This window comes from Anomaloglossus baeobatrachus, chromosome 5 (genome assembly GCF_048569485.1).
Source record: "Anomaloglossus baeobatrachus isolate aAnoBae1 chromosome 5, aAnoBae1.hap1, whole genome shotgun sequence".
In the NCBI taxonomy this organism is placed as follows: domain Eukaryota; kingdom Metazoa; phylum Chordata; class Amphibia; order Anura; family Aromobatidae; genus Anomaloglossus; species Anomaloglossus baeobatrachus.
This window is the reverse complement of record NC_134357.1, coordinates 548,632,366-548,880,594: the sequence shown is the minus strand read 5'-3', so window position 1 is coordinate 548,880,594 and position 248,229 is coordinate 548,632,366. Positions and strand designations below refer to the sequence as shown.

The window sequence follows — 248,229 nt, the reverse complement described above, 5'->3', positions numbered from 1 at the left end:
TGTCTATGAAGAAAAATATTGGAGAATCCTCAGGGAAGGAAAAAGCCCAGCCAGAGGATTTCCACATAGCAAAGACATAATAATGCCCACTTGTTACCCCTCCTTCCCAGAAGAAACTGGACGGAGACGAATATATAAGTGACATGAAGATGAAACAATTGAGAACTTACTTTGGTCCCTGTCGCAGCAGTCTGGCAATTTTATATTAGGTTCGGAGACAACCATAGGATGGACCGAATTCTCTGCAGCAGTGGAAAGTGCATGCTAAGATGTTTTTTAATCCTCGTCACTTCCAAAGACGAGAATTTTTTTGTTTTATTTCTAATAAAACATTTTTTCTCTGTGTTGTGTTCATTTTTGAAACTGTTTACTAGAAATTCATGTTTAATTTGGCATGACACCATGAATCTTGGCCTTAGTAGCTGAGACTACAAAGCTGGTATTAACCCCTTTATTACCCAGCATGCCACAGCCATCAGGGCAGCTGGAAGAGCCAGGTAAAGCGCCTGGAAATGGTGCTAAGAAACAATGCGCCATTTCTAGGGGCCGCTGCAGGCTGCAGTTTTTAGCCTGGGGGGCCCAGAACGCTTGGGCCTTACCACACTGAGAATCCCAGCCCCCAGGTGCCTGGTTTTACCTGACTGGCAATCAAATTACAGCGGGAGTCTATGCATTTTTTTTTAAATTATTTTTTAAAATAATTTAAAAAAAATAATGGGCTTCCTGTATTTTGATTGCTAGTCAAGGTAAAGCCAGGCAGATGGGGGTGGCAGCCCGTAGCTGTCCTCTTTATCTGCGCTGAGAATCAAAAATACCGCGGAGCGCTAGGTCATTTTTTTTAATTATTTTTTTTTACCCTACTACATATGTAGGGGCTGGTTTCAGGTTACTCCAGCATCCGATCACAGACGCCCACTCTGTGACAGCATCTGTGATTGTCTGTTATTTTAATAGTAAAATAAAACAACACAGTGAAAAAAAATATTTTGTTAGAAATAAAACAGAAGACATTTAGGACTCCATCTTTATTACCTAAAATAAACCCCTCCGATGCAGTCCAAAGGCGGGCGAGCATCTTCAGCTCTGCTACATCTGTGCGAGGAGACAAACACATGTCTGCTCACACAGACTCAGCTGAAAGCAGTCAGAGACTTCACCCGAGTGCATAGCTGGGTCTGTCAGCTGTGCCCCTGTGTAACGTACACTGACACTACAGGACCTTGCAAGACGTCATAGCCATGTGATCAGTCTGTAACCAACGAGATAATACAACATTCACACCTTACTGGTCACATAGCTATGATGTCATGGAAGGTCCTCTAGTCAATGTTGGTTACTGGGGGCACAGCAATGATCGGACCCGAAAGCAGAAGCGGACGGGAGACAATCTGCAGGCGGTGTCGCGGGTCCCATAAGTATAATGACAATGTTTATTATTAACTATATTCTTTATTTTACAGCCCCCCCTGCCCCATCCCATAACTGTAAAGCAAAAAAGGAAAAAAAAGCGATCAAACAGTCCAATTGTGTGCAAAAAATATTTTATTATCAGGTGAAGGTAAAAAACACCATAAAACAAATTTAACTGGGTAAATCCACCTATAGTTATCATATAATCATTGACTTTCCAAGATAATATCATATATTATATATGACAAAAAAAGCAGCTGCTAGATTTGTAACATACAAACTCCAAGATATATATTATATAGATCAATACGAAGCAGTCATGTATTTATCAAATATAGATATAATATGATGATAACACTTCCTACTATAGATGTATAAATTTTAGTCATGTCCATACATAAGCTGTATCAGTGCAAAACTGCAGACATTGCCAAAATGATAATCAGCGCAAAATTGCAGACATCGCCAGAATAATAATCAGCGTCATACTATAGACATTGCCACAAGATATACAGATTTAATTAAAGCGGTTGCAAAAAGCCCGATAAATCTCATTTATTGTCAAAGAAGAATTAAAGGTATCAATATAACCTAATCCAAACAACATTATACGTTTGGACAAAAATGAAACCAACAGATTGATGCAACAGCCTCATAAATCTAACAGTCATATATTATGACATGAGGATTTTATGTATATCCATGTAATACAATTAACGCAGTGCTGCGGACTGAGGCACTCAATTACAGCCACAGTGGAAGGAATCAGGCCAACCCATAGAGGGATATAAGTTATTCAGGCTATCGGTGATCACATTAGCGCTATATAGGAAAGCCAAAGATATTATTATCTAATGAAAACCGATGATATAAAGCAGGTGGATTAATACCCAGGTACACGAGACGCCCAGGACTATCAGGACAATCGCAAAATACATTTAAAGCAAAAAAGGAAAAAAAAGCGATCAAACAGTCCAATTGTGTGCAAAAAATATTTTATCAGGTGAAGGTAAAAAACACCATAAAACCAATTTAACTGGGTAAATCCACCTATAGTTATTATCATATATCATTGACTTTCCAAGATAATATCATATATGACAAAAAAGCAGCTGCTAGATTTGTAACATACAAACTCCAAGATATATATTATATAGATCAATACAAAGCAGTCATGTATTTATCAAATATTTTGATAATCCACATATATAAATGGTTTCATTGATATGTTGAAATTATGAAAAAATCTGGATTTATGTGGATATTCGGTATGGTCTTAATGTTTGTGTGCCCATCCCATAACTGTAAAGTCCAAGTTCTGTGTTTGAACGCAACTTCGCGTTATCTAAGAACCTGAACTAGAACTTTACAAAACGTTTGGGTGACACTCCCGAATGAGAACATCGGGGGGTTTGCCCATCACTACTTACATCGAGACCGGCATCCAGCCAGATTTCCAGGATCAATTTTGGGTCCGAACTGGATTTTTATTTTACCCGATTGGACTCGCCAATCCCAGGTACCTGCAAGTTATAATAATGCCCACTTGTTACCCCTCCTTCCCAGAAGAAACTGGACGGAGACAAATATATGTGACATGAAGAAGAAACAATTGAGAACTTACCTTGGTCCCTGTCGCAGCAGTCTGGCAATTTTATATTAGGTTCGGAGACAACCATAGGATGGACCGAATCCTCTACAGCAGTGGAAAGTGCATGCTAAGATGTTTTTTAATCCTCGTCACTTCCAAAGACGAGAATAGCAACCAATGTGGCCAAGGCGTTCACAGTGACCATAGTGACATCTCAGCACACAAGAAAAAGGGGTGGGCTGGTGATAATGTTATGAGCTTTGATGTGCACAAGTGGAAAAAAAAAGCATAAAATAAGGTATAACTTAAAACTACTACAACTGACCAGCCCGATTCTTGTACAGACCAGAGGTCCCAGCTGCACAGTTCGTAAAGGCTTCTGTGCAGACTGAAACAACCCTAACTGGATGACTCAGATGACCACTTGGACCTTAGGTTCTTAAGCAGCCATCGAGGGTTCCACGTACCACCTTAAGAATCCGGGAAAGGTGCAGAGTAAAAATAAGGTAAACAAAAAATAATAATCTGCCAGGAGAAACACAAGGCAGACAGGCTGTAGTTTAAAGCAGGATCCACTTCAGAAATATCACCAGCAGGGAATGGAAGCCCAGGGAACCTTTAAATAGTTACACTCATCATGTGATAGGACAGACTAAATTACAGCATTGGAAACACTTGTTGGCAGAAAGTTAATGTACACACAAAGTGTTCAGAACCAGGACAGCGACTGAACCTGACTATGGCTAAGTGGGGAGGAAAACAGATCAGAGCACAGGAGGTTGCTGGATCAAAATCCAAACTATGATATTCCCCCCACATGGTTCATTAATTTTCATTGGCAAAAGATAAAAAAAAGTTTGGAAACCCCTGCTTCAATCTACTTGAAGTCTCGGGGCTGCCTGAGTCAGTTGTTTGAAGGTCCTTGTACCAAATGTACTCTGAGTAGTGGCCTTATTGATGGCCACTCTTTCTAAATGTAATTTTTTTCCTAAGGTCTACTGCATGTGTGTTCCAGGGTGTATTGGAGTGCCTCATAATTTTTGGAAGTCTTTGCAAATAGTGTATACACTTTACCAGTCTAGGAGTCTCACTCTTTCCAAATGTGGAAAAAATGTTTTCTGAGGCCATCCTCTACATATATTCTAGGATGTTCTGCAATCCCTCCATTCAATTTTTGATAGGCCTTGCCCTTAGTGTATAAGCTTCACCAGTCTAAGCGTCCCATTTTTGAGAAATCTCATGCACACCATTCCTTTTTTTTCCTGACTCCTTACAAATGAGAAATAAAAAATTGAGAAATCTGAAACAAACAAACCATTCCTTTTTTGCCCTGATTTAAATGGAATCTTTGAAAGAAGGAGCATGTCAATGCAGTCAGTATTTTTGCAGCATTTTCTCACCATTGAAAGCAATGAGAGAGTAAAAATGCAGCAAAAACATTATGAGTCAACATAACCTAAGGGGTGGAGGAGGTGATTTTTCTAGGGAACAAAAGAAGGGGTCAGCTCACTAGTCGGAAAAGGTGTCCGTTGCAATGGAATTTGAAGTGTCCACAGGAGGAAAGAAGTAGGGAATATCCAGCAATCGGTGACTTCATAAAATCATCCTTTTAATTCCAAAAATTCATAAAAAAATTCTTAATTATATCAAGACATAAAATCAGATGGAAAATACATGGCAAATAGCATATGAACAACATTCACATTGTGAATAATAAGGACCCGCGTCCGAAACACGTTTGTTCTTCATATGATATTTGCCATGGATTTTCCATCTAATATGTCTTGATATAATGAAGTGTTTTAGGAATTTTTGGAAATAAAAGGATGATTTTATGAAGTTGACGATTTCTGGATATTCACCATTTCTTTTCTCCCGAGGCAGTTTTTCTGTCTGGATAAATTTGCCTTATATAGAAGTTATTCCAGAGCAGAGAACAGAATGTTTTCTAACATTTTTTCCAGTGAAATCCATGTTATTTTCGGTTTTATATGTTTTTTTGTCAGTCGATAAAAGTAGAGTAACACCCTGACATTATTCCCAGCAACGACCTGGGAGTCCGAGAAGCATCCAGGTATCTTTCTTATGCTATTCCCATTCCATTTGAGGGAGAGCAGAAAATCTACCTGATCCCCCCCCAAGCTCCTGGGAGGGTCTGCCAGAAAAATGCTTGAGTTTCACATTGAATTCTATTATACTCGTTACTTGAGACGAACATTTGAACATTACAAGCTGGTTGACTTGACTACCTAGCACCCACACATTTTAGTGCTTGCTCATCACTAATGCTTTATATCCAAAAGTCAACAAAAGAGGGACGATTGGCAAATCAAAATTTCCTTGTCTATTTCATGGCTTTACAAATGAATCTTTGGAACATTGTGAATTAGCAGGTTTAGAAAAAATGGTCGAATCATCAAGTTCTATGCCTTGCAGGCAATCCGTTCCAAATGATGGTTTAAAAAAAAAACTAGTATACTTAGCATGGAAAGGGATGACATTCACCAATGGCTCAGATGTTCTAAGAAGAAATGAATTGTAGATGTAACTAGTAATTTGTAATATTAACATGTTTATTATTGTCGTACAGAGAAGTTACAGACATTGTTCAGACATGGAGATTGTGCGCTGAAAGTGACTGTAATGAATGGCAGATTGCTGAGATTGGGAGTTAAAATAAAGAGTGTGGAGGACATTTTGGGCTATTTTTTTTAGGTGGTGGGGGCGAGGTTTGCAATATTTGTCCATATAGTGTATGTACATATACATAACAATGTGAAATATTCAATGCATATTGAATTTTACTTTTTATTTGCTTTTTGGATGAAAGATTAGTAACAACATATATTTTTAATGCTAATATACCGTAAGTTATAAAGTCATTTCAACGTCTCATTTAATGTCTGTCTGTGATATGTTTTATGTATAAGAGTTGCATAAAATATATAATTTCTCCCTGTGTGACTTATTTTTCATGGTAAAAAAATATTATAGTTCATTAAATCCTTTTTCACATTCTAAGTATGATAATGGCTTCTCCCCGTGTGGGATTGTTGATGTATAAGAAGGTAACATTTTTGGTTACAAAATATCCCACGTTCGGAACTTTAAAAAAGTTTCTCTTCTCTGTGAATTCTCTGGTGTTTAACAAGAGTTGAATTTTGTGCAAAACATTTTCCACATTCAAGACATAAATATGGCTTCTCCCCTGTGTGAGTATTCTGGTGACTAACAAGATTTGTTTTCTGGTTAAAACATTTCCCACATTCTAAACATGAATATGGCTTTTCCCCTGTGTGAGTTCTTTGGTGAATAAGAAGAGCTGATTTCCAATTAAAATATTTCCCACATTCTGAACATGAATATGCCTTATCACTGTTATGATTTATTTGATGTTTAACAAGATAACATTTACGTTCAAAGCATTTCCCACATTCTGAACATGTAAAAGGCTTTTCCCCTGTGTGAATTCTCTGATGTATATCAAGATGTTTTTTTTGTGCAAAACATTTTCCACATTCTGAACATGAATATACCATATCCCTTTTATGACTTATTTGATGTCTAATAAGATGCGATTTACGAGCAAAACATTTCTCACATTCTGAACATGAATATGGCTTCTCCCCTGTGTGACTTTTGTGGTGTCTATCAAGATGTGATTTCTGTACAAAACATTTCCCACATTCTGAACATGAATATGGCTTCTCTCCTGTGTGTGTTATTTGGTGTCTATCAAGATGTGATTTATTTAAGAAACATTTCCCACATTCTGAACATGAATATGGTTTCTCCCCAGTATGAATTCTCTCATGTCTAACAAGAACTGATTTCTGGCTAAAACATTTCCCACAGTTGGAACAAGAAAAACTATTCTCCTGTGTGTGAATTATTTGATGTTTATCAAATGATTTTTCGAAGAGAAAACTATTTTCATATTCTGAAAGTGAAATTAGATTCTTTGCTTTAAAAGCAGTTAGTTTTGTAATGCCTTTTTTGTAATTTTTTATTTTCTTACTATTCTGTAACAATTCAGAAGATAGGATCTGTTTCATAGGATCAGATGATAGATCTTTGCTGTGAAGGGATGATGCGATATCTGGAGTAATGGCAATCACTTCAATTGTATCCTGTGTGATAGCAAGTTCATCTGATTTATAAATTGAAGATGTTAGTTGTCCCTTTGTTGTCCTGGTACAGTCATCTGCCAAGAATAAAACCAGTTATTTTTGAATAATATATCCTTGAAATTTATATTTTAAAAGACCAAAATTTCTACTTTAAATGTCCATAGAAATTGCAAGTTATATAGCCAAATTTTATCATTTACTAAGACAATGACAGTTCACAGTCTTATAGAAAACCTCATAGTTTGAACCAGTAAAGTGTGGTGCTCAATTGTTTGTTCATTCTGCCTCCCAAATCTTGGCATTAAAACACTAAACTATTTCATGCAGCTGAAAATAAGATCAATAAAATATCAATAAAAACTTCTCCTCCTGCATAAAAACAAGCCCCCACTTAGGTCCATTATTAAAAACACAGTTTCCACTTTATCAGGGGTTCAGAAGCTCTTGAAAAGTGACATGGCTTACAAAAATCAATCCAGCAAAATTCACTTCCCCAAAAGTCAAATCTCTCCCTCACTTCTCAGTTTTGCAGTGTACCCAAACCATATTGAGCATTGAAAAATTTGGCACTGGTGTAGTGAGAAGAGCCCACTTAATTTAGGGTGTGCGTGTCTCCTGGAGCACAATCTGGGTACTATATGTTTAGTAATAAACTGGGATATTCGCAAATTTCACTCTCCAACATCCACTGTGTGCTAATTTCTGGAAAATGCTTATAGTGTCAAAATAGTCACTACTCCTATTGATGAATCCTTGGGTTATACTTTTCAAAATGGAGTCACTTCACGTGGTTTTCTATTACTCTAGTTTTCTGCCATTCTATCACATTAGGGCTTCTGCAAATGATGTCACATCTCCTCTGGGATCTGCTCCTGCGACATCTACTTCAGTCTCCAGGCGGCGCTGATGACGAAGGAGATGTTAAAACTACAAGCTACAGTCAGTTACAAAGCCACAGATTAGGGTGGTTGGGACCTGTAATACCATCCAGTTAAGCAAAATGGGTTTGTATACAGAGTATCTGACGTAATTAGAGATGAGCGAACATTTGCAGGTTTAATTCGCTGGCAACAATCGAACCAACCCTCCACTGGTTCGAACTTGGCACGAGCCTGGACCAAAATCAATGATTGGCAGTTCAAGTCTCCGCCCGCATATAGCCAGCCATATGCAGATCATATGCAGATCACTTCCGGGGGAGGTTGGGTGGGCTTTTTAATTATTTTTTTTGCTGGTATTTCACACTACATCTAATTACGCTGTTGTTACCCCCAGTGCGAGCCGTTCAAACACTCAAGCGGCTCGCAATGGGCTGAGTACCAGGCGTACTTAAGTACAGTGCTGATCACGTGAGTCTAGTTCGCGCGTAAAGCATCCGAACCCAAACTCTGTTTTTTAAAGTCGGTGTTCGGTTCGAAAACCAAACCTCGGGTTTGCTCATCTCCAGATGTAATCAAGCAAATTGGAAAAGACCACACCCCACTAAACCTGGAAGCAATTGCTGGAAGTTGCCAGATATATCCTTGTTTTCCTCTGGTTCAGTCCTTTGTGCTCAGCAAACGGCTTTGGTATTTGTTCCCTGTTGTGACCCCGGCCTGTTTACCGAATACTCTTGTGTGATCGTAATTTGTATTTTCTCTGCCTTTCTGGATCTGACTCAGCTACCTCATTATCCTTCTTGCCATCTCGCAGCATTAAACAGCAGCTAAAAAAAAACATGTGACATCCTCAACAAGAATGTATGATCAGGGGAGAGCTCTAACACTAAACCAGAGTTCCACTAATTTGTAATGGACCATTCGAGTTACTATGAGTCCTGACCAGAAAAGTAGAGGAAGTATTAGCGCTCCCAATTTCAATAATTTGGAATTCCTTAGGATCAAAAACATAATGGAGTTTGATGCGGAGTGATGCAATGAAACCAGGGCTCGAGTCAATGCATCTCCTGCAGTGGTGAATAAATGTCATCAAGAACGCACAGCTTAGAAATGTATCATGGCATCGGTGTAATATCATTTTTGGAGTTTATCGCAATCTTCTCTGAAATTAGTCGGTTTCAAAAGAAATTGAAAAGTCAGGATAAAGGGGAATATCTATTGCTATTGTACAGACATTCACACTTGGCTCTCACTGCAACATTTAATGTTGTCAAAATTTGTCCAGAAAACCTGGACCTGGTCTTCTAGGAACAATATGAGCACATTCAGCAGCACAAAATAGAGAGAAGGTAGATTCATCCAATAAGATATCAGGATTCTAGGAAGGAAACAGCATCAATACCCTCCGCTTTCTCTTAGAGGCTCTTCATAATATTTTTCTATCTAAGCACGTGGTCATTTCGCTTTGTAGTTTACAGATCTTGGCAGGTAAGGGTCAGCATCTTCTAATTCCAGGGGAAGTTTGATAACCCAGGTTATAAGCTCGATAGAAGAGGAGCATTTAATTACTAAAGTAATTTGAATAGTTTTGGGTGGAGGAGAATGGTATGATGTATTGAGAAAATGGTGATCACGTAATTGCGATATGGCCGGGCTAGACCAATAATAAACTAGACAAAGATGGTGTCAGGATTCTTACTGCAGATGGAACACTAATGGCTGGTATTATTTACTTTGATAATTTTGCTGCAATTCCACTCCTTACCATTGAAGGCTGATATTGTGTTTCTGAAATCGCCCTTTACTAAGATGGCCGATGCTGAACCTCTAGAAGCCATCTTGTTTCTTGTTTGGGCCTACATATAGCCACATGGAACTTCTCACTCATTGCTTGAGTATTGTGTCTAATCTTAAGTCTATCTCCTGAGAATTGTCCTAACCAGACTGTTCCCACTCCTTTCCTCCCTTGTTCCTAATGTGTAGTGGTAATTTCAAAAACTGCAACAACCACCTGCTGTTCTCTGCTCATGTTACACTAGCCAGTGGCAGAGTAATCTGTGACTTCTCTGCATTCAGTGGTCACTACTCACCTGGGCGGTTATCTGCAGGAATCTCCTCTTTACTCCACTCATCACCCCTCACATATGTCTCTGTAGTATTAATATGGGTCAGATCTTCACCCTGAAACAAATATTGTAAAGTCACAGACAGATGGAAAAGTCCCATCTATGATCAGCTCTAATCCTGCCATCTCCACCGCTCTCATTACACAAGTATAAAACATATAATACTGGAGGATAAAACAAGACTGAGCACAAGACCTTCACAGCCGTATACACATCATAGGGAGATTTCATGGCCCCTTCTCTCCATCTACCTGATGATCCTGAGGAACATCAAGATCTTCTTGTTTACAGTCCTGTGGTTGAAGAGGATGGGGACATCTCTCTGGTGTTGTCCTCTTACTGGATAGAACTGGAGGAGACACATACAGGGTCTGAGTTCACTCCTTACATACAGATAATTATAGGCCGTGTGTATTTAGTCCTGTCTATTACCTGGAGATGTGAGGGGCTGGGGAACCTCCATCATGACGTCCTTGTACAGATCTTTGTGTCTTTCTAAATACTCCCACTCCTCCATGGAGAAATAGACGGTGACGTCCTGACACCTTAAAGGAACCTGACACATACAATGATACAGTCATCCCCGATCCCTTCATAGCATTACTGTATAATGTCCCAGCATTCCCAGCAGTGTCACCTCTCCAGTCAGCAGCTCAATCATCTTGTAGGTGAGTTCTAGGATCTTCTGGTCATTGATGTCCTCATGTATCGGGGGGTGAGGTGGAGGCCCCGTGATTGGGCTCAGGGGTCTTCCCCATCCCTCAGACACAGGGTCCTGACAGCGCTCACTAGAGTTCTTCTTCACTACTGTGTAATCCTGGTTATGGAGAGACACAGTAATAAATCTCACTCCAGACATTTCCAGAGTCCTCACCTCTCCAGTTCTGTCCATCTGTTATTCCCATAGATAAGAATGATGTAATGTGACGTCATCAGAATCTCTCACCTCTCCAGTAAGCCGGAAGAGGATCTCTAGGGTGAGGTGTAATATCCTCTTTGCAATCTTTTCCCCATCCATAGCCATCCTTGATGGGTCAATAAGGAAAATTCTCCTATATAGAAGATCTCCACTGAGAGTATCCAATATTGTACGGGACCTGAATGGGAAGAAGTTGACGATGTAATAGCATAAAAGAAATCATGTAATAATATAATGACGAAACATATACCATATTTTTCATTTTATAAGACGCCCCGGATTATAAGACGCATCCCAAATTTGGAGGGAAAAGAAAAAGGTAAAAAAAAATAATATGGGGTCCGTTTATAATGTGGTGGTGTCTTACCAGGGAGGGGGGCCTGCAGAGGAGCGATGGTCACAGGAGGCAGGGGCGGTACTGGAGTATTGCAAGTAGTATAGAGGGGGGGACCAGATACTCACTGCGGGTGCTGCTCTGTGCGGGGCCAGCGACGCCGCTCTGTTGTGTGCGGGGCTGGTGATGGAGCAGTCGAGCGCCGAGCAGAACAGAGCAGCTGAGCACCGAGCAGAACGGAGGAGCCGAGCACTGAGCAGAACGGAGGAGCCGAGCGCCGAGCAGAACAGAGGAGCCGAGCGCCAAGCAGAACGGAGCAGTCGAGCGCCGAGCAGAACGGAGCAGCTGTGCACAGAGCAGCCGAGCAGAACGGAGCAGCCGTACACAAAGCAGCCGAGTAGGATGGAGCAGCCATGCACAGAACAGCCGAGCAGGATGGAGTAGCTGTGCACAGAGCAGCTGAGCAAGGTAGAGCAGCTGTGCACAGAGCAGCCGAGCAGGATTGAGCAGCCGTGCACAGAGCAGCCGAGCAGGACGGAGCAGCCGTGCACAGAGCAGCCGAACAGGATGGAGCAGCCGTGCACAGAGCAGCCGAGCAGGACGGAGCAGCCGTGCACAGAGCAGCCGAGCAGGACAGAGCAGCCGAGCAGGACGGAGTAGCCGTGCACAGAGCAGAACGGAGCGGCTCCAAACAGAAAGAGCGGCACAGTGCATTGCTTGGAGCATCTCCCTGCCTCATTTGATCCCTCTGCACAACCCCCCGGTAAGCTACATTCGGATTTTAAGACGCACCCCTCATTTTCCTCCCAAAGTTTTGGGAGGAAAAGTGCGTCTTATAATCCGAAAAATACGGTATCTATTTTTTTTGTCTCGTATGGACTTAAACATAAGTTGAATTTCTAATTAAGAGATCTCCATGCTCTCAATCACTGGCTATGTCGGTCACTGCTTTGGCTACTAAATGATTGTAGGGGTGTCTTGTTAGTTAGGACTCACTAGGGAATACAGACTGGCGGGAACCCAAGTAGTGGAGGCACTTGAGTAGGGGGAGAACATTAATATATTCATTTTTTTTTATTACTTTACAAAACTAGAATAATTAGAAAAAAAGATCTGACCTTGGAAGAAGCAGTGGCGAAACATGCGCCGGGCATTAAGATGACTCAGCTACTTAATTCTTTCGCCGCACCTCTGATGTATATTCATTTGCGAGTATATTTATCTCTTAACTAAAACCACTATGCACTTTTAACTGCATTATCCGTTGTACATTCTATTTGTGAGTATGGAGATTTTAATGAACCTGACATATATATATATATATATAATATGATATGGAACTATTAGACCTTTGCTCTTTGTAATGTTATTACATAATTGTCTGTAAAAGGGAAGCATTTGCATTTAATAACCTAATCAATTTCCATCTATGAATACTATACTCAGGAAAAATATGAGATTTTTTTCTGTTGGAGGCCATATATATGTCAAGGCCATTGTCACACCTATGATTTGAGCAGCTGGTAAACGCTGTTCTAATTTGCCTAGTGTCAAATCGCCTCACGAGTTGCTCCTGGCAACACATCCAGCACTGCAACATTCTCCTGTTGCTGGAGAGTCTCAAACAAGGTGTAGTAAGGTGTGGTCAGAGCAGGAGTGTAATCAACGGCCTCCTGTAAGTGGCCAATCCACTCTCAGTAGCGGATTTATAACTCCTCCTTCCACACTTTACCTGAGTTTTGGTGCAAGTCAGTTTATTTCTTGTTCCCTCACTGGCTGTATTTCCATTTTTTTAAATGTGTTAAATTAATATTATAAAATATTGTAATATAAAATTATTAAACAACCAAAATATAACAGGTACAAGTTAGAGAAATAAAAAGCGTATAAACACAGGAACACAATAAGAAGGAATCACAGCATAGTCATGAATAACACAGCAGAGTCCTAAAATGAATCATTGCAGAGTAACAGTGCTCTTATCCAGCATAAAGAAGCTGTGCACCTGAAGTATATAAAACTACTAAAAGTAAAACCAAAATACCAGAGTAATCACTTCTGTCGTCAGGTACCAACCTTAAAGTATTTTGAAAGGACACAAGTCCATAATTAACAGAATACATCTCATAGGTAAAAGGAAAAATATCTTATGCAACTACAATCAAATGGGTATTGTCAAGGGAGGAGTTCCACATCTCCCAGACCTTAGCACACTTTTCAGGGCATCCCCTATTTTGGTATAAAATTTGTTCGAATGGAATCATTTTATTGATCCCCAGCCCGTGTAGTAGGGTGAGAGATGCTCATCCAACGCAAGGCTATGAGTTTCCTAGCCATAAAAAGAGTTTCCCGTAGGAAAATCTTAACGCAGTGAGTCCAAGACCCCTCATCCATACCCCTGAGATGACAGAGCAATATCAAGGTGTATAGGGAAAGAAGCCAGGGAGGACATAATTGCAACAAGCCGTTCGAGGGTGCATACTGTTGTTCGAGATGTGAGCAAGTTGCACATTTGGAAGCCCAGATACTGGATCTAAATGAGCAGCTGGCAACTCTGAGATGCATTAGCAATATGGAAAGGAGTCTGCTGCTCACTGAGCAGCAGCTTGCTGGGTCAGATGTGGGGGAGGATCGTAGTAGGGAGCGGCAGGACGGTGAGGTAGGTAGCTGGGTGACAGTTAGAAAGGGGGGTAAAGGGAAAAGTGCTAGGAAGGCTAGTCCTGAACTGACACACCCCAATAGGTTTGCAAACTTGGCAGATGAGGGGGATGTCATTACAGGGGTAGCATTGCTGCAGCAAGGCATGACCTCTGAACGCCAGTGGAGTGTCTACTCCAGTAAGGGGGGGAATAGGAGTGCAGGGCAGGCAAGACAGGTACTGGTAGTGGGGGACTCAATTATTAGGGGGACAGATAGGGCAATCTGTCACAAAGACAGGGATCGCCGAACAGTGTGTTGTCTTCCTGGCGCTCGAGTTCGGCACATCGCTGATCGGGTTGACAGATTACTGGGAGGGGCTGGGGAGGTCCCAGCGGTCATTGTACACATTGGCACAAATGACAAAGTTAGAGGTAGGTGGAAGGTCCTTAAAGATGATTTCAGGGAATTAGGTTGTAAGCTTAAAGCATGGACCTCAAAGGTGGTATTTTCAGAAATACTACCTGTGCCACGAGCCACACCAGAGAGGCAAAGAGAGATCAGGGAGGTTAACAGGTGGCTCAGGAATTGGTGTAGGAAAGAGGGTTTTGGGTTCCTGGAGAATTGGGCCGACTTTTCAGTTGGCTACAGATTCTATGCTAGGGATGGGCTGCATCTTAATGGGGAAGGTGCAGCTCTGCTGGGGCAGAAAATGGCTAGAAGGTTGGAGGAGTGTTTAAACTAGGAATGGGGGGCGAGGGTATTCACTTTATAGAAGGGGAATGTAGTGCAGATAGTGACCAGGGCACAAGTAATGAAATTGGGGGTGGTACGGGGGGAAGGGTTAGAACAGTTAATACAGTAAGCAGGAATACAGGTACAGAGTCATACGTAACGTGCATGTACACTAATGCCCGAAGCCTCACAAATAAGGTGGAGGAATTAGAATTAATATTGTTGGAAGAAAATTATGATATAGTGGGGATATCAGAGACATGGCTGGATGAGAGCTATGACTGGGCTGTTAATTTACAGGGTTATAGCCTATTCAGGAATGACCGTACAAATAAGCGAGGGGGAGGTGTGTGTCTATATGTAAAATCATCCTTAAAACCCATCCTGCGTGACAACATATGTGAGGGTACTGAGAATGTAGAGTCCCTATGGGTGGAGATAAGGGGGGGGAGAATGAATAATAAAATACTGATATGGGTGTGTTATAAGACGCCGAATATTATGGAAGAGGTAGAGAATCTCCTCATAAAGCAAATTGATAAAGCAGCGAGTCTCGGAGAGGTAATTATTATGGGGGACTTTAACTATCCTGATATAAATTGGGGAACAGAAACTTGCAGTTCCAGCAAAGGAAATAGATTTTTGATAACAATGAAAGATAATTACCTTTCACAAATGGTACAGGACCCCACAAGAGGGGGAGCACTACTAGACCTTGTACTAACCAATAGGCCAGACCGCATATCAAATATACAAGTTGGGGGTTACTTGGGGAATAGTGATCACAAAATAATAAGTTTTCATGTATTCTTTAGTAAGATGTCTAGTAGAGGGGCTACAAGGACACTAAACTTCAGGAAAGCAAATTTTAAACGGTTGAGAGATGATCTTAGTGCAATAAACTGGGATGATGTACTAAGTAATAAAAGTACACAAAGCAAATGGGAGACTTTTATGAGCATCCTGAATAGGGCTTGTGCAGAAAATATACCCTATGGGAACAAACATGCTAGAAATAGGAGGAAACCCCTGTGGCTAAATAGAGCTGTAAGGGAAGCAATAAAAGAAAAACAGAAAGCCTTAAAAGAATTAAAGAGGGTAGGTAGTGATGAGGCATTATATAATTATAGAAAATTAAATAAAATATGTAAAAAGCAAATTAAGTTAGCTAAGTTTGAGACAGAGAGACTCATTGCGAGAGAAAGTAAAAATAATCCTAAAATATTCTTTAACTACATAAACAGTAAAAAACTGAAAAGCGATAGTGTTGGCCCCCTTAAAAATAGTCTTGGTGAAATGGTGGAAGGGGATGAGGGTAAAGCCAACCTGCTGAATGACTTTTTTTCTACGGTTTTTATACAAGAAAATGCCATGGCAGATGACATGACCAGTGATACCATAAATTCACCCTTGAATATTACCTGCTTAACCCAGCAGGAAGTACGCCGCTGCCTCGAAATCACTAAGGTTGACAAATCTCCGGGCCCGGATGGCATACACCCCAGAGTACTACAGGAATTGAGTTCTGTGATAGATAGACCATTATTTTTAATCTTCTCAGATTCCTTAATAACAGGGTCGGTACCGCAGGATTGGCGCATAGCAAATGTGGTGCCAATATTCAAAAAGGGGACAAAAACTGAGCCGGGAAATTATAGGCCGGTAAGTTTAACCTCTACGGTTGGTAAAATCCTTGAGGGTTTCTTGAGAGATGCTATACTGGAGTATCTCAAGAAAAATAACCTTATGACAGAGTATCAACATGGGTTTATGAGGGATCGATCCTGTCAAACTAATTTGATCAGCTTCTATGAAGAGGTAAGTTCAAGTCTGGACCAGGGAAATGCAGTGGATGTTGTGTATATGGACTTTTCAAAAGCTTTTGATACGGTGCCACACAAAAGGTTGGTACATAAAATGAGAATAATGGGGATAGGGGAAAATATGTGTAACTGGGTTAAAAACTGGCTCAGTGATAGGAAACAAAGGGTGGTTATTAATGGTACGTACTCGGACTGGGTCTCAGTTCATAGTGGGGTACCACAGGGGTCAGTATTGGGCCCGCTTCTTTTCAACATATTTATAAATGACCTTGTTGGGGGCATGCGGAGTAGAATTTCAATATTTGCAGATGATACTAAACTCTGCAGGGTAATCAATACAGAGGAGGATAATTTTATATTACAGGGAGATTTATGTAAATTGGAGGATTGGGCTGAGAAGTGGCAATTGAAGTTTAATGTAGATAAATGTAAGGTCATGCACTTGGGTAGAGGAAATAACATTTATGATTATGTACTTAATTGTAGAACACTGGGTAAAACAGACACAGAAAAAGACTTGGGTGTATGGGTGGATGGTAAACTTCACTTTAGTGGACAGTGTCAGGCAACTGCTGCCAGGGCTAATAAAATAATGGGATGTATTAAAAGAGGTATAAGTGTTCATGAAAAAAATATAGTTCTACCTCTGTACAAGTCACTAGTGCGACCGCACTTAGAATACTGTGTACAATTCTGGTCACTGATATATAAGAAGGACATAGCTGAACTGGAGAGGGTGCAGAGAAGAGCCACCAAGATTATTAGAGGAATGGGTGGGCTGCAATACCAAGACAGGTTATTAAACTTGGGGTTATTTAGTTTGGAAAAACGAAGGCTTAGGGGGGATCTAATCACAATGTATAAATATATGAGGGGACAGTACAGAGACCTTTCCAAAGATCTTTTTACACCTAGGCCTGCGACTGGAACACGGGGGCATCCGCTACGTCTTGAGGAAAGAAGGTTTAATCATAATCACAGACGAGGATTCTTTACTGTACGAGCAGTGAGACTATGGAACTCTCTGCCGCATGATGTTGTAATGAGTGATTCACTACTAACATTTAAGCAGAGCCTGGATGCCTTTCTTGAAAAATTTAATATTACCAGTTATGTATATTAGATTTTATGACAGGGTATTGATCCAGGGAACTAGTCTGATTGCCGGATGTGGAGTCAGGAAGGAAATTTTTCCCCATTGGAACTTGTTTGCCACATTGGGGTTTTTTTTTGCCTTCCTCTGGATCAACATGTTAGGCTACGGGTTGAACTAGATGGACTTAGAGTCTCCCTTCAACCTTAAAAACTATGATACTATGATACTATGAACAACCTCTCGCCAAAAGGAGGCAATTAACAGGCAATTTTAAATCATGTGGATAAAGTTTGCATCTTCCATATGACATCATAAATAGGGCTGAGCGGATCCGAACTGTAAAAGTCCGGATCCACGTGGTTTCAAAGATGCCTGGGTGCCGGACCTGGATCCGGGTGAACTGGGAAAAATAATAGAAAAATAAAGAAAAACAGAAATAAAACAGCGTTTCATACTTACCGAGACTTGGTGTCATGGTGGCACACTGCTTCCGGGTCACGCAAACACTTCATGTACTGTGCATTGTATACACACAGCTTTCCGTGTTTTCCTCGCCCACCGGTCGTACTCTCGTCTGTGATTGGTTGCAGGCAGACATTCCCCAGCCTGTGACAGTATCTCCCTGCCATGCAGTCATAGCGGCTCAGTCATTGTCTGCACAGCCTGTGGTCGTGCTCTATGGCTGCTGGCTGTGTTATGTAGCAGGGCTGAAGTGGCGTGGGACCTCATGTGGATTACACCAGACCTGCAGGGTGTTGGGGGTTAATAAAGTGTTTACTCAAGAAGTAGGAGGGCACCAAATCCTGGGATCACCCCTGGCACTGAAAGCTAATGTTTAATAAAGAGGAAAGAAGTGCCAAAAAATTGCGGGATCACCATGTATATAATTAATCAAAAATGTATTATATATCAGAGAACATCAAAACACATTTGTGTCACACAACACCAAAAGGTATCACAACAACCATAGACAAATTTTAAAAACATTTAAAAACATACAAAAAAGAGACCATGTGATTCCCTATATAAAATGGACCAAGATTCTAACCAAGCTAGCTGGTATAATAAACAGATCAGAAGTTAGTTAAATTTTCAAACCACATGATGTTGCAACATAGCAAAAAATGTGCTATAGCGCTTCACAAATAATTATAATACATATTAAACCCAGCAACAGCTTATAATGCAGTCATGATAGACCCTAATATTTAGACAAAGCAGCCCTGTGCAAAAAAATGATGAAAACCCCAATATCTCAACTAGCATAACCCCAGGTTGAACCTGAGCACCACAATTCCCAGAGCTGCAGCCTGATAATCCCTGGCCCTGGGCTGAGAAAATGAGTGCAGAAAATAGGCTGCCTCAAGTGAGACAGATCTTTGCCTCAGCTCGTGTATCTATGCAGCAAAGTCCAAGGGGATAAAGCAGGATAATGCAAAGCACAAAGCTGTTTGAAGGTCCAGGGAATCACCTTACCCATTTTATATAGGGAATCGCATGGTCTCTTTTTTGTATGTTTTTAAATGTTTTTAAAATTTGTCTATGGTTGTTGTGATACCTTTTGGTGTTGTGTGAACCAAATGTCTTTTGATGTTCTCTGATATATAATACATTTTTGATTAATTATATATATGGTGATCCCTCAATTTTTTGGCACTTCTTTCCTCTTTATTAAGGGTTAATAAAGTGTGATGCAGGTATCTCATAGACACCTGTGCTGTCACTAACCTAGGGTTTAGTAGCAGCTGTGCACTGCTGAATGATCCAATGTTGTCCTAAATGACTGATGATGATAAATATAAGCCCCCTGTGTGTAATCAAGTCTCCGTATAAATGCACCTGCTCTGTAATAGTCTCAGTGTTCTGTTTGAAGCTCAGTTAGCATCATGAAGACCAAGGAACACAACAGGCAGGTCCGTGATACTGTTGTGGAGAAGTTTAAAGCCGGATTTGGTTAAAAAAAGAATTCCAATACCAGGAATTCCTCGTAACGCATTTGGTTAGATTGCTAGTGTTAATGCTATTTGAATCAAATTTACCTTGATACACTATGATAGACATTATTTTGTATGTGAATCAATAATATATTCTTTCTAATACTTTCCTTTTTGTACATTGATGATTTGAAAACTAATAAAAATTTATTGTTTAAAAAAAAGAATTCCAAAACTTTAAACATCCCAAGGAGCACTGTGCCAGTGATCATATTGAAATGGAAGGAGTATCATACCACTGCAAATCTACCAAGACCCGGCCGTCCATCCAAACTTTCATCTCAAACAAGGAGAAGACTGATCAGAGATGCAGCCAAGAGACCCATGATCACTCTGGATGACCTGCAGAGATCTACTGCTGAGGTGGGAGAGTCTGTCCATAGGACAACAATCAGTCGTACACTGCACAAATTCTGCCTTTATGGAAGAGTGACAAGGAGAAAGCCATTCCTCAAAGATATCCATAAAAAGTGTTGTTTAAAGTTTGCCACAAGGCACCTGGGAGACACACTAAACATGTGGAAGAAGATGGTCAGATGAAAACAAAATCCAACTATTTATGCACAATGCCAAACGATATGTTTGGTGTAAAAGCAACACAGCTCATCACCCTGAACACACCATCCCCACTGTCAAACATGGTGGTGGCAGCATCATGGTTTGGACCTGCTTTTCTTCAGCAGGGACAGGAAAAATGGTTAAAATTGATTGGAAGATGGATGGAGCCAAATAAAGGACCATTTTTGAAGAAAACCTGTTGGAGTTTGCAAAAGACCTGAGACTGGGACGGAGATTTGTCTTCCAACAAGACAATGATCCCAAACATAAAGCAAAATCTACAATGGAATGGTTCACAAATAAACAAAACCAGGTGTTAGAATGGCCAAGTCACAGTCCAGACCTGAATCCAATCGAGAATCTGTGTAAAGAGTTGAAAACTGCTGTTCACAAACGCTCTCCATCCAACTTCACTCAGCTCAAGCTGTTTGCAAGGGAAAAATGGGCACAAATTTCAGTCTCTCGATGGGCAAAACTGATAGAGACCTACCCCAAGCGACTTGCAGCTGTAATCACAGCAAAAGGTGGCGTTACAAAGTATTAACTTAAGGGGACGAATAATATTGCACGCCCCAATTTTCAGTTATTTATTTTTTAAAAAAGGTTAAAATAAGCAATAAATTTTGTTCAACTTCACAATTGTGTCCCACTTGTTGTTGATTCTTCACCATAACATTAAAATTTTTAAATTTTTATCTTTATGTATGAAGCCTGAAATGTGGGAAAAGGTTGAGAAATTTAAGGGAGCCGAATACCTTCGCAAGGCACTGTAAGACAACCTCTCAGATATGTTTCAAGAGTGTCCCACAAAAGGTTGGTGTGACGGAGCTTTGTGTGCGCATTTATGAAGCCGTCTAGTTTTTCGGGGATTCTGTCATTAGGCCTAATCAGTTTCAGCCAGAAGGTTTTTAATTTCTAAATTGGCCGTTGCACCAACTGAGTAAATTTGAGTGAAAGTATCACAGGATTATGATCCGAAGAGCCCCTATTACCATGTTCTATTCCCTCCACCCACATGGCAAGACTGCTAGACCCAAATATATATTCCAGACGGGAAAGTGTGCACTTGGTTGAAGAGTGGCATGTGTACTCCCTCACCTCTGGATGGCACAGGCTCCACAGGTCAAGCCAGCCATTGCCATTTATATAGACTGATAGCCCAGTGGGGGGTGAAGCCACATCAGGGGCGACAGTGTCTAGGTGAAGTCTGTCCAAGTCATTATGCATAACTAGGTTGAACTCCCCATACATAAAATATAAGCATCTTGGTAATTTAAAGCAAAACTGACTGCATTTTTTATAATCACCAGGTTAGCAGGGGGAGGATTATGTATAAAGATGAGGAAATACTCCTCAGAATAGTAGCTTCATATATATACTAGTTAATAGTAGCATCAACAAATACAAATCTTATCTTCGGGTCCCTATGAGTGGCTTTAAGATCCCAGCGAAGTGACTTACTTATAAACAGGGAAACCCCCCTGGAATAACTTGTATAAAAAGCATGTATGGCCCACAGTACCCAAGTCAGCAGGGCTGTGGAGTCAGAGTCGTGGAGTCGGAGCTCATTTTGGTGGAGTCGGAGTCTGTATAAAATGCACCGACTCCGACTCCTAAAATATATAATAAATTGGGGACAGGAGTGCAATGCAGAATGGGCTTAATATTTTACTAAATAATAACATTTAGTATAATGCTTATATTTAAGTGAAAAATTTATTGTAGTGCAATGTGAACATCAGACATTTCATTATTTTTATGATACAATAATCAAGATATTTAGATAGAACATAAAATATATTTACTGGAATACGACTTTAGAACACAAAAAATAAATTGTAAATATGTAATACAATATGTAATATATATATATATATATATATATATATATATATATACACACACACACACACAAGATATATATGTAATCTTCTGTATTACATAGTGTATTACATATTTACAATTTATTACAGTTTTTTGTGTTCTAAAGTTATATTCCAATAAATATATTTTATGTTCTGTCCAAATATCTTGATTATTATATCATAAAAATTATTAAATGTCTGATGTTCACATACACATGTTCATGTACTACAACAAAATTTTCACCTAACTATAAGCAATATATGTAAGAGTCGTAGTCGTAGTCGGTGCAAGAGAAATTGAGGAGTCGGAGTCGAAGGTTTGGCTTACTGACTCCACAGCCCTGCAAGTCAGGTGTGTTTATACCAAGGCCACTATATGAGGTTTATATAGTCTAATTTGTGAGAAGAATTTGACCCTTTTACCTGGGGACTTAAGGCCCCTTACATGTCACACCAGATATTTGAAGTCAGAACACATCATAATCCATAACAATATAGGTAGCGTAAGCTGGAATCTCTACCATTACCCCCCATCCACTTTCAATATAGCTGCATTCTCAAATCAATCAGCCCACCAACACTTCCACCCCACACGGCATCCTGTAAGAGTAAGGGGTTAGAACAATGGTTACTATATAAACAAGAACAGCAGTTTAAATAGAAACCACACGAAAAACTTGAACATGAACAAAGGAAAACATGAGCGTTATCCATTGCTCTTTGAGTTGTACCACCACTGGTGCCAGTGTTGGATATACTGTAGATGTTATAGCCTCCGCAATAAGAGAGTATTTCGGCTATATGAAAAAAGAACGACACTATGGGAGAATGAGTAGTTCCATCTCAACTGTTCAAAGCAGAACAGCTAACCAGAAAAATAAAGTCACTTTGCCATGCATCCTACGTGCAGCTAAAGAAATTGTGCAGCCTCATCCGGGGTGGAAAAGAACAACGACTTGCCCTAATGGATAACCCGGAGACCAGCAGGGTAGACCATTGAGTATGAGACATTTCATTCTCTGAGTGATTTTTTTGACCTTTAAGAATCAGGCTCTCTTTTTTTAGAAGTTTTAATTTCTCCGTTAAATACCATTCTATTAGTCACTGCCCATTGTTTCAGCTTAACCAGATCCTTCTGAATCCATTCTTTGTCTTCTCTAGTATAAATTATCACTCCTAGATTTTAATAGTCTGCAAATGTAATTAGTTTACCTACAGAACCCTTATCTAGATCATTTAGAAAAATGTTGAACAACACTGGAGCCAAAACAGATCCTTGTGGTATCCCACTTCAAACACTCTCCAAATTGGAAGTGCACCCATTTATTACCACTCCTTGGTACGATCACTAAGCCAGTAATGAATCCACCTAACCGTAGCCTTGTCAATCCCATACTTGGTTATTTTTTCAATGAGGAAAGCATGAGATATTTTATCAAATGCTTTGCTGAAGTGGAGATACTATATACTGCCGCATTTCCCTGATCCACCCAATCAGTAACTCCATCATAGAAGGAAATTAGATTAGTCTGGTATGACTTTTTTGCTACAAACCCTTGCTGGCTCTGATTAATTATTGTATTTTTATCCAACTTCTTACATACATGCTGTTTAATAATTTGTTCAAAGATCTCCCTGGCACAAAAGTAAGGCCACTGGCCTGTGATTTCCTGGCTCCATGTTCTTTTCTTTTTTGAAAATGGGGACATTTTCGCTTCTCCAATTTTCTGAGATTTCTGTTCTTCGGGAATTTTCCTACCATCTTTCGGGTCCATTAAAATCTGACAAGTCCAACCTTAATGTCTGAGTCTTCGAAGGTCTTCCTCCTCATTTAATCCAAAATTTGAGGTTAGCATTCTCGCTGCCTCCTAAATTTCCAATCACCTTTACTTCCTCAACCATATCCTTCTTGTTGGTAAGAATTAAGGTCCAAGATGGCAGATTCTCTTGTTTTCTCTTCAACCTTTTGAATGATAATGTTGTTATAGAGAGAAGATAAACATTTTCTGGACCCATTACTTTTGCCTGAGAGAGATTCTCAATAAATATCTGGAAAATAAAAATCTCTCATGATCACTATGTTGTACTTTTTCAAGAACAAAGACATCTGTTGTAGAAAGAGTTTAAAGAGTTTATCCATATCTTCAGTCTGTCCAGGTGGCCTATAGTAAACAGATAAAATGGTGTCCTTTCTGTTCTTCACTCCTTTTATTACTTGGATTTCTGTGGAAATAGATGCTTTCCTGACATACAATGTAACACCTCCTCCCATCTTTTTAAGCCTGCTTCTTATAAATAAGTTGTAGCCTTTAAGGTTTGTATTCCAATCATTTGTATCATCCCAACAGGTTTCAGTGATGCCTATGACATCCTCTCTCTCTTCCTGTGTTAGCACCTCCATTTCTCCTTGCTTCCATGCTTTGTGCCTTTGTATAGACATTTTAGTTTGCAGTCGGTTTCACTTGCTCTTCTGTTTTCATTCAGAATTTGTTGTCTTTGTTTTTTTATTTCCACTTCTAATAGTAGAGTTCTCAAAAGAATTCCATTAGCTGCATATTTTTTCCTGGCTGTATATTTCCCATCCCATATTAGAATCATAGAATGTTAGAGTTGGAAGAGACCTACAGGATCATCTGGTCCAACCCCCTGCTCACAGCAGGATTCACTATATCATCCCACAGAGATGTCTGTCCAGCCTCTGTTTGAAGACTTTCATTGAAGGGGAACTCACTATCTCTAGTGGGAGCCTGTTCCACTCATTGATCACCCTCATTGTCAAAACATTTTTTTCTAATATCTAATCTCCCAATCAATTCATCCCATTACTCCTAATCTTTACATGTGCACATGAGAATAGGACTGATCCCTCCACAGTGTGACATCCCTTGAGATATTTGTAAACAGCTATTGTCTCCTCTCAGTCTTCTTTTTTGCAAGCTAAACATCTCCAAAACATTTCCAAATCTGGGGCATATGCATCACAGGAGGGGCTGGAGAATATACATCACATGAGGGGCTGGGAGCATATACATCACACGAGGGGCTGGGAGCATATACATCACATGAGGGGCTGGGAGCATATACATCACACGAGGGGCTGGGAGCATATACATCACACGAGGGGCTGGGAGCATATACATCACATGAGGGGCTGGGAGCATATACATCACAGGAGTGGCTGAGAGCATATACATTACAGGAGGGTCTGGGAGCATATACATCACAGGAGGGGCTGTGAGCATATACATCACAGGAGGGGCTGTGAGCATATACATTACAGGAGGGTCTGGGAGCACATACATCACAGGAGGGTCTGGGAGCATATACATCACAGGAGGGTCTGGGAGCATATACATCACAGGAGGGGCTGAGAGCATATACATCACAGGAGGGGCTGGGGGCATATACATCACAGGAGGTGCTGGGGGCATATACATCACAGGAGGGGCTGGGGGCATATACATCCCAGGAGAAGCTGGGGGCATATACATCACAGGAGGGGCTGGAGGCATATACATCACACGAGGGGCTGGGAGCATATACATCACATGAGGGGCTGGGAGCATATACATCACAGGAGTGGCTGGGAGCATATACATCACAGGAGCGTCTGAGAGCATATACATTACAGGAGGGTCTGGGATCATATACATCACAGGAGGGGCTGTGAGCATATACATCACAGGAGGGGCTGGGAGCATATACATTACAGGAGGGTCTGGGAGCATATACATCACAGGAGGGTCTGGGAGCATATACATCACAGGAGGGTCTGGGAGCATATACATCACAGGAGGGGCTGAGAGCATATACATCACAGGAGGGGCTGGGGGCATATACATCACAGGAGGGGCTGGGGGCATATACATCACAGGAGGGGCTGGGGGCATATACATCACAGGAGGGGCTGGGGGCATATACATCACAGGATGGGCTGGGGGCATATACATCACAGGAAGGGTGGGGCATATACATGTCCTCAGCCCTTCGTGTGATGTATGTGCCCCCAGTGTCTCCTGTAATCTATATTCAGCAGTCACAGCATCTCCTATGTGATGTATATGCCCCCAGCCCCTCCAGTGATGTATGCGTCTCCTGTGATGTATATACAGCAGTCTCTGCATCTGTTATGTGATGTATATGGTCTACCAATCTTATTATCACAAAGAGTTGACTGTGCTCCAGACTGAGACAAACCTGGAAAAGCAGTTGTGAGAAGAAACATGATTAATATCACTAAACATCACAGCCGCACTAAAGAGAGCAGCTCCAGCCACCACAGTAGGGGTGAGTTAATGAATTGTTTGACCAAATATAACAGGGTAATTTTCACATTGATAATTTTGTGCGCCCCCCCAAAGGTTAGCAGAAATCTCCAAATGGCCCCCAGTAGTAAAAAGGTTCCCCACCTCTGGTATAGCCCCTGCAGTGAGCGGCGTCTCAGACTCACAGGCTGAATGGTGGAGGGATCTACCGACTCCATGATCTATTCAACGGCATTCGCTTCCTGAGAATGCAGATAGCACTGACATTGTGATTACAGGGGCAGGAGAAGGTGCCTGGTGCAGAGCCACACCGGGCCTCCCCCCGAATCATGGGCCCCATAGCAGCCACGTGGGCAGCCGCTACGGATGATACGCCCCTGCGTATACAACTATCGTACGGTAAATATGTATTTCATTAGCCAATGTGTGGGGGGAGATGGCGGCACTGTGGGGACATTATACTGTGTGTAAGAGCCTCACATCTACTGCATAAGAGCACAATAGGGCGTCTGTAACTATCACAGGAAAAGGAACCAAAAATGTTATGATTCTTAGAAATCACCAAGAAAGTCTCAGAGTTGAAGGGGTTAATGCCCCCTGCCCCAGTAATGGGGAGTCTCCACATACCTCCTCCTGCAGAGCCGCACACTAGATATATGGCAGCTCTGTGCTTCCAGGACCTGTGATGATGTCACATGGAGGGGAGGAGTCAGGGGTCACATGATCAGCTCCTCAGTGTATGCAGGACTCTGCTGTGCTGGGTGTCATGGTGCTGGATGAGGGGAAGGTTATGTGTGGGGTCAGGAGGGGTTACAGTGTGGATGGAGCGGAGCCGTGTGTGTACGAGGTGTACGGAGCAGAGCCGTGTGTGTACGAGGTGTACGGAGCGGAGCCGTGTGTGTACGGAGCAGAGCCGTGTGTGTACGAGGTGTACGGAGCAGAGCCGTGTGTGTACGAGGTGTACGGAGCAGAGCCGTGTGTGTACAAGGTGTATGGAGCAGAGCCGTGTGTGTATGAGGTGTACGGAGCGGAGCCGTGTGTGTACGAGGTGTATGGAGCAGAGCCGTGTGTGTACGAGGTGTACGGAGCAGAGCCGTGTGTGTACGAGGTGTACGGAGCGGAGCCGTGTGTGTACGAGGTGTATGGAGCAGAGCCGTGTGTGTACGAGGTGTACGGAGCAGAGCCGTGTGTGTACGAGGTGTTCGGAGCAGAGCCGTGTGTGTACAAGGTGTACAGAGCGGAGCCGTGTGTGTAAGAGGTGTACAGAGTGGAGCCGTGTGTGTACGAGGTGTACGGAGCGGAGCCGTGTGTGTACGAGGTATGTACAGAGCGGAGCCGTGTGTGTACGAGGTATGTACAGAGCGGAGCCGTGTGTGTACGAGGTGTACAGAGCGGAGCCGTGTGTGTACGAGGTATGTACAGAGCGGAGCCGTGTGTGTACGAGGTGTGTACAGAGTGGAGCCGTGTGTGTACGAGGTATGTACAGAGCGGAGCCGTGTGTGTACAAGGTGTGTACAGAGCGGAGCCGTGTGTGTACGAGGTGTACAGAGCGGAGCCGTGTGTGTACGAGGTGTACAGAGCGGAGTCGTGTGTGTACGAGGTGTACGGAGCGGAGCCGTGTGTGTACGAGGTGTACGGAGCGGAGCCGTGTGTGTACGAGGTGTACGGAGTGGAGCCGTGTGTGTAAAGCCTGCTTTACACCTTACGATCCAGCATATGATATCGTATGCGATCGTAACCGCCCCCATCGTATGTGCGGCACATTCAATTTGTTGAACGTGCCGCAGAAACGATTAACCCCCGTCACACATACTTACCCGTCCATACGACCTCGATGTGGGCGGCGAACGTCCACTTCCTGGAGTGGGAGGGACGTTCGGCGTCACATCGATGTCACGCGGCAGCCGGCCAATAGAAGCGGAGGGGCGGAGATGAGCGGGGCGTAAACATCCCGCCCACCTCCTTCCTTCCGCATTGCTGGCTGGGAGCCGCAGGACGCAGGTAAGATTTGTTCATCGTTCCCGGAGTGTCAGACAATGTGTGCTACCCCGGGTACGATGAACAATCTGACGTACAATTTTTAGGAATTGGACGACGTGCATGCGATGAACGTTTTAATGTTCAATCGCAATCGCATGTACCTGTCACACACTACAATGTACCTAACGATGCCGAATGTGCGTGACTTACGACGTGACCCCCCCGACACATCGTAAGATATATTGTAGCGTGTAAAGCCCGCTTAAGGAACAAAGTACAAACGTGGCTCTGCTACTTTACACCTCATACACATGCAACTTTGCTCCGTACAGACGCAACAGGCTATAGGTATAAGAGCAATTTTTTTGATGAATTTATTAGAGAAATATATATATTTTATATTACTAATCACATGTTACTGCATAGTTACATAGGCTGAAAAAGCCCCCGGTCCATCTGGATCAACCTTCCTCCACCAATTCTACATTTTGTCCCTTAAGGCCGCTTTACACGCTGCGATATCGGTACCGATATCACTAGCGTGCGTACCCGCCCCCAACGGTTGTGCGACACGGGCATATCGCTGGCCGTGGCGCACAACATTGCGCGGACCCGTCACACGTACTTACCTGCCTAGCGACGTCGCTGTGACCAGCGAACCGCCTCCTTTCTAAGGGGGGCGGTTCGTTCGGCGTCACAGCGACGTCACTAAGCGGCCGCTCAATCAATAGCTGCTGCTATAAGGCAATAATAGTGGGTAAAAAGGACATTTACCTGTAGAAGAGGATCACCTTGAGGGGTGGTGGAGCGCATGGCCAGGTGATCCTCTTCTACAGGTAAATGTCCTTTTTACCCACTATTATTGCCTTATAGCAGCAGCTATATGTGAGCCAGTGGTTTCATCTTTTGCATGTTGTTTTATGTATATAATCTGACTTTATTTGAACTGCAGTTGTTTGCCTGTATAGGAGGCTGGTGCTGTTTGCCCATTTGTGCAGAGACCAAAGGTATTTGTATCAGATATTCCTTATATGAACTATAATTAAGTATACTTGGTTCTTGTAACTGGTGGGCGAGCGGCAAAATAAGCCCCACAGGCAACTGTATGTGGTGTACTATTTTATATCTATAAACCGCAGTCTAATAGGTGCAGCTTGGGTTATTCTATGTATATTATCTGACTCTATTTGAACTGCACTGAGACTTCTTGCATAGGAGGCTGATGCTGTTTTCCCTGTGGTGCAGAAGCCATTGGTATTTGAATTAGATTTTCTTACATGGACTACAAGCAGGTCTATATGATATGGTTTGTCTCACCGACGGGCAAACGGTAAAACAAGCCCCATTGGTAACTGTATGTGATCTCTTTTCACTATATGGGAATATAATTGTGACATTTATCCTGTTGTCAACAAATTTATTGTAATGGTAAATATTTGTGATTAATCATGGATGTTATCCTGGGATCATGTACCCCACTTTGTGGGTTCTTCCTGTTTTTCTTTCAAAAAAAAAATTTCTATGTCAGTAAAGTTTCTATTTTTACAAAAATATGTATACGCTTTCACTTCATACCTCATCATTATTTTGGTTGGTTTCCACTCATCCACTGGGCTGGGTTTCCTTGGGATTTGCAGTACCACTGGCTGACTGTAGGTGGCGTGTGTCTTCCAGCTGAAGTTACCATCATTCAGCTACAACCAATGGGAAGACACCACACCCTTCTAATTTCCCCTCCTGTCTGCTGACAACTGCCAGAGATAGTTCTATATTCATGGTTCCTGTACTGTTCTATTTAGTGATTCTGGTGTTCTGACTTGTGCTTGTTTCCTGACTACCTTCCTGCCTGCTGTTTATGTACCTCTCTGCCCGATCCGGATTTGACCTCTGCTTTGTTTTTTGATCACGTCCTTGCCTGCCGATTCTGTCCCTGTTTTGCATTTCCCGGTTCGACCCTGCCTGACTACTATTCTCATCGGACTGCAGCCTTCCACAGGTAGTGATCACCTTGGGCCCTGTGTATTTCCAAATCCCTGTATAGGGGTTAAAGGGTTTCAGGGTTCTAGGGGTCCTGCTTGGTGAGTGGCTTCCCTCTAGCCTGTCCATTACAGCCCGTCTGAGTCTGTGGATCCAGGCAGGCGTACGTTATCTCTGTCCCATTAAAATGAGGAAAAAAAAAAAAAAATGGACTCCCTCCAAACTGATAAATCAGGTGCTTACCCTGTCTTGCCTTGTCCAAGGATTTGCACAGCAAGTGCAAAATCTTGAATCTGCCAAGGTTCCAGTTCCTGCAGCACCTCCATCATTGTCTTCGGAGTGCCGTTGACTTCAAGTGAGCAAATCACGTTGTGGAGCCCCTCATGGAAAGCCTGGATCTCATAGACAAGTGCTGCCAGAACAACAGCACCTGATTGGGCCCCAGGATACTCAGGTGCCCAGGTACTCCCTGCAGACCTTTTAAAGTTAATGTTACCAGTTGAATTGTCTCACCAGTGAAAAGTTTTGCGGCTGCAGGCTTTTGTTGATTGTGGTTCTGCAGCCAATTTCATAGACTTTGTTGTAGCAAAAGAGCTGGGTTTGCGTTTGCTAAGATTGAATGCTCCTATTAGAATCTCTGCCATTGGTAGCACTCCTTTCACTCAGGGTGTGGTTAATTTTTTTACTCAGTAGGTTTCCATGCTTGTTGGAGCTTTTCATGTAGAATCTGTGTCATTTATTGTCCTTGAGAACCTGACATCAGCAGTGGTATTGGGCATGCCATGTCTGCGCAAACATAACCCGGTCATAGACTGGCACCAGGGTGAGATTTTACGCTGCAGCCCCGAGTGTCAGGACACATGTATATCTTTATCTATTAACCTGACTAGAGCTGAACCTGTCTTCATACCTCATGCATTCAGGGATTTTGCTTATGTGTTTTCTGTATCTGAATCTGAAAAATTACCTCCGCACAGAGATTATGACTGCCCCATAGATTTGGTCCCCAATTCCCGACTCCCCAAGTGTAAAATTTATAATCTTTCTGGTCCGGAGAGTCAGGCCATGAAAGATTATATAGCAGACACTCTGCAGAAAGGGTTTATCAGACCATTCAGGTCACCAGTCGGCACTGGATTCTTTTTCGTTGATAAAAAAAGATGGTGGCCTCAGACCTTCTATTGATTACCGTCAACTTAACGCTATTATTGTAAAGAATCAGTACCCTCTGCCACTCATCTCGATCTCTTTAAATAGCTCATAGGAGCCTGGTGCTTCACCAAGCTGGATCTCGGAAAATGGCATTTAACACTCCAGAGGGACACTATGAGTACCTTGTAATGTCTTTTGGGTTAAGTAATGCACCGGCTGTCTTTCAGAACTTTGTCAATGACGTTTTCAGAGATATCTGTGGTCAGTCTATCTGGATAACATCTTGATTTATTCTCCTGATGCTACGTCACATGTCCAACATGTTCGCACTGTACTCCAGAGACTCAGAGAGAATACCCTATTTGCTAAATATGAGAAATGTGGGGTTTTTTTAGGCAGAGGTTAATTTCCTGAGTTATATTTTGTCTGCAGAAGGCTTCTGCATGGATCCCTCTAAGCTTCAACTGATTAAGGAGTGGGTGCAACCCGAGTCTCTGAAAGCCTTGCAGCGTTTCCTTGGGTTTGCGAATTATCACAAATGTATTAGACATTTATCCAAAATTGCCAAACCCCTCACCGATTTGACTAAAAGGGGGCTGATGTGGTTAATTGGAAGCCAAAAGTGATCCATTCCTTCTCAAAATTAAAGAATGTTTTTCCTCAGGCCCTATTCTGGTTCAGCCTGCCCTTACGCGTCCGTTTATTGTAGAAGTCTAGGCATCCGGGTTTGGAGTAGGGGCAGTGCTATCACAAGGTTCTCAGTCTGTCATTCAGCTTCATCCTTGTGCCTTCTTTTCCCGCAAATTTTCTCCCACCGAGAGAAACTATAATATTGGTAATCGTGAGCTGTTGGCTATTAAATGGGCCTTTGAGAAATGGCACCACTTCCTTGAGGCCGCCAAACATAATGTCACATTCATCACAGACCACAAGAACCTCACTTATCTGGAATCTGCTAAGAGACTCAATCCTAGGCAAGCTAGGTGGGCATTGTTCTTCTCCAGATTTGATTTTGTGGTAACGTTCCGGCCCGGTGCCAAGAACACAAGAGCTGATGCACTTTCCCGTAGCTTCTGTCCCACTCAGTCAGAAAACATTGAACTAGTCCCTATTTTAGCTAAAGGCATTATTGTATCATCGGTATCCTTAGATTTGATAGAACAGATCCGTAATGACCAAGACCAGGCCCCTGAATTACTTCTGACCGTAAACTGTTTGTCGCTCCCCCACTTCGCCTACGGGTACTTCAGGAGTCCCATAATTCTGTCCTTGCAGATCACCCTGGTATAGGCTTGTAACCAGGAATTTTTGGTGGCCAACCGTAGCAAAGGACTGTAAGGAATATGTACTGGCCTGTGAAACTTGTGCTCGAGCTAAGGCACCCCATACCCGTCCCGCTGGATTTCTCCAGTCCCTACCTATTCCAGGAAGTCCTTGGACCTATCTCTCCATGGACTTCATCACTGACCTCCCACCCTCGGAAGGGAATACTTGTATCTGGGTAGTAGTGGATAGGATCAGCAAACAGTGTCATTTTGTTCCATTGTCCGGATTGCCTAATTCTGAAACTCTAAGCAGGTTGTTCATTAGGCATATTCTGCGGTTACACGGGGTTCCAGAGAATATTGTTTCTGATCAAGGAATGCAGTCTGTCTCAAAATTCTGGAGGGCTGTTTGTAAAAAGATTAATATAGAGTTGTCTTTTTCTTCTGCCTACCACCCATAGACCAATGGTCAGACTGAACGTTCTAATCAAATCTTAGAACAATTTCTCCGGTGTTATGTGTTCGACCATCAGTCTGAGTGGCTGGAATTTCTGCCGCTAGCTGAGTTTGAGATTATACATCAATAATCAGTATCAGGAGTGTATCCAGACTACCCCTTTTTTCTGCAATTTTGGGTTGCATCCACGTTTTGAGTAATTTCCTTCCGCTATGGTGGATACTTCTGAGGCTGAAAGCACTGTGGACAAACTGAAAGCTAACTGGTCTGAGGTGAAAGAGAACTTGAAGAAGGCACAGGGTGGTCAAGCCTCGGCTGCTAATAAGAGGCGTTCCAAGGGCCCAAGCCTTGGAGTTGGGGATAAGGTATGGGTGTCCACTCATCATATTAAACTAAAGGTCCCTTCTGGTAAGCTGGTTCCCAGATTTATTGGACCTTATGAGATAGTCGAGATCATTAATCCCACAGCTTTCCGCCTGAATCTCCCTCAGTCCTTTACAATATCGAACGTGTTCCACAAATCCCTCCTCAAGTTGTATCGTTTTCCCATTCACCCAGTCAGGCCCCCCTCCTCCTGTTTTGGTTAAGGGTAACTTGGAGTATGAAGTACAGAGAATCCTCGACTCCCATATTGTTAGAGGAGCGGTGCAGTATCTGGTGCATTGGAAGGGTTATGGCCCTGAGGAGAGATCATGGGTCCCAGCAAGTGAGGTACATGCTAAAGGTCTTGTCAGGTGATTTCACCTCCAGTTCCCTGACAAGCTGGGTTTTGAAGGTCCGGAGGCCCCTCGTGGAGAAGGTACTGTTACGTCCCCACCAGAGTCCGCTCCAGCGACTTCTACTTCGATCACCAGGCAACGCTGTGTTCCTGCCGTGGATAGTGCTGGCGATAGGAGAGGAGTCGATGCCAGCAGCGCTGGTGGGCGCAGTCTCCGCTCATCCGCTGGGCTGGGTTTCCTTGGGATCTGCAGTATCACTGGCTGAGTGTAGGTGGCGTGTGTCTTCCAGCTGAGGTTGCCATTATTCAGCTACAACCAATGGGAAGACACCACACCCTTCTTATTTCCGCTCCTGTCTGCTGGCCACTGCCAGATATAGATTGTTTCCTGCTAGACTCTGGTTCTCCCTGCTCTGATTATTTGATTCCTGCTTTGAACCCGGCCTGCTCTCTGACTACTCTCCTGCCTGCCTGTATTTGTACCTCTGCTTTGTTTTCTGATTACGTCCTTTCCTGCCTGATTCTGTCCCTGTTTTACATTTCCCGGTTTGACCCTGCGTGGCTACTACTCTCATCGGACTTCAGCCTACCACTGGTAGTAAACTCCGGAGCCCTGTGTAATTCAAAATCCCTGTATAGGGGTTAAAAGGGTTTCAGGTTCTCGAGGTCCTGCTTTGTGGGTGGCTTTCCTCTAGCCTGTCCATTACAGCCTGTCTGAGCCTGTGGTTCCAGGCAGGCGTTACATCTCTGGAGTCTAGATCCTAGTCTTCATTGCTAAAGCACGGCATGGTGAGTCCCCTTTTTCACTCATATTTTTATATGTAGTGTGAAGGCTGAACCTGACAATGCTCCTAAAGCCACAGTTACAGCACATAGAACATAATTCACCTATTTGGCCCACACTTAATTTTCACCATATAAATGTGGATTTCAGAGATCTGACTTGGAACACAGGTCACCAGAGACTAAAACTAGAAGTGTTACAAAGCGCTCAGGATGATTCAGGACTGGCACCTCTCAATCTGGGGCTCTATAGACTATTACCTTCCAGCCTAAAGCCAGTATTAAAGAGGGACTAGGAATGGCCGTTAGTGGTGACACCTCGCAATATCTCAGGTATACGGATTTATTAGCCACTTTGGTAAATGGCACATGTAATGAGGGGAGGTCCAGTCCGCTGACTGTTCTGCTGATCTATATATTGTGATGTAAAGTAGAACAATCAGGAAGAGTTGAAGGAATCAATTTGTGTACAGCTGTCTGGAGCAATTGGACCCCACCTGAATTATCACAACTTGATGGGTTTGAAAATTGGATTTCATTGAGATTTACTCATGTTTTGTCCAATGAGGCTGTTTCTTTCAGTAATTACAGGAAGAATTTTCCCTCCCTCTAAGGTTGCATTCACACATCAGTTTTTTGGCATCAGGCACGATCCGGCGAAAAAACGGATCACTTGCATCAGTTTTTTCCATCAGTTCTTTCAGTTTTTTGACAGATCCGGTGTGATACTGAGCATGCTCAGTTCAAAAAAATTAATCTGGCGGCCGGATCCATTTTTTGCCGGATCCGACGTCCATAGGCTTCCATTATAAAACACGCCGTATGGCGCTGTTTTTTCACCGGAGACAAAAACATTCCCCTCAACGTTCCATCCGGCCGCCGGACAAGCAAATTTTGCCGGATCCAGCGAAAGCCGGATGGAACGCAAGACCATCCGGCGCAATCCGGCACTAATAGAAGTCTATGGGGGAAAAAACGCATCCGGCGTCAACAGACGCCAGATGCGTTTTTTCATGTTTCTGCCGGATTCTGCCTGATGGCAAAAAACTAATGTGTGAAAGCAGCCTTAGACCTCATTCACACGTCAGTATTTGGTCAGTATTTTGCATCAATGTTTGTGTGCCAAAATACAAGGCCTGTGTTTTGTGTGTTTTGGAGACACTTCTGGTTTTGACATACAAATACTGATGAAATATTGATAAAAAAAAATACTCATGTGTGAATAAAGCCTTAATGTTTTTCAGGTCTGACGCTCTTTTCATGCACAAATAGGATAAAAATCTTTAAATGCAACCAAACATGAAGCTGAGCTCATTCTGACGTCAGTGATTGTTCTCGTACATGTTTTCTCAGTATTATTAATTAGAGATTTATCAGAGCTTCGGACAGTGTCAGATTTTACCATCAGAGTTTGAGAAACCGCCGTCAGTTTATTTTTTCACCTTAGAAAAAAAACGATGAAACTCTGAACAAACTTGTAATAATATACTGTCTGTGAAATACAGGCAGCACATGGATGGCTCCCAAGAACGGTCCAATATTTTATGGACCCATAGACTTGTATTAGCGAATTTCATCTGAGACTTGATTAAAAATCGGACATTGCTAAGTGATTTTGTGTGAACCACTTGGTCCGCAAAAAAATACACGGACGTGTGAATAACTCCATAGACTATAATAGGTACAAGGTCTGTACAAGAAAGACACGGATAGAACTTCTACAAGAAAAAACAGACATTTGAATAAGTGCTAAGAAAAAGTTGTAGACTGTCACAACTATAAATTTTCCATAAGGGATATATGACCCTTAGTATCTCCACTAGATTGGCATACATATAGAGCCAAAGTGCTTAGCGGAGCCTGTGATCTTATACACATGCTGCCAAATTATAAATATTGTTTCTTGCAAATAAACCGATAACATTTAGATAAGGGGTCTCAAACACATGGCCGGTAGCCTCTGAGGCTGCTTCTTGCGGCCTAAAGGCATGTGGACCCCTTGACAATGCAGGGGCCATCATCGTCGCTTTTATTTTAGTTGAATAAATTGTCGGCACCGCGCAGATAAGCTATCTGCACAGGTACTGTATACCAATGGCAGCCACCGGCCAGTAGCTAATGTCATATGCCAATGGGCACATTACTAAAGGATGGGGACAAGGATGGGCACATTACTACAGGATGGGACAATGATGGGCACATTACTACAAGATGGGCACATTACTAAAAGATGGTGACCAGAATAGGCACAGTACTACAGGATGGGCACATAACTACAGCATGGGGACAAGGATGCACATGTTACTACAAGATGGTAACCAGGATGAGCATATTAATACAGGATGGGAACCAGGATGAGCACATTACTACAGGATGGGAACAAAGATGGGGTCCATTACTACAGGATGGGGACAAGGATGGGGCACATTACTACAGGATGGGGACAAGGATGGGGCATATTACTACAGGATGGGCACAAGGATGGGGCACATTCCTACAGCATGGGGACAATTATGGGCATATTACTACAAGATGGAGACAAGGATGAGGTATATTACTACAGAATGGGGACAAGGGTGGGCATATTACTACAGGATGGGAGACACTACTAAAAGATAAGGATAAGGATGGGAACATTACAAGATAAAGGGTCTTAAACACGTGGCCGATGGGCTACATGTGGCCCCTGAGGCTGCTTCTTGTGGCCTAAAAGCATGTGGACCCCTTGACGATGCAGAGGCCATCATCGTTTTCATTTTTATTTCAGTTGAATGAATTGCTGGCACCGTGCAAATAAGCTCTCTGGACAGCTATACCAATGGCAGCCAATGGCCAGAAGCTAATGTCATATGCCAATGGGCACATTACTAAAGGATGGGGCAAGGATGTGCACATTACTACAAGATGGGGACAAGGATGGCACATTACTACAAGATGGGAACCATAATGGGCACATTACTACAGGATGATGAGCAGGATGGGCACATTACTACAGGATGATGACAAGGATGGGGCACATTACTACAGGATGGACACAGTACTACAGGATGGGGACCAGGATGGGTACAGTACTACAGGATGGGCACATTACTACAGTATGAGGACAAGGATAGCAACATTACTACTGCATGGGGACAAGGATGGGGCACATTACTACAGGATAGGGACAAGGATGGGGCAAATTACTACAGGATGGGGGACAAGGATGGGGCACATTACTACAGGATGGAGGACACTACTAAAAGATGAGGGCCTGGATGGGAACATTACTACAAGACATTGGCCAAAATTACTATATTGAGCTAATTGTAAAACAATATTACAAGAAGGGGATAAAATGAAAAAAATGTAAAAAGTATTCAAAATGAAGTATGACTTTTTTACCATTAATACTGCTTTTTGATCTATAAATTAAAATAACAAAAAGTCCACATTTATTGCCACATCCATAATGACCCAAGTTATAGAACCGTTCTTTAAAAAAAAAAAAAAAAAAAAAAAAAGTGCTCCCAAAGGTGTATAGAAAACAAAAAAAAACTGTATCACTAAAAATGTCACATTGTCCTGCAAAGAATGTGGCCCCCCAAATTATTTTTTGTACACCTATCCCAGTTTGAGGCCTTTGATTAAGATGGTTCGGTTGAGCCTTCCTACAGAATATGATTAACAAAGTCATTACTACAGGATTGTATGAAAAAGTGATTTATTCTAAAAGAAACATTGGAACCAAAAGTGAGAGAATCTGGGCCCCGTGGTTCATTTTCTCACCATTCTGTATGTGCTCTCAAATATTAAAACATTAATGAGCAGTCTGCAGCGCACATATTTACACAGAACACTGCTGCATAGACAGTATACAGTCATGGCCAAAAGTTTTGAGAATGACACCAAAATTATATTTTCACATGATCTGTTGCCCTCTAGTTTTTATTTGTGTTTGTCTGATGTTTACATCACATACAGAAATATAATTGCAATCATATTATGAGTACCAAAAGGTTATATTGACAGTTAGAATGAGTTAATGCAGCAAGTCAATATTTGCAGTGTTGACCCTTCTTCTTCAGGACCTCAGCAATTCTCCCTGGCATGCTCTCAATCAACTTCTGGATCAAATCCTGACTGATAGCTGTCCATTCTTGCATAAGCAATGCTTGCATTTTGCCAGAATTTGTTGGTTTTTGTTTGTCCACCCATCTCTTGATGATTGCCCACAACTTCTCAATGGGATTAAGATCTGGGGAGTTTCCAGGCCATGGACCCAAAATCTCTATGTTTTGTTCCATGAGCCATTTAGTGATCACCTTTGCTTTATGGCAAGGTGCTCCATCATGCTGGAAAAGGCATTGTTGGGCGCCAAACTGCTCTTGGACGGTTGGGAGAAGTTGCTCTTGGAGGACATTCAGGTACCATTCTTTATTCATGGCTGTGTTTTTAGGCAAGACTGTGAGTGAGCCGATTCCCTTGGCTGAGAAGCAACCCCACACATGAATCGTTTCAGGATGCTTAACAGTTGGCATGAGACAAGACTGGTGGTAGCGCTCACCTCTTCTTCTCCTAATAAGTTGTTTTCCAGATGTCCCAAACAATCGAAAAGGGGATTCATCTGAGAAAATGACTTTACCCCAGTCCTCAGCAGTTCTCTCCCTGTACCTTTTGCAGAATATCAGTCGGTCCCTGATGTTTTTTCTGGAGAGAAGTGGCTTCTTTGCTGCCCTCTCTGCCTTGCTCAAAGAGTCTCCGCCTCACAGTGCGTGCAGAAGCACTCACACCAGCCTGATGCCATTGCTGAGCTAGCTCAGCACTGCTGGTAGTCCGATCCCGCAGCTGAAACAGTTTTAAGATACGGTCCTGGCGTTTGCTGGTCCTTCTTGGGCGCCCTGGAGCCTTTTTGGCAATAATGGAAGCTCTCTCCTTGAAGTTCTTGATGATGCGATAGATTGTTGACTGAGTTGCAATCTTTGTAGCTGCGATACTCTTCCCTGTTAGGCCATTTTTGTGCAGAGCAATGATGGCTGCACGTGTTTCTTTAGAAATAACCATGGTTAACTGAAGAGAAACAATGATACCAAGCACCAGCCTCCTTTTAAAGTGGACTTTTAAAGTGTCCAGTGGTGTCATTCTTACTTAATCATGACTGATCGCCAACCCTGTCCTCATCAACACCCACACCTGTGGTAATGGAACAATCACTAAAACAATGTTAGCTGCTCCTTTTAAGGCTGGAATACAATGATGTTGAAATGTGTTTTGGAGGTTAAAGTTAATTTTCTTAGCCAATATTGACTTTGCAAGTAATTGCTGTTAAGCTGATCACTCTTTATTACATTCTGGAGTATATACAAATTAGAAAAACTGAAGCAGTAGACTTTGTAAAAATTAATATTTGTAGCATTCTCAAAACTTTTGTCCATAACTGTACACACACAATCAGCTCAACTACATAAGCACATTTACATATAGCTCTGCTGCTTACAGTTGAAAACAGAAGTTTCCATTATCTAAAAAGACATCTGCATGTTTTTCTCACTATCTGACATGAAATCATTTGTGAAAGAGGGCGAGAGAGAGAGAGAATGAATGTTTTAAGGCATTTTATTACTTTCTGCAAAGTCAAAAGTTTACATACACTAAGAGCACTGTGCCTTTAACCAATAAGGGGCAGCCCATATGGTGATGTCATGTCTTTGGAAGCTTCTGATAGGTTTATGGGCAACAACTGAGATAATTAGAGACACAGCTGTGGATAAATTTTAATGCACACCTGAAACTCACTGTTTCTTTGTGTAACATCATGGGAAAGTCAAAAGAAATCAGCCAAGATCTCAGGAAGGACTAGCATAAGTCTGGTTCATCCTTGTGTGCAATTTCTAGATACTTGAACGTGCCTCATTCATCTGTACAGGCAATTATACGCAAGTACAAACAAGATGGGAATGTCTAGCCATCATAGTGCTCAGGAAGGAGATGGGTTCTTTATACCAGAGATGAAGGGGCTTTGGTCAGACATGTGCATAGCAACCAAACAACAAAATCAAAAAGGCATTGTGAAGATGCTGGCGGAAGCTGGTAAAATTGTGTCATTATCCATAGTGAAACGAGTACTGTATCAACATGGGTTGAAAGACCACTCTGCCAGGAAGAAGCCATTACTCCAAAAGAAACATAAAAATCAAGATTAATGTTTGTAAATGCACATAGGAACACAGACCTTATTTTTTTGGAGATATGTCCTGTCTGACAAAACTAAAATTGAACTGTTTGGCCATAATGACCAATGTTATGTTTGGAGGAAAAAGGAATCAGCTTTGAAGCCTAAGAATACCATCCCAACTGTGAAAAACAGGAGTGGCAGCATCATGTTGTGGGGTTGTTTTGCTGCAGGAGGGAATGGTATACTTCACAGAATAGATGGCATTATGAGGAAAGAAGATTATGTGGTAATACTGAAGCAACATCTCAAGACATCAGCCAGGAACTTAAAGCTTGGGCGGAAATGGGTCTGCAAAATGGACAATGACTTGAAGCACACTGCCAAACTGGTTACAAAGTGGCTTAAGGATAAAGTCAATGTTTTGGAGTGGCCATCACAAAACCCTGATCTCAATCCTATTGACAATTTATGAGCAAAGCTGAAAAGGCAGGTGCGAGCAAGGCGACCTACAAACATGGCTCAGACCAGTTCTGTCAGGAGGAATGGGACAAAATTCCTACCAACTATTGTGAGAAGCTTGTGGAAGGATATCTGAAACGTTTGACTCAAGTCATACAGTTTAACGGCAATGGTACCAAATACTAATGAAATGTATGTAAACTTTTGGACTTTGCAGAAAGTAATAAAAATGCCTTAAAATATTCTCTCTCTCATTAATTATTCTGGCATTTGGTAATCATAATTGACCTAAAACTGGAAAGGTTTTTTCTGATTTCATGTCAGATAGTGAGAAAAACATGCATGTGTGTCTTTTTAGATAGTGTATTTAAACTTCTGTATTCAACTGTATATACATTACATACACACATAACTGTGTACAAATTACCACATTTTGCAGTTCCTTCAAGTTTATGTAATTAGCTCCAGGACCTGACGTTATGAGATCAGTCAAGTTTCTTCAGCTGCTCACTCAGGACGTGCAGCCTCTGTGCAGGTCTTGGCGTAGTGTTGGGGCTCTATTGCATTGATCAATTCAGTAGCTAAATTTCTCTTGATTCATATGTTCATGGCAGTAATGCAGATTCCATTTTTCACATATTCACTCTTGCATATAGCTATTGGATTTTTCAAGTCAGTATTCACACAGCAGTTTCTGCTATTTCATGTATTCCCCTTACATAGTCACTGGTGTGCATACCTTATCACCCCATAGTGATGTTTTTTAGGTTTTTGCACCCAGTTCGGACTTAGAATGGTGTTCCAAACGTTATTCCTATTTTTCTGTGCAGGTCTCGGTAGCTTTCTCCCCTGTCTGCACCCATCGCATAGATCAGTGTGGGGCAGGAGGAGAGAGAGTAGTTTTCAATTTAAGTGTTTTATTGGTTTTCATGAAAAAAAGGACAACAAAACGGGTCATGTCATACAGATACATATTGCATAACAACTATGAGAACCAGGACCATGAGGTCCAACAGGTAAAGGAAAGAAGGGGAGAGAGGGGGCTGGAGGGCATTGCACATAGGCGATATTGTGACAATTATCCACTACAACACCTAGAGAAGCTCCTGGCGCACAGAGTCCCCCTTCCACCCGTCTCTCACTCTCCTAAAGGAAACTTACCATAAAAGAAACTCCTAAAAAGAAAGGTCAGAAAGTGGAAAGAGAAAGGGAAGAAGACAGAAAGGGAGAAAGAGTATCGAAAGAGGGTGCCATGGGGCCTTCACCTGCCCGCCATGTTTATGTAAGGAGGTAAAAGGTTCCGATCAAAAAGGGGATTTGGGTCATGTCATGGGTTTGAGCCAGATCCTGCCAAATAAGACTCCCAGTGGGACCATTTTGTGACCACAGACTCTGCATCCCCCCGCGACTGGGCCAGAACCCTCTCCATCCGGTATATTGCATTCACCTCGTCAGTCCACTCTTCCAGGGTTGGAGAGTCTGCCTTCTTCCAGTGACGGGGTATAACCGTCTTGGCCGCCTGTAGGAGGTGTCGCAGAACAGATTTTTTGTACGCAGCCTGCGGCATAGGGAACATGTAAAGCAGAACTGCCTCAGGGTGTCTAGGCACGGTCACTCCTGAAACCTCTTTGATCGCCTCTAGCACCCCCTCCCAAAAGGACTGCAAGGCTAAGCACGACCACCATATATGCGTCATGGTGCCCCCCTGGCTTCCGCACCTCCAACAATTGTCTGGGGTCTCAGGCCACCACCGATGCAGGAGGGAAGGGACCCGATACCATCGTGATATAACTTTATAACTGGTCTCCTGGGACTTAGTAGCAGTCACCGACTTGTGTGACAAGTGGAAGCATCGCCCCCATTGTTCTCTAGAGAATGTTTGGTTGAGCTCCCCCTCCCATGCTCCGCAAAAGGGGGGGAGATCATCCAAGCCCCCGGAGACCAGCAATTTGTATATAACTGAAATGTTGTGATTCGGGGCAGTCGTTGTTGTACACATGGCCTCATAAGGGGATGGAGAGAGTGCAAGCTCGTGCGTCTGTGTGAGTGATGTAATAAAATGCTGGAGTTGAGCGTATTCGAAATTGTGGCGTAGTTTTTGGGGTTTCTCCCCCAAAATCGTAGAGAGTGGTAGTGTCCGTCCCTGTGGGGCAATATGGATGAGCCGAAGAGGCGTCCGTTTAGTTCCTTCCAGGAAGCGAGTGACAGAGGCACCCGGAAGAAAATCCGGACTATCGGTCACCGGCATCAGCGGTCCATATGCACGAATCAGATCGCATTTCCTACCAGGGGCGTGTATGGTGCGCAGAGTCTGCTCGATACTGTACCCCACCACCAGTTTGCGACGGTTCAGCCGTGGCCACGTCCAAGGCAGAGTTGGCGCCGACAGAGAGCATAGATCATGGGCCAGACGCACCCATAGTTTAGACCCCTCATTATGCAACAGGTCCAGGACACGGGCATGGGCCACTGCTAGGTGATACTTTCGGCAGTCCGGCAGTCCCAGCCCTCCCGCGTCCTTTGGTCTGGTCAGAACACTACCTCGTATTCTGGGTCGGCCCTTGGCCCAGACAAACTGGATAAATAGTTGTTGAATTTTGTACCAATATGACGCGGGGATGTGGACGGGTACCGTCTGCAGAAGGTATAATAAGCGAGGCAGTACTGTCATTTTGAGGGCGCCAACCCTACCAAACCAGGACACCACCCCCTGATGCCAGGTGGCTAGATCCCTCTCTGATTTGATAAGAAATTGTTGGAAGTTAAGTGAAAACAGTTTGGACAGGTCGGATGGAATGGTGATACCCAGATATCGGATACTATTGTTTTGTGGCCACTTAAAAGGGTGTTTGGATTGTAGGCAAGAAACTAGATTTGGAGGAAGGGAGACATTCAAAGCCTCTGATTTGTCGAGGTTTATCCGGAAATTGGACCATCTTCCAAAATTATCCAACTCTGACATCAGGGATGGGAGAGCCTCAAGCGGGTTAGTGAGATAAACTAAGAGGTCGTCGGCGAAAGCCGAGCATTTATATTCATGGTTCGCTATCTTGATCCCTTGGATGTCTGGGTTGGCTCGCAGGGCCGCCATGAGATGCTCCATCACTAGGATGTATAGAAGAGGGGATAAGGGGCATCCCTGTCTCGTCCCGTTATGGATGGTGACAGTGTCCGATAAGGTGCCATTGATTTTTATACGCGCCGACGGGGTGTGGTACAGTGCAAGTATTTTAGCCGTTAGGTTTGGGCCCAGCTGCAGGTGATTTAATGTTTGGGCGAGTGACTCCCATGAAATCCTGTCGAAGGCCTTCTCGGCATCTAAGGACAGGATCATCAATGGTATCCCTCGGTTGCGAGCAAATTGAATAATATCTAGAGTTTTAAGGGTATTCTCTCTAGCCTCTCGTCCCGGGACAAACCCAACCTGGTCTAGGTGGATCAGATCCGGAAGGAGAGGATTGAGCCTGTTGGCAATAAGTTTAGCATAGCACTTAATATCTACATTGAGCAGGGAAATCGGTCTATAGCTACCGCAAACGCCCGGGTCCTTGCCTACTTTGGGAATGACTGTGATGTGCGCCGCTGTAGAGTCTGTTGGAAAGAGGGCGGTGTCTGAAATTGAATTAAAAGACTCCAACATCAGAGGCGCAAGTAGGGTCGAAAAGGATTTATAGAATTTTGCTGTTAGCCCGTCCGGACCTGGACTTTTATTGCCAGGAGCACTCTGGATAACCTGCAATAATTCTTCTATCGTGAACGGGGCCTCAAGATTTTCTAATATGGCACTATTCAGTTTTTTAAAGGGGGAAGGGGGGGCATCTGTTGAGGCGTTGGGGGATACCCTAGGAGGGGGTAGATTGTACAACCTAGAATAATAGTTATGAAAGGCATTTGAAATCTCAGGGGTAGTATGAACCAGGCCACCCGATGAGTCCTGAATATGTGGAATCAGGTTTGTTGCCCTTTTGGTACGTAACGCGTTGGCTAGCATTTTGCCTGGTTTGTCGCCGAACTCGTAGAATTTGCTCCTACCCAATTGAATAATGTGACTATATGAGGAGTCCAGTAATTTCCTAACCTCCAACCTCGCTCTTAGAAGTGCTTGGAGTGTCGAGGCCGCCAGAGCACGTTTATGGAGGAGTTCAAGTGTTGTGACTTTTTGAAGAGCGTCTTTAATGGCTTGTGCCCTACTTTTTTTAATTCGAGAGCCGTGTTTAATGAAAGTCCCACGAAGGACACATTTTAGGGCCTCCCACTTAAACACAGGCGCAGTGGTGTCTGATGCGTGGTCCCCCACAAAATTTGTGATAGAGGTGCAAATGTCTGAGGTGCAGCCTTCATCCAAAAGCAGTGACTCGTTAAGCCGCCAGGATCCTGCCGTCTTTGCCATGGATGGAACATGCATGGAACAGAACACTGGAGCGTGATCCGACCATAGGATGTTTCCAATCCCGGTATGGGACAGCCAAGATAATACATTGTGCTGCACCAGGATATAATCCAAGCGGCTGTATGAGTCCTGCGGGTGCGAGTAAAAGCTGTAATCCCTGTCCGAGGGGTGCTGTATGCGCCACGCATCATACAGTTGGAGCTGTAATAAAGATTTTTTAACTCGTTTAATTAGTGCATAGGAGAGGCTTGACCGACCCTTGGAGTTATCCATAGCCGGATCGAGCGTGATGTTTAGGTCCCCACAGAGAACCACTGAGCCCCTAACCAAAGGGAGGGCCGAACGTACCAATCCGGCGACAAAGCAGTCTTGGTTCTGATTAGGTGCGTACGCATTAATTATAGTAAATTCCTGTCCACTAAGAGATAATGATAAGACAATATAACGTGCTGCCTCATCTATTTTAACGTCCAATACTTGGTGAGGGAGTAATTTGTGTATCCCTATCGCCACCCCCTTTGAGCGCGTCTCTGGATTGTTGGCAAGAAACCATGTGGTGTAGTATTTGTTTTTAATCTTTGGGGTGTGGTTAGTTTTAAAGTGCGTCTCCTGGAGGCAGATCAGGTGTACCTTACGCTTGTGCAGGTGATAAAGGATCTGGGCCCGTTTCTCTGGGGTGTTGAAACCCTTCACGTTGAAGGATGCAATATTCAGGTCTGCCATTTAGAAGGGAATCCGGATGCTGCAATGGAAGGGTGGCAGGTTTGCAGTTTTGGTGGACGGTCCCCATGGCGAGGTCTAGTACAGAGAAAAAAGATTAGGAAAAGGAGAGAAAAGAGGAAGGAAGACAATTCAGAGGAACAAAACAAAAGCAGAGGGAGAGCCTCCACACTTAACACTAAGCAAGTTAATACAAACAACAGGAGCATGTCCGCCGCACACCGGCGGGGCAGGGGCTTCCAACCTATTGGGGGGAGAATCTGGTCAGACATCACCAAAAGACAACTCCTTTCCAATTGAGCATGAATATAGTGAGGCAAAAAACATTAGCATGGTACGAAACCATCGGCATCCCATATAAATCAATATCATGTACTATAGATATCTTAGAGAGGTTCCTTCAGGCGCGGTCCGGACTACCGCGGCTCAGATGTGGGCGTCTCTTGCCCCGGAATCTCTCCTCTCTCCGCGGTAGTCCCACAGATTGCCGATTTGTGGAGGGGTTCTCAAGAGGACCCGTGCGCAGCCCCAAACCCCATGGGCGGAGCAGCGTGTTAGGCCACTGGGGGAGGAGAATCGGCGGCAAGCCAAGGCCCGATGTAAAAGAGGGCAAGTCCTCGGGTGTACGGAGGGTGAAGTACTTCGAGCCCTGGCGGACCGAGAGGGAGAAAGGGAATCCCCACCGGAACTGGATCTCTTTATCCTTTAAAACATCTAATAGAGGTTTGAGGGCCGCTCTTTGAGCTAGTGTGTGGCGAGAAAGGTCCGGTAAGATTCTAATAGGGGTCCCATTATAGGAGAGGTCAGCTTTTTTCCTGCTTGCCAGTAGGATCGCCTCCTTGAGAGCGTAGAAATGGACCCGGCAGATAACATCCCTTGGGTGGGGGTCCTCCGGATTGAAAGGGCGAAGTGCTCTATGAGCTCTGTCCAACTCTATTCTGACCCCTGGCGGGCGCCCGAGCAGCCTGTTGAAAATTGTGGTGAGCACCGACGGTACATCCACGGAAGCAATAGATTCTGGCAATCCTCTGACACGGAGATTGTTTCTCCTATTGCGGTTCTCTAGGTCGTCCATATTTTGCTGCAGGGAGAACAATTGTTTGGCGTGTTCTGTCACTGTAGCTTGTAAGGCATGGATAGAGGTAGAGTTATTTTCTTGTATCGTGGAAACCGTATCCACTCTATCTGTTAGAGATGAGAGTTCCGCTCTGAATTGGGCAAATTCCAGTTTGCATTCCGCAACAACTTGGTTTGCTAGAGCCGCGATGTCACTTTTGGTAGGTATCGCCTGCATGAATGCCCGGAGGTCCGCCAGGGAGGCCGGCCTATCCTCACCCCCTGCAGTCGGCGAGAAGGCCACATGGGAGGTATGGAAGCTTGATTGTGGCCTGTATATTTGTGGTCTCCCCTCTCTCGGAGTTGCGATCATGATTGGGGCGTGAGGTACCATTCGAGTGTCAGGGCCCTCTGGAAGCAGGGTGGGATGCCTCTCAGGTGTGGCTGGGTGCTTGGCGGGGGGACTGTCTGCCCATGATGAGCCAGTGGACCATCTGGCTGGGGAGCTTGATGCTGCCTCCTCCCTCTGCAACACTTCTTGCATGACAGCCTCCTCTTTCTGCATGGGGGACTCCCCATCCCCCTCTCCCATATGTAGGGGGCAAGCGTCCCCAGCTCTCTGTGAGACCCCGGGCTCTGTGTTTCCACCCCTATTGGGATCGTAGTCTGGGGTGGAGGGGAGGGCTGGACAGACTCCAGCTATTCCCTTCTGTGACTCCGGATTTTCCATCAGGGGCAGAGGCGACTGGTGTTTCAAGCATCGTCCTCCCCATCCCTCTTGTGCGACCTGGCCGCCGCTTGTCAGCTGCTGCAGCTGCAGGGTCTGGGGCCTGCTTACCCGGTCCGTCTTGGCTGGGGAGCTGCTGCGGCGGCCATCTTGGAATGGCGCCGCCGCCGCGCCAGGCTTCTCCACCTCCGGTATGGGGGTCCCAATCGCTCCGGTCCCATTCCTCCGGGTCTGCGCTGGGGTGCCTCCCGTTTCCTCTGGTGCCCGGGTTCCGCTCGCCGCCATGTCGGATTCAGCCGGATAATCTGGTCCCTGGGCAGGACGCATGGAGGCCCCAGGTTTTTCACTCCCCGGATTGGTGAGGTAAGCCTCCATAGTGGGCTGTGGGGACGTCGGGCGGGCAACAGAGCGGGACCGGGCCTTCTTGGCAGCGGTACGCACCATTTTGGTGTGGGGATGCCGGTGGATCGTGGAATTCTGCAGCGGAGCTCAGGAGCTGCACGTCTCTACACGGCCATGTCTAGCCACGCCCCCTCGAGAGAGAGTAGTTTTGTCAGTGATCAAGAAGGACAATGTCCCAGAGTTCACTTCTATCACAGGAAACTTTGTCCGGCACTCACTTATTAGCAAGATGTTTACCAAAAAGTATGGTAAATTCTTAATTAATTTCCCTTTCTCATTTATTAATTTAACTGTCTGAAATATATGATTTTTGGACAATTTGTCAATAAAATATATAATTTCTCCTTGTGAGAGTTATTTTTGATGGTCAACAAAAATATGATTTTCCAATAATTAATTGTTCACATTCTAGTTATGATAATGGCTTCATCCTGAGTGGGATTTTTGATGTTTAAGAAGGTAACATTTTCGGTTAAAATATTTCCCACATTCTGAACAAGAAAATGGCTTTTCCCCTGTGTGGGTTCTTTGATGTGTAATAAGATTTGATTTGTGGTTAAAATATTTCCCGCATTGTGAACATGAATATGGCTTCTCCCCTGTGTGGGTTCTCTGATGTGTAACAAGATGTGATTTCTGGTTAAAATATTTCCCACATTGCGAACATGAATATGGCTTTTCCCCTGTGTGAGTTCTTTGGTGTATGACAAAATTTGATTTATTTGCCCAACATTTCCCACATTCTGAACATGAATATGGCTTCTCCCCTGTATGGATTCTCTGGTGTGTAACAAGATATGATTTCTGGATAAAACATTTCCCACATTTTGAACAGGAAAAGGGTTTCTTCCCCATGTGACTGTTCTGGTGACTAACAAGAACTGATTTCCTTACAAAACATTTCCCACATTTTGAACATGAATATGGCTTTTCCCCTGTGTGACTTCTCTGATGTCTAACAAGGTATATTTTCTCTATAAAACATTTTCCACATTCTGAACATGAAAATGGCTTCTCCCCGGTGTGGGTTCTCTGGTGACTAACAAGATACGATTTTCGGTTAAAACATTTCCCACATTCTGAACATGAATATGGTTTCTCCCCTGTGTGAGTTCTCTGGTGTATAGCAAAATTTGATTTATCTACAAAACATTTCCCACATTCTGAACATGAAAATGGCTTTTCCCCTGTGTGAGTTTTCTGGTGTCTGCCAAGATGTGATTTCCGGTTAAAGCATTTCCCACATTCTGAGCATGAATGTAGCTTCTCCCCAGTATGAGTTCTCTCATGCCTAACAAGAAGTGATTTCTGGTTAAAATACTTCCCACACGTGGAACAAAAAAATCTGTCCTCCTTTGGATGAATTTTTTGGTGTTTAACAAAAGATGTTTTGAGTTGAAAACTATTTCCATATTCTGAACGTGAAAATGGCTTCTTTGCTTTAAGAGCATTTTGTATTTTAATGGATATTTTCTGACTTTTAGTTTTATTACTATTCTGTAATGATTGAGAAGACAGGACCTGTTTCAAAGGATCATATGACAGATGTATGCTGTGAAGCGATGATGGGATATTTGGAGTAATGGCATTCACTTCAATTGTATCCGGTGTGATCTCAAGGTCATCTGATTTATTAATTGAAGATGTCAGCTGTCCCTCTGATCTCCTGTCATCGTCATCTGCTAAAAATAAAACCAGTTATTTTTAAATAAAATATCCTTAAATTTTATATTTTTGAACATTTGTACTTAAAATGTCAATAGAAATTGAAAGTTATGTAGTAAAATAGAATTATTCACTAAGACAATGACAATTCAGTCTAATAGAAGACCTCATGATATGAACCATAGAGCATAGCGTTCAACTGTTTGTTCATTCTGCCTCCCAATTAAAAATATTATGTAAGTTATTACTTATGTAAGTTATTATTATTATCTAACCCTAATGATACCAATAGAAACTTCTAACCATCCCTCTAAAAATAAGCCCCTACTCAGTTCCACCATATAACCATATAACAATGGAAAAACAGAAAGTTTCCATGTGATTATTAGATCAAAAGTTCTTGAAAAGCAACATGGTTTCCATAAACCCTTCCAAAGTCAACACTCCCCCGTGTTTCTGAGCTTTGCAGTTTGTCCAAATGACATTTAACATCCATGTATTTTGCATTGCTGTAGTGAGAAGAACCCACTGAATTTACGGTATGTGTGTCTCCTGGAGCACAATCTGGGCACTATATGTTGGGTAATAAAATAGGATATTTCCAGTTTTCACTCTCCAACATCCACTGCGTGCCAATTCCCCAAAAGTGCTTGTGTACCGCCCCGCGCTCGGCTGCAGCTCGGATCGCTTTTTGGTGGGGTTAGGTAGGTGCACGGCCGGAGCCGTGCTTGAGCTCATGACGCCACCCACGCTGCAGTTACGGGGCACCTGGGGGAGATGTTTATGCAGCAAGTTGTTAACCCCTCCGTGGGCAGGGATGGTGGCCCCGGGACCCGTTGGGGGTAGCTGGGTGGTGCAGGGCGGTGCGCGGCCGGATGGCACTGTTGTACTCACTGTTATTGACACACACAAGTCTCTGGTAAACCAAGTTGATGCTGGTTGGTGCCCGCAGCCGGCTGCATCTGGGCCCCCAACCGGTTCGGTGGTCTTGGCCTTTCTCCTGCACCATGTTGTGTAACTGTGGACTGCCTGCGCTTCAGCGACGGGAATCCGCTACCCGGCTTTGTGTATGTTGGGAGAGCCCTTTTGCCCGCAGACGCTGGCCCGTGGGATCTCTCTGCCTGTGCGGTGGCTTTCTATCCCCCTCGGTGGGCTGTTGTCTTCAGTCAGGACTTGGGTGGGAAAGGACCTATAGTCCAGACCGCAATCAGTTAATTAACTCAGTCCAGTGGATTCTGGACCTCGTTTCAGGGTCTGAGTTCCTAAATGTGTGCTCCGGTTTCCGAGTCGATTCCCCGGGTCGGTACCGGCGAGCCACTACCCTGTCCTGCTCCACTACGGTTCCACCGAGCCGTCTTCCTGGCTCCTGCAGGCTAAGGCCACCGTTTGCCTCCTAGCCAAAGGTGCCCGGGCTCCAACCCTGGCACCTGTCAGACTCCTTCGCTCCTCACTCACTACTCAAACTCAACTCAACTGAACTGCCTGTTTCCTGCCTCAGGCCCTCTGAACTTCTTGGTGGGCGTGGCCAACCACATGGCTCCGCCCCCTGGTGTGTTCATCAAGCACTGAGGGAGGTGACTAGGTTTTAATGGTTTCACATATAATAGCAAATCCCAAGCACACAAATGGAAATGACACAAAGATAATGCAAAAGTGATTTATTTAGACTAGCTGCCACACTGCCCTGCTGACATTATTGTCCTCTGGGACCCTGTCCCCACTCCTGGCTGCCTCAAGGCAATTTTTCCTCTATTCTCTTATCCGCACCACCCTGGCTATTGCCATTTTCTGCTGATACTAAGACGCCGCACGTCCATCGCAGTCCCCGGACGTTTTCTTTACCGTCCTATGCATGTTTTCATGACACACAAATCCTTCATAAGGGCCCACACCGACCGAAACGTTGGTTTTGCTCTGTCTTGGTAGTGGCGATTCTTTCTGCAGCTAGTCTAAATAAATCACTTTTGCATTATCTTTGTGTCATTTCCATTTGTGTGCTTGGGATTTGCTACAATATTTGAAATCCCTATTTCCCTCAAGCACCCCTCTATTTGTATTCAGTTGAGCCCAGCTTTATCCCTCTATTCTAGGTTTTAATGGTTGGCTTATGACACCTTTTTGGGGGGACAGGTGTTGTGCGGGGGGGTCTATCTGTGACTACCTGGCTAGTTCAGGGCGTCACACTTGTGGCATCAAAATAGTTAGTACAACTATGGAGAAATTCACAGATTTATAATTTCCAAAATGGAATCACTTTATGAGACTTTAATCTGTTCTGATTATCTGCCATCTCACATTAGGGCTTCTGGAAATGGAATCTGCTCTAGCAACGCCTGCAATTATCACCAGGTGTGGCCTTATTCATTCTGTGTGCGGTGAAAATTATGGACATATTGGAATCAGAAGTTCTGGGCAGCCCAGGCTCTGTCCAGTCACTAAGATTAGATGAATACTTAGAAAACACAACATACACGAAAAAAATCATTTGTACCATATTTGGTACATGGAGAAAGCCATATACAGAAAATAGAATGAAAACTAAAGAAAATTCTGTACAAAGTCAATTCAATATAAATATATAAATTTTATTGACAATCAATAAAATTTTAAAACATACAAAAAATAAGACAGCGCTTTTCGCCTTATGACATCATACTTTATATGGGGGACCCCGGTGCGGATTTCCCACAGACTCTTGCCTTGATTGAAAAATTTGGTTGATTCTCAGGTTTCAAACTGAACAAAAATAAGTGCGAGATCATGTTCCTAAAGGGTTATCATGGGACAATGGGGGGAAAAGTAAGGGATGGCTGTCTATGTGGAATTCCTATAGCACAATCTTCAATCAAATACCTGGGAGTGCATAAAGGAAGAACGGTGGAAACAATCTACAACTTGAACTATGGCCCGCTAATCAGGAAAATTATAGTTCAATTAAAGGGATGGAAAGGTCTGCCACTTCCATTACTGGCAAGATGCCACCTGATAAAAATGATGAGCTTTCCTAGGCTGCTGTATCCATTCCAGACGATCCCACTATTGCTAAGACTAAAGGATGTGAATAAGCTCAACTCAGCGTATGCAGAATTTATGTGGAGGGAAAGGAAACCCAGAATAAACCTGTGTACGCTGATGAAGTCAATGGAGGAGGGACGACTAAACTTTCCAGATGTCCGAGAGTATAATCTTGTATGTATCATGAGGCATGTGATACATTGGGTGAGAGGAACGAGTAGGCATTCAGATCATGTGATGGAAACTAAATATGCGTCACCGTTGGATCTGACGTCCATTCTGCACTCCCTACTATCCAGGGTTGAAGGGCACATAAGGAACTCAATTGTATTCCGAGATACCATGCTAACATGGAAGTCATTAAGGAGAAAACTGGGGCTCTCATGGAAAGTGTCCAAGTACTTGAACCCCTGGGCATTCCCAAATTTTCCCCTGGGACGAGAAAACAAGCTATTTACTGGATGGAAAGAGAAGGGAGTCAGGAGAATGATAGATGTTATGAATGTGGAGGACAGGAGGTGGATGACAGGACGGGAAGTGTTGGATAAGTACAACATTAATAGCTCACATTTCATCCAATATGAACAATTGAAACATGGAATAATAGGAGACCTTGGTGTGTTTGGAAGAGAGCTGAATAGAAGTTCGATTGATGAGTTACTGGAATGTGATGTAACAAGTGTAAATGTCTCTAAAATTTATCGATCGCTAAAGGGGGTGCTTATTTCACGGGAGGATAGTCGGACTTTAACAGCGTGGGGGAAACAATTGGGAAGGCAAGAAGTGGTAGATGACATACTGAAAGGATGGGTACAAGTGCGGAAACATATTACCAATGAGAGATGGAGAGACACTCAATTCAGAATTTTACATAGGGCCATTATGGGTTTCAACATACCAGGTAGGGATAGGTGGTGTCCTAAGTCTCAAAAAGAGAAAACGGATATGCTGCATGGGCTATGGGAATGTGAGACAATCGTTAGTCTGACTTGGTTCCAGAACCTATTTGCCCAGTCAACATGGGGAATTTTTAGCAATCTAGACTTAATGGTGTGGATTTTCTACTCCTTTGAGGGAGGAGTAGGAGGGGGAGAGAGCACGCAGGAAAAGAGGAAATACGCAATAACGCATGACATAGCGATGATAGCTAAGCGTTGCATCTTAAAACACTGGATTCAAAGGGAGGGCCCATCCATAAAGGAGGTTATGGGTGAACTACACAACCTTCTGAAGTTGGAAAAACTAGAAGCAGAGAGGGCTAAAGATGGGTTGACAGCCAAGTTTTTTGGGAGATGGAGAAATTTTATTGAAAGCCAATTTACACAGGGAGAAAAAATTAACCTGATGGCACCTTTTGTTCACTCGGAGTGGTATATCCTGCGCGATATCCAGGACAGCCTGGGTAAACTGAGAATCACTTAGGAGGGGGCTCTGGAGGGAGGGGAAGACGAGACGGTTGGGAATACCAAGGCACGCTAACAAAATTGAAATCATTCAGGGACGACACAACACAGAGATTTAACGAATTGTATTGCATATGTTATATTATATTTCATTATCTCTGTTTTGGTATAATGTTAATGTATACTATCTTAAATCGAAGAGCAGCATGGAACTCCAAATTGGGGTATCACCCATTTCTATGTCACATTTTTTCAGACGAATGTTCTTCTTTTGCATTGATATTTGTCATGTTTTTACAAATTTGAAAAATCAGTAAAAAACGTTTGGAAAAAAAAACATACAAAATACAAGTAAAAAGGTTTTATGTAGATGAACTTAGATGGAGGACCAGCAGGTGGCGCCCTCGCCCCACGGATCAGTGAAAAAAGTCTCCATTAGAAAAATTCAGTGAAAACATGGGGTGTTTGTAATGCAAATCCCACAAGAGGGTCTCCAGAAAAAAGCTTGTAGCTAAAGGGCCACTCAGTATCTAAGGTACACACGGAATGGCATCTCAAAAAGATTAGATTAGACTTTGCAAAGGATGTATGAATCAAGCCGCATACAAGGTTATCCTGGAAAAACAGTTGCTTCCTTCTGCTCAGGCAATATTCCCCAACTCTGAGGACTGTTTTTTCCAGCAGGTCAATGTGTCATGCCACACAGCTAGGTCAATCAATGTGTGGATGAAGGACCACCACATCAAAACCCTGTCATGACCAGCCCAATCTCCAGACCTGAACCCCATTGAAAACCTCTGGAATGTAATCAAAAGGAAGATGGATACTCAAAAGCCATCAAACAAAGAAGAACTGCTTACACTTTTGCACCAGGAGTGGCATACACTGAAAACACTGATGTAAAGAATGCCAAGATGCATGAAAGCTGTGATAAAAACATCATTAGCTGAGAAACTGTGGAAAGGAAGCGCACATAGGGTTTTATCCGATATAGAGTAAATGCAGGGAATGAGACAGGTGCTCACCTGCTGCAGTTGTGCCAGGCACAACTCCTTACAAGCACAAGGTAAATGAAATGGTGGTCAGCTGCAGTCCCGATGCAAGAAGTAAATATAAAATTGGTTTAAAGAAATCGGGTTAAATGCTGCGCTAAAAACCACAGATCCAAGGTATATAGTGAATTCCTTTTCTTTATTTTCATAGGTTAACTCGTTTCAAAGACATCTCCGTCTTCTTCATCAGGACAAACACAAAAACAAAAAGGAACAGCTGTTTAACCCAATTTCTTTAAACCAATTTTATAAAAACATCATTGTTATTCCCCAAAATATTGATTTCCGAACTCTTCCTGAGTTAAAACATCATTAGTATTGTTGTTTCTAAATGATTATGAACTTGTTTTCTTTGCATTATTTGAGCTCAGAAAGAAATGCATTTTTTGTTATTTTGACCATTTCTCATTTTCAGAAAATAAATATAAAATTTATTGCTTGGAAATTCAGAGACGTTGTCAGTAGTTTTATCGAATAAAAGATAATTTACAGTTTACTCAAAAATATACCTAAAAAGAGAAAAATCTGAAAAACTGTGGTGGTCCGCTGCATCCACCGCTGGATCCAGTGACAGCGGGTAACCTCAGTGACAGCAGCTGATCGCGCGGCTGTCTTCATTAGCTGCGTGGAGGTGACCGGAGCGGCTGTGTCTGCTGCAGCTCCGGTCACCTCCATGCAGCAGCGCTGGATGCGACGCTGCATCATCCTGGATTACGCCGGACAAGGAGGGCTTTTTGGGGCTGATTAAAGTGGTGAACCAGGGTATATGTATGTGTTTTTTATTAATAATAAAGGATTTTTTCGGGTGTGTGTGTTTATTTACTGTAACTTACAGATTAATCATGGAAGGTGTCTCATAGACGCCTGACATGTTTAATCTAGGACTTATTGGCAGCTATGGGCTGCCAATAACTCCTTATTACCCCGATTTGCCAACGCACCAGGGCAAATCGGGAAGAGCCGGGTACAGTCCCAGAACTGTCGCATCTAATGTATGCGGCAATTCTGGGCGGCTGTTGGCTGATATTGTTAGGCTGGGGGGCTCCCCATAACGTGGAGCTCCCCATCCTGAGAATACCAGCCTTCAGCCGTATGGCTTTATCTGGCTGGTATTAAAATTGGGGGGGACCACACGCCGTTTTTTTTAATTATTTAATTATTTATTTCACTGCACAGTATAGACACGCCCACCGGCTGCTGTGATTGGGTGCAGTGTGACACCTGTCACTCAGCGTGGGGGCGTGTCTCACTGTAACCAATCATAGGCGCCGGTGGGCGGGGAAAGCAGGGAATACGAGATTGTTTAATGGGCGGCCGGCTTTTTCAAAACAATAAAAGCCGCCGGAGCAGTGTGAACGCCGTGCAGAGGCGGGGATCGGGGATCGGTGAGTATGAGAGAGGGCTGCTCAATTCACTTACTCAGGAGTTTAGCGGTCACCGGTGAGTCCTTCACTGGTGACTGCTAATCGGGACGCGACACAGACAGAGCCGCAGCATGACAATGAAGTCGGGTGAAGTTCACCCGAGTTCATTCTGACAGTGCGACTCTGTCTGTGTCTGCTGTCATCTGCCATTCACCGCTGCTACATGGCTGTCTGTGGCTGCTGTCAGCGGCCATGTAAAAAAAAAAGGTGCCCAATGCATACGTCACAGAACACATGATCTAAAGGATTGCACACAAAATTGATCAATTTAACATAGACTACTAACGCACGTGTGACAGCAAATGAACGACCTACGTGCAATCTCATTCAATCGCATATGCGACCTGGGCGTGTCACATCGCATACGAGATCGCACACCTAATTGTAAGGTGTAAAGCAGGCTTAAGTCCATCTAGTTCAACCCGTAGCCTAACATGTTGATCAAGAGGAAGGCAAAAAAACCCCAATGTGGCAAACCAGTTCCAATGGGGAAAAAATTTCCTTCCTGACTCCACATCCGGCAATCAGACTAGTTCCCTGGATCAATACCCTGCCATAAAATCTAATATACATAACTGGTAATATTAAATTTTTCAAGAAAGGCATCCAGGCTCTGCTTAAATGTTAGTAGTGAATCACTCATTACAACATCATGCGGCAGAGAGTTCCATAGTCTCACTGCTCGTACAGTAAAGAATCCTCGTCTGTGATGATGATTAAACCTTCTTTCCTCAAGACGTAGCGGATGCCCCCATGTTCCAGTCGCAGGCCTAGGTGTAAAAAGATCTTTGGAAAGGTCTCTGTACTGTCCCCTCATATATTTATACATTGTGATTAGATCCCCCCTAAGCCTTCATTTTTCCAGACTAAATAACCCCAAGTTTAATAACCTGTCTTGGTATTGCAGCCCACCCATTCCTCTAATAATCTTGGTCGCTCTTCTCTGCACCCTCTCCAGTTCAGCTATGTCCTTCTTATATATCGGTGACCAGAATTGTACACAGTATTCTAAGTGCGGTCGCACTAGTGACTTGTACAGAGGTAGAACTATATTTTTTTCATGAACACTTATACCTCTTTTAATACATCCCATTATTTTATTAGCCCTGGCAGCAGTTGCCTGACACTGTCCACTAAAGTGAAGTTTACCATCCACCCATACACCCAAGTCTTTTTCTGTGTCTGTTTTACCCAGTGTTCTACAATTAAGTACATAATCATAAATGTTATTTCCTCTACCCAAGTGCATGACCTTACATTTATCTACATTAAACTTCAATTACCACTTCTCAGCCCAATCCTCCAATTTACATAAATCTCCCTGTAATATAAAATTATCCTCCTCTGTATTGATTACCCTGCAGAGTTTAGTATCATCTGCAAATATTGAAATTCTACTCTGCATGCCCCCAACAAGGTCATTTATAAATATGTTGAAAAGAAGCGGGCCCAATACTGACCCCTGTGGTACCCCACTATGAACTGAGACCCAGTCCGAGTACGTACCATTAATAACCACCCTTTGTTTCCTATCACTGAGCCAGTTTTTAACCCAGTTACACATATTTTCCCCTATCCCCATTATTCTCATTTTATGTACCAACCTTTTGTGTGGCACCGTATCAAAAGCTTTTGAAAAGTCCATATACACAACATCCACTGCATTTCCCTGGTCCAGGCTTGAACTTACCTCTTCATAGAAGCTGATCAAATTAGTTTGACAGGATCAATCCCTCATAAACCCATGTTGATACTCTGTCATAAGGTTATTTTTCTTGAGATACTCCAGTATAGCATCTCTCAAGAAACCCTCAAGGATTTTACCAACCGTAGAGGTTAAACTTACTGGCCTATAATTTCCCGGCTCAGTTTTTGTCCCCTTTTTGAATATTGGCACCACATTTGCTATGCGCCAGTCCTGCGGTACCGACCCTGTTATTAAGGAATCTGAGAAGATTAAAAATAATGGTCTATCTATCACAGAACTCAATTCCTGTAGTACTCTGGGGTGTATGCCATCCGGGCCCGGAGATTTGTCAACCTTAGTGATTTCGAGGCGGCGGCGTACTTCCTGCTGGGTTAAGCAGGTAATATGCAAGGGTGAATTTATGGTATCACTGGTCATGTCATCTGCCATGGCATTTTCTTGTATAAAAACCGTAGAAAAAAAGTCATTCAGCAGGTTGGCTTTACCCTCATCCCCTTCCACCATTTCACCAAGACTATTTTTAAGGGGGCCAACACTATCGCTTTTCAGTTTTTTACTGTTTATGTAGTTAAAGAATATTTTAGGATTATTTTTACTTTCTCTCGCAATGAGTCTCTCTGTCTCAAACTTAGCTAACTTAATTTGCTTTTTACATATTTTATTTAATTTTCTATAATTATATAATGCCTCATCACTACCTACCCTCTTTAATTCTTTTAAGGCTTTCTGTTTTTCTTTTATTGCTTCCCTTACAGCTCTATTTAGCCATAGGGGTTTCCTCCTATTTCTAGCATGTTTGTTCCCATAGGGTATATTTTCTGCACAAGCCCTATTCAGGATGCTCATAAAAGTCTCCCATTTGCTTTGTGTACTTTTATTACTTAGTACATCATCCCAGTTTATTGCACTAAGATCATCTCTCAACCGTTTAAAATTTGCTTTCCTGAAGTTTAGTGTCCTTGTAGCCCCTCTACTATACATCTTACTAAAGAATACATGAAAACTTATTATTTTGTGATCACTATTCCCCAAGTAACCCCCAACTTGTATATTTGATATGCGGTCTGGCCTATTGGTTAGTACAAGGTCTAGTAGTGCTCCCCCTCTTGTGGGGTCCTGTACCATTTGTGAAAGGTAATTATCTTTCATTGTTATCAAAAATCTATTTCCTTTGCTGGAACTGCAAGTTTCTTTCCCCAATTTATATCAGGATAGTTAAAGTCCCCCATAATAATTACCTCTCCGAGACTCGTTGCTTTATCAATTTGCTTTATGAGGAGATTCTCTACCTCTTCCATAATATTCGGCGTCTTATAACACACCCCTATCAGTATTTTATTATTCATTCTCCCCCCCCTTATCTCCACCCATAAAGACTCTACATTCTCAGTACCCTCACATATGTTGTCACGCAGGATGGGTTTTAAGGATGATTTTACATATAGACACACACCTCCCCCTCGCTTATTTGTACGGTCATTCCTGAATAGGCTATAACCCTGTAAATTAACAGCCCAGTCATAGCTCTCATCCAGCCATGTCTCTGATATCCCCACTATATCATAATTTTCTTCCAACAATATTAATTCTAATTCCTCCACCTTATTTGTGAGGCTTCGGGCATTAGTGTACATGCACGTTACGTATGACTCTGTACCTATATTCCTGCTTACTGTATTGACTGTCCTAACCCTTCCCCCCGTACCACCCCCAATTTCATTACTTGTGCCCTGGTCACTATCTGCACTACATTCCCCTTCTATAAAGTGAATACCCTCGCCCCCCATTCCTAGTTTAAACACTCCTCCAACCTTCTAGCTATTTTCTGCCCCAGCAGAGCTGCACCCTCCCCATTAAGATGCAGCCCATCCCTAGCATAGAATCTGTAGCCAACTGAAAAGTCGGCCCAATTCTCCAGGAACCCAAAACCCTCTTTCCTACACCAATTCCTGAGCCATCTGTTAACCTCCCTGATCTCTCTTTGCCTCTCTGGTGTGGCTCGTGGCACAGGTAGTATTTCCGAAAATACCACCTTTGAGGTCCATGCTTTAAGCTTACAACCTAATTCCCTGAAATCATCTTTAAGGACCTTCCACCTAGCTCTAACGTTGTCATTTGTGCCAATGTGTACAATGACCGCTGGGTCCTCCCCAGCCCCTCCCAGTAATCTGTCAACCCGATCAGCGATGTGCCGAACTCGAGCGCCAGGAAGACAACACACTGTTCGGCGATCCCTGTCTTTGTGACAGATTGCCCTATCTGTCCCCCTAATAATTGAGTCCCCCACTACCAGTACCTGTTTTGCCTGCCCTGCACTCCTATTCCCCCCCTTACTGGAGCAGACACTCCTCTGGCATTCAGAGGTCATGCCTTGCTGCAGCAATGCTACCCCTGTAATGACATCCCCCTCATCTGCCAAGTTTGCAAACCTATTGGGGTGTGTCAGTTCAGGACTAGCCTTCCTAGCACTTTTCCCTTTACCCCCCTTTCTAACTGTCACCCAGCTACCTACCTCACCGTCCTGCCGCTCCCTACTACGATCCTCCCCCACATCTGACCCAGCAAGCTGCTGCTCAGTGAACAGCACACTCCTTTCCATATTGCTAATGCATCTCAGAGTTGCCAGCTGCTCATTTAGATCCAGTACCTGGGCTTCCAAATGTGCAACTTGCGCACATCTCGAACAACAGTATGCACCCTCGAACGGCTTTTCAAGGACTGCATACATGAGACAAGATGTACACTGGATCGCATTAGCAATAGTGGAGCACATTTTCTAATGGGGATAGCACTAAACAAATGTTAAGTAATTAAACAACTAAATACAAACAATTCTACTCACACTTACTTTTGCTCACACTTTGCTCACTCACGCTCACAATGAAAAAGACAGGCTAAAATTCGCGCGCCGCTAGGCTTTCAGAAGTCTTCCTTCCGGCTGTAACGGCCAAAACCCGGTTCTCCTTGAGCTCGCAGTGACTCTTCACTTATCCCAGAAGGCACTGGGAATATGCAAATTATCCTCGCAAGACTCCTTCCCTGGCTTTACATACATCAGCAACACTGTCCCCATTGGGGCTCACAATCTAAGGTCCCTATCAGTATATTTTTGTAGTGTGGGAGGAAACCCACACAAACACGGGGAGAACATACAAACTTCTTGCAGATAGTGTCCTTGGTGGGATTTGAACCGAGGACCCCAGCGCTGCAAAACTGCAGTGCTAACCACTGAGCCACCGTGCCGTCTAACTCCAATAGAAGGACTTTCAATGCCCAAAGTAATGGGGACAGTTGCAACGCATTGGCTTAGTGGCAGAATGGCACCCACTTGATTGTAATATGGCCGAACTATACCACCGATAAAACAGCCACAGCCGGTGACTGAGAAGAATCTGTGACTTTTCTGCATTTAGTGGTCACTACTCACCTGGGCGATTATCTGTAGAAATCTCCTCTTTACTCCACTCCTCACCACTCACATATGTCTCTGTAGTATTAATATGGGGCAGATCTTCTCCCTGAAACAAATATTGTAAAAGTCACCGACAGAAGGAGACGTCACATCTATGATCAGCTCTAATCCTGCCATCTCCACCGCTCTCATTACACAAGAATAACACATATAATACTGGAGGATAAAACAAGACTGAGCACAAGACCTTCACAGCCGTCTACACATCATAGGGAGATTTCATGGCACCTTCTCTCCATCTACCTGATGATCCTGAGTAACATCGGGATCTTCTTGTTTACAGTCCTGTGGGAGAAGAGGACGGGGACATCTCTCTGGTGTTGTCCTCTTACTGGATAGAACTGGAGGAAACACATACAGGGACTGAATTAATTCTTTACATAAAGATAATTATAGGCCGTGTGTATTTAGTCCTGTCTATTACCTGGTGATGTGAGAGGCTGGGGAACCTCCATCATGACGTCCTTGTACAGCTCTTTATGTCCTTCTAAATACTCCCACTCCTCCATGGAGAAATAGACGGTGACGTCCTGACACCTTATAGGAACCTGACACATACAATGATACCGTCATCCCCCGATCCCTTCATAGCGGTACTGTATAATGTCCCAGCATTCCCAGCAGTGTCACCTCTCCAGTCAGCAGCTCAATCATCTTGTAGGTGAGTTCTAGAGTCTTCTGGTCACTGATGTCCTCATGTATCGGGGGGTGAGGTGGAGGCCCTGTGATTGGGTTCAGGGGTCTTCCCCATCCCTCAGACACAGGGGCCTGACAGCGATCACTAGAGGTCTTCTTCACTACTGTGTAATCCTGATTATGGAGAGACACAGTAAGAAATCTCACTCCAGACATTTCCAGAGTCCTCACCTCTCCAGTTCTGTCCATCTGTTATTCCCATAGATAAGAATGATGTAATGTGACGTCATCAGAATCTCTCACCTCTCCAGTAATCCGGAAGATGATCTCTAGGGTGAGGTGTAATATCCTCTCCACCATCTTGTCCCTGTCCATATCCATCCTTCACGGGGCAATCAGGAAAATTCTCTTCTATAGAAGATCTCCACTGAGAGGATCCGATATTGTAGGGACCTGAATGCGGAGAAGATGATGATGTAACATCATAGAGAATCCGCTGTAATAATACAATTACTGGAGAGAATAAGGGAAACATATCAGGAGATAGAACGTGTAGATGATGTATTCTTTCTTGTCTCATGTGGACTGGAACATAATGAACAGTCCCTGTTAGCAAATAGCGCAGGGACTGCATGTTGACACTGAACATGAGGGTTTATGGAGGATTGTTTATGTGTTTTTATAGTCAGGGGTTAATTTTCAAATCTGCCTAGTAACGTGAGTGTCCCCTAGTAACCAATGGGGTCGCTGCGCGCCTAATTTTAAAGTTATTGATTGGAAGTTTGTGGTTGCTGTGCAGGTTTTGTTTTATATAAGGGGCTGCTTCACCAGCTGTGAGTCAGTCACAGCTGATGAAGAGAAAGCTTCTGGTCATGGAGGGTCTTATCCAGCAGATACTTCAGAGAGCCGGAGAGGAAGACGGAGCAGCGTGGCTAAGAAGATGCCTGGAGACTTCGGCTTCGGGAGCGGAGATGCCCGGTCCAGGAGCGGCGACTCGGATGGAAGAACGGTCGGCGGTGTCGGAGCCAGCGGTGACTTCTGGGGAAAAAAGAAGTCGCAAAGAAAGAGCAAGATACTCACCGCCGGCATCAGCGAGGAAATCGTCGCGGGGACGGAAGAAGAGGTCGGCGGCTCGTGGTAGCGGAGGATCCGGTTCGGGTGCCGAGTTACCAGCGCGGATGGAGGCGGTCGCCGCAAGAGGACGGTCGAGGACTTCTCGCGTGATTCCGGTCTCATCGCGAGAGCTGCCGACGGTACCGGGTCCCCGGAAGTCGCGTCACCCGGAAGTGTGCAGCCCAGTGTCCGTCCGCCTGGTTCCCCCATGCGACCGCGAGCACGTTCCGGTAGCGGTGCCGTCGGTCAGCGGGGATTTGGTCCTGGGCTGCTATAGCCCGCTGCCGCCACCGCCGCCTCCTTTGCAAAAGAGCTCGCATGAGGCGGCGGTGGTTTCTCAGGCATGGGCGTCCGGATCATCATCTGGGGACGAAGCTGCGGCTGGCGTAGCGGAGACGGCGGCGCTGAGGCAGCGTTCCAGGAGCTGCTATCAAGATCGGGACTCAGAGGACGTGTATGCAGGCTCACGGAAGACCGGTGAGAACCCACATATGCTGTTTAGTGGTGGGCAGGATTTTAATGTAGGTATGTTAAAAAATATGATGTATAGTGTATGTAGGGAAATGTTAGGGAAGGAGGGCAGATCTGCGTCAGCTAAGAATGTCCAGGTTGAGGGGATTCCGGGCAATTTGTTTAAAGAAGCTATTACATGTCAGTCCTCCCCCTGGGTTTTCACTTGAGCATGGGAGTGAAGGAAAGGATATGGAGAAAAGAGTATGTGGATATTTTTTCTTTGCTCCCATCCGCAAAAGAACAGTCACGTATAGTAGTGTCAGATGTTAAAAGTGAAGGTGACAGTGAAAAAAAGAGGCCGTATAAATCCTTTCATAATTGGCTACAAGCCTTTTTTATTTTTGCAGCTGTATTAGGTGAAAAAGAGTCTGAGCATTGCAGTGGGTTGTTTCAGCACATGGAATCGATTCTTGAAGCCTATAGGAATTTTGGTGGGACGGCTTGGCTCGTTTATGATGAGTCATTCCGCCAAAAAATGTCAGTACACCCCTCTATGCGGTGGGGTGAGAAGGATGTGGGCCTGTGGCTTAACTTAATGGCACCACAGCGGAGTTATGGGAATAGACAGCAGCAAAATGCACAGTCAAAAAGGGGCTTCTGCTTCTCGTTTAATGAAAGTATGTGCAAATGGCAAAATAATTGCAAATTCAGGCATGAATGCTCTTTTTGTGGGGGGGGACATCCATTATTCAAATGTTTTAAGAAGCAGTCGTCGCAGGGCCAGCAGCTTGCCAGCACAAGGGAGCACTTTCTCAAAGGCCCGGACACCAGTGAACCTGGCAAACATGCTCCCCTGGCTAGACAGGTACCCCGACAGACCGAAGGCTAATGTTGTTTTTAATGGTTTTAATTCTGGGTTTTTTGTTCCTAGGTTTAGAGGTCAAGGTTGTGTGTTAGTTAATAATTTAGCTTCCGTTAATCAGCATGAAGAGTTTGTTTTAGAGCATATTAGGAAAGAGTTGTATCAAGGGAGAATAGAAGGACCTTTTTCTAACCCCCCTTTTCAGGATTTTCGAATTTCCCCTTTGGGTATAGTACCTAAGAAGGAACCTGGCACTTTCAGAGTGATTCATCACTTGTCCTATCCAAAAGACTTTTCATTGAACGATGAGGTGGACACTGATTTAGCATCGGTTCATTATGCATCGTTCGATATGGCGGTCGAGTTATTAAGGACGTTTGGTAGCAAGGCGTTGTTGGCAAAAACCGATATTAAGTCTGCATTTCGGATCTTGCCAGTGGACCCGGATGGTTTCAATTCATTGGGTTTTTATTTTAATCAGGAATTTTATTTTGACAAATGTTTACCTATGGGTTTTTCGTTGTCTTGTTTTTATTTTGAGTGTTTTTCGTCCTTTTTACAATGGGTTATTCAGGAGATGGTTCCCGGGGGTGGGGTTTTACACTATTTGGACGACTTTTTGTTTATCAGTGATGGGTCTTCGGGTTTGTGTTTGAGTTTGTTGGAAAAATTTTTGGCCTTGATGCAGCACTTTGGCGTGCCTATTGCAGAGGAGAAGACGGTTTTACCTTGCAATAGGTTGGAGTTCTTGGGTATCACTTTGGACTCCATTTCTATGGAATGTAGTCTGCCTGTAGATAAAGTACTGGCATTGCAGGCAGCAATTGCTGATATGCTGTTGAGGAGTAAAGTGACGCTGCGTCAGATGCAATCCTTATTAGGGTCTTTGAATTTTTGCTTGCGAATTATCCCTATGGGTCGGGTTTTTTGTAGACGTCTGTATGACGGCATTAAGGGGTTGAAGTCACCAAATGCGCATTTGATGTTATCAAAGGAAATGAAGGAGGACCTATCGGTCTGGCAGTAGTTTTTGCAGGATTTTAACGGGGTGTCTTGTATACAGCACGATTTTTGTTTTTCGGATGAATTATCGCTTTTTGTTTTTTCGGATCGGAGCTGGGGTTTTCAGGTGATTTTTAACTCTGAATGGTCCGGAGATGCGTGGCCGGATGTATGGCATTCTATGGGCGTTGTAAAGAAGGATGTGGTTTTGGAATTATTTGCCATCTTGGTGGTATTCTCAATTTGGGGTTCTGCACTGGCAAACAGACGTATTAAATTACGGTCTGGGAACAGTGGCGTAGTTTTTTGCATTAATACATTGTCGTCTAAGTGCTTCTGGGGAAGTAGAATTTTGAAGCGATTGGTGTTGCAGTGTTTGTCATTTAATATATGGTTAAAATGTTCCTTGGTGGTGGAGACATGTGATCAGACAACACTGTCTTTTTTACAGCGGAACCGGACGGATTCTTGTCAGATGGTGCCTTGTCCAGAGGAACTGTGGCAGATAATTTAAATCTCATACCTGGTTTTATTCAAGGTTCTCTGGCTCCTAGTACATGGGCGGCGTATGCCGCAGCATGGAAGGAATGGAAAGTTTTTTGCAAGTCGAATCAAATGTCTTATACTAATCCTAATGTGGAATGGGTTTTGCAGTGTATTAATATGTATTTATACAATGGTAAGAGTTATGCATCGCTCCACAAAGACTTATCGGGTATATCGTTCTTTTTGAAACTTAAAGGAGGGGTGTCACTGTTTTCTTATTTTCCAGTAAAACAGGTATTAAAAGGGTTCAAAAAAGGGAATTGCCATCCTGATTCTAGGCGCCCTCTTTCGGTAGAACTGTTAGGACGACTATGGGAGGTCTTAGGTTCAGTTTGTTATGACTCAGTGGAGGCTTGTTTGTTTCGCTGTGCTTTTGTGATAGCGTTTTTTGCAGCTCTCAGGATTGGTGAACTGGTTGCTCCTAGCAAGCACAAGGTAGGTGGTTTATTGTTAACTGATGTGAGTTTATCCATGTCTTATTGTGTAATTTTCCTGGGTAGATCAAAAACGGACCAGTATGGAAAAGGGGTTAATATTAAATTAAGAACAGTGGCTGACTCTCTAGTCTGTCCGGTTGCTAATTTGAGAATGTGGTTGAATATTCGCCCAAGGATACCTGGTAATTTGTTTATTCATGTTAATGGTGAACCTGCTACAAGGTTCCAGTTTTCTAAGCTAATGCAGCGCTCTTTATGCGAGCTGGGTTTGGGGGGCTTGAGGTTCTCAACACATTCCTTCCGCATTGGGGCAGCGACCGCTGCTGCCTGTTTGGGTATGCGGAAGAATAAAATTAAGAAGATTGGGAGATGGCGTTCTAATTGTTATAGGCGTTATGTGAGGCCTGATATGTTTTTTAATTAACTTTCTTTGTTTTAGGACCCTTAACCGTTTGGATTATCGGTCATTCTTTTGTATTTTGGGCACAGAAGAGGGCCTCTTTGCGGAATTATTCCGAAAATTTATCGTTTCCCGTTCAAGTCCTCAATATTTGTTGGTACAGTAATAGGGGAATGAGGTGGAACCAGCTGCTTTCGGAGTTACAGAAGAACGCTTTGCATGCCCCACCTCCTGACTTAATAATTATTCATTTATCTGGTAATGACATTAGTTCAGTAAAAACGTTGGATTTGTTATATTTCATGCGTCGGGATTTAGTGTTAATTAAGAATTTATTTCCGAGTGTTTCGGTAGTTTTTTCTGAGGTTATTCCGCGGTTGGTTTGGCGTGACAATGGTTTTGAATTTTTGGAAAAAATTAGGAAACGAATCAACAGGCTGATTGAAAAATTTCTGATTTCAATAGGTGATTTTTCCTATCGGCATGTTGAATTGGAGGGTTTTATCCAGGGTTTATATAGACGGGATGGGGTGCACCTCTCAGAAGTAGGGCTGGACATTTTTAACCTTGGCCTACAGAATATTGTGGAAAGATGGCTGGGTTGTAGGGGGGGGGGCGCTGATGGTTATCAGCGTCCCCCTGGTGGAAGAATCGCCCAGCCATCTGGGTGGATTACGGAGTTATTACGGTGTTATTCAGTATGGATTGGTTCTAACGGTATTTTTATGGTATTCATGGTTTAATAAAAAGGTTTAATTTATGGAAAATAATCTCCTAATAAACAACACGGCCATTTTATTTCCACAATATCTGTCTCCGGTGTCATTTATTTATAAGAATTAAGAGGGTGGAAAGAAGAGTATGGGTCATGTGTCATCATGAACAGTCCCTGTTAGCAAATAGCGCAGGGACTGCATGTTGACACTGAACATGAGGGTTTATGGAGGATTGTTTATGTGTTTTTATAGTCAGGGGTTAATTTTCAAATCTGCCTAGTAACGTGAGTGTCCCTAGTAACCAATGGGGTCGCTGCGCGCCTAATTTTAAAGTTATTGATTGGAAGTTTGTGGTTGCTGTGCAGGTTTTGTTTTATATAAGGGGCTGCTTCACCAGCTGTGAGTCAGTCACAGCTGATGAAGAGAAAGCTTCTCCCGCCCACCCGCCCCCTTTTTGTTAATCTTTCCTTATGTCGATTATTAACTTTATGTTTTTGTTTTTGTCGTGTTGTTTTCTTAGGGAGGAAGAATCGCCCAGCCATCTGGGTGGATTACGGAGTTATTACGGTGTTATTCAGTATGGATTGGTTATAACGGTATTTTTATGGTATTCATGGTTTAATAAAAAGGTTTAATTTATGGAAAATAATCTCCTAATAAACAACACGGCCATTTTATTTCCACAATATCTGTCTCCGGTGTCATTTATTTATAAGAATTAAGAGGGTGGAAAGAAGAGTATGGGTCATGTGTCATCATTTGAGTTGCTGACTACGACGTCTCCTCCAGGCTGCCAATCACTGGCTATGTTGGTCACTGTTTCACCAACTGATTGGTTTTAGGAATTATACGTTTATTGGAACTGAGCAGGAAATACAGTGACTGGCGGGGACCCAAGCAATGATGGCACAGGAGTAATGGGGAATCATGAATGTGTTACTATTTTTATTATTTTACAACATTCAGTTTTTTTCCTGACACCTTCCAATAAATCCTATATATTTAGGCCACACACAACAAGCAGTTTCCTCCTCGGAGTCGGCAGCTGAATACATTTCTCATAAACTCATCTTCCATATCACTAATTCTCCTCTCATTTACCGACACTGGAATCGGCATCAGCAAAACTGCAGGAGATATTCATTACACATGAGAGGAGAAATAACAACTTCATGATGATGACGACATCTTCATCCTCTACTGCTTCTCTATAAACATATTTGTCCAGAGTCCGTCACTGACTCCATCACCACCAGCCGCCTGTATGAAGGTTTCCAGTCTTCCCCGGGCTGTAATCTTTTATATTAGATCTCGTGCCTGATTCACACACAGACGTTTGATGCATTTATAAAAAATTGTTTAGGTGAATCTTTCGCACTTCCCAATATGAAAACCTAGAGGTTATCTAAAATCAATATATGATATACCGTATTTTTCAGATTATAAGATGCACTTTTCCTCCCAAAAATCTGGGAGGAAAGTAAGGGGTGTGTCTTATAATCTGTATGTAGCTTACTGGGGTGGTGGAGAGGGGTTGCAAGAGGCCGGGGGAATGCTGAGGCGGTTGTGCAAGAGCTATGCAGTGTCTGCAGCCGCTGTGCAGGGTCTCTGGTGGCTGCTGCTGGGGCGGCTGTGCAGTCTCTGTGCGGGGGTCTCCGGCAGCTGCAGCAGCTGTGCGGTGTCTGCGCAGGGTCTCCGGCAGCTAGACTGGCGCTGCGGGTCTAGCAGTCACTTCAAATAATGCCGCCCGGAGTCAGCGCGTGCGCAGATAGAGATCTTGGCCTCAAGCTCTCATCTGCGCAGGAGCCGCCTCAGGCCCATTGATCTCCCTCCAGTGGAGTTCAGTAAAATAGCGCCCGGAGGTGGTGCTTACGCAGATGAGATTTAGGCTTGCCATTCAGCCTAGAGATCAATCTGCGCTGGCTCTGGGAGCCATTTCTTTGAAGCCCTCACCATGCACAGCCGTCGCCGCCACAGAAGCTGCCCCAGCACAGCAGCCCCAGCCTCCGCCGCGGCCCCAGCACAGCCTACTGTTTCTGGGACACCCACCACCCCTGTCTCCTGTGACTCCTCCACCACAGCTACTGCTCCCCTCCGGAAAGACACCAACGTATTACAAGCTCTCCTGTGTGCTCATTTTTTCCCAGAATATACCAAACTCTTGATTTGGCCACCCCTAACACTTTTACTTGCTCTCTGATGGATTTTTTTTTCTTTCTGCCCAATGATAGTTTGTTTCTCCTCCATTGAGAGCTTCTTTGACCGCATGTTGTGGGTTCATAACAAAAACTACTGGATGCAAATGTCACACAAGGAATCAGCTCTAGACCTTTTAACTGCTTAATTGATGATGGATTGATGAGGGAATAGCCTATACAGCCTATTAAAGAGCTTTAGAGATAATTGTCCAATTACTTTTGGTCCCTTGGAAAAGAGACAGCTACATATTAAAGAGCTGTAATTCCTAAACCCTTACCCCAATTAGGATATGAATACCATCAAATTAAAGATGAGAATATGCACGTAAAAATGCATACTGATTACATAACTGTATATTGAATATGTTTTGGTAAAATGCCAAATTTTTTGTCACTCCAAATATTTCTGGATCTAACTGTAAAATTCCTTGCCCTGCTGTAATAAAACATTTTTTAACACCAGTGATGGTGCAATGTTTGAAGTCAGTAAAAAAAAAAAAAAGTGGGATGTTGGAAAGGTAGTCCCGCATAAAAGAATCAATGTATGAACATATCCTTCTAGGCCAACAACAGTTGGTGGTGCAGAGGGTTTTACCTGCTTGCCCCACTGTGTTAGGACATATTAAGCAAATAAAAAACTTACTCTGTCCGTGTCTGCTTCAGTTAATCATCCGATGCCAGCAGGGTGCTTTAGGCTTTTCCTTCCTGCGTGCACTAGGCAGACGAGTGGAGCTGTTGGCAATATGTAAGGTATAACAGGGTGCCCCGGCAGGTGGTGTCCCTGAAAATCTTGAGGAAGAATAGCACTAACACTGCGTGGAATGACTACTTTTCTACCAGTAGTGTGTTCAACCAGAAAATAACCATCTCTCACAGGGGCGTGCTGACTAGCCAAGAGAACTAAATGCCCTTGCGACTAGTCACTGGCCTCATTAGCATGTAATGAAGGATCTTTAGAAATACTTTTTCTAAAGATCTCTTTATCTATGCTACTACTAGCTACAGGGACGATCAGGCAGGGATTCGAAATATGCACCCAAAACTGCTTCTAGTTCTGGGTGCATATTGCACCTGATAGATGTAGGGGTTTTAAGGCTCTGCCACCCCGCAGAGGTTACCAACTGTATAATGAACTGTATTCATGTTTAATAAAGTGTATTACTGAGAGTGGTGTGGCAACCAGGTGGCAGCGTGGCCTAGGAGATTGCTCCCCTGAGCTCCTGGTTAGGAAGGCGTTAGCAGCAGGGAGGTCTGTAGGGTATAAAAGGGCCAAGATAGAGGGAGAGGGCAGAAGAGTCCCCAGGAAGAGGGGCCGGGGACCGAGGGAAGGAAAGGGGCCGGAGACCGAGGGCAGAAAAGGGGTCGGAGACCAAGGGCAGGAAAGGGGTCGGAGACTGAGGGCAGGAAAGGGGCCGGAGACCGAAGGCAGGAAAGGGGCCGACGACCGAGGGCAGGAAAGTGGACGGAGACCGAGGGCAGGAAAGGGGACAGAGACCAAGGGTAGGAAAGGGGCGGAGACCGAGGGCAGGAAAGGGGCCGGAGACCAAGGGCAGAAAAGGGGCCGGAGACCGAGGGCAGAAAGGGGCCGGAGACCGAGTGCAGGAAAGGGGCCAGGGACTGAGGGCAGGAAAAGGGCCGAGGACTGAGGGCAGATGGGTTTCCTCACTTCTGGCCTCTTATAGTTGGGGCGTCTGTATCTATCAGAAGAAAAGGAACAAAAACCTCACGATTCATAGAAATCAGCGAGAGAAAAAGACCAAGAAAGTCTCAGAGCTGAAGGGGTTAATGCCGCCTGCCCCAGTAATGGGGAATCTCCACATACCTCCTGCAGAGCCGCACACTAGATATATGGCTGCTCTGTGCTTACAGGACCTGTGATGATGTCACATGGAGGGGAGGAGTCAGGGGTCACATGATCAGTTCCTCAGTGTATGCAGGACTCCGCTGTGCGGGTGTGAGGATGTCCGCTGTGCGGGCACCATGCTGGATGATGAGGATTTGGGGAGTGTGTGATGGAGATTTTCGTAATTTTGGTGACTTCTGTTTTTTTGGTTTTTTCCCATGTTTACGTTTTGTTTTTTTTTATGCTGTGATTTTCGTCTCTTTCGTGAATATAATTTTATATAGTAAGCCTCGTTGTTTTTGCTGCTTCCTGGTATTTGGCTTTAATCCCTTCACCCCAGGCGATTTTACGTTTGTCCGCCTTTATTTTTGGTCCTCTTCTTCCAAGAGCCAAAATTCTTTTAATTTTTCTGTCAATCTTGCCATATGAGGGCTTGTTTTTTGCAGGACGAGTTGTACTTTTAAATGAAACCATAAGGTTTACCATATAGTGTACTGGAAAACAGCAAACAAATTCCAAGTGTGGTGAAAATGCAAAAAAAGTGCGATTGCACGATTGCTTTGGGATATTTTATTCACTGTATTCACTATATAGTAAAACTGATGTGTCGGTGTGATGTCTCAGGTCGGTACGAGTTTGTAGACACCAAACATGTAAAGGTTTACTTTTATCTAAGGGGTTAAGAAAAATTCTGAATTTTGTCCAAAATGGCACACTTTTTGTGTCATATTCCATGACCCGTAGCGTTCTTATTTTTTTGAAAATGGTTCTCAGTGACTGCTTATTTTTTGCGTCTCAAACTGAAGTTTTTAATGGTACCATTCATGTTCAGATGCTACATTTTGATCGCCCGTTATTGCATTTTGCACAAAATTTATGACAACCAAAAAGTGCAATTTTGGTGTTTGGAATTTTTTTCCTGCTATTCCGTTTGCCAATCAGATTGACAGCGCAATATAAGGGGTTAACAGGTGTTGGCAGATCCAACTGCGCCTGCGAGGCACACATGTCTTCTTTACAAAATGAGCAGACATGTGCAGGGATCACCGCCGGATCACCGCAGCAGCCAGCGGTGATTACCCCTTCATGATTTAGGACGTATCATTACGCCCTAGGTTGTGAAGGGTTAAAGCTTGTTTAATACTGTCATGTGCGGATTACATTTGTTTTTAATGTTTTTCTATGGGGAAAATCTGCACATAAAAATCTTTGTACTCGCAAGAGAAACTGACAGGTTGCTGATTTTTAAAACTCACACAGATCAGTTTACGCAGCATAAAAAAAATCACAATTGGCTGGAGATTTCTATAAATCCCATCCACTTGGCTGGAACTGTAAGAATTTTAAGTTTTCAGAGCATCAAAAACTCATCAAAGGAACTGCACCTTCGGCCTCTTTCACATGTCCGTATTTAAACTGTCACGGATGTGTCTGGACCTTCAGGTGCTGCTGCTGGGACCAGGTGCAGAAGGGCCCTACAATCGTCCAGACTTAATGGATGCTGTCCCTTTAAGGCTAGTTTCACATATCCGGCTTTTCGCCGGACTGGGCACACTCCAGTACAGTGTGATACAGTGTGATACAGTACAATGGCAGCGCGGCAATTTCCGGGTCACATGCTCTGGTCACATGACAGCATGTGAAAGGAGCTTGTCGCGCTGCCATTGTACTGTATACACTGTACTGGAGTGCGCTGAATCCGGCGAAAAGCCTGATGTGTGAAACGGCCCTAAGGGCTTGATTTAGGGCCGTCTCACAGTGGAACGCATCTAGGTTCACGCCCATAACATCTGCGCTTGAACGCTTTGCGCATGTGTCTCCCAAGTATAGTGAATAATCATTCCATCTGACGCCGCTTCCTGCTGTGGGATCGCGCATAACCTGCGTCGCGGCCCCACAACCGGAAATGACGTCAGATGCTGCACGGCCGTTCCTGTGGCGCCTTTTGGCGCCATATACTCCTTATAAGAGCACAACTCCACACATTAAAATACATTTCCCTTGATAAAGACTGCGAAACACGCGTTGGGAAGCCTCCTTGTGGTCCCTAGCATGTAAGTAGTTACTATTGATCATATTTGTTATGTACTGATACATTCCACGCTTCTTCCCTCTGTGCATTGTCTGATGTTTAACAAGATATGATTTATGTGAAAAACATTTCCCACATTCTGTACATGAAAAAGGCTTTTCCCCTGTGTGCGTTGTCTGGTGAATAACAAAGCACGATTTCTTCTTAAAATGTTTCCCACATTCTGAACATGAAAAAGGTTTCTCTCCTGTGTGACTTCTCATGTGTGTAACAAGATTTGATTTCTGTGCATAACATTGTCCACATTGTGAACATGAATATGGCTTCTCCCCTGTGTGACTTCTCATGTGTGTAACAAGAATTGATTTCTGTACAAAACATTTCCCACATTCTGAACATGAATATGGCTTCTCCCCAGTGTGAGTTCTCAGGTGACTAACAAGATATGATTTATGTGCAAAACATTTACCACAATCTGAACATGAATATGGCTTCTCCCCTGTGTGACGTTTCTTGTGTGTAACAAAACTTGATTTATCTGCAAAACATTTCCCACATTCTGTACATGAATATGGCTTCTCCCCTGTGTGACTTCTCTTGTGTGTAACAAGAACTGATTTCTGTGCAAAACATTTCCCACATTCTGAACATGAATATGGCTTCTCCCTAGTATGAATTCTCTCATGTCTAACCAGACTTGATTTCTGGCTAAAGTATCTCCCACACTTGATACAAGAAAATCTCTTCTCCTTCATTTGAATTTTTTGATGTTTAACAAAAGATGTTTCGAGAGGAGAACTTTTTCAAAATTCTGAATGTGAAATTGACATCTTTGCTTTAAGAGCAGTTAGTTTTTTAATGCGTATTTTGTGACTTCTATTTTTCTTAGTAGTCTGTAATGAATCTGATGAGACAACCTGTTTCACAGGATCACTTGATAAGTCTTTGATGTGAAGAGATGATGGTATAACTGGAGTAATGGCATTCACTTCAATTGTATCCTGTGTGATATCAAAATCATCTAATTTAAAAATTGAAGATGTCCGTTGTCCCTCTGATCTTCTGTTACTGTCATCTGCGAAGAATGAAAGCAATTATTATTTATGAACAAAATATTCTTCAAATGTATATTTTTTTACACTACTACTTAAAATGTCCATAGAAATGAAAAGTTATGTTGCAAAATAAAATTCTGTAGGATCAAAAACATATTGGAGTTTCTGAAGTGAAGTGATGCTTTGAAATCAGGACTCGTGCCATGCAACGCATCTCCTGAAGACGTGAATTAAGGCTACTTTACACACTGCGATATCGGTCCCGATATCGCTAGTGTGGGTAGCCGCCCCCATCTGTTGCGCGATATGGGCATATCGCTGCCCGTGCCGCACAACATCGCCCACAGCCGTCACACATACTTACCTGTCCGGCGACGTCACTGTGACCGGCGAACCGCCTCCTTTCTAAGGGGGCGGTCCGTGCGGCGTCACAGCGACGTCACTGAAACGTCACTGAACCGCCGCCCAATAGCAGCGGAGGGGCGGAGCTGAGCGGGACGTAACATCCCGCCCACCTCCTTCCTTCCGCATAGCGGCCGGGAGGCAGGTAAGGGGAGCTTCCTCGTTCCTGCGGCGTCACACGCAGCGATGTGTGCTGCCGCAGGAACGAGGAACAACCTCGTTACTGCTGCAGTAACGAGATTTGAGAATGGACCCCCATGTCGCCGATTAGTGATTTTGCACGTTTTTGCAACGATGCAAAATCGCTTATCGGTGTCACACGCAACGGCATCGCTAATGCGGCCGGATGTGCGTCACGAATTCCGTGACCCCAACGACTCCGCATTAGCGATGTCGTAGCGTGTAAAGCCCGCTTTAATGTATATTAGATTCATCAATCACACACAGCTCAGCGATGTATCATGGAATCGGTGTGATATCTGTATGTCTACTGGTATGTTTCATTTCTACAATAACTGCCACATTTCTCTGAATTGAATATCCTTCTAACTCTTGGATCCTAATTCACACCTGTATGTTTCTCCTCCATCTTAAGTCTCTGGCTTTCTTGCTGTGAAGCAAGACACTGTTTCCTATCCATCTCTTAATTCACCCCTGCTGTGATTCTGTGACCTGTTTTGCTGTGATTCCTCCCTTCTACTGGCACCTGAGACTTAAGGCTACTTTACACACTGCGATATCGGTCCCGATATCACTAGTGTGGGTACCCACCCCCATCTGTTGCGCGACACGGGCAAATCGCTGCCCGTGCCGCACAACATCGCCCAGACCCGTTACACATACTTACCTGCCCGGCGACGTCGCTGTGACCGGCGAACTGCCTCCTTTCTAAGGGGGCGGTCCGTGCGGCGTCACAGCGACGTCACTGAGCGGCCGCCCAATAGCAGCGGAGGGGCGGAGATGAGCGGGACGTAACATCCCGCCCACCTCCTTCCTTCCTCATAGCGGCCGGGAGGCAGGTAAGGAGAGCTTCCTCGTTCCTGCGGCGTCACACATAGCGATGTGTGCTGCCGCTGGAGCGACGAACTACATCGTTACTGCTGCAGTAACGATAATCGAGAATGGACCCCCATGTCACCGATGAGCGATTTTGCACGTTTTTGCAAAGATGCAAAATCGCTCATCGGTGTCACACGCAGCAACATCGCTAATGCGGCCGGATGTGCGTCACAAATTCCGTGACCCCAACGACTCCGCATTAGCGATGTCGCAGCGTGTAAAGCCCCCTTTATGTGCATTCAGAGATGTATAAATGTGATGGCTCAGGTCTGCTATGACTTTGGTCTGGTGGGACTTTAAGTGGCTGGTCAGAATATATATAGAAACATACCAGAAATGTCCCAAAAATGACAAGAAAGTAAGAGCTACCTCTCTTTAACTGTTCTTCCTACTTGCATTATTCCATACTTAATCTCACCATGTTTACCTATGCCCTTACAGTCTTTGCTCTACTCATGTTCACTCTCCTTCGCTATCCCCAAACCCCAGCACTCTCCAATCAAATAATTATCTCCACTTCCCTCCTACCTTCTCATCTGTTCTTCTCTACTGACCTGCTCATAAACCTCAGATCTCTCCTAATAAGGCCTAAGCCACACGGCATGAAAATCAGTGCGAGTGTAGTGTGATAAAAAATCGCATTCCACTCGGACCAATTTTAGCCTGTGTGTCAGCACACGAGAGATTATTTTCTCAGCCCTAATCGGACCGAGAATGCGAGACTCTTTCTCTTGCACCCATTCAAGTGTATGGGGTGAGAGAAAAATCGCACTGCACTCGTGGTACACCTGTGTACCGCGAGTGCAGTGCAAGAATGGCAATAGCCGGCTACGGAGGAGAGAGGGAGAGATTTCCTTCCTTTCTCTCCGCAGCACCTGCCCGCCCCTCCTCAGAGCCGGCCCGCCCCCGCGCAGCTGAGGTCCGCTCGCACGGTCAGACCTCGGTCGCAGGGACACTCGCATGACACTCTGCTCTGTTGTACTACCATTGTGAGCCGAGTGTCTTGCGAGGGGATCGCAGTAATCCCCGTGTGGCCCCAGCCTAACAAGCAGAACATGCCAGCCACTCTCCTTCTCCCACCTGCTTTCCCTTTCTCTACTTCTCACTGCTGGTGACATATCTCCCAATCCTGGACCCTCACAGATGGTACCAACAATTATATCACCCCCTTATCACTCCCCACCTACTAGAAACTACCGCAACCTCTCCAATATAAAATCCATTCTTCTCTCACCCACTCCACCGCTCCTTTTCTCTGGAGCACTCTGGAACACCCGTTCTGTATGTAATAAACTGCAGGTCATTCACTATCTCTTTACCTCTAGCAATCTATCCTTTCTGGGCTTCACAGAAACATGGCCGACACCCTCTGACACTGCTTTCCCTGCTGCGCTGTGCTACGGCAACTTTCACTTCACCCACACTCCTCGACCTGGCAATAGACAGGGTGGAGGAGTGGGTATCCTTTCTAACAACTGCATTTTTAACCCAATACCACCTCTTTCCTCCCTTCTCCTGCCTTCTTTTGAAGTGCACTCTGTCTACATCTATTCTCCCTTTAGCCTCCAAAAGGCCGTCATATACCGACCCTTGGGCCCAGCCACTGCCTTCATTGACCAGTTCTCTGCCTCGCTTCTGCACTTTCTCTCTGCTGACATTTCCACTATGATCATGGGTGACTTCAACATCCCCACTGACACCCACCAGTTGGCAGCCTCCAAACTCCTGTCCCTCGCTTCATCCTTTGATCTAACTCAGTGGTCCACCTCTGCCAGCCACAACGATGCACATACACTAGACCTTATCTTCACCCGTCTCTGTTCCCTATGTAACCTCACAACCTCCCCTCTCCCCCTATCTGACCACCATCTACTGACCTTTTCAGCCCTGTCCTCCTCACCTGCCCCCCTTGTCCAGCACCTAGCTCACCCCCGTAGAAACCTTGCACATCTCAACAATCACACCCTCTCTGACTCTATCCTACAGCTGTCCGCCATATCTTCACTCCATGACACAGACAGTGCCACCATTTTCTATAACGCCACTCTCACATCAGCTATTGATTCGGTTGCTCCTCTTGCAGAGTGAGATGAATCAATAGACAACCCTGGCACAACAGCCTCACTAAAAAACTTCGGCAAGTGTCCAGGGCTGCTGAGCGGCGGAGGAAGAAAATGCACTCCCAGAAAAACTTTACCACAATAAAAAAATGCAACCCACACATTTTATTTGTCCCTCACCTCTGCTAAACAGGATTACTTCAGAACCCTCATATCATCTTTACCCCACAACCCCAAACAGTTATTCAATACTTTTAACTCCCTTCTCTGCCCACCACTGCCCCCTCCTGTTTCCCTCATCTCCGAGAAGACTTTGCTGCATATTTGAAAGTTAAGATATATCACACAAGGCAAGTCTTCTCTGCTCAATCGCCACAACCCCTTCATATAACAGACCAGTGCCCCTCCCCCATAAACTTTCTCCCCACCATCACCAAAGGAGAGCTTGCACATCCTCTCTCAAAAGTGCACCTCACCACCTGCGCACTTGACCCCATCCCCTCCCACCTCCTCCCCAACCTCACCACTACACTTATACCAGACTTAACACATCTTTTCAACCTATATTTAACCACTGGTACCTTCCTTTTGTTTTCAAACACGCAACAATCACACCTATCCTAAATAAACCTTCCCTCAATCCAACCTCTGCTACCAACTATTGCCTCATATAGCTGCTCCCATTCGCTTCAAAACTCCTCGAACAGCACGTCCATGCTGAACTTTTCTCCCATCTCTCATCTAACTCTCTCTTTGGCAATCTACAATCCGATTCCGTCCACATCACTGTACTGAAACTGCCTTGACCAACATTACTAATGACTTACTTACTACCAAAGCTAACAGTCACTTCTACATACTCCTCCTTCTAGACCTGTCCTCAGCCTTTGACACTATCGACCACTCCCTCCTATTACAGATCCTCTCTTCCCTTGGTGTCAGAGACCTTGCCCTCTCTTGGATCTCTTCATACCTTTCTAACCACACTTTTAGTGTCTCCCACTCCCACACAACCTCTTCATCCTGCCCTCTCTCTGTTGGAGTCCCTCAAGGCTCTGTTCTGGGACCCTTACTCTTCTCCATCTATAAATTTGGCCTGGGACAACTCAAAGTCCCATGGCTTCCAGTACCACCTATACGCTGATGACACTCAGATCTACCTCTCTGGCCCAGATGTCACATCTCTGCTGTCCAGAATCCCGGAGTGTCTATAGGCCATATCCTCCTTTTCCTCTCAATTCCTAAAGCTCAATGTGGCCAAAACTGAACTAATAATCTTTCCTCCATCTCACCTACATTCCCTACCTGATCTATCTATTTCAATAAATAATATCACGCTGTGGCCAGTACCCAAAGTTCGCTGTCTTGGAGTCACCTTTGACTTTGCCTTGTCCTTCATACCATACATCCAATCCCTCACCACCTCAACTCAAAAATATGTTCAGAATCTGTCCTTTCCTCAATTCTCAATCTACGACAATTCTAATACATGCCCTTATAATTTCCCGCCTCGATTACTGTAACATCCTCCTCTGTGGCCTCCCTGCTAACACCCTCACATCTCTCCATTCCATCTTTAACTCTGCTGTCCGACTGATCCACCTTACTCCTCACTACTACCCCACTTCTCCCCTCTGCAAATCCCTTCATTGGCTCCCAATCCTCCACTCTATCCAATTCAAACTACTAGCACTGACCTACAAGTCATCCATAATCTGCCTCCTCCGTATATCTCTGAACTAATCTCCCGCTACACTCCAACATGTAATCTCCGGTCCTCCCAAAATCTCCTTCTCTCCTCCTCACTCATTCGCTCCTCATGCAACTGCCTCCAAGACTTCTCACGAGCTTCCCCGGTTTTCTGGAATTCGCTGCCTCAACACATGAGATTATCTGCTACACTTGTGAGCTTCAAACGGAACTTGAAAACTCATCTGTTCAGAGATGCCTATAGTCTCCAATTACCCTACCGCCTCATCACCGTGCCGGAACTGCCACCGCACCAACAACCCACCTACTGTCTCCTCCCCAATATCCTATAGAATGTAAGCCCACAAGGGCAGGGTCCTCTTCCCTCTGTACCAGTCTGTCTATTGTAACTTGTATATGTATTCTGTATATAACCCCTTCTCATGTACAGCACCATAGAATCAATGATGCTCTATAAATAACACTAATATTTTTGGGTAGTGTGGCGCCCTGGACAAGCCAGGACGTCACAAGCACTACACCAACACACCCCACACTCCCGGTCAGGCACACCAAAGTCAGACAAAAACCCTTGTTGCCTCCCTCCAGGGGCTGATGTTCACACCAGGGGGTGGGCCAGGTGGTTGGTCCCGCCCACCGAGGAGTTCACAGTCCTGGAGGCGGGAAAAAGAGTCAGTTTCAGTTTGGAAGTGAAAGTGAGAGGAGAGTGAAGTGGAAAAGGAGCAGACAGAAAGTGGTCCGGGTGTGTGGCCCGGACGGAACAGCAAGGTTGGCAGATGGTGGTGACCGTCTGCAGGAGAGGCCTATTGGAGCTAGCCGTAAGGACCATGGACGGGCGGTGGCCCGGCGGTACCGGACCAGTACGCAAAGAGAAGCCAGCACCATCCGGCAGGGGCTTACGGACCCCGGCAAGGCTAGGAGTCGCCGTGAATTTGTCAAATCCGCTAGCGAAGGGAACCTACTGGGTTTCCCAGCAGCCAAGTCCCGACAGAAGGCAACAGTCCAACCGAGAGAGGGAAACACAGTCACCGCCAAGGCTAAAGTTCCCAGGGCCAGAGCCTGCGGGCAAAAAGGGCTCCTTCAGCAACCTTCAAGCTGGGGAGCGGGTTACCGGTGGGAACCCATTGGAGCCGTACACACTACACAGGTGCAGGGAAAGGCAGTCACCATCAACCTGCCGGGAGGAGAAACACCGCAGCCGTCTGTGGGACCCGTCCATCCAGCCATCTGTTTTACCGGAGACTGTGTATTCGTTACTGGCTGAGTGAGTACTACCGTGCCGTGCGGCACAGCACTGCCCCTGCGACCCTGCACCTCACCAGGCCCTGTAACCCGCCTGCCATCCATCCCTACCCCATCACCGGGCCCCGGGACAACCAACCCCCTACCCACGGAGGGGAGAACTAACATCCAGGCTGCTCCCTGTCATCGCTCCCGGGATCCCCGTCCAGAGCAGCGGTGGTGTCACCAATCTCACCACAACCGTGGGTGGCGTCACGGACAATATCAAATCCCCACAATCAATTCCCCCTTTTCACTCACGGGCGAGGAACGCCGCTCGAGTCCCCGGGATCCGGCCCACCGCTCGAGCCACCACCGGGCAGCAGCCGGACCCGAGCAGTGGGTGAGCGCAGCGTCCCCTCCTCCGCCCCCGACAGTAGTTTATCAGAATCCTTTTTAAAGTCCGTTTGAAAATAAATTGAAAAGTCAGGATAAAGGGAAAATTTGTTATTGCACAAAAATTCACACTTGTCTCTCTCTGCACATTTATTGTTGTACATAAGAAATGCAAAGTTTAGCCAAAATTTCTGGACCTGGTCTTGTAGGAATCATATTATCACATTCAGCAGCACAAAATGGAGAGAAGGGAGACTCATCAAATAAGATATCAGGATTCTAAGAAGGAAACAGCATCATTATCTTAGAATTTCTCTTAGGGGCCCATCATATATTTTTCTTCAAGTAATTTTCTAATTTGTCAACACATTCTACGTACGCTGTCATTTGTCTTTGTTGTTTACAGATCGGGGGCATGTAAGGGTTAGCATCTTCTAATTCCAGGAGGTAGGTGTGTAACGCCCCTGTAAACGGGTCGTTACAGGGATTAAATGTTACCCCATTTTTCCCGGGCAGGAGGAAGAAGGGTCCCCACAACACACACTAACATCACACTGGCAGGAAGGAGTTAACAGCATTTGCAGCATGAAGTTTGTTCTGAGTCCATGACTCATCCTGTCTCATTAATGAGCAGGTGGCTGGACACAGGCAGGTCCCCATGACAACCAAGGGGAGGGTGGCCTGAAGGAGTGAGTTTAGTGCAGAGCACACAGAAGTTTAGGCCGAACGTCAGGGGCTGCAAGGGAGAGCAGACGTCCAGAGAACCGCTCCTGTTGAGGAGATGCCACGAGACCAGGGCTGATAACACCTAGAGGAGGGGAATGGAGCTGAGGACTGGGGTTCCCTGGAGCAAGTTGTACCCGGTGGCGGTTGTGTTAGGTCCGCTACCGGGGAGGAGAGAGACAGAGAGGCGGCGAGTTCCCAAGATGCTCTATGCCACGGGGACGGCACTAACGCACCGAAAGGGAGAGACCCCCAGAACACCTCACCGGACACCCCTTCCTCCTACCTGCCCAGGACCGACCAAAGGCTACAGGCGGCGAGGACCAGCACCCGGGTGCGCTGTGAAACGGACTGTAAATAAAGAACCACTGGAACCGCACACCGTGACTGCTGTGAGTAATGCCGGTGTCCCTGAGGACTGTTGCCCTGGGTCTCATTAACCTCCCGGGGCTCCCCCGCTCCACCCGTGGGGAGCGATTCCATCCGGCTGCCCGTAACACCTGCCCCGGAGAGAGACCGCGCAGTGGCGGCTTAACACCTAGCCGCAAACCACAGGTGGCGCTGCAAGCACCCCCGTCCCCGTCCCGTACCGTTTCCTGGGGAAGAGCGATGGCAAGCCCCCCCAGGGACCCCGTTACCCTCCTTCCGTCCCCCTTGTAATACCGGACTGACGGTTGGACTTTCCTTTTTATTGAAACCCGCCGGGAGTCACGGAAGCCGGGTCGGGCCACTCACAGCCTGACCCCGAATACCACCGGCCCGGTGACCGTGCGAGCCCTGCAAGCCCCGGCGTGGGCGTTTCAGGTGGATCCTCCAGGTTGTAAGTTCTAGTAAGAAGGACTTTCAGTGCCCAAAGTAATTTGAACAATTCCAGGTGGAGGAGCATGTGGTGGTCTAGCAGCAAAATGGTGTCGACACAATTGTGATATGTCCGCACTACACAACCGATTAAGCAGCCACAGCCGGTGACTGAGAAGAATCTGTTACTACTCTGCATTTAGTGGTCACTGCTCACCTGGGCGGTTATCTGTAGGAATCTCCTCTTTACTCCGCTCATCAGCCCTCACATATGTCTCTGTAGTATTAATATGGAGCAGATCTTCACCCTGAAACAAACATTGTAAAAGTCACAGACAGATGGAGACGTCACATCTCGACTCGAACTCGTGAACTAGCTCGCCTTAGGCAGTAGCTCTATCCATTGAGTCACTGCCTCTAATGAAAAGCATAGGAAGATTTGGTAATCTTGACCTCTATTCTGCAGTAGAGAATCTAGAAGCAGATTGTTCAGCTGCAAGGATGGATGGATGGATGGTGAAAGGAGGAAACACTGGCACCATTCAGCGAGCTAACCACTCAATCTTCCTATTTCAGGTTTAAACACGCATTATATGGCTTGTCAATTTCCTTGGATTCTAGCCACGGTGCTCATTCCAATGAAAGGCCACGCCTTTCCCCCTGACCTGATGGTTGAATAAAACAGCTCTTTTTAACGCATATTTGGTGAGTGCCTTCCGTCTCTTTTCACATGGACTGGATGGGCGGATGGATGGGCGGATGGATGGATGGATGGGTGGATGGATGGATGGGCGGATGGGCGGATGGATGGACGGATGGACGGATGGATGGATGGGCGGATGGACGGATGGATGGATGGGCGGATGGATGGGCGGATGGATGGATGGGCGGATGGATGGATTGATGGATGGGCGGATGGATGGATGGATGGGCGGATGGATGGATGGATGGATGGGCAGATGGATAGATGGATGGATGGGCAGATGGATGGATGGATGAGCAGATGTATGGATGGATGGATGAATGGGCAGATGGATGGATGGATGGATGGGCGGATGGATGGATGGGTGGATGGATGGATGGGCGGATGGGCGGGAAAACACCGGCAGTACCACACTCATCACCGCACACAAGCAGGCACTACAACCCCCATCATCACCGCACACGCAGGCACTCATCGCAGGCACTACAACCCCCATCATCACCGCACATGCAGGCATTACCTCAGTGACGTCCCCGCTGACAGCACGGCTCACGTCAGTTGCTCCATGGATATGATACAGAGCGCTTGTGTTCTACGGCGCTCTTGTCAGCTTCATGTAGCAGAGCTGGATGCGTCGCAGGAAGTCTGTGGATTACGTTGGACCTGGAGGGGTACTTGGGGATTTTAATAAAATGGTGAAAGAGGGTGTTTTTTTGTCTTTTATTCCAAATAAAGGATTTTTCGTTGTGTGTGTTTATTTACTTTCACGTACAGGTTAATCATGGAAGGTATCTCGGGGAGACGCCTGTCATGATTAACCCCGTTATTACCCCGATTGCCACCGCACCAGGGCAATTCGGGATGAGCTGGATAGTGTCCCAGGACTGTCGCATCTAATAGATGCGGCAATTCCGGGCGGCTGCCTGCTGATATTGTTAGGGTGGTGAGCTCCCCATAACGTGGCGCTAACCATCCTGACAATACCAGCCTCCAGCCATGTGAATTTATCCTGGCTGATATCAAAATTGGGAAGAACCGCAATTTTTTTTTTAATTATTTATTTATTTTACTGCACGATAGACCTGCCCGCCGGCGGCTGTGATTGGTTGCAGTGAGACAGCTGTCACTCATCGTGGGGGCGTGTCTGACTGCACCCAATCTTGGGTGTCGGTGGGCGGGGAAAGCAGGGAATACCTGATTGAATAATGAAGCGGCAGCCATTTTCAAAAGAGGAAAAGCTGCCGGAGCTTTGTGACAGCCATGCAGCCTCGCGCCCATGATCGGTAATTAGGAAAGAGAGAGGGATTGTGCTGGGGATGCTGGACGCATGCAGATATGCAACGTGCACACATAGGCTTACTGTGAAAAGCCACGCTTTTGGTGATTGAACCGTTATCGAACGGTAACTCGAACTGCTGAACTTGAAGCAAATAGTTCGAGTTCGTCGAACTTCTCGAACACCGCCCAAAATCACTCTAATTTGAAATTGGCAAACCGTTTGACTCGAACATCGCTCAACTCTAGTCATTACTACAGGACGGTATGAGAAGGGGATTTATTCTACAAGAAACATTTTGGCCAAAATGGGAGAATCTGGGCCCCGAGGCTGGAGACTTCTGGCTTCCAGCGTGTCAGTACAAGACGGGGTCCTTGTCCCTGGAACTTCTCTACTCGGTATAATGAGACTCACAGATCTTAATCATAAAAAGAACATTTCAGTAAAATAGAAACTGCCTAAATATGAGGAGCTTTTCTGATCTATAAGTCATGGTATAAAGAACTATGGAGATGGCGTTATTCTTCTGTATAAAATCCGTGCTGTTGCTGTAGCTCTATTATTTCTGTACCGGGGGTCCTCTGTATAGATAATCGTCCACCAGCATTTTGGATTGGGAAAATTGAGAAAGTGATAGAGGACATTTTGGTAATTGGTAATTTTCCCCCTTTTCTTTTTTTAAAAAAAAATAAATAAATAAATAAATAAAAGATAAAAAATAGTGGTTCATTCTCCCACCATTTTGTTTGTGCTCAAATATTACATTTTGGCTACAAAACAAAAATAATTTAAATTGATAGAAAATGTGTTCAAGGACCTTGTGTGAAGATGTAAAAACTCGAGGCTGAAGAGGCTTTATCTCCAAAAAGTCTATAAGGCCGAAAACACACTTACGCATAAAAAACGTACGTGTGACACGGTCCATTTTTCGGGTCCGTGTTCCGTTTTTTATGGGTGTTTCTCCGGTACGTTTGTCATCCGTGTGATGGCGTATGCTATCCATATGTGCGTGTAAAATGTCCGTGTATGCGTGTAAAATGTGCGTGTATGTGTACGTGGAATGTCCGTGTGGAATGGCCGTGTGTGTGATGTAAAATGTCGTTGATACATGTCGGCTGACAGCAGACAGAGTTGCGCGATGAGAATGAACTCGGGTGAACTTCACCCGACTTCATTGTCATACCGCAGCTCTGTCTGTGTCGCCTACTGATTAGCGGTCACCCGTGAAGGAATCACCGGTGACCGCTAATCCCCTGAGTGACTGAATTGAGCAGCGCGATTAGTGCTGCTGTCACTCAGGTTACCCGCGGCTAGCTGGATCCTCCCCCCGAGACCGCAACTCACCCGTGACTTCATCGCTGTCACTCGGGCGACTTGCTGTCACAGTTGGAGGATCCAGCGGTGGCCTCGAGTAACCTGAGTGACAGCTCAGCTGATCGCGCTACTCACCTCAGTTGCTGCGTGGAGGTGACAGAAGCGGCGGGGTTCTTCTGCAGCTCTTGTCACCTTCATGTAGCTGAGCTGGAAGCGACGCGGGACCTCCGTGGATTACGCCGGACATGGATGGGTATTTGGGGCATAATAAATTGGTGAACGAGGGTATTTGTTATTGTTTTTTATTTCAAATAAAGGATTTTTTGACTGTGTGTGTTTATTAACTTTAACTTGCCAATTAATCATTGGGGGTGTCTCATAGACGCCTGCAATAATTAACACTAGAACTACTGAGGTAGTCATTTTGACTACTTTGCACCATGTATTTCTATATACAGTTAGGTCCAGAAATATTTGGACAGTGACAAAAGTATTGTTATTTTAGCTGTTTACAAAAACATGTTCAGAAATACAATTATATATATAATATGGGCTGAAAGTGTACACTCACAGCTGCAATATGAGAGTTTTCACATCCAAATCGGAGAAAGGGTTTAGGAATCATAGCTCTGTAATCCATAGCCTCCTCTTTTTCAAGGGACCAAAAGTAATTGGACAAGGGACTCTAAGGGCTGCAATTAACTCTGAAGGCGTCTCCCTCGTTAACCTGTAATCAATGAAGTAGTTAAAAGGTCTGGGGTTGATTACAGGTGTGTGGTTTTGCATTTGGAAGCTGTTGCTGTGACCAGACAACATGCGGTCTAAGGAACTCTCAATTGAGGTGAAGCAGAACACCCTGAGGCTGAAAAAAAAAAAATCCATCAGCGAGATAGCAGACATGCTTGGAGTAGCAAAATCAACAGTCGGGTACATTCTGAGAAAAAAGGAATTGACTGGTGAGCTTGGGAACTCAAAAAGGCCTGGGCGTCCACGGATGACAAAAGTGGTGGATGATCGCCGCAAACTTTCTTTGGTGAAGAAGAACCCGTTCACAACATCAACTGAAGTCCAGAACACTCTCAGTGAAGTAGGTGTATCTGTCTCTAAGTCAACAGTAAAGAGAAGACTCCATGAAAGTAAATACAAAGGGTTCACATCTAGATGCAAACCATTCATCAATTCCAAAAATAGACAGGCCAGAGTTAAATTTGCTGAAAAACACCTCATGAAGCCAGCTCAGTTCTGGAAAAGTATTCTATGGACAGATGAGACAAAGATCAACCTGTACCAGAATGATGGGAAGAAAAAAGTTTGGAGAAGAAAGGGAACGGCACATGATCCAAGGCACACCACATCCTCTGTAAAACATGGTGGAGGCAACGTGATGGCATGGGCATGCATGGCTTTCAATGGCACTGGGTCACTTGTGTTTATTGATGACATAACAGCAGACAAGAGTAGCCGGATGAATTCTGAAGTGTACCGGGATATACTTTCAGCCCAGATTCAGCCAAATGCCGCAAAGTTGATCGGACGGCGCTTCATAGTACAGATGGACAATGACCCCAAGCATACAGCCAAAGCTACCCAGGAGTTCATGAGTGCAAAAAAGTGGAACATTCTGCAATGGCCAAGTCAATCACCAGATCTTAACCCAATTGAGCATGCATTTTACTTGCTCAAATCCAGATTTAAGACGGAAAGACCCACAAACAAGCAAGACCTGAAGGCTGCGGCTGTAAAGGCCTGGCAAAGCATTAAGAAGGAGGAAACCCAGCGTTTGGTGATGTCCATGGGTTCCAGACTTAAGGCAGTGATTGCCTCCAAAGGATTCGCAACAAAATATCGAAAATAAAAATTTTTTTTTTGGGTTTGGTTTATTTGTCCAATTACTTTTGACCTCCTAAAATGTGGAGTGTTTGTAAAGAAATGTGTACAATTCCTACAATTTCTGTCAGATATTTTTGTTCAAACCTTCAAATTAAACGTTACAATCTGCACTTGAATTCTGTTGTAGAGGTTTCATTTCAAATCCAATGTGGTGGCATGCAGAGCCCAACTCGCGAAAATTGTGTCACTGTCCAAATATTTTTGGACCTAACTGTAGGTGTCACGAGTCCAGTAGTTCCAGTGTTAATCTTGGACTTATTGGCAGCTATGGGCTGCCATTAACTCCTTATTACCCCGATTCCCAACGCACCAGGGCAAATCGGGAAGAGCCGGGTAGAGTCCCAGAACTGTCGCATCTATTGTATGCGGCAATTCTGGGCGGCTGCTGGCTGATATTGTTAGGCTGGCGGGCTCCCCATAACGTGGGGCTCCCCATCCTGAGAATACAAGCCTTCAGCCATATGGCTTTATCTTGGCTGGAATAAAAATTGGGGGAGACCGCACGCCGTTTTTTTTAATTAATGATTTATTTATTTCACTGCACAGTATAGACTCGTCCACCGGCTGCTGTGATTGGGTGCAGTGAGACAGCTGTCACTCAGCGTGTGGGCGTGTCTCACTGCAACCAATCATAGGCGCCGGTGGGTGGGGGAAGCAGGGAATAGTAGATTGATTAATGAGCGGCCGGCATTTTCAAATGAATTGAAGCCGCGTATTTTCGGCACAGCTGTTCCTCGCCGCGCTGGTGATCGGGGATTGGTAAGTATGAGCCGGGGGAAGAAAAAGACCGAGCGCCAATGTAAGTATGACTGAGAGCAGCAGAAAAAAAGGTAAGTAGACTGACTTTATTAAAAAAGAAAAAAAAAAATAGATCGCTGGTTTAAAAACGCACACGGACGAAACGTGCTGAACACGGACATACTCCGTGTGCGGTCCGTGCAGGCACGGACCCATAGACTATAGCAGGTCCGTGCCTGCGTGCTGCCGGCCAAAAACGGACATGTCGTCCGTGTAGAAACCGCACACACGTACTTACGACATGGACACACGTTCCGTGTGATTTTACATGTGTGTGCCATCAACCATAGAGTAACATTAGTCTCCGTGTCTCCGGTACGTGCAAATACGTACCAAACACGTACCGGAAACACGGATGTGTGTTGCAGGCCTAAAGGAGGAAGGAATGGCAACCCTAAATTTTTGTATTGGGAAGTAGGAAGAAGATGAGAGAGGAAATTTGGGGTGTTTATTTTGAGGGATGGGGCGAGGGTTGTAATAATTCTCCATATAGTGTAAATACAGGGACAAGTAAATATTTGAGCAGCTCTGGTCAAAATTAGAGTAAAGCGGGCTTTACACGCTGCGACATCGCTAATGCGGAGTCGTTGGGGTCACGGATTTTGTGACGCACATCCGGCCGCATTAGCGATGCCGTTGCGTGTGACACCGATAAGCGATTTTGCATCGTTGCAAAAACGTGCAAAATCGCTAATCGGCGACATGGGGGTCCATTCTTAAAAATCGTTACTGCAGCAGTAACGAAGTTGTTCCTCGTTCCTGCGGCAGCACACATCGCTGCGTGTGACGCCGCAGGAACGAGGAAGCTCTCCTTACCTGCCTCCCGGCCGCTATGAGGAAGGAAGGAGGTGGGTGGGATGTTACGTCCCGCTCATCTCCGCCCCTCCGCTGCTATTGGGCGGCGGTTCAGTGACGCTTCAGTGATGTCGCTGTGACGCCGCACGGACCGCCCCCTTAGAAAGGAGGCGGTTCGCCCGTCACAGCGACGTCGCCGGACAGGTAAGTATGTGTGACGGCTGTTGTGCGGCACGGGCAGCGATTTGCCCGTGTCGCGCAACAGATGGGGGCGGGTACCCACATTAGCGATATCGGGACCGATATCGCAGTGTGTAAAGTAGCCTTTATTGTGAACAGTTAAAGGGAAGGTATCGTCAATTTTTTTTTTTTTTTCAAGAACTGAAAAAATATAAAGTATTAATGTTTTAATGTTATGTTTAAATAAAATTATTTGTTTTTAATTGAGAAAAATATAAAAAAAATTTAAAAGTTTGACATTTTCAACTCTTAAATACTAGGGGGAGCAGCTGCTGAAATCTGACTGTAGAAGTACTGTAGAACTAGCTCACATTACAGCTGCATCATCCAGCTCATCGATAGCGGTCTCTCGGCCAAGAAAATTTCCAAACTGCATCATCTGGCATGACAGTTCGAAGAATACGAAACTCACAAATACAGTGCCTTGCGAAAGTATTTGGCTCCCTTGAATTTTTCAACCTTTTCCCACATTTCAACAGAAAGGGTGGAGTCAGCACTGCTTGGATAATGGCATGCAAACAATTAAAAGTGTAAATTCACAAATTACTCCAACTGCACTATAATGCAAAATGAGATTTTTAGCAAACAATTGATCAATTTTTTGAGCCACCCCTGCCACGTCACGACAAATCTCAATAGGGGGGTCCTACTCTATATTTAATATTTCCATTGTGCCATGCGGCCTGCTAAATTCATTAAAAGCAGAACCATATTGAAGCAACACATTTACTTGTAACATTTCAGACACCGCTTCCATGTTTGCAAGGAGAGGCAACTGCGAATAAAGGCAGTCCAGATCCCAGCATGTGCAGAAAACGCCATACACACAAGGACAATGTCAGAACTGGCCCTCACAGTGCCAGACCAGGGTCCATGAATAGAGGCGGAACAAGCTCAAGTAAATGGTGCTTAATTAACAAAGCCTGTGGAAAACAGTGAGGTGGTTGAGGGTGAACAATGGGTCTGCTTTTAAAGAATTTAGGAGGCCGCACAACAGAAATATTAAATAGAGTAGAACCCCCCTATTGAGAATTGCTTTGACGTGGCAGGGGTGGCTCAAAAAATTGATCAATTGTTTGCTAAAAATCTCATTTTACATTATAGTACAGTTGGAATAATTTGTGAATTTACACTTTTAATTGTTTGCATGCCATTCTCAAGCAGTGCTGGCCTCCCCCCTTTCTGTTGTTTATTGGTTTGGTGGCTGAACCCCACCATGCTGTGCACGCCTGGTTTGGTTTGCAAATTCCTTCTGTTTCTATCAAAATTAAATATTGGTGGCTGTTCACACTCAACCACCCCACCCTTTTCCACGGGCTTTGTTAATTAAGTACCATTTACTTGGGCCTGTTCCGCCTTTATTCATGGACCCTGGTCTGGCACTGTGAGGGCCAGTTCTGACATTGTCCTGGTGTGTATGGTGTTCGCTGCACATGCTGGGATCTGGACTGCGTTTATTCGCGGTTGCCTCTCCTTGCAAACATGGAAGCAGTTTCTGAAGTGTTACAGGTAAATTTGTTGCTTCAATATGGTTCTGTTTTAATGAATTTAGGAGGCCACATGGCCCCTTTCCCACATTTCAGGCTTCAAACATAAAGATAAAAATTTTAATGTTATGGTGAAGAATCAACAACAAGTGGGACACAGTTGTGAAGTTGAACGAAATTTATTGCTTATTTTAAACTTTTTAAAAAAATATCAGAAAAGTGGGCCGTGCAATATTATTCGTCCCCTTTAAGTTAATACTTTGTAGCGCCACCTTTTTCTGTGATTACAGCTGCAGTCGCTTGGGTATGTCTCCATCAGATTTACACATTGAGAGACTGAAATTCTTGCCCATTCTTCCTTTGCAAATAGTTCGAGCTGAGTGAGGTTGGATGGAGAGCGTTTGTGAACAGCAGTTTTCAGCTCTTTCCTCTGATTCTCGATTGGATTCAGGTCTGGACTTTGACTTGGCCATTGTAACACCTGGAAACATTTATTTGTGAACCATTCCATTGTAGATTTTACTTTATGTTTGGGATCATTGTCTTGTTGGAAGACAAATCTCCATCCCAGTCTCAGGTCTTTTGCAGACTCCAACAGGTTTTCTTCAAGAATGGTCCTGTATTTGGCTCCATCCATCTTCCCATCAATTTTAACCATCTTCCCTGTCCCTGCTGAAGAAAAGCAGGCCCAAACCATGATGCTGCCACCACCATGTTTGACAGTGGGGATGGTGTGTTCAGGGTGATGAGCTGTGTTGCTTTTACGCCAAACATATCGTTTGGCATTGTGCTCAAATAGTTCGATTTTGGTTTAATCTGACCAAAGCACCTTCTTCCACATGTTTGGTGTGTCTCCTAGGTGGCTTGTGGCAAACTTTAGACAACACCTTTTATGGATATCTTTGAAAAATGGCCTTCCCCTTGCCACTCTTCCATAAAGGCCAGATTTGTGCACTGTACGACTGATTGTTGTCCTATGGACAGACTCTCCCACCTCAGCAGTAGATCTCTGCAGTTTATCCAGAGTGATCATGGGCCTCTTGGCTGCATCTCTGATCAGTCTTCTCCTTGTTTGAGATGAAAGTTTGGATGGACGGCCGGGTCTTGGTAGATTTGCAGTGGTATGATACTCCTTCCATTTCAATATGATCACTGGCACAGTGCTCCTTGGGATGTTTAAAGTTTTGGGAATCTTTTTGTAACCAAATCCGGCTTTAAACTTCTCCACAACAGTATCACGGACCTGCCTGTTGTGTTCCTTGGTCTTCATGATGCTATCTGCGCTTTAAACAGAACACTGAGACTATCACAGAGCAGGGGCATTTATACGGAGACTTGATTACACACAGGTGGCTTATATTTATCATCATTAGTCATTTAGGACAACATTGGATCATTCAGAGATCCTCAATGAACTTCTGGAGTGAGTTTACTGCACTGAAAGTAAAGGGGACTGTGAGGCAAATCCCGGGATATGAAGATGAATTATGACTCCAGTCATAATCTCTCATCACTCCCTGGCAGTGCCCCCTCCCTTCTTGTTCTCAATGTCCAGCATCTGTGAAGGTGTTACACCTCCATGGCCATGTCCTGTGATATGGAAATGAGGTGGTGTGGGAACAATGGACACAGGATGACTCCCTGCCGTCACCCTGTAACAAGAGTTGTATCTCATTAGCAAGGCTATGGAACTAGCCAGACAGAACGACTCCAGTAAAAAATGGTTCATATCTCGCAAGCCATATTTCCGATAAATATGGCAACCATAAAAATGGTGTCTCCGCATGCAGACGATGCCGGCACACCCTTTTTATGGGAGCAGGACATTGGGAAATGCCCCAGGCGTGATATCAGCCAATGGGGAACTGGCAGACAGGTCATGAGTCCCCTCGTTCTGTAGCTAAATTCATAACTGTCACAATGAGAGCATTGGCGTCCGCCTACGACGCTCCCAGGCAAAGTTATGGCCCATATTCCATGTTGGGATATTGTCCATAACTCAAGCCAGGGGTGGAGCAGTGCTCCCTGTGAGGTCACGAAGGTAGGAGGGGACCTGGATTTGGCCAGGTTGATAACCCTACTTCGGCCATTTTCCAGTGGTCTTTTCGCTGGGGGCACGTGTAGGAAACATCTGTGGGAAGGATCCTAGAAACCTGGCCTACAGCGCCCCCCTGTGGCCAGACGCAACAAGGTAACTGCTGGAACTGTGTATGCCTGTTTGTAACCCATGCTTTGATTGTAACTGTACTCTGACATATGTATATTCTGTAGATTCCCTATTGTATATATTGTAGTTTCTAGTGTGCTTTAGGCTGATTAAATTATATAATTAATCTTGGGCTGTTCTGTTATCTCGATCTTGAATCCCACGTCTGTGTGTTCGGCTAATAGTTACCGTGAAGCGGTTGGTGGCAGCGAGTTTGTGCCAAGGATTATTGTGGGGAGGCCAGTGAGATTCGGGGAGATTTTATATATTCCGCCCGCGGAGGTCGGGGGAATATATACCTTACTCTCACCGGGGACCCTTCAATAATCGGCATAAGTAGTATAGCGGCCTCCTTGCTTATTGTCGGGCAATTCCATAATTGGCCTGACTATAAGAGGGGCGCTAGAGAGCGCGTCACGTGCTCTGTCTGTCGGTCGGGAGGTATAAAGGAGGGGTGACCCCCACTTGTTACCCCCCGATTGTGACATACTGGTAGCCAGCGCGGGGGATTTCTGAGTGACCCCCCCCCGGTGGTTTGTGACAGGACGAATAATATTGCACTCCCCACTTTTCAGTTATTTTTTTTTTAAAGTTTAAAATAAGCAATAAATTTCATTCAACTTCACAATTGTGTCCCACTTTTTGTTGTTTCTTCACCATGACATTAAAATTTGTATCTTTATGTTTGAACCCTGAAATGTGGGAAAAGGTTGAAAAATTCAAGGAAGCTGAATACTTTCGCAAGGGACTGTAACAACAGCTGAAATACGGGAATCACTGAAAACTAGCGGTGTGGCTATTTCAACATGCACAATAAGGAGCCACTTGAAGAAAAATGACCTGCATGATCGAGTCGCCAAATGCCACAAAGTATCTTGCCTTCAATACACCAAACAGCACATAGAAAAGCCTCCAAACTTCTGGAACAAGGTAATTTGTAGTGATAACACCAAAATTGAACTTTTTGGCCGCAACCAGAAACATTACATTTGGAGAGGTGTCAACAAGGCCTATGATGAAAGGAACACCATTCCTACTGTAAAGCACAAGGTGGATCTCTGATGATGTGGGGATGTGTGAGCTACAAAGGCACAGAAAACTTGGTCAAAGTTGAAGGAAAGATGAATGGAGCACATTATTAGCAAACACTGCAGGCAAATTTGCACTCATCAGCCCTGAAGCTGCGCATGGGATGTATTTTGACATTCCAACATGACAACTGTCACGGTTATGATTTGCGGTGCATCTTTTGTGCTGTGATACTCTGTTATGCTCTCACGTGGAGCCGGTGTTTGCCTGTTTCTCTGCGCAGAGCATTTTGACTTGATCCTCTTCTGTCTTGATGCACTCCTGTGGACGGGTTGCTTTCCCGCAGTGGGTCCAACGCTGGTGCTGGGAGGGGCTTGCTCACTTGCTTCGCATTCTGGATGATTGCTCTGCTTTATTAGGGAGCATGCTTACCGGAACAACGCCAGTCATATTTCCTGTTCTGTAGTAAGTGCTTGGCTCCTGTTGTGTCTTGGTATCTGATCTCAGCTACTCGAACCTGGACTGTTATTGACTCTGCTCTACCTGTCTCCATGAACCTTGTTGTTACCTTATGGCTTCTGACCTCAGACCTCCTCCTGACCATGTCCCCACCTGCTTCTTCAATCTCATATGCACTCTCCTGGTATCCTGACCATCAGCCTGTATCTTGACCTCGTTTGTACCTGCTCCCTGTGTTCTGTCGTGTCCTCTTGGTTACTGATCCTGGCTTGTCTGACTTTCCCTCTGCTCTCTCAGTACACTAGTACTTCCAGCTCCATGTAGTTACTAACTTCATTCTATGCCACATAGTGTCTAGCTTCCCATCCAGAGCCACCTAGTGACTAGTATCACACTACTTTGTAGTGCCAAGCATTAAAACAATGATCCAAAACACAATGCCAAGTCAACCTGTCATTGGCTACAGCAGAACAAAGTTAAGGTTCTGGAGTGGCCATCTCAGTCTCCTGACCTCAATATCATTGAGCCACTCTGAGGAGAACTCAAGCACGCAGTCCATGCAAGAAAACCCAGAAATGTACAGGAACTGGAGGCTTTTTGCCAAGAAGAATAGGCAGCTTTATGATCTGAGAAAATAAAGAGCCTCATCCACAACTACTACAAAAGACTTCCAGCTGTTATTGATGTTAGAGGGGGCAATACACGGTATTAGGAATTGGGGTATGTGAACTTTTGATCAGGGTCATTTGGATGTTTTTGGTTGTCATTATGATTTAAAAAGAGAAAACACAGTAGTTTGACAATAATTGGCATTACTCAACCACTAACCATGAGTGGTTAAAAGCGATTTTGTGTTATTCATATTCTCTGAAAAAAGGCCAACAAAGCAAAAAATCTGCTGGGGTATGTAAACTTTTGAGCACAACTGTACACAAGTGAGATGTACTGTATGCAACAAGTTTGTGAACATGTAGAAAAGACCTGGATCAGATTTCAGTCGAGACATGCTTGAAACTGATAGAGTCAGCGAAGAAATGGAATACACAGCACTTCTGTAGCTGCTGCACAAGTAGGATCCAATCCAGTAAGCAATGACCAAGAAAACTTGCCACTCAAAGTTTGAAATTTTGCAAAGAAGGTTAACTTTATTCCCAGATACTCTGTGTGGAACCCTGTGGAGAAAATTAAATTTTCTGTGAAGCATATAAATAATAATTTAATTGTTCTTACTAGTGGTGGTTCAGTGTGAGGTCTACTGGGAGAGGATGGCGCTTATCTTAACTTTTCGGAGTCCACCACTGAAGTGAGTGAGCGTTGACCTGTGATCGGAGATGCTGCACTTAATGGGCGATGGGTGGTACTTAGCGGTGGCGGCGTCCAATGGGAAGGGGCGAGTATGTGACATCACGGTGAATCGCTCTGTCGACAGAGCGTGCAGATGATGGTCGGTGAAAGGCAGAGGAGATGCCTGTACTGGATCCATGGTCCAGGGGAAAACCAGAGGGTATTGTGCAGCACAGAGGTGAATGTGACAAAGTACAGGGTTTCCAGATATAGGATTCCTAGATGCGGCTCTTTTAAGGAAAAAGGACAGTATTAGGCTCTGCTGTGTAATATGTGGACGCACATGGGTGATCTGTGGGGGATAATAAGGATTAGAAATAATGCAGCAAATGAAAATAAAATAATCAAACAAATAAACACTATACAGAGATAGTGTGGAAACATGAATAATAAAGGCCCAGAGAAGCTCAATCAAAGACACTACATTTTTATAATAAGACTTGGATGGTCTAAACATTATAAGTAAAAGGATAATATGCAACGCATTCCAAGAAATTGTAAAAGGTGGACTGATAGTGGCCCCGACCGATTCTCTATTGTCCCCGGTCTCTATATTCCTTGAGAAACTCTTGACTGCTTTAATAAAAATGACAGCCTCATTCCTGCCAGACACAGGGGCCTTCCTTAATATTATCTCTACCCTCAATCTCATTCCTCCGATTTCTATCCTGGATATGCTTAATGTTAGCAACCTATAGAGATCCATTCCTCACAACAAAGGCATTCAATCAGTCCAGGAACTACTATCTAGATATATCCAAGGATCTCTGCCTTATCTGTTGACCTTCTAACGCTTAATCTAGGACCAATTTTATCTCCAGAGCAAGGGTACTGCAATGGGCTCAAATGTGGCCCCTTCATATGCAAATTCTTATATGTCAGCATTTAAAGAACAGGTAGTCTATCCTTTTACAATGTTCCAACAGTACTCATATGTTTGGAAACGTTACATTGATGACATCTTTTGCATATGGGCAGGGACAGCAGAGACACTGCAAGATTTTTTTCACACATTGGACACTGCATGGCTTGATCTACATTTTACCCTGTCAACTAACCCCAATAACATCAATTCCTTGGACATCACTATCATCAAAAATGAGGATGGATCACTGACCTCAGATCTTTTTTGTCAAGTATACAGACCGGAACAATATTTTACATTTTGATAGTTCACATCCCTGTTATGATTTAGTGACCGAGGAGGATCAGAAAAAAGGACAAAAACTGGGAAACCCAGAGTGTTACCTGAGTGGTTGGAATTTTAGCGGACTGCAGACCTCACACTGACACACAACTAGAAGTAGCCGTGGGATGTGCCTACGATGACCTGGTCGCCTCGACACAGCCGGAGAACTAATTATTCCTACGGAGAGAAATACATGAAAAGCTAATCTTTCATGGAGCAGTCCCCCAAAAATATAGATAGCCCCCCACATATAAAGATTACGGTGATGTAGGAAAACACAATACACAGGAAGAAAGCAGATTCAACAAAGATGAAGCCCAAACTATCTTATATAGGAAAGGATAGAAAAGAGCACTGTCTGCAGCCGTGCAAAACCCTAGAAAATCCCAAAACGCCTGATATTGAAATATACTGAGTCCACACGGACTCTGACCCCACTATATCAATACTCTGGTGTTACTGGGATCCAAGCAAAACACTAATATTGAGGAGGGACTGAAATCAGTACCAAGCATGACAAAACAAAATACACTGCAGAAAATGAAGCAAGGTACACAGACATTCCCAGCAGGGAATGATCCAACTCCACCCAGACTACACACATGCAAAATCAGAAAAGAAGCCTTAGTACCTAAACAGAAAACAACAAGTAATTAGAAGCAACCAGCAGGGTACAAAGAGCCGACTTATCTGTAATGAGTCCAGGCAGAAACAGAAGGTTAGGCTGGCTTCAGCATGTCCTAGAATACAGGAGGTAACATTGCACACTGGCCAGGAACAAGAGAACACTACACAGTTATATAGGCCAGTCGGAACAACCTGATTTCCAATCCTCATCAGCTGTCTGGCTTCTATTAAGCAAGCCAACTCCACTACCAGCATTGGCCACAAGAGGGAGCCCAAAACTGGAACCCAGTCCAAATGAGTTCACGACACATCCCATATCCATGCAGAAATCCATCCATACCTTGCAATTAAAAAGAGTCTCCAAGATAGTAAATTATCCCATTACACGGCAATAGCGCATAAGAGAAATGAAAGATAAAAGCTTACAATGTGGTTATCCTATAGAGACCCTTTCCAAATCCCCCATGAGATTGCACAATTATACACGCACTAACAATACAAATCGAGGCGGAGCTTGGCTATAGCCAGTGCAGGAAGCACATTGCTGAGCTCTTGCCAGTAACAGCTTTTTTTTTTTTTCTTCTTGGGCTCATTTGCCTGTTGGTAAATATAACCCCCAAAATCTGTGTGGGGCACCTCCCAGCTATCTGTGGAGGGGTGATAGTACCCCCTCTATGCTCTTTATCAATTCGGCCTACTTGCACCATCGGAAGCCAGGGCCTTTCCTGTGCCTGCATCCGGAGCTGTACTCCACTTTTTCCTGCTGTGTTCCTGCCAGACATCAGAGCTCCATCTGACTCCTGCTCCAGAGGGTAAGCTTTCTCTGCGGGCTGCCTCTTTTTTTGTGGGGATCCCCTCTTCCTTCTATACACAGCCGTGAATAAACTCTGGCTTGCCATATTCTTATACTGAACATAGCACTCACCAGTCCTCTGATGACTTTGCTTTGAATGCTGTTTGCTGGCACCTAATCTACTATTAATGTGAACTTTTCATTTGTGCTATCTCCGGAAGTCAACGCTAGACAGTGATTACTGCTTTTTATACTTGCGCCTGAACGTACTTGCTTGGATATATAACGGATAAAGCCCCACTCCATCTGGGCTCGCCCTCCGTATTGCTGTTGACCCCAGTCTAATGTGGTATATTTCTCTACTTATCTGTTGCCTGGATTTTACCTCTTCTGTCAACTCCGTCTCTCAGTCTCTCATATATTTTGTATTCTGGATCAAGTTTCACTCGGCTGTTCCTGATGCCTCAACTCTCTATCCTGGCTTTGTAGGCCCTTCCTTACTGAGTCCCGGCCGTGTTGACCCCCTTTATACGTGCATACCTGGTGATTATATACTTTTACGGCTGCTGTTCTTTACCTTCATGGATAACTACGTGAATCCTGCCATCTCCAAATCTTTTAAAATTAGGGCTCAAGTTTGCAGATCTCCTCCTAAAGCAACAGACTCTAACATCGTCATGTTGGAGGCATCTCTGCAATCCATTGCCACATCTATCACAGCGATGCTCATGCCGGTGATTGATACTAGACTTCAGACCACACCAACAAAATTTCGGAGGCTGAGCAGCGGATCTCTGACTTGGAGGACACCCTGCAGTCTTTTTCTGCTCACTTGGAGGATAATGCTCAAAAGGTGGAGCAGCTTCTTGGAAAAATTGATGACTTGGAAATTTGAAGTTGTTGCAATAAATGCGGATCATTGTCGTCACCGAGTCGGTGAACGACCTTCATCACCTCACCTCTTCTTGGCTACTGCGGGCACTCAATCTACCTGAGCTTCCTGGGTCCATGGTGGTGGAAAGCGCTTATAGAGTGGGAACCAAACGTTCTGACTTAGCGGCTCGCCCACCTCCTGACATCTTTAAACTGCTCAACTACCAGAACAAAATGCAGTTGCTCCGCGCATTCTGTGCTGTATCCTCACTGCAGTACGAAGGTCATTTTCTGCTGCTGTTCCAGGACTTCTCCGCTTCAGTAGCAATCAAGCGGCGTGCCTTTTCGTCTGTCTGCAAGCTGCTACATGACAGGGATATCTGTTTTGCCCTCCTGTACCCTGCTCATCTTCGGGTGGTGCTCCATGGAAAACCGGTGTTCTTTGATGATCCCGACAAGGCCTTGGAAGTTATGGAGCGCTCTTCACGGGCATCTTCTCCTGTTACTTGACTGTGGCTTATATTCATACATCTGTGTGCCTTTATGTAGTTGAACTTGAATTCCAGTGTGGTCTTACTATAGGGGCACGATTTTGTATCTGTGATTGGTTACTAGTTATGCATCTTTTTGTTCTTATTCTGCAAATTTTTCCTGGGGTGGGGGTGGGTTCCTCTTCCTTGGGCACAATGCATACTTGGTCTTCTTGTTTGATTTGAGTGGTGGGGTTTGCTCGCTGGGATAGGCCCTCACCCATATGGTTTGTTTGTCCTATTTCTGCTACTCGGCCTCAATGCGGGATAGGTTAATATGGCTACTACCCATAACGTAGTTTCTCACATTAATGTAAACTCAATTAAACTATTATCCCAGAATGTTGCTGGCCTAAACTCTCCTGTGAAGCATAGGAAAGTGTTAGACCATATCACTCGCTTGCGCCCTCATATTGTATTTCTGCAGGAAACTCATTGGCTTCGCAGAGGCCACCCAGCACTCCATAATAGACATTATTCAGAGTGTATTGAGGCTTCCTTTATATGGAAAAAGCGTGGGGTTCCCACTTTGTTTCATAAGTCCCTAAACTACTCTATACAGGAGGTAGTGAAAGATCGGGCGGGACGGCACTTACTAGTTAGTGCCCTTATTGAACAGCGGGAATATTGCCTCATTAATGTATATGCTCCTAATACCGCTAATTCCTCCTTTTTGCCAAACTTGTGGAAGTGGTTCATGGTTGGCATTCCACTAATATGCTGTTAGGTGGACACTTGAATGCTCTTCATGACTCATTTCTTGATAGAGCCACACCTATGCCTGCATCTCATTCCTCTACTGGGGTGATTCCTACACTACTGGATAGGCTCGACCTAGTTGATGCCCTGAGATGTTGCCACCCCACAGAGAGGGAGTACACCTTTTATTCTAGAGTGCATGACGTCCATACTCGTATCGATTACTGGTTGACCTCTGCTCCTCTGCTTTCTTTCCTGAAAGCAATTGATATTCTTCCTTCTGTGATCTCGGATCACTCACCGGTTTTGATCACTTTAGAACTTCCTACTTGTAAAACTGTATCTTTTCGTTGGCGCTTTCCCTCTTATCTTTAGACTACTGATGATTTCAAGCGCTATCAGACCAGTTGGTGGGAGACCTTCATGGAGGACAACCTAAAAAGTCTGGATGATATTAATTTATTTTGGGTCACTGCCAAGACGGTGCTTATGGGACATATTTCTTGTTTCCCAGAAGAAAAAGAAACAGTCGTCCTCCTTGCAGCCTCTCTTGGACTAGCTCACTCAATCATACAAGGACTTCAAAGTATGTAATACTTCCTCCTCTAAAGAGGCATACCTTGCAGCTAAGCAGGACCTAAATACCCTATTACACGAACAGGCACACAATCAACTGGCCCATCAACGCAACCGATATTTTCGCTGGGATCAGGTCTTCTTGCATCTTTAACAAAGCCATTTAGAACAGCTACTAAAGTCCCTAATATCAAAATGCCTGATGGTTCTATCTCCTATGACCCGACCCAAATCTGCATGATTTTCCATGATTTCTATGCAAATCTTTATGGCCCCTCCTTGAACTCTCAAGAGGATGGCTAACAATTTCTACGTAAAGTTAATCCGCCGAGGCTTACTGCTTCTCAATGGGAGACTCTTAACCAGCCCATTTTCCCTGGGAAGGTGGGATCAGTCATTAAGTCCTCTAGGATGCTGAAGGCGCCTGGCCCAGATGGGTTTTCGGTCGAATTTGATATACTACTACAACCCTTACATCTCACCTTACCTCTCTTTTTAATCATAGTGTTAATTCTAATTATCTGCCTGACCAATTTAACGAGGCCTGTTTGTCCTTGTTGTTGAAGTCGGGCAAAGACCCACTTCTCCCTGCCTCATATCGCCCAATCTCCCTTCTCAATGTTGATTTTAAACTGTTTACTAAAATCATGGCTAATAGGCTGCAGTCTATGCTTCCTGATATTCTTACTCCATCTCAAAAAGGTTTTGTTCATGGTCGGTCTATTACCTTTAATATCAGGACAGTACTGGCTGCCATCACACACAATCATCAAACTAAAGCCAAGCAAAATATACTGGTCAGCCTTGATGCTGATAAAGCCTTTGATCGAGTATCATGGTCTCATCTTATATGAACCCTTAAGCATAGATTGTTTGACTTTTTTCAATTTTGTGCGGACGATTTATACTAATCCTCAAACCTCGATTTGGCTTAATGGCGTAAAGTCGGCCCCTTTCCCTATTCTGAGACAAGGATGTCCTCTATCACTGTTACTGTTTCATTTTGCCCTGGACCCTTTGCTGAAATACCTAGAGATGATCCCTTCCTGTGGAGGCATTGGGGTTGCCACCACACACTTAAAACTTTAGCATTTGCTGATGATATCTTACTCGTGATAGCCAACTCTAAGGAAGCCATTCCTTCTATAATGGATGCCTTCAGCGAGTTTGGAGCAGTCTCTGGGTTTCGCATAAACTTCACTAAATCTCACGCTTAGGCAATTTTTAAAACTGTTCAGAAACAGCGGCCGTTCCCCTTTCCCTTTCAGTGGAGGGGAGATTCTCTGCCTTATTTTGGAGTCCATCTGCCTTCAAACCCCCATAATATTTATAAATTGAATGTTCGTCCTCTTATCTCTGCAGTTGTTCAGGAAATTCAATCCTGGAAATCCCTTAAACTATCCTTTGCAGGTAAGACCAATCTTATTAAAATGATTTCTTTCCCTAAACTTTTTTCCCTTACAAACATTGCCAGTTTTGCTATCTAAAGCCAACGACTGGCTTCTGATGACGGTCTTCCGTCAATTTATTGGGGGTTCAGAATGGGGTTCCAGAATTAGTATTTTTAAGTTGCAAGAAACTAAATTTTTAGCTGGCCTTAATCTCCCGAATGTATGCCTTTACAGTATTGCGGCCATCTTTCGACATTCTCTGGATTGGATCAATGCTTTCACTCGCTTTACTAATACCCCAATAGATAAAACTATGTGTGGACCAGTTGATGTCCCCATAAAGGTTAAAGAGAACCTCTCACTATGGTCAGTTGTTTTAGGTTGGCGCTTTGCAAGATGACATGGTGGACTCAACCCTCACACCTCAGTTCTTCTTCCTTTTCGGGGCAATCCCTACTTTTTGAAGGGGAGACCACCTCCTGTCTATCGTGTACTTGGGAATAATGGTTGTCGATTAATTTGTAATTTGCTGTTGGATAAACAACGCCCCCTTACCTCAGACAACATTGCCCTTAAGTATCCGATCCTGGCGGGCGATTATTTTACAGATCAGACATTATATAGACTCTGTGTTAAGGGTTATTCCAGAAGACGTTAGAGAGCACCCTTTAAATTTAATATCCATTAAAGCCCATATAGGGACTTACTCTCTGAGTCTCGTATATAAGCTTCTCAAGCCTTCTATCCAATGGTTGGACTCTTCGCCAGCCCTGGGGAAATGGGTGTCTCAGTTAAATAATTGTCCAGTAAAGGACCTCTTGCAGGCCACGCTACGTATTTTGTCCATGTTGCCATACGATAGTTACAAAACCATGTTGCTTATGATCTTTCATAGAGCATATATTTCCCCGGCAGTTAAATCTTGGATGTCCCCCTCTGGTAACTACCCTTTCCCTAAATGCATGCATTCCCCAGCTGATATTTTCCACAGTCTGTGGGATTGTCCGAAGATACAGGAGGTATGGCGTGCACTCACAACACCTTACTAATACCTTTAATTTTTCTATTCCCCTCTTCCCTGAATGGGCTATCTTCAATATTCTTTCACAAGACAAGCTGGATAGACTTCCTGCCCATCAGCGCCGCACTTATTCATCTGGGCAGCGGCCACCCGTAAAAGTATCTTACACCTCTGGGCACAGGATGCAATCCCTACTATTAGTCTGATTAGTACGAAGTTGGCTTACCTCTCTAAAATGGACTGGATAGAGTCCTTAACAAAGGAAAACTTACCACATGCTTCTTTCTTGCATGGTCTTCTTTTATTAATGACCAACCACTGTCCTCACGCCAAGCGGTGAATGACTGTTTCCAATTGACTGACTGGTACATGAGGAAGCAAATAGCTGGCAGTTCCTGTTAGGCTTGTGTAATGGTTTGTCATAAGACTTTTCTATGTGTGCCCTAGGGAGTGGGGAGAGGGTTGGTGGAGGGGTTCTGGGAAGTTTTCTCAATTTGTTGGTTTATACTTAAAATATGCCGTCTAATCTCCCTCTTTTTGTTGTACTACTGACACTGTATTTCCTTTTGTTTCCTTTTATTTTTTTTCTTCGATATGTCTGTGGGGGTTTGGCTGCATCGCATCCTGTTAGTGCATTCGTTTTTTGGCCTGGGCAGGTCACAACTGCTTTTGTTGCTGTAAGTATTTTATAATGTATGGAGGATATTTATTCCTCTTATTGTTTTTTATATGTATATATTCGTGTAGGGACCCACAAGAATGAGGATCTGTGATGTGGATTGTGGGCTTCAGTATTGTGGCCATAATACCAACTAATACCTCATATATGTTTTATATATATTTTTTCTGCACATAACATTTTATACAGGATGCAGCTAGGCCCCTTCATGTAAGGCCTTGCATAGTGGAGTTTCCGTCCATGTATGGTGCACATAAGTGCTGGAGCAGCCCGCCTAGTCGAATAGTATGGGAGTTTAATAGGTTGCTGGCCAGTTATTATACACCTGCATGTGTGAATGGTGCCCTATGCAAGCCACTAGTGTTGATTTGTTCATACAGCAATCGTCCCCTCCATATTTTGGCGGTGTGTATGTGATCTGCTCCTCTTGCACCTGTGATGCCTCCACCTACTGGGGGTTTGCCTGCATCCTGTTAGTGCATTAGCTTTTTGGCCTGGGCAGTTCACAACTGCTTTTGCTGCTGTAAGTACAGTCACATGAATAAGTTTGGGCACCCCTATTAATGTTAACCTTTTTTCATTATAACAATTTGGGTTTTTGCAACAGCTATTTCAGTTTCATATATCTAATAACTGATGGACTGAGTAATATTTCTGGATTGAAATGAGGTTTATTGTACTAACAGAAAATGTGCAATCCGCATTTAAACAAAATTTGACCGGTGCAAAAGTATGGGCACCTCAACATAAAAGTGACATTAATATTTTGTAGATCCTCCTTTTGCAAAAATAACAGCCTCTAGTCGCTTCCTGTAGCTTTTAATGAGTTCCTGGATGAAGGTATATTTGACCATTCCTTTTTACAAAACAATTCCAGTTCAGTTAAGTTTGATGGTCGCCGAGCATGGACAGCACGCTTCAAATCATTCCACAGATTTTCAATGATATTCAGGTCTGGGGACTGGGATGGCCATTCCAGAACATTGTAATTGTTCCTCTGCATGAATGCCTGAGTAGATTTGGAGCGGTGTTTTGGATCATTGTCTTGCTGAAATATCCATCCCCTGTGTAACTTCAACTTCGTCACTGATTCTTACACATTATTGTCAAGAATCTGCTGATACTGAGTTGAATCCATGCGACCCTCAACTTTAACAAGATTCCCGGTGCCGGCATTGGCCACACAGCCCCAAAGCATGATGGAACCTCCACCAAATTTTACTGTGGGTAGCAAGTGCTTTTCTTGGAATGCCGTGTTGTTTTGCCTCCATGCATAAGGCCTTTTTGTATGACCATACAACTCAATCTTTGTTTCATCAGTCCACAGGACCTTCTTCCAAAATGTAACTGGCTTGTCCAAATGTGCTTTTGCATACCTCAGGCGACTCTGTTTGAGGAGTGCTTGCAGGAACGGCTTCTTTCACATCACTCTCCCATACAGCTTCTCCTTGTGCAAAGTGTGCTGTATTGTTGACCAATGCACATTGACACCATCTGCAGCAAGATGATGCTGCAGGTCTTTGGAGGTGGTCTGTGGATTGTCCTTGACTGTTCTCACCATTCTTCTTCTCTGCCTTTCTGATATTTTTCTTGGCCTGCCACTTCTGGGCTTAACAAGAACTGTACCTGTGTTCTTCCATTTCCTTACTATGTTCCTCACAGTGGAAACTGACAGTTTAAATCTCTGAGACAACTTTTTGCATCCTTCCCCTGAACAACTATGTTGAATCTTTGTTTTCAGATCATTTCAGAGTTGTTTTGAGGAGCCCATGATGCCACTCTTCGTAGGAGATTCAAATAGGAGAACTACTTGCAAGTGGCCACCTTAAATACATTTTCTCATTATTGGATACACCTGCCTATGAAGTTCAAAGCTCAATGAGGTTACAAAAACAATTTAGTGCTTCAGTGAGTCAGTAAAAAGTAGTTAGGAGTGTTCAAAGCAAGAAATTGATAAGGGTGCCCATACTTTTGCATCGGTCAAATTTTGTTTAAATGCGGATTGCACATTTTCTGTTAGTACAATAAACCTCATTTCAATCCAGAAATATTACTCAGTCCATCAGTTATTAGATATATGAATCTGAAATAGCTGTTGCAAAAACCCAAATTGTTATAAAGAAAAAAGGTTAACATTAATAGGGGTGCCCAAACCTTTTCTTATGACTGTATTTCCTAATCTATGGAGGATATTTATTTCTCTTTTTGTTGTTGATATGTCTGTGTGCCTTGTTTTGTTTTTTTTTCAATAAAGACGGTTTTAAAAAAAACAATACAGATCGAATTCCATCCATCCATACATACCATCCCTTTATATACATTCTTCCCAGGAGCATTAGGAAGCATTGGCATCTCCTCCACAAAGGATATCCAACCGTTAATACACGGGAGAAAAGAGTGTTGGAATTCTTTAAGAGGTCACATAATCTCAGGGACAGTCTTGTTAAAGCAGATATTGGCTCCACACATCCACAACAGAAATAATTCCTCCAAAATCCCAAAAAAGGCACATTCTCCTGCTTGCAATGTCATCAGTTCAATAACGTTTTAACGGGTGACACTATACCTCAGCCTCATTTGGGTAAGCGATATCCAATCAATGACTTTTTCATGTTCGATAAATCCATTGTAGTGTACCTACTGAATTGCCCCTGTGGACACATTTATGTAGGGGAAACAACACAACCGATTAAAGACAGGAACTCCAAACACAAGTCCACGATCGGATGTGAAAATACACTGTTACCAGTTCCTCGCCATTTTATTACACAAGACCACACAGTGGCACAACTTAAATACCAAGTAATTGAACAGGTACCACAATCCCGTAGACGGGGCAATTGTGTGCAATTGTTGAAACACAGGGAGACCTACTGGATCCATGAATTACAATCATTGGACGAAATAGAGAATATGACCTTCAAGCGTTTGTTTAAAGTTAATACATTAATAATATCTTGGAATGCATTGTACTGTATATTATCCTTTTACTTATGTTTAGACCAGGGGTCTCAAACACGCGGCCCGCGGGCCGCATGCGGCCCCTGAGGCTGCTTGTTGCGGCCCGCAGACCCCGTGACAAATCGCTGCTCTATGCTGAGGGTCGGCGCCGACAGGAACTTGCATTTGAATCCATCTGCGGTGCCGCGCAAGGAGCTGTCAGTTCTATCCCAGTTGCTGCTGCTGCCTGCCAATCAGATGCAAGGAGGTGACGTCATACAGCGACGTCACTTCCTTGCATCTGATTGGCAGGCAGCAGCCATTGGTCCAGACACAGCTCCTCTGCGCTGCACCGCAAATGGATTCAAATGCAGTGAAGTTTCTGCCGGCGCCGACCCTCAGCACAGAGCCGCGATCATCACGGGCCGCATGGTACGTGCTGAAGATCAGGACCCGCTGCGTGCTGGACACAGCGCGTCCTGATCGGCGGGGCCGCAAGTCTGCTCCTTAGGAGACCGCAGCTGCCCGTGCCTGCGATCAGGGGTTCGGGCCGCTGCGGTCTCCTCGCTGTGCTCTGCCTAGGGAGGACGCTTCAGACGCCGCAGCATAAATTCACATGCTGCGGCCTCTGGAAGCCACACCGCAGTTCCGTTTTCACTGCGGGCCGTACACGCACAGTGGGCATGGGATTTTTAGAAATCCCATGCCCACTGTGCTTTTACCATACATAGCAGGGTTTTGGACGCAGCTGAAGCATGCTGCATCCAAAACTCTGCAAGTACTGATCGTGGGCACACAGGGAACGGAGGAAAGGTGAGGAGATTTTTTTTTTTTGTTTGCGTATTACTAAAGGATGGGCAGAATACTACAAGGGTGGGCAGAATACTACAGGGCTGGCCACAATACTACAGGGCTGGCCACAATACTACAGGGCTGGCCACAATACTACAGGGATGGCCACAATACTACAGGGATGGGCAGAATACTACAGGGATGGGCAGAATACTACAGGGATGGCCACAGTACTACAGGGATGGGCAGAATACTACAGGGATGGCCACAATACTACAGGGATGGCCACAATACTACAGGGATGGGCAGAATACTACAGGGATGGCCACAATACTACAGGGATGGCCACAATACTACAGGGATGGGTAGAATACTACAGGGATGAGCAGAATACTACAGGGATGGGCAGAATACTACAGGGATGGGCAGAATACTACAGGGATGGGCAGAATACTACAGGGATGGCCACAATACTACAGGGATGGGCAGAATACTACAGGGATGGGCAGAATACTACAGGGATGGGCAGAATACTACAGGGATGGCCACAATACTACAGGGATGGGCTGAATACTACAGGGATGGCCACAATACTACAGGGATGGGCTGAATACTACAGGGATGGGCTGAATACTACAGGGATGGGCTGAATACTACAGGGATGGGCAGAATACTACAGGGATGGGCAGAATACTACAGGGATGGCCACAATACTACAGGGATGGCCACAATACTACAGGGATGGCCACAATACTACAGGGATGGGCAGAATACTACAGGGATGGCCACAATACTACAGGGATGGCCACAATACTACAGGGATGGGCAGAATACTACAGGGATGGGCAGAATACTACAGGGATGGGCAGAATATTACAGGGATGGGCAGAATACTACAGGGATGGCCACAATACTACAGGGTTGGCCACAATACTACAGGGTTGGCCAGAATACTACAGGGATGGGCAGAATACTACAGGGATGGGCAGAATACTACAGGGATGGGCAGAATACTACAGGGATGGGCTGAATACTACAGGGATGGCCACAATACTACAGGGATGGGCTGAATACTACAGGGATGGGCAGAATACTACAGGGATGGGCAGAATACTACAGGGATGGCCACAATACTACAGGGATGGCCACAATACTACAGGGATGGCCACAATACTACAGGGATGGCCACAATACTACAGGGATGGCCACAATACTACAGGGATGGCCACAATACTACAGGGATGGGCAGAATACTACAGGGATGGCCACAATACTACAGGGATGGCCACAATACTACAGGGATGGCCACAATACTACAGGGATGGGTAGAATACTACAGGGATGGGCAGAATACTACAGGGATGGGCAGAATACTACAGGGATGGGCAGAATACTACAGGGATGGCCACAATACTACAGGGTTGGCCACAATACTACAGGGATGGGCAGAATACTACAGGGATGGGCAGAATACTACAGGGATGGGCTGAATACTACAGGGATGGGCTGAATACTACAGGGATGGGCAGAATACTACAGGGATGGGCAGAATACTACAGGGATGGGCAGAATACTACAGGGATGGGCAGAATACTACAGGGATGGCCACAATACTACAGGGATGGCCACAATACTACAGGGATGGCCACAATACTACAGGGATGGCCACAATACTACAGGGATGGGCAGAATACTACAGGGATGGCCACAATACTACAGGGATGGGTAGAATACTACAGGGATGGGCAGAATACTACAGGGATGGGCAGAATACTACAGGGATGGGCAGAATACTACAGGGATGGCCACAATACTACAGGGTTGGCCACAATACTACAGGGATGGGCAGAATACTACAGGGATGGGCAGAATACTACAGGGATGGGCTGAATACTACAGGGATGGGCTGAATACTACAGGGATGGGCTGAATACTACAGGGATGGGCAGAATACTACAGGGATGGGCAGAATACTACAGGGATGGGCAGAATACTACAGGGATGGCCACAATACTACAGGGATGGCCACAATACTACAGGGATGGCCACAATACTACAGGGATGGCCACAATACTACAGGGATGGCCACAATACTACAGGGATGGCCACAATACTACAGGGATGGGCAGAATACTACAGGGATGGCCACAATACTACAGGGATGGGTAGAATACTACAGGGATGGGCAGAATACTACAGGGATGGGCAGAATACTACAGGGATGGGCAGAATACTACAGGGATGGGCAGAATACTACAGGGATGGCCACAATACTACAGGGTTGGCCACAATACTACAGGGATGGGCAGAATACTACAGGGATGGGCAGAATACTACAGGGATGGGCAGAATACTACAGGGATGGGCTGAATACTACAGGGATGGGCAGAATACTACAGGGATGGGCTGAATACTACAGGGATGGGCAGAATACTACAGGGATGGGCAGAATACTACAGGGATGGGCACAATACTACAGGGATGGCCACAATACTACAGGGATGGCCACAATACTACAGGGATGGCCACAATACTACGGTAATTGGCAGAATACTACAGAGCACAATACTACAAGGATGAGCACAATACTACAAGGATTGGAACAATATTACTGGGCACAATACTACATGGCACAAGGATGGGCACTATACTACTGGGCACAATACCACAAGGATGAGCACCTTACTACAGGGCACACGGATGGGCACATTACTACAAGATTTTGGCTAAGATTACTATATGATGTTGCTAATTGTAAAACAATTACAAGAAGGTGATAAAATGTAAAAAAAAAAAAAAATCCTAAAGCATGACTTTTTTTATTTACATTAAAAATGCTTTTCTGTATATAAACTTAACAAAAAAAGTGCACGTTTGTTATAATAAACAAGCGAAAAATGTTTACAAAAGTGATCCAAGATGTATAGAAAAAAAACATGGATTCATTAAAAATGTTCACTTTGTCCTGCAAATAATGCGGCCCCCCTCATTTTTTTTTTTCTATATGCGGCCCATACACCCAGCTGAGTTTGAGACCCCTGGTTTAGACCATCCAAGTCTCATTATACAAATGTAGTGTCTTAGATTGACTTTCTCTGGGTCTTTATTATCCGTGTTTCCACACTATCTCTGTATAGTGTTTATTTGATTGTTTATTTTCATTTGCTGCATTTATTTCTAATCCTTATTATCCCCCACAGATCACCCATGTGCATCCACATATTACACAGCAGAGCCTAATACTGTCTTTTTTCCTTAAAAGAGCCGCATATAGGAATCTTATATCTTGAAGCCCTGTACTTTGTCACATTCACCTGTGTACTACACAATACCCTCTGGTTTTCCCATGGACCCAGCACAGGCATCTCCTCTGCCTTTCACTGACCGGTCATTTCCATGCTCCACCGACGGAGCGATTCACCGTGATGTCGCAACCCCTCCTCCTTCCCATTGGACACCGCAACCGCTAAGCCCCACCCACCACCCATTTAGTGCGGCACCTCCGGTGACAGGTCAGCGCTCGCTCCCTTCCGCAGTGGACTCCGCAAGGTTAAGATAAGCGCCAACCACTCCCAGGAGACTCTACACTAAACTACCACTGGTATGAACAATTGCATCATAGTATTTCTAAGCTCCATGGGAACTATCATTTTCTCCACAGGGTTCCTCACATTTCTGTCCCATAAAGAGGTATCTTTCATATCTTCACAAGCATCCACATATTATAACTGGCTCTCACCACTTTTATCCACTACATGGCGCTCATACATCTTATAGAATGCTTTAACCTACAGGCTATCACATTTAATCCATTTTCAGCAGTTTTTACTTATTTTCAGTTTTGCACATTTGTTTTATACAGTTTATTACTTTACTTTTTTCACAAATAGGTGAATTATACAAACTGTGTTTCATTTATTGTTGCTCCATCCTTCATTAGACACACCTCTGTATAAATATTGGCACCTCTGTAAATAGATGCCAAAAGCAACAAACATCATCATATGTATTGGATTACTTTCCCTTGCATGTTCTTTTTCTTTATGCAATTTTTGAGACTGTATGGTTGTCTATTATTACATTTAATTTCAGCACACTGAGGAAGGTCTGTTACTGACCAAAAACTTTGTGCTGGTTAGTGTTTGGGAATAAAAATTCACCTTCTTTGCATCAAGATTTGAGTGCCAGGCTTTCTTTGTGACTGAATCTAATAGAGAGCATGTCCAGAAGGATTCAGGCAGCATTGAAACCCAAAAGGTAGTTTTAAAAAATACTAACAAAATAATCAAAATAAAAAAAATTATTCTTAGGAGCAAATTGGTAACAATGTAGTGACATGACAAGAATCTGCATAACTAATCATGAGATAAATAGTTGTAAGTCAAATTTATTTATGGAGATAGCCAAGATGATTGTCTATAAAGTGAAGAATGAGTGTAGTGAATGGTGAGATATGGAGCTTGAAAGTCAAAAGTTCAAAATAGTTACCTTTTTGCTTGACGGTGTAAACACATACAGTTGTGCTACATATATACATTTATATAAACTTTCACTGTGTATACATAACTCCATTTTGCTGTTCCTTACAAGTCATGTGATTGGTTATATGAACTGAAAGACCCTGGTCGGGTGGAATAGTCTTCACCTGCTCACTGAGGTCGTGCAGCCTCTGTGCAGGTTTCGGTAATTTTATCTCCTGCCCTGCATGAATCACACAGATCAATGTGAGAGAGGAGGAGAGAGCAGTCCTCTCAGTGATTGGGAAGGACAATGTCTCAGGGTTCTCCGGTCTGTAAGAGGCACTCATGTATTATATCAGCCAGCAAGATTTTTTTTTTGTTAAAAGAGTGTCTTATCCTATATTTCAAAAAATATGGTAGGTTCTAAAGTAATTCCCATTGTTATTTAATTATATGACCGTCTCTTATATGGTTTTTTGTACAATCAATAAAATATACAATTTCTCCTCTTGTAATATATTTTTAATGGTAAACAAAATATGATTTTCAAATAACTCAGATTTCAAAATCTAGGTAGGAGTATGGCTTCGCCCCTGTGTGAATTCTCTGGTGTATAATAAGATCTGATTTCTGGCTAAAACATTCCCCACATTCTGAACAGGAAAATGGCTTCTGCCCCCTGTGTGTTGTCTCATGTTTAACAAGATGTGATTTATATGCAAAACATTTCCCACATTCTGAACATGAAAAAGGCTTCTCATCTCGGTGTGTTCTCTGATGTTTAACAAGATATGATGTACATGCAAAACATTTCCCACATTCTGAACATGAATATGGTTTCTCCCCTTTGTGACTTCTCTTGTGTATAACAAGAACTGATTTATGTGAAAAACATTTCCCACATTCTGAACATGAAAAAGGCTTTTCCCCTGTATGAACTCTCTGGTGTATAACAAGACCTGATTTATTTACATAACATTTCCCACATTCTGAACATGGATATGGTTTCTCCCGTGTGTGAATTCTCTGGTGTGTAAGAAAAACTGATTTTTGTACAAAACATTTCCCACATTCTGAACATGAATATGGCTTCTCCCCTGTGTGAATTCTTTGATGTGTAACAAGACTTGATTTCTGTGCAAAACGTTTCCCACATTCTGAACATGAATAGGGCTTCTCACCTGTGTGACTTCTATTGTGTGTAACAAGATTTGATTTATCTACAAAACATTTACCACATTCTGAACATGCATATGGCTTCTCCCCTGTGTGACTTCTCTTGTGTATGACAAGAACGGATTTCTTAACAAAACGTTTCCCACATTCTGAACATGAATATGGCTTCTCCATTGTGTGACTTCTCTTGTGTGTAACAAGATTTGATTTATGTGCAAAACATTTCCCACATTCTGAACATGAATATGGCTTCTCCCCTGTGTGACTTCTCTTGTGTGTAACAAGAACTGATTTATGTACAAAACATTTCCCACATTCTAAACATGAATATGGCTTGTCCCCTGTGTGCCTTCTCTTGTGTGTAACAAGAACTGATTTATGTACAAAACATTTCCCACATTCTGAACATGAATGTGGTTTCTCCCCAGTATGAATTCTCTCGTGTCTAACAAGACCTGATTTCTGATTAAAGTATCTCCCACACTTCATACAAGAAAATCTCTTCTCCTCCATGTGAATTTTTTTATGTTTAACAAAAGATGTTTTGAGGGGAGAACTATTTCCATATTCTGAATGTGACTTATTTGCTTTAAGAGCAGTTAGTTTTTGAATGCGTCTTTTGTGACTTTTATTTTTCTTAGTAGTCTGTAATGAAAGTGATGAGACAACCTGTTTCACAGGATCACTTGATAAGTCTTTGCTGTGAAGGGATGATGGGATATCTGGGGTAAAAACATTCACTTCAGTTGTATCCTGTGTGTTATCAACATCATCTATTTTAAAAATTGAGGATGTCAGTTGTCCCTCTGATCTCCTGTCACCATCTGCCAAGAATAAATCCAATTATTATCTATGAATAGAATATCCTTGAAATGTATATTTTTTAACATTTCTACTTAAGATGTCCATAGTAATGGAAAGGTATGTTGTAAAATAAAATTATGTAGGCGAAAATTATTCCAATAAAAACTTCTAATCACCTTGCATAAAACAAGCTCCCACTCAGGTACATCATCTCTCAATAGAATATCAGAGGGTTTCCCCATTATTAGTGGCTCAGAGGCTCTTGAAAAGCAACATGGCTTCCATGAACCAATCCAGCAAGATACGCTCTCTCAAAGTCAAATCTCCCCCTTGCTTCTGAGCCTTGCAGTGTGTCCAAACCACATTTATCATCCATGTATTTGGCATTGCTGTAGTGAGAAAAACCCACTGAATTTACAGGGTACATGTCTACAGGAGATAAAAGACTTGTATGCTGTCATTAACCCCTATTACCCCGATTGTCACCACACCAGGGCAGATCGGGAAGAGCCGGGTAAAGCGCTGAGATTGTCGCATCTATTAGATGTTATTTTTAGCCTGGGGGGTTTCAATAACCATGGGCCTTCCCAGGCTGAGAATACCAGACCCCAGCACTCAGCTTTATCTTCGCTGGGTATAAAAATGAGGGGGACCGCACATCGCTTTTTAAAAATAATAAAAAAAAAAAATCCTCATGCAGTTCCTCTTATTTTGATATACAGCCAAGATAAGCCCATGGCTGGGGGCGGCAGCCTGTAGTTGTTTCTTTATCTGTGCTGGTGTCGGTATACAGTGGAATCATACAATTTTCTTACATTTCTTTATTTTACATTGCAATTGAAGGCCGCAAACAGTGCTTGTGATTGCAGCCAATCACAGGCACTGTTAGAAAGGGTGGAGGTGTGGTCCACCGGCAGCCAAGCAGAGCCGTCGGTGGTTGGGGAAAAAAGTAGCATTACCGTCGCAGGGAGCCTCGGTAAGTATATTGCTACTGCTTTAAACCTTTTGGGGTTTTTTTTTTATTATCAGAGTGGCCGAATCTGAACTGTAACATGTACTTCCCAGAGAAGTCTGGGTCTGGGACCCAAACACCTGCAGTTCGGTACAGATGCTGAACTTTACAGTTCAGGTTTGCTCATCACTAGTCCTGACCTTCTTGCTTAAAACAGCCATGGATAAGTCAAAGTTTCCACTCTACTTTCTCCAGTTACTCTAGAGGAGTTAGTGTATTAATTCATAAAAATGTACCGTTTGAATTGATCTCCTCGGGTGCAGATAGTGAGGGTAGACTGGTGGTGGTTCATTGCAAACTGTATACTAAATAATATCTGTTGCTGGCAATCTATATCCCACTCTCCTATAACGGCACTATTATGAGGATGGGGGCAAAATACATAGACAATGCGCCGGGTGCAGTGGTTCTCTGCATGGGAGGTTTTAACAATATAGTATAACCATTTAGGGATAGGTTTAAATATGGTTCGGCACACGAGACAGACTCAATATCTAAATTTGGGGTCTGCTGATTGATCTCTCCCTTGCTGATCTATGGCGTAGGTGGCATCCGATGGATAGGCAATTCTCCTGCTATTCCAGATCACACAATATTCTCTCCCATATAGATATGATACTGGGGAAGGAGTGTGTCATACCCTTGATAAAAAGGAAAGAATACCTACTCAGATTGATGTCAACAACTCCCCCTTAATTATGGAATTGTGTCTTTTGCCTGATCCAGCTAGGTCCCAGACGGTGTGGTCTATGAATCCATTCTTGCTCCAGATTATACATGTTCATATGGTAGAGAAGTCTATTTGTTTTGCTGTATTTTTAGCACTAAGGTTCAGATACAACTTTAAAGAAGGCAATTAAGTTATTTTATTATAAAAGGTTAATATAAAATACAAACTTAAAAAGGAAAAGTATGATATTGTGTACACTTTTGTATATTCAAAATACAAAGGTTAAGTACAGTTAAATACTTACATCACCAAGGAGCTTTGGAACATCATCTGTCTAAAAGTCAGAGAAGCATGACAGACAGAACTCCTGGAAATCACTGACCGGACGTCTCGGTGCAGGACCGTACATGAGCTTCTGTCTTTGCTATATTTCATCTGATCTGTTGTATTTCTAAAGCTACCGTCACAATAAGCAACATCGCTAGCAACATCGCTGCTGATGCACGACTTTTGTGACGTAACAGCGATGTTGCTAGCGATGTTGTTGTGTGTGACATCCAGCAACAACCTGGCCCCTGCTGTGAGGTCGCTGGTTGTTACTGAATGTCCTGGACCATTTTTTAGTTGTTTGCTCTCCCGCTGTAAAGCACACATCGCTGTGTGTGACAGTGAGAGAGCAACAACTGAATGTGCAGTGAGCAGGGAGCCGGCTTCTGCGGACGCTGGTAACCAATGTAAATATCGGGTAACCAAAGAGCTCTTTCCTTGGTTACCCAATATTTACCTTCGTTACCAGCGTCCGCCGCTCTAACGCAGCGAGTGCCGGCTCCCTGCTCACATAGCCAGACTACACATCGGGTAATTAACCCGATGTGTACTCTGGCTAGGAGTGCAGGGAGCAAGCGCTAAGCGGTGTGCGCTGGTAACCAAGGTAAATATCGGGTTGGTTACCCGATATTTACCTTAGTTACCAAGCGCAGCATCGCTTCCACGTGTCGCTGCTGGCTTGGGACTGGTCACTGGTGAGATCTGCCTGTGTGACAGCTCACCAGCAACCCGTGTAGCGATGCTCCAGCGATCCCTGCCAGGTCAGGTTGCTGGTGGGATTGCTGGAGCGTCGCTTAAGGCCACGTCACACTAAGCAACATCGCTAGCAACATCGCTGCTGAGGCACGACTTTTGTGACGTAGCAGCGATGTTGCTAGTGATGTCGCTGTGTGTGACATCCAGCAACAACCTGGCCCCTGCTGTGAGGTCGCTGGTTGTTGCTGAATGTCCTGGACCATTTTTTACTTGTTGCTCTCCCGCTGTGAAGCACACATCGCTGTGTGTGACAGCGAGAGAGCAACAACTGAATGTGCAGTGAGCAGGGAGCCGGCTTCTGCGGACAATCGTAACCACGGTAAACATCGGGTAACCAAGAAGCCCTTACCTTGGTTACCCGATATTTACCTTCGTTACCAGCGTCCGCCGCTCTCACGCTGTCAGTGCCGGCTCCCTGCTCTCTGCACACGTAGCCGGAGTACACATCGGGTAATTAACCCGATGTGTACTCTGGCTAGGTGTGCAGGGAGCCAGCGCTAAGCGGTGTGCGCTGGTAACCAAGGTAAATATCGGATTGGTTACCCGATATTTACCTTAGTTACCAAGCACAGCATGCTTCCACGCGTCACTGCTGGCTGGGGGCTGGTCACTGGTTGCTGGTGAGATCTGCCTGTGTGACAGCTCACCAGCAACCCGTGTAGCCACGCTCCAGCGATCCCTGCCAGGTCAGGTTGCTGGTGGGATCGCTGGAGCGTCGCTTAGTGTGATGGTACCTTTACTGACCCATGCCCTTTGATGGCCAGCCTATGAACATAGATCAAGTAGGGATAGAATACACAAACAATGGAGTAATTAACCCATAGACTTGAAATCTCCCAAGGATAAACGTCAGATCATTGTACTAAGTAAGTCATAAAGTTTCTGTTACAATGAATAGCAAACACACAAAACATCAGATCCTTGTGCTAACTAAGGGTACCTTCACACTTAGCGATGCAGCAGCGATCCGACCAGCGATCTGACCTGGTCAGGATCGCTGCTGCATCGCTACATGGTCGCTGGTGAGCTGTCAAACAGGCAGATCTCACCAGCGACCAGTGAACAGCCCCCAGCCAGCAGCGACGTGCAAGCGACGCTGCGCTTGCACGGAGCCGCCGTCTGGAAGCTGCGGAGACTGGTAACTAAGGTAAACATCGGGTATGGTTACCCGATGTTTACATTAGTTACCAGTGTGAGCAGGGAGCAGGGAGCCGCGCACACTGAGCGCTGGCTCCTTGCTCTCCTAGCTACAGTACACATCGGGTTAATTAACCCGATGTGTAATGCAGCTACATGTGCAGAGAGCAGGGAGCCGCGCACACTGCTTAGCGCTGGCTCCTTGCTCTCCTAGCTGCTGTACACATCGGGTTAATTAACCCGATGTGTACAGCAGCTACATGTGCAGAGAGCCGGAGCCGGCACTGGCAGCGTGAGAGCTGCAGAGGCTGGTAACTAAGGTAAATATCGGGTAACCACCTTGGTTACCCGATGTTTATCTTGGATACAGCTTACCTCAGCTGTCAGACGCCGGCTCCTGCTCCCTGCTCGCTTCATTTGTCGCTCTCTTGCTGTCACACACAGCGATCTGTGTGTCACAGCGGGAGAGCGCCTTTGAAGAAAACGAACCAGGGCTGTGTGTAACGAGCAGCGATCTCGCAGCAGGGGCCAGATCGCTGCTCATTGTCACACACAGCGAGATCGCTAATGAGGTCACTGCTGCGTCACAAAAAGCGTGACTCAGCAGCGATCTCGGCAGCGAGCTCGCTGTGTGTGAAGCACCCCTAATTCACAAGTTTCTATTACTAGAGATGTATTGTCTGTGTATATACAAACACACAGAAACCCTTAAAGGTACTGTCACACATAACGAGATCGCTAGCGAGATCGCAGCTGAGTCACGGTTTCTGTGACGCAGTAGCGATCCCGTTAGCGATCTCGTTATGTGTGACACTTACCAGTGATCAGGCCCCTGCTGTGAGATCGCTAGTCGTTGCTGAATGGTCCAGGTCATTTTCTTCAAAGGCGACGTCCTGCTGGGCAGGACACATCGCTGTGTTTGACACTGTGTGACAGGGTCACAGTGACTGCTGAGATCGTTATACAGGTCGCTACTGCGACCTGTATTGTTCCTGCATTGCTGGTAAGATCTGACTGTGTGACATCTCACCTGCGACCTCCCAGCGACTTACCTGCGATCCCTATCAGGTCGCATCGTTTTCGGGATCGCTGGTAAGTCGTTGTGTGTGACTGGGCCTTTAAGGATACACAAGATTTTGTAACCATGTACACTTTGTCTGTCTGAATCAACAATATGTTATAGTTTAACAATGTATAAACTCAAAAATAGCCATTTTTATATTTGCAATACACTATTAAATTTTATTTTAAAGATAATGCTGGTTCGGCCTCGCAGACCATCGTCTGGGAGTCTATGAAGGCTTTTTTAAAGGGGAATACTAATACAGGCAATTAGCCGGTCTAAGGCCAAAACGCGTCAGTTCGAGTGTTTTCTACAGGAAAAGGTGAGGCTCACAGAGCAACATTTTATCTGGTCTGGGTCCAGGGAGGATTGGAGGAATGGAAAGGTGCACTGGCTGCATAGGATGCTTATGTAATAGAGAGGACTAAAAGTAAGCTCTTATTCTCTAGACAACGCTTTTTTGAGGAGGGGGGAAAAAGCTGGTCACCTACATGGCATTGATTGCATGTGCACATTTGAGGTCGTCATCCAGAGGGGCCATTAGAAATAAATTAGGCAATATACTTAATCAGCCGCAAGACATTTTAAAAGTATTTGCAGAATTCTATGAGGGGCTTTATGGTTCTAGACTCGTGCCATCTAGAGAGCAAATGTATTCATATCTTGTTAAATGACATATATGGCTAACAATAAGTTGCCGGGGCTGGACGGATTGACATCGGAAATTTATAAAAAATTCGGGGATGTGTTGCTTCCTCAGTTGCTGACTACATTTCAGAAAGCACTGGAGGTGGGGTTCTTGCCCCAATCTATGCAGGAGGCGGTGATAGTGGTGATTGTTAAACCTGGCAAGGATCCTCTTCTCCCAGATTCATGTAGGCCCATCTCCTTGTTGTCTACTGATATTAAAATATTAAGACTAAACAATTTGATTAGTAACATTATACATAGGGATCAGCCGGAGTTCATGCCTGTGTTAAAGAACACACCTTTTTGTTAGTTCAGCCACTTTGTCTCTATATATTCTCTATTTTCGGTCAGTTAAAGTTTATTATATCCTATTCTCATAAACAACATGTGTTGACCTATGGGTTAACTTGTGTTCTTTTCAAATGTTTCCTTGGCAGGGTTTTGATTACATTCTTTTTACTCCCTTATTTTTCCTGGAATATTACGAATATCAAGGTCAAATTGACCCAAAGAATGTCCATTCTAGTCGAATTGCAAGATGTTCTACAAACATGTCAAAATTGATGAATTACTCTGGAAACATGTAATTTGTAAAAAAAAAAAAACAAAAACCCAGCTTATTGTGTAATCTCTTATTCAACATTTATTTATATGTACTTTAGAAAATCTATATAAACCCTCTATTACAATAAAAAGGGTGACACTCCTATCCTAAGAGCTGTATGTGTCTTTCTTGCCGAACTGTCTCCACGATACGGCTGCCAATCCAACTGTACTCTGCTACCTGAGTTGAATAGAGACTCCCGGCTTTAACACCTGCCAGATCTACAGCGATAAACATCCATAGTATCACGATACCGTTGCACTCTGCTGTGGCAGAGCTGTATCAGTCACCTGATCATGTTGTCTGTATTTTTTAATGGGATCAGCTTTTCCTTCTATGCCTCGTTCCCAGGAGCTCACCACTATTTCAAGACGTCCCCTCCATCACCATGCTGCCAGTTATAAATCTGCTCTGCAGCTTACTTGTCTGGTTCCTGTAAGTGCCCTAGATTCTGTCCATTACCAAACCCGTCCCTTCCTGACCTCCCTGACGTCTGTTCTGTCTGACCTCCCTGTCTCCCAGCTCCTACGTTTTTGTCTTACCTTCCGTGCCACTCTCCTGCTCTTTGTCTCATCCCTGTGCCCCCTCCTTCGGCTTGCTCTCCCTGTTACCGACCTCTGGCTTGGGCGGACCCGGATTCTGCCTCCTCCCTTGTACTGTGCTCCCTCTGTTGGCTCTGACCCGGCTAGTACAACTCCTTTTAACAACCATTCAGTTGCCTAGGACGCAGTGTGCCTGGGCTCCCTCTAGGGGTTATATACAGACAGCTCTGTTTCTACAGTGTGGTGGATCTCATTACACACACTGTGTGCTGACTCCCCCTAGTGGTAGATTATATCTTAATCTCCATCTTCCAGTGGATAATGCGGAAGAGAAGGTGATATGCTCTTTGGTTGCTGCCAAGGCTTTTAATTCAGTCGAGTGGGAATATTTATGGGCAGTGTTGGACAAGGCAGGTCTGGGGGCAACTTTTATCTCCTGGGTTATGCTGCTTTATAGTAGGGCCAAGGTTAGAGTAAATGGGAGATTATCTCCGGGATTTACATTAAAAAGTCACGAGGCAGGGCTGCTCCCTTTCCCCATTACTCTTTGCATTGGCAGTAGAACCTTTGGCAGCGATTATTCGGGGAGGGAGGGGGGGGGGGGGGAGTTGGGTGTGGAGGAAAAGGTAGCCTGAATGCTGATGATACGCTACTGTACTTGGCTAATGCTTCCTCTAGTCTTAAAATAACAATGGACGAGATTGGTGAGTTTGGGGCATTTCCGGACTATTTATTAATTGGCATAAATCGGCTTTGCTTCCAGTGGATAATACTGATGCTTTAACATACACAAGTGCGGGTCTTGATGTAGTGACGCAGATTAAGTACTTAGGGATTAATATCACCAAAAATATAGCAGAATATGAAAGTTTGTTATTAAAAAGTTCCAAGATTTATTGAATGCTTGGGTTAAGTTGCCGTTGTCAGTAGTGGGGTGCGCAAATTTGATAAAAATGATTTGGATGCTGCAGCTCCTGTGTGTTCTTCATAGTTCTCCTGTATGCATACCGCAAAGGTATTTTCATAAGGTTAACGGCCTGTTTCAAGAACTGATCTGGAGTAAAAGGGCGCCTAGAATACAGTTGGAGCCTCTGCAAAGAGACAAGAGATCCAGTGGGCTGGCGGTCCTGAATCCATGGGTCTATTTTATGGCAGCTCAGTTACAACACATCAGGGGATGGTATGATCTGGAGGGGGAGGGGGGGGGGGAGGAGGTCCACTGTCTGCTACTCCAGAATTACTTTAAGTCAACTGACCTGTATACGGTATTTGAAGCGTGTAAGACTATTTCTTTGACTGATGATCTCCCTACAGTGATCCTAATACATAAAATCTGGTGGAAGGTGAGAGCTTTAAAAGGGAATTTATGGGGTATCACAGTGTACTTCACTGTGGGAGATGACATGGCTCCCATATTTGCATGGTCTGATGAGTTTTCACACCTGGAAGCAGAAGGGGATAGACAAGTTCTCTCATATAATGGCGGAGGGTCGACTGAAGGAATTTGCTCAATTGCAGACAGATTTTGCGCTCTCTCATAATGAATTTTATAAATATCTGCAGTTGAAACATGCACTTCAAGTGGAGTGGATTCCCTTCAAGGAAGGGATTTCCCAGAATCTAATTATTCACAGGATAGCCCAATCCAGAGGGTCAAGGGGCCTGATATCATCGTTATATAGTGATGTGTTGCATTTAGCATTGAGTGGGTTAACGGTAAATTCTAAAACAAAATGGGAAAATGAGCTAGGCCCCATTGAGGTCAATCAGTGGGATGATATATTGGAAAGGGTGCCGGAGTTCTCCTTGAGTGAGCCGCATAGATTATCTCAGCTGTACCTCATTCATTCTAAGTACTGTACTCCATAGCTTCTACATGAAACTGGTGCACGACCCACCCCTATTTGCAACAGGTGCAAAATTAATAATGCTGGGTTGTTACACGTGCTGTGGTTCTGCCCAAATCTAGAAAGATTTTGGAAAAAAGTAACAGGCTTTATTAACCCCTTCACCCCCGGCCACTAGAACATCCTAATGACCGGGCTATTTTTTTGCAATTCTGACTAGTGTCACTTTGACAGATTATACCTCTAGAACACTTCAACGGATCCCGGCGATTCTGACACTGTTTTTTCATGACATATTGTACTTCATGATAGTGGTAAATTTAGGCTGATATTTTTTGCGTTTATTTGTGAAAAATTTGGAAATTTTGCAAAAATGTTGAAAATTTCGCAATTTTCAAACTTTGAAAATTTATGGCCATAAATCCGAGAATTATGTCACACAAAATAGATACTAAATAAAATTTCCCATATGTCTACTTTACATCAGCGCAATTTTTGAAACTTTTTTTTTCGTTAGGAAGTTAGAAGGGGTAAAGTTCATCAGCAATTTCTCATTTTTCCAACAAAATTTACAGTCATTTTTTTAGGGACCAAATCAGAATTGAGGTGACTGAAAGGCCTAGGTGACAGAAAATACCCAAAAGTGACCCCATTCTAAAAACTGTACCCCTCACACTGCTCAAAACCACATCCAAGAAGTTTATTAACCCTTCAGGTGTTTCATAGGAACTAAAGCAATGTAGAAGGAAAAAAAAAATGAAAATTTTACGTTTTAACACAAAAATGTTAATTTAGCCATAAAAGTTTGCATTTTCACAGGGGAGAAAAGAGAAAATGCACCATACAATTTATAGTACATTTTTTTCCTGAGTACGACGATACGACGATACCCCATATGTGGTAAAAATCAATTGCTTGGGAAGGGAAGGAGCGCCATTTGAATTTTTGAACGCAAAATTAGCTGCACTCATTTTTTTTTTTTAAATCAGATAAATTTTTATTGCATTTTAAAACTTTCATAAACATAACAAATTGTGAGGGTAGTCCTCACACATTCCCCCTCCCCTCCCTCCCCCCACCCTCTTCCAGTCGACAGTCTCACCCCTCCACTCTCTACATCCCTCTTTATTCACATAATGACCTACCCTCCTTATTTCTCAGCCACTGCGATCTTTCCTTTCCTACCAATAGTCTAAATATCCTATCTTTCAGTAGATCAAATGACGCTAATCCTGGAAAGTCCAGCCACTTGCTCCAGATCTTCTCATATTGAGTTTTCCTTCCCCTTTTAATATAAACATTTTTCTCCATATAAATAATATAATTCACTTTTTCAACAAATTCCTTACGTGTCGGTGCTTTTTCAGATAGCCAATACAAGGCAATTAGTTTCCTTGCTGCATACAACAATCGTGCCACGACCAGTTTCTCTTGTTCATCCGCCCCCACTTCATCCACATAGCCCAGCACACACACCAGCGGGTTCCCCACTTCATCCACATAGCCCAGCACACACACCAGCGGGTTCCCCACTTCATCCACATAGCCTAGCACACACACCAACGGGTTTCTGGGTAGGTCCACTTGCATCACTGATTGAATTAAATTTAACAATGTGACCCAAAACCCTTGTAAACACTGGCATTCCCACAACACGTGCATGATCTCTGCTTCTTCCACAGTACATTTTGGACATTTGGAATCCGTTCTCACTCCCACTTTCTTCATCCACACGGGGGTTCTATATACTCTGTATATAACATATAATTGCGATAGCCGTTTTGCCTCGCTCAGAGATATTTTGATGACATATTGCAAAATAGACTCCCATTTCTCCTCCCCAATTTCTCCCAAATCTTCCACCCACCTTGCATATGCCCCAATTTGTTGCCTCCCAACCGACATGGACAGAAGTCCCCCGAAGACCATCGATATACATCCTGCCGTCCCTCTCTGCGTCCGTAATATATTAATTACACTATCTTATTGTATAACAATTGGTGTTATTCTGTTCTGCGATTCAAATGCGTGACGTAGCTGCAGGTATTTATAAAACATACTATGTCCCAGTGGGAAGTCTTTTAGCAGTACTTCAAAAGTCTTAAATATGTTTCCATCCATCAAAGGCGGGCAACTAGACTATTACAAGGAATGGAAGGCCTCCCATATGATGGCAGATTGAAAAAGTTAGATATGTTTAGCTTAGAAAAAAGACGTCTCAGAGGAGATCTCATTTATATGTATAAATACATGTGTGGTCAATATAAAGGACTGGCACATAACTTATTTCTTCCGAAAACAATACTAAGGACCAGGGGGCACTCACTGCGAGTGGAAGAAAAGCGATTCCGACACCTAAATAGGAAAGGGTTCTTTACAGTTAGAGCGGTCAGACTGTGGAATGCCCTACCACAAGAGGTAGTAATGGCAGATACTATAACAGCTTTTAAAAAAGGGCTGGATGATTTCCTCAGTACACAAAACATTGTTGGTTATAAATGACTTAGTGACTAAATGTAGAACTGGTGGAGGAAGGTTGAACTAGATGGACCTAGGTCTTTTTTCAACCTAAGTAACTATGTAACTATGTAACTATGTAACTATGTAACTTGGGAGAGGTACCAGATACCAATTCTCCTCCATTGCCCAAATACTTTAAGGGATAAAAATTCCGGAATGTTGGGGTTGTCCCATATGGGGGTATATCTAGTGAACCCGGTTACCTGTCTCATCTGTTTGATCTTACCAGATACTTTATCTATCAACTATATAGTAGGATATAATGCAGAGTGTGGACGAAACTTTCCCGCCTCCTTAGCTGCACTCATTAGCGAACGCCATGTCGGGTTTGGAGACCCCTTGAGGTGCCTAAACAATGGAGCTCCTCCACAAGTGACCCCATTTTGGAAACTAGAGCCCTCAAATAATTTTTCTAGATGTTTGCTGAGCACTTTGAACCCCTGGGGGCTTCACAGAAGTTTATAACATTGAGCCGTGAAAAGAAAAAATTTTTTTTTACCACAAAACTGTTGCTTCAACTAAGTAGTTTTTTTTTCACAAGGGTATCAGAAAAAAAAATGCACCATAAAACGTATTGTGCAATTTCTCCTGAATACGCAGATACCTCATATGTGGTGGAAAGTAATTGTTTGGGCGCATATCGGGGCTCAGAAGGGAAGGAGCACCATTTGACAGCAAAATTAGTTGGAATCATTAGCTGACGTGATGTTGCATTTGGAGACACCCTAAGGTGCCTAAACAATGGAGCTCCCCCACAAGTGACCCCATTTTGGAAACTAGACCCCTCAAGGAATTTATCTAGATGTTTAGTGAGCCCCAAGGGGCTCCACAGAAGTTGATAATGTTGAGCCATGAATACATTTTATTTTTATTTTTAACCACAAAACTGTTACTTGAACCAGGTAGCTTTTTTTCACAAGGGTATCAGGAAAAAATGCACCATAAAACGTATTGTGCAATTTTTCCTTAGTACGCAGATATCTCATATGTGGTAGAAAGTATTTGTTTGGGCGCACGGCGGGGCTCAGAAGAGAAGGAGCACCATTTCACAGCAAAATTGGTTGGAATCATTAGCGGACGCCATGTCACGTTTGGAGACCCCCTATGGTGCCTAAACAGTGGAGCTCCCCCACAAATGACCCCATTTTGGAATTAGGCCCCTCAAGGAATTTATCTAGATGTTTGGTGAGCCTCTTGTACCCCCAGGGGCTCCACAGAAGTTGATAATGTTGAACCGTGAAAATTATTATTTTATTTTTTTTACCACAAAATTTTTGCTTCAACCAGGTAGCTTTTTTGCTTTTTACAACGGTATCAGGAAAAACTGCACCATAAAACGTATTGTGCAAATTTTCCTAAGTACGCAGATACCTCATATGGGGTGGAGATCAATTGTTTGGGCGCACAGCAGGGCTTGGAAGAAAAGGAGCGCCATTTGACTTTTGAAACGCACAGATGCCGCGCTTCACTGATCGGCCGCTGCAGGACGCACAGTCGGATGAGATACAAAAAGCGTTGGGGATACGGGAAAAAAAAAAAAAAAAAAAAGTCATGCCGATCCGCTATGTGCATCCCTGATCAGCCCTCGGCCGCTGCAGGACGCACACACAGATAAGATGCAAAAAAACGACGCAAGATACGGACAAAAAAAAAAAAAAAAAACAAAAACGGATGGATGAGGTGTAAAAATCGGACAGGAGGATAAAAAAAAAAAAAATAATTATACTCACCGTACCCAGAAGATTTGCAGGAGGATCACTGACCAGAGGAACTGCAGGAGGAATAGAAGGCAGAAAGTGGACAGCTTCTTACAGGAGAGCAGCAGGCATGAAGTTGGACAGCTCATCAGAAGATCCAGGAAGGACCCAGGAATGACCCAGCGATGGAGGCAGATGTGTTCGGGTGAGTGAAGACCTCGGACGACCTGGTGGAGGCAGGTAGGGGACATCGGAGAGGGAGAGCAGATGGGGAGGGGGAGACCGGAGAAGCAGAGGCAGAAGCATAGGAGCAGAATAGAGAATAGAGATTGCGAGAGGAAGGGGGGGGAGCAGATCGTGGCGGGGGAACATGGGAGTGCGCAGGGGTGATCACAGGGGCGATCACGGGAGCGCGCAGGGACCATCGGGGGGAGCGCGCAATACTCACATGGAGCAGGAGCGGCGACCGGACAGCAGCGGCGTGGTACTACAAGTACCAGCCAGTGCACGCCGCAGACATGCTGTGGGAGTGCTTCCCAGATCAACACAGGCCTGGGGAGGGCGGTCACCTCCAGATCAGACCACTGCACGCTGATTGGAGCGATTGCGCGTCAAAGCACGATCGCTCCAATCAGCGCTACAGGGGGTGGGGGGGGGGGGGCGCCATGTTTGAGCTCCAGCTATGATCTGCTGCAGCACCTCACAGCAGGATCTCACAGGATCGCACTGATTCAAGCATTGTTTTAGCCGAAACCAGTGCGAACGATGTGGTTGGCGTTTCAGATTTGAACAGTCAATCACAACCTGGGGTCAAGCAAAGGTCCCCTACTGTAAGAAACAGCAGGGGACATCATTTGAAAGCCGTTGCTATGGCCATGGCAATCAAATGAAATTTAGGCAGTAAAGTTACGTCCCTGGTCGTTAAGTCACGTAAAAATAGGACGTAACTTTACTGCCCGCGGTCGTGAAGGGGTTATTAGGGTCTATTTGGTGGAAAAAGAGATGACGCCGTTGGTTTGCATATCGGGCTATGTGGAGGATCTGCGGATTGAAGACCATGGTAAGACAGCAGTCAGTTGCGGACCCGTAATAGGGCATGGTTAGCACGAAATGGCCATAGTCCTGGGGGAGCTCGCACCCAGCTCTGCCACTACTTTTTTTATACCAATAAATCCTTTTTATGGACCTTGGAGTGGAGCCACTTTTTCTTCTTTTGTGGATTACTTGCTGGATATCTGCCTTTTTTGAAGTGTGCCCCTCTGAGCATGTTTGATTTTCGGATCTGGAGCAGCTTTCCTCTGGCCACCCAACTATGAAAGCTAAACCCTGGTAGTCAATTCTTTGTTTCACTGAACTATAATATTTTTCTTTACCTGACTTTCTAACTTGTCAGCACGTTCTACATACACTGCCATTTGGCTTTTTGATTTACAAATTTGGGGCAGGTAAGGGTCAGCATCTTCTATTTCCAGGGGGTAGGTAAATCCTCCATTTTGTAAGCTCTATAGAACAAGGACTTTCACCGGCCAAAATAATTTGAACAATTCCAGGTGGAAGAGACTGTTGTGGTCTAGCAGCAAAATATATGGACGCACTACAGAACAGAGAAAGCAGCTACAGTGGATGACTGGGAAGAATCTTCATCTTCTCTGCATTTAGTGGTTACTACTCACCTGGGCGGTTATCTGTAGGAATCTCCTCTTTACTCCGCTCATCACCCCTCACATATGTCTCTGTAGTATTAATATGGGGCAGATCTTCACCCTGAAACAAATATTGTAAAAGTCACAGACAGATGGAGAAGTCACATCTATGATCAGCTCTAATCCTGCCATCTCCACCGCTCTCATCATTACACAAGTATAAAACATATGATGTGAAGCCCAACTGATGCAGTGTCGATGCATTACCTTCAGGGACTCCACGCAGCTGGATCCTGTCACCGGTAGGAAATCTTCTATTTGTCGTGACGCCACTCTCAGAATTGCGGTCAGTGGGGACCGCCACTGCAGATTAAGGGATGCCTGGGGCTGATGGTGGGTGCAGTCGGTTGTAATAGCCTCCTGAGAGTGAGGCAAGCCCCAGGGCCCTGTGTAGGTGTGTAGAACCACAAGGCGCAGAATAACTCCACACAAGCGAAATGTCTTTCAGGGGTTTTACTCACAGAAGGTGGCAGAGTGAGTAACCCGGGCGTAGCTGGGATGAACCAGGCTGGAACCAGGTGTCCTTCAGGCTGACTGATGAGGGTGACTACCGACTCGCCTTCCTTAGCCCTTGGTGGTTTGGGGTAACCCCGACTTTTAGTCCCTATGGGGGTCACCCAGGGAAGTTGCTGGTGCCTCTCTCCCCTTCGTTTTGGCCCGTTTGCTTGTAGCCTGGACCAGGACACTCCGGCTGCTTGCCTCCTGTGAACTATGGGCCCTAACTGTGGCTACGTGGCTGCGGACTCTGTAGTGTTGTGGTGTGGGATTTGAGGGCCCCACACCGGCAGGTTTAGCAAGGAAAGTTGGATCTATCCCCGCACCGGGATCTGCCGCCCGTTTGGGCCTGGTTCTCCCTAGCAGTCTCCTTACTTCCCACTCCGTTGCTCTCTCTTTAGCTGAAGATGGATTTCGGGTAGCACCACTAGGTGACCGTTCTCCCCCGTCGGTAGCCACTGCGCGGACGCTGTCAGACTGCAACAGCCCCAGGGGTCTGCTCCTGCTCTCCCCTGAACTGCACACTGAACCGGCTCACTTGAGGGTCCTGCACTGCTGCTCCTGTCAGAGCTCCTCTTCCATGCTCCTCACTCCTCCCCACTCTGCTTCAGACTCCAACTCCTTCTCCCTCTTGTGCCTGCCTACGCCACCTAGCAACCAGACTCTCTTACCACACCCCTTGAGTGGAGATGGAGGCTTTTGGCCCCCTCCACTATTCCAGTGGAGGTGAAGGCTTTGCCCCCTCCTGGGATCCCCAGGGGTCCTCTCAAAGGTACATGTGTGAGACCTGATCACTATGCGCCTGTGTAGTCACACCTCGGTCAGCCTTCTGGATTACCTGTATTGTACTGTCCCCAGCATGGGTGCAGTACTCAGTGGTGCCTGAACAGGTCAGGGGCGCCACATTCCCCCTTAGTTATCACCAGCACGTCCTCGGGCTGCAAGACAACATTTTAAAATGCATAAAACAGTAAAACATGGTAAAACATTTTAAGATCACCAGGTACCATACATCACCACCCTCCACCCACAAGTCCGTTAACCCACCCAGAACCCTCTCAGGAGGCAGGTCACCGGTCCTTTTGGTAACCAGGTCTGGGCCATCCACTTCCCCAGACCTTTCCTCCAATCTGCCTCTCCCGTTGGCCGCGCCTTCAGCCGCTTCTGGCAGGATGTAGAGGCGGCTTTCATGGGCTGGTGGTTTCAGGGTATACCTGGCATGGTGGAGCCGCGCCTTCAGCCTCTTCTGGCAGGATGTAGAGGCGGCCTCCACAGTTGGTGCTGACCAGGTACCCTCTTTGTGGTGGAGAGCCAGGCCCCATAAACAGGCATGCTCTCTGGTTGCAGGTGAGCCAAGGCCCCATAAACGGACGTGCTCCCTGGTTGCAGACGAGCCAGGCCCCTAAACAGGCTGGCTCTGGTGGTGGTACCCTCTGGTGTAACTATTTACACTGCGAGAGTTTGTGGCTATAGCCAGTTCATAGCCTTAAGGTTTATTTCTCACATTAGTTTATGTGGGCACATACTTAAACTTGGAAACGTTGCAAAAACTTCAAACTTGTCAAACTGGTAACTTCTGTACTTTACTTTGCTTCAAACAGATTCCTCCTCACCAGGGCTTGGGCCTGTAGGGCTGCGGCACCTGTTGCTTCCTTGACCTCTTTCTTCGTCTGTGGTAGTCTCATCAGTGGGTTCTTTATCTGTTCTTTCTCTATCTCTGTCTTTCCTTTCTTCTTCTGTGTCTGTTGCTTTTTCTTTAGGACATGGTGTCACATCGAGTGCATACCAGCCTCTTTCTCCTTGATGCATTGTAAATTGCACTGAATCTCCCATTCTTAGGTTCCTTCCAGGATGTCCTCTGGGCAAATGAGCTCTAACGTCTCTTCTGTTGACAAAAATGCCTTCCTTCATACCAGGTGCTACTATGAAGCCGTATCCTGATTTTAGGCTGAAATCTTCTACTACTCCTCGACAAAGGGGTCCTCTGACCTGGGCTTTGGACCTTCTCAGGAACCGTTTCTCCTTCAAGTCTCTGGCCGTTATTTCATCTTTCTGCTCTGGAGACTGTGGTGCTGGGGAAAACTGTGTTCTGCTACGACGCCGTGTCTTGCGGGCTGGATTCTGCAGAGTACAGCTTACAAACTCCCAGGTGAGGCTTTTGGGCAGATCTTCTTCAGCAGACGGTATCGGGTCTTCTTCATCCCAGCGGGAATATGGCAACATCTCCGGCTCTGGGCATGGATCCACCGCTAGTGGCTCCGGGGTCAGCTCCTCAGCTTCCTGGCCTCCTCTCCCCCTTAGTTCTTCTGAGCACTCCTTTGGTGGCAGCGCTGGGGATGAGTGTTCGTCAGCAGGCCCAGGCGGAGGACTCTTTGGCGTGGTTGCTGCAGGGGTTGCCGGAATCCTCTTGGGGGTGTGCGGAGGAAGCAGATACTGGTCCACCAACTCTTGTGGGAATTGGGCCTCTAGGTCAGCCTTCAGCTTCTGGTATTCGGGGTCCTCCCCCAGCGTAGACTGCCTAGCAGGGACTTCCTTGGACTGGGGAGCGGTGTCTGCTCTGGCCTTGCAGGCCGGGGTAAATGGTGATGCAATCTTATCTTGATGGGCCGCGCCTGGCGTGGCGGCGGCCTGGTCTTGGCGGGCCGCGCCTGGCATGGCGGCGGCCTGGATTGGCGTCGCTGCCGCGGCCTGGATTGGCGTCGCAGCTGCGATGGGATCCGTGCAGGCTGGGCTGGGCGTCGCTGCAGCGATCTGGGCTTGGCGGGCCGCACCGGACGTGGCTGCGGCCTGGTTCAGCACCTCACTTGCGGCGCGGACGAGCGTTGCTGCTGCGGTGGGGTCTCGGCGGGCCGGGCCTAGCATGGCGGCGGCCTGGGTCAGCGTCACACCTGCGGCGCGGATGAGGGTCGCGGTGGCAGCCGGTTCTTTGCGGGCCGGGCAGGGCATCGCTGCGGCGGCCTGGGCCTGGCGGGCCGCACCTCGCGTGGCTGCGGCCTGGTTCGGCGTCGCCGCGCCGGGCGCCTCTTCAGGGACTGCGGGCGTGGCAGCAGGGGTCGGGGCACTCGTGCTGGCAGGGGCAACACTGGACTCACCCATCGGTAGCAGCATCGGGGTCTGAGTCGTCGCCGCTCGGTCTGGCACTCGTCGCGTGGCCCTCTCCTCGTAGGCCTGAACCGCCGCGGTCATCCCCAGGAACTCCATACGTCCGTCTCTGATCTGCCTTCCGATCCTGGCTTCCAGTTGATCGCAGAACTCGGCAAGCTCCCGACACCACCAGACAGCGGAGCCTGGTTCGGGGTCTCTGTGTTCAGACGCCATTTCCTCTGCGTCTCTCTCCTCCAACAACAGACTTGTGGCTTCCTTTCTGTCCCGACGTCTCTGAACGCCTCCGCTCTCATCACTGGCGAGGTCAGGACTCTGCAGGGGATCTCTGGGTAGCCACACCTCTTCGTGGGCGGTAACTTCTTCCAGCGCGGGCTGCTGTTGTTTTTCAGCGCGCTTTTCATGGTGGCAATATGGCGGCGCTTCCAATTTTTCAAGCGGACCGCCCAGGCACATGGTCACCTGTCTGAACAGGTCTAGTCCTTATCCTGTTCGTGACGCCAGATGTGAAGCCCCGCTGATGCAGTGTCGATGCATTACCTTCAGGGACTCCACGCAGCTGGATCCTGTCACCAGTAGGAAATCTTCTATTTGTCGTGACGCCACTCTCAGAATTGCGGTCAGTGGGGACCGCCACTGCAGATTAAGGGATGCCTGGGGCTGATGGTGGGTGCAGTCGGTTGTAATAGCCGCCTGAGAGTGAGGCAAGCCCCAGGGCCCTGTGTAGGTGTGTAGAACCACAAGGCGCAGAATAACTCCACACAAGCGAAATGTCTTTCAGGGGTTTTACTCACAGAAGGTGGCAGAGTGAGTAACCCGGGCGTAGCTGGGATGAACCAGGCTGGAACCAGGTGTCCTTCAGGCTGACTGATGAGGGTGACTACCGACTCGCCTTCCTTAGCCCTTGGTGGTTTGGGGTAACCCCGACTTTTAGTCCCTATGGGGGTCACCCAGGGAAGTTGCTGGTGCCTCTCTCCCCTTCGTTTTGGCCCGTTTGCTTGTAGCCTGGACCAGGACACTCCGGCTGCTTGCCTCCTGTGAACTATGGGCCCTAACTGTGGCTACGTGGCTGCGGACTCTGTAGTGTTGTGGTGTGGGCTTTGAGGGCCCCACACCGGCAGGTTTAGCAAGGAAAGTTGGATCTATCCCCGCACCGGGATCTGCCGCCCGTTTGGGCCTGGTTCTCCCTAGCAGTCTCCTTACTTCCCACTCCGTTGCTCTCTCTTTAGCTGAAGATGGATTTCGGGTAGCACCACTAGGTGACCGTTCTCCCCCGTCGGTAGCCACTGCGCGGACGCTGTCAGACTGCAACAGCCCCAGGGGTCTGCTCCTGCTCTCCCCTGAACTGCACACTGAACCGGCTCACTTGAGGGTCCTGCACTGCTGCTCCTGTCAGAGCTCCTCTTCCATGCTCCTCACTCCTCCCCACTCTGCTTCAGACTCCAACTCCTTCTCCCTCTTGTGCCTGCCTACGCCACCTAGCAACCAGACTCTCTTACCACACCCCTTGAGTGGAGATGGAGGCTTTTGGCCCCCTCCACTACTCCAGTGGAGGTGAAGGCTTTGCCCCCTCCTGGGATCCCCAGGGGTCCTCTCAAAGGTACATGTGTGAGACCTGATCACTATGCGCCTGTGTAGTCACACCTCGGTCAGCCTTCTGGATTACCTGTATTGTACTGTCCCCAGCATGGGTGCAGTACTCAGTGGTGCCTGACCAGGTCAGGGGCGCCACAATAATACTGGTGGATAAAACAAGACTGAGCACAAGACCTTCACAGCCGTCTACACATCATAGGAGATTTCATGACACCTTCTCTCCATTTACCTGATGATCCTGAGGAACATCGGGATCTTCTTGTTTACAGTCCTGTGGAAGAAGAGGACGGGGACATCTCTCTGGTGTTGTCCTCTTACTGGATAGAACTGGAGGAGACACATACAGGGACTGAATTCATTCCTTACATACAGATAATTATAGGCTGTGTGTATTTAGTGCTGTCTATTACCTGGTGATGTGAGGGACTGGGGAACCTCCATCATGACGTCCTTGTACAGCTCTTTGTGTCCTTCTAAATACTCCCACTCCTCCATGGAGAAATAGACGGTGACGTCCTGACACCTTATAGGAACCTGACACATACAATGATACCGTCACCCCCCGATTCCTTAATAGCGTTAATGTATAATGTCCCAGCATTCCCAGCAGTGTCACCTCTCCAGTCAGCAGCTCAATCATCTTGTAGGTGAGTTCTAGGATCTTCTGGTCATTGATGTCCTCATGTATCGGGGGGTGAGGTGGAAGCCCCGTGATTGGGCTCAGGCGTCTTCCCCATCCCTCAGACACAGGGTACTGACAGCGCTCACTAGAGGTCTTCTTCACTACTGTGTAATCCTGGTTATGGAGAGACACAGTAATAAATCTCACTACAGACATTTCCAGAGTCCTCACCTCTCCAGTTCTGTCCATCTGTTATTCCCATAGATAAGAATGATGTAATGTGACGTCATCAGAATCTCTCACCTCTCCAGTAAGCCGGAAGAGGATCTCTAGGGTGAGGTGTAATATCCTCTCCGCCATCTTGTCTTTGTCTATATTCATCCTTGAAAAATAAATTTATATATTTATGTGTGTATATATATAAGACATCTACCGTATTTTATGGATTATAAGACGCACCTTTCCTCCCAAAAATGTGTTTGATTTTGTATATTACAAAACATGTATTAAATAAGAATGCTGTATCAAATCTGCCCCAAAAACATAAAACACCAGAAAAAAACCACAAATAAATGTAGTAAAAATGCAAAAATCTGAGAAGATTGTATAATGCATAAAAAATGCATCATTTACGCTACATGTGAACTCGGCCTTACAGATGTGCTTGACAAATTGTCTTTTGTCTCACAAAAAATCTTATAGAGAATCTTCCATGGGAATGAACAAGTTCCGGCTGCTCCAACTATAACATTACAATGTGTGGAGGCAGAAAGGGGCCGAGGACCGATAGTGGCCGAGGACCGAGGGTGGATAGGGGCCCAGAACCGAAGGCGGATAGGGGCTGAGCACTGAGGGTGGAAAGGGGCCCAGGACCGAGGGCAGAAAGGGGTCGAGAACTGAGGGCAGAAAGGGGCCAAGGACCGAAAGGGGCCGAGGACTGAGGGCAGAAAGGGGCCGAGGACCGAGGGCAGAAAGGGGCCGAGGATTGCGGGCAGGGAAGGGGCCGAGGATTGCGGGCAGGGAAGGGGCCGAGGATTGCGGGCAGGGAAGGGGCCGAGGATTGCGGGCAGGGAAGGGGCCGAGGATTGCGGGCAGGGAAGGGGCCGAGGATTGCGGGCAGGGAAGGGGCCGAGGACTGAGGACAGAGAAGGGGCCGAGGACTGAGGACAGAGAAGGGGCCGAGGACTGAGGACAGAGAAGGGGCCGAGGACTGAGGACAGAGAAGGGGACGAGGACTGAGGACAGAGAAGGGGACGAGGACTGAGGACAGAGAAGGGGCCGAGGACTGAGGACAGAGAAGGGGCTGAGGACTGAGGACAGAGAAGGGGCCGAGGACTGAGGACAGAAAGGGGCCGAGGACTGAGGGCAGAAAGGGGACGAGGACTGAGGGCAGACGGGTTTCTTCACTTCCGACCTCTCATAGTTGGGGCGTCTGTATCTATCAGAGGAAAAGGAACAAAAACCTCACGATTCTTAGAATTCAGCGAGAGAAAAACCCCAAGAACGTCTCAGAGCTGAAGGGGTTAATGCCCCCTGCCCCAGTAATGGGGAATCTCCACATACCTCCTCCTGCAGAGCCGCACACTAGATATATGGCTGCTCTGTGCTTACAGGACCTGTGATGATGTCACATGGAGGGGAGGAGTCAGGGGTCACATGATCAGCTCCTCAGTGTATGCAGGACTCTGCTGTAAAGATTCTGAAGTTGGTTTCTTATTTGACTACTAGAAGGTGGCCCGATTCTACGCATCGGGTATTCTAGAATTTACGTATTGTGTAGTTCATGTATGATTTTTGTTATATATATATATATATATATATATATAGATGTTGTTGTGTGTAGTTACCAAGTGTTTGTGTAGGGTCTGTACATGTTCTGGGTGTTGTCTGGGTGTGGCGGGGGGTGAGAGCGGTGTTGTATGTGTGTTGCGTGTGTTGCGTTGTTTGTCGAGCGCTGTGTGTCTGTAGCGTTGTGTGTGTGTGTGTTGCGCGGTTTGTGTGGGTGTGGTGTGTTTTGGGGGGAGGTATGTTTTGTGCAATGTGTGTGTTGTGCGGTATGTGCGTATATTTATGTATGCCGCGGTGTTTGTGTGTTGGGTGTTGTGTGTGTGTGTGCGGCGTTGTCTGTGTGTGTCTGTGTATGGCGGTGTTTGTGGTTCCCAGTGTGTGTGTGGTGTGTTGTGTGTGTGTGTGTGTTGGGGGGAGGTGTGCACCCCCCATCGTGCCCCATCCCCCATGCTGCGCACCCCCCATCGTGCTCCATCCCCCATGCTGCCCACCCCCCATCGTGCTCCATCCCCTATGCTGCGCATTCCCCATCAGGCTCCATCCCCGATGCTGCGCACCCCCCATCGTGCTCCATCCCCCATGCTGCGCACTCCCCATCGTGCTCCATCCCCCATGCTGCGCACTCCCCATGCTGCGCACCCCCCATGCTGCGCACCCCATCATGCTCCATCCCCCATGCTATAATAGTTCTCCTATTATACTCAGAGAGGAGTATAATAGGAGGACTATAATAGGAGGAGTAGTCCTGGGGGGAGAGGAGTATAATGCCGGCTCCCTGCACATGTGTACCGGGAGCCGGTGTACGCTGGTAACTATGATACACATCGGGTAACTAAGGGACCTTAGTTACCCGATGTGTATAATGGTTACCAGAGTTCACCGGCTCCGTCAAGATCCCAGCATCGCAAGGTTATGTCTGGCGCTGCTGGGATCCTGACGGAGCCGGTGTACACTGGTAACTATGATACACATCGGGTAACTAAGGGACCTTAGTTACCCGATGTGTATAATGGTTACCAGCGTTCACCGGCTCCATCAAGATCCCAGCATCACAAGGTTATGTCTGGCGATGCGTGCGGAGGGCCGGGGTGAGTGGCCAATCCATGCGGAGGGCGGGGCCAGGCCGAGGCGAGCGACCAATCCGTGGGGGGCGGAGCCGTGGCGAGCGGCCAATCCGTGCGGGGGCCGGGGCCATGGCGAGCCCAGCGGCCAATCAGCTTTGTGTCACCGTAAGGACACAATTTTGGAGCAAGACAGACAGACAGACAGAATAAGGCAATTATATATATAGATTACAGGTTTCTCAACAAAAATAAAACATCCCCTGACTATAATACCACAGTCATGTGCTCTGTTGTGAATACACTTAAAAACACCTAAAACAATTACTAACACTGGCACAAAAATGGGCATCCAAAATGGGCATACACGGAGGTAAGTTATTGAAGGGGTTAAATGGCTTTGGGCCACTGATCTCACACTACAATTACATACCTAATGATGCCCCACATCCAATTTATGTCACTCCGGCCTGGACCAAATGGGTTCTGGGCATTAGAACTGGCATCAAAGTGGGCAGAAACCCAATTTTCACAGATTTGAATAAGTAACAGGTGTTATAAGGGGTTAAATGGCTTTGGGTCACTGATATCTCACACTACATTTACATACCTAGTGATGCCCCACATGATGCCTGTTTTGATGCCCAGAACCCATTTGGGCCAGGCTGGAGTGACATGAATTTGATGTGGGGCATGAGTAGGTATGTAAATGTAGTGTAAAATCAGTGGTCCAAAGGTATTATATACCCCTCTATGCTTTTTATCAATGCGGCCTACTTGCACCATCTGAAGTCGGGGCCTTTCCTGTGCCTGCATCCAGAGCTGTGCTCCACCTCTGCCTGCTGTGTTACTGTCAGACATCAGAGCTCCATCTGACTCCTTCTCCAGTGGGTAAGCTTTCTCTGGGGGCTGCCTCTGTTTTGTGGGGATCCCCTCTTCCTTCTATGCACAGCCGTGAATAGACTCTGGCTTGCCATATTCTTATACTGAACATAGCACTCTGCAGTCCTCTGATCACTTTGCTTTGAATGCTGTTTGCTGGCACCTAACATACTATTAGGCTATGTGTCCACGCTGCGGAAAATGCGCGGATTTTGCCGCGGATTTCTCGCGGAAAAGCTGCGGATTTTCCGAAAATCTGCAGCAGCGGCACTTCCAAGCCATTTCAATGGCATTTTGGAAATGCTGTGTCCATGCTGCGGATTTTTCCGCGGCGGATTTGCCACGGATTTTGATCCGGAAAAATCTGCAGCATGTCAATTATTGTTGCGGATTTTGATCCGGATTTTGGCTATAGAATGGGGGGAAAAAAAAAATCCGCATCAACATCCGCGGCAATTCCGCGGTAAATTGCGGTAAAAAAAAGGTGCGGATTTGCCGCGAAAGTCGCGGATTTTCATGCAGAAAAATCCGCAGCAAGATTCTACCGTGGACACATAGCCTAAATGTTAACTTTTTAGTTGTGCTACCTCCGGAAGTCAACGCTGGGCAGTGATTACTGCTTTTTATAGTGGCGCCTGAACGTACTTTCTTGGATATATAACGTTAAAGCCCCACTACATCTGGGCTCGCCCTCCGTATTGCTGTTGACCCCGGCCCAATTTAGGATATTTCTCTACTCATCTGTTGCCTGGACTTTACCTCTACTGTCAACTCCGTCTCTCATATATTTTGTATTCTGGATCAAATTTCACTCGGCTGTTCCTGATTCCTCAACTCTCTAGCCTGGCTATGTAGGCCTTCCTTACTGAGTCCCGACCATGGGACCCCCTTTATACGTGCATACCTAGTGATTATATGCTTTTACGGTTGTTCTTTACCTTCATGGAAGACGTGAACCCTGCCAGCTCCAAATGTATTAAAATTAGGGCTCAAGTTTCCATATCTCCTCCTAAAGCAACAGACTCTAACATCGTCATGTCGGAGGCATCTCTGCAATCCATTGCCACATCTATAACAGCGATGCTCATGCCTGTGATTGATACTAGACTTCAGACATTTCAATTTTCGTTGGAGCTAATCACGTCTCAGCTGACCAACCACACCAACAAAATTTCGGAGGCTGAGCAGCAGATCTCTGACTTGGAGGACAGCCTACAGTCTTATTCTGCTCAATTGGAGAAAAATGCTCAAAAGGTGGAGCGGCTTTTTGGAAAAATCAATGACTTGGAAAATCAAAGTCGTCGCAATAAATGCGGATCATTGGCGTCCCTGAGTCGGTGAAGGACCTTCATCATCTCACCTCTTCTTGGCTACTGCGAGCACTCAATCTACCTGAGCTTCCTGCTTACATGGTGGTGGAAAGAGTTCATAGAGTGGGGCCCGAACGTTCTGGCTCATCGGCTCACCCACGTCCTGTCATCTTTAAACTGCTCAACTACCAGGACAAAATGCAGTTGCTTCGGACGTTCCGTGCCGTATCCTCACTGCAGTATGAAGGTCATTCTCTTCTCCTGTTCCAGGACTTTTCTGCTTCAGTGGCGACAAAGCGACGTTACTTTTCATCTGTCTGCAAGTTGCTACATGATAGGGATATCAGTTTGTCCCTCCTGTACCCTGCTCGTCTTCGGATGGTGCTCCATGGAAAACCGGTGTTCTTTGATGATCCTGACAAGGCCTTGGAAGTTATGGAGAGCTCTTCCCCCGGGTATCTTCTCCTGTTACTTGACTGTGGCTTATATTCATACATCTGTGTGACTTTATGTAATCGGACTTGAATTCCAGTGTGGTCTTACTACAGGGGCACTATTTTGTATCTGTGATTGGTTACTGGTTATGCATCTTTTTGTTCTTATCCTGCAAATGTTTCCTTTATAGGGGTTACTACTGGTCGGGATATTATGTTTTGATGTTTTGCATTTATGTTTGTATGCTGTTTTCTTGTTCTTTAGTGGATTGGGGTGAGGGGTGGGTTCCTCTTCCTTGGGCACATACTTGGTCTTCTTGATTGATTTAGGTGGTGGGGTTTGCTCCCTGGGACAAGCCCTCACCCATATGGTTTGTTTGTCCTATCTCTGCTCCTTTGCCTTAATGCGGGATAGTTTATATGGCTACTACCCATAACATAGTTTCTCACATTAATGTAGACTCCCTTAAACTATTATCCTGGAATGTTGCTGGCCTAAACTCTCCAGTGAAGCGTAGGAAAGTATTAGACCATATTACTCGCTTGCGCCCTCATATTGCATTTCTGCAGGAAACTCATTGGCTTCACAGAGGCCACCCAGCACTCCGTAATATACATTATTCAGAGTGTTTAATACAACAAAAGGCTTATGACATATTGTGCAATGTGACAGTGGCCCTGCAGTACCATGAGAGCAGAGGCTCACTACCTACTCCATAGATTTGAAGACAAGGAGAGAAAAGAGTGTTTCAGAAAAAAGATAAATACAGTTTTATTAATATCAAGTATTAAAACCAGTATCATACAAGGTGCAAAAATGTGACATACAATAAAAGCTGCAAACATATGATGACAGGTAAGGAGTGATGGACAGAACCTGAACCAGTGCTGGAAATACAATCAACTCAGTACTCCCAAGGTAGCCTCCTAACTATTGGAACAGCCAAATGACAGAACAGTAAATCCCAGTGGGAGGGGGGGGAGAGAGAGCAGAGAGGTCTATATTTACCAGTCAAATGTAGCACTGGAACGAGCAGGTGGTGGAAAGGGAAACCCCCAGGACATCCGACATACGTTTCGCTACGTTATGTTTGCTTAATCATGGATGGTGCAGTGGTATACCGACAGGGCCCTTTTATGGGCATATACGCGGTCACATGACCGGCATTCCCGACCAATGTGTTCTTTAGGTGCGGCGCATGCGTGGCTGCATCACCCATCACACACGCCCACCGCCAGCGTCAAGATCCACGTGGGCGGAGAAAGTGTTGGCCCAGAGGGAAGTTAGGTGGATAGTGACGCTTGACACCCTGAGCCCTAAAGGCTTGAATGAAAATTTGAGTTTTTCCTCCTTTTTATAAATTCTCCATGCCATCATTTCCTATATTGGCGGGTACACATGGACGTGCACATTTACTTTTTGTGCACATTCATGTCTACATATGTGTTTATATTCTGGAAATACCCCTTGTTTTTAATTGTTTTTTAGTCAGTGTATTTTTTCTGTTTATTTATTTATTTATCTTCTCATCCGGCAGTGCCCTTTATCTCTATGGATTTGGAAATTTGCCATCTCTTTCCCGTTCTCGACCTATTGACTTTCATGGGAGTGGATCACCCATATGGATGTACTATAAAGGATCTCTCCCATGTGAACATGTGTCCACAGTATTCTAGATTGTATATTACTCTGCAACCGTCACGTCTCTGTTTTATTATTGTATTAATGGTAACTACCTATTTACCTTTTCTGTGAATGTGCGACCATTCTGTGTTGGATGTGCGCATGCCTGGCTTGGTCGCTTCCTCCTGCCTCCGCTGCGGCGCCTTATGGGCCTGCGTGTGCGTCCTGGTTGCTGGGGTGACCAGACGCCCACGTGGATCTTGACGCTGGCGGTGGGCGTGTGTGATGGGCTATGCAGCCACGCATGCACCGCACCTAAAGAACACATTGGTCGGGAATGCCGGTCATGTGACCGCGTATATGCCCATAAAAGGACCCTGTCGGTATACCACTGCACCATCCATGATTAAGCAAACATAACGTAGCGAAACGTACGTCGGATGTCCTGGGGGTTTCCCTTTCCACCGCCTGCTCGTTCCAGTGCTACGTTTGACTGGTAAATATAGACCTCTCTGCTCTCTCTTTCCCCCTCCCACTGGGATTTACTGTTCTGCCATTTGGCTGTTCCAATAGTTAGGAGGCTACCTTGGGAGTACTGAGTTGATTGTATTTCCAGCACTGGTTCAGGTTCTGTCCATCACTCCTTACCTGTCATCATATGTTTGCAGCTTTTATTGTATGTCACATTTTTGCACCTTGTATGATACTATTTTAATACTTGATATTAATAAAGCTGTATTTATCTTTTTTCTGAAACACTCTTGTCTCTCCTTGTCCTCTATCATTCAGAGTGTATTGAGGCTTCCTTTATACGGAAAAAGAGTGGGGTTCCCACTTTGTTTCATAAGTCCCCAGACTACTCTATACAGTAGGTGGTGAGAGATTGGGCGGGACGGTACTTACTAGTCAGGGCTCTTATTCAATAGCGGTAATAATGCCTCATTAATGTCTATGCTCCTAATACCGCTAATTCCTCCTTTTTGCCAAACTTCTGGAAGTGGTTCATGGTTGGCATTCCACTAATATACTGTTAGGTGGAGACTTGAATGCTCTTCATGACTCATTTCTTGATAGAGCCACGCCTATGCCTGTGTCTCATTCCTCCACTGGGGTGATTCCTACACTACTGGATAGGCTCGACCTAGTTGATGCTTGGAGATCTTGCCACCCCCCATAGAGGGAGTACACCTTTTATTCTAGAGTGCATGACATCCATGCTCATATTGATTACTGGTTGACCTCTGCTCCTCTCCTTTCTTCCCTGAAAGCAGTCGATATTCTCCCTTCTGTCATCTCGGATCACTCACCGGTTTTGCTTACTTTAGAACTTCCTACTTGGAAAACTGTATCTTATCGTTGGCGCTTTCCCTCTTATCCTTACACCTCTAATGATTTCAAGTGCTATCTGACCAGTTTGTGTGAGACTTTCATGGGGGACAACCTAAAACATCTTGATGATATTAATTTAACCCTAGAACGTGCAACCATAGAATCTACCATAGAAAACAAGTAACCTAGCAGGCCTGCTAGGCCCCAGGTATGTGTTCTTGGGTCACTGCGAAGACGATGCTCAGGGAACATATTATTTCTTATGTTTCCCAGAAGAAAAAGAAACTGTTGTCCTCCTTGCAGCCTCTCTTGGAACGGCTCACTCAATCATACAAGGACTTGAAAGTATGTAATACTTCCTCCTCTAAAGAGGCATACCTTGCAGCTAAGCAGGACCTAAATACCCTATTACACGAACAGGAAAACAATCAATTGGCCCATCAACGCAACCAATATTTTCGCTGGGGTAATAGACCAGGTCGGCTTCTTGCATCATTAATAAAGCCATTTAGGATGGCTACTAAAGTCCCTAATATTAAAATGCCTGATGGTTCTATCTTCCGTGACCCGACCCAAATCTGCATGATTTTCTGTGATTTCTATGCAGATCTTTATGGCTCTTCCCTGGACTCTCAGGAGGACGGCTACCAATTTCTACGTAAAATTAATCCACCGAAGGTCTTCCACCAATTTATTTGGGGTTCAGAATGGGGTTCCAGAATTAGTAATTTTAAGTTGCAACAAACTTTATTTTTAGGTGGCCTTAATCTCCCGAATGTACGCCTTTACAGTATTGCAGCCATCTTTTGACATTCTCTGGATTGGATCAGTGCTTTCACTTGCTTTACTAATTCCCCTATGTGTGGACCCTTTAGTCTCCCTGCTTTGCTGCATCTGCGACCAGTTGATGTCTCCATAGAGGTTAAAGAGAACTCCTTACTATGGTCAGTTGTTTTAGGTTGGCGCTTTGCAAGTCTTGGTGGACTCAACCCTCACAGCTCAGTTCTTCTTCCTTTTCGGGGCAATACCTACTTTTTGTAGGGTAGGCCACCTCTTGTCTATTGTGTACTTGGGAATAATGGTTGTCGATTAGTTTGTAACTTGCTGTCGGGTAAACAACGCCCCCTTACCTTAGAGGACATTGCCCTTAATTATCCAATCCAGGCGGGTGATAATTTTACTTATGTTCAGATCATACATTATGTAGACTCTGTTAAGGGTTATCCCAGAAGACGTTAGAGAGCACCCTTTAAATTTAATGTCCATTAAAGCCCATATGGGGACTTATTCTCTGAGTCTCATATATAATCTTCTCAAGATTTCTATCCAATGGTCGAACTCTTCGCCAGGCCTGGGAAAATGGGTGCCTCAGTTAAATAATTGTCCAGACCTCTTGCAGGCCATGCTACGTATTATGTCCATGTTACCGTACGATAGTTACAAAACCATGGCGCTCATGAACTTTCATAAAGCATATATTTCCCCGGCATTTAAATCTAGGATGTGCCCCCCTGGTAACTACCCTTGCCCTAAATGCATGCATTCCCATGCTGATATTTTCCACTGTCTGTGGGATTGGTTGAAGTTATGGGAGGTCTGGCGTGTACTCTCACAACACCTTGCTAATACCTTTGATCTTTTATTCCCCTCTCCCCTGAATGGGCTATTTTCAATATTCCTCCACAAGACCAGCTGGATAGACTTCCTGCACATCAGCGCTGCACTTTATTCATCTGGGTGGCGGCCACCTGTAAAAGTATCTTTTTTTGCAGGACGAAATCCCTACTGTTAGTCTGATTAGTACGAAGGTGGCATACCTCTTTAAAGTGGACTGGATAGAGTCCTTACTTAAAAAGAAAAACTCACCACACACTTCTTCCTTACATGGTCTTCTTTAATTAATGCTCAACTACTATCCACACGCCAAGCGGTGAATGACTGTTTCCAATTCACTGACTAGTAGAGATGAGCGATGTTCGAAGTTCGCCAATTTCATGTTCAAGTGATTTTGGGGTGTGCTCGAGTCGTTCGACGAACTCGAACGATTTGGTAAAAGTTCGATAGTTCGAGTTACGTTCGAGAACGGTTCAATCAACAAAAAGCGTAGCTAGTTACTAGCTGGCTTTTTACTGTAATAGTGTGAGTCACTGTGAATCATGATATTATCAAAATTCAGCGTGTAGTGTGCGGGGGGGATGGGGTTTAGATCAGTGCTGCTGCTGAGTGGTGAAAGAATGCCGATCGCCATTTTTTTTTTCCTCCTAACCGCGTGTACAGTGGGGCGGGCCATGCTGTCAGCCAATCACAGACACACACACAGCAAAGTGGATTTTTGTCAGGCAAGCAAGAGCATGTGTCATAGGTTGTGTATGTCACATTTCTTTGCACTATAAGATCCGTCCATTTTCCCCGTCGCCGCCATTATCTCTCTGCTGCGGGTGGGTGACAGTCACCGCTCCCGCTGCTGCTGTGTGCGCTATAGACATACAGTGCAATCTACACAGCGCTTTAGGGATTAGGGACTACCTTGTAATTTCAGCCCTTTTCAGGGCTGCATTACAGCCGTTCATAGGCATTGTTTGCTAGGCAGGTCCGTGCCAACGCTGTGCTGGGCTTTAGATAACAGCGTCTGGCTACATCAGCTCAGGCAAAACCTTGCTGCATTTTTTCATTGGCAGGGATAGAAACTGAGGCTTCCTTTGCTGTCCTGCTACCTACAGCACCTGTGCATTCTACACACCTGCCCATTTTTGCTACGCAACTTTAATAGCAAACAGTGCTGACACTTAGTGGCATACTAAAAGTGTCTGGGATACTAACTTAGTGTTCCTCTGGTGCCAAGCAAGGTACACCACCTCTGCATTCTACACACCTGCCCATTTTTGCTACGCAATTTTAATAGCAAACAGTGCTGACACTTAGTGGCATACTAAAAGTGTCTGGGATACTAACTTAGTGTTCCTCTGGTGCCAAGCAAGGTACACCACCTCTGCATTCTACACACCTGCCCATTTTTGCTACGCAATTTTAAATTGCAAAAAGTGCTGCCAGTTTTAGGGCCATAGTTGCGTTGTCAGGGATAGTCAGTGTTGGTTCTTCAGCTGTCAATAAAGCTAGACCACCTCTGCATTGTACACCACCTCTCCATTTTTGCTACGACATTTTAAGTGTCCAATCTGGTAACAAACAAAATGAGTGGCAAAAGGACAGATGCTGGTGGAAAGGGGAACAGGCGTGTTGGAAAGGGAAAAAAAAAAGTTTGTGTCCGTGGGGGAGGTGGTAAAGCTACAGTAACATCTGCTGAAGAAAAGCCATCTTCAAGCAAAAGTAAGATGTCTACTACTTTCCGAGGACAATCTGATGTGCTCCCTTTATTACGGAACCAAACTACTGTAACAAAGGTAGATGATGCACAAAAAAAGAACATGCTTGAATGGATCTCAAGTGCTCCAACAAGTGGCCTCTCCTCCACCTCAACTTCAACATCCAAAAAGCAACAGTCCTCTAAGTTGTCACCCCAATCGCACTTGCTTTCTCGCACCTCTCAAGTCTCCACCCGCCCTGCAGAGTATGTTGTAACAGAGATGGGTGAGTCTGCAGAGCTGTTCAGTCACACTATAGCCTGGGAATCAGAGGTCTGGTCCAAAGCTACAGTGAGTACAGACTAGGAAATGGTCTGCAGTGATGCCCAGAAACTTTGTGAGTCTGATTCAGGCCCTGATGACCAAGTTTCTGAGCATAATGTAGATCCTCATTCACAAACTGTAACACCTCTTGGTGGAGACAATGAGGAACATACTGATGACAATGAGACTCAGATACCTGATTGGAATGACAACCTAACTATTCAGTCAGGGCAGGATGAGGTTAAGTCTGAGGACGAGGGGAGTGCAAACAATGGTTGATGATGAAGTTCTAGATCCCACTTACTGTCAACCCACAGTCAGGCACTCGAGGAGGTCAGCAGAAGTGATGAGACAGACGACAAGGTTAGCTTGCTCCTTCCTGGGCAAAGACGGAGTACTGGAAGCACGTCAAAAACTGCATTCTCAGCCACAACTCTGCCTCTAAGCACAAGTCGGGGTGGCTCTGCAGGTCGCATGGGCTCTAATAGTTGCATTGCCTGGTCCTTTTTTGACATCGCAAAGGGTCACCCAACTCATGTGATCTGTAGGCTTTGTCGCCAATCTGTAAGTAGAGGCCAAAAACTCACTAGTTTGACTTCTTCGTCCATAAACCGTCACATGAATAACAAGCATAAGTTCCAGTGGGAAGCTCACTGTGCTACAATGCGGCCTAGCGGAGCGGGCCAACCACCGTCTGCCCCTTCAAGTGCATCCGCGTGCTCTTCATCCTCTATGACTGTGGGGACAGCTGTCACACGTTTTTCTATGCAGACCTTCCACCTCTTTAACCGCAACAGGCAGTTTGCTTGGCAGGTCATCAGTTGTTTTGGGAGGAGAAACAGGTGCTGTTGTAGAGCTCTCTCAGACATCAAGAGCACCAACTTTGGATGAAGGCAATATCATGTCTCCGCCTGCACTTTCCTCACAGACCAGCAGTTTTCCAGGGACAATCTACTCCACACCGTCTGCGCACAGCAGCCAGATCTTGGTCCCTCAGATGTGGACAATTAAAAGGCCATTTCCGCCGAGCCATGACAAAGTTAAGAGGTTGACTTTCACCCCCTGCAAGCTGTTGGCTACAGAAATGCTGCCTTTCCGCCTGGTGGACACAGAGGATTTTTGAGACCTTATGTCCATTGCAGTGCCCCAGTACCAGATGCCCAGTCGCCACTACTTCTCCAAGAAAGGTGTGCCTGCGCTACACCAGCATGTCGCACACAACATCACCTGCTTCCTTGAGAAACTCTGTGTGTGACAGGGTGCATTTCACCACCGATACTTGGACCAGCAGAAACCCAATTTTCACAGAATTGAATAAGTAACAGGTGTTATAAGGGGTTAAATGGCTTTGGGCCACTGATATCTCACACTACATTTACATACCTAGTGATGCCCCACATGATGCCTGTTTTGAAGCCCAGAACCCATTTGGGCCAGGCTGGAGTGACATGAATTTGATGTGGGGCATGAGTAGGTATGTAAATGTAGTGTAAAATCAGTTGCCCAAAGGTATTATATACCCCTCTATGCTTTTTATCAATGCGGCCTACTTGCACCATCTGAAGCCGGGGCCTTTCCTGTGCCTGCATCCAGAGCTGTGCTCCACCTCTGCCTGCTGTGTTACTGCCAGACATCAGAGCTCCATCTGACTCCTTCTCCAGTGGGTAAGCTTTCTCTGGGGGCTGTCTCTGTTTTGTGGGGATCCCATCTTCCTTCTATGCACAGCCGTGAATAGATTCTGGCTTGCCATATTCTTACACTGAACATAGCACTCTGCAGTCCTCTGATCACTTTGCTTTGAATGCTGTTTGCTGGCACCTAACATACTATTAATGTGAACTTTTTATTTGTGCTACCTCCGGAAATCAACGCTGGGCAGTGATTACTGCTTTTATAGTGGCGCCTGAACATACTTTCTTGGATATATAACGTTAATGCCCCACTACATCTGGGCTCGCCCTCCGTATTGCTGTTGACCCTGGCCCAATTTAGGATATTTCTCTACTCATCTGTTGCCTGGACTTTACCTCTTCTGTCAACTTATATTCTGGATCAAATTTCACTCGGCTGTTCCTGATTCCTCAACTCTATAGCCTGGCTATGTAGGCCTTCCTTACTGAGTCCCTGCCATGGGACCCCCTTTATACGTGCATTCTTAGTGATTATATGCTTTTACGGTTGTTGTTCTTTACCTTCATGGAATACGTGAACCCTGCCAGCTCCAAATGTATTAAAACTAGGGCTCAAGTTTCCATATCTCCTCCTAAAGCAACAGTCTCTAACATCGTCATGTCGGAGGCATCTCTGCAATCCATTGCCACATCTATCACAGCGATGCTCATGCCGGTGATTGATACTAGACTTCAGACATTTCAATTTTCGTTGGAGCTAATCACGTCTCAGCTGACCAACCACACCAACAAAATTTCGGAGGCTGAGCAGCAGATCTCTGACTTGGAGGACACCCTACAGTCTTATTCTGCTCAATTGGAGAAAAATGCTCAAAAGGTGGAGTGGCTTTTTGGAAAAATCGATGACTTGGAAAATCAAAGTCGCAATAAATGCGGATCATTGGCGTCCCTGAGTCGGTGAAGGACCTTCATCACCTCACCTCTTCTTGGCTACTGCAGGCACTCAATCTACCTGAGCTTCCTGCTTCCATGGTGGTGGAAAGAGCTCATAGAGTGGGGCCCGAACGTTCTGGCTCATCGGCTCACCCATGTCCTGTCATCTTTAAACTGCTCAACTACCAGGACAAAATGCAGTTGCTTCGGACGCTCCGTGCCGTATCCTCACTGCAGTATGAAGGTCATTCTCTTCTCCTGTTCCAGGACTTTTCTGCTTCAGTGGCGACAAAGCGACGTTACTTTTCATCTGTCTGCAAGCTGCTACATGACAGGGATATCAGTTTGTCCCTCCTGTACCCTGCTCATCTTCGGATGGTGCTCCATGGAAAACCGGTGTTCTTTGATGATCCTGACAAGGCCTTGCAAGTTATGGAGACGTCTTCCCCCGGGCATCTTCTCCTGTTACTTGACTGTGGCTTATATTCATACATCTGTGTGACTTTATGTAATCGGACTTGAATTCCAGTGTGGTCTTACTACGGGGGCACTATTTTGTATCTGTGATTGGTTACTGGTTATGCATCTTTTTGTTCTTATCCTGCAAATGTTTCCTTTATAGGGGTTACTACTGGTCGGGACATTATGTTTTGATGTTTTGCATTTATGTTTGTATGCTGTTTTCTTGTTCTTTAGTGGATTGGGGTGAGGGGTGGGTTCCTCTTCCTTGGGCACATACTTGGTCTTCTTGATTGATTAAGGTGATGGGGTTTGCTCCCTGGGACAAGCCCTCACCCATATGGTTTGTTTGTCCTATCTCTGCTCCTTTGCCTTAATGCGGGATAGTTTATATGGCTACTACCCATAACGTAGTTTCTCACATTAATGTAGACTCCCTTAAACTATTATCCTGGAATGTTGCTGGCCTAAACTCTCCAGTGAAGCGTAGGAAAGTGTTAGACCATATTACTCGCTTGCGCCCTCATATTGCATTTCTGAAGGAAACTCATTGGCTTCACAGAGGCCACCCAGCACTCCGTAATAGACATTATTCAGTGTATTGAGGCTTCCTTTATATGAAAAAAGCGTGGGGTTCCCACTTTGTTTCATAAGTCCCCAGACTACTCAATAATCAATAATGCCTCATTAATGTCTATGCTCCTAATACTGCTAATTCCTCCTTTTTGCCAAACTTCTGGAAGTGGTTCATGGTTGGCATTCCACTAATATACTGTTAGGTGGAGACTTGAATGCTCTTCATGACTCATTTCTTGATAGAGCCACACCTATGCCTGTGTCTCATTCCTCCACTGGGGTGATTCCTACACTACTAGATAGGCTCGACCTAGTTGATGCTTGGAGATCTTGCCACCACACATAGAGGGAGTACACCTTTTATTCTAGAGTGCATGACATCCATACTCATATTGATTACTGGTTGACCTCTGCTCCTTTCCTTTCTTCCCTGAAAGCAGTCGATATTCTCCCTTCTGTCATCTCGGATCACTCACCGGTTTTGCTTACTTTAGAACTTCCTACTTGGAAAACTGTATCTTATCGTTGGCGCTTTCCCTCTTATCCTTACACCTCTAATGATTTCAAGTGCTATCTGACCAGTTGGTGTGAGACTTTCATGGGGGACAACCTAAACCATCTTGATGATATTAATTTAACCCTAGAACGCGCAACCATAGAATCTACCATAGAAAACAAGTAACCTAGCAGGCCTGCTAGACCCCAGGCATGCGTTCTTGGGTCACTGCGAAGACGATGCTCAGGGAACATATTATTTCTTATGTTTCCCAGAAGAAAAACAAACTGTTGTCCTCCTTGCAGCCTCTCTTGGAACGGCTCACTCAATCATACAAGGACTTGAAAGTATGTAATACTTCCTCCTCTAAAGAGGCATACCTTGCAGCTAAGCAGGACCTAAATACCCTATTAGACGAACAGGAAAACAATCAATTGGCCCATCAATGCAACCAATATTTTCGCTGGGGTAATAGAGCAGGTCGGCTTCTTGCATCATTAACAAAGCCATTTAGGACGGCTACTAAAGTCCTTAATATTAAAATGCCTGATGGTTCTATCTCCAGTGACCCGACCCAAATCTGCATGATTTTCTGTGATTTCTATGCAGATCTTTATGGCTCTTCCCTGGACTCTCAGGAGGATGGCTACCAATTTCTACGTAAAGTAAATGCACCGAGGCTCACTGCTTCTCAACGAGAGACTCTTAACCAGCCGATTTCTCCTGGGGAGGTGGGATCAGTCATTAAATCCTCTAGGTTGCTGAAGGCGGCTGGCCCAGATGCGTTTTCGGTGAAATTTTATAAACTACTACAACCCTTACGTACACCTCACCTTACCTCTCTTTTTAATTATATTGTTAATTCTGGTTCTCTGCCTGACCGATATATATCGAGGCTTGTTTGTCCTTGTTGTTGAAGCCGGGCAAAGACCCACCTGCCTCATATCGCCCAATCTCCCTTCTAAATGTTGATTTTAAACTGCTTACTATAATCATGGCTAATAGGCTGCAGTCCATGCTTCCTGATATTCTTAAGGGTACTTTACACGCTGCGACCTCGCTAGCGATCTCGTTAGCGATGTGGTATTCTACATCGCCAGTGCGATCTTTTGAGATCGCACATGCGTAAAATAACCTACTCGCGATCTAGAATTTCACATCGCTAACGAGATCGCTAGCGAGGTCGCAGCGTGTAAAGTACCCTCTACTCCATTGCAAACAGGTTTTGTTCATGGCCGGTCTATTACCTTTAATATCAGGACAACATTGGCTGCCATCACACATAGTCGTCAAACTAAGGCCAAGCAAAATATACTGGTCAGCATTGATACTGATAAAGCCTTTGATCGAGTATCATGGTCTCATCTTATAGGAACCCTTAAGTATAAATTGTTTGGCTTTCCTTTTTTCAACTTTATGCAGACGATTTATACTAATCCTTAAATCTCGATTTAGCTTAATGGCGTAAAGTCAGCCCCTTTCCCTATTCTGAGGGGTATGAGACATGGCTGTCCTCTATCACCGTTACTGTTTAACATTGCCCTGGACCCTTTGCTGAGATACCTTTAAACTTTACTAAATCTCACGCTTTGACAATTTTTAAAACTGTTCAGAAACGGTTGCCCTTCCCCTTTCCTTTTCAATGGAGGGAGATTCCCGGCCTTATCTTGGAGTCCATCTGCCTTCAAACCCCCATAATATTTATAAATCGAATGTTCATCCTCTTATCTCTGCAGTTGTTCAGGAAATTCAATCCTGGAAATCCCTTAAACTGTCCTTTGCAGGTAAAGCCCTTCTTATTAAAATGATTTATTTCCCTAAACTTCTTTTTCCCTTATAAATATTGCCTGTTTTGCTATCTAAAGCAGACAACTTAACGAAGGTCTTCCACCAATTTATTTGGGGTTCAGAATGGGGTTCCCGAATTAGTAATTTTAAGTTGCAACAAACTTTATTTTTAGGTAGCCTTAATCTCCCGAATGTACGCCTTTACAGTATTGCAGCCATATTTTGACATTCTCTGGATTGGATCAGTGCTTTTACTTGCTTTACTAATTCCCCTATGTATGGACCTTTTTGTCTGTTTTGCTGCATCTGCGACCAGTTGATGTCTCCATAGAGGTTAAAAGAGAACTCCTTACTATGGTCAGTTATTTTAGGTTGGCGCTTTGCAAGACTTGGTGGACTCAACCCTCACAGCTCAGTTCTTCTTCCTTTTCGGGGCAATACCTACTTTTTGTAGGGTAGGCCACCTCCTGTCTATTGTGTACTTGGGAATAATGGTTGTCGATTAGTTTGTAATTTGCTGTCCAGTAAACAACGCCCCCTTACCTTAGAGGACATTGCCCTTAATTATCCAATCCAGGCGGGCGATAATTTTACTTATGTTCAGATCAGACATTATGTACACTCTGTGTTAAGGGTTATCCCAGAAGACGTTAGAGAGCACCCTTTACATTTAATGTCCATTAAAGCCCATATGGGGACTTGTTCTCTGAGTCTCAGATATAATCTTCTCAAGATTTCTATCCAATGGTCGAACTCTTCGCCAGGCCTGGGAAAATGGGTGCCTCAGTTAAATAATTGTCCAGACCTCTTGCAGGCCATGCTACGTGTTATGTCCATGTTACCGTACGATAGTTACAAAACCATGGCGCTCATGACCTTTCATAAAGCATATCTTTCCCCGGCCGTTAAATCTAGGATGTCCCCCCTGGTAACTACCCTTGCCCTAAATCAGGGGTGGGGAACCTCCGGCCCGCGGGCCGTATACGGCCCGTGACGACTTTTTATGCGGCCCCCGGGCACATTCCCGGGGACCATTGTGCTTTGGTGGCAGCCGCGCTTTTCCCGGCTGCCGGCCCTTTAAATCCCACTGCCTGATGCCCTGTGGGTAGATGCTAGAATGTACGGGCTCTCTCCAGATCCTGACTTCCAGGACCTGACTGCAGCCCATACATTCTAGGCTTATCCCCGGCCTGTGTGCTCTGGTGGGCGGGTAAGCAGCACGCTGTGATAAAGTCACACAGAAGAGCTGCAGCAGGTTTACCAGCCTCCCGAAACTGTGCTGTGTGTGTGTGACTCTCCCTCCCCCTCACTGCGAGTACTGAAGCCATCGCTGCCCCCCCCCCGCTCAGTGCTGTGTACCCCCTCGTACTGTGTGTACCCCCCAATGCTGTATGTACCCCCCAATGCTGTGTGTACCCCCTCGTGCTGTGAACCCCCAGTGCTGTATGTACCCCCCAATGCTGTGTGTACCCCCTCGTGCTGTGTACTCCCTCGTGCTGTATGTACCCCCCAATGCTGTGTGTACCCCCTCGTGCTGTATGTACCCCCTAGTGCAGTGTGTACCCCCTAGTGCAGTGAGTACCCCCTAGTACAGTGAGTACCCCCTAATGCTGTGTGTACCCCCTAATGCTGTGTGTACCCCTTAATGTTGTGTGTACCCCCTAGTGCTGTGTACCCCCTAGTGCTGTGTACCCCCTCGTGCTGTGTACCCCCTCGTGCTGTGTGTACCCCCTCGTGCTGTGTGTACCCCCTCGTGCTGTGTGTACCCCCTCATGCTGTGTACCTCCTAGTACAGTGTGTACCCCCCAGTGCTGTGTACCCCCAGGTGCTGTGTGTACCCCCTAGTGCTGTGTGTACCACCTAATGCTGTGTACACCCCAGTGCTGTGTACCCCCTCGTGCTGTATGTACCCCCTAGTGCAGTGTACCCCCTAGTGCAGTGTGTACCCCCTAGTACAGTGAGTACCCACTAATGCTGTGTGTACCCCCTAATGCTGTGTGTACCCCCTAATGCTGTGTGTACCCCTTAATGCTGTGTGTACCCCCTAGTGCTGTGTACCCCCTAGTGCTGTGTACCCCCTCATGCTGTATGTACCCCCTCGTGCTGTGTGTACTCCCTCGTGCTGTGTGTACCCCCCCAGTGCTGTGTACCTCCTAGTACAGTGTGTACCCCCCAGTGCTGTGTACCCCCAGGTGCTGTGTGTACCCCCTAGTGCTGTGTGTACCACCTAATGCTGTGTACACCCCAGTGCTGTGTACCCCCTCAGTGCGGTGTAACCCCTCACTGCTGTCCGTGCCCCCCCTAGTGCAGTGAGTACCCTCTGGGTGATGTCTATGCCCCCCCACCAGTGCTGTCCGCACCACCTAATGCTGTCCATGCTGCCACCAGTGCTGTCCATGCCACGGTGAGTGCTGCCTGTGCCCCCCATATGCTGTCCATGCTCCCCAGTGCTGTGTGCCACCCCTCAGTGCTCTTAACTCGCTACTGCTGTCTGTACCCTCCCACTGCTTTCTATGCTCCCCAGTCCGTGCTCTCCTGTTGATGTCTATGTTCCCCCAGACCTGTCTGTCTCCCTAGTGCTGCCACCCAGTGCAGTCCGTGCTGCCACCCAATGCAGTGCGTGCTGCCACCCAGTGCAGTCCGTGCTGCCACCCAGTGCTGTGCATGTCCCCAGTCATGTCTGTGCCACCGCCAGTGCTGTCCATGCCCCCTACTGATGTATATGCCCCAGCCCCTCCTGTGATGTATATGCCCCAGCCCCTCCTGTGATGTATATGCCCCAGCCCCTCCTGTGATGTATATGCCCCAGCCCCTCATGTATATGCCCCAGCCCGTCCTGTGATGTATATGCCCCAGCCCCTCCTGTGATGTATATGCCCCAGCCCCTCCTGTGATGTGTACTCCCAGTGTCTCCTGTAATTTATGCGCCCTGGCCCCTCCTGTGATGTGTATGCCCCCAGCATCTCCAGACAGAGACAAACCTGGAAAAGCAGCTGTGAGAAACAAGATGATCAATATCACCGAACATCACAATCGCACCAAAGAGAAGCAGCTCCGGCCACCACAATAGGGGTGAGTTAATTAATCGTTTGACCAAATATAGCAGGGTTATTTTTCAGGTTGATAATGTTGTGCGGCCCCCAAAGGTTAGTAGGAAATTCCAAATGGCCCCCGGCAGTAAAAAGGTTCCCCACCCCTGCCCTAAATGCATGCATTCCCCTGATATTTTCCAGTGTCTGTGGGATTGGTTGAAGTTACCGGAGGTCTGGCGTGCACTCTCACAACACCTTGCTAATACCTTTGATCTTTTATTCCCCTCTCCCCTGAATGGGCTATTTTCAATATTCCCCCTCAAGACCAGCTGGATAGACTTCCTGCACATCAGCGCTGCACTTTATTCATCTGGGTGGCGGCCACCTGTAAAAGTATCTTATTTTGCAGGACGAAATCCCTACTGTTAGTCTGATTAGTACGAAGGTGGCATACCTCTTTAAAGCGGACTGGATAGAGTCCTTACTTACAAAGAAAAACTCACCACACACTTCTTTCTTACATGGTCTTCTTTAATTAATGCCCAACCACTGTCCACACGCCAAGCGGTGAATGACTGTATCCAATTCACTGACTAGTAGAGATGAGCGATGTTCGAAGTTCGCCAATTTCATGTTCAAGTGATTTTGGGGTGTGTTCGAGTCGTTCGACGAACTTGAACGATTTGGTAAAAGTTCGGTAGTTCGAGTTACGTTCGAGAACAGTTCGATCAACAAAAAGCGTAGCTAGTTACTAGCTGGCTTTTCACTGTAATAGTGTGAGTCACTGTGAATCATGATATTATCAAAATTCAGCGTGTAGTGTGCGGGGGGATGGGGTTTAGATCAGTGCTGCTGCTGAGTGCTGAAAGAATGCCGATCGCCTTTTTTTTTTTTCCTCCTAACCGCGCGTACAGTGGGGCGGGCCATGCTGTCAGCCAATCACAGACACACACACAGAAAAATGGATTTTTGTCAGGCAAGCAAGAGCATGTGTCATAGGCTGTGTATGTCACATTTCTTTGCTCTATAAGATCCGTCCATTTTCCCCGTCGCCGCCATTATCTCTCTGCTGCGGGTGGGTGACAGTCACCGCTTCCGCTCCCGCTGCTGCTGTGTGCGCTATAGACATACAGTGCAATCTACACAGCGCTTTAGGGATTAGGGACTACTTGTAATTTCAGCCTTTTTCAGGGCTGCATTACAGCCGTTCATAGGCATTGTTGCTAGGCAGGTCCGTGCCAATGCTGTGCAGGGCTTTAGATAACAGCGTCTTGCTACATTAGCTCAGGCAATTCCTTGCTGGATTTTATCATTGGCAGGGATAGAAACTGAGGCTTCCTTTGCTGTTCTGCTACCTACAGCACCTGTGCATTCTACACACCTGCCCATTTTTGCTACGCAATTTTTATAGCAAACAGTGCTGACACTTAGTGGCATACTAAAAGTGTCTAGGATACTAACTTAGTGTTCCTCTGGTGCCAAGCAAGGTACACCACCTCTGCATTCTACACACCTGCCCATTTTTGCTACGCAATTTTTTTGGCAAACAGTGCTGACACTTAGTGGCATACTAAAAGTGTCTGGGATACTAACTTAGTGTTCCTCTGGTGCCAAGCAAGGTACACCACCTCTGCATTCTACACGCCTGCCCATTTTTGCTACACAATTTTAAATTGCAAAAAGTGCTGCCAGTTTTAGGGCCATAGTTGCATTGTCAGGGATAGTCAGTCACTGTTGGTTCTTCAGCTTTCAATAAAGCTAGACCACCTCTGCATTGTACACCACCTCTCCATTTTTGCTACGACATTTTAAGTGTTCAATCTGGTAACAAACAAAATGAGTGGCAAAAGGACAGATGCTGATGGAAAGGGGAACAGGCGTGTTGGAAAGGGGAAAAAAAGTTTGTGTCCGTGATGGAGGTGGTAAAGCTACAGTAACATCTGCTGCAGAAAAGCCATCTTGAAGCAAAAGTAAGATGTCTACTACTTTCCGTGGACGATCTGATGTGCTCCATTTATTACGGAACCGAATGGATCTCAAGTGCTCCAACAAGTGGCCTCTCCTCCACCTCAACTTCAACATCAAAAAAACAATAGTCCTCTAAGTTGTCACCCCAATCGCACTTGCTTTCTCGCAGCTCTGAAGTCTCCACCCGCCCTGCAGAGTATGTTGTAACAGAGATGGGTGAGTCTGCAGAGCTATTCAGTCACACTATAGCCTGGGAATTAGAGGTCTGCTCCAAAGCTACAGTGAGTACAGACCACGAAATGGTCTGCAGTGATGCCCAGAAGCTTTGTGAGTCTGATTTAGGCCCTGATGACCAAGTTTCTGAGCATAATGTAGATCCTCATTCACAAACTGTAACACCTCTTGGTGGAGACAATGAGGAACATACTGATGACGATGAGACTCAGATACTTGATTGGAATGACAACCTAACTATTCAGCCAGGGCAGGAAGAGGTTAGGTGTTATGATCCGGAACCATGGAAGACCACCACAAATCATTGGCAAAAGGTGACAAGAGCATTGGCAACTAATCTGGCCGCCATCCCCTTACTAACCATCACAACTAGAAGTAGCCGAAGGGTGAACTAACATCCTGTGCACCGCGAACCCAGCCGGAGAACTAACTATCCTAAAGGTAGGAAAGATGAATAATTCTCTGCCTCAGAAAATAGACAAGAATAGCTAGCCCCCCACATTCAAAGACTGCGGTGATATAGGAAAAACACAATACACAGGTAGATGACAGGATTAGCAAAAGGTGAGGCCCCCGCTGACTAAAATAGGAAAGGACAGGAAAGGGACTGATGGTGGCCAGAGAAAAACCCTGCAAAATACCAACTTCCTGATAGTACAAAAAGGCCCTCAGATCGCACGATCTTAACTCCGTCCTATACCAGGTGCCCTTGTCATACCAATGAACAGAAAACAAGAATCATAACAAAATCAACAAGCCGCAAACACATGGACCCAAAGGAGCTACACTCCACACAGAACTGCAGGGAGTTCCCCAACAAACCACTGAGGGGGAAAATCCCTGCAAGCAAATAAACTGAAAACAACCACAGCAAATGACAAACCCAGATAAGCAAAATAACCAGACAATAAATAAAGAGCAAGCACTTATCTGGGGTAGATGTGGTGTAGAGCAGGATGAAGCAGGCTGGAGATACAAAGAACAACTGACATCCGGCAACAGCCTGCAATCAGACCAGGATTTAAATAAGCAGAGAGTTAGCAAAGGAAACACCCATTGCACAACACACCTGGTCCAAGTCCAAACCATTCCTGGCCACCAGAGGGAGCCTCCCAGCAGCCAAAACATAACTAACATTCACAACAGTACCCCTTCTTGAGGAGGAGTCACCGAACCCTCACCCACACCACCGGGTCGCTCGGGATGAGCATGATGGAAGGCGCGAACCAACCTGTCCGCATGAATGTCAGAAGCCACAACCCAAGAGTTATCCTCCTGCCCATAACCCTTCCATTTCACAAGGTACTGAAGCTGACGCCTACTGCGACGGGAATCCAGAATTTTTTCAACCTCATACTCCAGATCCCCTTGTACCAAAACAGGGTCAGGAGGCGCTGCTGCAGGAACTGCTGGCTCCACATGTTTCTTCAACAAGGACTTATGGAAGACATTGTGAATCTTAAATGACGCAGGCAGAGTCAAACGGAAAGATACAGGGTTAATAATCTCCGAAATCTTATAAGGTCCAATAAATCTGGGCTTAAATTTAGGAGATGGAACTCTCATAGGAATATTTTTAGAGAACAACCACACCATGTACCCTACTTTAAACCGGGGACCAACAGTCCGACGCCGGTTGGAAAATTTTTGGGCAGTTTCTTGGGACTGAAACAATTTATCCACTACCTGCCCCCAAATCTGCTGCATTCTGTTGACCACCGAATCCACCTCCGGACAGTCAGACGCCTCAAGCTGCCCTGAGAGGAACCTAGGGTGATACCCAAAATTGCAGAAAAAGGGGGACACCAATGTGGTAGAGCTAGCTCTATTGTTAAGGGCAAATTCAGCCAAAGGCAAAAACGAAACCCAGTCATCCTGATCCGCAGAAACAAAACACCGTAAATAGGTCTCCAGGCTCTGGTTAGCTCTTTCAGTCTGACCGTTGGTCTGAGGATGAAACGCCGAGGAGAAAGACAGCTGAACATCCAATTTGGAGCAAAAAATCCTCCAAAACCTGGATACAAACTGCACCCCTCTGTCAGAAACAATGTTTTCGGGAATCCCATGCAAATGAACAACATGTTGGAAAAACAAAGGCACCAACTCTGATGAAGACGGCAACTTAGATAGGGGAACCAAGTGGACCATCTTGGAGAATCTCTCACAGATCACCCAAATCACAGTCATTTTCTGAGAGACGGGAAGCTCTGAAATAAAATCCATAGAGATGTGCGTCCAAGGTTTCTTAGGTACAGGCAAAGGCAATAATAGCCCACTAGAATGTGAACAACAGGGCTTGGACCTAGAACAAACTCCACACGACTGCACAAAACGACGGACATCTCGGGACAGGGAAGGCCACCAAAAAGAGCGTCTCACAAGATCCCGAGTACCAAAAATGCCAGAATGACCCGCCAAAACAGAGCAATGAACCTCAGAGACAACTCGGTCTCTCCATTGGTCTGGGACAAACAGTTTCCCTGTAGGACATCTCTCAGGTTTATCCCCCTGAAATTCCGCCAGTGCTAACCGCAGATCAGGCGAAGTAGCCGAGAAAACGACACCATCATTCAGGATAGTAGACGGTTCGACAACCTCCAAAGAGTCAGCGCAGAAACTCCTGGAAAGGGCATCGGCCTTAACATTCTTGGTGCCCGGCAAAAAAGAGACCACAAAATTAAACCGGGTAAAAAACAAAGCCCACCTGGCCTGCCGAGGATTTAACCTCTTGGCCGATTCCAGATAGATGAGATTCTTGTGGTCCGTAAGCACCACAACTTGATGCCTAGCCCGCTCCAACCAATAATTCCCGGTTCCCCACATCATAATTCCGTTCAGAAGGAGCAAACTTCCGAGAGAAAAAGGCACAGGGCTTAAGTTTACCTGAAGTAGCGTCTCGTTGAGACAGAACAGCACCTGCTCCGATCTCTGAGGCATCGATCTCAACTTGAAATGGGTGAGACACATCAGGTTGCTGCAGAACTTGGGCAGAAGTGAATCGCCTTTTAAGCTCCTGGAAGGCCACAATTGCCTCAGGGGTCCAACGCTCAGCATCAGCTCCCTTCTTGGTCAAATCTGTCAGAGGTTTGACAATGGCAGAAAAATTGGCTATAAATTTACGGTAAAAATTAGCAAACCCCAAAAACCGCTGCAGGGATTTTAGAGAAGTCGGTTGCACCCAGTCATAAATAGCCTGAACCTTAACCGGGTCCATTTCGATAGTGGAGGGAGACAGGATGAAGCCCAAAAAGGAAATCCTTTGCACCCCAAAGAGGCACTTTGACCCTTTAACGTACAGTGCATTATCCTTAAGTATCCGAAAAACATCCCGTACTTGCCCAATATGAGAGTCCCAATCATCAGAAAAAATCAAGATGTCATCCAAATACACAATCAAAAATTTACCAATAAGGTCCCGAAAAATATCATTCATGAAGGCCTGGAAGTTGGAGGGTGCATTAGTGAGCCCAAAAGGCCTCACTAGGTACTCAAAATGCCCCTCAGGAGTATTAAAAGCTGTCTTCCATTCATCACCCTCCTTAATACGGATGAGATTATACGCACCCTTGAGATCCAGTTTCGTAAACCATTTGGCACTCTTCACTCTAGAGAACAGATCAGACATCAGAGGCAAAGGGTACTGATATTTGACCGTAATTTTATTAAGAAGATGGTAATCAATACAAGGCCTCAACGAACCATCTTTCTTAGCAACAAAGAAGAAGCCGGCACCCAATGGAGAAGATGAGGGCCGAATGTGCCCCTTCTCCAATGATTCCCTGATGTATGACCGCATGGCATCATGTTCGGGCACAGACAAGTTGAAAATCCGCCCCTTGGGAAATTTACAACCGGGCACCAACTCAATGGCACTGTCACAGTCCCGGTATGGGGGCATAGAATCAGATTCCTGGTCATTAAATCCATCACGGAAATCAGACAAGAAGGCCGGAACATCAACTGCCTGAGCAGATGTGGATGACACGGAAAGGTCCTGATTCACACCTTGACAACCCCAACTAGGTACCGACAAGGATCTCCAGTCAAGAACCGGATTATGGGTCTGCAACCACGGAAATCCCATTACCAAGGTATCCTGTAGATTATGCAATACTAAAAATGAACAAGTTTCCTGATGCGCTGGTGCAACTCTCATAGGCACCTGGGTCCAAAATTGGGGTTTATGTTCTGCCAAAGGGGTAGCATCAATGCCCCTTAAAGGAATAGGAGTTTGCAAAGGAACCATGGGGAAACCACAATCCCTAGCAAACCCAAAATCCATCAAATTGAGCGCTGCCCCTGAGTCCACAAAGGCAAATGCAGAAAAGGAAGACAATGAGCAAATCAATGTGACAGACAAAAGAAACTTTGGTTGCAAAGAACCCACAGTAACAGAAGTAGCCAATCTCCTTTCACGTTTAGGGCAGACAGAGATGTTATGAGAAGCGTCTCCACAATAGAAGCACAGGCTATTCTTCCGTCTGAACCCCTGCCGACTAGCATTAGAAAGGACCCTATCACACTCCATATGCTCCAAAGGCTGTTCCACAGGCACAAAACCAGCAGGTATCTTCCTGCGCTCACGTAAACGCCTATCAATCTGAATGGCCAAGGTCATAGATGCATCAAGGCCAGAAGGGACGGGAAATCCTACCATTACATCCTTTACAGCATCAGCAATACCCTTCCGAAAAAGAGCCGCAAGTGCATCATCATTCCATTTGGTAAGGACCGCCCACTTTAGAAATTTCTGACAAAACGTTTCTGCAGAATCCAAACCCTGAGTTAAGATCAACAAGACCTTTTCTGCTTGGTCCACAATATTGGGTTTGTCATATAATAAACCCAAGGCCTGAAAAAAGGAGTCCACATCACTGAGAATCGGATCATCAGACGCTAAAGAGAAGGCCCAGTCCTGAGGGTCACCACGCAGCAAGGAGATGACAATCCTAACCTGCTGTACGGGATTCCCTGAGGACTTAGGGCGCAGGTCAAAAAATAATTTACAAGAATGTGCAAGAAAAGACTCTATACGACGAACCTTAGCATCAAGATGAGCAACACGCTCACCCAATTCATCCATGCTAGACAAAAGAAATCTTCCACAGAACCCAAAGAAGAAGAGGAAAAACACCAAAAAAAAAAAAAAAATTCTCAGCAGCTTCTTTTCTCTTTTTTCTTTTTCCTTCTGAAGAGTACCCTTTAAGTTAGGTGGCCGGATGTACTGTTATGATCCGGAACCATGGAATACCACCACAAATCTTTGGCAAAAGGTGACAAGAGCATTGGCAACTAATCTGGCCGCCATCCCCTTACTAACCATCACAACTAGAAGTAGCCGAGGGGTGAACTAACATCCTGTGCACCGTGAACCCAGCCGGAGAACTAACTATCCTAAAGGTAGGAAAGATGAATAATTCTCTGCCTCAGAAAATAGACAAGAATAGCTAGCCCCCCACATTCAAAGACTGCGGTGATATAGGAAAAACACAATACACAGGTAGATGACAGGATTAGCAAAAGGTGAGGCCCCCGCTGACTAAAATAGGAAAGGACAGGAAAGGGACTGATGGTGGCCAGAGAAAAACCCTGCAAAATACCAACTTCCTGATAGTACAAAAAGGCCCTCAGATCGCACGATCTGAACTCCGTCCTATACCAGGTGCCCTTGTCATACCAATGAACAGAAAACAAGAATCATAACAAATTCAACAAGCCACAAACACATGGACCCAAAGGAGCTACACTCCACACAGAACTGCAGGGAGTTCCCCAACAAACCACTGAGGGGGAAAATCCCTGCAAGCAAATAAACTGAAAACAACCACAGCAAATGACAAACCCAGATAAGCAAAAGAACCAGACAATAAATAAAGAGCAAGCACTTATTTGGGGTAGATGTGGTGTAGAGCAGGATGAAGCAGGCTGGAGATACAAAGAACAACTGACATCCGGCAACAGCCTGCAATCAGACCAGGATTTAAATAAGCAGAGAGTTAGCAAAGGAAACACCCATTGCACAACACACCTGGTCCAAGTCCAAACCATTCCTGGCCACCAGAGGGAGCCTCCCAGCAGCCAAAACATAACTAACATTCACAACAGTACCCCTTCTTGAGGAGGAGTCACCGAACCCTCACCCACACCACCGGGTCGCGCGGGATGAGCATGATGGAAGGCGCGAACCAACCTGTCCGCATGAATGTCAGAAGCCACAACCCAAGAGTTATCCTCCTGCCCATAACCCTTCCATTTCACAAGGTACTGAAGCTGACGCCTACTGCGACGGGAATCCAGAATTTTTTCAACCTCATACTCCAGATCCCCTTGTACCAAAACAGGGTCAGGAGGCGCTGCTGCAGGAACTGCTGGCTCCACATGTTTCTTCAACAAGGACTTATGGAAGACATTGTGAATCTTAAATGACGCAGGCAGAGTCAAACGGAAAGATACAGGGTTAATAATCTCCGAAATCTTATAAGGTCCAATAAATCTGGGCTTAAATTTAGGAGATGGAACTCTCATAGGAATATTTTTAGAGAACAACCACACCATGTACCCTACTTTAAACCGGGGACCAACAGTCCGACGCCGGTTGGAAAATTTTTGGGCAGTTTCTTGGGACTGAAACAATTTATCCACTACCTGCCCCCAAATCTGCTGCATTCTGTTGACCACCGAATCCACCTCCGGACAGTCAGACGCCTCAAGCTGCCCTGAGAGAAACCTAGGGTGATACCCAAAATTGCAGAAAAAGGGGGACACCAATGTGGTAGAGCTAGCTCTATTGTTAAGGGCAAATTCAGCCAAAGGCAAAAACGAAACCCAGTCATCCTGATCCGCAGAAACAAAACACCGTAAATAGGTCTCCAGGCTCTGGTTAGCTCTTTCAGTCTGACCGTTGGTCTGAGGATGAAACGCCGAGGAGAAAGACAGCTGAACATCCAATTTGGAGCATCCTCCAAAACCTGGATACAAACTGCACCCCTCTGTCAGAAACAATGTTTTCGGGAATCCCATGCAAATGAACAACATGTTGGAAAAACAAAGGCACCAACTCTGATGAAGACGGCAACTTAGATAGGGGAACCAAGTGGACCATCTTGGAGAATCTGTCACAGATCACCCAAATCACAGTCATTTTCTGAGAGACGGGAAGCTCTGAAATAAAATCCATAGAGATGTGCGTCCAAGGTTTCTTAGGTACAGGCAAAGGCAATAATAGCCCACTAGAATGTGAACAACAGGGCTTGGACCTAGAACAAACTCCACACGACTGCACAAAACGACGGACATCTCGGGACAGGGAAGGCCACCAAAAAGAGCGTCTCACAAGATCCCGAGTACCAAAAATGCCAGAATGACCCGCCAAAACAGAGCAATGAACCTCAGAGACAACTCGGTCTCTCCATTGGTCTGGGACAAACAGTTTCCCTGTAGGACATCTCTCAGGTTTATCTCCCTGAAATTCCGCCAGTGCTAACCGCAGATCAGGCGAAGTAGCCGAGAAAACGACACCATCATTCAGGATAGTAGACGGTTCGACAACCTCCAAAGAGTCAGCGCAGAAACTCCTGGAAAGGGCATCGGCCTTAACATTCTTGGTGCCCGGCAAAAAAGAGACCACAAAATTAAACCGGGTAAAAAACAAAGCCCACCTGGCCTGCCGAGGATTTAACCTCTTGGCCGATTCCAGATAGATGAGATTCTTGTGGTCCGTAAGCACCACAACTTGATGCCTAGCCCGCTCCAACCAATAATTCCCGGTTCCCCACATCATAATTCCGTTCAGAAGGAGCAAACTTCCGAGAGAAAAAGGCACAGGGCTTAAGTTTACCTGAAGTAGCGTCTCGTTGAGACAGAACAGCACCTGCTCCGATCTCTGAGGCATCGATCTCAACTTGAAATGGGTGAGACACATCAGGTTGCTGCAGAACTTGGGCAGAAGTGAATCGCCTTTTAAGCTCCTGGAAGGCCACAATTGCCTCAGGGGTCCAACGCTCAGCATCAGCTCCCTTCTTGGTCAAATCTGTCAGAGGTTTGACAATGGCAGAAAAATTGGCTATAAATTTATGGTAAAAATTAGCAAACCCCAAAAACCGCTGCAGGGATTTTAGAGAAGTCGGTTGCACCCAGTCATAAATAGCCTGAACCTTAACCGGGTCCATTTCGATAGCGGAGGGAGACAGGATGAAGCCCAAAAAGGAAATCCTTTGCACCCCAAAGAGGCACTTTGACCCTTTAACGTACAGTGCATTATCCTTAAGTATCCGAAAAACATCCCGTACTTGCCCAATATGAGAGTCCCAATCATCAGAAAAAATCAAGATGTCATCCAAATACACAATCAAAAATTTACCAATAAGGTCCCGAAAAATATCATTCATGAAGGCCTGGAAGTTGGAGGGTGCATTAGTGAGCCCAAAAGGCATCACTAGGTACTCAAAATGCCCCTCAGGAGTATTAAAAGCTGTCTTCCATTCATCACCCTCCTTAATACGGATGAGATTATACGCACCCTTGAGATCCAGTTTCGTAAACCATTTGGCACTCTTCACTCTAGAGAACAGATCAGACATCAGAGGCAAAGGGTACTGATATTTGACCGTAATTTTATTAAGAAGATGGTAATCAATACAAGGCCTCAACGAACCATCTTTCTTAGCAACAAAGAAGAAGCCGGCACCCAATGGAGAAGATGAGGGCCGAATGTGCCCCTTCTCCAATGATTCCCTGATGTATGACCGCATGGCATCATGTTCGGGCACAGACAAGTTGAAAATCCGCCCCTTGGGAAATTTACAACCGGGCACCAACTCAATGGCACTGTCACAGTCCCGGTATGGGGGCATAGAATCAGATTCCTGGTCATTAAATCCATCACGGAAATCAGACAAGAAGGCCGGAACATCAACTGCCTGAGCAGATGTGGATGACACGGAAAGGTCCTGATTCACACCTTGACAACCCCAACTAGGTACCGACAAGGATCTCCAGTCAAGAACCGGATTATGGGTCTGCAACCACGGAAATCCCTTTACCAAGGTATCCTGTAGATTATGCAATACTAAAAATGAACAAGTTTCCTGATGCGCTGGTGCAACTCTCATAGGCACCTGGGTCCAAAATTGGGGTTTATGTTCTGCCAAAGGGGTAGCATCAATGCCCCTTAAAGGAATAGGAGTTTGCAAAGGAACCATGGGGAAACCACAATCCCTAGCAAACCCAAAATCCATCAAATTGAGCGCTGCCCCTGAGTCCACAAAGGCAAATGCAGAAAAGGAAGACAATGAGCAAATCAATGTGACAGACAAAAGAAACTTTGGTTGCAAAGAACCCACAGTAACAGAAGTAGCCAATCTCCTTTCACGTTTAGGGCAGACAGAGATGTTATGAGAAGCGTCTCCACAATAGAAGCACAGGCTATTCTTCCGTCTGAACCCCTGCCGACTAGCATTAGAAAGGACCCTATCACACTCCATATGCTCCAAAGGCTGTTCCACAGGCACAAAACCAGCAGGTATCTTCCTGCGCTCACGTAAACGCCTATCAATCTGAATGGCCAAGGTCATAGATGCATCAAGGCCAGAAGGGACGGGAAATCCTACCATTACATCCTTTACAGCATCAGCAATACCCTTCCGAAAAAGAGCCGCAAGTGCATCATCATTCCATTTGGTAAGGACCGCCCACTTTAGAAATTTCTGACAAAACGTTTCTGCAGAATCCAAACCCTGAGTTAAGGACAACAAGACCTTTTCTGCTTGGTCCACAATATTGGGTTTGTCATATAATAAACCCAAGGCCTGAAAAAAGGAGTCCACATCACTGAGAATCGGATCATCAGACGCTAAAGAGAAGGCCCAGTCCTGAGGGTCACCACGCAGCAAGGAGATGACAATCTTAACCTGCTGTACGGGATTCCCTGAGGACTTAGGGCGCAGGTCAAAAAATAATTTACAAGAATGTGCAAGAAAAGACTCTATACGACGAACCTTAGCATCAAGATGAGCAACACGCTCACCCAATTCATCCATGCTAGACAAAAGAAATCTTCCACAGAACCCAAAGAAGAAGAGGAAAAACACCAAAAAAAAAAAAAAAAAATTCTCAGCAGCTTCTTTTCTCTTTTTTCTTTTTCCTTCTGAAGAGTACCCTTTAAGTTAGGTGGCCGGATGTACTGTTATGATCCGGAACCATGGAAGACCACCACAAATCTTTGGCAAAAGGTAACAAGAGCATTGGCAACTAATCTGGCCGCCATCCCCTTACTAACCATCACAACTAGAAGTAGCCGAGGGGTGAACTAACATCCTGTGCACCGTGAACCCAGCCGGAGAACTAACTATCCTAAAGGTAGGAAAGATGAATAATTCTCTGCCTCAGAAAATAGACAAGAATAGCTAGCCCCCCACATTCAAAGACTGCGGTGATATAGGAAAAACACAATACACAGGTAGATGACAGGATTAGCAAAAGGTGAGGCCCCCGCTGACTAAAATAGGAAAGGACAGGAAAGGGACTGATGGTGGCCAGAGAAAAACCCTGCAAAATACCAACTTCCTGATAGTACAAAAAGGCCCTCAGATCGCACGATCTGAACTCCGTCCTATACCAGGTGCCCTTGTCATACCAATGAACAGAAAACAAGAATCATAACAAATTCAACAAGCCACAAACACATGGACCCAAAGGAGCTACACTCCACACAGAACTGCAGGGAGTTCCCCAACAAACCACTGAGGGGGAAAATCCCTGCAAGCAAATAAACTGAAAACAACCACAGCAAATGACAAACCCAGATAAGCAAAAGAACCAGACAATAAATAAAGAGCAAGCACTTATTTGGGGTAGATGTGGTGTAGAGCAGGATGAAGCAGGCTGGAGATACAAAGAACAACTGACATCCGGCAACAGCCTGCAATCAGACCAGGATTTAAATAAGCAGAGAGTTAGCAAAGGAAACACCCATTGCACAACACACCTGGTCCAAGTCCAAACCATTCCTGGCCACCAGAGGGAGCCTCCCAGCAGCCAAAACATAACTAACATTCACAACAGTACCCCTTCTTGAGGAGGAGTCACCGAACCCTCACCCACACCACCGGGTCGCTCGGGATGAGCATGATGGAAGGCGCGAACCAACCTGTCCGCATGAATGTCAGAAGCCACAACCCAAGAGTTATCCTCCTGCCCATAACCCTTCCATTTCACAAGGTACTGAAGCTGACGCCTACTGCGACGGGAATCCAGAATTTTTTCAACCTCATACTCCAGATCCCCTTGTACCAAAACAGGGTCAGGAGGCGCTGCTGCAGGAACTGCTGGCTCCACATGTTTCTTCAACAAGGACTTATGGAAGACATTGTGAATCTTAAATGACGCAGGCAGAGTCAAACGGAAAGATACAGGGTTAATAATCTCCGAAATCTTATAAGGTCCAATAAATCTGGGCTTAAATTTAGGAGATGGAACTCTCATAGGAATATTTTTAGAGAACAACCACACCATGTACCCTACTTTAAACCGGGGACCAACAGTCCGACGCCGGTTGGAAAATTTTTGGGCAGTTTCTTGGGACTGAAACAATTAATCCACTACCTGCCCCCAAATCTGCTGCATTCTGTTGACCACCGAATCCACCTCCGGACAGTCAGACGCCTCAAGCTGCCCTGAGAGGAACCTAGGGTGATACCCAAAATTGCAGAAAAAGGGGGACACCAATGTGGTAGAGCTAGCTCTATTGTTAAGGGCAAATTCAGCCAAAGGCAAAAACGAAACCCAGTCATCCTGATCCGCAGAAACAAAACACCGTAAATAGGTCTCCAGGCTCTGGTTAGCTCTTTCAGTCTGACCGTTGGTCTGAGGATGAAACGCCGAGGAGAAAGACAGCTGATCATCCAATTTGGAGCAAAAAATCCTCCAAAACCTGGATACAAACTGCACCCCTCTGTCAGAAACAATGTTTTCGGGAATCCCATGCAAATGAACAACATGTTGGAAAAACAAAGGCACCAACTCTGATGAAGACGGCAACTTAGATAGGGGAACCAAGTGGACCATCTTGGAGAATCTGTCACAGATCACCCAAATCACAGTCATTTTCTGAGAGACGGGAAGCTCTGAAATAAAATCCATAGAGATGTGCGTTCAAGGTTTCTTAGGTACAGGCAAAGGCAATAATAGCCCACTAGAATGTGAACAACAGGGCTTGGACCTAGAACAAACTCCACACGACTGCACAAAACGACGGACATCTCGGGACAGGGAAGGCCACCAAAAAGAGCGTCTCACAAGATCCCGAGTACCAAAAATGCCAGAATGACCCGCCAAAACAGAGCAATGAACCTCAGAGACAACTCGGTCTCTCCATTGGTCTGGGACAAACAGTTTCCCTGTAGGACATCTCTCAGGTTTATCCCCCTGAAATTCCGCCAGTGCTAACCGCAGATCAGGCGAAGTAGCCGAGAAAACGACACCATCATTCAGGATAGTAGACGGTTCGACAACCTCCAAAGAGTCAGCGCAGAAACTCCTGGAAAGGGCATCGGCCTTAACATTCTTGGTGCCCGGCAAAAAAGAGACCACAAAATTAAACCGGGTAAAAAACAAAGCCCACCTGGCCTGCCGAGGATTTAACCTCTTGGCCGATTCCAGATAGATGAGATTCTTGTGGTCCGTAAGCACCACAACTTGATGCCTAGCCCGCTCCAACCAATAATTCCCGGTTCCCCACATCATAATTCCGTTCAGAAGGAGCAAACTTCCGAGAGAAAAAGGCACAGGGCTTAAGTTTACCTGAAGTAGCGTCTCGTTGAGACAGAACAGCACCTGCTCCGATCTCTGAGGCATCGATCTCAACTTGAAATGGGTGAGACACATCAGGTTGCTGCAGAACTTGGGCAGAAGTGAATCGCCTTTTAAGCTCCTGGAAGGCCACAATTGCCTCAGGGGTCCAATGCTCAGCATCAGCTCCCTTCTTGGTCAAATCTGTCAGAGGTTTGACAATGGCAGAAAAATTGGCTATAAATTTACAGTAAAAATTAGCAAACCCCAAAAACCGCTGCAGGGATTTTAGAGAAGTCGGTTGCACCCAGTCATAAATAGCCTGAACCTTAACCGGGTCCATTTCGATAGCGGAGGGAGACAGGATGAAGCCCAAAAAGGAAATCCTTTGCACCCCAAAGAGGCACTTTGACCCTTTAACGTACAGTGCATTATTCTTAAGTATCCGAAAAACATCCCGTACTTGCCCAATATGAGAGTCCCAATCATCAGAAAAAATCAAGATGTCATCCAAATACACAATCAAAAATTTACCAATAAGGTCCCGAAAAATATCATTCATGAAGGCCTGGAAGTTGGAGGGTGCATTAGTGAGCCCAAAAGGCATCACTAGGTACTCAAAATGCCCCTCAGGAGTATTAAAAGCTGTCTTCCATTCATCACCCTCCTTAATACGGATGAGATTATACGCACCCTTGAGATCCAGTTTCGTAAACCATTTGGCACTCTTCACTCTAGAGAACAGATCAGACATCAGAGGCAAAGGGTACTGATATTTGACCGTAATTTTATTAAGAAGATGGTAATCAATACAAGGCCTCAACGAACCATCTTTCTTAGCAACAAAGAAGAAGCCGGCACCCAATGGAGAAGATGAGGGCCGAATGTGCCCCTTCTCCAATGATTCCCTGATGTATGACCGCATGGCATCATGTTCGGGCACAGACAAGTTGAAAATCCGCCCCTTGGGAAATTTACAACCGGGCACCAACTCAATGGCACTGTCACAGTCCCGGTATGGGGGCATAGAATCAGATTCCTGGTCATTAAATCCATCACGGAAATCAGACAAGAAGGCCGGAACATCAACTGCCTGAGCAGATGTGGATGACACGGAAAGGTCCTGATTCACACCTTGACAACCCCAACTAGGTACCGACAAGGATCTCCAGTCAAGAACCGGATTATGGGTCTGCAACCACGGAAATCCCATTACCAAGGTATCCTGTAGATTATGCAATACTAAAAATGAACAAGTTTCCTGATGCGCTGGTGCAACTCTCATAGGCACCTGGGTCCAAAATTGGGGTTTATGTTCTGCCAAAGGGGTAGCATCAATGCCCCTTAAAGGAATAGGAGTTTGCAAAGGAACCATGGGGAAACCACAATCCCTAGCAAACCCAAAATCCATCAAATTGAGCGCTGCCCCTGAGTCCACAAAGGCAAATGCAGAAAAGGAAGACAATGAGCAAATCAATGTGACAGACAAAAGAAACTTTGGTTGCAAAGAACCCACAGTAACAGAAGTAGCCAATCTCCTTTCACGTTTAGGGCAGACAGAGATGTTATGAGAAGCGTCTCCACAATAGAAGCACAGGCTATTCTTCCGTCTGAACCCCTGCCGACTAGCATTAGAAAGGACCCTATCACACTCCATATGCTCCAAAGGCTGTTCCACAGGCACAAAACCAGCAGGTATCTTCCTGCGCTCACGTAAACGCCTATCAATCTGAATGGCCAAGGTCATAGATGCATCAAGGCCAGAAGGGACGGGAAATCCTACCATTACATCCTTTACAGCATCAGCAATACCCTTCCGAAAAAGAGCCGCAAGTGCATCATCATTCCATTTGGTAAGGACCGCCCACTTTAGAAATTTCTGACAAAACGTTTCTGCAGAATCCAAACCCTGAGTTAAGGACAACAAGACCTTTTCTGCTTGGTCCACAATATTGGGTTTGTCATATAATAAACCCAAGGCCTGAAAAAAGGAGTCCACATCACTGAGAATCGGATCATCAGACGCTAAAGAGAAGGCCCAGTCCTGAGGGTCACCACGCAGCAAGGAGATGACAATCTTAACCTGCTGTACGGGATTCCCTGAGGACTTAGGGCGCAGGTCAAAAAATAATTTACAAGAATGTGCAAGAAAAGACTCTATACGACGAACCTTAGCATCAAGATGAGCAACACGCTCACCCAATTCATCCATGCTAGACAAAAGAAATCTTCCACAGAACCCAAAGAAGAAGAGGAAAAACACCAAAAAAAAAAAAAAAATTCTCAGCAGCTTCTTTTCTCTTTTTTCTTTTTCCTTCTGAAGAGTACCCTTTAAGTTAGGTGGCCGGATGTACTGTTATGATCCGGAACCATGGAAGACCACCACAAATCTTTGGCAAAAGGTGACAAGAGCATTGGCAACTAATCTGGCCGCCATCCCCTTACTAACCATCACAACTAGAAGTAGCCGAGGGGTGAACTAACATCCTGTGCACCGTGAACCCAGCCGGAGAACTAACTATCCTAAAGGTAGGAAAGATGAATAATTCTCTGCCTCAGAAAATAGACAAGAATAGCTAGCCCCCCACATTCAAAGACTGCGGTGATATAGGAAAAACACAATACACAGGTAGATGACAGGATTAGCAAAAGGTGAGGCCCCCGCTGACTAAAATAGGAAAGGACAGGAAAGGGACTGATGGTGGCCAGAGAAAAACCCTGCAAAATACCAACTTCCTGATAGTACAAAAAGGCCCTCAGATCGCACGATCTGAACTCCGTCCTATACCAGGTGCCCTTGTCATACCAATGAACAGAAAACAAGAATCATAACAAATTCAACAAGCCACAAACACATGGACCCAAAGGAGCTACACTCCACACAGAACTGCAGGGAGTTCCCCAACAAACCACTGAGGGGGAAAATCCCTGCAAGCAAATAAACTGAAAACAACCACAGCAAATGACAAACCCAGATAAGCAAAAGAACCAGACAATAAATAAAGAGCAAGCACTTATTTGGGGTAGATGTGGTGTAGAGCAGGATGAAGCAGGCTGGAGATACAAAGAACAACTGACATCCGGCAACAGCCTGCAATCAGACCAGGATTTAAATAAGCAGAGAGTTAGCAAAGGAAACACCCATTGCACAACACACCTGGTCCAAGTCCAAACCATTCCTGGCCACCAGAGGGAGCCTCCCAGCAGCCAAAACATAACTAACATTCACAACAGTTAGGTCTGAGGACGAGGGGAGTGCAAACAATGGTTGATGATGAAGTTCTAGATCCCACTTACTGTCAACCCACAGTCAGGCACTCGAGGAGGTCAGCAGAGGCGGTGGAGGAGGATGAGACTGACGACGAGGTTAGCTTGCTCCTTCCTGGACAAAGACGGAGTACTGGAAGCACGTCAAAAACTGCATCCTCAGCCACAACTCTGCCTCTGAGCACAAGTCGGGGTGGCTCTGCAGGTCGCATGGGCTCTAATAGTTGCATTGCCTGGTCCTTTTTTGACATTGCAAAGGGTCACCCAACTCATGTGATCTGTAGGCTTTGTCGCCAATATGTAAGTAGAGGCCAAAAACTCACTAGTTTGACTTCTTCGTCCTTAAACCGTCACATGAATAACAAGCATAAGTCCCAGTGGGAAGCTCACTGTGCTACAATGCGGCCTAGCGTAGCGGGCCAACCACCGTCTGCCCCTTCAAGTGCATCCGCGTGCTCTTCATCCTCTATGACTGTGGGGACAGCTGTCACACGTTTTTCTATGCAGACCTTCCACCTCTTTAACCGCAACAGGCAGTTTGCTTGGCAGGTCATCAGTTGTTTTGGGAGGAGAAACAGGTGCTGTTGTAGAGCTCTCTTAGACATCGAGAGCACCAACTATGGATGAAGGCAATATCATGTCTCCGCCTGCACTTTCCTCACAGACCAGCAGTTTTCCAGGGACACTCTACTCCACACCGTCTGCGCACAGCAGCCAGATCTTGGTCCCTCAGATGTGGACACTTAAAAGGCCATTTCCGCCGAGCCATGACAAAGCTAAGAGGTTGACTTTCACCCTCTGCAAGCCGTTGGCTACAGAAATGCTGCCTTTCCGCCTGGTGGACACAGAGGATTTTCGAGACCTTATGTCCATCGCAGTGCCCCAGTACCAGATGCCCAGTCGCCACTACTTCTCCAAGAAAGGTGTGCCTGCGCTACACCAGCATGTCGCACACAACATCACCTGCTTCCTTGAGAAACTCTGTGTGTGACAGGGTGCATTTCACCACCGATACTTGGACCAGCAGAAACCCAATTTTCACAGATTTGAATAAGTAACAGGTGTTATAAGGGGTTAAATGGCTTTGGGCCACTGATATCTCACACTACATTTACATACCTAGTGATGCCCCACATGATGCCTGTTTTGATGCCCAGAACCCATTTGGGCCAGGCTGGAGTGACATGAATTTGATATGGGGCATGAGTAGGTATGTAAATGTAGTGTAAAATCAGTGGCCCAAATGTATTATATACCCCTCTATGCTTTTTATCAATGCGGCCTACTTGCACCATCTGAAGCCGGGACCTTTCCTGTGCCTGCATCCAGAGCTGTGCTCCACCTCTGCCTGCTGTGTTACTGCCAGACATCAGAGCTCCATATGACTCCTTCTCCAGTGGGTAAGCTTTCTCTGGGGGCTGCCTCTGTTTTGTGGGGATCCCATCTTCCTTCTATGCACAGCCGTGAATAGACTCTGGCTTGCCATATTCTTATACTGAACATAGCACTCTGCAGTCCTCTGATCACTTTGCTTTGAATGCTGTTTGCTGGCACCTAACATACTATTAATGTGAACTTTTTATTTGTGCAATCTCCGGAAGTCAACGCTGGGCAGTGATTACTGCTTTTTATAGTGGCGCCTGAACGTACTTTCTTGGATATATAAGTTAAAGCCCCACTACATCTGGGCTCGCCCTCCGTATTGCTGTTGACCCCGGCCCAATTTAGGATATTTCTCTACTCATCTGTTGCCTGGACTTTACCTCTTCTGTCAACTCCGTCTCTCATATATTTTATATTCTGGATCAAATTTCACTCGGCTGTTCCTGATTCCTCAACTCTCTAGCCTGGCTATGTAGGCCTTCCTTACTGAGTCCCTGCCATGGGACCCCCTTTATACGTGCATACCTAGTGATTATATGCTTTTACGGTTGTTGTTCTTTACCTTCATGGAATACGTGAACCCTGCCAGCTCCAAATGTATTATAACTAGGGCTCAAGTTTCCATATCTCCTCCTAAAGCAACAGACTCTAACATCGTCATGTCGGAGGCATCTCTGCAATCCATTGCCACATCTATCACAGCGATGCTCATTCCGGTGATTGATACTATTAGTGAGAGAAACTCTGGCACACTGAATGAAAAATAAGAGAATGGAGATTGTTTTGATGCTTCAAGTGTACATTTATTTGTGCAAGGATCAAAATTTTTTTCATCCAACGTTTCGACCGCGTATTTTACGATCTTTGTCAAGGATGAAATTTATCTAAATGTAAGATGAGTAAGATGAATGATATTTGACAATTATTCGTCACAATGAATCATTGGATAGATACGCTTGAGATCCTTATACATCAAACATTGATAGGTAGTTGATAATGAAATCCTTTTTCATAACTGGGACACCATGTAAGTCTGAATGAAGACATGCAGGAGATTCTTGTACACTCTGTCTTAAAGGACGCAATGGAAAGAATTAGTAGTTCTATAAAGGATATTCTCCTTTTTCTTAATCTGGTATGACTAGGTAAGCAACCAGAATAATTGATTGAGTGTACCTCTCCTGAGGGCCCCCACCCTGGATCACCACAGACAAGACCTGCATCACCACAGCTTGGCTGTCCTTCCATTTACCCATAAGTAACCTATAAGGTTTTCTGCATAGCCTTTCTGAGACATGTTTCTCTTACATCATCAATTATTCTGGTTGCTTACCTAGTCATACCTAGCAGGTGACCGGATGCTACATGTCACTAACTGTCTCCACTCTGGGACTTGTTGTGCAGGTGACCGGATGCTACATGTCACTAACTGTCTCCACTCTGGGACTTGTTGTGCAGGTGAGAGTGGAGACAGTTGATACTATGCAGCAGAAGTCACAGAGTGGAGCAAGTTAGTGACATGTATCATCCAGTCACCTGCACAACAAGTCCCAAAGTGGAGACAGTTAGTGACATGCAGCACACTATGTGTCAAAGCAGAGCATTTCACCAACTAAGGCCCGTTTCACACGTCAGTGAAAAACAGTGACGTTTTTCACTGGCGTGTAAAACACGCACATGTCCCTGCGTGTGCCGTGAATCACGGCACACGTGGGTTGTCTAAGTGCAATCCGGGCTCCGTTATCCGTGGCCCGTGATTGCACTAAGAAATCAACTCACCTGCGTCCGCTCCCGCTCTCCATGGTGCTGATCGCTCCCGCGACGCAGTATCCGGCCGGCGGTGACCCCCGCAACAGCTGCTTCCGGGTCGGCTGTGTCGCGCATAATGAATATGCGCGAAAGTAATCAGCCGGCTTAGAAGCAGCAGGGAGGACGGGCTGCAGAGGACATCGCTGGACGCCGGGTGAGTTAAAATGTTTATTATTTTAAATGCACGTTTTTTTCTGGCACGTGTTTCACGGACCACACCACTGCGTGGTCCGTGGAACATCAGTGATGCCAGAAAAAAATGGACATGTCTCCGTGCAGCAATCACGCACACGCGGGTACGCTGCACGGAGACACGTGCAGTGAAAAATCACTGACGTGTGAGCAGACCCATTGATTATAATGGGTCTGCGTATGTCAGTGATTCTGGTACGTTTAAAAAAAAGCACAAACGTACCAGAATCACTGACGTGTGAAAGGGGCCTAAGGGTAAGTTCACACAGTGCATTTTTCCGCTGCGTTTTTGCGCGTTTTTGCTCAGAAAACTGCATGACTTTGCTTCCCCAGCAAAGTCTATGAGTTTTCATTTTTGCTGTCTGCACACAGCGTTTTTTTTCAGCTGCGTTTTTGTGGTGCCCACAAAAACGCAGCATATCAATTATTTTTGTGTTTTTCACTGCATTTTCCACCCATTGAGTTGAATGAGATGTTCAAAAACGCAATGGAAACCACAATTTGCAAATATAGCTGCGTTTTAGTGCGTTTCTATGACTAAAAACGCAGCTAGAAACGCAAGGGGTGGGTAGTACAGTGACGTGTACAGGAAGAGGATTCCTTCTGTCATTAAACACAGAAGCGTGAATCCTCCCGGTACCGTCACCGCCGCTTCCATCTCCCGTCCGGTGCCATGTCAGCTCCCGTGCGGCGCAATGTACGGGCGGGAGATGGAGGCAGCTGGTAAATCAAAAGTGAACAATAGAAAAAAAAAATGTCATACTCACCTGTCTGCAGACTCCCGGTGCCATGTCCGCTCCCAGCTCCTCTCCCGGAACCGCCGCTCCGGCTGTGTGCAGACTCTCCGGGCATGTCGGATGCCTGCAGGACCTGGCGCTGATCACCTGATGCGGTCACCTGACGCATCAGCTGATTACCGGCAGCTCCTGCAGCGATCTGACGGGATCAGACTCCCGTCCGATAGCTCCAGGAGCTGCCGGTAATCAGCACATAAGTGAGTATTATTTTTTTTTTTTCACTGATGCATCAGCTGATTGTATAACCGGCTTTTATACAATCAGCTGCTGTGTGATGTGATTCACATCATTGAACCTGACACATCATCTGATCACTTTGCCTTCCAGCAAACGGATCAGATGATATTGGATCCGGATTGGACGGCGCGGGACCCTTGACCTAGGATTACTGCGGAGGGGAGTTCTTTATTTCAATAAAGATGGAGTCACTAATTGTGTTGTGTTTTATTTCTAATAAAACTATTTTTCTGTGTGTTGTGTTTTTTTTAATCTTTACTAGAAATTCATGGTGGCCATGTCTAATATTGGCGTGACACCATGAATTTCGGGCTTAGGGCCAGCTTAGAATTTACAGCTAGCCCTAACCCCATTATTACCCAGCGAGCCACCAGTCACCAGGGCAGCTGGAAGAGTTGGATACAGTGCCAGAAGATGGCGCTTCTATGAAAGCGCCATTTTCTGGGGGTCTGCGGACTGCAATTTGCAGAGGGGGTGCCCAGAAAGCTTGGGAACCCTGCACTGCGGATTCCAATCCCCAGCTGCCTAGTTGTACCTGGCTGGACTCAAAAATTGGGCGAAGCCCATGTCATTTTTTTTTAACTATTTCATGAAATTCATGAAATAATTAATTAAAAACAAAAGGGCTTCCCTATATTTTTGGTTCCCAGCAGGGTACAAATAGGCAGCTGGGGGTTGGGGGCAGCCCGTAGCTGCCTGCTGTACCTGGCTAGCATACAAAAATATGGCGAAGCCCACGTCATATTTTTGGGGGGCAAAAAACTCCTGCATACAGTCCTGGATGGAGCATGCAGAGCCTTGTAGTTCTGCTCCCCCTGCCTCTCCTTCCAGCATACAGTCCTGGATGGAGCATGCTGAGCCCTGTAGTTCTGCAGCTGTCTGCTCTCCTGCATACACTAGTGGAGAATGAAGAACATATTGAAGAAGGAAGTGGCATCAGACCTTTTTTCTTTTTTTTTCAACAATCTTTCACTGACAATCTTTCACTGATAAACGCATAAAAACACAGTGAGCAAAAAACGCACCAAAACGCGGGTGCGTTTTTGTGCGTTTTTTGCCACAAAAAATGCACAAAAACGCAGCGTCAAAAAACCACAGTGTGTGAACTTAGCCTAACTCCACACTGTGACTTGTGCTGCATGGGACCCACTTTCTCCACTCTCACCTGCACAACAAGTCCCAGAATGGATCAAGTTGTGATATAATCCCTGCAATCATTAGAGGATTGGAGATTAGATCCTGTAACAATAATAATGTTTTGAGCAATATTGTTATATTGATGGTGTATCCTTAGTATAATACATCATTATCTAATCGTAGGGATCTGATACACGGCCATGTTCGCCACTAAGAATTTCAGGGCCACACACTGGAAAAAGTATCGGGTTCCTTGAGACTCTGCCCTGACTCCACCACAGCTACGCCTCCACCCCTCAAGCCTTCTACAATTACACCGCCAGGCAGTGCAGCCATTTTGAACATTTAGTAAAGTTTATTTTTCTCATTAATTTACACTTTGCACTCAATCTTGTAAAAAATGTTTGTTTTTTTTAATACATTTTTTTTTGTTTTTTTCCACAAAAAAAAAATTCCAATGTTGTTTTCTGTGTTTCTGTGTTTGTATGGACAAAGTGGTTTGTCCATAGATTGACGGCAGAATTGTAGCCTGTATGAATGCTGACATCATATACTATGAATGTGTGGTTCTGTGACCTAAAATATGTGATTAGCATACTTCCAGCGGTGTTGGTACTGTCACTCCCGGCGAACGTGTCAGTGTTATGTTATGCGAACCCTATGACGAATCAGCAGCGACTTCACTCTGCAGTTATAAAAAATCGCTTACATCTGGAGGTAGACTGAGAGAAACGGCAACCATTCCCTGTTGTGAGTAATCACAAGTATGTCGTATACACACACACACACACACACACACACACACATTTACATATAGATATCATTACACAAGTGACAGTATAGACATCTGACATGAAAATAAATTATTAAAAAATAAGTATATTTATGTGAAAAAATAGATATTATACAGTATGTATGTATGTATGTATAAGGAAAAAAAATTCTTGTGTGTATATCAGGGATCACATTCACCGCACAGGGGTACAAAAGGTGAGAGGGCCACTTATACCTCCAAAACAGGAGGAATTATGTAGTATGAGGGGCTACTAAAATATTCTTCCAGCACAGGTGCATCTTTTGTCTGACACAACACATCATGTAAAATACACACACACATATATAATATTATAAGCACGCATACAAGTATATGTAGAAAGATATAGATACACACACATGTACTGTCTATATATTTGTGTGTGTGTGTGTGTGTGTGTGTGTGTGTGTGTATATGTATATACATTATATATAAACACACATATACACAAGCATACATAGCCATAGAGAAACATATGTGTGGAGTTAGATAACTCACTCTATATATATAGCTTATAAATATATACTGAAATAGATACTATGAAATAGATCAGAAAGACCAAATGATAAAAGCTACCATGATTAGGCAGTGCACACACAGGAAGGAGGGGAGGGAACTGTTGTGGTGGAGATCTGAGGGGCGGGAACAGTTTGGGTGGAGCTCAGAGTGGGTGTGAGATAGATTGCTAGTTACTGCAAAGGATTATGGAAGTTGTAGTAACTGAACCCAGGAAGTCAAGAGAGCGATTAAATCCATCAGAGCTGGAGCCAGAAATGAGGATGTTATGCTAGAGCATGATAAAAGGTAATATTGGTAAAAATAACGTGATAGATGTGTTGAGAGGCACATAATAGCAAGATTTATCAGAAAAAAAAAAAAATCATTTTTGGTAACTGGACTTCTTTAAATCCTCTAGGTTGCTGAAGGCTGCTGGCTCAGATGCGTTTTCGGTCAAATTTTATAAACTACTACAACCCTTACGTACACCTCACCTTACCTCTCTTTTTAATCATATTGTTAATTCTGGTTCTCTGCCTGACCGATATAACGAGGCTTGTTTGTCCTTGTTGTTGAAGCCGGGCAAAGACCCACCTGCCTCATATCGCCCAATCTCCCTTCTAAATGTTGATTTTAAACTGCTTACTATAATCATGGCTAATAGGCTGCAGTCCATGCTTCCTGATATTCTTACTCCATTGCAAACAGGTTTTGTTCATGGCCGGTCTATTACCTTTAATATCAGGACAACACTGGCTGCCATTACACATAGTCATCAAACTAAGGCCAAGCAAAATATACTGGTCAGCATTGATAGTGATAAAGCCTTTGATCGAGTATCATGGTCTCATCTTATAGGAACCCTTAAGTATAAATTGTTTGGCTTTTCTTTTTTCAACTTTATGCAGACGATTTATACTAATCCTTAAATCTCGATTTGGCTTAATGGCGTAAAGTCAGCCCCTTTCCCTATTCTGAGGGGTATGAGACATGGCTGTCCTCTATCACCGTTACTGTTTAATATTGCCCTGGACCCTTTGCTGAGATACCTAGAGATGATCCTTTCCTTTGGCGGTATTGGGGTCGGCCACCACACACTTAAAACATCAGCATTTTTCTGATGATATCTTACTCATGATAGCCAACCCTAAGGAATCCCTTCCTTCTATAATGGATGCCTTCCGCGAGTTTGGAGCAGTCTCGGGGTTTCGCATAAACTTTACTAAATCTCACGCTTTGACAATTTTTAAAACTGCTCAGAAACGGTGGCCCTTCCCCTTTCCTTTTCAATGGAGGGAGATTCCCGGCCTTATCTTGGAGTCCATCTGCCTTCAAACCCCCATAATATTTATAAATCGAATGTTCGTCCTCTTATCTCTGCAGTTGTTCAGGAAATTCAATCCTGGAAATCCCTTAAACTGTCCTTTGCAGGTAATGCCCATCTTATTAAAATGATTTCTTTCCCTAAACTTCTTTTTCCCTTATAAATGTTGCCTGTTTTGCTATCTAAAGCAGACAACTTAACGAAGGTCTTCCACCAATTTATTTGGGGTTCAGAATGGGGTTCCAGAATTAGTAATTTTAAGTTGCAACAAACTTTATTTTTAGGTGGCCTTAATCTCCCGAATGTACGCCTTTACAGTATTGCAGCCATCTTTTAACATTCTCTGGATTGGATCAGTGCTTTCACTTGCTTTACTAATTCCCCTATGTGTGGACCTTTTAGTCTCCCTGCTTTGCTACATCTGCGACCAGTTGATGTCTCCATAGAGGTTAAAAGAGAACCCCTTACTATGGTCAGTTGTTTTAGGTTGGCGCTTTGCAAGACTTGGTGGACTCAACCCTCACAGCTCAGTTCTTCTTCCTTTTCGGGGCAATACCTACTTTTTGTAGGGTAGGCCACCTCCTGTCTATTGTGTACTTGGGAATAATGGTTGTCGATTAGTTTGTAATTTGCTGTCCGGTAAACAATGCCCCCATACCTTAGAGGACATTGCCCTTAATTATCCAATCCAGGCGGGCGATAATTTTACTTATGTTCAGATCATACATTATGTAGACTCTGTTAAGGGTTATCCCAGAAGACGTTAGAGAGCACCCTTTAAATTTAATGTGCATTAAAGCCCATATGGGGACTTATTCTCTGAGTCTCAGATATAATCTTCTCAAGACTTCTATCCAATGGTCGAACTCTTCGCCAGGCCTGGGAAAATGGGTGCCTCAATTAAATAATTGTCCAGACCTCTTGCAGGCCATGCTACGTATTATGTCCATGTTACCGTACGATAGTTACAAAACCATGGCGCTCATGACCTTTCATAAAGCATATATTTCCCCGGCAGTTAAATCTAGGATGTCCCCCCTGGTAACTACCCTTGCCCTAAATGCATGCATTCCCATGCTGATATTTTCCAGTGTCTGTGGGATTGGTTGAAGTTACGGGAAGTCTGGCGTGCACTCTCACAACACCTTGCTAATACCTTTGATCTTTTATTCCCCTCTCCCCTGAATGGGCTATTTTCAATATTCCTCCACAAGACCAGCTGGATAGACTTCCTGCACATCAGCGCTGCACTTTATTCATCTGGTTGGCAGCCACCTGTAAAAGTATCTTTTTTTGCAGAACGAAGTCCCTACTGTTAGTCTGATTAGTATGAAGGTGGCATACCTCTTTAAAGCGGACTGGATAGAGTCCTTACTTACAAAGAAAAACTCACCACACACTTCTTTCTTACATGGTCTTCTTTAATTAATGCCCAACCACTGTCCACACGCCAAGCGGTGAATGACTGTATCCAATTCACTGACTAGTAGAGATGAGCGATGTTCGAAGTTCGCCAATTTCATGTTCAAGTGATTTTGGGGTGTGTTCGAGTCGTTCGACGAACTCGAACGATTTGGTAAAAGTTCGGTAGTTCGAGTTACGTTCGAGAACAGTTCGATCAACAAAAAGCGTAGCTAGTTACTAGCTGGCTTTTCACTGTAATAGTGTGAGTCACTGTGAATCATGATATTATCAAAATTCAGCGTGTAGTGTGCGGGGGGGATGGGGTTTAGATCAGTGCTGCTGCTGAGTGCTGAAAGAATGCCGATCGCCTTTTTTTTTTCCTTCTAACCGCACGTACAGTGGGGCGGGCCATGCTGTCAGCCAATCACAGACACACACACAGAAAAATGGATTTTTGTCAGGCAAGCAAGAGCACGTGTCATAGGCTGTGTATGTCACATTTCTTTGCTCTATAAGATCCGTCCATTTTCCCCGTCGCCGCCATTATCTCTCTGCTGCGGGTGGGTGACAGTCACCGCTCCCGCTGCTGCTGTGTGCACTATAGACATACAGTGTAATCTACACAGTGCTTTTGGGATTAGGGACTACTTGTAATTTCAGCCCTTTTCAGGGCTGCATTACAGCTGTTCATAGGCATTGTTGCTAGGCAGGTCCGTGCCAACGTTGTGCAGGGCTTTAGATAACAGCGTCTGGCTACATTAGCTCAGGCAATTCCTTGCTGTATTTTTTCATTGGCAGGGATAGAAACTGAGGCTTCCTTTGCTGTCCTGCTACCTACAACACCTGTGCATTCTACACACCTGCCCATTTTTGCTACGCAATTTTAATAGCAAACAGTGCTGACACTTAGTGGCATACTAAAAGTGTCTGGGATACTAACTTAGTGTTCCTCTGGTGCCAAGCAAGGTACACCACCTCTGCATTCTACACACCTGCCCATTTTTGCTATGCAATTTTTATAGCAAACAATGCTGACACTTAGTGGCATACTAAAAGTGTCTGGGATACTAACTTAGTGTTCCTCTGGTGCCAAGCAAGGTACACCACCTCTGAATTCTACACACCTGCCCATTTTTGCTACACAATTTTAAATTGCAAAAAAAGCTGCCAGTTTTAGGGCCATAGTTGCATTGTCAGGGATAGTCAGTGTTGTTTCTTCAGCTGTCAATAAAGGTAGACCACCTCTGCATTGTACATCACCTCTCCATTTTTGCTACGACATTTTAAGTGTCCAATCTGGTAACAAACAAAATGAGTGGCAAAAGGACAGATGCTGGTAGAAAGGGGAACAGGCGTGTTGGAAAGGGAAAAAAAGTTTGTGTCCGTGGGGGAGGTGGTAAAGCTACAGTAACATCTGCTGAAGAAAGCCATCTTCAAGAAAAAGTAAGATGTCTATTACTTTCCGTGGACGATCTGATGTGCTCCCTTTATTACGGAACCGAACTACTGTAACAAAGGTAGATGCACAAAAAAAGAACATGCTTGAATGGATCTCAAGTGCTCCAACAAGTGGCCTCTCCTCCACCTCAACTTCAACATCCAAAAAACAACAGTCCTCTAAGTTGTCACCCCAATCGCACTTGCTTTCTTGCAGCTCTCAAGTCTCCACCCGCCCTGCAGAGTATGTTGTAATAGAGATGGGTGAGTCTGCAGAGCTGTTCAGTCACACTATAGCCTGGGAATCAGAGGTCTGCTCCAAAGCTACAGTGAGTACAGACCAGGAAATGGTCTGCAGTGATGCCCAGAAGCTTTGTGAGTCTGATTCAGGCCCTGATGACCAAGTTTCTGAGCATAATGTAGATCCTCATTCACAAACTGTAACACCTCTTGGTGGAGACAATGAGGAACATACTGATGACGATGAGACTCAGATACCTGATTGGAATGACAACCTAACTATTCAGTCAGGGCAGGAAGAGGTTAGGTCTGAGGACGAAGGGAGTGCAAACAATGGTTGATGATGAAGTTCTAGATCCCACTTACTGTCAACCCACAGTCAGGCACTCGAGGAGGTCAGCAGAGGCGGTGGAGGAGGATGAGACTGACGACGAGGTTAGCTTGCTCCTTCCTGGACAAAGACGGAGTACTGGAAGCACGTCAAAAACTGCATCCTCAGCCACAACTCTGCCTCTGAGCACAAGTCGGGGTGGCTCTGCAGGTCGCATGGGCTCTAATAGTTGCGTTGCCTGGTCCTTTTTTGACATCGCAAAGGGTCACCCAACTCATGTGATCTGTAGGCTTTGTCGCCAATCTGTAAGTAGAGGCCAAAAACTCACTAGTTTGACTTCTTCGTCCATAAACCGTCACATGAATAACAAGCATAAGTCCCAGTGGGAAGCTCACTGTGCTACAATGCGGCCTAGCGGAGCGGGCCAACCACCGTCTGCCCCTTCAAGTGCATCCGCGTGCTCTTCATCCTCTATGACTGTGGGGACAGCTGTCACACATGTTTTTCTATGCAGACCTTCCACCTCTTTAACCACAACAGGCAGTTTGCTTGGCAGGTCATCAGTTGTTTTGGAAGGGGAAACAGGTGCTGTTGTAGAGCTCTCTCAGACATCGAGAGCACCAACTTTGGATGACGGCAATATCATGTCTCCACCTGCACTTTCCTCACAGACCAGCAGTTTTCCAGGGACACTCTACTCCACACCGTCTACGCACTGCAGCCAGATCTTGGTCCCTCAGATGTGGACAATTAAAAGGCCATTTCCGCCGAGCCATGACAAAGGTAAGAGGTTGACTTTCACCCTCTGCAAGCTGTTGGCTACAGAAATGCTGCCTTTCCGCCTGGTGGACACAGAGGATTTTCGAGACCTTATGTCCGTCGCAGTGCCCCAGTACCAGATGCCCAGTCGCCACTACTTCTCCAAGAAAGGTGTGCCTGCGCTACACTAGCATGTCGCACACAACATCACCGCTTCCTTGAGAAACTCGGTGTGTGACAGGGTGTATTTAACCACCGATTCTTGGACCAGTAAGCATGGACAGGGGTGTTACATGTCGCTGACTGGGCACTGGGTAACTATTGTGCGAGATGGAGAAGGGTCTGCTGTACAAGTCTTGCCGTCCCCAAGACTTGTGCGTCAATCCTCTGTATGTCGAAGTTCCTCCACTGCTTCTGCCTCCTCAACCTCGTCTAGGCCCTCCACCTCCGCCCCAAGCCTGCCTGGTCAGGCCACCTGCATTGTAACTGTGCACAAGGAATCCCTCACACCTCCTTACTATGCTGGCAGGAGAGCTCAACGGCATCAGGCGGTCTTTACGTTGAAATGTCTGGGAAATAAGAGTCACCCAGCTGAGGAGTTGTGGTCAGCTCTGGAGACTGAGTTTAGTAAATGGTTGCCCCCACTCAACCTGCAGCCAGGGAAGGCCGTATGCGACAATGCTGCAAACCTGGGTGCGGCCCTACGCCGGGGCAAGGTGACACACATGCCTTGTATGGCTCACGTGTTGAACCTTGTTGTCCAGCAATTTTTAACACAATATCCCGGCCTAGATGGGCCTCTGCACAGGACACGGTCACTCTCTGCTCACTTCCGCCGTTCAACCGACGCAGCTGACCGACTTGCATTGCTCCAGAAGTCTTTCGGCCTGCCGGTTCATCGCCTGAACTGCGATGTGCCGACACGCCGGAATTCGACTCTCCACATTTTGCAGCGACTGTGGCAGCACCGCCGAGCCCTGGTGCAATACGTTATGACGTATAGCCTGGGCCAACGAGATGCAGAGGTGGGGAAGATCACGCTGCTGGAGTGGTCTCAGATCAAGGACCTATGCACCCTTCTGCACAGTTTCGACATGGCGACAAATATGTTTAGTGCTGACAATGCCATTATCAGCATGACAATTCCAGTCATTTACATGCTGGAGCACACTCTAAACACTATTCGGAGTCAGGGGGTGGGACAAGAGGAAGGGGCGGAAGAACAGGAGGATTCATATGCGGAAGGGATACCAAGATCTGCAAGGTCCAGACGTTCTGCATCACCAAGGCAGCAGGCATGGGACAGTGGTGGAGAGGGATTAACAAGGACGCATGGTAGCAGCCAAACTGTTGAGGAAGGTGCAGGAGCCCAGGAAGAAATGGAGGACAAACTGGCGATGGGTATGGAAGACTCAGCAGATGAGGGAGACCTTAGTCAAATTTCGGTTGTTCGAGGTTGGGGGGAGATGTCAGAGTCAGGAAGCACGGTTATCACCTCGCCGCCACAAATACAGCAAGGACTTGGTCTGCAGGGATGCGCAAGACACATGAGCGCCTTCTTGCTGCACTACCGACAACATGACCCTCGGATTGTCCGAATTAGAAGGAATGATGACTACTGGGTTGCCACACTCTTAGGTCCCCGGTACAAGTCCAAATTTGGCGAAATAATTCCAGCCATAGAAAGGGACGCACGTATGCAGGAGTATCAGCAGAAGCTGTTACGCAATATTAGCTTGGCTTTTCCACCAAACACCAGTGGTGCACAGAGTGAATCTCCCAGTTGTAACTTGCCAAACATGGGACTGTCGAGTCATCATCAGTCAAACCGTACCAGCAACACCGTATCTGGTGGTAACAGCAATTTTATGGAATCGTTTCATAATTTTTTTTAGACCATCCTTTGCAAGGCCACAAGAGACAAGAAGTCTGACACATAGTCAACGGCTGGAGAGGATGATACAGGAGTATCTACAAATGAATATCGATGCCATGACTGTGCAACTGGAGCCTTGCTCATTTTGGGCTTCCAATCTTGAAAAATGGCCTGAGCTCTTGTCGTGTCCCGCAGCCAGCGTTGTCTCTGAACGTGTCTTCAGTGCTGCTGGGTGTGTGCTGACAGATAAGCGTACGCGTCTGTCCAGTGACAATGTGGACAGACTAACGTTCATCAAGATGAACAAGTCTTTGATCAGCAAGGACTTTGCTACCCCTGTGTCATCCTCGGGAGAGTAAAGGCTGGCGTATTTTTGAATGTGCTTGATGCAAATCAACACATCCAGTTTGCAACTGGGGCACAAGGGATGCCACTGAAGTGGTGTGTGTGGCCCAATTTTTGGAAAAAAGGGAGACTCTGCTTGGAGTCCCCTTGCTGTGTTTTTAACAATGAGCCAAGATGAACAAGTCATGGTTCAGCAAGGACTTTGCTATCCCGGTGTCATCCTGGGGAGAGTAAAGGCTTGTGGATTTGGATTGTGCTTCATGAAAATCTACCTGTCAAGTTTGCAACTGGGGGACAAGTGATGCCACTTAAGTGGTGTCTGTGGCCCAATTTTTGGGAAAAAGGGAGACTTTGGTTGGAGTCCACTTGCTGTGTTTTACATGATTTTAGAAGGGCATGACATGCCTATATCTGTGTCTCCTCCTCTTTTTACTCGTCCAGCTCTTTTGTTTTCGAATGAGTATATGTCCTTGTCACTTTCCCATGTGTTTGTGTTGTCTTGGGGGTTGTTTGACACCTTTGAAGGTGTTTTCTATGTGCTTTTATGTGTTTGCCTGCCATTGTTTTCAATGGGGTTCGAGTGGTTCATCGAACGGTTCGTCGAATGGAGCCTCCGTTCGATGAACCGAACCGAACTCTAGGGGGGTGGCGTTCCTGTTAGGCTTGTTTAATGTTTTGTCATAAGGTCATAAGACTTGGGGAGGGGGTGGTGGAGAGGTTCTGGGAAGTTCTCAAAATTTATTGGTTTATACTTAATATATGACATCTAATCTCCCTTTTTTTGTTGTACTACTGGAAAACTATTTCCTTTTTTTTCTTTTATCTTGGATATGTCTATGTACCTTGTTTTTGTTTTTCAATAGACGATTTAAAAAAAAAACAAAAAAAAAAACAAAAAACCAATACAGATCAAATCCAATCCATCCATACTTACCGTCCCTTTGTATACATTCTTCACAGGAGCATTAGAAAGCATTGGAATATCCTCCACAAAGGATATCCAAACGTTAAAGAATTCCAACACACTTTTCTCCCGTGTTTTAAGAGGTCACATAATCTCAGGGTGCGACGGAGCAGTAAGAGACCCTAGGCCGATGAACAATCCAATGAGATTTATTGAGGCAGGAAGCATAGAATATCCAATATCAAAATGGTTCTTTAGAGTCCACAATGAGTCCACACAAAAGAAACAGATCCGGGGGTGCCACCCAGCAATCAATGCCAAGTAAAATGCAACAACAGTCCTTAGATGAGTTCCTTAAATCCAGCAGCATGGCCGAGACAACACAGTCCCACGTACCAGCCAATCTTCACTGTCCAATAGTGAATACATGTGTACCAGGACCTAGCCTCAGCAACAGATCCCAGCCCTTCACCAGACACAGCATCAACTAACTAATCATGTGGCTGATTCTTCCACCTCTCCTTAGATCCACTTCCTGGATGGGAAAGGGTTCACACCCACTTTTTGACTATGTGACTTTATGGAGAAGTTTCCAGAAACTACAAGCTTGTATTGGATGAGTCCCATGCAGAGAAGAACAAAGACACAGTCGCCCACTAGATGTTGACCTATGCCTGATTACATTAAAGTCCAGACACATAGGCCAGGGAGGGACACGCTGTTACAATACTGCTGGAGGCCTGAATACATTATGGTGCAGGCTGGGGGGACACACTGTTACACAGGGACAGTCTTGTTAAAGCAGACATTGGCCCCGCACATCCACAACAGAAACAACGATATCTCCAAAATCCCAAAAAAGGCACATTCCCCTGCTTGCAATGTCATCATTGCAATAAGGTTTTAACGGGTGACCCTATACCTCAGCCTCATTTGGATAAACGATATCCCATCAAGGACTTTTTGCACGTGTGATACCCCTTTGTAGTGTACCTACTGAAATGCCCCTGTGGACTTATTTATGTAGGGGAAACAACACAACCGATTAAACAGGGCCTCCAAACATAACTCCACGCTCAGATGTAAACATACACTCTTACCAGTTCACCACCATTTTATTACAGAAGGCCACACAGTGGCACAACTTAAAGACCATTGAACAGGTACCACAACCCCGTAGAGGGGGTAATTGTGAGCAATTGTTGAAACACAGGGAAACCTACTGGATCCATGAATTACAATCATTGGATGAAATGTAGAATATGACCTTCAAGCGTTTGTTTAAAGTTAATACTATATAATAATATCGTGGAATGCATTGTACTGTATATTATCCTTTCACTTAAGTTTAGACCATCCAAGTCTCATTATAAAAATGTAGTGTCTTCGATTGACTTTCTCTGGGTCTTTATTATCCATGTTTCCACATTATCTCTGTATCGTATTTATTTGTTAATTTACTTTTCATTTGCTGCATTTATTTCTAATCCTTATTATCCCCCACAGATCACCCATGTGCATTCACATATTACACAGCAGAGCCTAATACTGTCTTTTTTCCCTAAAAGAGCCACATCTAGGAATCTTATATCTTGAAGCCCTGTACTTTGTCACATTCACCTGTGTGCTACACAATACCCTCTGGTTTTCCCAAGGACCTAGCACAGGCATCTCCTCCGCCTTTTACTGACCGGTCATTTCCATCCTCCACCGACGGAGCGATTCACCGTGATGTCGCAACCCCCCCTCCTTCCCATTGGACACCGCAACCGCTAAGCCCCACCCACCACCCATTTAGTGCGGCACCTCCGGTGACAGGTCAGTGCTCGCTGCCTTCAGCCGTGGACTCTTCAATGTTAAGATGAGCGCCAACCACTCCCAGGAGACTCCACACTGAACCACCACTGGTATGAACAATTACATCATATTATTTATATGCTCCACAGGAATCTTCATTTTCTCCACAGGGTTCTACACATTTCTGTCCCATAAAGAGGTATCTTTCATATCTTCACAAGCATACACATATTATAAATAGCTCTCACCACTTTTATCCACTACATGGTGCTGATACATCTCATAAGGGCACTTTACACACTGCGATATCGGTACCGATATCGCTAGCGAGCGTACCCGCCCCCGTCGGTTGTGCGTCATGGGCAAATCGCTGCCCGTGGCGCACAACATCGCTTACACACGTCACAGGGACTTACCTTCCCTGCGACTTCGCTGTGTCCGGCGAACCGCCTCCATTCTAAGGGGGCGGTTCGTGCAGCGTCACACGACAGCCGTCCAATAGCAGAGGAGGGGCGGAGATGAGCGGCCGGAACATGCCGCCCACCTCCTTCCTTCCTCATTGGCAGTGGACGCAGGTAAGGAGATGTTCATCGTTCTTGCGGTGTCACAAACAGCGATGTGTGATGCCGCAGGAACGAGGAACAACCAGCGGCATGCCCCACCAATGATATGAAAAGGAGCAACGTGTCAACGATCAACAATTTGACGTTTTTGCAATCGTTGATCGTCACTCCTTGGTGTCACACGCTGCGATGTCGCTAACGGCGCCGGATGTGCGTCACTAACGGCGTGATCCCGACGATATATCGTTAGCGATGTCGCTGCATGTAAAGCACCCTATAGAATGCTTTAACCTACAGGCTCCAATCACATTTAAGGCTAAGTTCACACTTGCGTTGTACTGCATCAGTCACAATCAGTTGTGTGACTGATGCAATGTATGTGTTGCAGATAGTAGCACAACTGATGTGTCTGATGCTGCAAAAAAACAATACATTGTTTTTGTTTTTTTACTGTTTTACCGCCTTTTCTGAACGATCAGCTGATCGCCCAGCTTCACAAAGCCGGCTGCTGGGCGATCAGCTGATCGTTCAGAGCCATTCGCCGGGCGATCAGCTGATCACTCACAAAAGCCGGACAATCGGCTGATCGTTCACAAAAGCCGTGTGATCACAGCTGGCCGCCGGGAGATCAGCTGATCATTCTGGCCGCTGGAAGTGGAACAGAATTTACAGTCACCATGGTTTTTTACGGTGTGCATGCTCACAGTAAAAAAACGATCCGCCGCACACAAAAAACGTATCATTCAGCATTGCTCCCGCCTGACGGTCAGTCAGTAAACGACTGATCCATCACGCGGCGGATGCAGCGCAAGGCCATCAGTCACAATCCGTCGCTAATAGAAGCCTTTGGTGAAAAAACAACTTCCTGCAAAATATTTTGCAGGATACCGTAATTCCTAAAGGCGATGGATTGTGACAGATGCAAAACAACGGAAGTGTGAACTTGGCCTAATCCATTTCCAACAGTTTTTACTTCCTTTCAGTTCTGCATGTTTGTTTTATACAGTTTATTATTTTACTTTTTTCACAAGTAGGTGAATTATACAATATGTTTCATTTATTTTTGCTCCATCCTTCATTATACACACCTCTGTATAAATATTGGCACCTCTGTAAATAGATGCCAAAAGCAACAAAACCACATCATATGTCTTGGATTATTTTCTCTTTCTCCACAATGAGTCCACACAAAAGAAACAGATCCGGGGGTGCCACCCAGCAATCAATGCCAAGTAAAATGCAACAACAGTCCTTAGATGAGTTCCTTAAATCCAGCAGCATGGCCGAGACAACACAGTCCCACGTACCAGCCAATCTTCACTGTCCAATAGTGAATACATGTGTACCAGGACCTAGCCTCAGCAACAGATCCCAGCCCTTCACCAGACACAGCATCAACTAACTAATCATGTGGCTGATTCTTCCACCTCTCCTTAGATCCACTTCCTGGATGGGAAAGGGTTCACACCCACTTTTTGACTATGTGACTTTATGGAGAAGTTTCCAGAAACTACAAGCTTGTATTGGATGAGTCCTATGCAGAGAAGAACAAAGACACAGTCGCCCACTAGATGTTGACCTATGCCTGATTACATTAAAGTCCAGACACATAGGCCAGGGAGGGACACGCTGTTACAATACTGCTGGAGGCCTGAATACATTATGGTGCAGGCTGGGGGGACACACTGTTACACAGGGACAGTCTTGCTAAAGCAGACATTGGCCCCGCACATCCACAACAGAAACAACGATATCTCCAAAATCCCAAAAAAGGCACATTCCCCTGCTTGCAATGTCATCATTGCAATAAGGTTTTAACGGGTGACCCTATACCTCAGCCTCATTTGGATAAACGATATCCCATCAAGGACTTTTTGCACGTGTGATACCCCTTTGTAGTGTACCTACTGAAATGCCCCTGTGGACTTATTTATGTAGGGGAAACAACACAACCGATTAAACAGGGCCTCCAAACATAACTCCACGCTCAGATGTAAACATACACTCTTACCAGTTCACCACCATTTTATTACAGAAGGCCACACAGTGGCACAACTTAAAGACCATTGAACAGGTACCACAACCCCGTAGAGGGGGTAATTGTGAGCAATTGTTGAAACACAGGGAAACCTACTGGATCCATGAATTACAATCATTGGATGAAATGTAGAATATGACCTTCAAGCGTTTGTTTAAAGTTAATACTATATAATAATATCGTGGAATGCATTGTACTGTATATTATCCTTTCACTTAAGTTTAGACCATCCAAGTCTCATTATAAAAATGTAGTGTCTTCGATTGACTTTCTCTGGGTCTTTATTATCCATGTTTCCACATTATCTCTGTATCGTATTTATTTGTTAATTTACTTTTCATTTGCTGCATTTATTTCTAATCCTTATTATCCCCCACAGATCACCCATGTGCATTCACATATTACACAGCAGAGCCTAATACTGTCTTTTTTCCCTAAAAGAGCCACATCTAGGAATCTTATATCTTGAAGCCCTGTACTTTGTCACATTCACCTGTGTGCTACACAATACCCTCTGGTTTTCCCAAGGACCTAGCACAGGCATCTCCTCCGCCTTTTACTGACCGGTCATTTCCATCCTCCACCGACGGAGCGATTCACCGTGATGTCGCAACCCCCCCTCCTTCCCATTGGACACCGCAACCGCTAAGCCCCACCCACCACCCATTTAGTGCGGCACCTCCGGTGACAGGTCAGTGCTCGCTGCCTTCAGCCGTGGACTCTTCAATGTTAAGATGAGCGCCAACCACTCCCAGGAGACTCCACACTGAACCACCACTGGTATGAACAATTACATCATATTATTTATATGCTCCACAGGAATCTTCATTTTCTCCACAGGGTTCTACACATTTCTGTCCCATAAAGAGGTATCTTTCATATCTTCACAAGCATACACATATTATAAATAGCTCTCACCACTTTTATCCACTACATGGTGCTGATACATCTCATAAGGGCACTTTACACACTGCGATATCGGTACCGATATCGCTAGCGAGCGTACCCGCCCCCGTCGGTTGTGCGTCATGGGCAAATCGCTGCCCGTGGCGCACAACATCGCTTACACACGTCACAGGGACTTACCTTCCCTGCGACTTCGCTGTGTCCGGCGAACCGCCTCCATTCTAAGGGGGCGGTTCGTGCAGCGTCACACGACAGCCGTCCAATAGCAGAGGAGGGGCGGAGATGAGCGGCCGGAACATGCCGCCCACCTCCTTCCTTCCTCATTGGCAGTGGACGCAGGTAAGGAGATGTTCGTCGTTCTTGCGGTGTCACAAACAGCGATGTGTGATGCCGCAGGAACGAGGAACAACCAGCGGCATGCCCCACCAATGATATGAAAAGGAGCAACGTGTCAACGATCAACAATTTGACGTTTTTGCAATCGTTGATCGTCACTCCTTGGTGTCACACGCTGCGATGTCGCTAACGGCGCCGGATGTGCGTCACTAACGGCGTGATCCCGACGATATATCGTTAGCGATGTCGCTGCATGTAAAGCACCCTATAGAATGCTTTAACCTACAGGCTCCAATCACATTTAAGGCTAAGTTCACACTTGCGTTGTACTGCATCAGTCACAATCAGTTGTGTGACTGATGCAATGTATGTGTTGCAGATAGTAGCACAACTGATGTGTCTGATGCTGCAAAAAAACAATACATTGTTTTTGTTTTTTTACTGTTTTACCGCCTTTTCTGAACGATCAGCTGATCGCCCAGCTTCACAAAGCCGGCTGCTGGGCGATCAGCTGATCGTTCAGAGCCATTCGCCGGGCGATCAGCTGATCACTCACAAAAGCCGGACAATCGGCTGATCGTTCACAAAAGCCGTGTGATCACAGCTGGCCGCCGGGAGATCAGCTGATCATTCTGGCTGCTGGAAGTGGAACAGAATTTACAGTCACCATGGTTTTTTACGGTGTGCATGCTCACAGTAAAAAAACGATCCGCCGCACACAAAAAACGTATCATTCAGCATTGCTCCCGCCTGACGGTCAGTCAGTAAACGACTGATCCATCACGCGGCGGATGCAGCGCAAGGCCATCAGTCACAATCCGTCGCTAATAGAAGCCTTTGGTGAAAAAACAACTTCCTGCAAAATATTTTGCAGGATACCGTAATTCCTAAAGGCGATGGATTGTGACAGATGCAAAACAACGGAAGTGTGAACTTGGCCTAATCCATTTCCAACAGTTTTTACTTCCTTTCAGTTCTGCATGTTTGTTTTATACAGTTTATTATTTTACTTTTTTCACAAGTAGGTGAATTATACAATATGTTTCATTTATTTTTGCTCCATCCTTCATTATACACACCTCTGTATAAATATTGGCACCTCTGTAAATAGATGCCAAAAGCAACAAAACCACATCATATGTCTTGGATTATTTTCTCTTTCTCCACAATGAGTCCACACAAAAGAAACAGATCCGGGGGTGCCACCCAGCAATCAATGCCAAGTAAAATGCAACAACAGTCCTTAGATGAGTTCCTTAAATCCAGCAGCATGGCCGAGACAACACAGTCCCACGTACCAGCCAATCTTCACTGTCCAATAGTGAATACATGTGTACCAGGACCTAGCCTCAGCAACAGATCCCAGCCCTTCACCAGACACAGCATCAACTAACTAATCATGTGGCTGATTCTTCCACCTCTCCTTAGATCCACTTCCTGGATGGGAAAGGGTTCACACCCACTTTTTGACTATGTGACTTTATGGAGAAGTTTCCAGAAACTACAAGCTTGTATTGGATGAGTCCCATGCAGAGAAGAACAAAGACACAGTTGCCCACTAGATGTTGACCTATGCCTGATTACATTAAAGTCCAGACACATAGGCCAGGGAGGGACACGCTGTTACAATACTGCTGGAGGCCTGAATACATTATGGTGCAGGCTGGGGGGACACACTGTTACACAGGGACAGTCTTGTTAAAGCAGACATTGGCCCCGCACATCCACAACAGAAACAACGATATCTCCAAAATCCCAAAAAAGGCACATTCCCCTGCTTGCAATGTCATCATTGCAATAAGGTTTTAACGGGTGACCCTATACCTCAGCCTCATTTGGATAAACGATATCCCATCAAGGACTTTTTGCACGTGTGATACCCCTTTGTAGTGTACCTACTGAAATGCCCCTGTGGACTTATTTATGTAGGGGAAACAACACAACCGATTAAACAGGGCCTCCAAACATAACTCCACGCTCAGATGTAAACATACACTCTTACCAGTTCACCACCATTTTATTACAGAAGGCCACACAGTGGCACAACTTAAAGACCATTGAACAGGTACCACAACCCCGTAGAGGGGGTAATTGTGAGCAATTGTTGAAACACAGGGAAACCTACTGGATCCATGAATTACAATCATTGGATGAAATGTAGAATATGACCTTCAAGCGTTTGTTTAAAGTTAATACTATATAATAATATCGTGGAATGCATTGTACTGTATATTATCCTTTCACTTAAGTTTAGACCATCCAAGTCTCATTATAAAAATGTAGTGTCTTCGATTGACTTTCTCTGGGTCTTTATTATCCATGTTTCCACATTATCTCTGTATCGTATTTATTTGTTAATTTACTTTTCATTTGCTGCATTTATTTCTAATCCTTATTATCCCCCACAGATCACCCATGTGCATTCACATATTACACAGCAGAGCCTAATACTGTCTTTTTTCCCTAAAAGAGCCACATCTAGGAATCTTATATCTTGAAGCCCTGTACTTTGTCACATTCACCTGTGTGCTACACAATGCCCTCTGGTTTTCCCAAGGACCTAGCACAGGCATCTCCTCCGCCTTTTACTGACCGGTCATTTCCATCCTCCACCGACGGAGCGATTCACCGTGATGTCGCAACCCCCCCTCCTTCCCATTGGACACCGCAACCGCTAAGCCCCACCCACCACCCATTTAGTGCGGCACCTCCGGTGACAGGTCAGTGCTCGCTGCCTTCAGCCGTGGACTCTTCAATGTTAAGATGAGCGCCAACCACTCCCAGGAGACTCCACACTGAACCACCACTGGTATGAACAATTACATCATATTATTTATATGCTCCACAGGAATCTTCATTTTCTCCACAGGGCTCTACACATTTCTGTCCCATAAAGAGGTATCTTTCATATCTTCACAAGCATACACATATTATAAATAGCTCTCACCACTTTTATCCACTACATGGTGCTGATACATCTCATAAGGGCACTTTACACACTGCGATATCGGTACCGATATCGCTAGCGAGCGTACCCGCCCCCGTCGGTTGTGCGTCATGGGCAAATCGCTGCCCGTGGCGCACAACATCGCTTACACACGTCACAGGGACTTACCTTCCCTGCGACTTCGCTGTGTCCGGCGAACCGCCTCCATTCTAAGGGGGCGGTTCGTGCAGCGTCACACGACAGCCGTCCAATAGCAGAGGAGGGGCGGAGATGAGCGGCCGGAACATGCCGCCCACCTCCTTCCTTCCTCATTGGCAGTGGACGCAGGTAAGGAGATGTTCGTCGTTCTTGCGGTGTCACAAACAGCGATGTGTGATGCCGCAGGAACGAGGAACAACCAGCGGCATGCCCCACCAATGATATGAAAAGGAGCAACGTGTCAACGATCAACAATTTGACGTTTTTGCAATCGTTGATCGTCACTCCTTGGTGTCACACGCTGCGATGTCGCTAACGGCGCCGGATGTGCGTCACTAACGGCGTGATCCCGACGATATATCGTTAGCGATGTCGCTGCATGTAAAGCACCCTATAGAATGCTTTAACCTACAGGCTCCAATCACATTTAAGGCTAAGTTCACACTTGCGTTGTACTGCATCAGTCACAATCAGTTGTGTGACTGATGCAATGTATGTGTTGCAGATAGTAGCACAACTGATGTGTCTGATGCTGCAAAAAAACAATACATTGTTTTTGTTTTTTTACTGTTTTACCACCTTTTCTGAACGATCAGCTGATCGCCCAGCTTCACAAAGCCGGCTGCTGGGCGATCAGCTGATCGTTCAGAGCCATTCGCCGGGCGATCAGCTGATCACTCACAAAAGCCGGACAATCGGCTGATCGTTCACAAAAGCCGTGTGATCACAGCTGGCCACCGGGAGATCAGCTGATCATTCTGGCCGCTGGAAGTGGAACAGAATTTACAGTCACCATGGTTTTTTACGGTGTGCATGCTCACAGTAAAAAAACGATCCGCCGCACACAAAAAACGTATCATTCAGCATTGCTCCCGCCTGACGGTCAGTCAGTAAACGACTGATCCATCACGCGGCGGATGCAGCGCAAGGCCATCAGTCACAATCCGTCGCTAATAGAAGCCTTTGGTGAAAAAACAACTTCCTGCAAAATATTTTGCAGGATACCGTAATTCCTAAAGGCGATGGATTGTGACAGATGCAAAACAACGGAAGTGTGAACTTGGCCTAATCCATTTCCAACAGTTTTTACTTCCTTTCAGTTCTGCATGTTTGTTTTATACAGTTTATTATTTTACTTTTTTCACAAGTAGGTGAATTATACAATATGTTTCATTTATTTTTGCTCCATCCTTCATTATACACACCTCTGTATAAATATTGGCACCTCTGTAAATAGATGCCAAAAGCAACAAAACCACATCATATGTCTTGGATTATTTTCTCTTGTGTGTTCTTTTTATTTATGCAATTTTTGAGACTGTATGGTTATCTATTATTACATTTAATTTCAGCACACTGAGGAAGGTCTGTTACTAACCGAAAACTTTGTGCTGGTTAATGTTTGGGAATAAAAATTCACCTTCTTTGCATCAAGATTTGAGTGCCAGGTTTTCTTTGTGATTGAATCTAAAGGGTGATTTACACGCTGCGACATCGCTAGCGATTGCTAGCGATGTCGCATGCGATAGCACCCGCCCCTGTCGTTCTAACGATATGTGGTGATTGCTGCCATAGCGAACATTATCGCTACGGCAGCATCACACGAACATACCTGTGCAGCGACGTTGCTGTGACCGCCGAACAATCCCTCCCTCAAGGGGGAGATGCGTTCGGCATCACCAAGCAGCCGGCCAATAGAAGCGGAGATGAGCAGGACGTAACATCCCGCCCACCTCCTTCCTTCCGCATTGCCGGTGGACGCAGGTAAGGAGATGTTCGTTGTTCCTGTGGCGTCACACATAGCGATGTGTGCTGCTGCAGGACCGACGAACAACATCGTACCGACAGCAGCAATGATATTAAGGAAATGAGCGACGTGTCAACGAGCAACGATTTTTCACGTTTTTGTGCTCGTTGATCGTCGCTCATTTGTGTTACACGCTGCGATGTCGGTAACGGCGCCGGATGTGCGTCACTACCGACGTGATCCCGACGATATATCGTTACCAATATCACAGTGTGTAAAGCCCCCTTAATAGAGAGCATGTCCAGAAGGATTCAGGCAGAAACCCAAAAGGTGGATTTACAAAATACTAATAAAATAATAATAAAAATTTTGATTCTTAGGTGCAATTTTTTAACAATATGGTGACATGACAAGAGTGTGCATAACTAATCATGGGATAAATAGTTGTAAGTCAAATTTATTTATGGAGATAGCCAAGATGATTGTCTATAAAGTATTTGAGTAGTGAATGGTAAGATATGGAGCTTGAAAGTCAAACGTTCCAAATATTGTTACCTTTTTGCTTGTCGGTGTAAATACATACAGTTGTGCTACATATATACAATTTATATAAACATTCACTGTGTATACATAACCCCACTAAGCTGTTCCTTACAAGTCATGTGATTGGTTACATGACCTGAAAGACCTGGAGCTAGTCGGGTGGAAGGGTCTTCATCTGCTCACTGAGAACGTGCAGCTTCTGTGCAGGTTTCGGTAACTTGCCCAGATCAACGTGAGTCAGGAGGAGAGAGCAGTCTTCTCAGTGATTGGGAAGGATAATGTCTCAGGGTTCCCCATTGTTACAGGAAGCTGCCTCCAGGCACTCATGTACTGGTATTAGCAAGATTTCTTTTTTGTTAAAAGTGTGTCTTATCCTATAGTCTAAAAAAATATGGTAGGTTCTAAAGTAATTTCCCATTGTCATTCAATTAGGACGGTCTATTATATATTTTTTGTACAATTTGTCAATCTAATATATAAAGCTGAATGTGTGTGTGTGTATATATATATATATATATATATATGTGTGTATGTATGTATGTATGTATGTATGTATGTATGTGTGTGTGTGTGTGTGTGTGTGTGTGTGTGTGTGTGTGTCCGGGATTGGCATCCGCACCGTCGCAGCTACAGCCACAAAATTTTGCACACTCAGACGTATGGACCCCGAGAGCATCATAGGCTATGTTTCGAGGGGAAATTTTAACCCCGCGCTTTACAGTTATTCGCCAAAAAACCTGCCTCCATTTAAGCGAATGGAGCTGGGAGCCACAGTGCAGCCAGAACTTCAGAAGAATGCGCAGCCACGCCCTTATATGGAATGGCGTGTCACAATGCAGCCAGGGAAAGAGGCAGACACAGACAGGGAAAGAGGCAGACACAGACAGGGAAAGAGGCAGACACAGACAGGGTAAGAAACAGACAGAGAAAGAGACAGACACAGACAGGGAAAGAGACAGACACAGACAGGGAAAGAGACAGACACAGACAGGGAAAGAGACAGACACAGACAGGGAAAGAGACAGACACAGGGAAAGAGACAGACACAGGGAAAGAGACAGACACAGGGAAAGAGACAGACACAGGGAAAGAGACAGACAGGGAAAGTGACAGACAGGGAAAGAGATTGAGACAGACGGAGAAAGAGATTGAGACAGACGGAGAAAAAGATAGACAGGGAAAGAGACAGACAGACAAAGAGATAGAGAGAGACAGAGAATGGGAGAGAAACAGAGAGACAGTTACTATCCCGGGCAGCGCCGAGTGCTATGTTGTGAGGCGAAATTTTAACCCCGCGCGTTCCAATTTACCAATCAATTTTGCCCCTATCTACATAATGGGAAAAAAGTGAAACGAAAAGTGTTGGGGACAAATTGACAGCTGCCAGATGTGAACAAGGGGCACTTAAAGAATGAGAGCGATGGCGCCAAAGAGTATATACCGTACATTTGCTAAGGTGGGCCCCCGACATGGGATACTCACCACACTCGAGGATATGAACACACACCCACAATGCGCCACACACTGCCACGTACTTGAACACATATACCACCCTCAGCACACATTTCACCACGCATACACCAACCTCGCCACATAATCGCCCTAAACACACACAAGTCTGGTATTATCCTTCAAAAATAAAAATCTGATTAATAAGCAGCCAAACTACAAGAACAACAAATGTACCATATAGGAAATACGGCAGCTGTCAGTCATATGACCTGTCTATATGTGTATGTGTGAGCTAATATATACTGTCAGGGGGGAGGGCTTTCTGTTGCCTGGAGATTTGCCAATAGCAACCAATCACAGCTTAGCTTCTATTTTGCTACAGTTAATTAATCTGAGCTCTGATTGGTTAATATAGGCAACAATTTAATAATTACATTTCTATCTATTTGTGTTGTGTTTTTTGTGTGCAGAATACATTTTTGTTAATACATCCTATTTTGTTAACAGCAGTTATTAACCCGGGCGAAGCCGGGTAGTACAGCCAGTCTAATATATAAAGCTGAATGTGTGCGTGTATGTGTGTGTGTGTGTCCGGGATTGGCATCTGCACCGTCGCAGCTACAGCCACAAAATTTTGCACACTCACACGTCTGGACCCCGAGAGCGTCATAGGCTATGTTTTGAGGGGAAATTTTTAACCCCGCGCTTTACAGTTGTTCGCCAAAAAAACCTACCTCCATTAAAGCGAATGGAGCTGGGAGCCACAGTGCAGCCAGAACTTCAGAAGAATGCGCAGCCACGCCCTTATATGGAATGTTGGCGTGTCATAATGCAGCCAGGGAAAGAGACAGACAAAGAAAGAGGCAGACACAAACAGGGTAAGAAACAGACATAGACAGGGTAAGAGACAGACACAAAGAGACAGACACCTACAAAGACACAGACTGACAGGGAAAGAGACAGACAGGGAAAGAGAGGGAAAGAGACAGACAGGGAAAAATAGGGAAAGAGACAGACAGGGAAAGAGACAGAGATAGATAGACAGACAGGAAAGAGATAGATAGACAGACAGGGAAAGAGATTGAGACAGACGGAGAAAGAGACAGAAGGACAGAGATAGGGAGAGAGACAAAGATATATACAGAGGGGGATACAGACAGAGAATGGGAGAGAAACAGAGAGACAGTTACTATCCCAGGCGTTAATACATTCTATTCATACATTCTATCCCGGGAATGTTAATACATTCTATTTTGTTAACCACAATTATTAACCCGGGCGAAGCCGGGTAGTACAGCTAGTAAAATATAAAAATGTTTTCCCTTGTAGTATATATTTAATAGTAAATGAAATATGATTTTCAAATAACTCAGGTTTCAAAATCTAGGTAGGAGTATGGCTTCGCCCCTGTGTGAATTCTCTGGTGTATAATATGATCTGATTTCTTGATAAAACATTCCCCACATTCTGAACAGGAAAATAGCTTCTGCCCTCTGTGCGTTGTCTGATGTTTAACAAGATGTGATTTACATGCAAAACATTTCCCACATTCTGAACATAACTATGGCTTCTCATCTGTGTGACTTCTCTTGTGTATAACAAGAGCTGATTTCTGTGCAAAACATTTCCCACATTCTGAACATGAAAAAGGCTTTTCCCCTGTGTGAACTCTTTGGTGTGTAACAAGACCTGATTTATTTACATAACATTTCCCACATTCTGAACATGGATATGGCTTCTCCCCTGTGTGAATTCTCTGGTGTGTAAGAAAAACTGATTTCTGTACAAAACCTTTCCCACATTCTGAACAGGAAAATGGCTTCTCCCCTGTCTGAATTCTCTGGTGTGTAACAAGACTTGATTTCTGTGCAAAACATTTCCCACATTCTGAACATGAATATGGCTTCTCCCCTGTGTGGCTTCTCTTGTGTGCAACAAGATTTGATTTATGTGCAAAACATTTCCCACATTCAGAACATGAATATGGCTTCTCCCCTGTGTGGCTTCTCTTGTGTGTAAGAAGAACTGATTTATGTACAAAAAATTTCCCACATTCTGAACATGAAGGTGGCTTCTCCCCAGTATGAATTCTCTCATGTCTAACAAGACCTGATTTCTGGCTAAAGTATCTCCCACACTTCATACAAGAAAATCTCTTCTCCTCCATGTGAATTTTTTGATGTTTAAAAAAAGATGTTTTGAGGGGAGAACTATTTCCATATTCTGAATGTGACTTATTTGCTTTAAGAGCAGTAAGTTTTTTAATGCGTCTTTTGTGACTTTTATTTTTCTTAGTAGTCTGTAATGAATGTGATGAGATGACCTGTTTCACAGGATCACTTGATAAGTCTTTGCTGTGAAGGGACGACAGGATATCTGGAGTAATAGCATTCACTTCAGTTGCATCCTGTGTGATATCAATATCATCTAATTTAAAAATTGAAGACGTTCGTTGTCGCTCTGATCTCCTGTAACCATCATCTGCCAAGAATAAATCCAATTATTATCTATGAATATAATTTGCTTGAAATGTATATTTTAAACATTTTCTACTTAAGATGTCCATAGAAATGGAAAGGGATGTTGTAAAGCAAAATTATGTAGGTGAAAATTATTCCAAAAAAACCTTCTTATCATCTTGCAAAAAATCAAGCTCCCACTCAGGTCCATCATCTCTCAATGGAAAATCAGAGTTTCCCCATAATTAGTGGCTCAGAGGCTCTTGAAACGCAACATTGCTTCCATAAAACAATTCAGCAAAATACGCTCTCTCAAAGTCAACTCTCCCCCTTGCTTGTGAGCCTTGCAGTGTGTCCAAACCACATTCAGCATCCATGTATTTAGCATTGCTGTAGTGAGAAAAACACACTGAATTTACGGTGTACGTGTCTACTGGAGACAAAAGACTGTCATTAACCCCTATTACCCCGATTGCCACCACACCCCGGAAGAGCCAGGTAAAGCGCAGAGATTGTCGCATCTACTAGATCCGACAATGCTGGGGTAGCTGCATGATGCTATTTTTTAGCCTGGGGGGGGTCTCAATAACTATGGGCCTCCCCAGGCTGAGAATACCAGCCCCAAGATGTCGGCTTTAACTCGGCTGGGTATAAAAATGAGGGGGACCGCACATCGTTTTTTAAAAATGATCTATTTATTTAAATACAAAAAAGCGACCCATGCAGTTCCTCTTATTTTGATACACAGCCAAGATAAGCCCACGGCTGGGGGCGGCAGCCTGTAGCTTTATCTGTGCTGGCATCGGTATAAAGGGGAATCATACACCATTTTTTTTTACATTTATTTATTTTACATTACAATTCAAGGCCGCAAACAGTGCTTGTGATCGTAGCCAATCACAGGCACTGTTAGAGAGGGTTGGGGCTTTGTCTACCGGCAGCCAAGCAGAGCAGCCGACGGCCGGGGCAAGCAGTGAATATGTATGAGCACTGATGAGCGGGCCCGGAAGTATCGTTACCGTCGCTGGGAAGCTCGGTAAGTATATTGCTCCTGCTTTATCCCTTTTGTGTTTTTTTTTATTATCAGAATGGCGGAACCTGAACTATAACAGGAACTTCCCACAGAAGTCTGTGTCTGGGAACCGAACACCTGCTGTTCGGTACAGATGCTGAACTTTACAGTTCGGGTTCGCTCATCACTAGTCCTGACCAGAAAAGTAGAGAATGTATTAGTGCTCAAACACCAAACCGAATCATATTACCTTAAAAACTTATTACTTTATTTACATATATGCCACAAAGGTACACACATTTAAATGAAAAGTGATGAGAAGAAAGGTGGGAATCAATTTCCCCTAATTCTCACCCTTCCTATCATACAGGGGTCGGCGTCCTACAGTTCATTGACGCCCCCGTTCCTCGTCGACTTGAGTCCTGTCCTGACCCTCCACTCACTAGGAAGGGTGAGAATTAGGGGAAATTGATTCCCACCTTTCTTCTCATCACTTTTCGTTTAAATCTGTGTACCTTTGTGGCATATATGTAAATAAAGTAATAAGTTTTTAAGGTAATATGATTCGGTTTGGTGTTTGATAATTAATTTACCTTGATATTGGAATTGGTATAATGTATTAGTGCTCCCCATTTCAGGAGGGATTGTGCTGTACAGTCATGGCCAAAAGTTTTGGGAATGACACAAATATTAATTTTTACAAAGTCTACTTCTTCAGTTTTTCTAATGGCAATTTGCATATACTCCAGAATGTCATAAAGAGTGATCAGCTTAACAGCAATTACTTGTAAAGTCAATATTGGCTAAGAAAATGAACTTTAACCCCCAAAACACATTTCAACATCATTGCATTCCTGCCTTAAAAGGAGCAGCTAACATTGTTTTAGTGATTGTTCCATTAACACAGGTGTGGGTGTTGATGAGGACAGGGCTGGCGATCAATCAGTCATGATTAAGTAAGAATGACACCACTGGACACTTTAAAAGGAGGCTGGTGCTTGGTATCATTGTTTCTCTTCAGTTAACCATGGTTATCTCTATAGAAACGCAGCCATCATTGCTCTGCACAAAAATGGCCTAACAGGGAAGAGTATTGCAGCTACAAAGATTGCACCTCAGTCAACAATCTATCGCATCATCAAGAACTTCAAGGAGAGAGCTTCCATTGTTGCCAAAAAGGCTCCAGGGCGCCCAAGAAGGACCAGCAAACGCCAGGACCGTATCTTAAAACTGTTTCAGCTGCGGGATCGGACTACCAGCAGTGATGAGCTAGCTCAGCAATGGCAGCAGGCTGGTGTGAGTGCTTCTGCACGCACTGTGAGGCGGAGACTCTTTGAGCAAGGCCTGGTTTCAAGGAGGGCAGCAAAGAAACCACTTCTCTCCAGAAAAAACATCAGGGACCGACTGCTATTCTGCAAAAGGTACAGGGAGTGGACTGCTGAGGACTGGGGTAAAGTAATTTTCTCAGATGAATCCCCTTTTCGATTGTTTGGGACATCTGGAAAACAGCTTATTAGGAGAAGAAGAGGTGAGCGCTACCACCAGTCTTGTCTCATGCCAACTGTTAAGCATCCTGAAACGATTCATGTGTGGGGTTGCTTCTCAGCCAAGGGAATCGGCTCATTCACAGTCTTGCCTAAAAACACAGCCATGAATAAAGAATGGTACAAGAATGTCCTCCAAGAGTAACTTCTCCCAACTGTCCAAGAGCAGTTTGGCGCCCAACAATGCCTTTTCCAGCATGATGAAGCACCTTGCCATAAAGCAAAGGTGATCACTAAATGGCTCATGGAACAAAACAGAGATTTTGGGTCCATGGCCTAGAAACTCCCCAGATCTTAATCCCATTGAGAACTTGTGGGCAATCATCAAGAAACGGGTGGACAACCAAAAACCAACAAATTCTGGCAAAATGCAAGCATTGCTTATGCAAGAATGGACAGCTATCAGTCAGGATTTGGTCCAGAAGTTGATTGAGAGCATGCCAGGGAGAATTGAAGAGGTTCTGAAGAAGAAGGGTCAACACTGCAAATATTGACTTGCTGCATTAACTCATTCTAACTGTCAATATAACCTATTGGTACTCATAATATGATTGCAATTATATTTCTGTATGTGATGTAAACATCAGACAAACACAATTAAAAACCAGAGGGCAACAGATCATGTGAAAATATAATTTTTGTGTCATTCCTAAAACTTTTGGCCATGACTGTACTTTGAAATTACTTAGGATCAAACAGATAATGAAGTTTCTGAAGTGGAGCGATGCTTTGAAACCAGAGCCAGAGCCATGAAACACATCTCCTGAAGATGTGAATTAAGGGTGCTTTACACACTGTGACATCTCTAGTGATCTCATTAACGATGTGACACGCCAGATCGCAGATGCGATCTGCCGAGATCGCACATGTGACCGGCGCTATAAAACGACCTATGTGCGATCTCGGCAGATCGCATCTGCGATCTGGCATGTCACATCGCTAATGAGATCCCTAGCAATGTCGCAGCGTGTAAAGCACCCTTTAGTGTATATTAGAGTCATCAGTCACACACAGCTCAGAGACATATCATGGAATCTGTGTGATATTTTTTGTGTAGTTTATCGGAATCCTCTTTAAAGTTAGTCTTAGTCAGTTTTGGGGTGTGGCCTGGAAGGACATGTGAGAGGTCGCAGATCAGCAGTGCTCTGTACCTAGCCGCCTATATCTGCGACCACTGGGCCTTTACACACCAGCATTACAGCGGCACACAACCTGGTGGCAGCGGCAGTGACAAGGAGGCATTTCCCAGATGGCTGGAGGAGCGGGCAGGTGACAGGAGATGGCCAGCACTGAAGTAGATATTCAAGATGGCGCCGGCCTCCCTGCAGTGAGTAAGAACACCGCGAGGCTGGCGGCAGCCACCTGGCCAGCTATGCCAGAGGAGCATGCAGGTACCCTCTACTCCCGGAGGATGAAATGAGCTCCCCAGCCCCACCGCTAATGCACACTTACATGTGGGCAAAGGGAAGGATGCCATGGAGACCGCAGGTCCCTATGAGGCCCACAGCTCCCAGTGCAACTGTGAAAGTAGCAGAGCTGCAGAACCTCAGCTGCACATAATCCATGCACAGTGCAGTGAAAGTGCAGTATGGGCCACAGCGGCAGTGCCTGGTCAGGGGACCCCTGTAGTACCACAGATACCAGCAGACCCAGAACCCACTCTAAGGGGTACTTTGCACGTTGCGACATCGCTACTGCGATATCGTCGGGGTCAAATCGAAAGTGACGCACATCCGGCGCTGGTAACGACGTTGCAACGTGTAAAGCCTAGATGCACCGATAAACGATCGCAAAAGCGTCGTAAATTGGCGATCTGTGTAGCGTCGGAAATTTTCATAATGTCGCACCAATAGGAAATACAATGTTGTTCCTCGTTCCTGCGGCAGCACACATCGCTGTGTGTGAAGCCGCAGGAGCGAGGAACATCTCCTTACCTGCCTCCACCGGCTATGCGGAAGGAAGGAGGTGGGCGGGATGTTTACGTCCCGCTCATCTCCGCCCCTCCGCTTCTATTGGCCGCCTGCCATGTGGCGTCGCTGTGGCGCCACACGACCCGCCCCCTTAGGAAGGAGGCGGGTCGCCGGCCAGAGCGACGTCCCAGGGCAGGTAAGTCCATGTGAAGCTGCCGTAGCGATAATGTTCGCTACGGCAGCTATCACAAGATATTGCATGTGCAACGTGGGCGGGTACTATCGCGCTCGGCATCGTTAACATCGGTTAGTGATGTCGCAGCGTGCAAAGTACCCCTAAGGGATGTACTCGCTGCAGTGACACAATATGGTTCCACTTTGACAGCCTTTCCTCACAGATGAGCCAGATCAGAGAGGAATTGTCCTTTATGCGACAGGGACTGCAAAAAGCTAATAATAGGCTAACTGAGGTGGAACGCAGGGTCAGTGGCTTGGAGGACTCCCTTCCGCGGGTGACTCGGGACTCCCGAAGACATGATCAGCAAATAATATCTCTGCAACTTAAGGCAGATGATCCTAAAAAAAAAAAAAAATCGGTTCCAGAGAAATAATGTGCGGGTGATAGGGGTCCCCGAAAAAACAGAGGGTAACAATTCACAGAATATTTTGAAGACTGGCTAAGCAATCTATTTGGCAATGATACCCTGTCTTGGCTATATGCACTGGAAAGAGCGCACAGGGTCCCTACCAGACCAGTATTGATTAAGCTACTCCATTACTGAGATACAGTAGAGACGCTATCCTGAAAGCCGCACGGGTTAAGGAGGAAATATCCATTAATGGCCACAGGGTATCCTTCTTTTCGGAAAACTCCATTGAAGTATCCAAGCGCAGAGCACAATTTGTGGATGTGAAACGCCAACTGAGAAACTTGCAGGTGCCATACTCCATGCTATACCCGGCGCTCCAGCAAGTCACTGCTTTGAGAACTGTTTCCTTTTTTGAAAATCCAAAAGATGCTCTCCAATGGATCGAACAAAATGGTCAAAGGCTCCACAGACCACAGCAGCCCTGATGCAGTGATCTCCGTATACATCATGTTGAATAATTTATTATTGCCTGATCACCTTGATATGGTTATAGGAACATGATCCACGGCCCAGTGTTCCCGCATATTTTGTCAATTTACCCTGTACATCAGGCGGTTGGTTTTTCTTTTTCGGAGTAGACACCGGGTTTTGGACCCCTTTTCTTTTTGCTTGCCTTCTTCTATGCTTGGTTGCAGGATGGACTGGTGCCCCCCCCCCCGCCCTTTTTTCTTGGACGGGTGGCAGTGGTAGATGGTTTTGGTATGGTTCACTGTGTGTGTTTTGTATTTGTTTGTGCATTTAATAACATGTATTCCTTCACAGGTGCTGGTACAAGTTTCAAGAGAAGAGGAGTTGGATTTAAAATTGAAATGTCGCATATATGTGTTATATGGCCTTAACCTTTTTCTTCCCCCCTCTGATATGTCTATTTATATATACTGGGACCTCTTCTCGAGATGAATGCTAATACCATATGCAATGATAAGTCATGGCAGGGGAGGTTAATGTATTAACGTGGAATGATCGGGGATTGGGAGACACTACAAAGTGCATGGCGGTTATGGAATATATTCGAGGGCAACATTCAGAAGTGATATGCTTGCAGGAAACTCAATTGGAGGGGGCAAATCCTTCTTGTTTAAAACGGCCATGTATAAGTCACAGTTTCCATTCTACTTTCTCCAGTTACTCTAGAGGAGTTAGTGTACTAATCCATAAACATGTACCATTTGACTTGATCTCCTCGGGTGCAGATACGGAGAGTAGACTGGTAGTGGTTCGATGCAAACTATATACTAAAAAATATCTGCTGCTGGCAATCTATATCCCACCCCCCCTATAACGGCACCATTATGAGCATGGTGGAAAAATACATAGACAATGCGCCGGCTGCAGTGGTTCAATGCATGGGAGATTTTAACAATATAGTACACCCATTTTGAGATAGGTTTAAATGTGGTTCGGTGCGTGAGACAGACTCGATATCTAAATTAGTGGTCTACTGATTGATCTCTCCCATGCAGATCTGTGGCTTGGCAGGCATTCAACAGATAGGCAAATCTCCTGCTATCCCAAATCACACAACACTCCCTCCCATATAGATATGATACTGGGGTCGGACTGTGTCATACCCTTGATATAAAGGATAGAATACCTTCCCAGGTTGTTGTCAGACCACTCCCCCTTAATTATGGAATTGTGTGTCTTGCCTTGTCCAGCTAGGTCCCAGACGGTGTGGTCTATGAATCCATTCTGGCTTCAGATCATAGATGTTCATATGGTAGAGAAGTCTATTAAATTTTATTTTAAAGATAATGTTGGTTCGGCCTTTCAGAGCATCGTCTAGGAGTCTATGAAGGCTTTTTTTTAAGGGGAATACTAATACAGGCAATTAGTCGGTCTAAGGGCAAAACGCGTTAGTTCGGGGGTTTTCTTCAGGAACGGGTGAGGATCACAGAGGAACATTTTATCCGGTCTGGGTCCGGGGAGGATTTGGCAGAATGGAAAGGTGCGCTGGCTGCATACGATGCTCATGTAATAGAAAAGACCAAAAGTAAGCTTTTGTTCTCCAGACAACGCTTTTTTGAGGAGGGGGAAAAAAGCTGGTCACTTACTGGCATTGATTGCATGTGCACATTCAGGGTCCTCGTCCATAGGGGCCATTAGAAATAAAGCAGGCAATATACTTAATCAACCGCAAAATATCTCTGGAGCAGCTTTCCTGTGGCCACCCAACCATGAAAGGTAAACCCTGGTAGTGCAGGATCAATTCTTTGTGTCACTGAACTATAATATTTTTATTTAACTGATTTCATAACTTACCAGCACGTTCTACATCCACTGCCATTTGTCTTTTTAATTTACAGATTTGGGGCAGGTAACGGTCAGCAACTTCTATTTCCAGGGGGGTAGGTGGATCCTCCATTTTGTTAGCTCTATAGACGGAAGTCCAGGTGGAAGAGAATGTTGTGGTCTAGCAGCAAAATGGGGACCAGACAATTGTGATATGGACGTACTACAGAACTGAGAAAGCTGCTACAGCGGATGACTGGGAAGCATCTGCATCTTCTTTGCATTTAGTGGTCACTACTCACCTGGGCGGTTATCTGTAGGAATCTCCTCTTTACACCATTCATCACCCCTCACATATGTCTCTGCAGTATTAATATGGGGCAGATCTTCCCCCTGAAACAGATATTGTAAAAGTCACAGACAGATGGAGAAGTCACATCTATGATCAGCTCTAATCCTGCCATCTCCACCGCTCTCATTACACAGGTATAAACCATATAATACTGGTGGATAAAACAAGACTGAGCACAAGACCTTCACAGCCGTCTACACACCATAGGGAGATTTCATGTCTCCTTCTCTCCATCTACCTGATGATCCTGAGGAACATCGGGATCTTCTTGTTTACAGTCCTGTGGGAGAAGAGGACGGGGACATCTCTCTGGTGTTGTCCTCTTACTGGATAGACCTGGAGGAGACACATACAGGGACTGAATTCATTCCTTACATACAGATAATTATAGGCCGTGTGTACAGTGCCTTGCGGTTCCCTTGAAATTGTCAACCTTTTCCACATTTCAAGCTTCAAACATAAGATAAAAATTTTAATGTTATGGTGAAGAATCAACAAGTGGGACAAAATTGTGAAGTTGATCGAAATGTATTGCTTATTTTAAACTTTAAAAAGAAAAACAAAAAAAAACCCCTAAAAAACTGAAAATTGGGGCGTGCAATATTATTCGTCCCCTTTACTTTCAGTGCAGCAAACTCACTCCCAAAGTTCATTGAGGATCTCTGAATGATCCAATGTTGTCCTAAATGACTGATGATGATAAATATAAGCCCCTGTGTGTAATCAAGTCTCCGTATAAATGCACCTTCTCTGTGATAGTCTCAGTGTTCTGTTTAAAGCGCAGATAGCATCATGAAACCCAAGGAACACAACAGGCAGGTCCGTGATACTGTTGTGGAGAAGCTTAAAGCCGGAATTGGTTACAAAAAGATTTCCAAAACTTTAAACATCCCAAGAAGCACTGTGCAAGCGATCATATTGAAATGGAAGGAGTATCATACCACTGCAAATCTACCAAGACCCGGCCGTCCATCCAAACAAAGAGAAGACTGATCAGAGTTGCAGTCAAGAGGCCCATGATCACTCTGGATAAACTACAGAGATCTACAGCTGAGGTGGGAGAGTCTGTCCATAGGACAACAATCAGTCGTATACTGTACAAATCTGGCCTTTATGAAGAGTGGCAAGAAGAAAGCCATTTCTCAAAGATATCCATAAAAAGTGTTGGTTAAAGTTTGCCACAAGCCACCTGGGAGACACACCAAACATGTGGAAGAAGGTACTCTGGTCAGACGAAACTAAAATCAAACTTTTTGGGCACAATGCCAAAAGATATATGTTTGGAGTAAAAGCAACACAGCTCATCACCCTGAACACACCATCCCCACTGTCAAACATGGTGGTGGCAGCATCATGGTTTGGGCCTGCTTTTCTTCGGCAGGGACAGGGAAGATAGTTAAAATTGATGGGAAGATGGATGGTGCCAAATACAGGACCATTCTTGAAGAAAACCTGTTGGAGTCTGCAAAAGACCTGAGACTGGGACAGAGATTTGTCTTCCAACAAGACAATGATCCCAAACATAAAGCAAAATCTACAATGGAATGGTTCACAAATAAACGTATCCAGGTGTTAGAATGGCCAAGTCACAGTCCAGACCTGAATCCAATCGAGAATCTGTGGAAAGAGCTGAAACCTGCTGTTCACAAACGCTCTCCATCCAACCTCACTCAGCTCCACATATTTGCAAAGGAAGAATTGGCAAGAATTTCTGTCTCTCGATGTGCAAAACTGATAGAGACATACCCCAAGTGACTTGCAGCTGTAATCGCAGCAAAAGGTGGCGCTACAAAGTATTAACTTAAGGGGGCCGAATAATATTGCACTCCCCAATTTTAAGTTATTTATTTTTTAAAAAAAAGCTTAAAATAAATAATATATTTTGTTCAACTTCACAATTGTGTCCCACTTGTTGTTGATTCTTCACCATAACATTACATTTTTTTATCTTTTTATGTTTGAAGCCTGAAATGTGGGAAAAGGTTGAAAAATTCAAGGGAGCCGAATACCTTCGCAAGGCACTGTATTTAGTCCTGTCTATTACCTGGTGATGTGAGGGGCTGGGGAACCTCCATCATGACGTCCTTGTACAGATCTCGGTGTTCTTCTAAATACTCCCACTCCTCCATGGAGAAATAGACGGTGACGTCCTGACACCTTATAGGAACCTGACACATACAATAATACCGTCATCCCCCGATCCCTTCATAGTGTTACTGTATAATGTCCCAGCATTCCCAGCAGTGTCACCTCTACGGTCAGCAGCTCAATCATCTTGTAGGTGAGTTCTAGGATCTTCTGGTCATTGATGTCCTCATGTATCGGGGGGTGAGGTGGAGGCCCCGTGATTGGGCTCAGGGGTCTTCCCCATCCCTCAGATACAGGGTCCTGACAGCGCTCACTAGAGTTCTTCTTCACTACTGTGTAATCCTGGTTATGGAGAGACACCGTAATAAATCTCACTCCAGACATTTCCAGAGTCCTCACCTCTCCAGTTCTGTCCATCTGTTATTCCCATAGATAAGAATGATGTAATGTGACATCATCAGAATCTCTCACCTTTCCAGTAAGCCGGAAGAGGATCTCTAGGGTGAGGTGTAATATCCTCTCCGCCATCTTGTCTTTGTCTATATTCATCCTTGAGAGAGAAAAAAAAAAAAATATTATATATTATATATATATATATGTTGCTGGACTCTGCCTTGTCGTTGTTCATCTATATATATATATAGATGAACAACGACAAGGCAGAGTCCAGCAATAACGTGAGCAATCCAGGATGCTGTTAAAAAATTGTTTCCTTCTTTTTATTCATAAAGTCATTAAAATATAATGGTCCAAGCAATTCAGAACAGCATTATCGCAGGAAAATTGCGCAGATAGGACTACGCGTTTCAGCGGTAAAATCCGCCTTCTTCACGGTCCAGAATCTGATCTGCTTTCCAAACATAGAACCTTATATACATCTCACTCCCATCAGGGTAATTACAAACATGTGTGAGAGATTTAAAAACATGAGCTAGAAAAGCAAATCAAACATGTAAGCTATCCGCATATTAATCAATATACAGCATGCATAAGAGTTATAAGGAAAGGATTCAGCATTTTAGAGAAAAATACAATCAGAAAATCCAATAACCTGACCATAAAATTATTTTTTAAGTGATACAAAAGCCTAACACAGTAGTAATAGCCAGCAACATATAATGCAACAATGTATCAATAGTGCATAATGATATCCATACGATTGTTAAAGCCCTGTGGCATGCGGGTCCCCAGCTCAAATATCCACCTACTCTCTCTTGCAAGCACTTTTTTATGAAAATCTCCCCCTCTCAATGGTTTTTTTACATGCTCTATGCCCATAAAAGAAAAAACGCGTAAATCCCCATTGTGTTTTTTTGAAAAATGTCGGGATACTACTGATGCACCAACCATTGGCAAATTGCTAGCATCTGAAAGATGTTTGCGGATTCTGGTTTTAAGGGGATTCATCGTGCAACCTACATATTGCATGCGGCATATATTGCAATTAATTAGATAAACTGTAATACGGAGAATGTAGTTTATAAAAGAACGAACATTAAACTGTTTTTCATTGGAAATAGATGTAAATATTTTAGACTTATTAGCAAAACCGCAGCACTTACAAATATTAGCACCGCATTTAAAAAATCCTATTGTTTTCAACCAGTTGCTAGGAGAGATTTTGTCTGGATCTTTGAACATGCTAGGTGATAAAAATGTAGCTAAGGTTGGGGCTCTTTTTGCCACAAAGGCAATATCATTATTTTCCACAATATTTTTCAAAATATCATTCTGAGATAATAACGGAAGATATTTTCTGATAATTTTGACAATAGAATTAAACTGAGGACTATAGTTGGTGCTGAAAACTACCCCAGATTTTTTGGAGTCAAACTGTCTTTTTTTCTTAGTAGAATCCAACAGCTTAACCCTATCAATGCCTGCTATTTTCTTCTTGGCTCTCTCCAAAGACCAATTGGGATACCCCCTTTTTTTTAAATTGTTACAAGTTATTTCAATTTCTTCCTCCAATCTATCACTAGATGTGGTATTCCTTTTTAGTCTAATAAGCTCCCCCACAGGAATATTCTGAATGACATGTTTGGGATGATTAGAGGAAGCCATTAAAATACTATTGCATGCAGTAGATTTTTTATAGGGAGATATCAAGACCTTATTGCTATCCAAATCTGCGGTCAATTTTAAGTCCAAGAAGTTTGTTGATACCTCATGACTACTACTCGTAAATTTTAGATTGAAATCATTCAAATCCAAATAAGAAAAAAAACCTTTCGCAGACGAGAGACTACCCCTCCAGACAAATATCAGATCATCAATAAATCTACCCAGCCAAACAATATTATCCTTGTATGGGTTATCAATGTTAAAAATATAATTTTCCTCCCACACGGACATAACCAGGTTAGCTAGGGAAGGTGAAAACTTAGCGCCCATACTCACGCCTTGTGTCTGGAGGAAGTATCTCTCATCAAACGAAAAATAATTGTGACTTAAAAGAAACTGAATTGAAGAGACAATAAACTTCTGGATGGAATCCTCGTAATTACTGTATATGGACAAATAATATGTGATACATCGTATCGCAACGTGATGGGGGATAGAGGGATATAACCCCACCACATCGCAAGATAGCCACATATAGTCAGATTGCCAGTGAAATTTTTCCATAATCTGTATCATACTTTTGGAATCTTTAAGGTGACTTGGTGTTAGTGGCACTAGGGGTTGAAGATAAAAATCCACCCACTCCCCTAGTTTCTCGCTGAATGACCCTATCCCAGACACAATAGGTCTGAGAGGGGGAGGAAATACCTCTTTATGAACTTTGGGGAGTGAGTGGTATATTGGGACAATCGGTGTTTCACAAAAGATAAACTTCTTAATTCTATCTGAAATAGCACCCATACTGATCCCCTCCTGTAACAGATGTAATAATGGTTATGTCCGTGTGGGAGGAAAATTATATTTTTAACACTGATAACCCATACAAGGATAATATTGTTTGGCTGGGTAGATTTATTGATGATCTGATATTTGTCTGGAGGGGTAGTCTCTCGTCTGCGAAAGGTTTTTTTTCTTATTTGGATTTGAATGATTTCAATCTAAAATTTACGAGTAGTAGTCATGAGGTATCAACAAACTTCTTAGACTTAAAATTGACCGCAGATTTGGATAGCAATAAGGTCTTGATATCTCCCTATAAAAAATCTACTGCATGCAATAGTATTTTAATGGCTTCCTCTAATCATCCCAAACATGTCATTCAGAATATTCCTGTGGGGGAGCTTATTAGACTCAAAAGGAATACCACATCTAGTGATAGATTGGAGGAAGAAATTGAAATAACTTGCAACAATTTAAAAAAAAGGGGGTATCCCAATTGGTCTTTGGAGAGAGCCAAGAAAAAAATAGCAGGCATTGATAGGGTTAAGCTGTTGGATTCTACTAAGAAAAAAAGACAGTTTGACTCCAAAAAATCTGGGGTAGTTTTCAGCACCAACTATAGTCCTCAGTTTAACTCTATTGTCAAAATTATCAGAAAATATCTTCCGTTATTATCTCAGAATGATATTTTGAAAAATATTGTGGAAAATAATGATATTGCCTTTGTGGCAAAAAGAGCCCCAACCTTAGCTACATTATTATCACCTAGCATGTTCAAAGATCCAGACAAAATCTCCCCTAGCAACTGGTTGAAAACAATAGGATTTTTTAAATGCGGTGCTAATATTTGTAAGTGCTGCGGTTTTGCTAATAAGTCTAAAATATTTACATCTATTTCCAATGAAAAACAGTTTAATGTTCGTTCTTTTATAAACTGTAATACGGAGAATGTAGTTTATCTAATTAATTGCAATATATGCCGCATGCAATATGTAGGTTGCACGATGAACCCCCTTAAAACCAGAATCCGCAAACATCTTTCAGATGCTAGCAATTTGCCAATGGTTGGTGCATCAGTAGTATCCCGACATTTTTCAAAAAAACACAATGGGGATTTACGCGTTTTTTCTTTTATGGGCATAGAGCATGTAAAAAAACCATTGAGAGGGGGAGATTTTCATAAAAAAGTGCTTGCAAGAGAGAGCAGGTGGATATTTGAGCTGGGGACCCGCATGCCACAGGGCTTTAACAATCGTATGGATATCATTATGCACTATTGATACATTGTTGCATTATATGTTGCTGGCTATTACTACTCTGTTAGGCTTTTGTATCACTTAAAAAATAATTTTATGGTCAGGTTATTGGATTTTCTGATTGTATTTTTCTCCAAAATGCTGAATCCTTTCCTTATAACTCTTATGCATGCTGTATATTGATTAATATGCGGATAGCTTACATGTTTGATCTGCTTTTCTAGCTCATGTTTTTAAATCTCTCACACATGTTTGTAATTACCCTGATGGGAGTGAGATGTATATAAGGTTCTATGTTTGGAAAGCAGATTAGATTCTGGACCGTGAAGAAGGCGGATTTTACCGCTGAAACGCGTAGTCCTATCTGCGCTATTTTCCTGCGATAATGCTGTTCTGAATTGCTTGGACCATTATATTTTAATGAATTTATGATAAAAAGAAGGAAAAAATTTTTTAACAGCATCCTGGATTGCTCACGTTATTGCTGGACTCTGCCTTGTCGTTGTTCACATTTGTATGGATGGACTCCTACGTCCTGATCCGGGCACAACGGAGTTAACCAGGTCAGCTGAGGTTCCAGGTGATTCACAGGAGTGAGCTGGTCTACATTGTTGGACTTATATATATATATATATATATATATACACACACACACACACACACGACATCTACCGTATTTTTTGGATTATAAGACGCACTTTTCCTCCCAAAAATTTGTTTTTTGATTTTTTTATATTACAAAGTATATATTAAAGATGGTGCTTCAAATCTGCCCCAAATACATTAAGCACCACAAAAAAACCCACATAAATAAATGGAGTAAAAATGCAAAAATTTGATTAGATTGTATGATGTTGTTTGGTGCAGACACCCATAGAAAATGTGCAGATAAGTAGGCGCATAAAAAAAATGCATCACTTACGCTACATGTGAACTCGACCTTACAGATGTGTTTGGCAAATTGTCTTTTGTCTCACAAAAAATCCTATAGAGAATCTTCCATGGAAATGAACAAGTTTCAGCTGCTACAACTATAACATTACAATGTGTGAAGGCAGGAAGGGGCCAAGGACCAAGATTACAAAGGGGCTGAGGACCGAGGGCAGAAAGGGGCCGAGGACCGAGGGCAGAAAGGGGCCGAGGACCGAGGGCAGAAAGGGGCCGAGGACCGAGGGCAAGAAAGGGGCCGAGGACCGAGGGCAAGAAAGGGGCCGAGGGCAAGGGCAAGAAAGGGGCCGAGGACCGAGGGCAAGAAAGGGGCCGAGGACCGAGGGCAAGAAAGGGGCCGAGGACCGAGGGCAAGAAAGGGGCCGAGGGCAAGAAAGGGGCCGAGGACCGAGGGCAAGAAAGGGGCCGAGGACCGAGGGCAAGAAAGGGGCCGAGGACCGAGGGCAAGAAAGGGGCCGAGGACCGAGGGCAAGAAAGGGGCCGAGGACCGAGGGCAAGAAAGGGGCCGAGGACCGAGGGCAGAAAGGGGCCGAGGAGCGAGGGCAGAAAGGGGCCGAGGACCGAGGGCAGAAAGGGGGCCCGAGGACAGAAAGGGGGCCCGAGTTCCGAGGGCAGAAAGGGGGCCCGAGTCAAGGTTGTTAAAAAAGGATCCCATACGGATCTCACACGGATTGCACATGGACTACAATCAATTGAAAAATCACAGGATCACATTGCAGTTGCATTGCACATTGATCTAAACTTGAACAGAGCTCATGCAACTTTCTAGCATGAGACTCGGACCGATTTTACACGCACAAGTGTGATTCCAGCCTTATTCTGTGCTCAGGATGGTGACTGTCTACTCTTAATGTGGTATTACCACTAACAGGCTTTCTGAAATTGTAAAAATCTATTTTGTGTTATACTGTCACCAACTAACGTAAGATCTAGTAAACCAACAGTATTCTCAAAGTTAAGGGGGCTTTACACGCTACGATATCGTTAATGTTTTATCGTCGGGGTCAAGTTGTTAGTGACGCACATCCGGCGTCATTAACAATATCGCAGCGTGTAATACTTACCAGCGACCTTAGGCGACCTCCTCAAAAATGGTGAAAATCGTTCACCATGGAGAGGTCGTCCCAAACGCAAAAAACAGTAAGGGTTGTTTAGCGTTGTGGTTCATCGCTCAAGCGGCAGCACACATCGCTATGTGTGACACCGCATGAGCGAGGAACATCTCCTTACCTGCCGCCGGCCGCAATGCAGAAGGAATGGGTGGGCGGGATGTTTACATCACGCTCAGCTCCGCCCCTCTGCTTTCATTGGCCGGCCGCTTAGTGACGTTGCGGTGACGTCGCTGTGATGCCGAACGTCCCTCCCCCTTGAAGGAGGGATTGTTCGGCAGTCACAGCGACGACGACGACCAGGTAAGTATGTGTGACGCTGCGTAACGATAATCTTCGCTACGGCAGCGATCACAAACAATCGCATGCGCGACGGGGTCGGGTACTTACACGCTCGCTATCGCTACAAATTGCTAGCGATATCGCTACCGTGTAAAGCCCCCTTTAGTGTGAGAAAACAGCAACAAAACTCCATTAGAATTTACAGTATGTACTCCACAAAAAGCAGATATGTCTGTGACATCACCTTGCCATATAATCAATATGTCATCGACATATCTGCTGTAATAGTAGATACTGTTTCTGAAAGGACTTTTTTCGGAAAAAATTGTAAACTCCTCCCACCAAGCTACGTATAGCGATGCAAGCGAAGGGGAGAAACATTTATTGATGTTCTTGGATTTTGTGTTTGGAACCTATATCTATTTATTTATTTGTAAATTTTTTGCAATGACTATAATATTCAGGGGATTTTGGATTAGAATTTGAATAATACATATTCATATATGATAATTTATTGATTTCATAAAAGCACCGACATTATAATAATGGAGTTAATTCTATGAGAATCAGTGAGTGGTTTATACCGTTTTCCTGTGAATATTGCCTTATTGTGAAAAATTTTGTATACTGCACATTATATATAATACTAGAAATAGGCCCGATGCTATCGCATCGGAAGTGCAGTGAAATAAACATCTGTCTATGCTTAGTGGTGCTAACAGGAGCAGTGGTGAGTGGGGCTGGGGGCATACAGATCTGGTGATGGGGGCTAGAGCCATTCAGATCTGGTGGGGGGGCATACAGATCTGGTGGAGGGCATACAGATCTGGTGGGGAGGCTGGTGGCAGACAGATCTGGTGGGGGAGCTGGGGGCATACAAATCTGGTGGGGGGGCTGGGGGCATACAAATTTGATGAGGGGGCTGGGGACAGACAGATCTGGTGAGGTGGGCTGGGGGCTTACAGATCTGGTGGGAGGTGGGCTGGGGGCATACAGATCTGGTGGGGAGGCTGGGGGCATACAGATCTGGTGGGGGGCTGGGGGCATACAAATCTGATGAGGGGGCTGGGGACATACAGATCTGGTGAGGTGGGCTGGGAGCTTAGAGATCTGGTGGGAGGGGCTGGGGGCATACAGATCTGGTGGGGGGGTTGGGGGCATACAGATCTGGTGTGGGGGCTGGGGGCATACAGATCTGGTGGGGGGGCTGGGGGCATACAGATCTGGTGGGGGTGTGGGGGCCTACAGATCTGGTGAGGTGATTTAGGGCATACAGATCTGGTGAGGGGGCTGGGGGCATACAGATCTGGTGGAGGGGGCTGGAAGCATACTGATCTGTTGGAGGGCTGGGGGTATACAGATCTGTTGGGGGGCTGGTGGCATACAGATCTGGTGGGGGGCTGGGTCATACAGATCTGGTGGGGTGGGCTGGGGGCACACAGATCTGGTGAGGGGGCTGGGGGCATACAGATCTGGTGGGGGGCATACAGATCTGGTGGGGGGGCTGGGGGCATACAGATCTGGTGGGGGGAATACAGATCTGGTGGGGGGGCATACAGATCCGGTGGGGGGCATACAGATTTGGTGGGGGCCTGGGGCATACAGATATGGTGAAGGGGGGCTGGGAGCATATAGATCTGGTGGGGGGGGCGCTACAGATCTGGTGGGGGGTTGGGGCATACAGATCTGGTGGGGGGGCATACAGATCTGGTGAGGTGGCATACAGATCTGGTGAGGGGGCTGGAAGCATACAGTTTTGGTGGGGGGGGCTGGGGGCATACAGATACAGTGGGGGGGCTGGGGGCATACAGATCTGGTGGGGGGCTGGAGGCATACAAATCTGGTGGCGGGCTGGGGCATACAGATATGGGGGGCTGGGGGCATACAGATCTGGTGGAGGGGATGGGGGCATACAGATCTTGTGCGGGGGGGGGGCTGGGGACATGCAGATCTGTTGGGGGGGCTGGGGGCATACAGATCTGGTGGGGGGGTTGGGGGCATACAAATTTGATGAGGGGGCTGGGGACAGACAGATCTGGTGAGGTGGGCTGGGGGCTTACAGATCTGGTGGGAGGTGGGCTGGGGGCATACAGATCTGGTGGGGAGGCTGGGGGCATACAGATCTGGTGGGGGGCTGGGGGCATAAAAATCTGATGAGGGGGCTGGGGACATGCAGATCTGGTGAGGTGGGCTGGGAGCTTAGAGATCTGGTGGGAGGGGCTGGGGGCATACAGATCTGGTGGGGGGGCTGGGGGCATACAGATCTGGTGGGGGGGTTGGGGGCATACAGATCTGGTGTGGGGGCTGGGGGCATACAGATCTGGTGGGGGGGCTGGGGGCATACAGATCTGGTGGGGGTGTGGGGGCCTACAGATCTGGTGAGGTGATTTAGGGCATACAGATCTGGTGAGGGGGCTGGGGGCATACAGATCTGGTGGAGGGGGCTGGAAGCATACTGATCTGTTGGAGGGCTGGGGGTATACAGATCTGGTGGGGGGCTGGGGGCATACAGATCTGGTGGGGGTTGGGTCATACAGATCTGGTGGGGTGGGCTGGGGGCACACAGATCTCGTGAGGGGGCTGGGGGCATACAGATCTGGTGGGGGGCATACAGATCTGGTGGGGGGAATACAGATCTGGTGGGGGGGCATACAGATCCGGTGGGGGGCATACAGATTTGGTGGGGGCCTGGGGCATACAGATATGGTGAAGGTGGGCTGGGAGCATATAGATCTGGTGGGGGGGGCTACAGATCTGGTGGGGGGTTGGGGCATACAGATCTGGTGGGGGGGCATACAGATCTGGTGAGGTGGCATACAGATCTGGTGGGGGCCTGGGGGTGTACAGATCTGGTGAGGGGGCTGGAAGCATACAGTTTTGGTGGGGGGGGGCTGGGGGCATACAGATACAGTGGGGGGCTGGGGGCATACAGATCTGGTGGGGGGCTGGAGGCATACAAATCTGGTGGTGGGCTGGGGCATACAGATATGGGGGGCTGGGGGCATACAGATCTGGTGGAGGGGATGGGGGCATACAGATCTTGTGGGGGGGGGCTGGGGACATGCAGATCTGGTGGGGGGGCTGGGGGCATACAGATTTGGTGGGGGGGTTGGGGGCATACAGATCTGGTGGGGGGGCAGAGGGATACAGATATGGTGGGGTGCTGGGGGCATACAGATCTGGTGGGGGGCTGGGGGCATACAGATCTGGTGGGGGGGCTGGGGGCATACAGATCTGGTGGGGGGCTGGAGGCATAAAGATCTGGTGGGGGGCTGGAGGCATACAGATCTGATGAGGGGGCTGGGGGTATACAGATCTGGTGGGGAGGCTGGGGGTATACAGATCTGGTAGGGGGACTGGAGGTATACAGATCTGGTGGGGGGCTAGGGTCATACAGATCTGGTGGGAGGAGCTGGGGGCATACAGATCTGGTGGGGGGCTGGGGGTATACAGATCTGGTGGGGGGGCTGGAGGCATACAGATCTGGTGAGGTGGCATACAGATCTGGTGGGGGCCTGGGGGTGTACAGATCTGGTGAGGGGGCTGGAAGCATACAGTTTTGGTGGGGGGGGGCTGGGGGCATACAGATACAGTGGGGGGCTGGGGGCATACAGATCTGGTGGGGGGCTGGAGGCATACAAATCTGGTGGTGGGCTGGGGCATACAGATATGGGGGGCTGGGGGCATACAGATCTGGTGGAGGGGATGGGGGCATACAGATCTTGTGGGGGGGGGCTGGGGACATGCAGATCTGGTGGGGGGGCTGGGGGCATACAGATTTGGTGGGGGGGTTGGGGGCATACAGATCTGGTGGGGGGGCAGAGGGATACAGATATGGTGGGGTGCTGGGGGCATACAGATCTGGTGGGGGGCTGGGGGCATACAGATCTGGTGGGGGGGCTGGGGGCATACAGATCTGGTGGGGGGCTGGAGGCATAAAGATCTGGTGGGGGGCTGGAGGCATACAGATCTGATGAGGGGGCTGGGGGTATACAGATCTGGTGGGGAGGCTGGGGGTATACAGATCTGGTAGGGGGACTGGAGGTATACAGATCTGGTGGGGGGCTAGGGTCATACAGATCTGGTGGGAGGAGCTGGGGGCATACAGATCTGGTGGGGGGCTGGGGGTATACAGATCTGGTGGGGGGGCTGGAGGCATACAGATCTGGTGGGGGGCTGGGGGCATACAGATCTGGTGGGGGGCTGGGGGCATACAGATCTGATGAGGGGGCTGGGGGTATACAGATCTGGTGGGGGGCTAGGGGTATACAGATTTGGTAGGGGGGCTGGAGGCATACAGATCTGATGAGGGGGCTGGAGGTATACAGATCTGGTGGGGGGCTGTGGGCATACAGATCTGGTGGGGAGAGCTGGGGGCATACAGATCTGGTGGGGGGTTGGGGGCATACAGATCTGGTGGGGGGGCTGGGGGCATAAATATCTGGAGGGGGGCTAGGGTCACACAGATCTGGTGGGGGGAACTGGGGGCATACATATCTGGTGGGGGGCTAGGGGCATACAGATCTGGTGGGGGGGCTGGGGGCATACAGATCTGGTGGGGGGGCTGGGGGCATACAGATCTGATGAGGGGGCTGGGGGTATACAGATCTGGTGGGGGGGCTAGGGGTATACAGATCTGGTAGGGGGGCTGGAGGCATACAAATCTGATGAGGGGGCTGGAGGTATACAGATCTGGTGGGGGGCTGGGGTCATATAGATCTGGTGGGGGGAGCTGGGGCATACAGATCTGGTGGGGGGGACTGGGGGCATACAGATCTGGTGGGGGGGCTAGGGGTATACAGATCTGGTGGGGAGGCTGGGGTTATACAGTTCTGGTGGGGGGCTGGGGGCATACAGATCTGGTGGGGGGGCTGGGTACATACAGATCTGGTGGGGGGCAGGGGGCGTATAGATCTGGTGGGGGGGCTGGAAGCATACAGTTCTGCTGGGGGGCTCAGGGCATACAGATCTGGTGGGGGGCTGGGGGCATACAGATCTGGTGGGGGGAGCTGGGGGCATACAGATCTGTTGTGGGGGTTGGGGGCATACAGATCTGGTGGGCGGGCTGGGAGCATAAATATCTGGAGGGTGGCCTGGGGGTATACAGATCTGGTGGGGGGGCCGGGGGTATACAGATCTGGTGGGGTGGCTGGGGGTATACAGATCTGGTGGTGGGGCTGGGGGTATACAGATCTGGTGGCGGGGAGGCTGATGTCCCCTGCAGCAATGAGCACATTGTTTAGTAATGTGCTCCTGCTGGTTCCCTTCTGTTCCCTACTATGCCGTGTCTCAACTGTCCTCCGTGCCCATGCAGCCTCCAGCTGCAGCAGACAGACTTCTCCGTACGTGTACGGTGTGGCCGCTGCAGGTTGATGTCATGGCTTTACTGCAGTTGAATGCTTTACGGCGCCACAAAACATTCAACTGCAGTAAAGGGCTGACAGCAGAATCGGCAGCAGCCCCGGACAGGTGAGTATACAGCAGTGTGTGTGGCAGTGTTGTGTGCATGTGCGCTATGTGTGTATGTGCTCGGTGTATCTATGTGTGTCTGCTGTGTGTGTATATATGTGTGTACACGTGCGTGCGTGCAGTGAGGACCCGGAAGGCGGAGCATCGTTCGAACTGCGGCTGTGCAACGGACAATGCCGCGGTGCATCACGGAATAGGGGAACAGACAAAACTGGTGATTATGTAAGTAGATTATGTCATAATAATTTTTGAGTATTACCATAATTGTGGTTATTGAAAAAAGTTTTTGTATCAGTATAGGTCTTTTCTATGTATCCTGTAATGCTGATAATTATTAGTATTTCTATATACTACTTACTTGGTGGGACTCCATTCCTTTCTTCCATTTGCTTCTCTGTCCATACTGAAAAAGACTCTTTTGTGGAGCGACTGTGTTTGAGAAAGGCCACAAGTGGCCGAAACGTCACACCACAAAATTATTTTTTTCTGGCGCCATACGAAATAAAACTCACCTAATTTTGCAAAGCAAAACTTTTTGGTCTTACTCATTTTTCTTAAAAAAAAAAAAAAAAAGTGTGCTGTTTTTTCTAGTATATGAATAGTTACCGTGTTTTTCAGACTATAAGGTGCACTTCCTCCCCCCCAAATGTTGGGGGAAAGTGGTGGGTGCGTCTTATAGTCTGAATGTAGGGCATGGCTGCGGGGAATGAGGGTGCGCGGGTCATCGGGGGCACGAGCAGGCTGTAGCAGCGCCTGCCATGACCACGTGGGACGGCTCATTTAATATGCACGCCCATCATCCTGCCCATCATCCTGCCCATCATCTCTCAGCGCTGAAGCCGGCACTGACAGGTGGGCGGGATGATAGGCGGGGGTGCGCGCATAATAAACAGCCGGCCCGCATGATCACCCCTGGCAACTACAGCCTGGAGCGATCATGTGCGGCTGAATTCACTGCTTCCCACGCTTAATCATCAGTGCGGGGTGCAGTGAATCAGTATACTCACCGGTCACGATCCCTGCAGCATCGCCCCATCCTCCCGTCTGCCAGCTGCGGCTGTGTGTGGAGACTAGCGGTGTAAGTAACAGGGCGTTACTTACACAGGTGAATGATGATCACATTAGAAGGGGTATTTAAGTGGGATGAATGAAGGTGCTCATTGTTTATCATAGGCATCGTCCTAGAGAGGCATGTGCTGCTATATGTGCAGCTGAAATTTTGTTGTGGTATGTATGGATTTTGATATATGACATTGGTTACACTTTTTTCTGTGAATTGGGTTCTTAAGTTAACTATCTGTTCCACAGGCGATTGAGCCGTAACTGTCTCCTGATGAATCCTATATATAAGTAGGGAGAAACGCGTCGAGACTGACTGAGACTTTGCTATATATTATTGATTTGGATAAGGACTATGGAGAGCGTGGGAATTTTTGAATATTGGAGAGAATAAGTAGAATGGAGGTGTTCTCTTGAAAAGGCTGAGATAAGTACAATTTTTTTTTTTTTTTTCCTCTGGTATCATATTTATCACCCTATGTATCCTGATCAATAAGGAGGGAGATATAGGGCTAGACACCGAGGGACAGCCGCCGAGGAATGGGGGCACCAATTCACATTTCATCAGTTATATCTCCATTGCTAGGTAGCGGAGAGAACTAGCGAGGGTCCTCCTAGAATCTATTATTAATGAATATTGGTTTATTATCCCAATGAAATATTTTTATTCAAGTATCTATATATGACTAACGCTCTTTGTGGTCCTGGTCCTATCGGGTTATGTGTTCACGGTGTGGGATTGTTTGTGACTTTTGTTTTTTAAAAGAACATGTCACTGCATTGTTACTATTTTGCTGCCGGTAATAGAAAAATCTTTTTCTTCCTGTATAGTACAAATTACAACCTGTTCTCACATTCCCTAATAGCTCAGTGTGTTATTAGGTTTATTCCCAAGCATAAGGTCACTGTTTCCAATCAATGAGCAGCCATGAAGAAGATTTCCCAAGAAAAGATAAACAGCATCATCGATCTCAATGATAGCGGTCTTTCAGCCAAGAAAATTGCTAAACTGCATCATGTGAGCGCCATGACAGTTGGAAGAATATGAAATGAAGTTCATCCATCCATTCAAAAGCAAAGATTTGGACGTCCAGGCAAATTATCAGAGTCAGCAAGTCCACTCATCACAAGATCGATCAGTTCCGCTGTGACAAACACAGCAATGGAGGTGGCTCGTACAGTATGCTTCATAATAGCAAAATACCAGACGTCCATGAAAGCATCTTGCTATGCACGTTACTCAAGTCTCGAATGGTGGCTTGAAAAAAAAAGAGGGCAAAGGTGAAAAACAAGAAAAAAAAGAGGCTAAAGGATCGAGAAATTGATAGAACTGTCAGGTTTGGGGGAGGAAACCTGATGATATGAGGTTGTTTCACAGCCAAAGGCGTTGGATACTTGACCAGGATCAATGGTGATCTCAATGCTGAGCTGTATGTGAGTATCCTCAAGTTACTTTGTACACTCGAGTGGTATGGATATGAAAAGGACAACATAGTGATCCATGGCCAGACGCAAACGTTGAGAATGGTGAAGAAATAGTAAAAGGACAATGAAGCAGAGGTGGTAGTTTGGCCCCAACAGTCTCCAGACTTCAAACCAAATACTTGTGGGTAGAGTTGAAAAAAAGCTTTATACATACCCAAGTGAGATGTCCCATATGCACCAATTTTGGAAACATGTAGAAAAGACCTGGGATCAGGATTTCAGTTGCGCCATGTTTGAATGTGATGGAAAGCATGTCCACAAGGACATGTCAGGAAGTGTTGAAACCAAAAAGGTGGATTTACAAAATTTTGATTTTTAGGAGTAAATTGTAACAAAGCAGTGATATGACCAAAATCTGCATAACTGATCATACAATTAATATTTGTAAGTCAACTTTATGTATGAGATAGTCATAATGATTTTCTGTAAAATGAAGGTTGTCTCACGTTCAAAGCTGTAGTAAATGGTGAGATATGGAGCTTGAAATTCGAAAGTACAAAACATTGTTACCTTTTTGCTTGTCAGTGTATACACATACAGTTGTGCTACATATATACATTTAAAGAAACATTCATTGTGTATACATAACCCCATTTTGCTATTCCTTGCATGTCATGTGATTGGTTACATGACCTGAAAGACCCTGGAGCTAGTCGGGTGGAAGGGTCTTCAGCTGTTCACTGAGGACGTGTAACTTTGTCTCCTGTCCTGCATGGATAACACATATAAGTGTGAGTCCGGAGAAGAGAGCAGTTCTCTCAGTGTTTGGGAAGGATAATGTCTCTGGGTTCTCCATTGTTATAGGACTCTGCCTCCGGACTATAAGAGGCACTCACATACCGGATTAGCAAGATTTTATTTCTTGTTAAAAGTGTGCCCTATCCACTAGTCCAAAAAAATAGGGTAAGTTCTAAAGTAATTTCCTATTCAATTACAGGACGGTTGGTTATATAGTTTTTGTACAATTTGTCAAAAAAATATATATATAATTTCTCCCCAAGTAAGTTATTTTTAATGGTAAACAAAATGATTTTCAAATAATTCAGATTTCAAAATCTAGGTAGGAGTATGGCTTCGCCCCTGTGTGAATTTTCTGGTGTATAATAAGATCCAATTTCTGGATAAAACATTCCCCACATTCTGAACATGAAAAAGGCTTCTCCACTCTGTGCATTGGCTGATGTTTACGAAGGTATGATTTATATGCAAAACATTTCCCACATTCTGAACATGAAAAAGGCTTCCCCCCTCTGTGTATTGTCTGATGTTTAGCAAGATATGGTTTATGTGCAAAACATTTCCCACAATCTGAACATGAAAAAGGCTTTTCCCCTGTGTGAACTCTCTGGTGTGTAAGAAAAACTGATTTCTGTACAAAACATTTTCCACATTCTGAACATGAATATGGCTTCTCCTCTGTGTGACTTCTCTTGTGTGTAACAAGACTTGATTTCTGTACAAAACATTTCCCACATTCTGAACATGAATATGGCTTCTCACCTGTATGACTTCTCTTATGTGTAACAAGATTTGATTTATGTATAAAACATTTCCCACATTCTGAACATGAATATGGCTTCTCACCTGTATGACTTTTCTTGTGTGTAACAAGACTTGATTTCTGTACAAAACATTTCCCACATTCTGAACATGAATATGGCTTTGCCCCAGTGTGACTTATCTTGTGTGTAACAAGATTTGATTTATGTCCAAAACATTTTCCACATTCTGAACAAGTATATGGCTTTTCCCCTGTGTGGCTTCTCCAGTGTGTAAGAAGAACTGCTTGCTGACCAAAACATTTCCCACATTCTGAACACGAATATGGCTTCTCACCTGTGTGACTTCTCTTGTGTGCAACAAGAACTGATTTCTGTACAAAACATTTCCCACATTCTGAACATGAATATGGCTTCTCCCCTGTGTGACTTCTCTTGTGTGTAACAAGATTTGATTTATGTACAAAACATTTCCCACATTCTGAACATGAATATGGCTTCTCCCCAGTGTGAATTCTCTCATGTCTAACAAGATCTGATTTCTGGCTAAAGTATTTTCCACACTTGTTACAAGAAAATCTCTTTTCCGCCATGTGAATTTTTTGATGTTTAACAAAAGATGTTTTGAGGGGAGAACTATTTCCATATTCTGAATGTGAAATTGACTTCTTTGTTTTAAGAGCAGTTCGTTTTTTAAGGCGTCTTTTGTGACTTCTATTTTTCTTAGTAGTCTGTAATGAATCTGATGAGACAACCTGTTTCACAGGATCACTTGACAAGTCTTTGCTGTGAAGAGATGATGGGATATCTGGAATGGCATTCAATTCAGTTGTATCCTGTGTGATAGCAAAATTATCTAATTTAAAAATGAAAGATGTCAGTTCTCCCTCTGATCTCCTGTCACCGTAATCTGCCAAGAAAAAAACAATTATTATTTATAAACAAAATATCCTTGAAATTGTATATTTATTAACATTTTTACTTAAAATGTCCATAGAAATGGAAACTTATCTTGCGAAATAAAATTATGTACGCAAAAATGATACCAATAAAAACTTCTAATCATCTTGCAAAAAACAAGCTCCCACTCAACTCCATCATCTCTCAATGTAAAATCAGAGGGTTTCTCAATTATTAGTGGCTCAGAGGCTCTTGAAAAGCAACATGGCTTCCATAAACCAATCTAGCAAAATACGCTCTCTCAAAGTCAAATTTCCCTCTCATTTCTGAGCTTTGAAGTATCACGGATAACAGACAGTCATGTGGTTTCTGGCAATAGAAGGTCACTGCATTTGGCTGTGCAAAATGCTCCCTGAATTTCTACTGTTCCTGTTGTCAGTATTCATTGTATTAGTTAGTTTTCCTGCTGGGCTTTCATCTCTTCACCTTTAAGACCCAGCAGAGCCCTCCTTCCACCCAGTTGCTGATTATCAGTATACTCCATGTGCTTAAATATTCCAATCTTCTCTAGACTTGCACTGGTGAAATTATTCAGTTAATTCAAGCTCTGGTTGCAAGCAGGCGGCTTGTACTCAGCTGTGGTGTTGGCGCTGTTACTTTGCTGAACTTCTACCAGAATCATCAGTGGATAAGTAGTTCATGCGTTTTCCCATGTGTCCTCTTTGTTGTCTTCTTTAGTGTTTATTGGGGTTGACGAAGAGTTCATCCTATCCATTCCGTGTTTAGGGCCTAGCATTAGGAATACATAGGGTCATGTGTTCGGCTCGTGGCATAGGTGTGGAACTTTATCTAGTGTGGTGAGAAACCCAAGGGACCTGCGGTAGGTTTGATCAGAGCATCCATGTACTTTGCATTGTTGTAGTGAGAAAAACCCACAGTACTTCAGTTGTGTGTGTCTTCTGGAGCACAATCTGGGCACTATGTGTTGGGTAATAAAATGGCATATTTGCAATTTTCACTTTGCAACACCTAGTGCATGTTAATTTCTGGAAGGTGCCTGTGGAGTAAAAAAAAGTCACTACAACTATAGATTAATTCACTGAGTGTTATAAATCTCAATATGGAGTCACTTATGGGTTTTCTTCTGCTTTGGTTTGCTGCCATTCTGTCACATTCAGTAAATGGTGTTTCCCATCTCCTGTGAGATCTGCTACTGTCACCAGAGGAGTCCTATTACATTCTGCAGGTGGCGCTAGTGTTGGAGGAAACGTCAGAAATAGAAGCTCTGGGCATTGTAGGGTCTGTCCAAACACAAAGATTAGAGTGGCCTGGATCAGTAATGTCGTTCAGCCTGGCAATATGGGTGTCCAGTCCAGCTGGAGTAATTAGCTCCATTCTTCAGCCAATTAGAAAGCACTGCACCCTATTAAAAATCAATGCATTTTACTGAAAGCTGCCGGATATATCCATGTTCTCCTCTGGCTCAGTCCTCCGTGCTCAGCTCCCGGCTTGTGTATTTCTTTTCTGTTGTGACCCCGACCTATTTACTGACTACTCTTGAGTCTTGAGATTTTGTATTTCCTCTGTCCTCCTGGTTCTGACCTGGCTACTTGAATATTAATCTTGTTATCTCGCACAACTGAAGAGCAACTAGCTTTGTGGCCCCAGCCTAGGGGTCCTTGTGTAAGTTCACACCCATGTATAGGACAAGGCAATCCCCAGAGATCTGGAAAGTGGAGTAGATAGCGACTACCCTGTTTGCGGCAGCCATCTTTTGAGCTGCCAGGTATTTCAGGTATTTAGGATTTAGAAGTAGTTGGAAAATAATTTGTAAGGTCCATTTGTTTCCCATGATCCTTTGCAAAAATGAAAAAAATTGGGATAATATTAAATTTTAATAAAAAAAATAATTGTTGTATTCAACTTTGTTTTAATTCCTGACTGTGGTTTTTTAATACTACGAAGACTGCAATTTTCTAAAATCTAGGCCCCTCAGAGCAATTTAAAAACTGATTTGTTACCCAAAAATAGTTTTTATATGTTTAACTTGAACATATAGCACTTGTTCCTAAAATTGTAAGCCTTCTATCATCCTAAATAAATAAATGGAGGTTGGAAAAATAATATTAGAAAAAAATGCTGCCGACCTAAAGCAGAAATACGGTAAATGTTATTTATTAACTATTTTGTGTGGTATCTCTATCTGTTCTAAGTATACACATAGAAATATTGAAACTTAAAAATCTTAAAAATCTTTCTAAATTAGTTGTCTGGTATTTTCAAAACTAAATGCAAAATAGCAACCTAAAATACAAGAAGTGTAATGTTACATAGTTACATAGTTACATAGTTACTTAGGTTGAAAAAAGACCTAGGTCCATCTAGTTCAACCTTCCTCCACCAGTTCTACATTTAGTCACTAAGTCATTTATAACCAACAATGTTTTGTGTACTGAGGAAATCATCCAGCCCTTTTTTAAAAGCTGTTATAGTATCTGCCATTACTACCTCTTGTGGTAGTGTATTCCACAGTCTGACCGCTCTAACTGTAAAGAACCCTTTCCTATTTAGGTGTCGGAATCGCTTTTCTTCCACTCACAGTGAGTGCCCCCTGGTCCTTAGTACTGTCTTTGGAAGAAATAAGTCATGTGCCAGTCCTTTATATTGACCACACATGTATTTATACATATAAATGAGATCTCCTCTGAGACGTCTTTTTTCTAAGCTAAACATATCTAACTTTTTCAACCTGTCATCATATGGGAGACCTTCCATTCCTTGTAATAGTCTAGTTGCCCGCCTTTGAACTGACTCTAACTTCTGAATGTCCTTTTTAAAATGTGGAGCCCAAAACTGGATCCCGTATTCCAGATGTGGCCTTACAAGTGATTTATAGAGGGGTAACAATACGTTGGGATCACGGGATCTAATCTCTCTTTTTATACACCCTAAAATCTTGTTTGCTTTAGCAGCTGCTGCTTGACATTGAGTGCTGCTGCTCAGCTTATTTGTAATGAGAATACCCAAGTCCTTCTCCTGTTCTGTAGTCCCGAGTTTACTTCCATTTAATGTATACGCAGCTATAGGATTACTCTGTCCTAGGTGCATTACTTTACATTTATCAACATTAAATCTCATTTGCCAAGTATCTGCCCATTCTGACATCTTATCCAGATCTTTTTGTAATATTGTACTATCCAGGTCAGTTTTTAATATCCTACATAGTTTGGTGTCATCGGCAAAGACTGACACTGTACTATCAATCCCATCCACAAGGTCATTAATAAAGAGAGTAAAAAGAATCGGTCCAAGCACAGATCCCTGCGGCACCCCACTGCTGACTATAGCCCATTTAGAGAATGTACCATTTATGACTACTCTTTGTTTCCTATCTTTTAGCCAATTCCTTACCCAGTTGCATATTGTGTCCCCTAGTCCTTGCTTCTGGAGCTTTAGTATAAGGCTATTATGTGGCACAGTATCAAATGCCTTTGCAAAGTCCAAATAAATCACATCAGCTGCATTACCAATATCCAGGTTTGAACTTACCCCCTCATAGAACCCCAACAGGTTGGTTAGACACGACTTATCTTTCATGAATCCATGCTGTTTGTCAGTTATCATATTATTTTCTGCAATATATTTTTGCATGTCATCCCTTAAAATGCCCTCAAAAACTTTGCATACTACTGATGTCAGGCTTACTGGACGGTAGTTGCCTGGATCTACCCTCTTACCTTTCTTAAATATCGGTACCACATCAGCAATCCTCCAATCCTGAGGCACCAACCCTGTTACAAGTGAGTCTAAAAAGATGAGATACAGCGGTCTGTCGATTACGGAGCTCAATTCCCTCAATATTCGTGGATGAATGCCATCTGGCCCTGGGGATTTGTCAATGTTTAATTTACTCAGACGTATGTATCTCAGAAAATATCTCAGAATCACTGGAATTAAAACATCCAAAGTTCTGGCTGCAGGAAGTGGTTAAATCAGAGCATTTTTGGTACTAACTACTGTAGTCAAAATCTGTGAGTATAGACAATAACAAATCTAGTGAAATAATCAAACTCAACAGTTTTCATCAGTAAAATAATGAGTAACTAGTGGTTAAACATTTCTGGGGTAAATAGAGGACGTGGCTCGGTGTCTCTTAGTGATCTCAACTATCTTAGGGATAATATTTTCTGTCAGATGAGTTTCTTTTTTCTCCTAAATCTTGCTAATATGTGCCTCTCCACACATCTATTATTTTATTTCAGCAATATTAGCTTTTATTGTGCTCTAGCAGCACTTCCTCTTTGCTGGCTCCAGCTCTGATGAGGTTAATCTCTCTCCTGACTTACTGAGTTCAGTTCCTACAACTCCCATAATCCTTTGCAGTGGCACACTGCGCTCTGTTCATCCTCCCACTCCCACCCCGTTTGATAATATACTCACCCGACATGACTCCTCCTCTCCTCTCCTCTTGCTCCTGGTGCTATACCCGCACACAGCTGCAGGATGGGTAAGTAAACCCTCCTCTCCTTCTCCTCATGCTGGGCTGTGACGTATGGTGATCACCGCCCACAACCCAATCAATAGGAATTAGAGACAGCTGCAGATGTAATGTCAACTTTCAGAGCCCGGAAGTTGACGTGACATCAGTGGATACCAGAGGCCACAGCACCAGGGGGTCATGTGATCGGTACTGAGCGAGGACGATAGTGCCGCTCAGTGCCAGAACTAGAAATAGAACGCAATTAAGAAGACAACTGAAATTGTAAGTTACACTGATAGAGAGAATGAAAAAAATGGGTGAACCATCCCTTCAAAATCTATCAGAGAACTGCTCTCACATAAGTGAGGCAGGCGAAACCTACCACAATCAAACATATACAAAATAAACCTGTAACAAAAGAAGACATAGAATAAAAATATTTTGCATCCCAAAAAAGAACACATGTTTGGGGAGATAATTCCAACATTAAACCAAAGTTTGCACTCATTTATGATGGAGGAATGGAGCTATTATGAGTCCTGACCAGAAAAGAAGAGAAAGTATTGGTTGTTATAGGGGAACTGGCGGATTAGGATAAAGGTGGTGAATATCCCAATCGCCAGTTGGGGTCCACCGTGCTCCAAGATGGTAAAGGAGCTGCTGGCAACCCATAGGTCAGGCGGAGAAAATAGAGCTTGGTGGCTCTGAAATGATATGAATGTGACCAAGTTAGGCGTCACTTGGACCAGGACTATTGTGAACCCTGTTAACCTCACAGGGTCCACACACCCAAACCAGGAACACCCCTATTAACACCACAGGGGTCCTGGGCTACACTGTCCGTGTGTATAGGGGGCACACCCAGGATAGTTGGCGCCGCAGCCTAGTTAACTCCACTGGGCTGCTATAACAGGACTGGAGCGATAGGAGAGGAAGCGCGGTGCCTGATCTTATCGTGCCAAGCAACGAATCTTGGCGTGACGCCTAACCCTACCTACTGCTTCCAGAACAACTGGGTGCTGCCACAATGTGGCTCTCTAATGAGTATGTGAAGACTGCGCACCTCCATGCGGTCTCCACGCCCTTTTATCACCTAGGGTCTGCCCCAAACCCAGGGTGACCCACAATGGCACCTACAGGGGCCAATAGCAGAGTGCCACATCATCAGTAATGTCACCAGCGGCCTATCCAAAATCGCCACGTCACTGATGACACATGGGCAGCACCGCCCCAAACACCCTACGAGTCATCGTCTGATGACCAACGGTGGGGTGCCAGGTCATAGGGGTGGACCTCCGCAAGCCAATCCGGAGTGGCTACATCATCAGGACACCTGATGCTATCCAGCCTATCAGGGCCTGCCACCTCATGGACATGCCCAGTGAAGTCCTTACTGGACTTAGCTTCTGATGCACTAAGTGCTTGAGCATGCTCAGTAGCCTGAACAACAGACTTAGTCTCAGAAATAAGACTATCAGCCTGAGCATGCTCAGTAGGCAAGCGCCTGCGCCCAGAAGGCAGCTGGGGCAAATCGGCATGCGCCCTAGCCGCCTCTCCACACTTAGACGTTGAGGAAGAAGCTGGACGACCCGAGGCACGGCCAAAAATGGCTGCCGGAGCCTGGGCGTAGCAAGAACCGCAGTAGGCTGCTTGCAGCTACGGCTGCGTCGATTTGTAACAGTAACCTCCCTCTAGCAGCCCCCCACTCGGATGGGTCGTAGTCACCACAGGTACCACTGTGCGACGGGCAGGAGATGGAGATATCCAGTGGGAGCCACACCACAGAATCTCCCCTGATGACTACTCGATATGTGGGGAATGCCGCTTCAGCCAAGGCATGCCCAGCAGAATATCATATGCACTCTTAGGGAGAACCAAAAATGAAATGGTCTACCTATGCCCAAATGAGATGGCAAGGGTAATAGGCACCATCTGGTAGTGAATTACCTTAGGTAAAGAGAATCCATTTATCAACATGGACTCTCATTGGCCTTGGCATTTGCAACAGCGGGATGGCATGCCGATGGGTAAAAGAGGAAGACAAATATATCCCCAGCCCCTGTGTCTACATGAGCCCTTGTGGACCAGGTTGATCCCTTAGGATACGGAAACAGGAAATGTCACGCTAATGGATGATGCTCGGTCCAGGCTGCCACCAGCTATGGTCACTGATCGCGGTCGCTTAACCTGACGCATTGGGCAACGGTTGGCATAATGACCAAACTGCACAAGCGAAACAAGAAGTACCCTTGCGACTCGATGACCTAGCAAAACCAGCTCTAGAGATGTCCATAGGGACAGGGATGTTGTCTAAGGGAGGTGCAGTGGGAGAGACCACTACAGTGGCTGAACGACCCTTAGACCTGTGCTCCAGCTGATGTTCGAAGTTTCGCAGGTCTATGTGGGTAGCCAGTGTCATAAGACCCTCAAGGGAGGTTGGTTCCTCGTGGGACGCTAACGAGTCCTTGATGGGCGAGGCTAACCCCCTCCAAAAAAGTGGAATGAGGGTCTTATTTAGCCACCCTAGTTCTGCAGCAAGCGTCCTGAACCTCACAGCATACTGACTCAAGGAGGTACATCCCTGCTCCAAAGTCAGCAGCTGTAGGGCCGAGTCGTGAGCGATCTGAGGCCCCAGTAACACTTGCCGCATGGATTTCAAGAACTCAGCGGAGTCCTGAACTATGGGGTCGTTCCTCTCACACAATGGTGTAGCCCACTCCAGTGCTCTGTGAGCAAGGAAATTATAGACCCCACCTTTGACCGCTCTGTAGGGAACCGTGCAGCCAGCAGCTCCAGATGGATCGATCACTGGTTCACAAATCCCCTACACACCTTGCTGTCCCCAGAAAACTTTTTGGGCAGCGAGAGATGAGGGAGGGGTGGAGTGGGCTTGGTGGCAGACACCATTGCAGCCGCTTGAGCCACCACATCGGCCATATCAGCAGCGAGAACAGACTGCTCCAGAGACCTAACTCTGGTCTCAAGCTGCTGTATGCACTCACGAAGCTGCTGTATTTCTGCCATGCCAGCCAGACTTTGGCATACTCTTACTGTTGCGGGGGGACTGGCGGATTAGGCTAAAGGTGGTGAATATCCTAATCGCCATTCGTGGTCCACTGTGCTCCAAGATGGTAAAGGAGCTGCTGGCAACCCGTAGGTCAGGCGGATAATAGCCAATAGCTTGGTGGCTCTGAAATGATATGAACCTGATCCAAGTTAGGCATCACTTGAACCAGGACTATTGTGAAACCTGTTAACCTCACAAGGTCCACACAGCCCCCAGGACAGTCGGCGCAGCAGCCGCAGCTGCTCCACTTGTCTGGTACAACAGGACTGGAGCGATAGGAGGGGAAGCGCGTCGCCTGATCCTATCGTGCTGAGCAACAAATCTTGGCGTGACAGACACCGGACACCTAACCCTACCTACCGCTTCCAGGACAACTCGGTGTTGCCACAATGTGGCTCTCTAATGAGTATATGAAGACTGCGCACCTCCATGCGGTCTCCACGCTCTTTTATCACCTAGGGTCCACCCCAAACCCAGGGTGAACCACAATGGTGCCTCCAGGGGCCAATAGCGGAGTGCCACAACATCAGTGACGTCACCAGAGGCCTATCCGGAACCGCCACGTCACTAATGACACATGGGCAGCACCGCCACAAACACCCTACCAGTCATTGTCTGATGATCAATGGTGGGGTGCCAGGTCATAGGTGAGGGCCTCCGCGAGCCAGTCCTGAGTGTCCACATCATCAGGGTGCTATCCAACCTATCAGGGCCTGCCACCTCATGGACATGCGCAGTGAAGTCCTTACCGAACTTAGCCTCTGATGCGCTAAGTGCTTGAGCATGCTCAGTAGCCTGAACAACAGACTTAGTCTTATTTCTGAGACTATCAGCCTGATCATGGACACAGGACTAAGGGTGGCTTTACACGCTGTGACATTGCTAGCCGATACTAGCGATGTCAAGTGTGATAGCACCTGCCCCTTTCGTTATGCCGCATTGTGAAGATCGCTGCCGTGGCGATCATTATCGCTATGGCAGCGTCACATGTACTTACCTGCTCGGCGACGTCGCTGTGACCGGCGAACCGCCTCCTTTCTAAGGGGGGCGGTTCGCTCGGCGTCACAGCGACGTCACTAATCGGCCGCCCAATCAAAGCGGAGGGGCGGAGATGAGCGGGACGAACATCCCGACCACCTCCTTCCTTCCTCATTGCTGGCGTGTGGCAGGTAAGGAGAGGTTCCTCGTTCCTGCGGCGTCACACGTAGCAATGTGTGCTGCCGCAGGGACGAGGATCAACTTCGCCCCAGCGACAGCAGCGATAATTGGGAGAGGACCACCATGTCATTAAGGAGCAATTTTGGACGTTTTTGCAACGATCCAAAATCGCTCCTAGGAGTCACACACAACGAGATCGCTACAGCGGCCGGATGTGTGTCACAAAATCCGTGACCCCAACGAGATTGCTGTAGCAATCTCATAGCGTGTAAAGCCCGCTTTAGACACAGAACAGAGTCCAAGTACCTAAGCAAAGAGGCTTTTCGCACAAAGTATGGGAGCATGCCCAGCAGCCTGAACTGAGGACTTAACGCCACTTTACACACTGCGACATTGCTAGCGATGTTGCTAGCGATCACACCCACCCCCGTCGTGCGTGCGTCATGGGCAAATCGCTGCCTGTGGCGGACAATATTGGTAGTGCGTGTCTGTACCGCCCCGCGGGCTCAGCTGCGACCACCGTGCCGTTCGGATCCGTGCTCGTACTGCGGATGGTGGCTCGAGCCTCTCATGGACCCGGGGGTCACGTTGCTCTGCAAGGGAGGTAGTGCTACACGCGGGGACTTGGGTAAGGAGTTCCGCGGCCAGGGACGCGGTTGTTTGGTTTGGATTGTAAGTTCGTGACACCACCCACGGGTTGTGGTGAATTGATGGACACCACCGCTGCCGTTAACTAGACCTCCCGGGGACGGTGTTGCGCTGCTTGGTGTTGACCCCTCCGTGGGTAGGGGAGCGATGGTCCCGGAGGCCCGAGGGAGGTGCTGAGGCGTGGGAGCGGGTGATGCGTGTTGGACGCTGGTACGGTGCGGCGCAGTGCGTGGCCCGAAGGCACTGGTGTACTCACTCTGACACAATACACTGGAGTCTCTGGTAAACCAAACGGAGTGATGAACGGGGCCCGCAGTCGGCTGCAGCGTCTCCCAGTATAGGTTGGTGGTTTCCGCCTTTCTCCTGCACCTCTGTGTGTAAATGTTTGACTCCTATGCCTAGACACCGGTAGTCCGCTCCCCCACTTTTATCTGCCGTAGGAGCCTGTTTGCCTGCAGACACTGGCCCTTTGGGTCTCTATGCCTTGGCGGTGGCTCTACCCTGTATAGTTGGGCTGTTGTCTTCTAACGGGACTTGTGTGGGATAGGTCCTAAAGTCCAGTCCGCAATCAGTTGATTTGACTCGGCGCTGTCGGTTCGAGGATTCGTCTGGGTCTGAGTACCCCTCCTGGTACTCCGGTTTCAAATCGGTTCCCCGGTTCGGTACCGGCGGGCCACCGCCCGACCCCGGTCCCTACGGTTCCACCGGCTGTAATCCCAGCTCCTGCAGGCGACCACCACCGTCTGCCTCCTTGCTAAAGCTGACTGGGCTCCGACCCAGCCACCGGAGGAGTCTATGGCAGGCCTGGGTGCAGGTCTGCCCTTGGACTCAACCTCTCTCCTTCACTGTCAAAACTACTCTGCACTGTCAACTTGAACTTGTGTCTGTGTTTTCCCGCCTCCAGGCCTGTGAACTCCTCGGTGGGTGGAGCCAACCACCTGGCTCCGCCCCCCTGGTGTGGACATCAAACCTGGAGGGTGGTGACAAGGTTTTTAGTTTGACTGATGTCACCTAATCGGGAGGGGGGTGTGGTGTTGTGTGTGACTACCTGGGACGACCTGAGTATTCCAGGGCGTCACACGTCACACGTCACATGCACATACCTTACTAACGACGTCGCTGTGGCCGGCGAACAATCTCTTTTCTAAGGGGGAGGTTCATGAGGCGCCACAGCGACGTCACACAGCGAGCCACCAATAGAAGCAGAGGGGCGGAGAGCAGCCGCATTAACGACTCTCCCACCTCGTTGCCGGAGGACGCAGGAATGTTGTTGTTCGTCGTTCCCGAGGTGTCACATGTAGCGATGTGTGCTGCCTTAGAAACGACGAGCAACCTGCGTCCCAAAAGATCAACGACATTTGGGAAAGGAACGATGTGTCAACAATCAACGATATTTGAGGTAATTGAGATCGTTAACGGTCGTTCGTGTCACATGCAACGAAGTCGCTAACGATGCCGGATGTGCGTCACGATTTCCGTGACCCCAGCGATATCTCGTTAGCGATGTCGTTGCGTGTAACGGGGCCTTTAGCCTCAGAAATGGCACTATCAGGTTAAGAATGCTCAGCAGGCGAAACACTGGACATAGGCTCTGGCTGGGGCAAATCGGCACACGCATGTGCCCTATCCGCCTCTCCACACTTAGACGTGGAGGAAGAAGCAGCCAGCTGGATGACCCGAGGGCACAGCCAAAAATGGCGGACAGCGCCTAGGCGTAGCAGGAACCGCAGCAGGCTGCTTGCGGCTTTGGTGGCACCAATTTGTAACATTGCTGCTCCCCAATTCAGAAGCGATTGTGCAGTATTTTGAAATTACTTAGGATGAAAAACATAATGGTGTTTCTGAAGCGTAGTAATGCTTTAAAATCAGGGCTCGTGCCACATGAATATATTTGTCATGTTTTAGTATGGTTATTTTTTTGACCAGGCACAATAGCCCTCCATAATATTTTTCTTCAAGAGATTTTCTAATTTGTTAGCACATTCTACGTACGCTGTCATTTGGCTTTGTAGTTTGCAGATCTGGGCAGCTAAGGGTCAGCATTTCCAAAATAGAGGGGGAAGGTGGATCCTCCAGATTGTAACCTCTATAGAAGAAGGACTTTCAGTGCCCTATATAATTTGAACAATTCCAAGTGGAAGAGAATGTTGTGATCTAGCGGCAAAAAGGTGATCAGATAATTGTGATATGTCTGGACAACACCACTGATAAAGCAGCCACAGCGGATGACTGAGAAGAATCTGTGACTTCTCTGCATTTAGTGGTCACTACTCACCTGGGTGGTTATCTGTAGGAATCTCCTCTTTACTCCGCTCATCACCCTTCACATACATCTCTTTAGTATTAATGTGTGTCAGATCTTTACCCTGAAACAAATATTGTAAAAGTCACAGACAGATGAAGAAGTCACATCTATGATCATCTCTAATCCTGCCATATACACCGTTCTCATTACACAGAGCACAAGACCTTCACAGCCGTCTACACATCATAGGGGAGATTTCATGACACCTTCTCTCCATCTACCTGATGATCCTGAGGAACATTGGGATCTTCTTGTTTACAGTCCTGTGACAGAAGAGGACGGGGACATCTCTCTGGCATTGTCCTCTTTCTGGATAGAACTGGAGGAGACACATACAGGGACTGAATTAATTCTTTACATACAGATAATTATAGGCCGTGTGTATTTAGTCCTGTCTATTACCTGGTGATATGAAGGGCTGGGGAACCACCACCATAACGTCCTTGTACAGATCTGTGTGTCCTTCTAAATACTCCCACTCCTCCATGGAGAAATAGACGGTGATGTCCTGACACCTTATAGGAACCTGACACATACAATGATACCATCAACCCCCTGATCCCTTCATAACGTTACTGTATAATGTAATAGCATTCCCAGCAGTGTCACCTCTCCAGTCAGCAGCTCAATCATTTTGTTGGTGAGTTCTAGGATCTTCTGGTCATTGATGTCCTCATGTATCGGGGGGTGAGGTGGAGGCCCTGTGATTGGGCTCAGGGGTCTTCCCCATCCTTCAGACACAGGGGCCTGACAGCGCTCACTAGAGGTCTTCTTCACTACTGTGTAATCCTGGTTATGGAGAGACACATTAATAAATCTCACTACAGACATTTCCAGAGTCCTCACCTCTCCAGTTCTGTCCATCTGTTATTCCCATAGATAAGAATGATATAATGTGACGTCATCAGAATCTCTCACCTCTCCAGTAAGCCGGAAGAGGATCTCTAGGGTGAGGTGAAATATCCTCTCCACCATCTTGTCCCTGTCCATATCCATCCTTCACGATCAATAAGGAGAATTCTCTTATATAGAAGATCTCCACTGACAGGATCCGATATTGTAGGGACCTGAATGGGAAGATGAGCCGATGTAACATCATGAAGAATCCTGTGTATTAATACAATTACTAGAGATAATAAAGGGAAGCATATGAGGAGATATGAATTTAAAGTTGTAGATTTTGTATCCTCTCTTGTCTCGTACAGACTGGAACATACTGTGCCTACAAGTAGTATTCAACCCCCTGCAGATTTAGCATGTTTACAAATTCGGAATAACTTGGCATTGTGACATTTGGTCTGTAGATCAGCCTGGAAGTGTGAAATGCACTGCAGCAAAAAAGAATGTTATTTCTTTATTATTTTTTTTTTTTTTTTTAAATTGTAAAAAGTTTATTCAGAGGGTCATTTATTATTCAACTCCTCAAACCACCAGAATTCTGTTTGGTTCCCCTAAAGTATTAAGAAGTATTTCAGGCACAAAGAACAATGAGCTTCACATGTTTGGATTAATTATCTCTTTTTCCAGCCTTTTCTGACTAATTAAGACCCTCCCCAAACTTGTGAACGGCACTCATACTTGGTCAACATGGGAAAGACAAAGGAGCATTCCAAGGCCATCAGAGACAAGATCGTGGAGGGTCACAAGGCTGGCAAGGGGTACAAAACCCTTTTCAAGGAGTTGGGCCTACCTGTCTCCACTGTTGGGAGCATCATCCGGAAGTGGAAGGCTTATGGAACTACTGTTAGCCTTCCACGGCCTGGACAGCCTTTGAAAGTTTCCACCCGTGCCGAGGCCAGGCTTGTCCGAAGAGTCAAGGCTAACCCAAGGACAACAAGGAAGGAGCTCCGGGAAGATCTCATGGCAGTGGGGACATTAGTTTCAGTCAATACCATAAGTAACGTAGTCCACCGCAATGGTCTCCGTTCCAGACGAGCCCGTAAGGTACCTTTACTTTCAAAGCGTCATGTCAAGGCTCATCTACAGTTTGCTCATGATCACTTGGAGGACTCTGAGACAGACTGGTTCAAGGTTCTCTGGTCTGATGAGACCAAGATCGAGATCTTTGGTGCCAACCACACACGTGACGTTTGGAGACTGGATGGCACTGCATACGACCCCAAGAATACCATCCCTACAGTCAAGCATGGTGGTGGCAGCATCATGCTGTGGGGCTGTTTCTCAGCCAAGGGGCCTGGCCATCTGGTCCGCATCCATGGGAAGATGGATAGCACGGCCTACCTGGAGATTTTGGCCTAGACACTCCGCTCCTCCATCAAGGATCTTAAGATGGGTCGTCATTTCATCTTCCAACAAGACAACGACCCAAAGCACACAGCCAAGAAAACCAAGGCCTGGTTCAAGCGGGAAAAAATCAAGGTGTTGCAGTGGCCTAGTCAGTCTCCTGACCTTAACTCAATTGAAAACTTGTGGAAGGAGCTCAAGATTAAAGTCCACATGAGACACCCAAAGAACCTAGATAACTTGGAGAAGATCTGCATGGAGGAGTGGGCCAAGATTTTTTGCCTAGCGGCTTTAGATCATTGTATTTTTGGGATGTGCGATCCATGTCTTTTTCTTCATAGTATGGTATATATCATTCTATCCCCCTCTTTTTTTTGCTTGGATCTGCACTCTCCCCATTTGGCACAGGTGATTTGAATCAGCAGGAGACTGCAAGAGGGGTCAGCCTTCTTTTTGCTCCCAGTCCACATATGGGAGCCAGTGGGAGGTGAGTGTACAGCTCCTCTCACTGTGTGCTGGTGCTGTGTGGTGGCTGCTGTTGTGGTGGTGTGGTGTCAGTGGGGTGGTGCGGCCTGGAGCCTTGGGGGCTTTGCCTTGCAGCATGGGTGCTGTGAGGCACCAGGTCGCCCGCCCAGCTGGCGCTTTGTCGCTGCGGCGGTGGTCAGTGCACAGTGCCGCACAAAAAGGTCAGGTTAGGGACCCACTCAAGAGGTTTGCCGTGACGTGGCAGTGGGCTTAATACAATCTGATCAGAATGGTAACAAAAGAACCTCATGTTCTATTTAATTTTTTGCCTAGCGGCTTTAGATCATTGTATTTTTGGGATGTGCGATCCATGTCTTTTTCTTCATAGTATGGCTTATGGAACTACTGTTAGCCTTCCACGGCCTGGACAGCCTTTGAAGGTTTCCACCCGTGCCGAGGACAGGCTTGTCCGAAGAGTCAAGGCTAACCCAAGGACAACAAGGAAGGAGCTCCGGGAAGATCTCATGGCAGTGGGGACATTGGTTTCAGTCAATACCATAAGTAACGTACTCCACCGCAATGGTCTCCGTTCCAGACGAGCCCGTAAGGTAGCTTTACTTTCAAAGCGTCATGTCAAGGCTCATCTACAGTTTGCTCATGATCACTTGGAGGACTCTGAGACAGACTGGTTCAAGGTTCTCTGGTCTGATGAGACCAAGATCGAGATCTTTGGTGCCAACCACACACGTGACGTTTGGAGACTGGATGGCACTGCATACGACCCCAAGAATACCATCCCTACAGTCAAGCATGGTGGTGGCAGCATCATGCTGTGGGGCTGTTTCTCAGCCAAGGGGCCTGGCCATCTGGTCCGCATCCATGGGAAGATGGATAGCACGGCCTACCTGGAGATTTTGGCCTAGACACTCCGCTCCTCCATCAAGGATCTTAAGATGGGTCGTCATTTCATCTTCCAACAAGACAACGACCCAAAGCACACAGCCAAGAAAACCAAGGCCTGGTTCAAGAGGGAAAAAATCAAGGTGTTGC

At 45.4% G+C, this 248,229-nt stretch overlaps 1 protein-coding gene across 1 annotated transcript; it reads right to left on the bottom strand.

Annotated features, from left to right (window-relative positions):
* Positions 1-4,867: 4,867 nt before the first annotated feature.
* On the bottom strand, positions 4,868-245,533 carry LOC142312963 (uncharacterized). The gene is given in 17 exon segments (XM_075351951.1): positions 4,868-6,884; positions 49,036-50,283; positions 74,613-75,327; positions 75,496-75,653; positions 114,671-116,113; positions 130,632-130,722; positions 136,084-136,181; positions 136,265-136,388; positions 136,471-136,650; positions 136,780-136,858; positions 205,115-205,875; positions 231,492-232,822; positions 244,441-244,531; positions 244,692-244,789; positions 244,873-244,996; positions 245,080-245,259; positions 245,389-245,533. Coding segments are annotated over 17 exon segments (7,575 nt in total). The 5' UTR covers positions 245,467-245,533; the 3' UTR covers positions 4,868-6,108.
* Positions 245,534-248,229: the final 2,696 nt, after the last annotated feature.